Consider the following 288,358-nt stretch of genomic DNA (forward strand, 5'->3'; position numbering starts at 1 on the left):
ATTTTTCTGAAATGTAAGAACTTTTATACTCTCATATCATTTCTCTGACAAAAATTTTCAGACTCATTAACAGGGCATTTTTGACCTTCCCATGACCCATGTTCATCTGGTCAGCACCACTGCTTATAATTCACTTCCTGTTTTACATCTTTCCAAAATTGTGCTCTAGCAACATTAAATTATTTTGTAGGTCCCCAAAATGTTCTGTTCTCTGTCCTACCTATCCTTCATGTCTCACCTAAGGTATTATATCCATCTTAATATTCTAAGACTATTGTTGGATCATGATGTCTAGAAACTTAGATGTTGTTTTACCATATAATGTAAAATATAATATCAATAAGTCACTTGGTATTTGCAAATGTTTTCAGACTTGGTGGCTACCCTGTAGAGTACATTCTTTGATAGGACCTATTTCTACCATTTACCATATAATTAGCAATTTGTTTACTTTTTGCCTTTTTCACAAGCTATTTAAAGGCTATAGTCATTTTTTTATTTTATGTGATGTACTCATATCTAATATAGTGCTGAATATAAAGTGGATGTCCCATATATCTGGACTCAAAATCCTTCCATAAAGCTGAGAATATTTCTCCCTTGAATGGCATAATAGATATATCTCAAATTGAAAACATGTGGTTCTAGAATGTCTGAATTAGACTGAATGAAGGAATAGAAATTCAGAAATCCTGTGTATACACTGAAAAGACAGTCTTTACCACTCTAATATAATTTCAATATTCCCCATTGATTGTGAGCTTCTGCAATGTCAGAACATGCTTGTTTCTCTCTTATCCTCTTCAGTCACTTTTTCTCCCAGCATTCTTGGCTACCCACCATTCCCTAAGTATCTCTGGGGTTTCTTGAGTGGCCAGTGATTACTATAATTCTGTAGGTACCTACTATTCTCACACTAAAGAAAAGAGAATACTTTGTGCTTTGTGAAGCTTCTCCTATACTTATAAGTCATCTTTGACCAATGAACCAGACATTTACTTTTCACAGGACCATACAGACATTTCCCTTCCAGTTCACCTTCAATCCCAGACTTAAAAAGAAGTACAAGCACTAATGAACTTCCCCAAAGTAGTTAAAATCTCACCATATATCTGAGATCTTTCCAATTTCTAGCAAAAGACAAGAGTGTTTTCTTACCTAGTAGATCCACTTTTTCCTTAACCAGAGCCAGAAGAGACTTCTAATTTTTTTACTCCAGTTGATCTTTTCTAGGAATTAATCATGAACCTTTCCATTTTCCATAATTTCTACTCTAGTCTCAGATTAAACTGTTTTAAGTATTTGCTTAGGAGCAGAAACCCCAGAGTCTGATTTGTTTTAGAATCCCAGCTTTGCTATGGGTTCTAGAGCAAGTTCCCAATTCTTATGCTCTACAAACTCCTCCACTGTAAAATAGGATATGAATAGTACCTATGTGGCTGGATCATTATGAGGATTAGTTGACATAGTACATATAGAGGGCAGAGTGGATTTCGTATACCTGGTAATCATTCAGTTACAGTGACTATTTTGATGAGGAAATGATGATCACGGCACTGAAAATCTTGGACACTAATTTATTTGAAAACTCTTTCAAAATTTCCTGATCACCACAGAGAAATGAATTAGACTCAGTTTCTGATTTGAGCAACTTCCCAGTCCTGGAGAGAAAATGAACAACCAGCCAGTAAAAATGGGTTGATGTATATGAGCTCTGATAGTAGGCAAGAATAAGATCCCTGGGGAGTAGAATGAAAACATCTTACTCAGACTCAGGAATAAATGAAAATGTACAGACCATTCAACATTTTGTCCTACAAATAACAGAAAGTAACTCTGATTACATTAGGTAGAACTATGTAATGTACATAGTTACAGAAGGATATCAAATGTCTCATTAGATGGATGAGAAGGCCTTAGGTTTAAAACAAGGCTAGACATCCAGTACCATATCCAGCACTAAGTTACAAGGTAAATATGAATTACAGATTGGTGTCATAGCCATGATCCACTGCTATTACAGGTGAATCATTCCAACTGAAAGTGCTCTGCTTACTGTCACTGTCAAGAAATTTCTAAATTACTCACTGTACAATTAAAGTTTCTGTCAAAAGAACCTGATAAAGCAGAGGTTTGTTTATTTTCTGTACCAATTCACAAATATTTTAGTCTGTATAGACCCTGTAGTTTCTTTGAGAATTTTTCATTTCTACTACTGCAGGGTGAAAGAAACCATAGGCAATACATAAATGAATCAGCATAACTTATTCTGAGAAATCTTTATTTACCAAAATAGTCAGCAGACTAGATTTTGTGGGTGGACCATAAATTGAAGACTCCTGCTGGAACATAGGCTTAGATCATGGAACTAGATTCTAACTTCCAAGGGACAGGGAAAATGAATAACTTGGATTGGTAAGTGTTATAATGATAATCAGGACCTTGTGTCTCACTGAGACCAATACAATGCTAGATTCTTAAGTTTGGGGACAGATTTAGAAGCTATGCTGTCATAAATAGACATAGTCCAGTACAGCCTTCATGTTGGTTTTTTGACAAAAATCTGCTGAATTTTAAATAAGCCAACTTGAGTTTAAATTAAAATTCATTTGAGTCAGTAAGAAGGGTTCTATCAGTAATTTTTCATATATGCTCCATGTATAATATTGTATTAGCCCACTATTAACACAATGATGCTATGATATATCACCCCCAAACTTTAACACTTAAAATAACAGATGTTTTTGAACATTTATTTGCTTTTAATTTAGGTGACTCAGCCTGGGTTTGGCTAGGAAGCTCTGCTTCAAGATCCACAATTCATGTTAAATTAAGATCTGATATGTATGTCTTTACTCTGGGCCTAAGATAAAGGGTCAGTGGCATGCTCTTCTAATGATGTATCCTCAGAGCATGAATCAAGTCTAACCTGACATGAACACTAAAATCTCAACTCCTGTCAAGGCCACTGACATTTCTTTGATGAAGGCAAATCACTTGGATAAGACTGATATTGCTACACTGGTAAAGAAGTTTCTTCCTATAGTGGAAGAAGATAGATACATTAATATTAGCTGAACAATAATCTGATAATCTAAACTTTTTATAGCAAGAAAACAACTTAGTAGTTTTTCCTTCTTTTTTTTTTTTATTTTACAGAGGACAAAACTAAATTACACCAAGGTTAAGTGACTTGATGTCAAGTGACTTGCCCAAGCACATACTAAATGGCACATCTGCATTTTTCTCACAAAAATATTTAATTCTAATAGGATCACATATTTTACTCACAAAAAGTTACAAATAAGAGAAAATGCATTAGATTCTCTGCATTCCTAAGTCATAAATTCTGAGACTATCAATCACCCAATTCGTGAATGTTATAATTGCAAAGCTCACCTTTGTTATATGTCATAAAATAAAGCAGACATTACTCTTAGGTGAGGACAAGGAAGGAATTAAAACCAAACTGATTTGTGACTGCTCACTCATTATCTTGAAAACTGTTTCCAAAATTGTCTTCCAGCAAATAGAATTACAGCACATATCTTAGCAAAGTTACAAATAATTAAAATGTTAAAAGTGACTCCTTTCCAGAGGTGTTTTTGTTGCTCACAAATAGTAAACATAGTCAACATTAAATCCACAAATATCATGATCTATGGATATATATATATATATATATATATATGTGTGTGTGTGTGTGTGTGTGTGTGTGTGTGTGTGTGTGTATACACATAGGAGATAAATATGTACCTTATTGATCAATTCTGTTTTTATTGGCTAATTGCTAGATACTCACTTCTTATAAAATTTACCTACAGGAAATATGAAAATAAAGAATTAACATATGATCTATCTGGTATTAGAGAAACAAAGCCCTTTTCTTATTCCCAAAACAAGAAGAGCCTACCTACTAAGTGCCAGATACTGTCCTGTTTGCTTTAATTTCATTCTAATATCATATTTCTATGTCTCAAAATATTAATAAATCTGCCACATTTTCAGAAAATTATTTATTAAAGCCTAAGAGTGTAGTACAGTTCAAATGAGATAATAAAAATGAAAGTAATTCCTAGAGTACAAATTGATGAATAGCCATAAGATGGCATTATTGTGTAACAACATGGTTCTGGTCTAACATCAAGAAAGTGCTATTTTAAAATCTGTATTTCTCCTTGTAATTCCATTTAGCCAGATATTTTGGAGTAGCTTTCCTATCCATTTAAGTAGTTAGATTCAGTATGATTCTGAGTTTTATATGTGATCTAAAGAAGACACGAGACCAAGAGTATTGATTCCTGTGATACTGAATTGCTAGAGGAAGCAAAAAAATCTCCAAAACATTAATAGGGAAATCAGCATGAGAGCACTTAAAAATCAAATTCTATTATCAATGATGTTTTGTAAAATAAATGAAATGTTGGCAAATAAAAAAATATGAACACAGCATGACATAAAAGAAGTCAGGCACAAAAGAATATTTATTGTATAAAACCATTTAAAAACCAAAAGCATACATGATAGGGGTTAGAGGCCAGATTATGGTTTCCTTTCTGAGAAATCATGATTATCAGATGCAAGAACAGGTTTCTAAGATCTGGGTAATGTTTTGTTTCTTGGTCTTGATGCTAGTTATATTGATGTGTTTCCTTTGTTTAATTGATTTTTTAAAAAATAAATGATAGTGGAATGCATTACAGTTCTTATTACACATATACAGCACAATTTTTCATATCTCTGGTTGTATATAAAGTATGTTGACACCAATTCATGTCTTTATACATGTACTTTGGATAGTGATGTTCATCACATTCCACCATCCTTGCTAATCCCCTGCCCCATGCCTTTTCCTCCCACCCCTCAGCCCCATCTAGAATTCATCTATTCTTCCCATGCTCCTCCACCCTACCCCACTATGAGTCAGCCTCCTTATATCAGAGAAAACATTTGCATTTGTTTTATTGGGATTAGCTAACTTCACTTAGCATTATCTTCTCCAGTGTCATCCATTTACCTGCAAATGGCATGATTTTATTCTCTTTTATTGCTGAGTAAAATTCCATTGTGTATATATGCCACATTTTTTAATCCATTCATCCACTGAAGGCCATCTAGCTCTGAGAAGGAAATGAGGAAAACTACCCCATTTATAATAACCTCAAAAAAAAGATACTTGGGAATCAATTTATTGCAACAGGTAAAAGATCTATAAAATGAAAACTACAGAACCCTAAGGAAAGAAATCAAAGAAGACCTAAGAAGTTAGAAAGATCTACCTTGCTCTTGGATAGACAGAATTAATATTATCAAAATGACTATACTACCAAAAGCACTATACAGATTTAATGCAATTCTGATCAAAATCCCAATAGCATTCCTCATAGAAATAGAAAAAGCAATCGTGAAATTCATCTGGAAAAATAAGTGACCCCGAATAGCTAAAACAATCCTTAGCAGGAAGAATGAAGCAGGTGGCATCATTATACCAGAACTTAAACTATACTACAGAGCAATAGTAACAAAAACAGCATGGTATTGGCACCAATACACACTGGTCGACCAATGATACAGAATAGAGGATACAAAGACTAACCCACAAAACTACAATTATATTAGGCAAAGGTGACAATAACATGCATTGGAGAAAAGATAGCCTCTTCAACAAATGGTGCTGGGAAAACTGGAAATCCATGTGCAAAAAAAATGATGTATTTTCTTTAAGAAAGTTTATGAAACTTCACACTTGTAATGTATATACTTTTCTGCCTGAACACTGAAGTGAAATTTGCTGGTAAGTTTTAAAAGTAATAAATATGCTTTTAAGTACAAGGAGAATAAAAAATAAGAAATTAAAAAAAAGAAGCCTTAGGAAAACATACTACATTGTTCTATATTTGAATTTCACCTGGATCCCTGAATACTATCATTGCTTGATTCCGACTCTCAGATAAGTATGTGGGCACTACTGCTTTAGAGAATGTTTCTTCCAAATTTGTAACCATCGTTCTGGGACCACAGTATCACAAGCCAATAGGATATTGAAGGTGGGAGAGCTGCAAATTGTTTCCCAGAGATTTCTTCATTATTCTGTCCCAGTAGTACCAAGCCCACAGCACTGAAGCACTCCCTCAAGTAAAAAGAGCAGGGCTAAACATCCAACTGTTTACCTCTCCCTTTCACTTCATAATTGTGGGCACACCAGATCTAAAAGGAAAATTGGATAGAACCCAGAATAAAACCAGCTTTCAATATTCAATTGAAAGTGGAGACTGGACAACTAAAGAAACATATCAATAAGACGAAAAACAGTGAAGGTGACTTAAATATGATGTCAGTGGTAAAGAATAGCTGGATAGAACCATTCATGAGTGTAACTTTTTCTAATATTAGTGATTTTTTTGATTTTTGGTACCACGGAGTGAACTCAGGGCACTCAACCACCAAGCCACATTGACAACCTCTTTTTATATTTTGTTTAGAGACAGTGTCTCACTAAGTTGTTTAGAGCCTCACTAAATTTCTGAGGTTGGCTTTGAACTTGTGATCCTCCTGCCTCAGCCTCCCAAGCTGCTGGGATTATAGGCATGCACCACTGCACCAGCATGCTAATAAATCTTTGAGGAAATACTTTTATATAATAAAAAAAACATGCATTTGAAGTTTAGGCTTTAGTTTTACTGCCATGCTTTAATATTCTATTGAATTCAAGTAAATTATGTTTTTAAAATTATTTTATTAAATGTAGCAAACTTTTAATATTCTTATGTTCTCTGTGTTGATAAATTATTTGTGAGAAAATAAAAAATTTACATTTTACAAATATTCTAGCTGATGAATCTTGAAGCATTCTAAAATAGAATTTCAGAATAAATAGCTAAGATGCAATATCTATTGATTATAGAAAATCAAATGGGGTTTACAAAAAACAAACTATTTACTCTGTATCTTAATGATAATTTGTTTTTATTTGTTAGTGATAGTTTATATTTCTATGGCTAAATCAACTCTTCCCAGGTTGACTGCAATTAATTTGATGACACTTTTTTTAATTTTTTTTTTTTTTTTGGTACTAGGGATTGAACCTAGGGGTGCTTAACCTCTGAGCCACATTCTCATGTCTTTTTTTCTTGTTTTTTTAATAATTTATTTGGAGACTCACTGCTAGTTTCTGAGGCTGGTTTTGAACTCACCATCCTTCTGCCTCAGCCTCTCAAGCCACTGAGATGATGACACTCCTGAGTTAGTTTTTATGCTACTATTTTGAGCTACAAAGATGAACTTAGTTTTCTATCTGAATATGTGTACAATATATTTGGGATTAACAAAAATAGAAATTAGAAAAAAAAAGGTGGAAATTATTGTATTCTGAACCTTAGTCTAAGGGAGGTTTTATACATACATAGCATAACTCTTGTATCTATATATAGATATGGACCTCAATAGCCAGTGTTTTTTCCCATATCACAGATGAAAACTATGAAGCAAGAGATGTTACGTAATGGAACCAGTATTCAATCTAGGCAGTTTAGTTCTCACCTACTATTCATAGGTAGTTGTTATAAATCAGCAAGCAGTAGACTCTAAGTGTTAGAGACAGGAGGCAGGAAGCATTGCCTGATCTAGGAGCTAGAGGTGACATCTAGCTCTGTGAATGAAGTTCACCTGATAAGTGTATCCCAAAATGTGCTGGCTGAGTACATATCATTCTATCAACACTACTGGGACAAAATATTAAATGACTTTAATATGTCAGTACCACAGCATTTTCTTTCATTTTAAACAAATTTATAAACTAAGTTGTGTATGATAATTAAGACAGTAAGACAAAAGAATGAGGCAAATCATAAGAGATATTAAAATAAATAAACCCCTTGCATTAACCTTAAATCACACATTTCTACACTTCTTGCAAAATTTTACATGGTAGTAAAGCACACAAATAATTTTCAATGTCTTATTTTTTACTGTTTCTTCCAGGTTTTTAATATAGATATTTGATATTTCTATAACATTAATTAAATAATTTATAATTTGCTTAAAAAACAGAGTAAATTCTTAAATCCATCATTATACTATTTATGTGTGTATACATGCATATACATACATAAATATGCATATACGTATCTTCTCATTTTAAGACAGATTTATTTTATTTCTCATGAATTATTAATGGTTTCTTCAAGGTAATAGCAAAAAAAATATTGATTTCTCATACTAGGCTTCTTGGAAGCTCAGGATTGTCTCTTAATTATATTTCATCTCCCAAGCTTTTACATTAAAGGGCAAAAATTATTGAAACTAAGACAAGAAGTATCATACTGGAGATACTGTACTCTAGGAACACTTGTGCTACTTACGTAAATGCAATGAAATGAGACATAGTAAAATCTTCATTTTTCTCATTTGATTTATTGCCTTATGTACAGTTTTTCTAGCCGGAGGTGGCACTATGCCAGTGCACAATGATGCTTCCTTTATGACTTCTGGTCATGATGTCATTCTGAGTGGTCAGTTTTCTGTCATGCCAGTTGCTGAGCACTTTGAATAATACTTCTCTTATTTTTAGAAAATTGTACTTATTAAAGTCATAGATGATAGTTTAGTTTTTTAGGGTTATGTTATAAATAAAGCAATAAAGAATTATTTATATTGCCTTTTAGTTTGAAAAGAAATTATCCTTTAGGATGATAATATAGTAAAAAAATTAAATGTATCCAAGAAAATCATTAACTTTCTCAAATCATATCATTAATTTCATTAGTTGTTGCAGATTTTATTCACTATATCAAATATCCATCGTATAAATAAAGCATGTGATGGCACAACTAATAGAGTTTTCATATACCTCCTGTACACTGAATTCATCAGATGGATTTGAAATATTTGGTAAAGAGTAATAGCAAAACTCCTATTGAGGAACTATATTTAGAAAATATATACTGCCTTTAAATTAGCATATTGCATATATCAATTTAAGTAGTTGATAATTGGTAACAACGAATTATTACTCATTTAGTTTATTAGTGTAAAAAATAAGTAACTGACTTTGAACAATTTTCATAAGTTTAGAGTCCCGGACCGTTTAGGCAATATGTGTTATAATTATAATTTATAATCTTATTTGTCAGATTTTAATCAAAAACTATTTTTCTCTTTATCCTTATAGTGTCCCAGTAAAACATTTGGTGGGTTTGACTCTACAAAGGACCTTCCCGATGATGTTATAACCTTTGCAAGAAGTCATCTAGCCATGTACAATCCAGTGTTTCCAATTAATAACCGTCCAATAATGATCAAGACAGATGTAAATTACCAGTTTACACAAATTGTAGTAGATCGAGTGGATGCAGAAGATGGCCAGTATGATGTCATGTTTATTGGAACAGGTAAATTTTTTTTACTTCAGCTATACATTTTCTTCTAAAACAATGTATTTAACTGGTTAAATATATAAAGAACTGAAGGCAGATTTATTGACACTTTTAAGGTATAGCTCACCTCTAGTAAATGAATAAATCCTCAAGTATTCTACCATTACAAAGACATTATCTTTTAAAATAAGTTGGGACATATTAATTTAAAAGAGATTTCCTTCTCAAAGAAAAGTTGATAAATGTAAAGCTAATGATTAGGTAAATAATCAATGTTCATAATTGACTCATAACTCATTCCTGGTTAGTAGCTTTTTAGAACAAAGATATATTTTCCAAACCGTGCCTGAAATTCCCAGGATATTCAGTAATGGTTCCAGAATATAATAATATAAAATTAACTGAGCTTTAAAATTACCTATACAGTGAAAAGCTTCCAGCAAAAATGCTAGTATCAAACTTTATTCATTATTTCTGGTATATAATGAGAAGAAAAAAAAGAAAGAGGACTTCATAAGAAAACCCCAAAATTGATCCAGAACATCATCAAATATCTTACTACAGAAACTTAACAACAGCTTTTTACTAATTTCATTATCAGAGACAAAAAGTTTGCAGATATATTTTCAGAAATAATTCCATTATTGTTATGACATTATTTTATTTTCCACTATGCTTTTTATTAGTAATACTATTTTGAAAGTACCAGTTACAAATCTGAAACTTGCTACTTAGGGTCAGATTCCAAGGTAATAAATTTGTAGTCTCCATTAATGTTGTTAACTGACATAAATCAATGAAAAACAGAGTGAGTGCTCCACTGAAACCTTGTATAATAACATTTATTTTCCCTTGGTGAGAAATAGGAGGAAAAAAATCACATTAACTACTCCTGCAGAATGGCAACTGTGCAATAATTGCTTTAAAGACTTAAAGTTTTATATGGAAATTATGAAATGCTGTGTTATAAGGTGTATCAAGGTCAGGTCCTGAGCAATATGTTAAAGTCTACTTTTATGGGTAAAGTAGTTTCTCTATCAAATAAAAAGAATTCCAATGAGATCCAGGCTTCCAAAAGAGTCAATGAATTGTCCATACCAATTTCAGGTTGTAAAAATCTTTAGAAAGCAGAAGATAATGGGACTTTTTTCAGCAAATATTAGTTTATCATTTAATGTCAAATTATAATTGAATCTCTCTGCAAAATAATTAAATTGATTCAATAATGTCACACTTGCCTTCTTCTTTACCTCTGGCTTAAACTTTTGGGAAGTCCCTCACTCACTTTCAAAACAAGGAAGCTTCTGGGCATTTGACCAAAGAAAACCCAGTTGTAGGCTTTTAATTCCTCTTGGACACAAACTGTTTTTAAGGCACCAATTTAATGAGAATGTTGAATGTCTGCTGATGTGGATGGTTATAGGTCAGTATAGTCCAGGGTCATCTGTCAGCAAAGTAAATTGATTACAGTAATTGTATCTTTTAACTAAGTTGCACATCATCTTGTATTGATCCTTGTTGAGTAATCTGATTCAATTTGTGTGAAATTGTTTGAAATACTGCTCAGTAAAACTTGATCTGGATCACAGATAAAGTTGTATTTGGGTACTGGGGACCTGATCAGAGGCAGTGAGTAGATTAACCTGATTTCCCTTTAATCTTCAGTGTTGTGAGTCGTCCAAGGTCCTGTAAACATAGAAGGATCCTCTTAAAAGAGTATTTTTTTAACTTTGTAAGGGATAAGCTAGCAGCCTTTCTTAATCATATATAATGCATCTCGTTGGTCCTCTGAAAATGGTTATTAACAGCATAAATACATTTAATTGTTTTTCTGGTATAACATATTTTTATTGGTCATGTTTTCTTCATATATAGTCATTTAAACTTGATTAAAATGGACCATGTAAAGCTAAAAAGAATCAATCAAGTTTAGTCACAATTGAAATGTCCAAGAGTTGTTTTTTTTAAGTTTAGGATGACACTGTTGTAGATTTTATCAAGGAATAGGAACATAACCATATGTTGGAAAATCAATATCATCCTTAAACCAATTTCAAGTCAAAGTGCTGGCACTTGTCATTTAAACAACTTTTCTCTTTTTATAATGAAATAAAATAAATAAGGTATGAAATATCTACAAAATGTATATAATTGCTTTTATTATTTATACTTCTGAATTTTAATTTTCTTTAAGTTCTAAAATGCATTAACTAATGTGTGCTTTGTTGGAAAACTACTGTAATAAGAAATCTTATTTATTTTTAAATGTTTTTTATTAGTGCATTACAGTTATGCACAATATTAGGATTCATTTTGACATAATCATACATGGATAAGTGTTCATTTTGAGAATTTGTTGCTGCCATTCATAACTTCATGATCACTGGTCTCTCTTCAAGGGCCTCTGAGTACTGATAGTTCTCAGGTAACAGGAGGGACAGGCAGGACTCTGAGGATATCACTACCTCTGTTGCTTGACAGCATTCCTTACATCTTATATCTTCCTTCAGTCTTCATAGTAGTACCCACATTTCATAATAAATGTGGAAAAACCTGTCATGTCAAACTGGTAAAAAATTGTTTTTATTTTTTGAATCTCCCGACAATGTGATTTTTTTTTCCTTTTTTTTTATTGTTGGTTGTTCAAAACATTACATAGTTCTTGATATATCATATTTCACACTTTGATTCAAGTGGGTTATGAACTCCCATTTTTACCCCGTATACAGATTGCAGAATCACATCAGTTACACTTCCACTGATTTACATATTGCCATACTCATGTCTGTTGTATTCTGCTGCCTTTCCTTTCCTCTACTATCCCCCCTCCCCTGCCCTCCCCTCTTCTCTCTCTACCCCCTCTACTGTATTATTTTCCCTTTCCCCTCACTTCCTCTTGTATGTAATTTTGTATAACCCTGAGGGTCTCCTTCCATTTCCATGCAATTTCCCTTCTCTCTCCCTTTCCTTTAAAAAAAAAACTGAATTAATCCAACTGAATCAATTTCTGTAGTGATTTAATACATTTTTTTAAAATCATGCAGTTCTGGGAAAAAACCTTCTTCAAAGATTAATATACTTCTAAAAAACTCGATTTTTTTTATATTCCAAAGCTATCTTTATGGTTTATAGTCTATAATTTCATGATATACATTTGAATGTGTAATTTGCTAATGTTTCCCAAAAAGTAAAAGGGAGACTATGGTCATTTTTTTTTTCAAGAAGTTCTGATTGTCTCCATTAGTACTGAACTCTGCTCAAGTCTATTTAAATTATGATCTACTCCCTTCTTTTCTTTCTAAGATGTTGGGACCGTTCTTAAAGTAGTCTCAATTCCTAAGGAGACTTGGCATGATTTAGAAGAAGTTCTGCTGGAAGAAATGACAGTTTTTCGGGTGAGTGCTGCTTAATTTCAAGTGTCAACAAGTTCAGTTGTACTTCTTTCCCTCAGGACAGCTGCACACTGAACTTGGTAAGGACAACTAGTCTAGCATACTCTTCTAATTAGCTTGTCAATTAGAAAGCCAGACACTAGTCAAAATAAACCTTGAAACTTTCAGGGCTAGTTAAATCTAAAGAGGTAAAGAAATATATTCTTGGCTCATATTTTGTTTTCTCAATGATAAAATATATGATTTACATTTTATATTATTTATATAAGTTACCTCAATGAATAAACTCCTCCCCTTCTTAAAGTCTCTTCTTTCACACTTTGTGCTATAACAGTGATGATATGCAACTTGCGTGAACGCAAGGAGAAATACATTCAAGATGACAGAGTCATGAAGTCATTTTAATCACTTTTAGCTTATTCATGAATTGTTTTATCAGAATTTTATAAAGAAATTTGTTAACTAAACGAAGTTTGATATTTTTATATCACTAGCAACAAATTTATTATAGATTTCTAGTTTACATACTTAGGGAATGTATAGATATTTGTCTCTTTGTCCTGAGTCATGAAAGTCCAGGTAATTTTGTATAGTGTTGGGAAAATTATGGTTGAAGCACAGGACATGGGGTGAGGGAAAGAGGAAAACCAAGGTAGTACTGTATGTATGTTATATGTGCAGTTCTTTCTAGAAAGCTAGCTGATAGGAATAGTTTAAATCTAGTACACTTTGATAAATAGAATTATTTATGACATATGAAAAACAGATTCCTATACAAGATGATATTTCAGTTTTTTGATAAAAGAAGACACACATATTAAGATATTTATAATTGCAAAATAAACATGAACTGGAGGAAATTGGTGAACAGAAAAATGACAAAATATTGAACAATTCAACTGATCTCTTTAATTTCCAGGTGACACAGATGATTTATCTATAAAATAAAGGTGCTGGTTTAAAATTTCCATTTGACTCAATATTTGATGGAAAGCAAAGTATTCCCAACACTCTCTTAGTCTGTTATTTTTTTTTTTACTAGTGTACTCCCATCAACAGGCTTTTTCTTATCATTCAGTAAGATTTTCAAAAGAGAATGAAGTAAAACATGGCAAGTGTTTTATATATTAAATCAGTTAAATTATGATTAGCATTGAAACATATGCTTTGTAAATTGTGACATAAACATTTTTCAGTACTAGACTAACAATGTTCTAGTGGGAAAAATTTAGGCCTCTCCGTCATATCTACATGAGGATTCTATTGGAAACACTAAAACAATTCCACTGAGCTTTCCCATCAATAAACGAATGAGATCAACATGCACTTCATCAGGAGATTAGAATGAGAGACAGCATATTTAAAGTACCAAGGACAGTTACAGCACTGTGGACAAAATGCTATTGTTAATATTATTTTATTGTTTTCATTGAGCTAAACTGAAAGTAAGTGACATTTCCAATAACCTTTTCTACTAATCCATCTAACCTTCAAAATAAAAAAAAATCATCAAAATTTTGATTTTTAAAATCAAGTACTTTAATCTAACTTTTTATGTTAGGTATAAAGTGTTGACTTCTTTCTCATTTACCATGTCAGGTAAGTTACCTCAGTGAATAAGAACATTGATACTTTAGCCTATAAATTTTAAAAAACACAATTACCCAAATGGATTGTGTTTCCACTGCAGAGTCCATTGAGATTTAGCAAATAAATTATGCACATTAAGAAGTGGATTTATAAACTGCCATTTTGTATTCATTGTTATTTCTCCAGAGCCTGAAATATATTTCTAATCAATGTTTGTAAATGAAAGAATGAAGCTGTATTGATACGAAAATGATATATGAGAAATTTAAGATTTTAAGGACCTTAGACCATCCTTAAAGTGAGGTTCCAGAGTACAAGGAAGTTAAACTAAAAACAGAAACAAATTATCCTGTTGATCTGGTCCCATATTATTATTCTCTGATCAAAAGAAACCTTAACCAATTTTATGTATTTGAAGGTTTATATTGCCACCACAGTTGAAAATAAAGGTATAGGAGACACTAAAATATATTAAGCATTTTTAAATTATTTCTGGAATCCTTTACTTGTATTAGACAGTCATAGTTCCTTTTACGATTCCCCTTTAGTTGTTGTATGTCCTTATCAATTCAACAGCAAATAAATATTTATTGGTATCCATCCTGATCCTAGCTCAGTGCTAAACTGAGGGGTACAAAGATGAACACTGTTAACATGGTCCCTGAGCTCATGCAGTTTACAGGCTTTTAAGTTTTATAACTCTTCATTTCAATGATTGATTTTTTAATGTACATTGTATTTTGGAGAATTGTCTCAAGTGATGTCATGACATTTAAAAATACTATTCTTTATTCCTATTACTTATTATTTTCTGGGATTATATGAATCAAAGCATGCATAATTTTGCAATGATACTGTATTTTGGCTAAATTTTGTTTCTCATATCTCTGGGATTTTAAGTTTATATTACCTATATTATTTTGAATATTAATAAAATTTTCAACTTAAAAAGATTCTAATTTCAAGTGAACTGTTCAAATGACCAAACAGAGATGAGATGTTCGAAGCCAATGATCTTGCAAATACAATTATTAAATAATTGATTATAATTTATTAGTATTTTCTTGTTTCCAGAGAAATCTACAATCGTCTTTTTTTAAAGAGAGAGAGAGAGAGAGAGAGAGAGAGAGAGAATTTTTTAATATTTATTTTTCAGTTTCCAGCTGACACAACATCTTCATTTTATTTTTATGTGGTGCTGAGGATCGAACCCAGTGACCCGCGCATGCCAGGCGAGCGTGCTACCGCTTGAGCCATATCCCCAACCCTACAATCATCTTATATTTGTGATAACTGATAGATTATTTGTTTAGCAGATATCTTAAGAAAATTCTTTGTTTGTCTCTAATAATTGAACATAAATAGGTAATATTGTACTGCCATAGAAACAATTGTTTAGCTGGGCTGGGGCTGTAGCTCAGCATCAGAACGCTTGCTTAGCACTCTTGAGGCACTGGGTTTGACCCTTAGCACCACATAAAAATAAAACAAATAAAATAATGCCATTCTGTCCACCTACAACTACAAAACATAAAAATTAAAAAAGATAAAGAGCTGTTTAGCTGTCCGCAATTTTTTAAAGTCTATTTGCAACCAGGAGCATGTCTCCTTCCATAGAAAATGTCCTAGTTTTCTTCCACATTCTCTGCTATGCATGTTGTCATTATTATTACTTTGGCACTCAAGTAGACAAAACATATTTGGGCAGAGTTTAGAGAAATATTTACTTTCAACATTCTATTCTATCAGGCAAAGTTCATGCATATATTGTGGTCTAGCAATTGGAATATTTCAATGTCAAACTTTGTTTAATTTTGTAGTACAGGAAAAAAAAGCACAACACATTAAAGGGATAGCCATGTACAGTGAAACAAGCGGAGAAATTTCAGTTTCTATGTTTCATTTGAGTCTTGTGTCATTCCATTTAAAATGAAATATAGTAAAAGAAGGTTGATGTGAGCATTCTGAGAGCATGACAAGATAAATAGACAAGGTACTGAGTGAGGGTCATGTTTATGCCTGATACACTTGGATTTACACACACACACACACACACACACACACACACAAGCACATTTAATGTTAACCAACCAGTTAATTTTACCATATTACAGTTCTATGAAACCATGTTCATTATGTGTGCTTACTGGACTGAATAACCAAACCTCATACAAATTCTTGGAATAAAACCAGTACGGTGCCCACTGCCATCCTGAGACTGGTTTTAAGAAAACACCCCAACTAATCATAGAACATTCCAATGGTTTTTATTATATTCAAGATACCTTTATTCTGGGTGGAATCAAGTCCCATTCAGACTCTAGAAAGAAAAACAATCCTTGGTAATAAAAATTTCCATTTTAGAGTAAAAATTTTAACAAGTAATAAGAGGTGAAATAAAATTGGCATTTGTATAGGAGTCAAGAAATTACTGATTCACAATTAAGTATTTGAAATGGAATTAATGTAGTAAGACACCACCAAATTCTAAATATGATCTGCCATGATAAATATGAATTTAGATCATATTAACTATTCATTCTGAAAAAGCTAGTTAAAGTTAGCCTCAATTTCCTCTCATAATGAATATTCTGATTACAAAAACTTTTTTTAATTTTTTATATCAAGCTTAATATATATATTAAGCTTGATATAAAAAATATTAAATATTAATATTAAGCTATTGTGAACTAGTTATAGGTGTAAAATTCTTGAAATTGTCTTATCTGTACCTTATTTTTAAAAAATGTTCAGAAGAATCAAAAGCCAAACATACAATGATTTTTACTTATTTTTAAGCATGGGATATTCTTTCCAATTCAGACCAAGAGAGTCTTATTTTTGAGACAGTGAAGTGTCACATGGAATTGCAGAGCACATAGGACAATGGACTTTATTTATAGTCTTTTGACTGCAAAGGATTGCAAGGCAGTTACATCAATAACACATGCATTTTAAGCCCAATTTATGCAATATTCCATGAACAGCTGAGCAAACAAATGAAAGAGTTTAATTTTCATTCAAATGTAAAACATAATTGATGCTTTCCAAAACCTAGCCTATTAACTCATTCTAAAAGACTGTCCACGTGCTTAGCATCCAGTGAGCTATGTCAGAATCTCCTGGGATCAGCAGGTTGAAAAGCTTTGCAAGTGCAAAAGTTTAATAAGAATGAGATTAAAATATCTGGAAAAAATATGGTAAATTGTAGTCATAGAAAATCTTGAAATGATGCTAAGTTTTTAATTTCATTTTTACTTGAACACCAATTAAATTTGCAACTGAAACCAGTTTCATGAAAAAATGCTTATGAAGCTACATCTGTTTTAAATGGAAGTCATATTCACCAACAGCTATTTCTCAGAAAAAAATAGTTTATTTAAATGGATGTCATCTTAATGTATTGTCTATTAAATTCAACCACAAGCAATATATAACACATATTATTCTAAATTGTAATTTATTTCCTGGTCTAAATAATAAATAGTGTTCTATTAATTAAGGGATTCTAGGATCTTAATTTAAGAATGCTAAAACATAATATGGCACGAGCCTGGTGGGTGTTAGGGTTTGTTTCATGTTTTGCAATTTATATGTGAAATAATTCATTTTCATCTGCCTTATAGATGTTTGCCAATGAACATGAAACATATGAATATTAATCAGCTTCATTTTTGCAAAGAATTTAGACATAGCTAACTTTCACTTCAGTTACACTACTGTTAATTTTTCTCTGCCTAAGCATCATTTTCTTTGCACATTGACTGTAAAATTTCTTCCATGAAAACCTGCATGAAGTCAGTTGCTTATATAACCACAAAACTATTTTTCATGTGAAACTGTTGGAATAGAAGGAATTGCTATGCAAAGTTTTCCTAATTCTTCTAAATTTTCCATTTTGGTTCATTTATTCCGGTATGATACAAACTTAAATATATCTCCAGCTTCATCTTTTAAATCAGAGTATTTGTGATGAATTTTCTCATACTTTTGTAATGTGATGCTACTGATTGCTAAAATCATATCTCCACATTGATAAAATTGGTAAGAATGATTGATAATTTCTAAGGAAAATTATTATATTTAATAGTTACTATTATTCATTTAAGTCATGAAAATGGAAGCTTAACAGGAATCTCTAAATTATTCTATTAAATTAATGAATATTGTAAATCATTTGTCTCATTTGCATCTTAGGCAGTTTATCCTAAAACTGTTCGGAAATTTTGTTCTCAGTTCAGTCATCAAGTTTGATGTGGACATTTGTAATTCTATAGTACATGGAGGTACTTAGCACTACTGCATTTAATGTACTTGAAGAAAGAAGGAAACATCCAAGGGAGAGTAGAAAGGAGTGGAAAACAGGGCGAACACTTTAGAGATAGTTGCAGGATGGGATGAAGACTGTGACAAGAGCTAACAGAAATAACCAATGAAGAATCCTAAGGCATATTGGAATTTAGTAGAAGAAGTAATTGAGAAGAATTATCAACCCAATATCAAGGCCTCGGGCTTCAAAATACTTACAAAGTAACTGTCTGGGAAATTGATAACAGGGAAAAATCATCACCAGATGAGGGCCAGCATACCAGGATGGCAGCCACAGGGATGGATTCTTCCCTTTCAGCTCTGCCATAACACAAGGGAAAACAAAAGCCCCAAAGAATCAATAGACCATGAATGAGAACTTCCAGCACATTAAGAATGCAAGGAATGTAGTATAAGGTCATCTCACATTCGCAGCCAACAGCTTAAGCAGAGTAGACATATCATTTTTGGCTGTGGAATAGAAAAACCTCTGGCTGCCAGGGAATAGGCCTGGAAAAACTTTTGATGTTTAGCTAGCTGGGAAACTGTGAACAGTCCTTGGAACAGTTTAACCCCGAGAAAGGTTCAAGAGGAATCACATCAAGATGGAGAAAAGGACTGATTAAAATAGAAGATAAATACAAAAGGTAAATGAAATTAAGGGCTACTGTTCATTGTGCTACTTTGTTTTGCTTTATATGCATTATTCTAATCCACACCCAATCTGAAAGAAACTCTTAGATTAAGATGCAGAGAATGCTCAAAGTACAAACTAGTAACTGGCAGAGCCAGGACAAGAGCAAAGATTGAGTTCTTTCTAGTACTTAAATTGTGTCAAGTGTCTGCAAACCTGGTTTTGCAGTGTCTCTAAGTTGCATGTACTTATGCACTATTTGTTTATTTGGTGTAGGGGGTTAATGAAGAAATTTGATCTTAACATTAATAAAAAATTAGCGGAAAAGTTTACTGCTTTCTACCCACATAAAATAAGGCTATTTGAATCAAATGGTCATATCCAAAGCAAAAGTCCACAACATTCCTCAACTGAAGGCAAATTATTAAAGAGGAAGTAAAAAAGCCTTTGGGATCTTGGACTCATGAGCATAAACATATGAAGTTATCACAAACATAACTAGGCAGTGCAATGCCTTCAACTCTCAATGTCAAATCAAATTAATTGCCTTATTTCTCTGATGGACCCTGTCATTGACAGAAAACAGTTTTCCACTTTCATCTTTCCAGTTTTATCCCCCATATCTCAGAATTGATGACAATTCTTACCAACTCTTTTCTGATATGACTATATTTTTCCTTAATTCTTTTGTCTTATTTATAAGCTCTTCTTTTTACTAAAGAATTGATCTTTTCTCTCCAAGACCACAACTTCAAGTTGTTCTTCCCCATCAACACTTCACAATGTCGACAGTGTGTATTTCTAAATATAGACTTAGTTATTTGATGGTTTTCCATTGGCTGTGCATTTCAATTCAGACTCCTTCAAGATCTCTACTCCCTGCACTCAATATATAATTCTAGCCTTATATCTTTTTGAACTTGCCCCTGAACCCCTTGTCTCATTACTCTGGATTCCCTAAATATTCATTTTAAAATATTTATGTAAACCCCTCTACCAAGATCCTTATCAATAATCTTGCCAAAATACTTCCTTTAAATTCTTTAGGAAGAAATTCTTCTGCATTTCAATAATATTTCATTTCAATTGAGTCACACCTGCTGGACTAAATTATCCCTTACAATGACTCACATCTGTGCTTCTTAAGTTCTTGGACTCAGGGCATACCATTCCTCTTTGAATCTTCTCTAGAATTTAGGATATTTAAAGATACTTGCTAACTTGAACTCAGAGGACACTATTTTATACAATTGGTTTCCAATTTGTGAACTGCCTTCACTGAGATGATAACGTAACCGCATGGCCATAGAGGAACTGTCAGAGTATCCAGGTTAGTTCCATCACTTACTAAATGTGGAACTGGGAAGGTGTCATTTGGTATCTTTGTCTCAAGGTCTCATCCTAAAGTGAGTATGTGGATATGTCTCATCAAATGACCTCATAGATTTCACACAAATGGACTTACAATGATATGTTATTGTGAAACATGAAGCATTCTTAACTAACATACTTCTTTTGCATTATTCAACCATGTGCTTTTCATCAGAAATGATTTTGGAAGAGTATCAGTGAAGTCAACAAAAACAAGCATCCTTTTTGAAAACAGAAGTAGAAGATTGACCTCAGGTGGCTATAATGGAAGAGAATATCAAAAAGACTCAGAAATTAGGAAAAGCAGCAGCAACCTTGTTCTCTACCCTTAGACAATGACACAAGGATTAAAAGAATCAAAAAGAGGTTAAGTTTTACTCTTAATGCTGAGGCTTGAATAGCTGTTAGTCAGGCAAAACTAGGTATGCTACAATACTTACAGGTGTTTCTCTGTATTCACTAGTTAACAAATTAGTTAACTGAAGTACATTCATGAATCACTATTCTTGCACTATTTAAATTCTTTTTAATTACATTATGTATAAGAGCGATTGAATGGGTATGTATGACCACTATGAAGTAGTAAAATAATTTTGGGATTAAATACAATAATATAAGAAAGTTGAAAAATATGATACTCATTTGAAAAAATACTGTGTAATGATAGAATTGTTGCTTCTTCCCCTTTCCCATAGACACTTTTGATTATTTTAATTCTGATCCATAATTTCCAAGTTATTTTATGACTAATCAAAAATTTTGACTGATGTTTGACCATGTCTGTGATGCAGTGTTACTTGTTATCTCTTTCAAAAATAACTCACTATCTCCATCTTCTTCCCATCTTCTTCTCTTACATTATTCATCTTGCTCAATGCCATCAAATGTTTTGGAGCTCAGGAGCATGGAATTAGTCTTGACTTTTTCTTGTCATTAACATCAATCATCAAGCTTAATTTTAATTTCCCTCTTAAACATCTTCCATATCTACCTTTGTCCTTAATGTCCTCATTTAGATCCTTTAATTTTTTCACTTTCTAAATAACTATGTTTTATCTCCTCAGTCTTACCTTCCCACATTCTTCCATATTGATACCGAGTGACTTAATCAATCTTCAACAATGTTAATGCCAATCCAGTATTCAACCTTTTTCTTTATAATTTTTTTTGGGTGGAGGATATACTATTGTCTGGCAGTGTTTTATAAAAACAAATATTTACCTGCTCTGTGATTCAGTCATTCCATTCCTAGCTATTTAATCAAAAGACATGAAATGCTATGTTCACACAAAATTTGAACAAGAATATTTTAGCAAGCTTATTAAACATAGGTTATTATCAATAGATGAACAGGGAACACACTGTGATATTTCTATACAATTGATCACTATTTGGCAATAAAACAAGAACAAATTGTTAATACATGTAATGATATAAATGAATTTCAAAAGCATTAGAACAAGAGTAACTATCATATAGTTGCATTTATGTGAACGTTTAGAATAGGCAATAGGAATCTGTTGTGAAACAAAAGCACATCTGATTTATCTAGAAGTCAGAGTGAAGGGATCCACTGATAAGGAGTAAACAAGAACTTTCTTGAGCAAATCATTCTTTGATATGGGTTTGTGTTACAACTCCTTGTATATTATACTTAAGGTTTGGGCACCTCATTATATGTAAATTTTAACTCAAAAAACAAAATAATTGAAGGCCTATTATTGTTAATCATTATGAAAAATGTGTACTAATATTTCAAACTACTTCAATTTCATAAAAAATGATTGGTAAATGGAGAGGAGTGAATGAATAGATACATGATACATTGTAATAAATTATTAATTTGTATAGTCTAGGTGAAGGACAAAGCTATATTTCTGTAAGGTCATTTTATCTTTGCTTTATTTGAAAGTTTTAATTTCAAACTATTAGAAAAAAATTTCTATGTCTCCTGAGGAAAAAAGTAACATATTTTCTTTTTAGTTTGTAACAAAGGTGAACTCAAGCAAAAATATGGAATAAGATAAAATTAAGAAAATGAATGTGCATATATAATTATTATCATTGGTGGTGGATGATGTAATTTACTTTATTTTTCCAATACCTATATTTATGTTCAGTCTTAAACTACAGCAAAATTCAAACAATATAACTGAGCCTGTTTATAAGTACTAGAGATTTTCAGAGATGCAAGTTTGTATGGTAAAATCTCAATCTGTAATTAGTTTTCTATGTCTAGATAACAAAAATGTTCTTTCTACTTAAATATTGTGGTCTTTAATAGCTTCTATGTAAACAGGAACTTTTGTTGTTGCTGTTATTTGGTACTGGGAATTAAATGCAGGGTTTTGAATGTGCCCTACCATTGAGCTAACAACCCAGACCTCAAAAAGGAACATTTCCGTAATGAAATTGTCCATAGGTGGTAAAATTGTTTTGGAAAGAAATCAGTGATAAAGTTTGTTTGTTTGTTTTTAAATAAAGCCTGTCATGTTTTAGTTTTATTGTTTCATTGATGAATTTGTACCTGTCATATCACTTTAAGATCATTTTTCTATCATGGTGAATACCTTAAATTGCAGGAACATAGTGCTGAGCACAAGATAGGTTTTAAGGAGACTGGTTGGCTATAAAAAAGGGAACTTGTTGATATCTAAAAATAGAAATGATATAATGATGTGCCTTATTCTCCATATTTTAGAGGGACTTTTTCCATTGCAAATTCTGGGAATGGTATGTGGTATCTTGTTATTTACAAGTGCACTATGTATAATGGTTTAGAAGTCTGTGTCTTGTAATGTTAACTGTGGGTTAGAAATATTTTGATATCCTTAGATTTAATCAATTTACCTAAACTACAATGTTTGCAGACATTTCTATAATTTTTGTTATTTATTATATCTTAACTATAGGAAACTGCCATATTTATAGATGCTTCCTTGCATTAGATCTCCAATAAATAAACTCATACTGTGAATATACTCAGTTGTTCTTTTCAACTGCCCTTCCATTATTTATATTATTATGCTTTTGAGTGATGCTAAGTATAAAGTGGTGTGTGATTAAATAAGATTATTTTTGTCACTTGAGAAGATCAGATAGAATTTCATGCAGTAAATAATCTCCAGGAAGAATAATTTATTTATTTATCTCTCAATGGTTTCTCTCTCTCTCTCTCTCTCTCTCTCTCTCTCTCTCTCTCTCTCTCTCTCTCTCGATATTGATTTTGAGTTCATATAAATACATGAAAGACTTAAGCCAGTTGTTTTTCCCAAAGAATTTCTATGGAATGGAAAAGGTTTGGAGGAAAGATATTCATATTTCTATATTTTGTCAATATGGTTATTGTCAACCTGAAGGGGACATTATAAAGTAGATGAGTAAAAAAAAATATTCTCTGAAAAAAAATCATGCTGACAATGAAGTCTATATTAAAAAAATAATTAAAATATTTTTCATAAAATACAATTAGAAATAACTTTGAACTTTTAAACTTGAATGAAGAAAACCAAGTCAGCAAGACTTCTTTTACTATATTTGAAGAAAATAGTACTTTCTATTTAGAAAAATTGTTGCTCCCAGTAACAAATAATTTATATGGTTTTAGTTAATCAATGACCTCACACCAAAGCCTTCTCTTAAAAGGGAAAATTGGTAGAGTTTCAAGAAACAAGGCATTTCCTAAACTACCTCATTTTAAATTAGAGCACGTTTTTCTTCCCTTTGCCAGAAAGTTCATCAAATTTTTAGACAGTGTGCTTACTGTGCTTTATTAAATGAGATGAAACAAGTGCATTTAAGTGTGTGTGATTTATATTTTAAAAGTTTCAGTGCTTAATCAGAGAGCTTAAAAGAAAAAAAGAAAAAAAAAGAAGAAAGAAAAAATCAACATTCCAAGTAGATATAGAACAGGCATGATTTAAATCTCTCTGAAAAGGAAGAAAAACATAGTAGTACTTCCTTTCAACTTTCTCAAATTCACAGTTATATCTCACTCATTGGTAATGTTTAAATAAGAACTGGATAAGTTTAGGATGCATCTCATGTAAATATTTGTCTAAACAAATGATATAATATTACTTGAATTGGTAATGTTCTTCTTGGTAACTATTTGGTACTCAATTATTTCTTTATCATGTGAGAATATTTTGTTCTATTACTGGTTAACATGATTTAAACTGATCAGAAGGAATCATTTGATTTTATCTTATTTTTTAACCTTGAACAAGAGAAAGCTTATTTTATTTTTTTAAATATTAAGGTAATGAATTGATTTAACAGATTTTCTATTACAGAATCACCCTTGTAATATTGGAATTGATTTCACAATATTATTTAGAACTTGAATATTTATATATTCATTTCTAGTTTCTTTTTTTTTTGTCCAATACAGTTATTGTTCTAGCACCACATAACTAGAATAACTTGAAAATCTTCTCTAGCTTTGCCTATGCTCTGAAACATTTCTTAAAGGAATTGTACAAGTTTCTTGCTCATATATTTTATATATACTTCAAAATTAAGTTTATTGATGGAGTAAAATTTGGAAACAAAACCCTAAGCAACACAAAAGCAAAACAATTTTAAAACACTTTCTTCTTTTATTAAAGTCCTAAAATACAAGTGTATACCTGTATTTCTGATTTGTTTTTTAAAATTCAGAATCTATAGAGGACAAAACTAGGATGTTTGAATTCAAGTAGCAATTTTATTAAGAAAAAATAATTATCATAAAATCATAAAACTTCTTGGTTAAAATATTTTCTGAATACACAATGACAAAAATATTTTACTCTGTGAAAATGTAAAGTCAATTTTATGAGAAATGGGGAATGTTAATTTTGATATCTGCCCATTTCCTAGGGTATATTAATAGCTCCACCTCAATAGTGTGACATTGGCAGGGGAGGTTGTCCTCTGAGTTGCCCTGATTAGGCTCTTGGGTTCTAGTAAAAGGGTAGTAGCAGTAAGAATGTGGCCTGATTCCTAAAATAAAATAATAGATTTAGGGACCAGGAAAGATTTAGGTCAATTTTTATTGGGCACAGGCCTTGGCAACATTTTAATAACGTGAGTATTATTATAGATAGAACTTAATTATCCTGATTACAACACTAGAGACACGTTCAGCACTTCTATCATTCTCTGGCCAGAAAATGTTCTCAAAATTACCGGAAATTCAGAATCTCTTCAAAGTAGAAAAGCATGTTTAACTGCAATATAATTAGCAGTTTCTGTGGCTTTTGTTCTTAAGAGACAATAATAGTTTAGATTCTTGAAGATGTCTAATTATACGGGGAAGGAAATTCAAGCAAGAAAAGGAGACAATTTATGGCATAATTTTCAAAGTAATTCTATTTTGTTGAAAACAATTCTTATTGCACATCCTGTTTAATCTGCAAGAATTTATTATCCCTTAAGAGACAATAATTCAAATTTCACATCAAGTTGCATTGGGTTTTTTTGTACTTTTCTATTCCTAATATTGAAATTAAAGTATTATTATCATTTTGGTTTTTGGATCATGTCTGTTTAAACTAGTAAGAAAATTGTTATTATAGTTATGAAATTTAGAGAGTGCTTAATATTGGAAATACTCGTGTGTGTGTGTATATATGATATCACATAACTATAATTTGAAATTTAATATTGCAAATTAAAATGTAATGTTGCCATATAAGACATATAATTTGTGATTTGATATTTGGGTTTTATTCTGGGTTTTGCACTAAAAATTTACCTCATTTTTCTTTACTGAGAATTTGGAAATAAGATATTTAAATGGAAATTACAGACAATTATATACATTTTTATACTATGTTAATGTTATATCACCTAATTTATCACTTAAAATAAAATTAGTTCTAGCCTAATTCCAATGAGAGATGGTTAATTCATATTAATCTTTTCTGAAAATATTTTTTTTAAATTATTTGAGACTACTTTTTAAACCTAGAAGCAACCAGACCTCCCCCATATTTTAAATGTTACTATTAACATTTTATGGGGCATGTAGTTGTGGAAGATTTTATAGGCCATCATAAGGGTGCTTGCAGCTGTTTTAATGTGACACTGTCTCAGTGCTTTGATTCAAGCAGCTTAAAATGGGACTTTACTTACAGATGCTTGAAAATCCATCTTCCCTGTTCAAAGGATACACTTTTATATTTATATACTCATTTTAAATGAACAGAAGTTAATAATTTAAGAAGGCCAATATTAGAACTGCACAGTTTCAATTAGACTCCTGTATGAGCAAGCTGAATCTAAGTAATGACCTCTCTCTCTCTCTCTCTCTCTCTCTCACACACACACACACACACACACACACAAACACACACACACACGCACACACACACACACACACAACACACACATTCTTGAGTGCTAAACATTCAGATATAAGAACATTTGCTGTTGAGGTACAATGGTATAAAAGCCATTGTATCTCCATGTCTCTTTAAAAAAACGAAACAAATGTTACGTAGCTTGATAGTTTAGACCTTCTCAAATTTTAATTAGAGAACTTAATAAAGTACAGATCTGGATTAATACATTTGGATGGTTCCTGAAGTTCTGCATTTTGAGCAAACTCCCAAGGGAAGGCAAGTTGCTAATTACTTCAAGGGTCTCACATTTTGGAGCAAGGGTTTATACAAGCTCAGTTTTCAGTGATTTAAGCTATGCATAAATAATGTAGTTCTTTGTTTCGTGGACCACTGTAGAATAGAATCCTTTGACTTCAGCAGATCATTGTTGTTTAATATCTATGTTCCTGTACTTTATCTTCCAATAATCTATATAATTACTTGTTAAATATTCCTATATAAATGATATTAGAAAATAGCAGAAATAAGCAATTTTTAAAAATTGTAAATAATAGAATGAATATGCTAGAAAAAGAACACACCTAGAATTCAGTAGACATGGGTGTAGTCTTAGTTTTCACTCCATCACAGGTTGCTACTAACCTTAAATGTTAGTACTTGCAGTTTTCCATTTCATAAGATTTGGAGAGGATGAAGAGATTATATAGGAAGCACTTTAAAGACAACAAAATATTATACTACCAATATAGGATTTTTGTTCATCTTTAAATTACTTATATAGTGATGCAAATTTTTTCAAATAATTTCAATTAAATATTAAAGCTTTTGAATAAGCGTTGTTATAGCACTACCTGTCATAGCACCTACAGTTTAGTGAATGCGATTTAAAATAGCTGCTGATATCCATAATCAGTTTTTGGTTTTTGTTCAGGGCAGGCCCTGTATCAGCCTTATTTTTCCTTCTCTTCCTCCTCTCTCTCCTTCTTCTCACCCCTTTTTTGAGTGCTAATATAGAATTGTTTTCATAGATATCTGATCTTGACTAATAAATGTGTTTTCTAAACCAAATTTATACTTCCAACTTTGATTTGAATAGAAACCAGTTTCTCTCATCCTACTTAAATAATACTAAGAAACAGTATCTATTGTCTGTAATAAAGACTAAAATTAAGTTCAGTTTTCATTCTAGTGGTTCTACTATTTCTATATTCTTTCATGAAATGAGTGTTGGAAAATATCTAGAACTATTATCTCTGAGCAACACTCTAGTGAGTTTTATATAATTACACATTAAATAGAATATATTTCTTAGACTATATGACAAGAAATGCAAAATATACATATATTCCAAAGAAAGGTTAATTTAAAAAATATTCTTCAACATGTTGAGATCATGAAAAAAGTATTATATGTAAATGAAAAAGCAGTTAAAACTATAACATCAAATAAAATTTATAGATTTTATAGCCCAGAGAAATTAATAAATGACTATACTTAATTTCACAGCAATAATTGTGTTTAGTTTATTAAGGTGGAATGGTTACTTGAAGCCATCTGTTTGGGACATGTTTTTAAGTTTCTATTCAGCCATTGCTTTAAATAATAAAACTAAAAGTTAAAATCTTACAACAAAATAAAATCTTAATACACCTAGAAAAATCTCTGTATCAAGAGCCAAGAATGTTGCTAATAATTAATTCATTATTATTTCATGTGTGAATTTTAAAGCTCAGATCTTATTTACATTTATAACAGTCTAAGTCATCAATTATCCAGCTTCTACTGAAAAGAAAAGAATGTTATTTCCAGTTCTCCCAATTCCTTGACTATTTCTTTCTAACCACCAAACATTTCTCCTTTCATTATTTTTGCTGACTTTCCTTATATTTAGAAATATATGACACTGAAAGAACATATTTTTTAAAAAAAACTATAATCAAATTATCTACAAGTAACATACAGTTTTTCTGATTCCAACTGATTCCCACCTTTATCCTCAAAATTTAAAAAGGAAGAAAGTTTCCATTTTCTTGTCTTTCTGAACTCTCTTCCATATCTATTCACTAAGAAAGGACCACACGTATTTGGACAAAAGTTAGAATGTCTTATAAATTACTCTATCTTACTATCACTTGATAGTAAAATCTGCAGTTTGTGTTTAGTATAAAAGCCTGAAAATCAAATGGATCAAAAAATTAGTGTTTCATTAAAAGGGAGATGGATAGCAACTGCTCCCTAACTTCATGAGTTAAATAATGGTTTTGAGATATAAAGACATCTTGTAAATACGTGCACAGGATCTTATAGACATGCTAAGATTTCCAAGTTTTCCATTTCATGACAAGTTCTCTAGGTATTATCCTGGAGGCCTGGAATCTCTCTATTCAGCTCTGCTCCTTACAACAGTCTTGGTTCCTACTGAGTCAGCTCATTACTTATAGAAAATAGAAGTTGTCCAGGTAAGATGATGGTGGCTAGCAAATGTAGCTTATTACCAGTAATAATGGAGGGACTTAGAGCAACCAGGAAATGAAAAAGAGAAAAACAGTTTATATACATATTGTGTTGATTGATAAACTTCAGTTACACAGAGATAAAAAGAAACACTGAATGAGATAAAAAGAGAAGAGACTTGGGGAAATGGAAAATATCCATTAAAAATAGAGTGGAAAAAAAATAAAGCAAGTAGATAAATAGCAACTGAAATGAGTTATTTAATCTCTACCAAAAAAATCTACTTTTAACTTCCATTAATAATGTAGCTATTTACCTCTATAATATCATATTACATACTATCTTAATTGTTATTAATGACAGCCATATGGTCAGATATAAAATGACAATCTGAGTATTCTCAGCAATTATTATTTGTTCCAATAACATTTTGAAACTCTCTAAACCTGTGGAAAAAAGATCTTAAATATGCATCACATCTAACTTATATTACAAACTTCAGGGTTAAACCTTTAAAGAGATTTTATGGTGTAGTCTGTGGATGTTTATTTCAAATTGTGATGTTATAAATTTTATTATGGCTAGGAATGTTGTTTATTATCGTTGAGTGATAGCAGCAAAAATCGAATCAGGAAGTAACTGTTATACATTAGAAATTTTCTTTTCTTTTTTTCCTCTTCTTCCCTCCTCCCTTTGCAGATTCCTTCCAAATAGTTGAATTACCTACTAAAAACTATTTATCTTCTTTATGATTCCTAATGTTTTCCATTCTAGAGAACATTCAATAGTTCCACGTAGTCAATCAGCATGATGACAACTTACTCAGCTTCCTGAGTTACATTAATGAGCTAGAGGAAATTTTCTTTTGTTCTTACTATCAGAATATTCTCTACTGGTGCATGTTGCATTATTTTTTTTGCTTATAAAATATGATCATTTTGAGGAGTATGTGACTTGTGAATTCATAAATAGTTTACAACCAGTATGGATACATGGAGTTTGCAGCACATTCACAGAGGCAAAATGACAAAGTTAACTCACACAATGATAAACTTGGTAGAGATTTTGCAAATCTCCATGACATGGCTACTTTGCTCTCTGGTGCTTCCTCTGCTGTGTCACCATCAAATGACATTTGTACCAAGCAGCATCCAAGGGTGGACCTGTTGATTGTCTGACACTGCATATTTCTATTTTCTTTTTGCATACTTCCAACTCCAGACAATCTTTCAATTTACCTTTTGCATGTTACTCTCACTCAGGAATTAGGAAAAAATAAGGCAGAATCAGTTAAAGAAAAAAAGAATGTAAAATCACTTCAGACTCTGTGAGTCATAAACACACAATTATCTCAAATTTTCTCAAATGCAATTCAATTATAATTTTATTATATGGGCACCGAGTCTTGATCAAAGTTGCCTGTATTTACTTTGATATCATTTATGAAGAATGTGAGGTTTCTTTCCTGTGATTTTAAAGGAAATAAAGAGAAATAACACTTCAGGAATGTCAGTTATTGATGCCTTCACATGGCACTCAGAACTATCCCCTTATGTTTTAATAGTTTCTCTTCATTCAAAATGTTTGATATGATTACTGTGAGCATGTAAATAAATTGAACAAAGATGTTAAGTGTCTTCTTGATCCATCTTAGCTCTGTAAAAGGTTCTATAAATTGAATTGTCTATATGACTAAATTACCCTTCAAATTATTCAAAAATTAATAAGGTTTTGTGAAAATCCATGTCTTTCATTTTATATCTTCAGAGTCATTTTATTTTGGAGGGGTGCAGTACCAGGGAATAAATTCAAGGGCCCTCAACCACGGAGCCACTTCCCCAGCCCAGTTTTTAGAGACAGAGTCTCACTGAGTTGCTCAGTGCCTCGCTTTTGCTTTTGCTGAGGCTGGCTTTGAACTCATGATATTCCTTTCAGCCTCCAGAGCCACTGGGATTACAGAAGTACGCCACTGCATATGGCAGAGTTCATTTTTTGATGTATAAGATTTTTTTCTTCCTATAACATTTTTTTACTCACAAATGTATTTTGAAAACACATTTGAAAAATAAACACTGGTTCTATGAGTATTAAGCAATTAAAGAACAGTCATTAGTTGGATATCAACCTTGGTATTACTTAACATTTAGGAACAATGAGATTAAAGTTCACTGAACTATAAATGTAACATTTCATATTGTAAGACTAAAACAGAAGTAAGTAACTTAAATCCTATTGTATGGTAAGCTGAAAAGGCTGTGTGGCTCACTAAGGGAAAACCAAATCTGCTGTCACCAATTTCCTGTACACAATCTTATTAGAATTTTATAAATGTATACGTAAAATAGCTCTCTGATATTGAAGCTCTGGCATCTTTTCAAATTAGTAATTAAAAGAGCAAAGAGATTATTTGGATTCATATGTATTTAGACACATTTATAAGCATATTGAAGAGACACATTTTGATGGGTCCCTTATGCAATCAGCCTACTTTATATCTAAAATAGTTATAATTTAGCAAATCATCATGCAAAATAATATAAACTCTACTTATAATTTTAAACATTGCCTCTATTTTATTTACAAATTACTATCGATAAATAATAATTCAGTTTAATTCAGAATAAAGAATATCTTTATTCTGAAACTAATAAGTTTTTAAATAATCATAATATCGTCTAAAATGCAAACTGTATGTATGATTCAAAGTACCATGGGAAAGAGATACATTGCTGAGAGCCTGGAATGGGAGGCAAGGCTGGAGTGAAGGGGCTTTATTTTCTCTTTGTCTAGTCTCTTAATCTTAAAGTGACCCAAACATCTTTACCTTGAAAATGTTCCTTTTAAGTGCATCTAAATATACTTTAATCTTTCTTAGTAACATTATCAGAAAAGCAATTTAAAGACCTTTTTCCTGGGTTGTATTTTATAATTTGTATCTAGTTGATATGTGAAATTAAGAATCTTTTAAATGATATATATATATATATATATATATATATATATATATATATATAAAACTTGGCAGTAAATATGTCACTAACCTTAGAAAAATTCTTTTTCTTTATAGGAAAGGAGTAGTGGATTTATTTTCATCAAAATGAGAAAAACTCATTAGGCAAGAAATCCTGTACATACAGCCAGGATCCAAGGACAGGGCATGGGTCACTATCATTTCATCTGCTCTTGTTTCCCTTAAGCTACTTTCATTGCTTTCCTTGAAATATGCAGTTTCTCAGTTTGTGAGATTGTGCAGTTTACTACATTTTGGGTGATGCAATGTATTTAGGTGTTTTATTGTCCTAATATGAAATTCTCACATATTATGAAACCAGCTAATATCAACTTGAGGTTATATTTTATTTTTAGGTAATAGAAATCACTTTGCCAAATGTATTACATGTATTCTCTCGTTCATGGTGCTTCTAACAACCAAATGAGGAAGAAACGACTTTCATTTTTTGTTTGGGAAAAGTACGACACAGAAATCTTATGCCAGATGCCTACACTTGCCCACCTATACAGTAGTACTCCAGAAAATCCACACACTTTTGTCTCCTTATGAAAAAAGTTTAGTTTAACTGTATTATTGCAGAAGAGATGATTTTCCTACAGTCATAAATGCCCTCAACTTCTCCTTAGCTATTATATCAAAAATTTCATTTTTTTAACTTTATTTTATTTATGTGGTGCTAAGGATCCAAGGACAGGGCATGGGTCACTATCATTATCCCAGAATCTAGGACCTTGCACGTGCAAGGTGAGCACTCTACCACTGAGCCATAACCCCAATCCTTCAAAAAATATTTTTAACAAGTATTAAACTAATGGTTTCTTTATTTAAATGGTTAAGTATTGTATTTACTAGAGCTAAATTAACACAGAAACACATTTACTTGAATTCTAGCCTTGATTATTTCATTTCATTGTTTTTTCTGCTAGTTTTGTTAAACACAATATGATAATCAATATTTTATATATTATTTTAATACTAAAAATAAATATTTTATGTCTTCCTAAGGAAATATAGGCCTAATATAGAAGTAGTTATCAATTGAATAAAACAAAGAAAACAAAATGCCTTGAGAGCAGATTAAGCAAAGGAAGCATGATTGAGATTGGTTCATTGCATTAATTTTCCAAATATGCATTAGGTACTATGTCATGGAGGTGGTCTATATAGGACAGCACCAACATAGTTAAACACCTTTAGTACTTCCCATATTGTCGTATGTCTTCTGTATTTTCCATATTGTCAGACACTAGACACTGTTCTAATTACTCTACATACTCTATCTCATGTATCCCCAGAAGAACCATATGAGTTGTTGGTATTACCCCCTCCCCTTTTTTTCACAAAATATAAACACTGGTGAACACAAATTAAGTAAATGACTTCCTAAGTCACATAAGAAATTGAGAGTAGACCTGGTATACATATCGAAACTCCAGGGCCTATGAAGCAGAGTCATTAAAAAGTTTCTTATTTCAAACAATACTAAAGCATGAAGTAGGATGTCAGGCCCTATGAAAAATACAAAAATGCTTCTATGTGCACTCAGGGTTGGAAGGGAGGAATACTTAAAATCCATTGGGAAAACAGTAAGGTTAAATAAAAGAGAAGAAATTTGAGGACCGCTGACTCCATTTGAATTACGTATGGTAGTGTTTAATATTGGAGAGGTCACCAAGGATTAGATGATAAAGGATTTGATAAACAATAATATCTGCATTCAATTTACTTTGAAATGGAGACATATAAATGATTTTTGAATGAAAAATATTGTGATAGCAATCACTAGAGTATTTAGGGAGACATCTATCAGTTGTATCTAAAATGGAAAAGTATATATGGCTTAAAAGGATATGTAATCTTACAAAATTAAGCATAATCAATAACTTTTAAATTTATTTAAATCATCAAACACTGCCATCCAGAATTCTTTGCCCTAAAGTTGAAGTCAAACTTTTTTAGATATAATTATACTAACTGAATTATGTAAAAATAAATGACAAAATATATATTCTCATGAGTCAACATTTCTCTTTGACTCAGGATTAATTTTATAGGGCATCTGAAGTTTGTGCCTTATACAATACTGTGGTAAATATAAAAGAATTTTATCAACATGAAAAATCAGGTTACTTTATAATTGTTTTTTTTTTCCATTTCAATATCATCATGTTACCTTGGGGAGATTATAATTAATACCTTCCATTTTGAAAGCTTATGAAATTTTCCATTTTAAAAGTGTTTGTGTCAAGCCTACCTTGAATATTTAATTGAATATTGTAAACCTATCTCTTACACTCAGAATGATTAAAACATAACAAGTGGCTTTTTTGGTCAAAACTATCCATGTCATTAAAATTCAATGGCATTGCTCCCTGTCATTCAGCTTTATCTGGCTAAAATCCTTTAATTCCCCAGCCCCTGCTGTTGGGGATCTCCAGGCTCATCATACTTAACCTCTGCCTAGGCTTCTCAGAATAGAATTTGTTTCACTTCATTCATAGCTTCAATAGTTGAGCAAGCCACACACAAGTGCACAGTGGTCTTTTACCCTGAGCACACTAATCTGATTGTTTTTCCACTCTACAAACTCTGGGTCAACAATCAAGCTGCCGCCAGAAACTAATTAATTTGCAAACAGGCTTCTGTTTTCACAGAGGGAAAGCTTTTGAGAGCCATGTCAGGGAGGCCGGTCACACCATGGTTACACGCATTGTCATGGTATCCACTTCTCTGGGTAAATCTCTTGCTTGATGTCAGTGCACACAGGAACCCAGATTACCCAGTCAGCAGTAAATCCCTATTGAGGCCCACTGAGCTCTGAATGTAGTGACTCTGGAAGAGGAAATTGGTATAGACAGGCTCTGTATTCATTAAACTGATGGTGAGACAAGAGAGAGAAAAATGTTAAAAACAAGAAGGAAAAGGTTCTGGCTTCACTTTAAAGAGTTTCCCAAGTTAGTCTCTCATCTTTATAAGTTTTAGCCAATTTTAATTTTAAAAGTAGGCCTACCTTAACTAAATATAATACTTAGGGTTTTTTTTTTTTCCTCCTCTCACCATTTAATTCCTAATAAGCTATTCACAGGTTGTGACTAATATGCCACATCTGAGAATTATACTTTTTAGTTCATCAGTCAAAAATATTAAATGCCATATCATAACAATTTTATTCAAAGACATTTTTGTAGAGGTCTGAAGAAAAGATCAGCTTTCAAGAATATTGCTACTAACAAGTAAATTTTTACTCCAAGTTTTTATTCACTATTCTTCATTTCTACAACGTAATTTCAAATAAAACTGGTTAAAAGTGATGTTTCCTAGACAAAAGTGACAAAAAAATTAGGTCTTTGAAAAGAAGATCAAGTGACAGTATATTTGGTAACTTTTAGCTTTTTAAGGAAAATAAAGTCATATTTAGTGATTTTATTAACCATTTAGAGGATAGAATAATTTCATGGTACATATTTATTATTGAAAAGATTTTACTCCTATGGGGAGTGCATTCTTTATTAGGATGAAATTTTTTTGCATAACAGAATTCATGAGAAAACATAGTGATGACTGCCAAGTTAATAGTATAGATATAAATAGTTATTTTAAAGTATTGCCTTTTCATGTTTTAGCTCAATTTCAGGAAAAAAAAATGACCACAAATATTTCCTTTTTTGTTTGTTTGTATTTTTGATGGTACTGGGAATTCTAGGCAAACTACTACCCCCACTCCCAGATCAATATGGTCATTTTTATTTGTGAGATTCTTTATACTGATACTGCAAAATTGACAACAATGAGTACAGTGGGAACTCATAGATGTAATTAAAAGCTAAAATATACTACATTCTAGTTATTTCATTCACGATCTTCAAAGACTCAAAGAGCCCTTGTTGTTTCTACTTTAACTGAATCATTGCTCAGCTTCTGTAAGATTTATCTGCTCATATAAACATAAAGCAAGGCTTACAGAGGGCTTTTTCTCCGAAGATCAGAAAAATATTACTAATTTACTTCAGCTAGAGAAATGACATCATTAAGAAGTCTGACATTAGGCAAAACTGGGTAATTCATTTTACTTATTAAAGAATAAAAAAGTACCTTCAAACAAGGTTGAATTAAAATAGTTTATTAAAAGAGCAGTATGAGTGATTTGAGACTGGTATCTGATACCACATAATATTAATTTGTACACTCAGAGTTTATCTGCAGTCATGTTTCTTGGTTCTATTTTTCTAAAAACAAATCTTGTGGAGAAATTTGAATCTTAGGAGAACATGCAATATCCTAGTACGTGACCACAGAGGAAATGATGCTGATTCCAGTGAGGGCCAACCAGCATGGTATGAATGTTACAGGGCAGAGGAAGTGGAACCATGACTAGCATACCATTCCAATTACAGAAAAAAACAAGTGGGTTGGTCTATCCACAGGCATGATCCTTTTAGGAAATTCCGCTAAAAGAAAACAGGTCTTCCTGAAACGGGTGGGAAGGCCTCACACTTCAGGCATTGTAATTAGTTCTGTTTGTGTTCACCGGGCCTTGGCTCTCTCAGGCTTCCATGTGGTTTCATATATTAGACCCAACGCCGGCTGCCCTTTCACCCTGGCTCAACTATAATCACTCACAGAATGAATCTGACAAAGCTTCCCAAGCATGCTCCACCCAGTTGAAGAGAAAAGGATATAGAGATAATTAACATTTATTAAGTGCTTACTAAATGCCAAGCCATTGCTCATTTCTTTTTTTATGTTGTTATGTGGTCATTTAAAAAAATGACTATGCGAGGTAGGTAGTATTATCTTTTCATTATACATAAGGTCCAAAGTCAAGAGAAAACTTTCTTACTTTAAAGATTTGAAAGTCATTCTTTCAAATCATATGGCATCCCAACTTTATTCCAAGATAAACAATATTGGAAAATAGTCTTGATCAAATAGAAAAATAAATGTGGACTAGCCCTTCATCTGTTCTAATGAATGGGTAATGAGTACAGTAATTATAGTAGTATTTGTAGACTTAATGTTAAGAAATTCTATCATAGCAGCATAAATTCATTTACTTATATTGCTTATTTTACTATAAATAGACACAGAAAAAATTTACTTTATTTCAAATTAATGTAAGCTGAAATTGTAATTGAAGTTTAAAATCATATCATATCAAGAACATTCACGTAGCACAAGAAAAACACAGTGAATTTTGGTATATCATGTCAAATTCACACACTAGTATTTTATGAGGTCAAAAGTCATTCTAACCCCTTGCAAACTTAAAATAGGGATTCGTGTACATGATGAGAATTTTAAAAAATATTGTTATATATTAATATGTAAAAACTCAGTAGATTCTCCATCTTTTAAAAATGTCTTTTATTCCTTCTGATTTCTTTCTATTAAAACTATAATTGAAACATTATTGGTACTGTTTTAAAAATGCAAAATAAATAGTAATTATGGAAGCAGTAAAATTTCATTATTTAAAAAAATTAAGATATTTTAGGCTCCAAATCTAGGTGGCTGTTTTTCTCTTTTTTTTTTTTTGTTTGTTTGTTTAGTTTAGTTTAGTTATATTTTGTTTTTCTCTTTTGAGCAGGAAAAAAAAAATAAGAGCCATCTAAAAGAGATGAACTAATTCTTCCAAAAGAGTTGAACCTATTTGAGAAAAGTAAAGTAAAGCATATGCCAAAATTAATTTAATAGCTCCAAAGACCCCTGGAAAAAAAATCTTACAAGGCAATTTATTCCTTCTGGCAACACAGATGATTGTGTAGTCTATGCTGATTCCTCAAAGCTCATTTATTTTATGCATGAGTGTGTAAACACTGTGTTTCCAATTTCATTCTGAGATGGTATTCGATTTCTCGAGGCCCTTCATTCCATCTCATAGCAGCCTGGTTTCTGCACCCTGTCACATGGAACCTCTGTGCTAATTTGGAGAAATCAGTTCTCACGTTTAGTGCTGAGAGACTGATAACTGAATTCTCAAATGAACTACACATTTTCAAAGATGAAGTACAGAGCTGCGGACAATGACTGTGTTTTCCCACAGTGTAAATTCTTCAGACTCAGCTGTCAACATGCAAGCGTGCAGCATAAAAGCAGCTTTAACTTGATGACTTTTTTCCTCCAAGGCCATAAAAATGAAATGGATACTACCCTCTCCTTTATGTTATTCCATCTTCTAATGAGATTTTTTTTCTCACAGACAGTGAAAGCCTGTATAACCCTCACAGTCCTTAGCAGATCAAAGTCACCTTCTTGTGCATAAAAAACAAACATTCTCTCTTTCACACAAATATTTCCATTTGAGAATAGATCAGACAGTAAAGCGGAATGGAGGTTTTTTTTTTTTTCCTGACTCATTTTGCCTCCATACACATCCCAGGTTTAATAATCAATGGTAAATATTCCAAAGTTGTCCTTTGGGCTCTTGGAGTTTTACACACACCCTTGTTTTCAACTCAGTGCCTTGTTTTTCTCTTGGTGAGGCTTTCAGTTTCTCAGATGGTCACCCAGGTAGCACTATACCTCCTTTACTCCAAGGAGGAGCTATTTGACTTCATGCCCAATGGTTACCACAGTGTTTGTACTCAATCAGGAATGGTCTTAGGGACTATCTATATTTAAAACATCAGTGTGGAACTGGAGCCATGTTTAGAGAAAACAAGAGAAGAAAGTGTTTTGAGAATGGGCTAGTTAGCAGTGGCATATGCTTCAGGAGAGGTTGTCTAAATGGAGATTGATTAAAAAAAAAAAAACTAGACAAAGTCATAGGTGACCTTCGAAGGAAGAGTGGCTCAGGGAGAGATTATTGGATAAAATGCATATTGAAAGTGACTAAAGGAAGTACAAATATTGAGAAAACAAATCCTAACCAAGCTACAAATTTAAACATAGAGGGACATTGTGACATATGATGATTAAAAGAAGGGTTTCCTGTGGGATAGGGGTGCAAGATTTCAGGTCATTGAAAGAAAGTAATGAGAGAGAGAGAGAGAGAGAGAGAGAGAGAGAGAGAGAGAGAGAGAGAGCAAAAGAAATTTAAATTGGGTAATTTATGAAGAATTCCAATGCAATTAAGAATAAAGGCAGAAGGGACAGATGAGGCATCCGAAGAGTCTTGTCTTTGTCTCTAATGCATGAAAAATAATAGATCAATCAGAATGCTGGCACAGGAGGAAAGAGATGCTGACAGAGGTAACTTGAGGACTGATTTATGTTTTTGAATAGTCACTTTGAAGCACGGGATAAATCAGAACAAAGATCATCACACACAACTCATGGTTCCCTGAAGTATCACTGAGGTATAGAGGCCAAGTTATGATTTTTTTTTTTATAATAGACCAATGAAAGAAAGAAGTGACAAAATAAATTTTGGGCTTCTCAGAAGTAAGGGCAGGAAAACTAGCATGACTGAAGTTCCCACTACATAGAAGTAGATATTAGGATCAGTTAGTTAAACACCTGAATTAAAATATTAATTATTTATTACAAGCATATGCATTGTACACATTTTGCTATGTTAAATTAATATAGAAAAGTTAAAGAGTAATTGACAAATGAACAATCTACTCGTTCAAGTAATTAAGCCTGTGCCTAAAGTTCAGGAAACTAGGTTCTTATTACAAATCTTTGACTATTGGGTTAAATAACATATTGACCCAAATTTTATCACCTATAAAATGAGAGAGGGGATTTTGAGGAAATTAGAGGTGAAATTATTCAAAATAATGATATGAAGTCAAGTGAAATAATGATACAAAAGTCCTTTGGGATTTTAAGAACAGTGTCAGTATAATGTTATTAGAATAGAAAAAAAATGTTTTTGATGTTCAGTACCTTATAGTATGTTCTCAAGGCAATAAGGGGAAATGTGGAGGAAAAAAGAATGCTATGCTGTGAGAGTCTTTGTGGTGTCCCCATAAGACAGGATTGGTAAACCATCTTATCTTTTTCCATTGCCTCCCTTCCGGAGCTCTAGCTCAGATCTCTTTCCATAGCTAACTTCAGAGAAACTTCACATTTGTCACAAAACATGTACTTCCTGAAATTTTAATCTCTCTTTTCTCTTTTTGCCCAACTTTCTCACACCCAGTCATGAAGTCACCACCATTAGCTTAACAACACACTAAATCTCAAGTCATGTTGTATACACTATAAAGGGAAAGTTCTCCAGTGATTTAATACACAGGTTACGTGCCTGAGTTCTTGCACGTACCACCTACCATTGAGCCATCTGGAATCATGCTGCTCTGTCCTGATTGGGTGGTGGTGCCCCAGAGTCCGGAATATAGCAAAGTCTCGCCCCATGAAGTCAGCTGCAGTGCCAGAGTATAATTCTCCATCTGTGGTGTGGCAAAATGAAACCACATAGGTATTATTTAATTCAATTAAGGCAAGACAAACAAAACAAAGATAATACAAGTTTCATGTTATGAGCACACTGGAGACAGAAATAGCACGTTTATCATTACGCAAAGCTACTCATATTTCATCCTGTGTCTTTATTGAAAGAATATTTTACCAAATGATCATTCAGATATTAAGTACTTGACTATTCTGTTAATACTCACTTAGAAAATTTGAGTAAAAACTGATTCTGTGACTACTGCTAATATACAAAACTACTATTTTCCCACTAAGACCAGTGACAAAGTTTACAAAAGGCAAAACTATATTCATTATCAACATATTGCTTTTTTTTCTTTATGTGTGTAAAACTACTATGATCTAATAACCTTATTTAGTGGGGTAAGAGATTATTGTAAAATCTTGCTTATTGCTTATTTTAATGGCAATTAATCTTTTTATGTACTTTTTTCTAGTAGGATCTGAATTAATGAAATTTTACTATAATTCTGAGAGGACCAATATTTTCTTTGCCAATTTTTTTTCCTTTTTATTTTTTAATATATCTGGTGAAATAAATGTTTGAAGTTGGTGTAAGCTAACATAGAGACCCCAAATAAGTGTACCAACAAACAGAAATATATTTGAAGAGGAGGGAATTTTGGCAAACCCAGATCATAACCAGTTAAAGATTTCACTGCCTTTTGACTTTCTACTACTAAATTGAGTTAATTCTCAATAGGAGTTTAATAACGGAGAGATCATTACCAGAAGGTGAAGACTCAAAGGGAAAAGAAGAATAGCCGGAGAGAGAGCAGTTAGGTTCACTGAGTACCCACTCTGTGCTTGGCAGGCAGTCAGGCATTGGCTGGACACTTTCGAATTATCTCACTTTAATTCTGTCAATGTTCCCATGATGTAAATAATGTTGTCCCTATTTTATAGTTTAAGAAATTCAGGGCTGTTCAGCTAATGCCTAGGCAAGTTAAGCTGAAGTTTCAAATACAGGCCTGTTTAATTCCAAGCCTTTTACGTTAAACCATACTACCTTTCAACAATTCAAATTTGTAAAAATTGTGTTTTCTTGCTTGAATCAGAAAGTGTCTCTTATTATTTCTTCCAGATAACATATGATTGCCTGCCTACTTACAGTGAATTAAGGTACTTGCAAAACAAAACAACAAAAATGAAAAAAAAAATTCTTTAAGCAATCCACAATAATTATAGTAAACCTTAATTTTATTCTATTGATAACTACTATGCTAATGGTTTTGCTAGAAAATATTCAGAAAGTAGAGAGGACCTAGATAGATCATAACGTCAACATTTGTTTAGTACTATTATTTCCTAGGTAGTTTCATGTTAGATAAATGGAAAACAGTGAATCTTCATATATAAATGTCTTTGGGCAAATCTTTTTATTCTTTTGATTCCTTAGATGATATTCTGTATTTCCATTTTTATTTTTCACTCCTAGACAAGAGTTTTGCAATGTAAAATAGATATTCTCAGTGGTCCAACCTGGAGCAAGTTTGTATTATATCCTTTGGCTCACTAAGGTGTTTTAATGGACTTGATTTTGAAGAATCTCCAAAACAATGGAAAATAGCTACAAGAGAAAAATCACTGAAAAATAAGTTATTGCTTTAAACTTTCATGTAGGTAGATACCTTATCCTGAAAACTGCTAAAAATTGTTCTCATATTTTGGATTGTTGTGACTAAAGTTAAACAAACATTGTTTAGACAATATATTGATTTCAGATTATTAGCTAAATAGAGAGTATTCATATATCATCTTATGTCAGAGCCAAGTATCTTTGGGTTTCAAAAGCATCTTGCATTCTCTTAATTAAATTTCAAGTGCAAATGTGACTTGCCCACATTGAAATATGATGATAATGTTTTACCTGACTACAGTTAAACGAATACACTTTTCCAAAGCTCAAAAATACTACAAGTCAGCTACCTAATAAACTTCAAAAGGTCCTTTGAAACATTTAAAGGCCTATTGTCTATTTATTGTTAACCCCTATTTTTATGAAAGTTAGTGTTTATCTTTTTACAAAGATTGATACATAAATGTGATATAATTTTAAACATTAGGTGAATGATTTTTTTGTTGTTGTGTGTGCAAATTGGAGAATGTTAGGTAAAAATATCATGTGAAAGTCCTATCGACTTTAAACATTTTCATGTTGGAACACCTCTGGGAGGAAACTTTGGCTCTTCTTTACCTTGAACAATCAAAAGCTGTGACTCTTTCATTGAGTCTCATTGCCCATGAACCACACAAGATGGTGAAAATCAGGGCAAGTGAAAGCAGAATGAAGAAAAGGTGAAGACAGCAATTTAACATCAGACAGGCTCTGCTCAACAGGGGATTTGCCCGGAAATAGTGGAGTCACAAATGCCAATGATTAATCATTCTGTCAGTTAGCTTCTTTAGGGTAAATGAAATTCATAATTGGGTTGTTATTACACACAAACTCTAGTCAAGAGAGAATTAGAATAACAACAACGAAATTATTACTTAGAGGTAGAGCGCTGCTCTTAGCATTTTTGTTTGTTTGTTTTGGTAATATTATAACTTGTTTTACTTGCTTTTATATGAAGATGACAAAGATCAATAGAAATGAAGAAAAAGGTAGTGAGACTGACTTTATGACTCTTTTACAGCAGATGGGAAACTTGTTCAAATTAGAAAAGATGTTCAGTAGAAGAGCTATTCGCTCAACATTCCTAAGACAGTTAAATTAAAATGTTGTCTTATAAATGAAAGGAAGTTTGCAGGTTAGGAACCATTTGCCTCCAGTCATAGGAAATTATCTCCCACCCACATAATGTTTTTAGCAATAGCCAGATATTCTTGAGCTGGAGGCAACCAGATGATTAGGTGGCCATGAGGGCACCTTCTCTTACTGTTCTTACTCAATACCAGTTACTGTTCCTTTGTACCAAGCCTTAGATCAGATTTCCTGTTGAGATTGCTGGAGAGATTTCTGTAGGGACTCTAATCAGGGTTGATTGTTCCAAATAAGTATGATGTCTTTATTGGTTTTGCCCATAAATATAGGTGGTAAAATTTTGCTTATTTCTTGTGAAATAAAAAAATATATCAACCAGCATACATACCAATTAGTAGACTCGAACATTTTCACTGTGCACTAAAGAGGTGATATAATCTGTGGCTCTTTGAAATGATCTAAAAATATCTGACTACGAAAAATTTAGTAGACCTTAGTTTTGGTTTACTTTAGGATAACAGATATATCTAGAATGAAAACCTATTGGCCAAACATCTTTTGTATATTCTGGGTCACTTAATAATTTATCAAATTATATGTTGATTCTGGAGCACAGTGTTAATTTGACAATTTTCTGACCCTAAATACAAGTTTTCTTGAAAATATGAAGTAGTGTATTAGGTTAAGTTTTTTCTGCAATGATTCAAATGGCATTACATTTGTGATACACACTTTTGAGGTTTTCACTAAGTCACTAGTGAAAGGAAATGTGACAGTTGTCCAATTTTATTAAATTGATGATAAAATAATATGTTCAAGGATTTTTAATGTATCTAAATATAAGCCAATTATATATATAACACAAATACACACACAAACACATATATGGTTTAGTATTCTCTGTTGAATAAGATCTTTAAGACTCTACAAAAAACCACCACATGGGCATTTTGATGTCTCAACAATATTCATGTTAGTTTAAGGTAAATTAGTGCTGACAGTTGTAACTAACCATCTGGAAATTGCCAAAGATAAAAATGGCTATTTGAGGGCTGGAGTTGTGGCTCAGTGGTAGAGCACTTGCCTAGCATGTCTGAGGCATTGGGTTCTATACTCAGCACTGCATATAAATAAATGAATAAAATAAAGGTTCATCAACACCAAAAAAAAAAAAAAAAGAATTTGAAAGAAAAATGAAATGGCTATTTGAGTATACCTCTATTCTTTCCCAAGTTTTTTAAACTGTCTCTAAGGAAAATATTTTCTATGAGAAGAACAGAAACTTTTGCAAACTATATTTCCATCATGGTTGAGTTACTGAGAAGCACGTATTAAAAACAAAGATTTATATGCACTTTAGACTTTCTGTTCATATTCAAAAAGAAGTAGAAAATGTGGCTTATATTATTATATATATATATAATATCAGATTACCATTCCTAAGAAGGGTGAGGTGAAAAAACAAAAAACATTTCCTGATGAAATTGCAGCATTACTAACATAGGTAAAGAGTGTGTCATGGAAGTGAGCAAAAATCAAAAAGACAAAAAGACCAAGACTCTTGGTTGTTAACACCTCAAGTAAAAGAGTAGAAGAGTAATTAGAAACAGAAGGAAAAAAAGTTTTATCTCCCTCCTTTTCCCTTTCTCTGTCCTTCTCAAGTGCTCTCTCTCTCTCTCTCACTCTCTCTCTCATACACACACACACACACACACACACACACACACACACACACACACAGCACAGATAAAATTAATTCCCTGGAATGGAAAGTTGTGGCAATAATACTACATTTTTACATTTATTGAGCACCTTCCTTCCCTATGCCAATAAATACCACATGCTGGCTCCTTAATTCTGTTGTTCTTTTAAAACTAACATTTTCTGAGTAGTAACATGCATATGGCACAGAATTAAAAATATAAAATTTATAATATACCTAATCTGCTTTCCAGTTTACCCACAGGGGGCCTCTACTACTAGGTTTGCTGTTGTTGTTATTGTTTTTTGTTTCTACTTTACATATATTCCAGAGATATGCAAACATCGAAAATGGTAGCACACCATTAAACTGTCTTATTTACTTCTCATAACAAACTAGTAGAATTAGTATGGCAGACAATTTTATGTGCAAAGAAATTAAGGTTCAGAGAGTTTCAAATAATTTTCTCAATTTCATTTAATTAATTTAGGGAGTGAGTACCTTACTTATTCTAACACCCAGAGAGACCATTTTCTAATGTTAAATTATATTCTTTCCTGAGTCAAGGCAAAATTCCAGCTTAACGATATTAACCTTAAATGAAAGTCCCAGACCTTTGAAATAGACTTCAATAATATCTCTTAGTGATGGAATATTTCTAAATTATTAGTGCTGCATTGCCTGGAAAAGATTTCAATAAGGAAATAAAATTGCTCTCAAGTTGACTATTCTTTTCACATCACGAAAATGTGAGATGGTACTTAATTAGTGTGGAAAATACTAGGTTTTATTCTTGTGATGTGTTCACACCTGGCATTTATTTTGAGCAGGGGAGCAACTGCTATCTTTAATAAAGAAATTTCAAACAAAGACATAAAAATATTTTGCAGGTGGAAGGAATTAGAAATATTTTAAAAATAAATTCTGGAGCAATTTTATATTGACAAAATGATCATTATTAAAGAAGATTGGCAAAATTAACTTTAATAAGGGGATTTGAAAAACTTAGGACATGTTATAGGATTAGGGGACTTAATTCAGTAAGTGTGCATCACTTAGGTGAGAAATCATATTTTCTATGGTTATCAGTTTAAAAATGTATGACTTTTTGGAAAGAGGTTATACCAAACCTTGATAGGCTGTGTAAACTAAGTTTTTCAGCTGTTATCTGGTTTTAAAGTATACAACTAGTTGAAACTGCTGTATACTGAAATTGGTGGTTTAAAAAATATCTGTTACAAAAATCCACCTGGCCAACTTACAGATGGTTTAAGCCAAACCTGGAGTTTTATCCCAATATTGTGGAAGGAAGCAATCTGGAACCACCTTCAATTTTTTATTTTACAATGGAAATGTCTCCAGATTACGAGGGCAAATAGGCTTTCCTAATGACCATTTTCTGATATACGAAGAGTAACCTGTATATTTCAGAGACAGCTGTTACCCCCATCTTAAAAAGAGTTTGGGAAGTGCTGTAGAAAATATTTATTCTATAAACCTCTATTAAGCTAGTGAGCATTCTTTTTAAAGCAGCATTAAAAAATGCCAAGAAAATCTCAACAAGAGCAATTAAATGTACTGTAAGAAGAATGAATAACATAGTTATAAAGGAAACAAACTCCAAAAAGAAAGTTATAGGTCTTGAATCAATGGTATTTTTACCAGATCTATTAGAGCTTGTTCCTTTTCTGAATCTTTCTGTTTATTTGGCTCAAAAATTAATTTTTTTTGGCCTTTTCAATAAGCACTTTCTACCTCTGAAAGTTACTGGGTCATTTTTCCATATTAGGTATTCCATGCCAAGGTTGTTCTTCTGAAATGTCTATTGTTCTTTCTCAACTACACTTCCTCTCTTTGGCTCCTTGACCTTCCCTTATCCTCTTCCTTTTCATAAAACCTATACAGAGTTTTCAAAGAAATTGTAATATAAAAACCAAACTTGTGAAGTCTCATATTCTTTGTGAATGTTGCATGGTTTCATATCCTGGGAGCTATGTAATACCTACCTGTCATCATCCTGTCTCCGTGGACTATTAAAATAAATAATCAAGCAAAATTCTATTGAGAAGCATACCATAAACTAAACCTGCTCTATGCACACTTCTGTATGCTGCTTTCTGAGTGTTCTCAGTGTTCAAATTTAAATAAGTGTTCAAATTTGAATAAGTATAGACTTGCAAGTCAGAACAAAGTATGGCTCCTCCCATTTTTGAGATGAGTTTCAGATTTCGGCATATGCTCTTGAGGAAGGCATTCACATGTAATCACTAGGCTACCTGCGAATAGGAAAATTATATGTGTGCTACATTCCTCCAAGTCTTAAACTGTTGTTAAAGTACTGCATAAATGGATCAAATGGAATACAATTGTCTAGATCTGAAAAGCAATAGAGATGATTTATGCTGAAGTGGTTTTATTCTTAATAGAATAGGGATTAGTGATAAAATAAACACCACATAATAGTGGAAAAATTTATCTTCATAATTAATGTGGTAGGCTACATGACAAGAATTTTATTTTCTTGAGTACAAAGGGAGTTATTTATAAAGGGAAAATGATGAAAAGGTTTACAAATTTATGACACATCAGGTAATAATTTAATTTTTTAAAATCTAGATTAAATATTAAACTAGAAATTTTGTACTTGAAATTTTCACATTATTTTGGTCGTGCTATCAAATAATTATATTCCATATTTTATAGAAAAAGGGCAAAAGAACACCATTTCTGTATCACTATGCAGAGTCACAACACAGAATATTTCATGTGTTATGCTGTTGGTAGCCTCAAAAAATAAAGGAATAAAAAGCAAAATACAAAGAAAAGGAAGAAGGAAGGAAACACTACTTCAATATTGATCACTCTTTGTGTAATTATTTAATCACAGTATGGAGATGGTTAAAAGGATATACAAAATATTCTTTATCCTTCAATACAGACTAACATTATCTCCTACTTCTACCTAATTCTATCACCCACTTCTGACCATTGGAAGTACATCTGAACACCCCGATCCACTAATGCAACACTGAATAAAAAGAGGATAAAGGAAAGCTTGAAGAAAACATGGTAAGAGGAAAAGTAGAGGAAATCACAAAATGTTATGGCACATTTTTAAAAAGAAAGCCTAACATCACAAAAGTGGATACACAATGGCTTCTTTAAGAGTATTCTAGCAAACAAGATAAAGAGTGAGAAAACTTGAGCAACACAGAAGGGCTTTGCCAAAGGTGCTGCCATTTACACTGATTGTGTGGAACAAGTTGTCCAAAATTTGAGGCAGTTATAGATCTTGGACATATTTAACAGAGTAGAATGAATGGCATTGTTTCTTAATAATTTCTCAAAATTCTTTATTTAAGCAACTTTTCATGATATGAAAAATAAAATTTTTTATCAAATTAATACTGAAGTTTAAGTGGGACTGTATATTGATTAGGCAGACCATTTGCATTTCTTCTTTTTAAATTTTTTGAACTACTGGGGATTGAACACAGGGTCTCACACATGCTAGGCTACTGCTAAACTTCATTCCCAGCAGAGCAGGCCTTTTAAAAGATGCACTAAATCATCACAACAAAAAGAATCCTACTTGAAAGTGCAGTTACCAAAAGAGAATTTAGTGTTGCTTTTTATTTTTTATTTTTAAAATACTTGAGCATATCACAACTGATGTTCTCAAGCTAAGATTGCTTATGATTAACAGTGAAATATCTTTGTAGGTAAAAAATAAACAGGCAACATGGTTATTTTTTTTATGACAGATTCACTGTTTAATTGATCCTTTACTACATACCTATTAAAAGAGATGCTGTCAGCAGTTTAGGGTCATAAGGACTCTTCCCACGGCCATTTTCAAAATGTGAGTCCTCCAGTTTAAAAATGTTGTCCTGTAGGTTAAAACAAGAGAAGGGCTTCATTCATAAGGGGTTCATTTCATTTATAAGACAAAGTATTTTCAACATGTCAGTTTATTATACAGGTTGAAGATGCGCATCCAAAAACAAGGAATGTTTTTATTTGTGTAAACTTCAGAGATGAGAAAATAAATTAAGTGGATAAAATGAGCTGGTATTAGCCAAATTTATACTTAGCTGGATTTTTAATAGCAGTTTGCATATTACAAGTAATAACATGTAAATGAACTCTAAAGAACAGAATGTGTCAGGATAGGAAACCCTAATGGCTCTTGAAGAAAGAATTTTAAATTTAAATAAAGTTTAAGTTTCTTCCTGGATTAAAAAAAAAAAGTAACAATCCATAAGATTATATGTCTAGAATAAATCATGCCCTTACTTTTCTGTAGAGATAACATTACAAAGTACTAAATAGCTACAGCAATTATTTCCCCACTCTGTTGTTTGTAAACTGTGGTGCATGCATGTTTCTCCTGTATTTTAAACTTGCACATGCAGCAGGGGAGGTTCCTGAAACTATCCCTATCTGCCTCTAAGAACGAAACATCAAACTGAATATTAGGCCCAGTGAAACTGGAAATGATGTCATTAGAACAATAAGCACATTTTTATCACAGGGAATTCTGCTCGAGGGGGGCCCAAGTACCCAGAGACAGAAATGAACTTTTGACTACACATAAAAATACGCTCCTGTCTCGAGGTAGAATGTGTGTGGGAAAGCATGACAACAAAAACCTCGATACAGAGGTGACTAATGTATGACTGAGACCTGTTGTCAGATGTGTCTAGCTACTGCAACCTATATGTGACAGTGGAGTAAATTTGGAAACATTTCTGAGCACTCTTTCAGACCCAAGTGCCCTGGGAATTAATTAGGTCAGAATATGTATGCTTTTTCCAGTAGAACATTAACTTATCCATAGTCTGAAAAAAAATAGCTTTTTTGGCAATTTCTCTACCATTCACACAAAAGTATTTTCTATCTTAGAATAGTAAATGGTGTTCATTTTATGATCAGTAAGGATCACTTTATGTAATGTTTAATACTTCTGATGGAGCTAATGGCAGGAATTCAAATTATGACTCTTAAAACTCATTTGAATTAAAGAGGAAAATAAAAAAGGAAGTAAACCAAAAGTGTTCTTTGGTTTTATTACTATATGAGTGAGAATTATCTATTCTATTCTTTCCTTGTATCGATCTTGTATTTGGAAATTAGCTGTCCTTTTGCAATGATGGTTCTATAGCTTAGTTCTAAAATTTACATTGTGTAATATGATAGGTTTTATCAGAATTGTGCCAAGTTGTAGTGGGAAGGGTAGTGAGCTAGGCACCCAGCCCAGTTAGACAAAAATCAGGTTTGGATCTTGGGTCACCATCCCATATCTCCAGGTTTCTTGTCCCCCAAAATAAATTTAGATTAAGATATTTAGCCTCATAGACTTTTTATATAAATTTTAAAAAAATATACAAAACACTTTAAACCAGTAAGATAAAACTACAGCTCATATTACCACCTTAAAAAAATACTATGAAAATTTAACATGTTGTTACCCTTATTATCAATTTCCTAATGTAATGTAAAAGAGGTATTAAAGATAGTTCCTTAACTCAAAAAATACTAAACTTTGTTCAGAAAAATAATTTATCATAGGCACATAAATATTAATATTATATCTAGAATTAACTTATATATTCTAATAAAAACATAAAAGAACCTCTAAATATTTAGATTACATTTTGATTACAAATTAGGAAATAATAAAAAAGAGATTCTCAAAAAAAGATCTAAATTCTTTTGCCATGGATCATAGAAAATGTTATTAAAATTTGTGTATAAGATTATTAATTACTTGTTAAAGGAAGCAGCAGGGAGAGGTGGTATGGTGGACAATACTGTTACAAAAATTCTGATCATTTCTTGTGCTTATGATATTTTACTATACTGACAAAGACAGGGGGACTATCCCCTCATATGAGGCATTTGATGTCTGGGATCATATGTCCAGGTCAATCAGACAATGCCAAGGTAGATGAGAAATACTTCCAATCTCATGTAATACTTGATTTACAAGATGGAGGATTAAACTTCACAGGAAGAGAAGTTAAGCATATCAGTTATGGTTCAAGAAAAGATGAAAAACTATCCTTCGTCATGGTGTCAGGTAATCTGTACAAACCTTTCCTCCTTTTTATTCAACTCCATAAATAAATGCTAAGTTGAGCACCTCCTTTACTGATATACAATATCTTTCTTGTAAATGTAATTTTTACCCACATTACTGAGTGTCTACCATATAAATCTCCTATATTCTTATATGGTACTATAGAGGGGCAGAACAAATTGAATTTCCTTTCCAGCTCAGTGAGATGGGGGCTTGAAATAAATGTAATTTGATTTCTGGATAGGGGCCCAAAACAAGATTTCTTGCATATAAATGTTGGTAGTATAAAATTCATACCCATTACATGTAGTAATGTGGTCTAGGGATATTGAAAGAGGACAGAGCTGGGTGTTATCCCTGGCTCTTCCATTTATTAGCTCTGAGCCTCAGGCAAGTCTCTAAACCCTTCTAAAACTCAGATTCCTCATCTGTAATAGGATAAGAAAATCTCATGGCTGATGTGAAGATGCATTATAATGCCATATAAAATATACTTACTATGCCTTCAAAAATGGTTTTCTCTTTTCCATTGTTTATAGTTGCTGCAGTAAAATCATTCTGTCTCATGATACTGATCAGTCTCTTATACCACAATAGAAATGTCTGCCTATGTTTTCATCAGTAAAAATTAAGACAGCCTCAAAAATTGTTCTTTCCTAAAGTTAAACAAGTGTCTAGTTGAAAAGCATTCCTGAACAATGAATAATTTCTGAATGATTTATTTGAATGATTATCATTTCAGAAATTATACTCATTTCTGTATACCTGAGTTAACAATAGTATACGAGCAATGACTACTGGTTTCAGTCATTATCCAAAGTACATGTATGAGATACGAATTGTTGTGAACATACTTTATATATAATCAGAGATATGAAAATTGTGCTTTATATGTGCTAAGAATTGTAATGCGTTCCCTGTCATTTATTTTTAAAAATCAATTAAAAAATTAAAAAAAGAAAAGAAATTAGAAAAAAAAATGATTTTTAAATATGTGATTTTATTTTGAAATGAACATAACTTCCAATCCTTTAAAATTATGTTGGGTATTTATAAAATTATATTATTTAATGGTATTTGCACAAAATATTTAATTAAAATGGACAACCCTCTTTAGTGTATTTGATAACTTTAATATCATTGATATAAAGATATCAATATTGATGTTTCTATTTTCCAATGAGCAAGCCCTATTTGATGTATAAATATATTGGCTCACTGTGAAAGAACACTGTTTAGTATAATTGTATGTTGACATCCTATGTTGTTAGTTCGTTGTTCGGCTATACCTGTAAAGCCTTTTGAAATCTGATGGCTACCCAGTGATTTTCTGTTTTTGAAGAATATGAAGAAAATCACAAGTGCAAATAGTAAGACTGAATATTCTAAGGCCAATGTACACAATTTAACTTATAGCCTATATGTCTAACTTGGGCTGAAACAGTTTTCATGTTTGGTAATACATGAACAAAGATCTAGCTGCATGGACTCTAATTGCTTTAGCAGATACCATGAGCGAATCGTGTAAGTTATTGTGCCATATTTTATTACATGATTGCATCAGTTTTCAACGACTATTTTTAGCTTTCAAGACTACTCTTTCCCCTTTGTCTTTTGGATTTCCTGAATGTTATTAGACTGTGGTGAGGTAAGGCATTAAAGGAAATAATAACTGTGCTAATGTCTAATCCAAAGTCTTATAAATTATAAACCATTGGTGACATCATGGTAATAAATTTCCTAAATCTCAATCTTGTCCAAGTAATAAATTTTGGCAATAATGTTGTGATTTTAGTTATTTTACTTAATGATTAAAACATAAATGATGTTTTAAGATGGAAAGAAAATAATACTCTACATATATGTGATAGAATGAACATTTATTTTGTGGAAAATTACATAAATTACAAAAAAAATAGTTCTTGACACTATGAATATTTTTATATTTTTCTAAATTTCTCTTTATCCTCTTGCTTCTCACAAACACATCTTGTATGTAAACTTATTCTGAATTATCCAGTATTCCCCAAAGAAATCTTGCATGCAAGTTATTCTGAACTATCCAGTATTTCCTGATCATGGCATACTTTTTGCATCTTGGCCTGAAACTTCTTCCTTCTCCTCTTACTCATCCTTAGTCTTCAACCCCAGGATGACCTTTCTTTCCCTTAATATTAAGTTGAAAAGTCACTTTCTAGAAAAAGTCTTCCAATTCCTGCAGATAAAATTTATTAGTTTTCTTTTGTGTATATCTGAATTAACAATAGTATATGGGCAATGACTACATAGGGCAAAACTACTGGTTTCAGTAAAGAAAGAATGCAATAAGATCTCACAGGAAATATTGTGCATATGACACTTTGACCATAGTGGATCTCTTTGTGAATCAAATTCACCAAAATTTACTTTTTCCAAAAGGGTGACTCAAGTTTGCACTGTGCAATACTGTATAACCGTGAGTCACATCCCTTTATTTAATTATAATTAATTAAAATGGAAAAATTCCATTCCTCAGTTGCATTAGTCACATTTCAAATGGTCAATAGTAAGCCACATGTGTCTTGGGGCTACAATACTGAATAGAGGCAAATGCAGAGCACTTCAAGTGTCACAGAAGTTCCCTTGGATAGCATGGCTCTAAATCCTGAATCCTTTCTGCTTAGCAGCACAGAGCAGAGTGTTGGCAATCAGTGGGTCTCTAAGACAGAAAATTGAGCAGCAGATCATAATCATAGTGGAAAAAACCTCCCTGACATATATAGGAAGAGATCATACTGAAAACATTAGTTAAGCTCATTTTATTTTTTTGTTTCAAGGCAGGAATTATGCTAGGTAATATTTAATGGCAGTGCAAACAATGCACATCCTTTGTTTTCTTGTAAGTCATTCTACTTAGAATCACTTTTTACTTAACCTATTTAGGTACATTTTTTATTTAAAGTTTAGGCCATGATACATACTGCATTATATATTAATTAATTTTCCCCAACAAAAGAAAGTGTTTTTTCCTAAAGTTGCTTACCAACCTGTTCACAACTTTCTTTTGTCCTTTTTTACCTTCAACCTTGGTAGTCAATGATAAATGAATTGTTTTTTCCTATTAAAATTTCTGAAGCTGATGGACAAATATTACCATAGTTCTTTCAAGTAATAAGATAAAATTATGCACTGGGCTAATGCTCAATAAAAGAATGAATAAACGAGTGAATAAATGAATAATGTGACTGTGTTGGAAAGACTCTATGGGAAAATTATATCCAAGAACTTACAACCCAAGGAAATACCCCTGATCTCAAGGCAGTAATAATTTAAGAATATGATACATTTGTGAGAATAATTGTGTAATAGACACTAGCCTAAAATATTGAAATATTAAGTCAAATTATTAGGTAAGAAATTTTCACTGGGCTTTATAATTTTTCACTTATATTAAGCTTATCAATAAATATTAGCCTTCTCTAAAGAGCCAACTTTAGTAAGGACTAAAAATGATCAGATTATTTCTTTGCTGATCTCAAAAAACTTTCTGAACAACATAATATTTCTTCTTTATGCCATATTTCAGTAAAGGTATTTTACCTTGCTATTTTTACTCAGTAGAAATAATTCTAGGCATATCAATACACAAATCACAAAGCTAATAAATGATGCAGAATTTGATAAGAGATGTTTCCAAATACATCTTTTTAACACAGAAAATCAAAATAAGAAAAGAAAAATTTCAGTTTTAGAAGATGAATAAAAGCTTTATTAGATTTATTTCTTGAAAAGCATGTTTTGGTGGGGGCTGTATGTGTGTTAGTGTGTATATGTCTGGGTGTGTGTATGTGCGCTGGGTATGGCTATGATTCAGAGAAGTTCATAGAGAGAAGAGACAGTTAAGGAAAATGGAAGGAAGATTTTCTTATCTAGAGGAAACAGCATGAGAACAATCCTCAAAGAAAATAAATATATTTGAATGATGACATAAAGCTCAGTTTAGACAATGCAACATACATACATATATTAAGAGATAAAAACTGAAAACTAAATTTGAGGACCACATTGTGCCAGATTTTTGTGCCAGAATAAGCAATTACATTTCTAGGGAGAAGGTGTCAGTGGTCATTTTAGCTGTAGAACTATAGGCTCAAAGAGGCACACTATTTTGATGAACATAGTGATGTGTGGGAGGAATCAGAGACATCTGAGCCTGGTGGCATGAAAAGAACTACTGCCAGACTCTGGAGAGGAAAGATTTGGGTCTCATCACATATTATGACAGCTTAAAGGACTTCTGCATGCATGTGGTAACTTGGTCAAATCATTGAGCTTTTTTTGTAGCTTGTATTTCTTAATTTTTGTTACCTCAGAATCGTTTGTTGTTCCAGTGGAGCTAGAGAAGTAAAGCATACATATATTTTGTAAGTAACCTTAAGGTTTATGGACTTTATGTGATCATGATAAAGGTTCCAAATTAGTGACTCTGCAAAGATATTTCCATTTGTCACATAGTATGATTCTAGGATCCTCTCACTCTAACTACATTTACTCTTTCTGTTGTTCTTTGTCCCACTCCTTTCACATAAATACAGGGATTGTGTAGATTTTAAAAAGTCTACTTTCTTCTTCATCTTTCACTGACTATTATTTGGAATTCACTTATTTTTATAAATACAGCTGTTGAACTTCAGGCCCTATCCTTTGCTAATCAGGTCGTTCAAACTTGGTTTCCTGGCCTCTATGAAATCTCCTTATTTTCCATAGTTATTTCAAAATTGAGAGAGCTATTAAGAGTCCTTGGCTCTTCAAAAGCATATAAGAGCAATTACTAATAATAAGCTTCATAAAAATTAGTCTGTCAGAAATAGTTATTTAACAATATACATTGTAGGAAGATACAAAAGAAATGTAACCCTGGTCTCTGTCACCAAGTGCTGAGAAATTTAAAAAGTAATGCTATGTGAATAAAGCAGGTATAATTTTCTTCACTGATTAGTATGTATTAGTCTTACATTAGATTTAACTGATTTATAGCCATATCACATTTGAATTTCAGTTTTCTCTATAATAAAAAAGCATTAAAATACTGCCAATAAATGACTATTGTTAATTGAAAAAAAGAACCTAAGTGAAAAATAAGCTCAAGAAAAGGTATAATGATTAGGATTTCTAGGTATGAGCATTTTAATTCTTTTCATATTAATTAATAGTTTTGAGTAGTTTTAAAAGTAAAATAATTATCAAATGTAGTTTTAAATCACAAATGTAATTTTTGAAGCTGAAATATGTTAAATCAATCATTATAATTATTACATAAAATCAATAATTACCACTATTTTTTCAAAAAATATACACCTTGGAAAAGGTATTCTCCTCAGCATGCATAGTTGTAAATCCTGCCATGAGAATTACTTTGACAAAAATGCATTCTACCTATTAAATAATAAAATACGGTCATATTATATAAACAAAGATATTCTCCAACTAAGCATTCATGGATATATGATCAATCTCTAATCTATTTAAACATTACTGAATACAACTTTTGTTTCTGGAGAATTCCTATTAGAATCTAAAATAGAAGGAATGATAATTTTTATTATCGGGGTTGATAACCTTCCCAGAGAATACGTCTATCTGAACTTCATAGGAATGTTTTACCGTGGCCTCCTTGACTTCAGTTCCTATTGTGTCTGTTCAACTGCTGCTTTAGTATAACAGAAATCATACTTCTGACATAGTGTTCTAGACATTAGATGGTTTTTACAACCCAAAGTTTTCTTGTTATTTGGACTTCAAGGTAGATGTAGTAAAATAATTATTGTTTATGGATTGCAAAATCTAGATTGTATGTTTTGTTAGGCTGATTATTAGTTTTATGGCCCAGAACAAGATTTTAAAATCTCTTTGAGGTACCAATATTTTATCTATGAAATGGAAATACTCTATAGAATTGTTTCAAAGGTTGAATGAGATATAATATGTATTAATGACAAAGTATATTTAAACCATATATAAATTTAGCTAATTATAATTTTATTTGTCATAGATACATTACTAGTGTTTTGTCTTTGCTATGATAGCAAGAACACTCATTGTCTCTGGTAATAATAACTGTATATGTTCAGCAACTATTACTCAAGCACTCTCTCCTAAGTGCTTTATAGGTATTTACTTTTTATACTCACAATAACCTTTGAAATATGTAGTATGATTATTCCTCTTTTTGTAGATGGAATAACAGAGAAAATGACTTGACTAAAGTCATATAGCTAGCATATAGCAAAGCTGGTAACTGGCTTCCAGAATTAGTTATAAATGGAGCAACTATAAAAACCTGATGTTTTTATTTGATTTGTTCTATTATTATTTTATTAATAGACATTACACATAAAGCACTGTTACATATATCTTTTATAACTTTGTAGTTCCTGTAGTTCATACATGTTTGGTTCTGAGTTGATTCTAACTGAATCAAACATGATATATATCAATCAATTTTTAATAGAATTCTCATATTATTCTAGTAAAATATTAAAAGCAAATAAAAGGAATTAACGTATTTTCTCCTTCATTTACAGAGAATGTATGAAGTCACCTTGTTTCCAAGGTTGTGGAAAGTTAACATCACTCTATTCATTCCCCTCCTAGTAACAATACCTACATGCATACAGTCTTATAGCTGGATTAAATAGGATTTGCCCTCTTAAATATAAGGGACCTGAATTCATCTGGGTTCCCCACACAAACATCAGGGCCATAATTCATCTGCTTTTTGTCATCATTAAAATTAATGATATAAACCAAGGAAAACAAAAAACATATGTGTTCATACTTCATGCAGATTATGCTTTTAATAGGAGCTTAATTTGAGTTTATGCAGATATTGCATGCTTGTCATGGTATAATTATTCAACTATGAATGCCTGTTAACTCCCAAGGTATATAACAAGGAAAGGGAAAACTCGATCTTGGCTAGAATGAGGAATTCCAGAACATGAACAATTTACTCTACACTATTTTGCTCCAGTGAGACCTGGTAAAGTAAGCTCAGTCAAAAAGCAAATCAAGTGAAAGAGGGGAACACATATCTTTTCATATGTACATTTTAAGTCTTCCATCCTCAAAATCTAGTTACTTTTTATTTGTGATCTTAGAATTCCATAAAGCATCAGTGTTTTCATTCTAAATTATGAAAGAACACTTATTAGTTTTTACAACTTCAGTTTATAAATGTATTCGTGCTTAGACACCACTGGGAAATTTTTATCAACTTAAATGTAAATATGTTAATGGAAAAGAGCCATATGTACTAGAAGAAGAATTGGAATCTGTTTTTATGATTTCTTTACATTTCCATTTTTTTTTTCATAGATGCCATCTGGGAAGTGATGAGGCTAAAAGGATGAAGATTTTATTTATACCAAGCCTGGTTTCAGCAAAGACTTGTCATTCAAGTGTTGTCATAATGATATGATGTAACTATGACTTTCTTTCATCAAATTAGCAAAGACTTCAAGAGTAATTATTATTTTGGCAAAGTTATTGTAAGAAACAGACAATTCTGTCAATTCTTGGTAAAAATACAGATTTTGGAGAAAAGTTTGGGAGCTAAAAATATCCCTAAAATATTCAAACACTTGAACATTTCACATCTGGAAATAAATTCTAATAAGAAGAAAAAAGAAGAAGGTTACAATGGTGAGTGAGTATTTCAGTATTCACAAGAATACTGAAAAAAAAAGTTAATGCCATTAAGATATGAAGAGTAACTATGGCATATCTGTACAATCAATAATGAAAAAGTTGTTAAAATAGTTGTTTATATTAAATGTTTTAATATCTAGAATTCATACTTCCATTATTTCATTTTTGAAGTATTATGGAATAATGCAGAACTATGTAAGACAGATGAAAAATTATCTGAAGGAAATACATTAAATTATCTGGTCTCTAACTTATGAAATTTGGGTATTTTTTCTATTTATATTATTTTACTTTATTTTTAATATTTTGTACAATGATAATGCAAGATAGATATTTTGAAAATAATCTGGGTTTCTATATGCTATGTCTAAATAAAATTTCAAATTTGCATATCATGGACTGAATCCAGCCCAGAACCATTCTTTATTCCCCAGACATAGGATTTTAAAATCTTGCATTTGAATGCCTTTTCTTGGAACTTAGGATTTTTCATGGCAACCGGATGTTCCAATTATTCTTTATTTCCTTCTTTCTCATTTTTACGTCACCTGCATGGTCTTTATGGGTATTTGAGCTTGCAACCCTTGTAAAGCATTGTTGCTCACTTGATCACCAAAACCACACTGCATTTATCATCTAAAATGTCCCCATTCTTCTTATTTACTTCAAAAAACAAAGTCCACAGAAGGATTGTGGTCAAGCTCTCATATCTCATCATTTAGGTAGCACATGATTTAGCAATTAATCATGGTTGAATACTGAAGTTAATGAGAAACTTAAAGACATTCAAAACTCTAATTGTCACCGTGCCATAAATTTCCATAGCTTTTCTATCATTCCTCTTTATATAAGTCAGTCTTCACATACTTAACATGCCTCTGTTTTATTTAAGAAAAAAAAATTGATTGCTCAAAATATCTATGAACATTTTTACTGCTCCAAATATATTAATTTATGTCTAAATTAATTATCCACATTTTTTAAACATTGAACTGGCTTGCATGATTAACCATGGCAAAATATAGGCGAAAGAGTCCTTAAAAAGTATTCAGATATTATCAGGTTATTATTTTTGCTATGAAATTAGTAACTGGAGATATTCTATATCACCTCTGAGTTAACTTTCAGTCATTATTCATAACCTATTATAATGAACACTTAAATTGTTTATCAATGAATGTCCCTCACTGGTTAAGTGTCAATTTATGCCTAGAGAACAGTATTTTGCATCAATAATCAATGATAATTTCATAATCTAGCATAAATCAAGGTTTTAATTTCATTTATTGATTGCAAGGTTTGATACTGAAAAGTATCCTTAAAATAATCATTCACATATACTGGACATATGTATCATTCCAAATTGTATTTTTAATTAGAGAAAGCATAATAAATCCTGATTGTGAGTTATTTTGAGTAACTGAAGCTCAATTAACATATTACTATGCTTATTATGATAATTTGTAATTCTTTAAAAATGTACATTGCTGTTATTAAGAACTTAAAATTTTCATATGTGGAGATAATAAACATAGATATAGATGGATATAGATTTAGAAGAATGGCTTAAACTATACAATAGACAGATGTTGGAATAATAGAAAAATGTAAGAAAATTTGTTGCTGAACTGTCTAGACACTGTTGAATTAAAAATGTTAATATTTCCCTGGTTCTGTGTTTCATCAGTGACCTAATTATAGTCAGAAAAACCTTAAGCAAATATGTATGCAATTATATAAATTGGAAGGAAATATATAGATATAAAAATTGTTAGACTACCAATTATATGTATGTGTGCATGTGTACATATATATGTACACATGCCATCCAAAGTGTGTGTGTCTGTGTGTGTGTATATATGTACACACACACACACACACACACACATATATATATATTCTCACACTCTCACATTTGATGTCAGGTATATTACATATTGCATTAAAATATGTGTACTTAACATATGTTTTTAAATATTTTTAACCATGATATTTTATTTATAGTTATTTAAATATATATATGTATATATACATATATATATATACACACACAAACTCATACACAAATTATAATGCATATCTTAATAGTTAAGAAAACAGAAACACAGAAAATAATTATCAGGTTGACTAAAGGTTTTCTATTTTAATTACTATCCCTTTCCTATTTTGATTTTCCTTTGTAACACCATTGGTTACAATACTAAGGTGGCTTGCCCTGTGGCATTAGTAAAACAAAAGACTTAAACACAGCTCTACCTGTTGAGTACCTTCTGTTTGCCTCATAGTTTTGCCTTAATACTGGTTCCTTTCATACTGTTTTAACATCTCTTAGTAATACTTTTATACTGCTTTGTGCCAGTGCACCGAGAGACAAGAAGTATATTATTTTGAAAGAGCACAATATTATATGTTTGCTTCATTTTCAAATTGTGAATTATTTAGATGAACTATGTTCTAACTACAAAGCTCCATAATTAAGATGAGCAGTAAGAGGCGAAAAATGGAATATGTTCAATTTGCTATTATTAACAGATTATAACAAAAGAGTTGAAAATATAACCAAAAAAGTATGGTTATATTTTAGATTAATAAATCCTACAGAATTTAGATAACTTCTAATATTATCATTGAAGATATCCTTTACTACTAAATAAAGCAATGACCAATTTGAAAAATAGATGCATGATCTTTAAGTCATCTTTTATTTATAATCTTATATAAATATGGTGATCCTTAAAAAGAAAAGTTACACTATGAAAAACTTGTAAAAAATTGGGTCCTTATAAAGTGATGTATAAAACAACCAAGTGTATCTTGAACATACAAAATCCACAGGTGAAGTCAACTATTTTATTAGCTTTCAAGATCAAGAAATTTCTATAAATTACTGTTCTATTAATTCAAACTCAAAGAAATTCAAGTCATCCAAAATCAATACAAGGAAAGAAAAACTAAATTTTGGTTTTATGGCAAAATTAAAATATTACAGATTTCATAATCTCAGAGCCATTTTTTGTACCTTAAAAAATACATATTCAAATTGTGTGTGATTTTCTTGTGATTATTTAAATATGAAACAATACTGATTACTAAAAATATTCATACCCATGTCATTTTAATTAAAAGATAAGTTTCATCATCACAATTTTATATTAGAATTTGAGCATGTTGAGATTTCTCTTCACAGAAATATATATTAATATTAACATATATTGTAAAAATGCAAATCAAGTTAAATTTTGAGAACTGATCACTTACAATTATATTGGTAAATAAATCATAGAACATAATATTTAACCTTTAAACTTATCTTAAAATAGTGTAAATTTTGGGAACTTAGATAGCTTTATATGTACATGTAAATATATTCATATATATAATATTAATTTATTAATTTTACTATTATATGTAATCCATCAAAATATATTAAAATGCTGAAGTTCAGATCTATAAATAAATATCTCAGCTTTAGAATCTTTTCCATTAATAACCTTTACTCCTTGCTAACTTTCATTGCTATTATATTTAATATACAGTTATAACCAATTATGTAAAAGGCATTGTTCTATATAAAATACCAGCTATATCTCAGTGTCTTTACTAATTGTAATAATCTTGTGTTTATTTTTTCTTACCACTTTTGAGTACTGGTTTCTGCTTGACTGAGAATCATGATCATACAGATGGTGAGTGTTTAGTAGACTTAGAAGCACCAAGCATTTTAACACCATTTTAGCTGATTTTATGTACTTAGTGCCTTTTGATTTTAAAGTTTGATTGAAATTTATGGTATCACAATTTTGTTATAATTTTCTATTTCTTTATTTTCATTTTTCTTTATTTTTTTTAAAGAGAGAAAGAAGAGAGAGAGAATTTTTAATATTTATTTTTCAGTTTTTGGTGGACACAACATCTTTATTTTATTTTTTTATGTGGTGCTGAAGATTGAACCCTGCGCCCCGCACATGCCAGGCGAGCGCATTACCACTTGAGCCACATCCCCAGCCTCTCTTTAGTTTCTTTTAAGTCTCTAAAACTTATTCATTTATGTAATTTATTTATACAACAATAGTTTTAAAATGATCAAAAAATTAGGCAATGAGTACCTGGTTATTACTTCTGTTGTCTCTGAAAGTATTGCACATGTTTTGAATAGATGATCAAATAGTTATTAGACAAATTATATTTAAAGTTTATTTTAAATTACAAAATTAGCCCATGTAATGAAAATTTATCCATAACAAAACTATGTTCAACTAATGAATTATAATTTGGTAGATACTGTTTTATAAACTTTCATTTAGAAACCTTTGAAAACATGAAGGAGTTCAGGGAATTGAGAATAAACAAAAATTTAAGTGAAGTCACTTATAGCATGATCTGATTATTCCAGTTCTCCAGAACATAAATCATAAAATAATTCCCTAAGCTTATTTTGTTTAAAATTCCTCAGAGCTAATTTGGAATAACAAGTATTTGGGAGCAAAATCCATTTGGTATATTAAATGACTACCAATATAAATGCTGATACTCTGATGTTCTCAAAAGTCTTCCTAAAAGAGGCAAAACACTTTAGAGAGCTGCTTGTTTTGTGGTTTTCAAAACTCAAAAGAACATTTTTGGAATTTGAGCCTAGTCTCTTGTCAATTAAATTTATGCTTCTGGATATGGAGGTATTAGAGAGCTAGCTCCTCTTTACTTGACAAATTTTGCTGAGTCCAAGCTACTCCCTATAAAAGAAAAATGGAAACTTTAGACCATTTTACAGTTGTTGAATAAAAAGATAACAATATCCATTTGCTTAGATATTCTGATACATCAAGGTGCCTGAACTTGAGCAAAATAAAAAAGTGTATGTGTGTGTGTGTGTGTGTGTGTGTGTGATCACAACAGTAGGTATATTATTTTTTGTCTTTATAGATATGGTTAGAAAGGGATTCCTCTCAAAGACCATCCATTATTCTGAAAAATTATGTGAACTGTGCTATATGCTGTTATATATTGTCAAAGCTAATGGCATGGGGAGAAAAGGTACAGAACACTGAAACCTGAAAATGCCTATGTAATGGATACTGTACCTACTCATGTGGGTTTCTCAAGGGATGTTAATAATCAAGGATAAGGATGTGTCAATATTAGTAAGGGAGGATGCTACATTTGGAATGAGATATTTTTTGGCTAACTGCATCAATGGTTGCATTGAAGTTTAGGAGAAGCAAAGGGAGGATGAGAGGGGGTGTCATAGGAAATGAGAACATAGATGTAGGAGGATATCATGTTACACAGAGCTTTGAAACTGACCATAAAATCTTAGACACTGCTCTGGGAGAAAAAAAGTAACTGGTGGGCTGAGATGAGGGCAGTGAGTGAACACAGATGGAAATGGAAAACTGCGGCAAGACCAGGGATGGAGAAAATATGATAAATTGAGGGATATCCTGGATTGTGTGTTAATCTTTAAACTGTAGCACAAATGTGAATTCTGAAATTCAGATTTCTAATTGCAGGTAAAAATAATCATTAACCTTGAGCAGGGAATAAACAATTAGAAAATATGGAATAAATTTGTTGAACTAGTTATGTGATAAAGTTAATTTCATTTTAAACACTTCTCATTTTACTCTAAGTTTTTTGTATCCTCCTTAACTTTCCACAGTAAATGAAGGTGTCATTCGCTGTTAATGCTTTGTATCCTCTGAACCTTTTTAAAAATGAAGGAGGCAAAGTGGAAAAGATGCATATGGATGGATTGTCAGGGAGAAAAGACTCTTTGTTAGTCAGAAGCTTAGACAAGTCCACTTTTTAGAAAGAGGAATGTACAACTAAGCCATAAATGTGTGGTCAACCTCAACTGCTTACCTTCCATATAGATTTTGGTTTTGCTGTTGTTGGCATATTATCATTATTTTAGCTCCCAAAGATATGCAACCACAGGGGCTCAGGGAAGGGGCCAGACTAATGCTGTTTTTTTTTTTTTTCTGCTTTCCCTACCCCTCTGGCTATTATGAACTCTGTGGTTGCTCTGTGTGATAATTTTGCAGAAGTAGAATATGCACATGGAAGACATGAAGGCTGCTGCTGTTATGTGGCCACCACAATCACTACTGCTGCTGTCAGCCTTTGCCAGCATGTTCCCCAGTGCTCACATTAAATCACAGCAGTGCAAACAGAACAGAGGGAAGTGCCAGGTCTTTGCTGGACAAGATTATAGTCTGTGGAGTCAGCACACCTCTGTTGGAGGCCAGGAACTGAGGCTTTGGAGTTGTACAGTTGTGAATTTAACCTCCCTAGCACCTAAGGGTGTTTTCTCCTAGGTGATAAACAATATACTAACTCTTTGATTTTATTTTATTCTGGTTACTTTTCCTATTGCAACTATTAGCCTCACAAATGATATATGAGGAAAATATAATTTTCTTCATTTTACAGTGAAGGTGACTGCTTATACCTCAGGAGGTACAACTGGTAATTAACAGATCTGAAATTTGCAATAATTATATACATGGCCAAGGTATTATAATAGAAGACAGTGGGCTTAACTGTTCAAGTTGCTGCTACATGAAACGTGTGATTTTTAAAATTCATGGCAAAAATAAAGAGGTGGTTTGTGTTCTCAGAAAATACTCTGGGAACAAGGACCTATTATGTCTAATCTTAATATGCCACAAATTGTCTTAACTTGTTTCTTCATATGCTCAAACTGATAACCAGGGGCCTGTGTAACAAATGATAGACTTGAGAAGCAAAGATAAGTCCTGGTGTTTTGAAGGGATTAATTGGGAAAGATATTTCAGACCCATAAAGATAAATTTAGCAGGTTGCACAATTTGTTTTTCCTGATGAACTATCCTCTCTCAAATTTGATCCCTTTCACAGCCAGAATTCACATATAAGTTATTCTGTTTGTCACCGTTCCTCAATTAGGCCTTCCACAGGAACATTTTATTTTAAATTCCATTTCCACTTTTCTACTTAAAGGGTACAGGAAAACACCAATGGTTCTTCCTTCAACTCCCCTGGAGTTCTTCCAAGGCTTTTGTTTTGTTTTGTTTTGTTTTGCTTTTTGGGGGGCGGGTATTCTCATTGAATATGGAAATTATGAATGCCTATTTCTAGGTATAGTGTTCTGTTTTTTCCTTTATTCTATTTGTTCTTCCTATCTCTATTTTATTTTCTCCATTTCCTTTAATATCCCTTCTTTTTTCTACATCTGTATTCTCCTAGCTTCAATAAAAGTATCTTTACTAATATTGAGTCTGGCTCTCTACCGTCTCATTTCTTTTTAAATGTTTAAATTCTCACTCAGAAGTGAAGTCACCACTCTCATTAACACCACTACTTCTTTTTCCCTTTTACCTAAAGTCTTGCCTAATTGACACCTTGCCTACATGTTCCTTCTCCATCCTGACCTCAACAAAATGGAATTCAAGCACTGCACTCCTGCTATGCAATGCGGTGATCCTGTTATCAACATAGTTCTCAAATAATGATGCTCCAAATCCTATCAATAAAATCATCATTATTTGGCACCACCATGTCTAAAACACACCTTTGGCTTTTCTGCTTTATTTATTCTTTACTATCAATATCAAATAAATCTCTAGTCCTTCTGCAAAGGAATTTTTCTGTTTTTTTCTTAATCTGCCTTTGCCATTTGACTATGTAGACTAGATTTGTGCTAAACTTCCTAGCCAATATCTTTGACTCTTTATTCCTTTTCACCCAATCACACTTTATCACATACTCCACTAGTATTTACAAACTCCAGTTTCCATCATGTTGATTTTCCTACTTGATAACTTTTTCCTCTTTTTTTTTTTTTTTTTTTCAGTACTGGGGAATGAACCCAGAGGCTTGGGCATGCCAGGCAAGAGCTCTACCACTGAGCTACATCCCATAATTATTATTTTGAGACAGGGTCTTGTTAAATTGCTAAGACTGCTCTTGAACTTGCAATCCTCCTTCTTCAGCCTCCAGTGTAGCTGGGATTATGGTTGTATACCATCATGCCTATCTCTTTTTTCATATACAAAAATTTCTTTTGAGATTTTTCATAATTTAGTCTAATCCTAACTGTCCAACTTCTTTTCTTCCATTTACAGTAGACAAAATATTTGACTTAGAAGAGTTTCTTTACTAAGCAAAAATGCTAGTAGATTCACTATTAATTTCATGTCTTTCTTTCTTTGAGGTTTTAATGTAAGTTTATTGTTCTCCTATAAATCCATAATGTTGGTTTCACCCAAAATCATCATAAAAAGTTGTCAATAAGATGTTTATTGCCAGTTTTGTTCTTAAGAAACTCTAAGTATTCCTGTCTCATACAATTCAATTTTATTTACCATTATCATAATGCAGCATAAATGGTATTCTTTGTGTATGTATGTTGGTTAATTGTGAATACATTTTGACACACATTTAAAGACCATGAGAAATTGTCATTTGATTGTAAAATAGGACATATTTAAAAAAATGATATAAAATGCACAATTCTATTCTTTTGTAATTTTCCCCCTTCCAGGCTGACAAGATAAACCCACCATAATATGAAATACTCATTTGAGAATTTAAAAATATACGGTGCAATTTGATCTAATTGACACTTAACTCATCCTTTGCTAGAGGACACATTGTTGTTCTGAATCTTCTTCTCTGTTAATATTTTTTCCCTTCAGGATTTTAAACAACAGGTGAGGCCTTTTTTTTTTTTTTTTTTTCAAACAGCAAAGTTACTTTTTTAACTTTTTAGAGCTTAGGATAGGATAAGAGCAAAAACACATTGAAGTACTAATCCTCCTAAGACCCAATGGTGATGCAATTTGGAGCTGTTAGGAAAAAGAATTCCATTTAGTACAAAAGTATATGTTAAGCACTCATCTCAAGCTTTGCAGCCTGTTTTCAGAGAACTAGTATCAAATACTTCCCTTTAGTTAGGAAGAAAACCTTAAGATCTCAGTTCAGCATCATGTTCTATTTGGCATTCCACTTATAAGAGAAAATACACTTTGACATATGTTATACATGTTGATATTAATTATAACTGGTACACATTTTGTAATTTTTAAAATTAGTGAAGTCATCATTAAATGCAATTGTTTCAATAGGAGTAAGTTTTTCAACTTCACGGGTACAAATCTATAAAATCTGTCAATTTTTCATATTTTGACAAATGCCACATTGCAAATATTATTTCACATATTTAAAAAGACAATGTTGAAATTATGGATTATAGTGCAATGGTAGGTTTCAAGATACCATTTAATACTCTGTAGATTTCAATTGCTTGGTGAAAATGATATATATATATCTAAACCATATATAGCTATACTCTGATTTTAAATTGCATCAACAACAAATAAAAATGTACTCCCTCCCTTAAAGTAGTTATTATCCTTTCGTTTGGTAAATTCATTATAGGGTTCATTTTGCAAAACTGAGTTCTTCTTTTTTAATGATACAATTCAAAAGATGTGTGTGTGTATATACATATGTATGTATACATTTGGCTTATATATGCATATATTTATACACATACACAAACAATTCATTGGTAACATAGAGTGTATTTACCTTGATTTGTTAACTGTAAATGAAGACTTTTGTGTAATCTAAATTTTAAAAAAGTTATGAAATGTGCTGGTGATGTAATATTCATTTTTGAATTTGAAATATTAAATACATATGTAGAAACTAAAGTAAGACATAATGAAAATTCATTCTTAGGAAAACATATTTGAAAAAAGCATTATTTATTAAACCATGAAAGAGTCAAAGTTAGTCTGTCTTTTATTAAACAAAAACTAGAAATTATTTTTGAGAAGATTTGAAAGTCTGAAGTTTGATGCCATCTATTCTCTGAATAACAAAATATTATGCAAGATTATTTTCAATTTTTTATGCTGCAGTAGAGGCATAAGTGCATGTGGCTCCTAGATTTGAAGTTTAGTTTGGAAATAAGATTGTAAGAACTTAAAAGGAAAACCATGGAATTCAGGGACTAAGTAAGTCAGTTTGAATATGTTATAGGGAAGATAAATGTGTGTTTTTAATGAAAATATAAGAATTTAAAAATCAGAGAACTAATGCATGCTGAATCATGAAATACTCTCCTTTCTACTTCTAAAATGTGTAACCTTCATTATTTTCTCCTTAAAGGATAGAAAGGGAAAACAATGTTTGCAGATGATTTGCCTAAATACCTGTGACAACAGCCTCCAACTTGGCAAGCATGTTGTTTCTTTAAGGAGGAAAGATTCAGCTCAAATGTGAAGACAAGAAAAGCTGCATTAACAATGCAAGATGTAATCAAAGCTTATACTTCTAAGTATAAGGAAGGAAAACAAGTTCAAGTGGGATGAAATGAATGTTTAAATTTTTTCTCTTAAAACCAAAATATTTTTTTTAAACTGAAGCTTTTAAAGTTGTAATAACTATACTGATATGGATGATCATATTATTTACTGAAATTAAAAATATTTTCAAGCATCTAAATTGTATAAGACACCATTCTGTAGAAAATGGCTTGGATTGGTAGAATACATCTTTACACATAATATTTTACATTTCATATCTAACCTAAAAAGCAAACTTCAAACTAAAACAGCATATACCTTGTCAGCAAAAGAGCTGGGTTGGGAATGTGAGGGAGGAATTAGAATGAGAAATCTCAGTGTTGCAATTCAGAATCTGTTTAGCAGAGTGCTTTACTGGATTATAAGCATTTGATTACAATATCCCTTTTAGGTAAAATGATATAATTAAATCTCAATCTAATACTGTGATTAATCTAAAGTGGTTTCTTGAAACTCAGTCAGGCTTAGATAAAACTGCTTTACTTTCACTCCATTTGTTTAGGCAATGAATTCTTGCTTTTGTAAATATGAATATCCAGATAAAGTAATGACTTATTAATAAGTAGTGAATGAAGAGCTTAAACAGAGACATTTTGATTGTGTTTGTTTTTCCAACTTACTAAGCTCTATAGAATTCTAAGATGCTTTATTTAGAATGTAAAGCAATGAGTTATGAACAAATAGAATTCTTTGATATTAGAGCATCTTTTTCTAATGGACACACAGGTTGCATTTTTTAAATTAATCTGTACATTTTCCCATTACTCTGCTACAATTCTGAACTCTAGTTAACTCATGATCTGGTCTCTGAGAGTGTTAGTGAATTAATGTTTTCCACATGCCAAATACATGTTGTTAATAAGCAGACCAAAAAAAAAAATGGTGGAGGTGGGTTGGGGTTGTGGGTGGCATTTAAAGAGAGTCAAGGGAAACTTGCTTCCTTTCAAATTGAAATACCTGATTGTTAAGTGGCTTGTGTCATCTCTTGCCAATTGGAATGCCTATGGGGGGAAGATAAAAGGCAATTCTTTGACCAAAATAAAAATTTCCTTTATCCTCAGAGAGCTTTAATTTGAAACTCAAACAATGGAGCACAGTTTTCTTGAAAGCTACCTTTAGTTATTACCTATTGAATATCAGTATGTACGTCCACTACCTTTGCCTTCTGCTGGCCTCCTTTGCCCTCTCACCTTACAATGCCCACTTTCCTAAACTTCAAAAAATTTGCTTCTGAACATCACATCATTTTTGTAATTTATTGCTTCCTATGTGTTAGTTTTCAGGAATAAAATGTACATTTTACTGTAAACATGCTGTATTTTCTTCATTGTGGAAAGTGAGGGAGAAGACCCCCAATATCTTTGTGTCCTACCTTATTCAGAATATTAAAATCTAAGAAGAAAGAGCTTGTTATTTGAAAAAAAAAAAAGAGAAAAAGAATTAAGAGATATAATTATTATGTGATAAAGTCTATTGTTAGCATGTTGATTTTACCAAAATGGATTTTGATATATGTTCCTCCTTCCCTCCCTTCTTTCCCCTTTTCTCTCTTTCCTATTTAAAATTATGAGTGTATATAGTCTCCATTTCCTTCCTGCCCTGCTACATAAGACTTTACAGCAAAATAATTTTCAATTACACATTCATGTAAATGTTACTATGAAAAGAGTCATGTAAATGTTACTATGAAAAGAGTCTATTTAGGTTGTATGCGTATGAGAGATAATGCAGTAATGTTAACCAAAGCATAAAAATATTGACATTTATCATAATTATTTGTTAATAGTCATAAATTATTCATGACATAAAAGTCATGATATATGTCAAATATGGAAAATTACTTGTATTATAATATAGAAATCTCATGTTTTCTTTTTTTTAGAAAGACCTGCTAGTGTTTACCTAAGAGTTCAAACTAGATAGGATTTTATTTCATGTCTCATTTCAATTTTCACTTTGTGGAGAAAAAAAATCTAAGAGGAATAAGCTCTTGAGAAATGAAGAAATGATTTTCAATAGTTTAGGGAGTTTATGCAATGTGAATCCTATCATAAATATCCCTCCTATTTCAGACATAGTCTCTAAATTTTATTACAGCACTTAGCAGAATATGTGTATTTATTGTTGATCTCCACATTTGTGTTGCTATTAAAGTATGTATAATAATTGCATTATTATACAATAAAAAAGAAGTCAAAGAAACTTGCTCTGAGGAAGTAATGCATGAGTCAAGATCATGCATTTATTAAAGCAAATACATAGGATAGATATGCCCAGCTAACAGAAATAATAAGTACAAGGACCTACAAGAATAGAGACTGGGAATGCCAAGGAACCTAAAGAAAAGAAAGAACTCCCAGTTGTTAGGAGAGGAAAGTGAGTGGTCTATACAAGGATGCAGAGGGAGGAGGGACCAAGACAAAAAGGCAGATTTCTTTAATTACTAGGATGAAAAGGAGGCAAGGGAATGCTTTAGACAAGGTAATAGTGTATCCTTTGTTTTTTTAGATGATTGCTCTGGCTTTGGTGTGGAGACCTGACTAGATAGGGCAAGTGGAAGCAGGGAGGAATTAAGGAGTGGAGGGAGTATTTTTTCATCAAGTGAAACCATATGTTTTGGTGACCTTTAAGCCTCTGGTCTGGTACTCAGCAGAAGACTCCACTTAGTCTATTATATGCAGGCACCACCTCAGAGGCAAATGTCTCTCTTTTATATTTCCCAAGTATTTTCTCACTACATCTGAGATCATGAATTCTTGCTATTTCTTGCCCATGTTGCACTGTCTCTGACCTTAAACATGGCTTGCTTTCCTGAACTTAAATAGCTTTCTTTTTATCTTACTATTATTTTTAAAGAAATTATGGCCAATTCAAGGTTAAGTCTCTAATGTCATTAATTTACCCATTGGAATTCCAGAACATCATGCATATAATGATGGTCTTGTGCCCATGAAAAATGCCACACGCACACAAGCATGTCATCCACCAGACAGAAGACTGGGAGCTGCTGCTCTTATATTCAGAATCCTAGAAAGTATTAAATTACATGAGAGTGGAATCTATTCTTTAACAGTACAATATGACATCAATTATAAAAAATAAAAACCCACCATCAGCAAAAACACACTTTAGGATACCAAAATTCACAAACTTGAAATTACTATCAAATTCACAAAGTATCCATGCAATATTTTTGCATTGAGTATTTGTAATAGTTGAAAATATATTTGTATATAATGCACTATATAATAGAATACATATATGTATATAATATAATCCCAATGAATACATTTGTAGAAAACCCACTAATAGTTTTTAAGTACTTTAAATATAGATCAAACTGCTTTAATTTTAATTTCTTCTTCCTAAGTAAAACATTATCTCTTTGGACTATTGTGATAAGTGATGATGAATAATTTTGTATCTGAATTTTATCTTTTTATTTTTCTTTTTTATGCTCTATGTCAACACTCAGCTAGTCTCCACCTTGTTCATTAAACATTTTTACTAACAGATGGTGCTTTATTTTTCTCCTTTTTCCTCTTTCATGTTATCCATGGGCGATCAAAGCATTTAGTCATTCCTGTCCATTGTATGCAGAAGTGTGGGAGTGAAATGTTGCATGATTCTTGTGTTTGGGTTGCTTCTCTAATGTTTTCAAATATTTTCTTTAATAATATTTGATATGCGCTGACTGCTTTAACAAATACAAATCATCTTAAATCCAGCTACTTTTATGAGAATAAAAGATATTAAAACAAATTTTATCTACTTTGTAGAGGCAGTTAACTTATTTCCAATAAATAAATGTTATTTTTGTGAAATAATCATGAAAACTTTCCTCTGAAATTACATGATATGGCTTATAATCACAAAATATATGCCCAGAGAAATAAAAGTTAAAAAAACCTGTATTTTAACAATAATTACCTAATGTTACTCACAGAAATATATTTTATTTTAAAAAAAAAACATAAGCAGCTTGAAGCCTATAGGTAATTGTGGCTTTCCTTTTCTTTTATGCATTTGGCAGTGAAAGCAAAGCAATGAACTATAATAAAAAATGCACTGAGTTAGTTGTTGAGAGAACTTAAATCCAGTTTCGCCACTAAGCACCCATGGATTTCAGAACACTAGTTAATCAAACTGAGTTTAAAATTTCTTTATTCTAATGTGAAAAATAGAAATTAGAGGAACTGTAGGGTAGCTATTTGCTATAGTATCTTTTAAAATATGTTTTTAAGCAAGAATTTCATGGAGGTTGTAGACACCATTTATCACTGGACATATAATTTTATTAAAGGAAGATATTAGATATTGCTGAACTTTATTTTCAATATAGTAATGAACTGAAAACATTGGGACTATTTAAAATTTTTCCACTTAACTTTTCATATTAAAAATTTCCAGATAAATGTATATTTTTAACACAAGTATCATGCTTTTCATTTTGTTTTGAGATTATTTAAAAATTTCAGATCTTGATAGAAAGTAGAACAGAAACTGGGATGAAATTTGTTATAATTTATGTGGCAAAAACATCATTTAATGTTATCTTTTTACCTCACCTGAAATTGGTTTTTCAATCAAGAGGTTGGAAAACAAAGATTGTGCCTGTTAAAATTTATAAACAAGGTTCTTCAGCTCACAACTAGTTTGCTGGATGTTTGTAAGTTAAAAATGGCAATATTTTGCTCACTACCCACATAACCTTTCCTATTCCTCTGTCTGGTAAGGCTTTATATCTTTCTGGAAAAGAAAAGAGTTTTACATATGCCTAAGATACTGTGAAATTTTAGCATTAATTTAAAAATGTTTCCATATTACTCTTAGTGAAACTGTGACATGGTGACAAGGTGGTAACTAACATTGCTATCTAGCATAACATTATTCAAAGAGTGAGTATTTCTTCTTCAAATCTACATTTGTCCCCAAGATTTAGGCCAACAGAGGGCAAGTAAATGTGGGACACTAAACATTCATTCTTTCCAGGTTAAGCAATTTAAATATGAGGTAAGCTAGCTATTAAATGCCAACAAAATATAAATCAAAAGAAGAAAAAAAAAAGCCAGGGTAAAAGCACTGGAAAGGAGCTTGAACCCTGGCATGTATACAAAACCCCATCTGCATCTTTCAGACTTTTAGCCTTTGTATAAAGCTTTGTGATAATCTCAAGTGAGGTAACTGGCTGCAATAGAAGGTAGCCTGTACTTCTTTATCAGTAACCTATCTTCTTAAGTGTGCATGCTTAGTGTGCATCAGATAAGTATTTTTTAGCAAGAGACAAATACTAAGGGATGAAAATGTTGAAGAGACCAATTTAATGCCATTTCAGTGGCAGCAAAAGTCACACAATGAGTCAATGGCAGACCTGTGAATTGATTTTAGATCCCATTAGATTTCCATTTTAGCCACTCAGCAATTCCTGAGATTACTTTCAGTGACCAAAGATGCACAATTGAATTAGAATGGCAGACTGAAAAATAAAAATAAAAATGGAAAGTAGTCATTATATATGGTTTGATTTCTGACAATTTGAAATGGTGTTATTGGCTGCCTGTAAATGTTCAAATTACAAAGCTATGCTCAGGTAGTAGTACAAAATTTTCTATTACTTATTTCAAAGGATGTTAAATGACCATTATATAATCGCAAAATATGTAAAGATGAAGGTGTATGGTATTCAACATTTTAGACAATGATCAAAGGATCATTCTTTACAGAAGTATATATTTCTCCAAATACACTTGTCCTACCTGGAATTTTTAAAGATCCATAAATTTGAAATTGAGTGAAATGTAGCTTTGTTTTCCAAACATGGTAATATTTCAACATCTTTTTCAGTAGAAAAGCTAGATAAATTCATTTTCGTTGAGTACAATGGAATAATGAATATGTCTATTATTATGTAATAATACAGATGCCATATGAAATTCAGTATTTTCTGTTTTTAAAACAATCTAGAATTTGCTAATTTATGGCAATTTTCCTAGCATATACTGTTGCAAAGGTTTTTCTGTCATTGAAATATGACATGATCAAAATATTAGGAGAAAAATAAATGCATTATTGTTAAACTTACTTTGAACAAGTGTTGGAAAATCTTTTTTTTATATTTAAGGGCTCTATTTTAAGTATACTTTTATTAATTCTACAAAACCTATTTTTTACCTCTTTGGTAGAAAAATAATTACAATTCACTTTATAAAGTGTATTACCATTCTATCAAGTGTCTGAGTGGAAGTTAAGGGTAGATTAACAGGGTTTTGGTTATCTTTGCTCAATCTCCAGGTTATCAATGAAAAGAATTAGTAGTAACAGATGTGGCTGTTTCTGTGGGATATCTTAGCACTTGTTTTATTGAAACAGCATTTACTGGTTATATTATTATCATAATCTTTTAAAGGACTCCATTGTCATCGGCATTGAATTTTACCAAGTTGACATGTAATGTCACATTTTCAGCACAAAGAATTAAATGCTATTTTCAAGAAGGTCCTTGATTATGCAAGTTTTGATGAATTTAACTTAAAATTCAATGTTTTGAGATTGTTTAGACTTGAATATTAATAAACACATGGTACAACATAATCCCAGTTGGGTGTAATATTTTTGTCATTAGAAAGACCATATGTTATGATGGTGATAAGAACAGATTTACTAGCTATGTATTGATAGGTAACTTCTTGAACCTTTCAGAACCTTCATTTCTACAAATGAAGAGTGAAGATAATATTTAGATCACAGAGCTGTGATAAAGAAATTATATAATGTTGAGAAAGTCATCAAATATGTTAACAATGATAGCCACAATTACTTACAAACATAATAACCACTATGATAAGAAGTAGTCATAGCAAAAGAGCAATTAGACAGAACAACCAAGGATAAGCTATAAATATCATTTTCATGAAATTTAACATACTTAATAGAAGCTGAAATGTAGTAATGCATTACAAATAGCATAGCTTTGTGGTTTTTGACAATAAAATTACTATTTGTAAACAGTGTATATTAAATTTTATTCTTTTCTGTTTAGTTTTTCTTGTGTGGGGGATTTTTAATAAAAGTGCTTTTGAATTGCTTTCTCATCTGACTTATACAAAATAGGTTTCTCTGAATTTATAAGTTTAGAGAAACTACCTTTTGTGCTATAGTATGGGTAAGAAATTCACATAACTTTACACTTAATAACTTAATGTTTATGTACAAAATAAATGCTGCTTGTTTGTAGGCTCAGGAGTAAAAATTTTGCTAGAGCCACAACAAACTACAAAACATGTTTGCCTAATTATCATAAAAGAATTGGAAGCCCATATTTTCCACTGGAAAGTTTAAACTGTTTCATCTGCTATAGTTTATTTAATAGTTATGAAATCTGAATGTGACTTTGATATCTTGTTGTTTCTTTTTTTTAAAATTAGCATTTTACCCTGTATCTTTCACTCAATCTCAATCTAGGGTCTCATTATGCCACTACCAAATTCAGCCACAGTCTCAAATTGGATATACCTAGATACTTATTTGTTTTCTTCCCATATTTACACCAGAAGTATGTTTCAAAACTAATCATGGTAATAGTGGTAGTCTCTTGCTTAAAACTTACATAGCTCTTGACTAGCTTTCCTAATTCAACTTGTTCTCAACTTTGCACAGTCTCATCTCTTTTATAAAGCATCATACTAAATGCACATTGGGTTATCTACATTTGTTCATTTATAGTCAATGGAGTCAAATGCACCTTACTTACTTAGACAATGCTATATCTTTATGACTTCTTACAAGTTCATGTGTTTGCTTTCATGACAAGGTTATTAGATCTCCCAAGGTTACTTTCTTCCTATAAGAAGCATAAGGGCTTTAAGGAGATCTCATGAAGATATTTTCTTTGTCCTATTCATTGCTCCCATAGTCTTACTTATCTTCCACATCCATCAATTCTTCATCTATTTTTCTAAACCCAGTTGAATGGGACAGACTTTATTCCCTTCATCAAGTGATCCTTTATTATTTACTCATCACCTTGTTCACATTAGATAGGTGAGCTGGGTGCAGTGGTACACACCTGTAATCCCATTGGCTCAGGAGGCAAGTTCAAGGCCAGCCTCAGCAATTTAGTGAGCTCCTTTTCTCAAAATGAAAAATAAAAAGGAGTGGCAAAAACATCCTTGGGTTCAATTCCCAGTACCAAATAAATAAATAAATAAACAAATAAAGTAAGTATGTGTTACGTATATTTGAGATGTAATACAGGAAAAAATGCTTGACTTAATCTCCTAAATCAGAATTCATCTTTATTTTTTTTCCTCTCCTACTGCAGGCTGTTGGTATTGCCTTTGAAGATGCAGGTTTTGGACTTGGACATTAACCATTGAATACAATGATTACCTCAGGTTCATTTCAGAGGAGTCTGGAAATCTTAGTTTTCTTATTAGTAAAATGAAATGCCTTACCAGATTTTATGACAATTCAGTGAAATAGTGCATTCAAAGCAGATACTACAGGACATACATTAATTGCCCAAGAAATATTACTTGTTAGAAGCATAATTCTTGTGATTGCTGATGCTTGTAGTTAAATTTTTCTGTGCTATGTGAGCTCTTTAAGGGAAGACATTTGTGTTTGTATTCCTCATCATTAATCTTAGCATTTTGCTTAGAAAAATTGCCTCTGTTTTTATTAAAGACAATTTTATTTTTTGAATTATTTACTTGAATACAATTGCTTCCAAGGTCACTTGGATGCTGGTTATAACACTTGAGCATAATTGTAGCTTCAAATTTGAAGAAACCTAGATAAACATGTTATTTCTCAATACTCTGTCAAATGTATTTAATAAATAAAAATCTATCCCAGAAGGTCTGCTTTGCTCGTTATGTCCTTCCTTTTTACCTCACTGCTATTCTCATTGCCACATGCTGATTTTCCTCCCCAATCTCTGCTATTTCTTCTTCCCCAGATCTCCAGCTGTCCAAGCTGGCTCACAGTGCAAGACTAAGCTTTAGTCTCACCTCCCCTTCAAGGTTATAACTGACTAATCTGACTGCTCTTCCATGGTACTCCATGATCTCTTTTTTGTCTCTATATTCCTTTTGCATTTATAGACAATGCAGTCAAATGCACCTTAGTTACTTAGACAAAGCTATATCTTTATGACTTCTTACAAGTCCATGTGTTTGCTTTCATGACAAGGTTATTAATTAGATCCACAAGGTTAGTTCCTTCCTTTGCATAAGGGCTTTAAGGAGATCTCATGAAGACAAAGCTGTTTGATACAAAGTTATGACATCAAACTCACCTTTTCAATATTCTAGACAAATAATAATTTTTTCCCTTTTCCCTTGGAAATAAAGGCACTTTTCACACATTTGTACACTAGGGGATGGCAACTGAAAGCATGCAGTTTGGAACTTTGACCATAAAATTTTCTGAAAAATTATTACCATTTTAAAAATCACTGTGCAATTGTAGAATATGGTTTTCTCTCCTCACCCTCTTGAAGTTCAAATGTGCAATATATTGGACTACACATCTGTTATTTTTAACTTCTAGAGCTCATTAAGTTTTTGAGACAATGATGTTTTAATATGGGGGTAAAACTAAAAGATATTAAATTTCTTACACAAATGCTAAGGTAGACTTGATGACTGCCAATCATTCTGCACTGTAGCCTTCATTTACCTTCTTAGACCAGGATTTTCTGTAAAGTAGCCACTAGACACATGAGGCTATTGAGTTCTTGCAATTACTTGTCTGAACTAAATTGAGCTATAAGTAAACAATATATACTGAATTTCTAAAGAAGTACAAACCAATGTAAATGTTATTAACAGTATACTGAAATGATATTTTGAATATATTAAATTAAGTAAAATATATTATTAAAATTAATTTTATCTGCTTATGTATTAGAGAAATAAAAATTATATAAATCTCTTGCATTATATTACTATTAGATAGAAGAGTTCCAGAAAACCCTAATGTACAATATGGAGTAAGCAACATAAAGTGAAGAACCTTCAAACAAGGGTGCTAGTCCAAGCCCGAGCCCTAATAAACTAAGTGACTTTATGTTAATGAAGTCAACTCAATTAGAGATGCTAACATATGGTAAGAGTATCATTGCATGACAATGAAGGTTAACTTCTTCTCTATTTGTCTATCCTGAAAGAGTTTGTTAACTTATTTCTATAAATCAGGGTAGGGTAATGCTTCCATCATGAAATATATGTTCTATTTATTTTTGCAGCCCCCTAGTTAACTGGCTCTAGCTTTGGAAGACAGTGATAGATGTACTGTAAATGGATGAGACATTTCTAGAGAAAAAGCAGTGCTAAAATCATGCAGACCACATGTGCCCAGTCTGAAGCAGCTGAGAACCATGAGGACTCATGGACAGAGGCTATTAAACTAGGGCAAAGGTAATGTCCTCTGTGAGGAACATAAGGAAGGAGTTTACACTATCTTAAAAACCACAGCTAAGTGACTTCCTGGTGTGTTGTCAGGGTAACCTTACTTTGTATATTTTCTAACAGAAATTTTGTAAAATTACAAAGCAAAGTTATGCTCTTCATGCTTAAAATTAAGTACCAACAAAATTAGAAAACAAATGCTATTAAAATTAGCAATAGAGCACCATGTGACAATGATGTTGCTGTGTATCCTGAAAAATAAACATGTATTTGCAATGTCAACATGGTTCTCCTGCCCAGAAACTTGTCAGAGGAACTGTCAGTTCTATCTTTACCTGTGACCTGGGATAATTTAATTCTTTCACTTTTTTCTCTTTCAACTACAGCAAAATCTCCTTCATAAGTTACACTCTATGTTTCCAATTAACTATTAGAATTCTGAACTCTAAATATTGTCAGTGAGATTACAAATATTGTCAAGAAGATAAAAATTTTAAATAAGAGTATGAGGGATATTGGTTTGGAGTTATTTTCTTTATCTACCTATTCATCTATCTATCTATCTATTTTTACCACTTTTGAATTCCTTTTTTTAAAATCTAGTTTTGTTTCTAATCATAACTTAGGGTCCCTTACTTCTTAACTTGATAACTAGTTTTATTAATTTTAAAGAAATAGTCTTATTGACAATATTTAAAGTTCAGAATTCTAAGTTAATTGGAAAAAAAATGTTGAGTAAGTTCTCTTTGAATTCATGATCTGTGGAGCTTTGTCTCAAAGACAAACAGCAGGTCATTTAAAAATATAACTTGAAATATAAATGATAGCATTGTTTACTATACATAGAAACTTACTCAGGTCAATCTTCTATCATGATTCAAGTATTCAACTGATTAGGAAAGAAAAACCTAAACATCATAGAACAGTTAGCCTTTACTACATTTGTGAAATGTAATGCACTGCACTAAGTTTCACTAGTGCAAATGAGGGATACCTTGCCTCCGGTGGAGATGATGAACAGCTAAGATGGAATTGCCTAGGACTACTGATTTTTGTCCCCCAGGTTAGCTTACTACAAAGAAAATATGGAAGCCAGTGTATGACCTAAGAAAGCTGTAAAGGTACCCAAAAGCAATTCCTCATTATTTTACAAACATATTTGAATTTTTCTATGTTAATATCTCTTCTTGGAAATAAATTTCTGCTCCACTGGACTGAATAACATAATAAATTGAGAGAGGCAATTTTCCAGAAGGGGTTAGATTATGTGAATCAGTTAGTTGATAGAACACTCCCTAATACTTAAATAGCATTCTGGCCTAAGGGATTGTTACTAAGAACATTTGATTCAAAGTTTCACATAAGAACAAATTCCTATTTTGGGTAGAAAGGAAAACTGGACAAACTATTTCAGTTTATATATAGATATATTGGTTGTCATTGTGGAAATGACCTTAGAGATAGCCATTAAGCCTCATTGCGTTTCTTAATGTCCCTTTGGTTCTGACATAAATTGAGATCATGACATTATGAGAGTATTTATAGAGTTAATACTTTCCAGCTCTCATCTGGGTCCATCTTTCTTTGGATTTCCTGCCAGTACATAGAAGAGGCCCATTTGGAATTTGAGAAAACATCCAGAGACTTCTTCGAAAAGCTATACTCTTCTTAAATTCATGCTTTTTTATTAACAGATGTAAATTTGAAGGGAAATACCATATACTATAAGCCATTTGGGAATAGTCTGCCTCTTAAGGATGACTTACAATTTTCATTTGAATGGCATAGATGCTGAGAGCTTCAGCTCAAAGCTCATCTGTGCTCTAGTTCTGAATTATTCCTTCCGTGAACTCTGTATGCATTTTATGATAAACACACACATGTGTACGAAGTATGTGACCTCATTGACAGTTATCTGCAATGTTAAGTGCTATTGGCAGATACCCAAGAATTGATTGACACATATCTCACAGAACTGGAGTTAATTAATATGTCTACCAACTCCCAAATGTACCACAGGAAACAGAAAATCTGTTTAATACAGCAATCAATGACATACTCCGTGTGGTCAAAAGGCATTCACTATACAAGACAAGATTTTGGAATACACTTTAAGAATGTATGTATTGTTACTAACATGCTAGAGATAGTAAAATAGAACTACTTTTACAGCTAGAAGACTAAACTTGGAGGTATTTTGTAATTGTTTATCATTAAAACACAAATGTTAATTTCTCCTATAAGATCCAAAGCTATTAAATGATGTCAAGAATCTTGATTTGTTTCAAAAAGATGTCTTTCCTATGTAGCATTCTGCCATGCAGAATGTTAAGTCTATAGTGTTATTTTCTAACAAAGAGGTTTCAGCTAGCTTGGGAACTCAGTGTAAGACAGTGTTAGAAAAGAAACTGCAAAGAAAAAAATTGAATGTTAAAATGTTGATGAAAGTCTTGATAAAAGCAAAAACCAAAATGTCTTTTTTCTCCTAAAATTGTTTGAATTATATAAAGACTGGACCAAATTTTAAAAAGGAAATCATATTTCATTATTTCATATGGCATGGGGCAGGTATCAGCAGAGTATCCATTCAGTTTTTAAACTAGAATTTAGAAGGCATGTCCTTTATTTCTGAAAACTCCCTTTTGTAAATAAGAGTTAGGATATTCAAACTTCATGAGCTTTTACAAACTCTCTTCTAAGAATCTCAGCCTTGCTCCTGATAGCTATTTTATTTCTTACTTTTGCAAGCTTTCCATTACTGTCATTCTTTTTCTAACAGTGTGATATATACATTGTATCCTTTTCTCAACTTCAAAAACAGCATAATTGTTTAAAGTCAAGGGTAGTATTTTAAGTACTTGTGTAGATCAATTTAAAGCAGATTGTCTCATAAGGCAGTTTAAGCATTGAAAATTGAATTTGATGTAGTCTAGACAAGATATCTTGATAATATCTTTTCCAGAATTTCCTAGATTGCCTGTCTAGACTGCTCCAAATTCCCCAGGTAATTGCATAATCATCTTCCTACTGACCTCCTAAGCAGTCTGGAACAGTATTTCCCATTTTATTGTATTCATGCAAATCAGAATCACTGTGCTTCTGAAGGGGGATCTTTCTCAAAGGCTCTGGGTTTTAGAGTTTTGAGAAAATACTTGAACCCCAATCTCCCATCTCAGAGGAGCTCAGATATAAGCTTTGTTTACTTATTGTTTTCAAGGGAGGAGATCCCAGGTAAATGGTCTGTACCTCTTCATTCACCCACTGGCCCACACCCATAAGACAGCAATGGACAGTTGAGGAGTTGAAAAGGAAATAGTCTGTCAATGCCATTAAATTGCAAATTCCGAAAAACAAATATTATGGGAAAAATGACAAAAATGCTGTGACATTTTATTGTAAATTATCATTGAGATTGTGTAAGCCTCAAATTTTAAAAAGGGGGAAATTAAGACAAGTACAGAATCACCCAGCCATAGAGGGACCATGGTGCCCTAAATTACAACCGCAGACAAAGTGAGGGACATTTAAGAAGTAAGATGAGAATTATTAGCAAGAAAAACAGCAATAGCTTTCAGCCTGAGATGTAAATTTATATTTTCTAATATTTATTGCCCCTTTTCCACAGCCTCTACCTATTGAACAATGTTTAACTTTCACAACAAGTAAGGGGACCATTTAGCATGACAGCTTTCTAGATGAGAAACATAGATGCAATGAAAAGAAACATCTTGCTGCAGATCAAGCAGTTAGTACTGAATTCAGGATGCACAAAAGCCCTGCAGTCTGAGGCCAGAGGACAGGCTTTCAACAATAAGGGGATTAGAGTTTCTGCAGCAGAAAACATCAAGGAGTCACACCCTGCTAGGAGGGTCAGAAGGCAGTTAGAGGCAATAAGCCAATCTCTCATTTAAAAGTCATGGATACTAAGGATCAAAAAGGTTTTGTTTAATTATTTTGCATATTGTGAGCCAGAGTTTTGTAGAGATTAAATGATTTCTTCAGCGCTCCATAGCTAGTAGCCTGATGTGACACCAGTATCCAAGTCTTTCCCAATAATCTGTACAAGGAACTTAAGAGTTCCTGATTCCATTGCCAATCAGGTAATCATGTACTTCACAATTTTTGACAGGTGTTAAAAATAAATAAATAAAAGGAAGAAAAGAGCAATTTAATGTGAACGGGGTTCTATAGAGCTATCACCACAATACAGAAAAAATGGGACAACCACCCTGGGCCCAAGTTTTAGGACACCTGAATGATTATTAAGAAATAGCTTAGAAGGTAGCAAAGAGAGCCTGATTTAATCAGAAGGTATATATAAAAAAATAAATAAATAAGTGTATAATGTCTCCAGGGCCACATTCCTGAACGCATTGCTAATTTCATCAACATGAAACAAGCAAGTTAAATAGAACTTCCTTTCCTTAAAAATTAGTCTTTATTTAAAATTTTTAGCTAGGACAGTGAAGAAGGGAGGAAGGATGCATTTGGTTGAATAGGCTGCTAGAGGGCCATGGCTTACACTAGTGAGTACTTGTGAAAGTGTCTTATTCTTCCCAGACTCATTGGAAAACAAATATTCAATTGTGTTAGTCCAGAAAACACAATCTGTAAGGTGCCTTTGTATACAAAGAAAACACAATGCAAACTATCAATTTCTAATTTTTTTGAAACCAAAGAGCACCTGAAGACACCTCAAGAAAATTTAGAGAAAGAGATCCAGTGTGTAAGTTAAAATGAACTATAAATTAGATCTTAGATTTAGGATTCCAGAAATATTCTGTGAACGAATTCTTTATTGGTTGAGTTTTCCTGAATTCCAATTTGGAAGAAAATTCTGTCAAATATGATTATCTTACCACATGAACACATTTGTTCTTCTTAAGAATTAGTGCCAAAATTTATTAAAAGGTTTATAATTGAAAGCAACGGATAACCTCAATTTACAAACTGCTTTCAACATTTAGCAATGTTTTGTCAAATGTACTTTTTACTTATATTTACCTATGATTTCCTCGATAAATTTTTCCAAACATCTTTTAGAAGCAGTGGACAAAGAAACATTTTTTTTTCTTTTTCATACCAAAATAATAAACCAAAATATAAAAATATTTAGTTGAGCAAGAATACCAGTGTGAATAGTTTGGGCCAAACATGAGATCAGATCATTGTGCACATGTAAGGCATCATTTCTCAATCTCTGGACAGAAGAAAACAACTGGGTGGCAGACACTTCTGGCTGAGGATGGAAATGGAAGGGAGAGCTGGCAATATACAAAGGAAGGAGAAAGCAGTACATATTCAGCCTGCTGACATCTGCTACACATGCAAAATGGATTGCACTCTGTAATCCAGGGTGAAAACAAATGCTTTCTTCCATCCTTCCTCCTTTTCCAGAGTTATTGTTGAGTGATGGTCTTGTTCTTTTTGTATTCACAGATTAAAATTAATAAAAGCCTCTGAATTTGAAGTAGGTACCACCGAATAGTGAACCAGAAGCCAATTAAGCTGAAGAAATGAGTGATGAAGCATTTAAATAGGAAAGGGTCACAGACTAACACCATTTTGTAAAAGCCAGTTTTACCTCAGGATGATGTCCAATTTCAATATAGGTGCAAATTGGATGAAAAGCCCCCGTTCCACAGGCATACAAGTGAGTCTGATTATAAGCCTTAAGGACCTTGATGAAATTAGCACATTCTTTCTGTAAGACAAAAGGAAAACCAGTGAGTTCTAGCAGTCAGCATGCCTGAGGTATCCTCCTGAGTGCTAGGCATGCTAGAACAGATTTTTTTTTTTTTTTCTGCAGCCATTTGACAAACCCTTTTAGGGATTATTTATTATTCATTTGTTTTGCTCATATTATTACATGCATTGAAATTATAGAATTTCTTTCTTTTTATGGGGACAAATATGACCTTCTATAAATCTTTTATTAAAACTATTTATAATTTATTTATATTATAGTGGAATAGAAGTTTTAGATAACCAATATTCACAGGTGACTTTTCCAGAAGCAAGAACAGCAAATTATTTAAACAATCAGTTACATAAATACAATGATGGTTAAAATTTCCTTGCAAAAATATTAGCTTTGAGTTTAATTTTAGAAAAAGAAAAAAAAACAGATAAAATGGCCTATTAAATATGCAGTATATACACAATTAGTAATACATTTTGAAAGTTTTCAAATGAGTACTCATATGTTAAATAATTTTTAAAAATTCATTGAAAAAAATCATTTTTATTGACCATTGCTATACTTTGGATATGAGGTATACCCCCAAAGCGCCGCCTATATGAATGAAGGAATATTCAGGGATGATTGATTAGAATATGGGTGCTATAATCTGATCAGTCCATCCTAGTTTGAACTGGGTGGTAACTGGAGCAGGTGAAGTGTGGTTGGAGGAGGTGGGTCACTGAAGCATGCCCTGAAGGGTGCGTCTTGGGCTGACTCCACCCCACTTCCTGGCCAGGTAAACTGAGCAGCTTCCCTTGGCTGCACCCTTCCGTCATTATGCTCCACCTCACCTCAGGTCCTGAGCAGTGGAACCAGCAGAGCATAGACTGAACCTTTGGAATTGTGAGCCAAAATAAATATTTCCTGTTCTAAGTTGTTCTTGTCAGATATTTCTGTCACAGTGATGAAAAGCTGACTAATGCAATCATAAACTTTCTTAGTTTTGTCTATAAACATTTGAAATTAAGAAGCAAATATGTACAATAAAAGCAGATAAAATTCCTACAGACATGGCATAAACAAGGCTGGTGAGCATAATAAAGCACTGGATCTGCCCTTGCATTTCTAAGTGTGCCTCACCTCCAAAGTCATTCTGTTATGACCTGTGACTATTCAAGTGCAAGCTCATAGGGCATTTGAACTTAGTTGGAGTTTATAAGAGAGGTGTTTAATAGTGTGAGTACATTTCCATGTGCCATCTGTATTCTGTATTTGAAGGTTATGATTTTGGTTTTACTTCTTTTGGCCTCACAAAAGAAGGAGCAGACAGTGAAATTTGAACACAATGAAGGACTTTAAATTCAAGGAATTGTGGTCTATTGCTGACTTTTCTATTAAGATATGATGCCCTTTGAATATATTCCTAGAGATGAATTAGGTTGACTCAAAGTAAAATATCAGAATTCCAAGTTATGGCTCCTTGTATTTTCTTAATATATGATGACAAGGTTGGAGTTAACTAGAATAAATATATAACTTCTTCCATTGTTTGATAAATAGATTACTGAACCTTCCTTTTTTATGGTAAGGCATTACAACATACAACATTGTGCTCTGAAATCAGCTGATTTTGCAAGTTGTTCTGTAACAGGAAAAATTCCCTCCCTTAAAGGGTTTCAGCATCTCCTTTATTCACTTTGAATAGGGTACTTCCTAGGTAAAACTGTGAAACAAATAAAACCTAACTTCTGCTACTCTTGGCAACAAACTCTTCGTTCTATAACTGTTTTCCTCCTTCCCCAAAAAGGACAGGGCATGAATGCTTAGACAGAGGAAATAGCTTTTGGAAGGGAAAGATCTGATAAACTCATTTACAAATGAGGCATTCATGAGTCTTAACCAAAAGATGTATTTGTACACTAAAATATTCAGTCATTTGCAAAGAAGCCATTTTCAGGCAGATTTTAATTTGAAAATGTGTAGGTGGCCACACATTCTGCTGTTACATATAGACAACCATTTCTTACTGTGGGCTCAATATTATAGTATTTAAGATGATAAATAATGAGTTCCAGCACCATATGTTGAAACCAAGATATTGGCTATGTAGATGTTGGTAAGCAAATGCATCTTCTAATAAATAATAGTGGCAAACCCAGATGGATGTCTTGTTCATTTTAGAAAAAAAGAACAAAAAACAGGATTTCAGTTCTCCTACCATACCTGTAAACACATGTATGCGATTTGATTCACAAACCCAAATAATCAATGTCCATCAATAACCCCTCAGTGCCTCCTACAATTTTAAGAATAGATCTAAGGACTCTATAACAAAAAAAGGGGAAATGTTCTTTGTGCAAATACTGGTGAACACAAAGGAAGGCTTATGCCACCTCTGCAACTGTTACAAATGGTAATATCATAGATTTTATGGGCTTTCTATTTCTTATAGATGATATAGCTAATTAGCAAAAGATTATCTTTTCAAGGAAACTAGCAGATTATAATTAATATAAGAAAAAATTCTCAAAAGTTCTTGAGAGCCACAGAATTGGACCACACTGAATATCAAAATTCCGGTTTGTTCTCTATTAACTGTTAAAAAAGAACCTCTACACTAGGACAACTATTCTTCTACAGAGCTGCTGGAATGAAATCAATCACGGGACCATAGCTGTGAAACCTGGCAAAGAGTTCTACAGAGAATGCTGATAACCACAGTCTATCTGTGTTACAAAGCAACTAGACCCACCCTGTTGGCCTAAGGCCTGGAGCAGTTTCCTTCATTTCCCAACAGACCTCTCCCATTAGCAGCAAGTTGTAAGGTTGCCATGCCTGGGGGCAACCTCAATAGTAATTTGAAAGTGAAGGTTGATGTGGCTAGAATGGGGAGAATTTTTGAGGGGAAGCTTGAGGGGAAAAGATGATTGAAAGGAAAAAAAGAAATGGAAGGAAATACTTTCAAAACTGATTAAATATAGCCAAGAAAAGAATCATCAGCAACAGTGGAGGAGAAAAGTGAATTAAAAGAACTGGACGGAGAAGAACGGAAAAACTTGAAAGAGACATGTTAGTAAGGATTTGTTCTTAACAGAAAGTCTATATAAAAGAGTATCAATTCTGTCATTCATTTGCCTTCGCTCTTTGGTTTGTTGCTGCCAAGGTTTTTGAGTGTTCCAAAACAGGATATTCATTTTATTTGGAAGTGGCTTGGACATTCCTCTAAAAAAGAAGGAAGCGTGGCAGAAAAAGGAAACACACTTCACACATTTCTGCTCTGAGGAGACAGAAGAAGAGTGTTTTTGACCTTTTCTTGAACCATGACGTTTCTTAAAACGCAGAATGTAATGTACTTTTTGGCATTAAACTACTCCACTGCTTTGCTCAGCACCGGCGGATTTACAGCGTAATAAAGACAGTGTAATCAGTTCAAAATGAATCCATTTTTCAAGCCTTGATCCTTTTTGGAATTTAAGTTGATATACGCAGACAAGTTTAGCAACAAGTTGGCTTCCTGAGAGTCAGGCAACCAGACTGACCCCTTATTTTACTGAAATTTACTCCAGATCAACAGTATTAAAAGTATTAGGTTAGAAATAAAAGCAAAAGCAGTTAAAACCAGTAAAATCCAAGGCCACACCTGAGGAGCAATGATTTATCATCTTCAGTGACAAGCCATTTACACTTATATTTAAAGGATTTCTAGTCTTTTCAGATCAAATGTATACAGGAATTATGCATGTAAATATTAGCTTGAAAAAAAATAAATTTAAAGAAAATATCTATTGCCAGAAAAAGATATAGGAGCCAAATGCACAGTGATTCAAAAACAAACATTGTAGATATGTAGCACTGATTAGACTGTGTTACACAGACTTTTCCTGGACGGTTACAAAAATAAAGTCCATCCATCTGTCAAAACAACTGCTCCATGCATGAAAATTAAAACAGTGTTTTTAACTAACTTCCGATAATTATGCTTTCTACAAAAGAATATAATTTACCTCCAATTCCAATTACCTCCTTGCATTCTCTTAAATTATGGATAGAACCGTGAAATTTTATTCTAAATAAGGAAGGGGGAAAAAAAGGAAAGAATACTGTGAACATGAGCAATCTCTATTCAAATATATTCAGTTCATAATTAAATCAAACAACTTGCTCTGGTTCAAATATAAATCAGCCCCAAATGAATGGGTATAGAACTGTATTGCCTCGGGTCAGTGTGAATTCATCTAGAAAGAAAAAACAAAGTTTCTATCCTACCAGTATTTAATGTAGAAATATTTTAATGTTAAATCTAGCAGCTGGAAAAGCAAAGGAAACCCTTTCTATCATGATGGGTGGAGACATTTCTGCATGAAAATCCATTAATAAGCTTAATTCCTGAAGTTAATCTGTTGACTCTCTTTTTCTTTGGTCAATTTATTTGGCAAGCTAGATGAATACTCCAGTCTTCGTGCCAAAGCAGTAATCCATGAGATTGTTCCTGTCACTCACTTTATCCATCCCTCTATTTAAGTCATTCCATCCTTATCTGACAATAATGTTTTGTCCTTTTTTCTCTTTACATTGTGCTGTTACAGCTGTGATCCGATTATCCATAATCTTGTCTTCTTAATACTTTAGCATTCACTAAAAATATTAGAGCTCTCTACTTCAAAGAGGGAGATCCAATAAAAACAACATAAAAACATGTTCTAATTATCATATTACCCATCATATTTTAAATCTATGACCTGGAATTTTTTAATATCCAGATTTTAAAACAGTGAATAGTTTGTTCTGTCCATTTTGGAGTCATTTTTGCCTTCGCTATTTAAAAGAATGACTGCATAATCAGACCAATTGACCTTTTTATCTTAATGCTCTTTTTATTAACTTCAGAAATTAAAAAAAAATGCTCCATTCAACTAAGACAACCAAGTTAGTGTTATATCATAGCTAATTATTGAAGTATGTAAACATATTCGTATTGATTTAACTAAATCAATATTAAATCTATGGCAATTAAAAATTAAATTTGAAAGTGGCTCAAATGCTATGATCAACAAAGGAAGACTCTCTGTAAAAGGTCTAAAGTCACTAGAAATTTAAAATATGATGCTCATTTCAGTTTGGTACTCAAATTTTATTTTATTTTCCCCTCTGGATTGGATATTTATTTTGAAGTTCTAGAAATGCTGCTTAAGATTCTATAAACATTTTTCTTTCAAATTACTTGAAACTTTCAAATTTGGTCAAAAGACTTATACACATTGGCACTGTAGACATGATATTAGCAAAAGCTGACCAATGTCATTTTCTTCTAATATGTAAAGGAGCTCTGAACAACTTTACTTTGAAATTCCATGTGGACCAGAGTAGTGTATAATATTTATATGTAGATTTTTTTGTTGTACCATCAATGTAATTAGTCATCCCATGAGTGTCATTCATTGCTATGTAATTGTCATACATTATGCATACCTAGCGTAAGTTTTCTTTATCTTATATTCTAATGAATGCAGACAACTATAAAAATATTATGTGGAATCTACCTACATATGTTTTCTGTGATGCCAGGAAGCTTTCAAGTCATCACAATCCTTTCTCTGCTTTCAAAGTGATATTCTTGTGGTTTCCAATTTTAACAAGGTACCGAGTACTTAGTGCTCACACCTTAAAGCCAGAAAGTCATTGATTCAAGTGGGAAGTTACATGGAAAACATTAATTGTAGACAAGACAGTTTTGCATATTTAGTTCAAACATAATATGCCTTTATCATAACAGAATCCATTACCCAAATAGGGGAGATGAACTGCATCTTTAATCACATAAGAGAAAGGAGGCTAAGAAACAAAGCTTAGATTTTTGAAGAAGGTTGATGTCACCTGTAACCACCTCCCTTCTTACCATCTGCATTGTTTAATACCAAAATTAAAAGTAGATTTCCTTAATGTCCAAAGTACTAAAGGCATTATATAATAAATAATAAAAAGTGTTCTTATCACATATCTTTTCATGAATGGAAACATTATCCAGGTTTAGCACTTGTGCCATGGATATGGATATATCTGATTTACTCAAACATAAGCACCTACAGGATATTTTACATATTTACTCTTTCTTCTTTTTTTAGGAGCCTAAAGTTCATGTGCTTTATAAAAATCTTACAAAGTAAACCATTAAGGAAAAAAAAAAGAATTTTTACAATATAAAAACTGTGGAAATTAAGTCAAATGCCGACAGCTAATGAATTTTTAAAAGCACAGTTAAAAACACTGTTATGAGCTGAATTACTTCTTCTTAAAATTTATTCTTGGAAGTCCTAATGCCAAGTACCCCAGAATGTGTCTGGAGATAGGACCTTGAAAAAGTAACTAAGTTAAAATCAACCTCTTAGGTAGGGTCGTCCTTATTCCAATCTGCCTGGTGCTCTTAGAGGAAAAAATTTGCACACATAAAGAGAGCAGGCATCAGAGCACAGAGGGATGGCCACATGAAGAGCCTGGTGATCTGCAAGCCAAGGACGCTTCAGAGGACACCAACCTTGCTGACACAGTGATCTCTTACTTCTAGCCTCTGTAACTATGACAAAATAAGTTTTTATTGTTGAAATTGCTCAGTCTGGATCTTTATTATGGCAACCCTAAAAAAATAGTGTGAACATTATCGAAAGAGTGGTTATTGAAGGACACATGCTGCTTAGTTTATTGTTGCTTAAAATATCATTTTGTCCAAACAGAACATATATAGTGTCATAATTTTGTTGCCAGTTAGCCAAATTGTAGCCTTCTGCTTTGTATAGAATTAGACACTAAAGAGGAAATTTCACACATTTAATTTGTTCTGGCATATTTCACCAAATATTCCTTCAAATGCTATCTTTATATATTAATCTTCCTAAAGATAGATGCATACATACATACATGTGTATATGTGTGTATGCATATGAATATGTATATATGTGTTTGTATACACACACATATATACATATATATATTAACTAGTAGAAATAATTTCTGAATGTAATTAAAATATGGAACTTTGAAGACTTAAATTTTATTTGCATTTATTAGTATTGAGTGAAAATGTTAGTCAAGTATTTACATATGAAATAGATTCTCATCTTTGTGTAGCTTACTGGCAAGGAAGGGCTACAAGTTTCTTCTTTAGATCACTCAAGCTGAAGCAAAAGAGGTTGGAGGCTGGAAGTAGTAGATTACACATACTAATTCTAGTTTGTCCTTGTCCCACTTCACATCTAGCTTTTCTTCCCTAATGCCAACTCTTGCTTCCTATAGTAGCTTCAAGCCCACATGTATCAAATGAAATAGCCTTCATAGATTTCGTCACCACTTCTCACAATTGTACAAGGTCTCATCCTCATGATAAACAAGTTCTGGCCTTTGATCAAACCTTAATCAATGGATATATCTTGCTACAATAGAATACCTATTATAATATGTAGTGTAAGGGAATATGAACTTAGCTTATTTAAAACACACATACATATATACAGATATAGACTATATTTAATACCACATGTAACATATAGTAGAGTGAAAGTGTATTCAGTATTTTTAGCACAGAATTTCAATAACAGTAATGAGAAGCTTTAAGAATATTCTGCTCTGAGCTGGGGGTGGGGCGGAGCATGCCTGTAATCCCAGCGACTAGGGAGACTGAAGCAGGAGAATTGCAAGTTCACGACCAGCCTCAGCAAATCAGTGAGGCCTAAGGTCTTGTCTGAAAATAAAACATAAAAAAAGAGCTTGGGATATGGTTCTGTGGTTAAGTGACCCTGAGTTTAATCTCCAGTATAACAAACGACAAACAAACAAACAAAAACAACAAAGAATATTCTGCTCTTAAAACACAAAAATTAAAATGAACTAAATATTCTTAGTCCCTGGAAATATTGTCAAGTTTTTAGAGGTACCAAAATTTTTTAATTCCATTGTCCTTACCATCTCTAAAAAAGCAGTAAATAGATATATATTAAAATTAAAGGATTCAAAACAGGAATGTTTTATGATCATCTGGGAACATGAGAGAGATGATATTTTACCGATAGTCTTTTGAATGAATCAAAGAAAAACAGTGCAAAGTTGACCACAATCTTAGTCGTCTTGAGACCAAGTATTACATCTCTAAGGTGAATATTCCCAGAGTCAGTTTCGATCTATGACAGAATGGTCAGTGTACCCTCAGAAGTAATTAGAAATCCATGCATGAAGATTATCAAGCATGTAAAGAAGAGGAATAAGAGTGGTGGTTTTAGAAGCTACACATCAGTGGGACTTAGAAGCACTTGTTTTCTATGAAGTTAGAGACATTAGCCAAAACCCTTTTCTCAGAGGAACTATCCAAATTATACTAGAGAGCCTCACAGATATAAAATGCTTACTATATTCTAAAAGTATGTACCCTGATGATGGGTGAATTATGGTATCCAATCAAGTCCAAATAACTTGCTAACCAATGCCAAATACTTGACCTTAATTTCAGCCATTTAAGAGTGCAATTGAAATTTCTAATCAAAAGGGAACACAAGTCAAAAATCTTCAAACCTCTTGAAAACATCTATTTCAAATGCTAGCTTTACTTTTCAAGTAAAGAATTTAAGTATTTTTAAATTGTCATTGTAAATAAAGCATAATTACAAAATATTAAGTTTATGTAACTATTATAATAATTACATCTCATTTTGCATTAGTAAAACATAGGACTAAAATATAGTGTCTGAAATGAGTTTAATGGCAAAGTTTCATTTGCCATGCATCTTAGCTACCTAACACTCAAAACTGGTGCATTTACTTATTTTCACAAGAAGTATATGTCTTTAACCAAATATTAGTCACTTAAATCAGCTTATAGAGGAAAGGGCATTGAGAACAATATCAGATATGTAGTAAGCTCTCAGTTTTAGCCATCATAATTATTACCTCTGAATACTGAATTTAAACTGTAAGAACCTGACATTTGCTCCCAAAGAGAAATGCACTTACACAAGGCATAGGAATGTAAAAATCTGTACTTATTTCTGTGACATTCAATAAGACAAAGTTTTGCTGCCTGTCATCAAGTCAGTTATCTGTATAATTTAAGTATCATCAAATTTCATCATGGAAACATTTAAAAATGAATAAACTGACCATAACCTTTCATTTCTGATATCATCTAGAATGCCTACAAAATTTATACAATTAATATTGTCAAGAACTGTAAAGGGTCTGCAAATTTACCCTATTTGTAAGATAATAGAGTTAGTCTGCCATGGTTTCACAGATACTGGCAAAAGATATGTGGCTCCTGAGCCAAAGATAAAGAACTTCATTACTCACAGAAATAGCAGTAGCCAGGATATCAGCATTTGCTGTGCAATTCCCAATGGGCACTGAGGAGAGGGCCAGATGACATCTGCATATGCAGTGAGCTGCATTATAGAAGAGGAACCATGGTTGAGCAAACCTGATTATTTTTAAATGGGAATGGCATGCTGGCTTTTAGATCTTGAGGGAGATATTGTGTTCTCTGTACTGAACAGTAAGCATACCTGCCCTTTGCTCCTGAGGAAGACACTATCTTTATTTCCCAAGATGATTTGAAGAGCAGCTTTTTGCTTCAGAGGGAGACATAGTTTTCCAATGTTCCTAATTGTATAATCATCCTTAAAAAACAGTCTGTAACCAAGGCAGTCACTTCTCATAAGATGTGGGAAAGTGTGAGACAACTATACATAAGAATTTTGAGGTTTAAGGAAACCTTAGTATTTTTGCAGACACCCATATTAGAAGGCAGTTCTAACTAATCATTTAATACATTTTTTATGACCTAAGGTGCCTAAAATAAAATAAAAAATGAAGTGGATGTTAACTTTGACCTTTGAAAAAGTAATTGAAATTGAAGTGTTGGCATGTGCAGTTTGGAATGTACTGCAATTTAAGATGTGCATGTGTAGCTTCAAATTCTCAATTGGATTACTTGATAAATATTAGTGCTGCTGAGGTCCTGCAATTTGATCTGTGATAAACTGGATAGACATGTTAAAATATATCATAGCATCAAAACATGTATAACAGCTGAGAAAAAAAAAACATAAATCCTGTGGAATTTCCAAAAAAGTCCTAAAGTTCAGGTGCATGATACTACACTTTGAAATGTATCCAGGAATAGGAATGTTATGAGAATCTGCTTTTTTTTGGGTTCCTCTCAGATGGTTGAAATTTTGATTTCCAATGATGTTCAAAATATTTCTAGCAGTCATACGGTTGCCATTTGGTTTTATTGAAACTTAGTGCAAAGAGAGATGGTTTAGTAGGATAAACAAAGAGGATTCAGAGAGCTATTGATTCAAAACAGATTCTTTTACCAGCTTAGCATGAATTCAGTTTTCATTTGCAAAACAGGGTCAAGAAGTTAATCCATCAATAGAAATGTTATTGTGAATAACTAAGTGGATTTTATGCCCTAGGAACATATCAAAAATGAGAGTAAAGGTGGAGAGCAGCAGTCAGATTTAAATATATGGGTTGCATTTATCTCATTATTCAGGATTTCTTTCCAATAGTATTACATATTACATATTTTTTCAAGTAAATCTTAAGAAAAAGAAATGGAAAAGTTCATGAGCATTTTATTCTTCTAATAATAGAAATGCTACAGCAATATTAATGTTTAGAACATACAACACCAGGAAAATAAAGGCATATTAATAGGGTATGTTTTCTATCCTGTATATTCACTGCAAAAGAAAAAAATATGTTTAGATTACTGTTGTTTAAAATGTCATTTCCAGTATACACACATCTACACACACGTCTCTGAATATTTGTGTGACTATGTATACATATATACACACATACATAATAATAAAAAAATGAATGTCATATATGTTATTTATTTTGTGCATTTGTATGTGTGTGCACCATATATATGTGTTTCAAGCTGCAGAAATCATGTCACCACAAAGTTCATTCTTTATGAATAGTTGCCCCAATTGCAGCTGTTGACTTAATGTTGCCCCAATTGCAGTTGCTGACATATGTTTAATGCAAAACTGAGTATGGGTTGGACCTTCCCAGATGGATGGAAGAATGAGAAAAGGGAACACTTTTACATATGATACTGTATGCAGTTACACAGGGACTATGTAGTTTCAGTCCAGTGGCCTGTCCCCACTTCCTCATGACCATGCAATCCTTGTATATGAATAAAACATTCCCTTAACCAAATCTGAGAAAAACTAATTCCCAAGGTAGATAACATTAGCTGGTGTCTTTGCCCAACTTTTCCTGTTGTATCCTTGTTTTAAATTGAGTGCTGAGAAGATACCACTTTCCCTAGAATGATTTATTGAAAGGCACTTTATTTCCAAAGGAATTTTTGAAGAAACAGCAGGTAAGTGATAAACCCATACTTTAGAAACCAGAGAGAGCACACAAGGAGGTTGTTACTTCACTTTTCTACGAATGTTCAGGTCGGTTCTTATTTTGATTATGATTCTATTTTGGAGTCTCAATGGCTGGAAAACCCACTCAAGCCTCATTCTTGTGGTTTCCAGCATCACAAGGGCTCTTTGAAAGGAATTATTATCCATAAATCCCAGCTGACTGGTATTTACTCAAGATGCAGTGCAGAATTCCCATCAAACTGTCTGTCACTTCACAGGTGTTGAATGAAAAAAGTTCTTTCCCCTTAATCTATCTTTCAAATTGTTTATATAAATTATTGTTAAAATATTAGTGATATTTACCTTCTATGTTTATTAAAGAAAAATTCTATGAATCCCAGGAAGTCATGTGTTAGTAAAATCATATGTAAAGAAAGAAAGAGGAAAAAAAATGCATCTGTAAATGAAAGTCAAAGAGCAACCAAAGAATGCCATGCATCTTATTTTGAATGCAATGACTATATAAATCAAGGTAATACTTAAATGACGTTGCCTTGTAACTAAAGTGAACTTCAATCAAATGTATTCTAAATGCAAAAAATATATATTCAATAATATGGAAATGAAAAGCAGTATTAAGGGATCAAAAAGAGTTACCAAAAATAGTATATAGAAATATAATTGTTAATTAGAACTAGATGAAAATACATTTTTTGAAATAAAATATGTCAAAACTATTTTGTTTTCATTTCATTAAATAAGTATTATGAAGAGAATTCAAAATGCACAATTGAACTTATTTAATGCAGAATGTATAAGAATACCAAAAAGCACACATATTTTATAATGCTAATTAGTTTACATTTGAAAAGATTACTTAGGGTAATCATATGATTGAACATGTAAAAAATAATCTCTTTCAAACCACTTATCTCTACTGTAGAGTATGTCATATGCCATACTCTACAGTAGAGATAAGTTTTTTGAGAATCTTTGTAATAAGATGCTATGACATGCCCAGCTCACTCTAGTGCATACCTGTAATCCCAGGAGCTCTGGAGGCTGAGGCAGGAGCATAGCGAGTCCAAAGCCAGCCTCAGCAAAAGCTAGGCGCAAAGCAACTCAGTGAGAACTTTTCTCTAAATAAAATACAAAATAGGGCTGGGGATGTGGCCCAGTGATTGAGTATCCCTGAGTTCAATCCCCCTTAAAAAGATGGTATGACATGATCAGGTGTCACTTATGCAATGTATCAGATTTACTAAACTCCATGTGTCTTAGTTCCTTTTGATTTAGTTCCCTAAAATCTATAGGCATTTTCAATAAGCCTGGAAAATACAGTAAAGTTGTCCTTCTTTTTAGAGAAGAAATTTCTAAATTCACGATTATGTTAACTGTGGGGCACTGTGAGATCGTGAGTTTATTACAGCTGCTGAAATTTCATCAATAATGTTTTTAATTAAACTTTGTGCACATAACTCTATCACATACCAATAACACTAATTGTTAGTAATTTATCATTGATATTATTAATAGTTAATATCACAGTCTTGAAATAATTTCACTCGTATTTCTTTTATAAGAACTCTGAGAGCTGGTTATTATTAATATCACACTTTTGATGATACACAAAGGGAAGATATCTGTTCAGTTTTGTATCATATATCATGTAATAGGCACATTCAAATAAAAATATTCCAGCTAACAATAAAAACAACACAAGGGCACAGGAAGTGTGCCTAGTTTTTTATCCTAACTTCTACCATAATACTCAAAATGTTACAACACCTTTTAATGAAATGCTAATTTTGAATTATTTTATTTCCCAATCAAGAATATGGGGGTAACTATACCCACCTCATAAAACTGTTGTTAAAATAACATCTGCAAAATCCTTTGTAAATTACTGTAGTGCTTGGTACCAGAAAGCATCTTAATTTTCTCAGTAATTTTCTCCTTATCTTTTATACATTAATAAAAATCTAGAAGTCTGCATTTTTTAAAAATAACAACTAAATTATAAAGGTAAGATAATCATTTCTATTCATCCTCAGTTATTGTACTGAAAAATTTCAATGAAATTTATTAATGATAAGTATGGCATTTTAATGCTAGTAAGTTTTTATTTACAGAGTTATGCATTTTTACCTTACATTTATGAAGTGTTTTTGTTCCTAATAATTAGTACAATACCTATTAAAACTTGTTCTCATAGTCATATAATATATCTTGTTCTATTTAATGGATGGGAAATTTAAGCCCAAAGAAAGTTAAAATAATTTCTCAGGACATTTAATGAGTCAGAAAGAGTACTGCAGTACAATTCTCGGAATTTCTGGACTCCTACTTCTTTGTTTTTTTCTGAGTAGAAAAAAGTCCTTTACAAAAGTCTCAACATATGCATCAATTTTGGAAAGTAAAAGTTTGAAAAAAAATTTTTTTTTGGTCTACATGAATGATCAAGGTATGGAGTGACTTACATTGGTTGACTCTCACTGATCTAACTCTAGTCAGGCTCCCCTAAACTGTTTTCTGTAGGGTTTCTGAATTCATCTCTGCTTAGTTTTGATTTTAGCAAGAATCCTGCTGGTTAATTTAGAAAAAGTCCCCCTCTGTTGATATCTGATCAAATTCACCATTGGCATTACCCAACCCGGTCTGCCTTTAGCAATAATCTTGTCAAATCAGTTTAGCCAGAATTCCCCTTACTCCTGAAGTTTCCTCCCAGTAATTTTCCATCCACTGACCCCACCCTGCTTCATGACTGCACTGCCTATCTTTGTATTCTGCCTATTTTTGTATTCAGATTGGAGTCCATTTTTACTCTCAACCTACAAAATTTCACTACAGCAGACCTGAAAAAAGGCTGCTTTACTATTTTAAATTAACATCATGAATCATTTTTAACATATACTTAGATTTAATATATAATTTTCAAGGATGACTTTCCCATATTTGTTAACATTTAGGTGGATCAAGGATGGGGACTACCTATGCTTTTTGCTCCTTAACCTACTTTAAGTCACCAGTGGCCAACATTGCTAATAAATTGAGGCATTATTTTCCTATGAACTCAGATCCTCCCTTTACATCATTCAAAATCTAAATATCAATTTAGGCAGCTGCTACAAATCAGTCAAGTTGTCCCTTGATAATAATAATATATCTATACAAAACGGAGGTCGGTGTTTCTTTAGGCAACACACAGTATAAGTTCCTTCTAAATGCTAATGCTTTAAAATAGACAAAACTTTAAAACTTATTTCTTTGTGTTTTAGACATTCCAAAGGATTGATAAAAATAATTCTAAAAAATTATATTTTTCCATTTCTGTAATTTATTTTAATCCATTGAAGTGATTATAACTATTTTCCATGATTTGTGTAGACACTTGGCTAAAGCCCAAGTCAGTGCCCATTTAATTTTACTAACAAAGCTTACCTTTTTACAATGGTAAAACCATCATAGGGGTTGCATATTATTCACCTTTGGCTCTACAGTGTCCAGGAAAAGGCCATTTTGTATGTAAATATTTGTATGTAAATATTGTATGTAAAAAAGTTACATACAATACTTATTTATAAATCAATATTTATTGTAAAAATGAGAGGAAGAAAGAAAAAGAATGGAACACAAAGAAAAAGGGGTAACTAAATCATGATAATTCAGATGTGGAAACAATATCATTTAAGATAAATTATAGAATAACTAACATATGTGAATCAACCTGCAGAAAGAAGTTAACTTATTTAATATAAGTATATCTGCTAAAATTACATTTTACTAGTATCCTTGACATATATAAATCATCAAAGGGACAGTAGTTTTCTTTACTGAGGAATGTTTTTATTATTACTCATTTTCTTCCCAAAACTATCAATGCTTCCCAAATTGAATAGTATTCTTTTATTCCTTGAGTGATTAAGCCCATAAGTACAGTATGATATTTAATAGAACACAGAACAAAAATAGAGTAATACATTACTTAAGAAATTAATGATTTAGTAGATTAATGCTTACCAGGATGTCTTTCCCAGCCCACTTGCATTCATCTCTTCGGGTATAAGATACTGGCCACACAATCTAAGGATAGAGAAGAAACATTATTTTGTGCCAATTAAGTTCTCTGAGAGATCTAACATTGCATAATATTTTGGATGAGGTTGGGGGAGCTAAGGTAAAGAAATTTCCACAAAACATTATGTGACAGGAAATTTTCAGTTTAGACATTCTAATATCAGTTAATTGGTTAATCATTTTCTGTCTACCCATTACCTTTGTTGTTCATGAAAGTTGAATAAGACAAATGAATGCAGTCAATACAGTTGAACAGTACACAGTGGAAAGAATGGTCTCACAGACTGGGAGAGTAAGAAAATCCTGGAGATGTGAGAATCTACAGAAGAGGTAAAAATCAACACAGAATATGGCACATACTCCTCTAAATCGGTCAGTATTTATCAGGAAATAGTGATTTTAAAATTTTAACACTGGGGTGCCCTGGATCTATTGCTTTGATCCAAATCTCAGGATGACATGCTAGAATGAGAATTCAAAGTGTGTGAAATCCCATTTTACAAAGGAATCTTTTTCTTCTTCTTTTTCTTTTGGAAAGAGAAAATGTTTAAGAGTAGAACTGTATATTTTTGGAATATGAAGTTGGAACTGTAAAAGAAAAAAAATTACAATCCCACTATGGGCTAAAGTTAGACTAGTTGAGGAATAATTGTATTTTCATCTCTAATATTTGCTTTTTATCTGTTCAAAGTTTACCTATTTTGTAAATATGGTCACAGTGGTAGATGAACCAAATGTTACTGGTAACTTGGACAGTTGGATATATTTTTCTCCATGATAATAACCCGAATGCACTCATCTAAATTTTAATATAGAATTTTCCAGATCCCCTGAGTAATTCCGGTGAATCTATATTGGGCAGAACAATTTAATATTCTCTTATTCATCTTTCTCTTCTAGTAATATTAGTGAATTTCAAAGAAAAAAAATGTCATATGTAAAAGAAAAATCCAGAGACAGTGGCAGTTAATCATTCATGTCTGCTGGAAAGCTTTTAGCCTCAAAATGACTGATTACCATTCATTTGGAAACCTCCAGATAATTCAATTTATATGGTCACACACATGGGCAAAGGTTGTGATATTCAATCTGGGGAATTAAAAACCAAAATACAACACATTTATAAGCAAGAATTTGGGCCATATTGAAACAGAACATGATGACTTGATAAACACATTTCAGTAACATGAAACAAATATAAAAAGCCTAGAAATTATTGAGTATGCATTCATTTTTACCATTAAGCTTTTAATTTGCATATTCTTTTTATGTACTTTTCACATATGTCTGCATGTCTAAATTAAAACTGTCATCTGACTTGTTCTACAAGATTTTTACAAAGTAGTCATAATAAAAATATTCAGGAACAGTAAATGTATCATCCTTACAATTAGCATTTTTCTGACTCCTGAAATTCTAGAGTGTTTGCTGAACAGTCCCATTCCACAGTTCTAATCTTCACATTGGCTCTGCAGAGGTTAGATGATCTCTTCTTACAGTTTACACGGAGGAGATAAAATATAAATTTCTCTAGGGTACAACAGTAATATTATATCGGAGCTGTTTTTTGACAGATTTACTTTCCAGATAAATTATGTTAAAATCACAGATTATTAAACATATATATGTTTATATATGCAAATATATGTATTTATTTAAAAAGACAATCTGTTTTCTCATAATTCCTAGCTTTTGAGTGTTTGTTATTGAGATAATACAGATAATAAGATAATATTTTGTGATTTCACTGTTATGTCAAATATTAATAAAATAATTTTCATATTCATGCTATGTTCTTTTTGTTCCTTTGCTCCTAAACTTTTAATTTACCTAACATTGTCTAAATTTCTTACCCTTCTAATCAGAATGTTTTATGATATATTTTGCAGTTGTTCTTATTTTTTTTATGATTCCATGCTTCTATTCATGTCAATCTTTACTCATGATTTTTTTCTTTCTTCTTTTTTCAGTGTTTGAGATTGATCTCCAGAGTCTCATGTATGCCAACCAAGTCCTCTACCACCAAGTTCCAACCTCTACCCCCTTACTTATGATCTTTAGTAAATATGTATGCCTTAGAGAGATTGTGCTTTTTACTAAGGTAAATAACTTCCATAGCTCTTCCAAAGCTGAGAATGTGTTTTTGCCTCTAAGAGGAGGGATTGGCCCAATATTTACATTTATGCTCACTCATCTTATCTTTACTATTACCTTGTAAAGTCATCAAGAAGAATTATTTATGACATGCATAGTCATAAATTTACTCTTATAAAGTTTATCACAAGAGTGAATGTTTACAAAAAAGTTGCTAAATATCTGTACATAGGTTTAACAAAGTATTTAAAAAAATAAATAAATAAACATACCAAACATAAATAAACAGATAAAAACACCTAAGTAAATTGAATTTATTCTTTTAAACAAAATATAAAAATAAAACAGATTATTAAAATTAATAATCTGTTTTAAATGGGTTGTTTTAAAACTAGAAAAATGTCTTCTCTTTTTAGTATAATATTTTTAAACTCAAGGGTAAGAATTATAAGAAAAATACTAAGATAATAAGCAATTCACTTAGTTTTAAATTAATTCATAACACATACATATTTATTACAATTCCAGTTGGTAGAAATTACTATAATATATATGATATATATTATATATATGTATATATAATATTTGTAATATGCATGCTAGGTGTACAAATGACTCTAGGATTTGTTTCAGTTATAAAATTGTACATTTTTATAACTTGGTACCTTTCAGTTTAGAAACATTTAATACAAAAGCCAAATTTAGAATATTTATCCAAATAAAAATGTTAAACACATGAAACATATAGTGTAAGGTGATCTGTGCTTATATACTATCCATCCATGTAATGTATATATTTATATATATCAGTTTTACAAAATAATAGAAACAATACTGACAAGTTTAACTGTTATAATTTCCTAAAATTAAAATGTCAGATTTTTCTTAATCATTCTATGTTTTGATTTCATTTCATAAAGAGCAATTTCTGTTTGATAATACAACAATAAAAAGTATTTTGTGAGATTTTTGAAAGATTAATGCAAACATTTTTATCATTTTGGAAAAACAAATGAATAGCAATTTTCTAAGATAATAGATAATCTTAAGTGTGTATTACTATCATCTGAGGAGGCTTAGAAATCAATCAACTTAAAAAATCAGAAAAAAAATGCCAAGAGTGATTTTTAAATGCCATATCATATGCCACACACACATTTGTGTGTGTGTATGTGTGTTTCTTTTTATAAAACTACATATAATGAGTTAAACCTCTTTATGAATATGATCAGAATATTAATGTTTGGGTAACAGAAGAAAATGGAACAGTCTTAGTTTAATGCTATTTATTAATGCTATTTATGAATAGTTACCTAACTCCTAATGAATTTCAAACTAAATTTATATTTTAATATAAGCCTCTATTTTGTACCAAAAGCAGCATTCTCCAATGAGATCATAAACTTTTTACAATTTAGGGACTTTTTGAAAGTTACTATCCAAACTGCTACAGTTTCTGAGTAGTCAAGGCACAAACTCTAAAGCCCTCCATGTTAAGAAGCAAAACCAATACACATTGATGCTGACATGTATACATTCCAAAAAGCATGTTGTGTTATGGTTCTCATGAAAAATATTTCATAAAGTCCTATGTTCCTAAGGGAAATAAGACCGCAAGAACTGACTACCTAAAAATAGTTAATTTAGAGTGTCACATGTAAATTTAATAGCATAATTTCTCCTAGATTATAAATCCATGCTTATTTTCAACCTGTATAGTTTATATATAAGACAAAAATACTAAAATCAGGATAAACTGGTTTCTTGCTGATGTATAAATGTTCACATTGGCAAAAATCTGACGTCTTGAAGATTGATCTTTTTCTTTATCTTTTTCTTTTTTTTAAGATTGATCTTCTAAATCGTTTTGTTTAAAATGCCAGATAGTTAATATCTTAGACTTTGCAGGTCAGATTATCTCTGTCACAACTACTCATCTGTGCTGTTTTAGCATGAAAGCAGATATAGAACATATGTAAACTAATGAGAATCCCTGTGTTCCAATAAAACTTTATTTTCAAACATGAGTGGCACATATAATTATGCATGTGAGAAATTGTTTGATGAATCTTGCATTTGCTGGTAATATAGAGAAATGTATAAATACATTACATATAAATAATGCATGAAATCAGTAATGATGTATTTTTAATCAGTTCAGTTATTTAATTTATTGCAGGAAAGTTATATAATTATTGTTGAATTAGCTAAAGTTAGTATTTTTATAATGATCTATACTTTCTTCATTGATGATGTTTATGACTTACTGCATCCATTGATTTGATATTGTCATTAATTTTTTTGCATCTAAAAAAATAAAATATTCATTTAAAACAGTTTTTTATAAGTTGTCATATTTAATAGCTAGAAAATTCTATATATCTTAAGATGTTTCACAAGAACTACAGTGTAAATATTAAAATGAAGATACCTTTTGAAAATCCTTGATATTAACCAGGTTGAATGAAAATATGTGATCCTTTGCTCCAACATACAGCCTACTCCGTTCCTCATCCAAAAGGAAGGTATGATAACTGGAGCTGTTGGCCAAGCCATTGAAAGTGATCACATTGTTGGATTCCAACATTTCTGCAAGGTAACAAAGCAAAAAATTGAGTGTTAATGTGAGATCCTACATGAGCAGAAGCTATTGGTACATGGTAATCTGACTACTGTCTGCTGTCAGGTTCAACCAGTGGCTATTCTTCATGGTATTAAGAAATATACAGAAACTAAACTTTTTACATTTCATTGAAATGTGGTCATGCTCATCAGTTTGCTGATTTCGTATTCAAGATGACACACTATTAGTACAAAGAGAGAGAAAGAAGTTGTCTACACAAGCTCATTTAGTGGAATCAATTCATAGGTAGTAATAGATCAGAATAGTCAATATTATATATAAACTTCCATAATTTTATGAAGACTTGCTTACATGGTTTTATTTGTTCCAAGTTAATAGATTGAAGAGTAAGTATAGGGGCCAACAGTGCAGAGGGAATGTGTGGAAAACATAAAACTTAATCTCCTAGGTTGTTTCAGATCTCTTTTTATTGAGATATTTTAATATGTCTTTTGGATCATTATGTCATTATTTTCACCATCTATATTTTTCAAAACTATTCCCTGAATTAATGCCTCAGGTTTTTCCAGTACATAGTAGGAACCCTTTATCAGAATTCATGAAATGTAGAATTTCTTTCAAAGAGAGAAAGTAACAATGCAGACCCTTTCTCTGTCCTAGCCCTATCCCCAGGAAACATGTGGTACATGTTTACATTCATGTGATACATTGCCTTGCTTTATCTCTCTCTCTTAATGGCTTCCCTCTTGTTATCAAAAATATGATTTCAATAGGGGTTAAAGTTCAAGAGAGGTTAAAATTCCTTAACTTAGTATTGGCAGTCAAGTCAAGCTCATTCCAATTTAGACCTAAGACCAGTGTTTCTTGGCTTCATGTCCTTTGTCAAGCAGGAAAACATACTTTGTAGTTGTACACTTTTTGGCCTCTGTGCCATTCCTTTTGACTCCTACAGTGACATGCTACCTGGACAAGATAATTCCTACTCTTAAAAGCTAGTACAAGTGTAACTTCCAAGAAATTTTCATAGAGCTTCTTGTTATAGCATGTTTGAATTAGTCTTACAACTTTACACACTGTCAATTACTGCAATTATTCATACAAATGACTTATCTGCCAGAATTAACACTTCCTCATGTCAGGAAACATATAATTAATAGCTCATCATTTACAACTTATTTGTTTCTTTTTTTCATATTATCAGGTCAACAATGAGTGCATAACTTTTTATCTACTAATCTATCTTACAGGCAATATTGCAAGAGCTGTAAACAAGTTGCTTAAAGATACATTTCTGATTTCTTCCTGAGATTTCTTTAGTATAATCTTGAGCTGACCTCACTCTCCTGTACTCTTCTCTCCCAAATAAAGGAATGAAAGAGAGAAGCAAAGAAAGAAAGGAACGAAAAAAAAGAATTTTATTCATATGAGTCATTGTTGAAATGAATAAGAGCTATTAGTCTCCAGAGAAAGAATATACTACATGATATTTGAATTTAAATGGCCTTCTTTTCACTAACATCCAAATAACTGAAAAAGATCAATACTACTCAGAGTTAATATGACTGAAATTTCAAGACTCTGTGTACAGATGGAAAGGCACTGCGCTAAAGGCAGGGGCTACATAATATGTTCAGGCATTGACTGGCCAGTTAAGAAGATTTATTTATCAAATAGCTGCCCTTCAAATTGTAAAACCTACAATTGAATCTAGTACTGGAGAAGCCAAATGATATGTAGCCAGGCAAACTTTAAAAAAAAAAATGTCAGCGCAGCCTAAATCAAGATATTTTCATAAAGATATTAAGAAATGAAAAGGGCAACTAAGATGCATGAGTGGATTTTAATAGAAATCACAATAAAACCACATATGAGAACTCTAATCATCAAGTAGACGTTAAAAAGAAATAACTACTACAGCAACAGTTTTGGGAGTCATCCCTCTATAAGCCCACACAGAAACATCATCACAGTACTGGTACCCTAGATGTGCACACCAATATGGTTTCCTTAAATGCTGGAGCCTCCATTTCTAGAAAATGAGATTAATAATTTATTCATAATATATCTTCCAAGAGATAATGTTAAGGTGACATGTAAAGGCCATATAATAATTTGCATAGTATATACTCAAAGGCTACCTGTTTATATAGTAAAGGGTAAATATGAATTGTGTTTGATCTTCTTGACCAGACAGGAAATTAGGGTCTAAGTGAAGTAGACTCAATACAATATCTTTTACTTACTTTACCAAAGGTGTTAGCATGTTAACATCAATAATTTTGTATAGTAAAAGGATAAATGGAGAGGGCTAGGATTGGGGCTCACTGGTAGAGTGCTTGCCTAGCATGCGTAAGGCACTGGGTTCGATTCTCAGCATCACATAAAAATCAATTACGAAAACAAAGGTCCATCAACAACTGAAAACAATGGAGATTTTGTTTGATCTATATCAATTCTAAATGTAATGATATATGTTGATGATAAATATAAGTGTAATATAATACTGAATATAATCTTTTTTGTTTGTTACTTTGTACAACTTCAATTCTAAAAAACAAAAAGAATCACTTTTTAATAGTATAATTTCAAACACTGAAAATACCTTTCCAATTGAAAAATGTTATAGACTGAATTTTTAAGTAAGTTTGGGCAGAATTATTGGTTTCTGTATATAGACAAATTAAATTTTGGATGGCTTATGTATGGAATCACATTAGAAACAAATTACACATTTTAAAATATTACTGCTGAACTATTTCACTAAAAAAAAAAAAGATAATACTTTCTGGTTAACAACTATTTTCCACTGCTTTCAAATGCTCTTAGTTTTATCTCTTCATTCCTTCTATTCTAACTTCAATCTAATCACAGGAACTTTCTGCACAGTTTTATAACTGAGACAGAAGTCTTTCTGAGACCCTCTTGGCAATGAGCAAGATAAACTCTGGATCCCTTCAATTATCTTACATTTTCTTGGGCAAAAATGCTTTGGTTAAAATCAGACATCTTTTCTCTAAATCTAGTTCTCATATTCCTCATTAATCTCTTTTCCCTATTTAAATTTGTGATTTTATTTTTCCTATGTGTAGACACGTTCAGCTGCAATCAACATTAAACGGCTTCAAGTTTGAAATGACTCTTAAAAATTTTAGGTATTTCTTTTGGGGTTCTGTTATTTAAACCTTGTGATGACATAAACTTGTGATGAAACTAAAATAAATATTCAGTAATATGAGATGCTGGTTAACATTCCTCTACCTTCTCAAAATTGCCTGTACTCATATCCAGTCAAAGAACAAAGAACAACAAAATGCTATTTTGAAAAAAAAAATACAAATTCCTATAGAGTCAATTCAGCTATGGTGAATCTGATAAGATTAAAGCTTTTGTAAAGGTGTGAATTCTCTCTGGGTAACATTGTGGCTTTTTTTTCTTCTGGTTGAGACATTACTTCAATTTCTATGTGCTGTGTCAATTGTAAAGTGAAATAAATGTAAGATTATAATCAAAGATGCCATCTTAGAAAAAGCACTCTTTAATGAATAATATGTTCTTAAATTTGAAAAGTGATTAAAGAAGTATTCTGTTTATTTTAGATTTACCAAATAATTTAGAGTCATTATACTTTGTTCAACAACAAAATGGAAGATAAATTGATTATAAACCCAAGAAAGCAGTTGGAGCTCAATAAGTATCAACCATTACCACAGGAAAAAAAAAATAATTCATGTAATTTCAAATAAAAGTGTCATCCATTACAAATAGGTCACCCTCTCTTATGATAAAGTTACAAAAAACAGTCTCCTGAAAATTGTAACTCTTTTAATTATAATAATTTATATTTAATCTAATAACAAATAGCAAAAGAAATTATAACTAATAAGTCCTATAATGAGAATATCCTACCAAATTATCATAGGAGAAAAGTTGTAATCTTTTATAACAAGTCAATTCTAATTTATTTATTTATTTATATGTGTGCAGGTTTGCCCTTTCCCCCTGAATTCATTATGATCTTTAATGTATATTCATTTGGGGGGCGGGAAAGAAAGTCATTAGCAGCAATCACTGTCAGTACATTATTTAAGATATTGAATATTATTTTATAAACTAATAAAATAATATAAAATAACATTCTTAGACATTAGAAATTTATTTAAAAAAAGGGTAGGAAAATTATATCAAAACCACACATGATGATTCACCTCTACACAATAAAATTGTATAGTTCCTGTGGTGTTCTGATTGTTTTTAGGATAAGCAGAGATTTACACAAATGATTACAGTGACTGGGTCAGATTCTAGAAAAGACAGTGAAATGAATACTGATTTCTAAGATATCCAAGACTTCCCAGATCTGGACCTTTTTATAGAAGGATGGAGCAGTCCTGTACACTTGACCTTCAAATCCAAACAATGGCCACCCTGTTCTTTATTTCTCTGACTTCTGATACCTCTCTCTATTTTTCTTCCAAGTTTTATAGTAAGAACAGTAATAGGACCTCACCAGTTGCTGGATTCAAATGAATTGTGTGTATTCATTGGTGGCTCTCAGCTTACATTCTTTTTCCATGACTTGAACTTTGTCCTTTTCATAGAACAGCTAAACATCCCTTTTAAAATTTTCAAGGCTAGGTCTATAAGATGCCAAAACATTTTGGCTAAATGATAACCACATCTTGATATTTGTAAATATTGGAAAGTTCAGTAAAGTCCAAAATTTTTGGATCATATATTTCAGTGCTTCTTTGACCTTTTTTTAAAAATTTCTTAGACACACACACACACAAAAATCCAAAAGTAAAACAGGCAGAGGGGCTGGGGTTGTGGCTCAGTGGTAGAGTGCTTGCCTAGTATGCATAAGGCACTGGATTCGATCCTCAGAACCACATAGATGTAAAATAAAGATATAGTGTCAACCTAAAATTAAAAAAAATGTTTAAAAAAACAGGCAGAAGCATAACTTTTTGTTGCATTGTAAAAAGAAGACAACAAAATCAAGTGCTATTTACTCTCATTATTATTTTATATAAAAATGAAGCAGTATTTTATTTTACTAGGAAAATGAACAGAGAGGACAAAAAACAAAGGATAATGTTCACAGATGAATGAGTTATACAAAGGGAAAACTCATAATATCTTCACTTTATTTTTATTTCACCAAGTAGTAGTTTTAAAAATTTTTCTGTGCAGTTAGTACCTTTCCACTGGCTGGTGTTTGGCAATACTGCTCTAATACAAACTGTGCAATTGACAAATTACACTCCTATCATTTTGGGCCAATTTACTGTGCCATGCATAGATGGAGTCATATGAGTGCTTGTCTATATGCTTTTATTTATTTGTTCATGCTAAGAATATTCTTTCAATTTACAAATTTGGGTAATTATTGCTTGAATATATTTAGAAAACGAATCTATCTTTTGATTTCAATAGAAGTAAGCCCTCAAAATATGCATAAAGTTTACCCATTCTCAACTGAAGATAACTAACTTATCTTTTTGCATTTGCTGGTGGGCTTATCTCTAATGTCTCTATTCCATCAATCTTATGCCAGGACTATGTTCCACCATTTTTTTTTTTTGTAGTTTATGTGAGTAATCAACTTTTTGACTTAGACTCTCTAATCTAAGTATGATCTGCCCACACTTGAGCTTTGGCGGAGTACAGGTCCATTCTCAGCCTAACCACAGTTTCTCCACTTCTAGACCTCACCACAGTTTCTCCACTTCTAGACCTCATACAATATTCAAGCATCCTAAAACACTCTGTCAGGGAGAGAAAGTGCACTCTCCCACAGATGTTCTCATAAAGCATCAAGAACAAGATAACAGTGATATGAATGTATTTTCTATTCTTTATAATAAGAAAAACACATACAGAAAATTATTTGTTCACCAATTAATCTGATTAATTCAATTTTCATCATTTGGTGATCATTCATCTGCTAATTCAACAAACATTAATTCCTTAACATGTACAACTCATATACTTTGGATAAAAGTATGTGGAGTATGGAGAAGAATAGAACTTTGATAGAAAGGTAGACAAATATTCTTGGAGAAACAAACACTAAATCAATAACAATGAAAAGAGGATATAAAGAGCTGTGGAAACTATTAGAAGGGAAAAAATAATGCCACACTGAGAAGCAAATGATCCTTGGAGAAGGAGCTAGGAGATTAAACCTGGCCTTTAAAAAAAAAAAATGTACAGGACTTTCTCCAGAAGAAAGAAGTGTGGCAGAGCCTCACATTCAGAGGACATGAATAAAGACCAGATGATACAAATAAGGAAGAACACAGGGAACCACATCATAAGTGCTTATTATGTGCCAGAAACTGTGGAATGATGTATGTGAATATATATTTATGCATCACAATGCTGTGAGGTTGGAATTCTCCTTTCCCATTGTTTATCTCATAAGGAAACTGATTGAGATAGGCTATTGGAAATGTCCTTGGTCATAGAGCAAATATGCCGGGAAGTCAAGATATCCATTTCTATCTGAAACGTAAGGTCAGACTCTTCTTGTTTTTTCCCATAGTATCTTTTTTTTAAAAAGTACATTTTTCAGAATATTAAGTTCTTATTGTTGAGAACTTTGGTTATCTCTTACGCTCATGTTACTTACTTCAATTAACAGTGTCTTAAATATTTATATTATTTTATTTACTTTCCACTTGGTCTTTTTATACAATAATAACTCTGTGGGCAATCTTATCTACAATTGGAGCTTTCACCACTAACAGTATTTTGACATGTCTCAAATATATGTCTTCTAAGACGTATTTTCCTCCACAGGCCAAACAAAGGCTTACTAAAAACCTCTGTTTAGATGTTGCACAAACATCTCAGAGTCTGCATGACTTAAACAGAGTTTACTCCCTTTTCTTCTTTCCATACTGACATCATCAACTTTCTGCATGTTTTATGTTGCTTATGAGTATCACTCATCCAAAGATCCATGCTAGCCAGAGCCTTTCATCATCCATACAGCCAATCTATCCCTCCAGTTTTGTTCACCACAATAATTTGTCCTATGTTTTCTTTTGCATACAGACTCACTGCCAATAGTTTAACTCCCTGTATCTTTCCTGAATTATTGTAACTATCTTCTAACGGAACTTCCTCTCTAGGTTTATACTAACAAGCCACATGAGGTCCTGCTTCCAGATGAACCTTTCTATAAAAGAAACACACTTTCTACTGGTGAAAGATGATGGAGGAAAGACATTTTTCTTCTATATACTTCCTTTGAATCTCATGGGGACAAAAAGAAAACAAGAACAAAAGAGGAAAACAAAAGAGTTAGTAAAAAATGAGAGCTGATGACACTATAGTATTATTGAAAAATATCCATAAAAAGTGCATCTGGAGCTAAAGTACAATGCATCATTTTTAACACATGCACATCAGGGACTATTCTAATCACACACACACACACACACACACACACACACACACACACCATTCATTGTGTGCATTATTTGTCTACCCAAGGATAGCATATAGGTAAAGTGGAGTGAAGGCAGAAGTGAACCCAGATGACATCACAGGGTATCTCTAATGCAGCTTAATGAGAAACATACCAATCATCAAAATATGGGAAAAATGTAGTGAGGAGTGTGTTCCCACAAGAAAATACGTTAAAGGCTTTGGAGTGTGCTTTCACATAGAAACGGAGGCTTTGAAGTCTTCCACCTTATCCCCTCACTGTGAGAAAGAGGAAAATAGTTCACCAAAATGTGAATAGGAAAGAGGAGGATTAATCTGGTTAGCAAAATTTCAAAGTAATAATAAAATCAAATTTGACTTGAAAGAGATCTTGAGATTAAATGAAAGATATCTATAGACTTAAGTTTAAAATACCCTTGAATCTACAGACTGAAGCATTACCATCTTCGAGTAAAATCTAATCTTACAAAAGGAATAATTATGGAATTCACTAAATCAAGAAAGAATATATTTGGAATCCAAGCAGAAAATCTGAGCCATACAGAGAAAAAAAAGAATTCAGGTGGACCGCCTACTTCTTTGAAACAAAATTGCTTCAATCCTAAAATTATGCCTAGAGATTATCAATATCTCTTTGATTTCAGTTCTGCATGTTTTCCACACTTGTTTTTCTCATTTACCAACAAAGTAGGTGTAAGTGTATGTGTGAATGTGTGATTATCTATATATACTACAATATACAAATATATTACATTTTCACATACAGGATTATTTCCAATTCACTCAATGATATACCACTTCTTCTTCCCAGATTAGAATGTTCTCCCCCCACTCCCCAGAGCTCTGTTCCTTTCACCCTCACCTGCATGGTGAGGAGATTCACTTTTAGTGTTCAGATTTTATCTCTACTGGGCACTCTGTAACCTTTCAAGAGATAATGCATCCTGCTTTCTTTGTGAAACAGTGCCTAATACACATTTAGATTGTTCAGTGCATTATCTCCAGAGTACTCCTTATATGTTTGTTTTGGTTATTTTTGTAGGTTTAACCTTAAAAATGATTGGTTCCTGGCATGTATAATAGTTCTGGCACATAGAAGCATGAATTTCAATAAATATTACCTGAAATACATTCTATTTCTTAAAATGCAATAAAACACTCTGAGTAATAAATGTAATATTAAACATTGAAGAAAAACAGAATATACATATATTAGTACAATATACATTATATGCCAGGCAAAATACTAGCTTTTCCAATTAGCTATACATTAAGTTCAATTGACTCATTAAATCATATCAAAATTTTACAAACTAATTATAAAAATTACAATAATATGGCTGATTTTAATGTCACATGCTGAGCACTGTACATTGTTTTACATATAACAATCACATTGGCAGATTTCATTTGAGTTCTGTTTTGTCAGTAGGGTTGAACATAGAGACTATTGTGACAGCAACTTATCTGGTCCTCTATTCATAATTTCTCTCAATTTTATTATGCTCTTCAATTCATCACCATATAAATTAACAAGAATATATTTCAAAAATTTAATATTTTCTCAAAATAAAACACAGCATATATACTTACCACCTTTACCTTAATGCTATCCAAAAAAAAAGCTGCCATGCCTAATCTTTCCTAGCTATGTTATTTTATGCTGCTTTTTATGAGTTTCCACAATTCAAATGGCCAATTAACTCTTCTGTAACCCTTGCCTGCCCTTCCTTATTCTTTCTTGTGCTTCAGAGTTCAGTTAGAAGCTACCTTTCATGGAAAGCTTGAGAATTAGGTATTACTCTCCCCTCTGATGCCCCACTGTGCTTTAATAAAAACACAGAAGTGAATTAATTGCATGCCAGTCTGCTGCATGAGTATCAGGAACATGCCCTCAAATACAAAGGTTAGCACAGTGTTATATCAGTCAAATTATGTAGAGGAAATAGCTAACTTGATAATTAATTATTGAATCAAGAGATCAAAAAGGATCTTTAGACCAAAATCTGACCACTTGCATGTATAAAAACATAAGTAACCCTACCATTAATAGTTGCAGAAGTCAGACTGAAATCAGATCTAAGTCTAAATTCAGTGCTCTTCCTAAATAATTTTTTTTTTAAAAAAATGGGGTACCTGTGCTTTTCACACATCCTCTTTCTAAACAAATTTTTTTTAAAAAAATGGTTTTATTTTTTTTCTTATTTTTTGCTGCCTGATCACTGTTATTCATACATAATAGCTTGTGGCACCGGTATATAAACAAAAAATGATCATTGCTAACAATTTTACAAAATAAGTAAGTCACCAGGTTAAGTTTTACTTTGCTTTGGAAGAATAAAAATAGCTTAAATGGAATTGCATAAGGCAAAAATGTATTTTAATGTGGATTAAAACAGCTAATTCAATATGCATTTCTATTGATAACTCATTTCTGTGTAAGATAGTTAGTCTGTAAAAATTTAATATTAAAGCTTTAAGTACTTCTTTTAACATTTTTTTAGTGTTTTGTATTATGGGCTAGTAATCTGGAGATAAAAACTTTATTTTTGATACTTATGTCTTAATTATTTATGATATTCCTTATCAGTTAGTCCTCCATCAAGTATTTATTAAATAACAACGAGTGGTGATCATTGTATTATCATTAGCAAAGAGGAAAAGAAGAGGCTTAACTGTTTCATACAGTGAAAAATATCTAATTTTTCAGATAATCTTGGCCGATTAGTTACATGTAGCACAGCATATGTTTTAGTGTGTTCTTCATGCAACTGTATTTCACATAGTTACAAGAAAGCAGGTTTTGGGACATTTACTAATGGTATAATATAGTAAAACTGTAGAAAATAATTTACGTACAGAGAATAAAATAGTGATAAACAACCATTACCCATTATCTGTTGCATGTCCACTATAGGAATTTTCTTTAAAAACCACTTAAGAATAATATATTTGAATTTTTCTAAAACTGAAGAAAATGAGCTTTTATTAAAGAAAAATATTGAATACTCCATCCAGTATATTTCCATTTCAGCACACGTTTGTGTTAGGAAGGAATTTTTCCTTATTCGCTGATAAAAACTGTTCTCCAGTATGTTTACATACAAGCATACTAGAGAATATATTCATGTCTGTGTTCGTGGATGCCTCTTTTTGATTTCATATAAGCTTTTATTTAATTCCTATTGTGAGAAGTGAGACTTGGTTACAGGAAAACCCAGGAGATCATAGGGACCATATTTTCTAGGATCAATCAAGTAACCAAGTCAGAAAGGCATGGTTGGTGGTTGTTTTCTTCCATCCTTTATTCTGTGGTGTAGTGAGGTAGGGGATTAGGGGTGGGGTTAGGGGATTGTAGAGATTATTCAGATGGCATACCTAGCTTGTCCTGCTTCTTTAACTAGAATTTAAAATTTCATTATGAAGATTTCTGGCTTATTGATGAAAGCATTTTGTTAGGATCATAATTCTCTGCAGAAAGATGAGAAAAAGATGGTAGAAGAGTGTGTTGAAGACCAATGAATTTAAGAATCTCTAGAAGATACATACAATGTATTCTGGGGACGCTGTGTTCTTACTGAAAGTGACATCCTATATTAAGATGGCATATTACAAATTTTTCTTTAATAATAGTGTGTTTTAATTTTAGAATGGATACATTTTACAATTTTTTAAACAATTAAATCAGATTCCCTAATAAAATTTATGCACAACAATTTATTGACATTATATAAGTTGTCTATATTTACAAATAAAAGGAGGAAATATGAAATTGTCATATAGATAATTTGGTAGGAGAAAGCTCTCCTATACCAGCTCTTCCTAAATAATTTTTTGCAAAATTTACCTGAAAGGATTTATTCTAGATTTATTTTGATGGCACAGGAAAAAATTTAAAAAACAATTTAAGCATTTTTCTCTTATGAAGCAAATGAGATGTATGTAGATTATTCCATTTATTTTCCAAATATTTCTGCCATAAATATAATATTCTAAAATTAGCTCATGGTTAGAAATGTTCTGGGATTGAAGTTAAATATAATGTGAGCCAGGTTTGGTTTAAGACCCCTAAGGACAACTCATGATTCCCCAAGAATAAAGCTAAAAATCCAGGTAGTTTGCTGAAAATCCCTGCTCTCTCAGGGCCCATTAAATCAAGCACACCTCTGGGCTAGACAGGACAATAGACAGTAAAGATTCACTAGACCATTGCAGGACACACAGACATTTATTCCCACAAGGACAAAAGCCGAATTCAGAATCAGATTTACTATATCTTCAAGATTGGGGGCAGATCGAGAGTAGCATAAGCTATTTTCTCATCAAATTTCCTCCTATACTTCATAAAAATGTGATCGTGTCCTTTTTACAAAAACAAAACACTAATAACAATGTTAGAATTACAAGTCATTAACATTGTTTAGAGTGAAATATGATCTGCTTTAAATCCCTGCTGGTCACTACACTAATTCAAAATGAGACTTCCATTAGTCTGAAGGTGGAGAATAACAAGGATATGATTTTCCCTCATATTTAAGGAAGAACAAATGTGTTCATGCTAGGAAGTTCTAATAAACCCTCCAGTGGTTCAGTGTGAGCAACTGAAAGCATCAAAAACATTATCTAATGTCCCCGATGTCTTAATTCTTTCATTTCCTAGGTAATTATTAATTTTGCATGTAAAAATTAAAATGAGGGTATCTCTGAAAAGTCACTTCTTTATAGTATAGTTTATTAATAAAGTTTGGATTAAATTATTGAAAATAATTTTATATATTCAAAATTGAAACATTTCTTTGATGACACCTGGTAGGTATTATTTTTTAACTTCTCTCTCAAATTAATAAATTGTTATGAAAATAACAACATATGTTCTTCTGCCTCACAAAACTTGCATTAAAAGCTGTTGTGTATTTGGTGTGTACCTACCTAAGTGGCAATATATTTTTTTATAACATTTCCAAGATTTTTAAAATTTGTTTTATTATATTTTCCTATAAAGAAATTATTTAAAACAGGCATTTGTTTCTTATTAAGCTAAATGTCACTACAGATAAAAGTCAAAAAATTGTAGAAACTAGTAGAATTGGAGAACTGAGGGAAGAAAAACAAGTCTAGCTTTTCCAATTATAATTCTATTGTTTTATCATTTCCAAGTATTCAAGGTGGAGAAGTCAACTTCAACTTAAAAAAAATCTAGAAATTAGTTTAAAAGTTCACAGTTGAGTTTGTTTGATGAAGGTAATGACTTCCACCTCATTTAGTAATTCAGAATCTTCAAAAAAATGCTGCACCCACCCTTTTGGTAAGCTCTGGAGTTTGTCAGCCTAGCTTTGCCACTTCATTAGCTGTCAAGAACCAGTAAGTGATACTGCTTTGAAAGTCTTGTTTCAGGTAGTTGAAAACGCTCTTGTTGGGAAAGTACCAATTATCAACAGACTCCAGCAAAGTGAGCTTGTCAGGGAAAGCACACTGTCCTTACACATACACAGTTGCTTATCATCTTTGTAGACATCAAAGAAAGAGGAAAAAAGAAAGAAAAATGATATATCATGAGCTTTGTAATGTTTTGAACAACCAATAAAAAAATATAAAAAAAAGAAAGAGGGCCATTTAACTATCTGTAGTTGTAGTTCAGAAAAACACACACATTGTTTCCATATACCCTGCAGTGTGGTTATTGTTCACCATAAAATTCTTATAATTGTGTGATGCCAAAAAAAAAAAAAAGAAAGAAATAGGAAGAAAAATTTAAGAAGGCTCTTACATTATTCTCCATATTTAAATAGATACTTAAACTTGGATTTAAACTATTTTTGTGGCCTTTTTCCCCCCTAAATGTTTGTTGTTGTCATAGAAACAATTCTACCATAAATTTCCCCTTTGAGAAAGGCATATTATTTGAGATTCAAAATGTTACTTTAGTGAATTTGAATCATATAGACTTTTGTGTACTCTCTCTCTTCTACCATACTTCTAAGGCTATTACACAGACAAGTAAACAGGCAATACATTTTGGCAAAAAATCTGAAGTATCCCAAGCAAAAGCTAGAAATTATTTTCTCTGTAAATTATATGATATTTGACATGTATATGTAAGTACGTATTTTTTAAAGAACTCTGGTTTTTTGCTTGCTGAAAGCAAACATGCATATTAATGAATAAATGATCCTTTACTGGTATGTGTCATCAAACATCAGTTTCCTTTGATGCTTTACAAAGGATAGAAAAATGAATTTATGGAAGTAATGGATATTTCATAATATTATACTTCAAGTTAGCATATTAAAGACTTTGGAGGTCAAGCCATAAAATTTTTGTTTAAAAACTGATATTAAATCCTGTGTTTACAAGCTATGTAGGACATAGAAGCCCCTCTCCTTTTTTTTTTCTTACAACAGAACTCATATTTTCCATGAATGTTTAGGGGGATAGAACTGTATTGATGTAAAATCTTGATTGTTAAAAACATGATGGAATTTATGAAAAAAGTATAGAGATGTTAAATGTTTTGGGAAAAACACTCTGGTGAAAATTATTTTAGATATGTGAATATTGCCTAATATAATTATTTTGAAAAATGAAGACAAAGCAATTTCTTTCTTTGAAATCTAATATTTGCCATTACTATTTTTTGGAGGGTAAGAGTACTGTAAAAACATTGCCCTACATTTTTAATATATTCCTTCCTATGAATTTTGTGAGGTTTTTTTAGTACAAATTTCTAAACTAAAGAATAAATAATAAATAGAACATTGAGAAAGGTGATGAAATGAATACAATAAATATTTAATTTCTAATTTAGTCAAAACTAGTTAATTCACAAAGTCTGAATTTAAATTTTGGATGGTTTCCTAGAATTTCAATCCTATAACTACAACTGAAAATAAAACATAAACCACTTTGAGACAATATTTTTAAAAAATCCATATCAATATATTTCTGGTCAAGTCTTCTGTTATTGATTTATTTCAAGGAAAATTATATTTTTGTGCTGAAGCAGCATGTCTGAAATGCTTGAGTCCAAATGTCCACCTCTCTTTGAGAGTTGTGGAATCTTTAAAATGACAGTAGCTGGTTTAATTCCATTTGTGTGCAAGACATTATTTTACAAAAGCAGCTGTTTTTCATGGAATAAGTCCAGGTTTTCTCCTCAGGATATAAACCAGTGACCTCATCCTTCCAACTCAAGACCTATCTATCAACACTCTTTCCCATGCAAGATTTTCATTATGCAGGATTCTTCATATGGTTGGATCAGCATATCCAAGACTACATAAAATAGAGTCTCTTTTAATTAGATTCAAATGTGTTCAACTCCCATTAGATTTTTATAGCTATTTTTTATTTACTCCATGCATTCTGGGAGAATTGGGATGAATTTTAGCTTTCATCAAACTATACCTTACTAGTCCATAGCTTCCACATTTTAAGAAGTTGCTGTGCTTTGGGCAGGTGTGTTTCATTCTTCCCAAATAACTCAACTAAAACACTTGACCTCAAATAGGCTATCTTTTGCACTTTGGGGATTTCTGTTGGTCAGATACTAAATTGTGTCAGATTATATCAAGTATTATCTTAGGGGTAACTGAATGCAGACTCCTTGGCATGCATTATTGGTTTCCTCTCTGCACCACTACCTTATTTTAATCTCATGAGGGAGGATAAGGAAGGTCAAAGTCAAAATGTTTTAATGTATTTCTATTGTAAAATTTCTAATAAATACTTTAAAGGTATGCAATCTATTATTTTCTAATGAAATCTGATATTTTGTTAAAATTATGTCGATAAACTTTTTTCTTATGGTTAAATCAACATGTTATGTATTTTGCTTTCCAATGCATCTAGTTAAACTACACGGATAAGAAAGATTCAGGAAACTCAGTTTTTGTTCTAAACACTATATTTAACTCTGCAACTGATTTATGACGAGCTACTGGCAAGATCCTACTTCTTTCTCTCTATCAAACCACATACCTGCCCCTAAATATTTCTCAGGCAAACTTAAAAAGAAAAGAATGATGTAATGTCTGAACTTTTTAAGACCTTTTTTTTTTCCCCTGAAGATGTTATAATGATTCCAATTTTTCAGTTTAAGACAATTTCTAATTTGGATTTTGCGAATTATAACAAGACAGTGTTTTTTTCTTTCTTTGATATCCTCTGAAATAAAAGCTCAGTGGTTTTTACATGACACATTGGTAAAAAACAAAGAACAAAAGAAAGAATGACAGAACCTACATTTTCTGACTCTTGGGGTATATATCTGACCAAAGTATGGCATTTTGGGGGTCCTGTATGACAACTACTTATTTATTTTCACTCAGTTTGAAGTCTTCCTTGGTGAGCCTTATATTACAACTTTAGACTTTAAAAGTTTTACCCATGGCAGGTAATCATGAATCTCTGAAAGCCTGACACTTAATAAGATGCTACTATTCAAGCTATGATAGCATCTTTGACTACTGTATGACTTGAGTTCATTTTCATAGTAAGCCATTAGAAAAAAATACTTTAGATTATTGTTGCATAAACAAGCAGTCCACAAAAAAGTTTTATTACTCAGTATTTATTAACTGGATGGTGTAGGGAGTAATTATTTATAAAAATGCACAGTCCTATGTATGTGGCATGCTTCTGTGGGAAAGTTTGTATGTATGTAAGTCTGTATACATTGAAGATACACATGTCAAAAAGACATAAAATATATGTGGGAAGATTATGTTTTTTAGCAGCTGTGTATTATAGAAGTAGGATTTTTTTCCTCCATGTTTATTTGAATGGAAGTCATAGTCCTACAACCTGACCCATCAAATGTTAAGCCTTTCTAGAGGATTTCAATTTCTTTTGTAAAGGAGCTCTGTTTAACATTGTCACAAAGCTGGCTTAACACTACATTATTATCAAATTCTTACTGGTAACTAATCTTTTCACCTATAGTATTATTGTCAGACTTGAAATGTCTATTATTCATGCCAGCATTTACTTAAACTATATGTATGTAATCTCTTATTTTTATTTAAATTCCTGAAAAATTAGCAATCATCATTATAATTTTGAACCATGATACATTTTGACCGAGTGATTGAATGCTTTCAGTCACAATGCAATTTTACCCAGAATGTATACATGGGTAAAAACTGTACTCTTTTGAATGGCAATAGAAACAATGCTGATCATTAAAATTTCTTCAAGTATTAAAATTTGCTAATTTTCTACTTGTCCAAAATGCTTATAATACTTTACAATGCTTATATTTAAAAATGAACCATTTTCCATGTTATAAAATGACACCTTTTGAAATACCACTCTTCATTGTGGAGATATATAATATCTGCAAAGATATCAAACACTTTGAGTTCAGAGCCCTGTTGAATACTAACTTTAGAATTTCCATGCAAGGATTTGTTGATATTGTTGATGACCACACACTAATACCTATAAAGATTAAAGGGGATCTGGAGAGCAGATGTTATGAAAAATTAAAAGATGAATTCTACATTCTTCCTTTTTAATTGATTTTATGTGTGTATGAAAATAGCACTCTGAAGACCTGCAGTATACAGTTAGCTCAAAAATTTTAATATTCCAAGATATGTTTGAGACTTTAACTATTAGGGAAATTGATAGAAAAGGGCTTAGTTCTTGCAATTATCTAAATTTGGAAATGATAGTTAATTCTACTCTTACATCACAAACCTACACACGTCTTTCAATTGCTACCACTACCACGATAGTTCAAGATATTCTTCTCTCTTACCTAGACTTATGCAACAGAATTCTAAATAAGCTTGCTGATTTAACTTCACCATTCAATGGATTCCACACAGAAGATTCAGGGAGGTCCTCTTAAAAATGCAGGTCACATCCTGCAACTGCTCTGCTCAAATTTTGTAGTGTTTCCCATTTAATACAGGAGAGAAAAAAGTCTAACATTTTACCTGTCCTTAAGTCCCTGTCACAACATGACTAATATCATATTAATTACTCCCTGAACACAGTTAGAGATATAGTACTTTTCTGTCTCAGATTTTTAGCAGCTACAATGACTGTCTGGAAACTTCTAGTCTTCTTCCCCTTTTCACTTTGTTGTCTTGAACTGTAAGCTCATTTAAATGGCACTTTTTCATTTATATCTTGCCTGATGTAACTTTTAAAAAGCCCCACTGCTAAATTTTCTCCTGAAGTCCATTTGCTTCATATCATTTCTGATATGTTAGAACTAGATATGTTTATTCCTGCTGTAGTTTGCTTACTATGTCTCTCCCGGCTAGATCATAAGTGTCATTTTGGTAGTGCCATATATGCTTGTGCTGCCTTGTACCTCCTATAGCTAATGTATTACTTGGCACACTTGGAGCTCAAAAAAAAATTGATTGCATGAACTATGAATCTTTTAAAAAACTGAAAAAAATTTAATTGGCAATTGTTCTTTCATTGATTATTGCACATGGTCATTGTGCCCTGAATTTTACTTTTTTCCTACATTTTTTTACATTACATTTTCTAGAGAATATAAAAAATCTACACAATGAAATCAAAGAAGAAAATCATACATATTTGTTAATAAATGGTTCCCAAGATTGTATAATGAAACCTACATTTTTGAATTAATTTCAAAGTTGGCCTCTATGGAAATTAAGCAATAAAAAAGAAAGGCCTCATTTGACTTGAGGGACTTAATAATTGATGGTTTTATTTTATCATAAATTTACAATATTATTGTTTTCAATTATTTTTTTGAAGAAATGGATTTAATTTTTTTGCCCAGCTTCATCTCTTTACAGCAATACATCAGAAAAATCAGTTACCATACCAAAATAAATAGAGCGAACATCTACTTCAAATTGTTTACGAAGGTGCTAAATATGCAATATTTGTAAAATTCTAAATATTTTAATGCTTGATATAGTTATGGTGATACTAAACGATTATTTCAATACCTATAGAAATAGTTCATCCCAAACTGCTACATTTTGTAAGGACCATATTTTTAAAAAATTCTTTTTCAGTGCCTTTTTAAAAAATTTTTAAATTAATTAAAAGAAGTGTGGTGAGGTTTCTGTAAGCACTGGTATTTACAAATGTATTTCTCCACAAGAAATATTACACATAAATCTTGTTAAATAGTAAAACACTTTAGATGCAAAACTCCTACATAAAGCTCTGTCAGTCTACTCTTGCCTTATTTCCAAGGGAGCTGACATAGTAATTGTGGAGGAAATAAAATTAGAACACCACCTCTTCACACCAGTTAGAGAAAAGCATTGCAACATTAAGGCAATTTGCAGTTGGAAAAGTGCGTTACTTAACGATACTATAATTCAATCACAGAATAAACTGTCAAAAAATATGGTTAGGATCTTTTAGCTCTTGATGCAATCTAAGCATTAATGCTTCCAATAATTTGAGGGCTAGAAAGACCCAATTTTGCCATTAGCTGTAGATAATGACTTACTTGCTAGCTGGGTATGAACAACGGTGTTCTAATGGGCTTAATAATGTAAGTTTCATAATTTGGACATTTTTCTGTTAGAAAGCTGGAGGGGGTCCCTGAAACCAGTGTGTAGAAGTTCCATATTGGAAAGCATCAATTTTCACACTAGAAAGAATAAAAACAGGCATAAAGATCATAAGTTGATCCTCAAAACATGATCAATTCATGGTTCAATTTTATTTCAGAAACAACATACAATTTTTTTAAGCCTTAGGAGGTAACTATGAGTTTTGAATGAAATCTGAGATATTGTAAACTTAGAATAAACATATATTCTTAAAGTTTACAGTGATTCTGCATTTATTCTCTTTGCCAAAATTGAAACAAATATTTGTATTTACATGTTTAACTATAGATAATTTCATAAGATAAATAAAATGTTAGTAATTTATTTACTTCTACCCTATTCTCTTTATACATTACCCTCACAATAACTTTATGAGATTGTTTATAGTATTAGTATATTATATAATAGTATACTATACATATATAGTAGAGAGAATTATTCTGATTTTACTGTTGGCAAGACTGATGTTCAAAGACATAAAGAACATGGCAAAGCCCTCAAATATCTGGTGTCAAGGCTCTCTGAATTCAAAGTCCCCAACTGTTCTTTCTGCTTGCTTCAACTGAATTAGTCACCAGATTTAGGATAAAATGTTGTTCTTTTGCATGAGTAGAAGAAGGGAAGGCTTTTTTTTTTTGAATTTTTTTAAAAATTTAGTCCAGAAATTAAAATGTGAAAAATACAATCTTAAGACTACAAACACTGTCTACAGCACAAATCATCCCAAGCACACTCATGGGACATCAGGAGTCCTGGCTCCTCCATCTTAGGAAAACCAATGTGAGCAGGTTTGTACTCTACCACACTATAAAAGTAGTTGGCAAGCCAATGAAATATGTGTCTTGAAGTGATGTGTGAAATGATTTCATTGTACAGTGTATGTACTGCTCTGCTTTGGAGATTACAGAAATACTTTGATTTATGAAGAGAATTGCTGGTAGATCTCTATGGTCTAATTTTGGAGCTGGTACCGAGCACACACAGAACAGACATACTCATTCAGGTGTATAATACTTCAGCCATCTAGACTGTACTAAAGATCAAAACAGATGTAGGTTTAAAATGTTTATAAGCCAACTGTCAAAAGAGAAAATATGAATATATTCTATTTTTAAATACTCTAGAAGAATTAATATTTGAATTCATGTAATGATATTATTGTTTCATTTTTCTAGCACATTGATACAAGCTTATCAGTAAAAACAACAACAACAACAACAACAACAACAATATATCAGAAAACTGCTTGGCTTAGTGGTAATTTTAAACCTGACCCTAATTCCCAGTCCTGAGAGTTTAGCCAGCTTCAATATACAGTATGTAACATAGGGTCTTAATGGATTTAATAGGAATAAAATATTTACATTTTATTGTTAATGTTCCTGGGCAAGAATATACAGCTTCACGTAATAATCTGTTGAATACTATCAGTATATGGTTTTAATAATTCATTAGTGTATTGGTGTGCAGAAACTCTTGCACTTTTGGAATTTGTTCCAAAGTACCATTTTTTCCCTATTTTTCTCTAATAAAAGGGAGTCACTATAGAAACAATTGGAGCCTGTGACTATTTGGGCATGGCTAGCAGAGCTGATGCCATATATAGACATTAGTAGGATTTTACAGCTGTAGATACAAGAAAGGGAGAGAAGCAGACTATACAATCAGAGCCAAACCTGGGTGTAGACTTGGTTAAATTCCAGGAATTGAAGCAGGGGATCCCTCACTGCTTTGGGGCCTGAGATAAGGGAGACAACCAAAAGAAAATTCATAACAATTCTTAAGAGTAATAATTTAGGGATGATTTTAAAAACAGCAAATTTGTCATCTGATTTGTTTTTGGTTTGTTTGTTCATTTGGTTTGGCTCACAAAATTTTGAAGTGGCATTGTTTTTGGAATATAAATTCACATGGCAGCCTCCAGGGACTCCCACAATCTTAAGAAGAGTTCTTAGAAGGAGGCTGGGATGTAGCATTAGGAGCTACATCAGTGGGATTGCTAATAAGTTCTTTAGAAACTTCGGTTCTAAGTACTCCTCAAGATAATGACCACTAAAATTTAATTTGTAGGTAGGCACAAAAAGGTTAAATACCTGTTAAAATCCATACAAGTTATTTAATCCAAAATTCAACCTCTTTCCAGTATTTGTATGCTTGAAGGAGTATTATTCTAGTTTCTACAAATTGGGGTTAGAGGTATAAGTATGTAATTTCAAGTGAGATGTTTCTCTGACATGTATATCAAGAGCAAATATATACCAAGAGAACAAATAAAAAAATCAACTGTCCTTATGTGAATGAGTATAATTTTCAGTTAAAGAAAAATTAAAAAGATGAGATCTGATGACTCAAAATTCAGCTTAAATAATATAAACATTTTGATATCAAAATGCATGGAAATATTTTTAACAAAATGCTTTCATAGTATATGTCAGTGGAAAAATAATACACTTCAATTACTATATTATTTTACATATAATTTTCATGAATGAAATTTAATTAATAAAACTAATAGTAAAAAGATATTTTTCAATATACCTAAATTTTATACATTCAGGTTGACCAGTATTTGGAAGAAAACTTGCTTATAAATTCTCTTTTATTCAAACAATTTTTTTCTCAATGTTCTATATTTATACTTCTGGAGGAAATAATTTTTGTGTAGAGAAATACAACTAATTTTATATAATACTATTTTTAATAGGGATATTTAATTATAAAACCAATGATGAATATTTTTAAAAGAAATTGAATAACAAGTACTAAGTTATAGGTATATAGGAACAAGATCTGTTGTATTGTTGTATAGTAGGGGAACTTTAGATAGCAATTTTGTATCATGCATTTCAAAAAGCTAAAATAAAGGAATTTGATGCTCTCAACATAAATAAATGACAAATGTTTGAGGAGATAAACATGTTCAATCTGTTTTAAATATTTAAACATATATACACATCACATGATACCCCACTAATATGTTTAATTTTATGTTTTTAAATTTTAGTTAAAAATGAACTAAATATACAAGGTGTTTCTATAGCAGCAGACAATAGCAAATGATTAACATAAATATTCAAAAACCTAAAATGTCAATGAAAACCAGGAAAGAAATGTCTTAAATGCATAGATTTTTCTTGTTCATGCAAAGATTTGTGATGTGACTTTTTTTATATTAGACTATAAGTTTTTAAACAAAATTAAAATTATTTTTATTTTAAAAAATTAACAAATAAGCATTATATAATACACATATATATTGCAACATCACATAAATATGTATAATTTTATGCATAATTTAAAAAATTTAGATTAAAAGAACAAATAGTACAAGAAAAGGAAAAATAAATAAATAATACTTGAATGAAGCTTGGGAAACATTTTTTAAATTCTCCTTTATTCATCAATCAATGTAATTGCCATGATGTAGTCTGAATTGCAATTAAAATAGAGAACTTTTCCAATAAAATACTTATAGTAAATTTGAATTTTCATCCCCCAAAGAATTACATAGTCACAAAAATTTGAATTGAATTGAAATAGTACTCAGTAGCCAAGAAACATTTGTTTTTTTGTGCTTTAGGCTTCTACCTATACCCAAGAACAGATAATCTTATATAGTTCCTGATAGAAACAACTGCTTCAACTTATATTCTGCTTAAGTAGGCAAAGTACATCTTCATTAGCACTTTTAGTCCTATTAATAATTCTATGGGGTAGATACTACTGTTAATCCCAATTATAGTAAGAAAATTTATATGATACCTAGTATATAGTAAATAACTTGTAAACAGAACATGGGCAACTTGAATTAACATTGTTCTTATTCATTATACCATTACTGCTTTTTTGCTCTGAAACAATAAAACCAGAAAATGGTTTGTAATTCTTTACACATTTCTTATTATCATGGTATTAGTCCAAGGTGGCAGTGTATTTGCATTTTAATATATTTTTAACACACATTTGTACTGAAAGTCCACCAAGGAAAATTATTAAAATATGTAATATACTCCTGCAAAAGCTTGTGCTATGACAAGACATAGGACCATCTCATCTAGAAATGCTCCCCCCTCATCCTCTCTTAAAAGTTGACATACTTGGGCTGGGGTTGTAGATCAGTGGTTGAGTGCTGGATTCAATCCTCAACACCACATTAAAAAATAAATAAAAATTAAAATTTATGTCCATCTACAATTAAAAAAGTATTTTTAAAAAGTTGGCATATGATTTTCAGACAGAAATCTAGAAAAAAGTTAATATAAAAATAATAATTATGTAATCATATGGGCCTTTAGTTAACAAATGACATCAGTGAGTCCAACAAACCCAAAAACTTATTGAGTAATTAATAACATTGGAAGAGAAAACCTTTTCTATTTTAGAGAATAAGATGTATTAAATATGGCAGGCAGTTGAGCTCACATGTGGCATAATTGGATATATAACAGTAACTTCTTGAGTTACTTTTGCAGTTATAATTTGCAGTAAACAGAAGTAATCTGTGATGTTATAAAAAAGGGGAGATTAAAAAGTAGTAGAATAAGCAAGAAGAGATGAGTAAGTGCAAAGTTGAATAAAGGAATGGACAATGTATTGTGTGACAATGTTTTTTTGAGCTATTTTGCTATTTCTACATCCCAGTACATAGAACATTGCCTATCATATAGTAGATGTTGAATAAATACTCATGAATGAATAAATTTTGCTAAAGAAATTCAGATTTACTGAATCATGGCTGTAAACGACAAAGCAGAGTGACATAATATTAAAAGGACAGGTAGATGTGAAACATTATGTATCTTGGATGAAGACAAATCACAGAAGACAAAAAACAAAAATGAAATGTAAGGGCCCTAAACAGAATTGAACCCCCAAAAGTCATATGTGGTCCTCAAGCTGCCCATGGAATATATGGTTGTTATGTTCAGGTGACAACTGAATAAGGATTGAAATCATTAAAATTATTAGTCCATACCATACCCAGGGCTTCCTTCTCAACACTGGGAACAGTAGTCCATTAACATGCTTTATAGATTGCAATCACAATTTAATGGGTCAGTGATCTGTGGATGAGCCAAAATCTGTACTCTACATGACTCAGACATGGCCTGACACAATAATACTTTTTAGTAGGAACATTTGTTATTGAAATCTAATTGAAAAGATTACATTGACTCTCTGGAAATTTGAATACTAAGACACAGAGAGTTGAAAAGGCAAACACCAGATATATAGAAAGAAGGTTATAAGAACAATTCATGACAGTAAAAGTCATAAAAAGCAGAAATTATGAGGTAGAATGGAATACAGAAGAATTTTTTAGTGGTGTTAATAGAATAAGAGAAATGACAATCATCTGCTGCAGTTTTTTCTGCCATTCAGATAGACAGTTTGAGAATTTTTAGTGTCCTCTTTTATTATTCATAGTTTAGTGGCATTCCAAGAGGATATGATATAAATTACTATAAAAAGGACCACAAATATTGACATTATTTATTGAAATGGCTTAATTTTGAAATGCATTGTAGTGATTATATCAATGTTCTGAAACTGAAAATAAATGAAATATACATGTACATTTTAGGCTAAAACAAAGTTGAGTCATTTGTTTGACTGTATTTACTATTTGCATTCTCATATATTATATGACCATATCTCACTCTCCAAGTGTATTGTCTAAGAAAAAATAGAGGTGGCATCAACTCAGATCAAAGAGAAGTCATATGTAAGTGGAACAAAATTCTGAATTTCTACATTCAAGCCTGATGTTCAATTAGAAAACACTATTTCTGGAAAAAAACAAAGAAAAATAAATGAACATGTAGCAAGACAAAATAATGTTTCCCTTGAACTATTATTACCTACATTCAGATGCACTTTTTTTTTCAGAAATCAAACTAAACCTATAGGTATATTCTGTCCCTTTTTATTCATATAGATTACGATGTGTTTACAAACTCTGGTTCTGTTTGTAACCTGCATGCTGATATAACAACATGTTTTCTATTGTTTTAACTTTTAACACTTTAATATTTTAGATATGCCAAAAAGTAAAGGCACCCAGGTATTTTTATAATAAAATAGCTAAATTTGCATAATGTTGTTTGCTTACATAAATAAAAATAACAGCAATATTACATATCTTTATAGAAGTATCAAGAAGAAAGAAAATTTATACCATCTTAACTTGCAAAAGAAATAAATGTATGCTTCTAATAAAAATATTGCATTTTTTTAATCTAGAGGAAAATAAATGACTATCTAGTTATGAAAATTATTAACTTTATTTTAATCAATTTGTGTAATTTTATAAGTACATAAGATGATTAATGGAATGGAATTATATTTCAGCATCTTATGAGAACAACTTGAGATACTTAACGTAATACCTAGCAGTTCAGAGTATATATGAGCTTCTCTGTCATTTGTGTTAATATTTTAATCTGAAGATTATCTTCATTATGAGATTAATGGATTTAATTTTATTTTCTTGAGGATTAAGTTGATATTGCCCTATATACTACAAGAGTAGCTAGTATAGCCATGATCATACATGAATGTCACCTGACAAGCTTCAAAGATGTTTAGGCTAATATAGCACATTCTGCAATAAGATCAGATTGTGAAACTAACATTCATAATGTTAAGACAGAAGGATTTTCCCAGAAGCTAAATCTTTGCTTTAAAAAAAAAATCATGTCACTGGAATAAACTACAATTAATCAATAACAAAAACAATAATACTTTCTTTGGAAGTATGATTAAATACTGCAGTTAGGAAGCACAATGACATTTATTTATTAATGTACACAATAAAAATGAGCTCAATTTTAAAAATAAGATATTATTTCTTATGAATGACTAAAACTGGAATAACTTTTTGAAGGTTCTGAGTATAGAAAATATCACCCTTCTTATTAAAGAGTTTCATATTTAACAAATTTTAAGACCTAAAGCTCTGTCCCCACCCCCACTCTGGCCCTACCTTAATATAAAAATAAAGTTTCCTTGATAAATGAGAGTTCCAGCAAGAAAAGAATAAATGAAAAGAAAGAAAATGATAAATATAAGTGTCACAAGCACATTGCAATTTCAGTTCTCAGGACGTAAAGATGAATGAGGCTTCAGGTGAAAACAGCTTGGTTAGCACAGCCCTGATCTAACTTCAGAGGGTGAACACTGCTTGGCTCTCAGTTACAATGACTCATTTCCTTGTAATGATAAAGCATTTTTATACATGCATTGATTTACATCTTGCCCATTTTTTTATTTATAAAGGCTTGACATTACATTTAAGAAATCAAAATGATTTTTGTACCATATAAAACACAGAAAATTAAACTGTATATACAGTGCAGCTACTCAATTTCTCAAGATGCTTAATTATACATTCACAGTGACTTTAGAAATGAATTTTGGGAATCTTTTCTTGCCATGTTTTTAATGCTAATAAGCTACACAACAGTAAATACTGTGACTACATGGATAATGTAGAACGGGTCATTGTACATTTTTTTCCCTGCTATTTGCTGAATTTGATATATGTACAAAAAACTTTATATTGAGTTTTTGAATGTAATAAAACAACTAAAAATTATTTTAGGGTATTTTCAATAATGTAATTAATTGGATTTCAAATAAGTGCTTATCTGTGTATTAAAATCTCTGAGAATATGTTCAGACTTTCCATGCATTTAAAATTAAATTATTGGATCTCCTTGACTGGGTACAATTGATCCTCATGAATTGCTCTTGCTGCATAAAGGGATTTCCAAGCTGGAAACAGTGTGTGGCTTTATGTTTGCCAAGTGTTGCCATCTTACAATCTTGACTGTTGAAACAATAACATTTTGGCTGCTTTTATAACACTCATTTAATGTTTACAGTTTAGTAAATGTGCATTTTTATAAACAGAGGGCTTACCTAATTAAACTGGACCAGTGTAAGAACTAGGTCAATGTATTGTGAACAAAATAATCCCAATATGGTTGGGTTATGGAACAGCTCAATTTTGCTCATTGAGTTCTATCGATTTTTGGCAGAGAGAAAAGAAAGAAAGAACAGATGGTGAAAGAAAGAAATTGAGCTGCCGGTGATGGAATACACTATCACACTGAATTATAAAGAATGGTGCTCCAATCCCCTGAACAGTTATTTCAATTAGAGTACAAAATCAACATACTGCTAATTTTTGAAGCAACAGAATGTTTTCAACATAAATGAACATAAGATTCAGTTTCAAATTATGGTGAACGAGTACTAAAATGTGACACAGGAGGGGAAAGATAGTTTTCTGCAGCTGGCTTAAAAACACAGATCATGTATTTATTTTCCTATTTGATTGAGAATGGAGAGAAATTTGGACTTCTTCATTCACAATTTGAATGTTCAAATCTGAGAGACTTTTAATACTTAAAAATAGGTGTCTTATCTGTAAATAAATATATTTGTCCTGACAGATGTTAGAGAGGATTCTACCTTCAAATAAACAGTCACTAGAAAAAATATTACCCTTTTAAAAATAATAATATAAAGATCTCAATTTAAAATAATATGGAAAATGATTTTATGACAAATTCAAAATTCAATTATTTAAATGATTAATAATTTCCCCAAACATTTTCATGCATCAGAAATGAAAATCTCAAGTTAAGAGACTTGTATTAGGTTTGGAAAAGAATAGGGCAAAATAATTTTATATTGGTACCTAGTCTATAATTTTTTGTACAACTTTAGATAAAATCTTGAATAACTAAATAATAGTTGTATGCAAGATTTATAAAAATATGAAAATTATAAATGAAAACAATATAATTTTTACACTTTGTTTTGATAAGAAAAAAGTATCATACTAATAGAAGAACAAAATTTGAGGGGGGTTGGTACCAGGGATTAAACTCAGGGGCACTCAAACACTGAGCCACATTCCCAGCCCTATTTTGTATTTATTTAGATAAGTGGCTTAGCACCTCACTTTTGTGGAGGCTGGTTTTGAACTCATGATCCTCCTGCCTGAGGCTCCCAAGCCACCAGGATTACAGGCATGTGCCACCACACCCAGCCAAGAAGAACAAAATTTTAATACTAAATATTTTTTAAAAATTTTAGCCAAACAAATATAGGAGCATAATCAGTTTGCAGGATTTTTTTCTTTGCCAAATCATGAGAATAACAATTTAAGCCCATATCAAACTGCTTCACCCAAGTGTTAAAACAACAACTACAAACAAAAATCCCCAAACAACAGTCATTAATATATATGCTCACTGGAGGAGGGAGAGAGCTGAATGATCAAAAGCAAGAGATCAATGTACTTTTCAAATTTAATACCCACTCTTTCCAAATTTTGAATCTGAATATGTTTTATGAGTTACCAATTTGCTTTTATGAAAACTACTTTTTATATATTACTTTTTGCTGTTTCAGTAAACTTTGTTATATAATGACATATGATCAGCTGTGCAGTACTGGAAAACTATACATTATAAGCCACTTCAAAAAACAGAGGTTTTCTTTTGTAGAAATTTTATCATATTTTAAATAGAATGAGTCTTCTTACGTAATCCTAATTGTTCATTTTAATATGTAGTCCATGTGTTTAGAAAAGATTTCAATTTTATAAAAGATTTATCAGTTTTAGTGTTAGTGTGTATTGTAGGTGAGGAAAAGAAATCTCTAAATAACTTCCAGGAACAGGATTCTGTAAAATATTTATTATCTTCTAAATAGCAATAACTTAGACAAAGAATTTTTAAGACTGATTTAGTAATTTTTTTAAAAAGCAATTTTTTCCACTGTACTGAGAATGTACAATTGCACAGTTATAGCCTCTGAACTATGGCCTCTCCTGATCTTGGGGAATTAGCTCTTCAATAAGAGCAGTGATCTAAAGTATTCAACAGACATGAAAATTCTAGCTTTTTTTCCACTATTTTTTTCAGATTTGGACTTGGTTTCCTTATCAGTAACGTCATGGAAAATAAAGTCCACTGTCTAGTGTTGCTGCAACAATTACATGGGGTAATCTAGTCTACACAAAAATCTTAAAACTGTTTCTGGGCAATAGTAACTAGTCATTAAACAATGATTACTGATATTATTTTTATCATTGCCACTATTTACTGTAACAGAAGCAAAGGAATTATTTCTTAAGTACTATTTTTAAAGATAATTATTTCAAACTCCAGTATGTATCAGCAGTAGAGAATTCCAATCTTCCTCAGTAAAAAAAAAAAAAAAGAAAAAAAAGATTGACCTTTAGCAGATGCTTCACTGTTTTACCTAGTCCAGTTGGGCATCCCAACTGCCTGCTTTCCCTTGCTCTGAGGGCAGGAATGTTCATTACTAGAAAGTATATAGGCAGGGATAGGAACCAATAGACTGTGTCACTTGGTACATTGGTGCAAGGGCCAAAAACTGGACTTCTCTTGTGAACACATTCCATTGCCTTTTTGGAGAGTCATCTGGATGTCTTAAGGCAAACAGATAAATTGCTTTGGTTATCTAAATGATAGCTGACAAATGTTACAACTGTAAGCTTACAGAAACATTTTCATTTCTTTTTATATCATTGCATCCATTATTTTGAAGAAAACAATCTGAGAAACATTGCATCAGGTGGATGTGTACTATTAAAAGCTTGATATGTGAAATCCAAATGTCTGGAAGTAGGCACAGAAGCAAACTCTGTTTGAACCTTGCCTGCCCCATGAAAGAATGCTCTGAAGTTTTATAGCAGTTTTTATTTATGGTCACAGTGATTCACCAACACTAACAAGCATTAAATTTTCACAGCACTCCTATCACTTTATTTGGCATGGTACATGGTAAACATACTGCAGCTAAAAAATGCAAATCTGAATTAAACTCCAATATTTTTGTTCTCTAAAAACATTATTTTTTTGTGTTTACTTCTTCCATTTTTAAATAATACAATATATTATTTCTTGGATTTTAGAAATTATTTAGGATGTTGTCCTTATATTTCAGTAGATACAAATCCTGGTACAGAATGCACATTAAAAGGTTGTTTTGTGGTATGTTGTAAATGGTTGGGGCAATTTTACATAAAGGTTCCAATTAGTGCAAATAGTAGGAACTTTGAAGAAAAGGACCAGCCATGTCAAAAAAATATTATCCAGACTGGAATAAAGATCAGAGGGGTGTAAATATGTTTTCTATTGGGATTTCTACCACAAATGGTTCTTTCTTCCTGTATTTAATGCAAAACATACCATGAGTTTGATGTATACCTATCAAAAAGAAAAAAGTCATTTATTATCTACCAAGATATATGATTATAGAATTTTTTTTATGAAAGATGGCATGGGAAACCATTAGGATTCCAGATTAATCCTCTAAGAGTCTGGAACAGTGGCATAAAAGTAGCTTTAAAATCCCCCCAAAATTAATGGTAGAAAAAAATCAGTTCTTATAGACTAAGTAAACATCTTAAAATCTAAGATGTAAGAGTAATTTGTAAGCAGCTTAAAATATTCCTCTAAATATTTAACAAAACTGTCAGATCTGATGCGGAGGGATTCCTAACACCTTCAGTTTGTTCAGTCACATTTCCAAACCACTCTGACAACATCAGTTTGTGAATTGGAAGCAAGGACTTTGATTAAAAAAAAAATCAGAAAGTTCAGTCTGGAGTCATTTATCCTAGTAACTTGAATGGAGTTTAGTGTGTGCAACATTCAATTTTAGTAGTGAAAATAAGTGACTCTGGAAATTGGAAGAATAGTGTAATCTAAGCCTTCTTTCATTGTTGCATAATAATGTCTAACCTTAGATGTTCAACTTGGGGTACTTTATTGGTGCTCTCAAGTTTCTTGGAAATATATTTAGAATCATCTGCTATTATTAGGAACACCAAGGGAAAAAGTTGAGAAAATGCTACTTCAAAAAGTAAAAAGGACACGATGAAGCACTTTCATTCACATGAAGTTCATTCTTCTACATGAGTCACTTAAGTGAAAGTAGTCAAACGACTAGACCTATAATCCAGGGGAATGCCTGTAGAATTGTGATATTTGAAAACAGAATGAAAGGAGCACCAATGTAGAGCTTTAAGAATCATATTTGGATTCATTGCACATCAGAATATATATGATAATAAATCAATGTAGACGTGAGCTAGCTGTGTTTGATTCTTGTCAGTTGTCCATGCATTATAGTCTCCTAAATGATTGTGATGTAAAGTTACCATCTCAGTCCTTTAGCTACAGCATCTGCCTTTCGTTGTCACCTAAACTCTCTTTTATTTTCCTGGGCTAAAAGAAACCATATATTGTTAAGCACAATTTTAGTAAAACATGGAATTTAATGAGATTTGGGGAACAGGTTATCATTTAGTAATGATGATAATTTTATAATAAAAATTATGATTTATATATAATATGTATACTACATTAGCTTTTTATAAAGTACATTCAGAAAAGACCCCATTTAGTTATGATTGTTATCCAAAAATTTGATATTCTCTACAAACATTTAAATGATTTTGCAGTTTAGCTGTTTCTCATCTCAATGAATAGAGACATAAGAAAAAAAAATAAAGCATATCTTTTCTAGTTTGCATTGAGAATGAATGTCAAAGTTGAGCTTAGGTCTCCCTGGTTACTAAAACCATGTTCCTGACTACAATGCTCTAATGTTTTCAATTAGATTGTGGTTCCAAACTTGGTGCCTTGCACCTAAAATGTACTCAAACATGTACATTAAAAAAACTATGATGACAATTTTTAAAAATTATTTAATCATTTCCACTGGGAGTGACTGGTGAAAGAGGAAACAGTTATGAAGTGTCTTTTCTGTGTTATGCATTATGAGCTCCAAGAAGTCAAGTTCTTGCCCATGGTTGTTCAATTAGCACCTGAACTGATCTGACACAATTTTGTTAAACATGGCTACACAAAGAAGACCCCTAAATATTTCATGAAGTGTTCTCAATACTTTCTCTCCTGCTTTTTATTTATTCCTTCACCTATAATGTTCTCCATCCTCTGATCCCCACAATGCCTGCCAAAATATTCTTTGATGCCCAACCTCAAATGCTTCATTTCAAATAGCACTTTCTTGATCCCTTTTTCTACTATGATGGCTCAGTGTTCTGGATTCTCACAGTTCTTTGTTGGGTTACATCACTCTTGGAACATTTTCCCAATTATGTGTTTCGACATACTTTACCTCTTCCCCACTGAATGTAAGTTCTTTTGAGGATAAGCCTTACTGATCTGTGTGTGATCCATAATTTATATTGCACTGCATGGCAACTTATTAGTATTTATTAGAGAAATGATCAAAAATGATAACAGTTATTAATCATTGACAGATTTACAGAATGGTCTCCTATTGCCTCATAGTCTGCTGCTTTTTTCCATATAGAGTAAAACTAATTTTCTGTTTCACAGATATGTTATATAAATTAATGCATCATGGTTTTAGACAGTGAACTTCATCTAGAAAGCCCTCCTCCTTTCCATTTTCAATGTTAATGAAAATATTGAAATGTTACATATCTTTATAGGCCCAGGGCAATTTTCACTCCCATGAATCCTACTTTCCTCATGCTTAGCAGCATAACATAGCATAATTAACAAATTAGTGTAACTTCTGGACATCATAACATTTTGTTTTATATCTGCATGATGAACCAATTTGCTCTATCATATTCCCATGATATATTGTAAAGTTCTTAAGAACAAGGATCAATTCCATGTGTTTTTTGATTCCTAGTAATCATTAGTGTGGTTGATTCATAATCATACTTAGTAAATCTTTGTTCATTTAAAATAGGTTTTAATTTTTTTTTAAATCCTAGATGATTAAAAGAATAACCTGAAGCAAGAGTGAAGTGAAGTGGAGATATATAGCCAGAGTAATCAAAGCAAAACTAAGACCCTAGTATAACTGCTAAAACAATGCACCTACACCTCAATTGAATGGTTTTTATTCCTCTTCTAGCACCTTTTTTAAAAATGCATAATTTCATTTTGTAGTAGTGAAGATCAAGTCCAGGGTCTCTCACATGCTAGTTAAGCACTTGGCCACTGAGCTACCTTCCGAGCCTTCTAGCACTTTTCACACGTGTAGTTTTCTTGTTCTCTGCTTACCTCCTTTCTTCCTGACCATTCTTTGCCATCACTGCAGGAAATAAGCTCCAAATCACAGCTGGCATCTACCTAGTGGGCTATGAAATTATTCTACTTTAAAAAATATTATATTTTTTGAAAAATTAACCCAATGACATAAGAAACCTTAAACTGTCTAGGCTGATACTGAAGATTAAGCTCCTTCTGCAAAGGGACTGCATCTTTTGTTCCTGTGCCAATTTTTTACAGATTCTGGACCAGAATATACTTACTGATTGAAAAAGGCATATCCAGCCAAAGGTTGGATGCTATTTATTTTCTTTATATACTGGCAAATTTTATTTAGAAACTTATGATGACTCATTTCTTCAGTCCTTCAAGCAAATATGTTGGAATTAGTGAGTTTTTGTTTTACTATAGATTTTTTTTGGGGGGGGTACCAGCGATTGAACTAAAGAGCACTCAATCACTGAGTCACATACTCAGCCCTATTTTGTATTTTATTTAGAGACAGGGTCTCACTGAGCTGCTTAGTGCCTAGCTGTTGCTAAGGCTGGCTCTGAACTCCTGATTCTTCTGCCTCAGCCTTCTGAGCCAGTGGGATTGAAGGCATGCACCAACATGCCCAGCAATACCCATAGATTTTTTTATGAGCACATTGGCAGTACAATGGAACTGAATTCAACTTAACAGAACATGATTTTGTGCCTTTTCTTCATGGAAAAAATGGTAAGATAATGCTTAAAAATTCACATTTGATTTATTATATTTTGATCTATTTTCTTTCCCTCCTCAAATGTGTGTGTGCCTGTGTCTGTGTGTGTGCATGTCCAGTAACACTACTTTAAATTTGTGTCATTTTAATAACAGGCTTTACATATAGCAGCTGATAAAAAATATTTTAAAAGAGGCATGGCACCATCATATTGAGACCAAAAGTTTCATTGTTATGAATTTAAAGAAAGGAAAACATTTATTTTTATTATATCTATTTCCTTTTCAAGGAGATTTGATTCAGGGTATATGTTCAAAATTTATGAAATGTTATGAAACATATCTAGAGACATATACATACATATAAGTATGTATATACTTATATGTATGTATATAAACCTAATTTATACCATGTTAAAGGAAAAATGGAAGGAATCATTTATTTCAATGAAAGATAAGTACAGCCACACTAAAACACTACCCTTGGTGAAAGTCGTTTTTTAGAGATAGACGGATGTAATTATGTCTAACTTCAGCTACTTACATTTTAGTAATTACTTAAAGAAAAAAAAATGCCTTTGAATATTGTGTCTGAAAAATATAACAGCACAAAGTAGCACTATATTTTACATTTATTGGATTTTACTAAGAAAACACTAGTAGTTTTATGAATTCATCGCTGATTATTTTTACATTTAAGTTACTATTAAAAGGAAAGTTGCTCTTTGTGATGTGGTTATAATTTATAACCACAGACAGTCTAAGTTTTTAAGCTAAAACTGTGCCTCACCTTCACATATCATTTACATACACTGATTGCTTCCACATGTCTGGCATAAGGTAAAATAGTTTATGAGCATTGTAATACAGCTAAAGCCACAATGAAATAAAATTCATCTTTGTCTAAAGTACCTCAGAAATTTATTCATGCTGGTGCATAAGTGTTTTTAAAAAGAATTTTGTCTTCCAGAAAAATCCTTTAAAAGCCGCCTGTAGTTAGTGTCACCTCTTTTCCTGACGTCTAGATTTCCCAGTCTGGTTTCCAAGTGTCTTCTGTTAGACAAAAGCCCCTTTAAGTTACCCTCAACATGTTCTTCATTCTATTTACTAGCTTCAGACTTCAAGTTTATTTTCTTGAGTGACTGAATATCCTCTTTCCTGCAAATGGGTTATTTGCAATCACAGGTGGTTCATGGAATTGGTCAGAAAGACTCAGACTTTGTATCTACAATGCTTCATTCAGACTCAGGGACATATTAAAAAGGAATATTGTGCTAATTCCTATGTGGATTCAATACTCCTTAAGTTGTCATGAAGCATGTTGTGTCTTCATGGACCAAGTCATAACAAAATAATATTCAAGCAGCTATTACACCATCGGAGAGGATATGTTGTAAGTACAGGAGCAAATAAAACTCGTCATTTCCTGGTTATTTCTACTAAATATTAAATGACTGACTTTAGTTCATGTTGAAAACATAAATTGGAACTTACAGTCTGTGAGATGCAGCTAACATTTTCCTTAAAAAACAGGTGCTTCCTTGCTCCACCTGGCTCCGAAAGAATTCACAGCCAGAAGACCTAAAAATTAGGTCTCCTTTCATCCCCATCTCTAGTTTTAAGGTACATTAATTCTATTAAAATTACACTTTTGAATAAATGCATAAAGCAAGAGGCCTATAATCAGGACACTTAGCTTTAGATAAATGTATGATGAGGGACTGAAAGTCTAATGCTAGAGTCAACTATTTTATGTCATCAATTGTTTACTGCAAACACTATCATTTTACAAAGCTTTCTCATATCTTCCCTGACTAGCTAATGTTGACAAACTTCATGTTTTTAAACATTCATACTGCTATGCCATGTCTTTCAAAGAAGCAAGTCACAAATACATGCATGATTTTCTTTGCATTATCTCTATTCATTTAATTCACAAAAAGTATGAGCTGGAAAATACATACATGTAAATCTACCACAGATGAACTAAACACTGTAATCCAATTATTAATATTCATGGAATTAATATATATTGACTATTTCTTTGCATCAATCACTGATTGGGTACCTTACCCAATCATTGTTGCTAGAGCCATAACAATTTTCAGGAGATAAGTAGTCTAAAGTAGAGAAGAAGGACCTAAGGTTGAAAAAAATACCAGTACAAAGTCCTCACACCTAGGAAGTGCCAGAGAAAGTTCAATGCTTTTAGTACTCTGCTAACACTACTCTTATCCTTGTAAAATTTTTGTTTTGATTGTTGAATTTCAAAACTGTATTAATTTTCAAAAGGCTAACAAGTAGATACTTGGTTACCATAAGCACAGTACAACTTACCATTCAACAATGATAAGTAACAATAGTGTACTTTATCAAATAATATATATTGAAGTTGAACACATGCAATATGAAAGAACATGCAATTTTATTCTCTTGGAAATATGAAAAGGTGACAAATCTGGTCCGGTAGAAATATTCAGCCATTATATCCATCCATATATAAAACTAAATTATTTTTTAAAATACACTGAGTTTTGAATAATGAAGGCTCCATATTCTATGGGTATACTCAATATTTAGACTGAGATCTGTCCTAAAGGAACAAATTACTCTAGCATCACTAATTTTACTTCCTTATATGGAATTTACTTCAAACAGACTCTTTTGAAGTTAATTTCCTGATTTTTAAACAGTTGTGAACAGAACTGTCATAGAGTAGGTAGTTCTTTCCAATTTGACAGCTAAAGAGAAAAGCCAATAAGTGTTAATCTTGGTGTATGAAACAAGAATGGACAAAAAAGACATTGACTCTCACTTGCTAAGCACTTCATGCATGGGGGGGGAGGGGAACACCCAGAACATTCTTTTAATTATTTGCTCTCATTTTGTTATGTTGAAATGTTTCTCAAGTAGTTGAATGAGGGGTTAAGCAACAGAGAGAGGATGCCTCTGTGTTAGACTGTGCAAAGAAAATCTTAATTCTGTGCTGAATAGGCACCTTTGGAAACAAAAGTCAGAGATTCTATTGAACATGAAGATCACGCAGAGAAAGTAAGAGACTCCATGGCTCTGAGCCAGTGTGTGAAAGCCTAATAGGGAATTGGAATGTTAGGAATAGTTGCTTTGTTTAATCACAGATTCCAATTACATCTATTTAGAATTCAGGATGAAGGAGTGAATCTCTGCATACCAGTCCAGGAGAAGAAAAATATCCATTGAAAGAATTATGAACCCAAATTATATAGTTAGTCAATATAAAGAAAATAGTCACCCACAGTGTCTTGTTTTCCTAACATAGAAATATCCTGCTAAATAACAGTATATGTAGGACTCCTGATCAAAAATTCTAAATGTATGCTCTGCCATGAACTTAAGAAATTTGAAGGAATTAATGTGATATAGGATATTTTTAGATAGGCAGCTATATACTAATTGTCAATCTTTTGTTGGATTTTAAAATTTTAGGCGAAAGCATAAAACTCTTCAGTTTTTAAAGTGTGACTTGCTTTTCTGTAGACTCATGATAATATGAGTTTTATGTACATAAAAACAAGTTACATGTCCATGTGTGAAGTCACTGTATCCCAGATGAATACGTCATTATCTGATGGTAGCCATTTGTTTCAGAATCTTGCTTCATGGTCTCAGAAGATGACTTAATAACTCATATAACTCAATACTTGAAGGTAAACTCCTAGTTATCTGGATTCCAAAAGCCTCGCTTGGCTCACTTCATTTAAAAAGTTATTATCATCTATTCGCTTAAGTTTAAACACTATAATCTCTATTTGAAAATTCTCTGCCACTTGTCCATATCTAAACTGGCTTTTCAGCCTTAAATGATATTTATTCTAACTAAACATTTTATTAATCTACTTTATAAATCTTCAAATGAATCTAGTGTGTGCCATGCACTTAAGTCTATCATATGTAGGGTCTCACCTGTGCGTCTTAGTCCTCTGACCTGAAATGATTATCTGCCACCTTCTCACTTATTACTTAAGCTTCTTCATTCAAGAAGTATTTAATGAGGGCCTATTATACACAAGACTCTCTACTTAACTTGACTATAAATATAAAATGGATGCAGAACAGTTGCGATATTAAATAGCTGACAGTCTGTGTCTTTTCCTCTCCCAGATGCTAAATTTCTTTAGGACAGTTGCTAGACCATGTCTCCTACACCCTGCCTCTTGGAAAGCCTATCCAGAGGAGATACTCAAGTAATGTTTATTGGAGCTGAGGGCATTAGTAAACCACCAAGAGGTTGGGAAGTGTGTCATCTTATGGAAGTGCTCCCAGGAAGGAAAGGCTGTGGAGAAGAAAGTGCAGTCATGGGCATGATTGGGGGTACAAGGTGAAGAAATCCTCCTGTTTGGGTTATTATCAGTATTGTCTCATACTTCTAGTTGTGGAAATTCCAAAATTTATAGTTCCCTAATTCTCTGAGTCCTAATCTGTGCTTAATCAATTAATTAACCAAACTAACATGTCTATACTTTCAACATAGCTCATCTTCAGCCTTTCTTCTGCATTTCTATTATTATTATCATTATCATTATCATTATTCAGGCTTACTTCCTTATATATGAACAAAGTCAGGGCTTTCAACACCTAGACTCTGGTTAATCACTTTAATAGATCACATGAAGTAGTTTGGGCTTTAATCAGTAGGAATTTAAAATATGAGAAAAGCATAATTAAATTATGAATTCCAGAAAAAAATTATAGCCTATAACAGAAAGAATTAATGATTAGAGGTTGCTGTTGCAGTAAAGGTCAAATGATGACAGGGGCCTGTTCTCACCTGGAAGACAGAACAGAGAAGATTTGAGTGACAGACTCAAGAGGTAGAATCTATAGGACACTGAGGCTGATTAAATACGGGGTGGACCAGTCAGAAATAAAGGGACACATGCATGAAATTAAATGCCAAGATAACCTCATTAAGTAATTGTGTATTTTATTTTGCTCTGCTATAGATTGTTTTGCCAAAAGTGAAATGAAAAGTTCTTAACCTCCTCTCAAGAGTCACATAAAGATTTTGTTTGTTTGCTAATTTAGGGCCTAAAACCTTTTGTCATTTCCCCAGGGAATAATTCAGAGAATATTTTTAAAAGGATAGCATTCAATGGGAGTTATTTCAATAGACCAAGAAAAATACTGATTAAAGATTAGTATTTTTGGGGTGTGGGGAACAGAATCTTTTTTCTTTTTTTCTTTTTTATTTTTTCAGGTAATATATTTCAAACCTGGAAAGGCAGAAGGTGATTGAATTGAAGGATTGGTCCTGTTCACACTTTGTACCCTGGAGGTGCAAGGCTCTGAGGGTGGAAACCTCATGTATGCTGTGGAGGCAAGACCCTAAGTGCTAGGGCCTGAAGCCAAGTGATGAGGATTCTCAGTGGAAGGAATTTGAAAGGTACTTCTGGCAATGTCCCAGAGTAGCCATGACTGAGCAAGACAGGGAATGAGCTGAGAGCAGACCAAGATACAGAAGGTGCGCTGGGAAGGTCCACTATAAAGGACAGAAAATAATAATCCTCCTGAACAGCTGGGGATATGACATCAAGCAAAGTGAGACCCCCTCCTAAGACCTTCCTTACAACTCTGTGATCTGATGGGTGGCATTCCATGTTCCATAATTTCAAATTAAATGTAATATGATTTAGAAAATTGCAACAGCTTTTCTTGTATTTGAGTATTATGGATACACATAATCATACATATATACTAAATATAAACCCATCATATAGGTATTTCTTCATCTAAATTCAATTCAGTAAGTACAAGGAATTCCAGAAGTGACTTTTTTCTTTTTAGTTTGTGTTGCAAGATACAATGAATCTACAACTTCCTCTAATATAAATATGAAATGTTCCAAGATTTTACTATCCTGTTTGTTATGAAACTAATTTTTTTATGAGCTAGAGAAACATACTGAATGATGAAGTACTATGTAGGTAAAAATATATGTAGTATATTAATTTATATTTAAAGATAGGAATCATATAACAGGAACACACAATTAAAGAGACATTTTATTTCTGGATGCTCATTGTATGAATGTTATGGATATCATATATATATATATATATATATATATATATATATATATATATATATATAAAATACACCTTTATTTTATACAACTACATTTTTATGTGGGGCTGAGGATCAAACCCAGTGCCTCACACGTGCTAGATGAGTGCTCTACCACTGAGCTACAACCCCAGCACCTGGATATCTTCATATTAAAAGCGAATATGGTTGTAAAATAGGAACTGCTCTTTTCACAACTTGCTGGTAAATTAACAAATTAATAAATTAAAGCAGAATAAATAAGAGTTAACTAGGAAAACAAGAAACCAGCATTCTATATCACTGTATTTCATAATCTCAATGAAACACAATGGGAGTACTTTCTACATTGAATAAACAGAATACTTTCCTTTTTTATTTGGTTAGAAATGAGCCAGGTTCGTATGTTTTGTAGACATCCAAAGAAGAGACAGATAAGCCCAAATGACTCTGTGACCACTGTGGAAAAGTCCTTCTAAGTGTGTGTCACCTGTACTTCTTGATCTAACTTTTTAGGCAAACTTCTACAACTACATATTAATTATGAAGTTCCTTGTCTTCTGTGCTGCAATTTTAAGTGATATAAATTATGTATATTGCATTGTGAAAACCAAATCAAAAGAAAAGTTTTCAATAGTGGCAATCACCACTTTTCTCCACATTTGCCTTCTAAAATCCTTCTTTGCATTCAAGGCCCACCTTCCCTGTTCCCCATTTTACATGAGCCCTAAACTCTTAGCAGATATATCTTCCTCAGAAGCCCTTTTATATTCATATTATTTATCTAAAAATCTATTCATTTATGAATAAATGTGACAAATGACTTATGTGACTTAATGTCTTATACATAGAATATATATAGGAAATATAAAGTCTATAGAGCTGATAAAATGTAGTTCCATTTAATCTAAGTCTTAAAGATGTTTCTTGAGATTTGAAATTCAAAGGGAAAACTTAATGCTCCTGACACATATCATGAGGATCCATAAATATATATAGCTTGGATTGACCTAAGGTGTAAACAACTTTATTTTTACTTTGCTTGAATATATTCTTAAGGATTAGGACTAGGCCTACATCACTTTTACTGCCATTTAATAGTTATGATTGGTACACAAAAATGCAATCGATGATAGCTGTTGTACTGTTCTTTCCTGCTATTTTTACCTTTTGACCAGAATAACAAATATTTTTTTAAAAATTTTCCATCCATATTTGTAAATTCCTTATAATACAAATGTCAGCCCACAGCCCTATAAGTGGCTTAAGGAAATTAGGCTATTATCCTCTTCTGTCTTCTTAATAATTTGAGATCAGAATCTAAATCAAAGAGTTCAACCTGTATTTTGTATATTCACATTTCAGCCAGATATTCTTTTGGCTATTTCCTATCACATTTACTTTTCTGAGAAAGAGCTCTGAGGATGAAAAGGCTGAAGAGGGAAATGGGAGGTATTACCAGGCTTTGGGGCAGGAAGACAAGGGAAGGAAGAAACTGACTTGGAGATGAGGCAGCAGGCGCTGTGAGCAACTGTTGCCCTTGGTAAGTGTGACAGAAGCAGCAAAGGAAGTTCTGAAATGCTGCATCTTAGCAAGCTGTCAGAGAGCAAAGCCAGGATTCTCCCAGAAGTGGGGACAATGAAAAATAGTCAGCTGAGATTGTTCATTAAGAATATGTTCAACTTCATTTGGGAGAACTGGTTTTGCTACACAAACATTTCAAGTGCTCAGTGTGAGGTTAAGACAATTTTCTTTATCTTCAGCCACTATTTAGTTTTATAACAGTGTCACTTTCTTTTCCATATGTGAGTACTGCAACATAAGAGAAAAAGGAAATCAAATGTGTCCAAAGAAAGAAAGTAATTCCTCAAATTGTACCTAGAATCTTCCTGTACATGTGTATTATATTTTCCAGTTTCTGAGCTGTAGGCAAGAAAAGATGACCAGGATATTTTCTGATTCAGTCTTGGAATAGCCTTGGTTCAAAATGAGATGTGGCTTGGGGGAGATGCCACTGTTCTCACATCCTTGTGCAGCCGAAGTATCATTGACATACAGCCTCTACCCTTGCAGCTAGCAACACTTTTCCTTTCTCAACAGTACTACAATGTACAATTCACTTATAATAAATTGTTTTATTATAAATTTGCATTCCTCTTGTTTCCAAAATGAATTGTGTTTTTTAAAAGGCATATTTTAGATTTAAAAAAACCCAAGATGCATCAACTAAGTCACAAAATCAGTCAACAATGAGTTTCTGTACTAGCCTTTGAGAGTACATAGATGAAAAATAATACATAATACATATCCAGCTTCATGAACCTCACAATCTGGCACTACAAAGATGATTCATGAAAGAGTTTTACAGACTTAAAAAAAGTCATTTGATGTAGTCAATAGAACAGTTTCATTTACTATTCTGATGAAAAGCCAAGTGGGTGATGTTTGTTTTACCTAAAGACATATTTATGATTGTAGCGACACATTAATTACTATAAGTTTGGGTCAACATTGCTTCCTGTGCCACATCTCTCCAAGAAAGAGAAACCTAGAAATGCAGGTTTAATGGTTTATTCAAAAGATGACAAGACCTCCTAAATTTGTGATCCTTCTAAGTTTTAGCCTAAGCTTGCATAAAATACTAAGACCAAATTATTCTTATTTTATCAACAGAATTATATTTTTGCTTATCTTCATTCCCTAGTTCAAGTATAAATTGTATATTTTCTTATCCTGGGTTTGACAGAGTCCAGCTTTGTTACTGTTTAGAAATAGTGTGAGAATTCTCTATTTATACTGATGTTTATGTCTTGGCAATAGAAGGAGATAGTAGCTGGAGACATTCAGACTTATTTATGTCAGATGGGATTTATTGATTCTTCCATATGTTTAATTATGATGATAATTTTGAACAGGTTAAAAATTAAAAGAAACCATTGTTTTACAGATACAACTTTCTAAACATTATCTTATCTTCTCAGCTAGGTACTCTCCAATTGTAAATGGTAGCAATAATGTGCCTCAGGCAAACTCACTTCTTCCTATAACAAATGATTCAGAAAATACACATATATGTAACATTACATACCAACATACGTAATTAGTTTGCATACTAATACTCTCCTTCCATCACTCTAATTGTTGGTACCACTATGTCACTAATTAGTTTACTTTCTCTTGTAGAGATCAGACTCACATATAATCTTATTTAAGTTAAAAAATAATTTTTTTATATATAACCATTTACTTCTTCCTGGTCAAAAATGTATCAATAAGTGCATGCAAGGAACACATCAAAATCTTTAGCAAATTTCACTTAAGTAATGTATCATTTTCGTGCATGTCACATCTCATGACTCCTTTGCCAGTTTTACCAAGCACAGCCTCTACACTTTTAGGGTGCTTATCCTAGCAGCCTGTCCTTTCCAGAACCAATGAAAAAGCTGTGACAAATGGCTAGTGCCACCTATTAGTGGAAACATAGTACTGCAAATCATGATGATTTCTTTAGATAGCACCTTGGAAATCACAAAAAATTAATGCCATCCCAATCCTAATTTATGTTTACAACTGCTGGTCTTTATAAATGAGTAAAAGTTGATGATAACTTTAAAATACAAGTTTCTTAAAGCACACATCTGAAAATATGATGCAAAATTTAATACAGAATGCAATTGTGTATTCACACTAAGGATAATATCTTCTTCAATCAATAGCTTAGCATCTATTTTTGTCAATAGGGACATATATAATCATATTAATTAACCTATTAAATTTATTCCTAAAATATCCTTAAATTAATTCTTGAGTTCAGAATTTAAGTAAAATTGACCCCAAATGATATTTGTTAATTATGTTGTTTATGGGTGATCATTAAGTCATAAAATGAAGGGAAATTAGATATCACAACCTACACATCTATTTATTGGGCTAAATATCTTGGTATTTTATATCATTTATAGTAGTAGACTGTTAATTAACATGAAAATAAAATACAACACAAAAAATTAGAACTAGGAAAATTGTCTAATGTTCAGGTTTATTGAAGTTAATAATGACTGAATATCATTATTATAAGTTAATGATTTAGAGGTTTATTTTTTGGTCTCAATTACTTTCCTAAATGCTACAGTTTACACTGTATAAATTATTTTTTCAAAGTCTAATCTGTTTGGCAGCATTAACAGAGGAGCCACAAATTTGGGACTTCACTAGCCATCACTTATTCTGACCAGAATTGAATTGAATCACAAGATGTGTGACTTTTATATTATTTTTATGTTCATTTTTTCATTATTTTGCCAGCATATTCTCGTTGATTAGACAAATTAAAAGTTCTACTATTCTTTGTGTTTAAATTAAAGAACTTGGAATCAAAATCTGATGTTAAAGTTAATAAAATTTGAAAAGATCATGTTAAATAAAGATTAGCTAGCTAAATTCTAGGTGCCAAATGAATAGTGACTGTTTGAGAAAAGAAACTGCAAAGAATTTATGACTTTGTTGCTCTATGCACACGCACACACACACGTGTGTGTGTGTGTGTGTGTGAGAGAGAGAGAGAGAGAGAGAGAGAGAGAAAGCTTGTATGTGTCATTCCTTCCCCCTAACTTTCCTAGAAAGTTTAATTTTAACTGCAATAGCTAAATTTTTAATATAAAACACATTCCATTCTATACTATTATATAAATACTTAGGATATTCATCAAAACTTTTCACAGGACTTCAAGGTCATATCCTTTTTATTTTATTTATTTATATATATATAGTATATGTATGATATAAAATATGATTGTCATTTTAATCTAATAAATTTATTTGTGAAGGCTTTTTATCATGTCACATCCTGTAGATTGCTGAAATTATTTTCCAAGCCATAAATATCAACATGAAGATATGTATTTTAAATAGAATACATGTATGCATATATCCATATCTATACACATATCCATTTCTTTATATATGTAGTATGTATAAATAAACTCTCTTTCTCTCTCTCTCTCTCTCTCTCTCTCTATATATATATATATATATATATATACATATATATATACTATACATATAGTATATATAATTAAACACTATTTTACTAAAAATATTGCTGAACAGAAATCAAGTTCAGTAAATCATTATTTATATTAATTAGTTTTATAAACAATAATAATTTGTTGAAGAATAGACTAATAAGAAAAAACTTTTGAAACTTTTACTTCAGAGTTTTTAATTAAATAAAATTTTCTTCCAATATCAGAAAACTACATGAGAATTTTGATTTAATTGGCAATCTCATTCTCACAAGAATTAAACAACAAGACTCTAAGGGGGAAAATATCATCAAATATAAAAAGAAAGTCTTTAAAATGTCTACCCTTTATTTCAGTCTTATTTACTAAGTCCTCCCTATGAAGGTAAGGTTAAAATTATTGATTTAACCTTTGGATTCACAGGATCACCATCACATTGAGACTTGCATGTGTCTTTGATTTCTACTAAAACTGAAGCACACAATGTCATGGGAAAACCCATTACATTGAATGATGGAATATCTGTCATTTATTTAAAACCCCAAACCTATTCATTCTTGTGATTTACATAGATTTTACTGAAACCTTCATTGTATCACATATCCCAAATGAAAGATTAAATGATTTTCTAGTATTTCATAAGAAAAGTGAAATCTGTCTAGTTTTGTAGAGGAAATAAACAGTTATGTGCCATTTTTTAAAGTAGCAGCTTAACTTTTAGTTCTATTGCATACATTTAAGGAAGGCAAAAGTATCTCTGAGTGAATGTTTCTTGAGGATAATTTCTATGTGACTGCTGAGATTTATGGAGTTCTCACATTTTCTTCCCCCACAAGGATTCTAAATCAGATTGGTTCAGAGGAAAAGCCAGCATACCCCATTTTTCTAATATTATCACTTCTCCAGATGGTCCTGAGCACATCTATTCAAGTCCTTTTTCCTAGAAAGTAAAGAGGTATCTTATTAGATATGGGTGTACATTCCCAACAAAGGCTGCCTTCTTGTTTTTGCTTCTTTTTCTTTCTCATTTAATGTATCAAATCTCTTTAATCTCCTACTAGGCAAGTTTAGAGAAAGTAAGTTCAGTAATTGCATGAAACTTCATCTTAGCCACCTGAGCAATGAGAGGGTTAATGGTGGATCTTTGAAAACAAGTGACCATGGGAAATGAAGGTTGGCAGGGATTTAACTCTTCATGAGTCCTGCTGGAATATTTTTAAGGGTAATGCAGTTGATATTTTAACTATGTTTGACATCTCATTAAGGAGGAAAAAAAAGTAGCTAAAAAAAAAAATCTATCTCCATTATAGTTTAGAAACAAAGTACTGACAATTGGCTACCAGGTGTTTGCTTTGGCAAAACAAGCTACATCCAGAGACAAAAAGGTAATGATAGACCAATAAAATGACACAAGAAAAACTGTTTGGACCACTCTGTTTATTCTTGTTGTCCATTTCACAGTTTATTTTTAACCAAACTGCCAACTTTTGGTGTATCAGTAGAATTGTTATATAGCTGTGAGGCAGTTTTGATTAAAAAAAAAAAAAAGCACAATAATTCTGATGAATGCTAATTGACCAAAAAAAAAAAAAGAAAAGAAAAGAAAGAAAAAAAAAGGAAAGGCTTATAATGACAGTGTCTAATATATAGATCTTGTCAAAATATAGAGCTGCTTCATCAGACAAGGTTAAAATATTTTAATTAAATTCTATCTACCTGACTTGAACGTATAGAAAAAAAAAAAGGTACCTCTTCTATCATGGAGAATCATAATCTATTTACCATGAAAATAAGATTATTTCAAAATAAGAAAGTATGATATTCGATTTTTATTTGATTTTAAAGTTGATTTAGCACTTTGACAACTTTCTCTAAATCTTATAGATTTTAGAATGTTTCACTTTTTTTCACATTTATGAATCTAAAATTATAGCATGCAGTCATTCACATCTTTGAGAACTAAAGTTGCATATAAACTTATACTGAATATAAACTTGAATAAAGTGGACTATTAAGAATTATTTGATGGCATCTTCTCAAGGAGAGAAAAGATGTCATAACATTAAATGTTATAGAAACAATATAAAGACAGTTATAAAATAGAAACATAATAGAGATTTAATTGAGTACTTAATAGATGGTATGCTTTTTTAAAAAAAACTTGTAAAATAAATAAAATTGCAATTTTTGCTGATGCTTAAAATCTGTTCTTCATTGGACACCCAAGAAATTATTAGACCACAAATATTTTCTAATTCAATGTATTTTTCACAATGAGTATTAAATTCAAATAAACACATTTAATAGGTGTTTAATTTCTAATCCAGAGTGTGAAAATTACCTCTCTTTTCTACTTGAGATCCTCTTTCACACTAAAGCATTCAGAAAGAGATGTTACCCATCATGTGAAAATTAAAGATTATATCTTCTGGCATAGAGCAGTGTACAGTAGACAGACATCACCACAGATATCCAATAGTTTTCTTTTACCCCATAGGCTAAAATTGTAGCATAATTGAAGCTTCTCACTGCCCCACCCCCAATTCTAGAAATCTGAGAATCCTAAGAAATCAGCACCTTAGGGAGCAGAACTACTTGACTGCAAACAGTTTAATCTTCAACTCCATTTCATAATACCTGAGTTATAGAAGTATTTTCTGATATTAAAAAGTATTATCTGGAAGCATTTTAGCATTACTTTATACATCAACCTATAAAATCTGTCTAAACAAATTTTATAATGAATATTTTTTCTTAAATCCTCAATTAAAAACAAGCACATGCATGAAACTGTAACCAAATAAAGTATCATGTAATACAGATGGGTGTTTTTTTCTTTCATCAATCTATACTTTTTAAAAAAGAAGTTCACATAAGTAGCTATGCAACTAGAGAGTAATAGCTCTTCAATTCTCATTGAAGTGCATACGGAATTAAATAACATTATATTTGAAAAGCTAGCTTTACACCAATTAGTCAAATACACAGTCTTTTGTACAATCATAACACACTGTGGAAAAACTAGTCTGTTCTCTAGTTTATGTTCTCTTGGCAAACCGTGATCTACTGCTTATGTTAAGCATCTGATTGTCAGATTTGAACAAACTGAATATTCATGATGATGATTAACCATTTAATGTCTAAAACTGAGAAAATACAATTCATCATAACAATTATTAGAGGTGAGGCATGCACATTTATAAAGAGACCATTTTTACATTAGTTATTGTTTTTAAATTTTTAAGAGAAATAAAGTCAGAAAAATTAACAGAAGATATGATCATCAGATATACAGATCAGCATGTACCAGGCATGCAGCCCTTCTCTGCAAATGTGATTAAATGTTCTTTGTTTGCATTTAAATTGTCACACATCAAACAGAAGACGTGATTTTTTAAAAAAGTGTTCAAATCATCTCAGAAAGATACATATAATCACATAGGTTTCTCAGGTTAAACTAAAGGTTTGATGGTTTGGGTTGGGAGGGAGTTCAAGGAACGAAGTGTGTGTGGCGGGGGCAAAAAGCTAGCCAAAAAAACAAAAAATAGAAAGAAAAGAAAAGATTTACCTTTGTAGGATAATTTCAGCCTTGGCACATTGTTCTTCCCATTTTGATAGTTTGCTCTTGCTGTAAGTAATACTCCCCAGAAAAGACAGACAATCCCAGTGAACCAGCCCATGCTGCAGACGCTGTAGGTCTCTGTGCTGCTTCAGTCTTCCTTCCTGTATTGTGCGGCCAGAGAAGTTCAAACAATCTGGAAACTGGAGGTAACAGGTGATTTAGGTCAGTTTCATTCATAAATGCAGACAATCAAGACCTCATGGCAACACTAACACCTCTTCTTCTGTAACAGTCACTGAAGCACAGAAACTTCAAACCCTAAAAAAAAAAAAAAAAATCGAGCCAGGCACCGGATAATGAGGCACAACTGTTGTGTGGAAAGAGAGAGGAAAAAAAAAAAATTAACAAGGGCTGCGGCAGTGGTGCTTAAGAAGCAGTTCCTTTTATCTATGTTCCTCTGATAGCCGGTGGCCGACTCTAATCCTGCTCCCTGCTTCATTCGGCTCCGGGGAAGCAGAATGAAAGGGAAACAGAGAAAGAGAGAGAGAGAGAGAGGAGGAGAGAGAGAGAGAGAGAGAGAGAGAGAGAGAGAGAGAGAGAGAGAGAGAGAGAGAGAGAGAGAGAGAGAGAGAGAGAGAGAGAGAGAACCGTGAGCAGGAGCAGCGCGGACTTTTCCTGTACACATGTAGGGAGAGATGACACAAGATCCCACAGACAGGTTTTCCCAACACTCACTAGACTGGCTGACAATGGGAGAACAGGCGAGCTCAACCCACTCCCCTTCCCTCCTGTCACACAACACATGCAAAAAACATCTCACAGAGATTAGAGCCGGGAGCAGAACCCTCCAGCGTGCCTGTGAAAGGCATGTAGCTATAAATTTACTTCCCAAGGCAAGCGTTGTTTTATAGCCATTTTTGGGTGCAATTTTGATTAAAAAAATCTGAATACTGTTACCTACATAATTTACAATTCATGCTCATTATACAATTCTGCTGAACTTGAGTGTGTGTGTGTGTGTGTGTGTGTGTGTGTGTGTGTGTGTGTGTGTGTGTGTTGGAGAGAGAAACCTTCTCATCAATATAACTTTAACCACTGAAGGTTTTAAAGCCTTGTTAGAGATCATTCCCTCCTCCCAACAAACCCCTTAGGCTCAACCACCCCCTTCCCCTGCCCCACTGCAATTTCAGTGAAGAAATTCCTAGTAAAGCCCATTTCAACAATCAGTTCAAGACAAATATAGGTCCACTGAGAATTATAAATTACAACAGGGGATTCTCAAAAGGATACTCAAAATTTAAAAACATCCATGGCTTTCCAGCTTCTGGAATGCTCTGCCTAACATTTTTAATGCATCACATCTCATTAATTAAAGCTACTTCCCTAGTTTTGGTTTTAAAGGGCAGAGGAAGATGACAAAGTTCAAGAAAGTCCCTGCTGAGTGTCAAGGACCAAAATAAAATGAATATTTCTGTCTCTTCATGAGTTGGTGAAGGGTCACTAAATTTTCTGGGGGGCACATATACATGTATTCAGGGAATCAACCAAACACCATAAGTTCTTTACAAAGCAGGCATGTGGTCTGTGGTGTCTCAATTTCCTCTATTTTCTTTCAGTCTTTCCCAAAGCTGATATCCTTATAGGATTTGGGGGTTGCACAAAAGTTAAAAGGAGAGAACTTTTCTTTCGTTAGTGTCCAACTTTCTCTGCTCTTTCTTTCCTGCCACTGCCACCCCCTCTCAGCACTTGAAGTACAGAACTGAACTTAATAATATGGAAATTTCTTGGCCAGAAAGAGAGGGTGAGTCTCACAATTAAAAACACAAACACTTAGCTGAAAGCAGTTTAGAATCCTTACAAAAAAATGATCTAAGCATTGTCAAGACAGCTTTCATTACTGAACGACTACAGACCAATAGAGAAAGAGCAGTCACTGTGCGCTCTCTCTCTCCTCCCTCTCTCTCTCTCTCTCTCTTTCAAAATGTGTTTGTGTGAGTGTAGGTGGAGGGGGATAGAAAGGGGGAGAGGTAAAGGAAGGCAGGATTCTTCCTCCACTTCACTAGATTGATTTGTCAAACAGATCCTATTGTATTTGTCAGTTTCCACAAGCCTATTGATCAGTTAGTATTGTTAAGAAAATAAAATCCAAAAATAATGTTGATTTTACTGATTCTCACACTTGTTATCCTTAGCGCTTTTCACTCTCGGGGCAATGGATTAGGGCTACAGATGACAAGAGGCCTGTCTGTCTTTCATGGATTACTCTGTACAGACACTCATTCTGCACAGGAATTCATGTCACTTTGGGATTATTTAGAGGAACAGACTAATTAATCATTCTATTGAAATCTCACACATGATTGTTTCAAATACTTTAGTTTCACCGTTTTCATCAATGTATATTTTAAATGTCTTAAAGCATTTTTTTTTTTTTACTATACTTCTTGTTACATAGTATAGGAGAGTTAGGTTTTGTCAAAACCAAACTAGATAAAGCAAACCTAGCAGTATATCTATTTCACCCATGTAATGTCCTAATCTTGGTACATTTTGATGTGTTCCAGGAAAAAGAAATGGTTGTAGGTAAATTCAGATAAGAGGTTCAGAACTGACTCCACAGGGAAAGAAGACATTCAATCTGGGTTCTGAACCACAAAATCAGGACAGATTTATTTCATTTTGTAAAGCAAAACTTTAAATTAATGTCACTGCCTAGGATTTGATAGTCCACACACCCTCATATTTACAAACACATTCTTAAAAATTTAATATATTTATTTGCATGTGGTATTTTCCAGACCCTTTATATTTTTTTATCAGCTTTGTATTTTTCAAGATGCTTGAAAGTCAAATAAATCTATGTTTCCATTTTCTTTTTGCGCAAATTTGTTTTAATCTTAAGAAGTAAAAATGGCAAATCCTTCAGGTAGACATAACTATCATAGCCTGAATAAATTGTAAACTAGTAGAAAAGTTCAGCTACAAAATAGATATTTTACCTGTGATTGTAAAAAATAAATAAAGAAAAAAGAAACTATATACCTGAAAAATACTTATAAAAACTTTTAGAATCTTATAGTTATTGCTTTCTCATTTGACTTTGATAAGGTATTTTTCCAAGCACTTGAGAAGTTATTAATTTGAATTTTTTTTTTCTCAACTCAGGTAGAAACAAAGTAGGAGTGGACCTGGTTGAATGTTTGTTAGAATCTACAAAACATAGCTCCAGGTGTGAAATGTGGATTTGATCCACTCCTCTAGTTTTTGTTCTTCTTATTCTGAGAATCTGTGGCCTATGTCCAGACATGATAAGCCCTACTGTAAGTGCCACCATAACCACTGACTTTACTGCATCATTTGCTATTTAAAATTCAGAAATATTTTATTGACCTTTTAACATTGAAGTTTATTTAAAGTATGAGTTAAGCATTTATTCCTCTTCCTAAAAGCATACTATTTTGAATTATTTTTCTAAACCACAATCTACATCATGTACTATAATTTATTCTATCTGCAACTGAGTTCCTAATGTCTTCTAACATTTCACATTTTTAAATGTGATTAACTTCTGCCACAGTGTCAAATTTGAGCAGGTGTTTAATATGATGATCAGGCTGTTGTATATATTTCTGTCAAATGAATCAGTAGTTTTCAACATCACCACACTCCATATTGAGATGGATTACTAAGAATGGCATTTTCTGGATGCTGTGTTTGAATATCCAAAGAAACAGCACTTCCAACTTCACAACAGGTTAGCTAACCTGTTGTTTTTACTATAAAGACCTGTGTAGTCATAGGAGATCTGTATTAAAGTATTTTTCCATTGAAATGGTGTTTCTGAACTTTTTTCTATATTGGATGAAACCAATGTGTATATTTTTAAAATACCCACTCTATGTTTTGTTATTAAGGAAGAATTTGGGATGGTAATAAACATTGTAACTGAAGAGCAGAGATTGTTCTAATTTGTGAAATGATATTTCAAGTAGTTCTTTAGGTTATAAATACCCTGAATAATCTTGGAGTAGAAGGTAAAGACACTTGCTATATTTGAGTGTAAAAGAATATAAGGAGAAGGTATGTTTTAGATGTATTTAAAATATTTAATGTATAAAATGTATTTGAAATTATGATTCTCTTGAAATACATTTTATCCAATAAATAAACAAATTTATCTCTTCCTGAACTCCCATTTAATTGTGACTAGAGAATTCTCCAAAAGTGAGTGCAGCCCACAGAAGTATGTGACCTGTTTAGAGAAAATGACTGAGTCAGGAATTTCAAAATGAGTTGGTTAATCAGTTCTCCTAATAAACAAACACCAAGGAGGAAATCAATACTAGAAATAAATTTCAGTGTTTTTCCCAAGGTATTTTATGATTAAGTCATATAAAAAAACATATATTGGTTTCCATTCAACATCTGTTATGTCCTGCTATTTCTTTCTTTAAGAGAATATTTCCTTAGCATTTGAGAAAGGCCTATGAGCAACAGAACTATAGCAAAGGCCATATTCAAACTTTTGCCTTGCTCTGATTCTCATGTTGTAGTTCATTTTTAATGAGGATCTTTCTGGAACCAGGGATTTGAACCCACTTTTTTGTCACAAAAAAAGAATTCTGTGGGTGAAAAAATTCTTTAGAAGATCAAAAAACATCCTAATAATTGGGAAAGCTAAATATTTGATGTATTATTTGTTATAGCCCCAAATAATAGTTATTTAAGAACTACTGGAGTCATGGATGGGAACTGGGAGTGGCAGGTTAAAAGCAAGTTTTCAGAAATTAAGTTACACTTTTCATATCTGACCTTTATGAATGCTTTTAGTATAAGCAACATGTGAAAGCATGACTTTAGAAAAAGCAATTGGTAAAATGCAAAGGAAATTCAATCTCTAAGGAAACATTAACTCCTCCTTACATCCATGCCCCTCCTCAACCCCATCAATAGAGATTTCAGTAAAACAAGCTCATTCTTTCTCTGGACTGAATATGTAACATTTTGCAGTTTTGTGTTTTCCTTGCAACATCGAGACTCCTTGTTTTTCAAATGAATCAAAGTGATAAATATTAAATCAATGTGGAAGGAGATAAGAAGCTGGCCAAAGAGTTACATTATTTGTGTCTGTACATTTTATGACAAACCTAGATAATTCAGGATCTCAGAAACTATGAGGAATGTTATCCCTTTTCTTGAGACTTTGATTAGTGGAGGGAATAAGCACATATTATTTGGTTAGTACATCTGAATGGGGGATGGAAGACTGGAAAAGTGATGCATAAGTTATAGTTAATATCCAAGTTGTCACCAGTGGCTAAAATACAGGTCTTAGGAACATGATTTATCATTTCTACGGTTTCTTTTCTGTTTTGTCTTCTTCAATCCATCTCATATATCAATATTTCAAAAATATTTAAAAATGCCATTTTCTTTGGGTGCTATGTGCTTAATGAGCTTGTCACCAGTCAGCTTCTTTATTAGATTACCTGATAAATGAATGCAGGTTCCTGAATATTGATTTATTTAAAAACAAAAAAACACTGAAAATACCTGTTGTTGTTTTTAAGTGAATGTCTCTACCTCCACTCGGTTGGAACAAGAAAGTTTTCAAGGGAGACAAAAATACCATTGTTAACACTGATCAGTACAGGCCAGGCAGTGAGGAGGAAAAGTGAGGCATCCATGGAATACAAATGAAATGAGCAGGTTGGCCGTTCACTGAGTCAGGATATGAAGTTATTAGTCATCTGCTTTCAGTGAAGACGTATTACACACCTTCTCTCCAAATAAATAAATAAGCAGACCTATACAAAATATACAAAGTGAACAAACCAACAGCATTGTGTAAGGATTGCTTTACATCCGACTCATGCAAAGCAGATGCATAAAGTTGCCTTTTGCCATCCACTGAAAAAAGTGTTGCATCTCAGATGGAGTTTATTACAATCTCTATAAAGCCCCCCCCTTATTTTCCCCTTTATTTGAAATGTGGTTAAGGACTTTGATAATGATATGGGGCAGATACACTAAATCCTAGCTTTAAAGTTCCTTACAAGAGTGTACTATAAGGGCAAAACCAACAGTTTAGCAGACAGTGATTCAAAACTAGAGTGCAGTAAGGTTTCTCCAAATCACAAGAGTTATGAAGAATGAAACTTTAGTTATTCTGTTCTATTCTGTATTGCCTCAAATTTAAAACATAATTGGATCTAGACAATGCCCTTCCCCATTTTTCCTTCTGTAGTGTCGGGGTAGAATTATATTCTGGGTTTCATTTCTCTGCCTGGGCTACAAAAGCAGCTGTCACATTATGGAGGAGATTAGGAAATGCCTTGTTTATTAGTTAACAATTTTTTAAAATTATTAACTATGATTTGTGAAGAAAATTCAATTTACCATTTTTCCTTAGAGTATATCCATAGAATTAATCTCTTTGAAAAAAATCAATCAACATAAATTCATTTTCTTTTTCCTGCTGTATCAAGCAAAAGAGAAATAGCAGGCAATGTGTCTAGCTTTGCATCTTCTTAAATTACAGATCTGAGTTGAAAAGGTTTGAGTCGAAGACTTAAATGACAATGTGATTTCTCTGTTTTGTGGTTTTTTTTTTTAAGTTGATACGTGACTTTGGTGAATTAAAACGTTTTAAAAAACTTCAACATCTAATTGAATTTTATAATACTCCTCTTGAGACAAAAACAATATCCACTATATCCACTGTGCTCTCATACAGTTTTTAACTCTATCATCTCAACTAAAACTTTAATAATGAATTAACACAATATGTTAATCAACATGAGGAAAAAAATTAGTTCATCTTTGGACTTGAGATTTAAAAAAATGAGCATATTTCATATTGTATAATTTTTAGAAGTGATATTTGATATTTTTGTTAGAATTGTGCAATATGATGAATATGATTATTAACATATGTATTTTGAAAAATGCTAAGTGAATGGATATAAAGTACTTTCATCCCCAAACTGATAACTATAGGAGGTAATGCTCATATCAACTAGCTAGATTTTGTCATTCCATGTTGTATGCATTTTTTATATATTGCACACAGTAAATGCATACAATTTTGCCTGTCAATTAAAAGATTAATAAAAATTAAGCACTTTGGTGGTCTCTTTTTGAATTATGAAATAATCGCTATAGATTTTATGATGCTATGATACTTATTTCAACTCTGTTAAGCCAAAATAACAAAAATTAGAGAAATAAGAAAACTAAAACTGAATGAATGAAGCTAAATATAGTGGTATATTTCTCAGGCAGTCATTAAATACTTGTCACAATGTTCTATCCAGCACATCAAATTTGATTTCAGAGACACAATTTTAAATACACTCTTTTTTTTACTCTCACACCCCAAAACCTTTGAAAGTATTTTACTTGTCAAATTTCTTGCATTGTTTCCTTTGTATTTATCCAGTCAACAATATTTTGAGATTTTTCCTACATGTCAGTCATTTGACTTGTAAAACAAATTATATATGTTCTCTGAGAATAGTGATATGTATTCCCAGTAATATGTGGCCCAATTCCAATTTTTTTTTTCCTGCCACAAGTCACATGGACTATCTACAAATCTTTTTATATAGTGGCTAGGTTGTTGAATTTTTAAATACATGAGTATTGCTATACTCTTTTAATCAATTCCTGCATCTGTTTTTATTCCTTTTAGTAATGTCTTTCCTACTATTGTGGAAGAGTTTAGCTGATGACATATTGTGACATATTGTCCACTAATTTTGTAGAAATTCTCATGATTACAGGCTATTCTATTTCTCTAAAGCAAATATGCCCTATATCAGTATTTTGAATTAGTAATATATATACACACATATCTTGCATTAGGAAGATATATATATACACACGCACACACACACACACACATACACATATATATTTATGTATATGCATATGTAAATATATATGTACATATATACACACACATACACATATACATACATGTTTGTGTGTAAAGTGTATATCTACCTATACTTGTGCAATATTTCAGAATACTTTGCAAGTATTCTGGGAACTTCCCCTTTCCTGTGTTCTTATGGTGCTGTATATATCTATTATATATGCCCATTTTAACTATTATATTAGTAAAATATCCTATTATAACTGATTACCTTATATCATATTAAATTTTCTTGGTTGACTGGAATTTCAAAGAGAACAGGAATTCTTTGTTTTCATTATTTTGTTTTCAGTTTTCAGGACAGCATCTAGTACAGAATAAAGCTTAATTTATTAATTAATGGATTAATAAATTAACTAAAGAATCTGGGGAAGACTATGCTATGTAATGAAAATATTGTGCCTTCTATCTACCAATTTAAATGAATAATTTTGTTCTTTGCAGATATAATTATATTAACTTTTCATGCTCTTATATAAGAACATGAATTAGAATGTAAACCAGAGTATTAGGGTTCTAATATGTAACTTTAAAATGCTGCTAAAGTAACTATTATAGAGTCCATAAAACAAAATGTTTGGTCTTTCCTTCAAAGCATTGAAACTTTCATTGTTGCTATTATTACTTTTGTACAATTCTATATTTCTCTAGAAGTGAAAGACCCCTTGCATTTAATATAGATTGCAAAGTGTCATAGTATGTTGCTAATATTGATGTTATATGGGAGATATAACACCTGATTTTAAATCACAGGATCACGATTTATAAGAATATAATATACACCTAAGTTTCTTTGTCTAGAAATGCAGTTGATCATCTCCTTTCTCCGCCATGGTTTTCAAATTGCTTCTATTTGTCATTGTCAAATACAAGGACACCCAGATAGCTAGTGTCACTAGGTAGTTTCTGCCTCCACATTTTGTGGAGTTGGACTCTGCAGTCTGACCAAGTCTCTGGGCATCAGAATTGAACATGGGGATGAGGCAACCATGTAGATCTTAGAGAGAAAAAAAACAGTTCTGAAATGTTCTTCTGGAGAAAGAGGAGACAAGTTCTTAGCATCCCTGTAATAGGCACCACAAAAGTTAAATGAAAAAGAAAAAAGGAGAATCTAGGTTGATATTAATTTTATGCTTTGAAAGTTTGTCCTTTAACTATTATATGTTAAGGTTTAAGTACACTAAATTTATATATCAAATCCTATAGATTTGACCATAAATAAGATTATCTAAATTAAAATTTGAGGAGTCAAGAGAGTGGTAGTGAGCAAATAAACCATGAATTAGACTAACAAGCATGAGGTTGCCTTCGCTAATCAGCCCTGCAACTGCAGGCAGCTGCAAATTGAAGGAGAGCAGCATTTTGCCACTTAACAAATTGCTGGTGACTCACTTGGCCAGATGTGTTTTTGAGATCCTCCGCCTTTCACAGTCTGCACAGTATAAAAAGAATGATATCTTAGATGGTAAATCAAGCCTTAAATTATTTGAAGACCCATTACTAGTACTAAATCCTCAACATGTGAGTGGGTTTTAATAACCTAAGTTGCAAGTTTCATGAGTTAGTATTTATGTTTCAGAGAAAATTATTTTCCCAGAGAAGTGTCATACTTAACTTTAGGAAACAGAGAAGTTAAGGTCAACAGGTGAAACACCTGTACAGTTATTATGGGAATATCTCATGCTACTATTTATATTTTAAGTCATTACATCTCATAGGTCAATGGTACTCTTTAGCATTTTAACTGTTCAACAAGTTTTGTTTCATGCTGTTTTCAGAACACTAGGGAATCCTGATTGGCTGGCAAATAAGTTAATTTTCCATCCTGGTGGAATTTTTACTATAATAGTTTCAACAGGAACATTTTTTTTTTTTACCTTTAGGATCACTGTTTAAACATATTGGCAAGAATGTGACAATGATTAATATTACACAACTGTCAGCTTCTCATGTTTACAAATGGATACCCACAACATATCATTCAGATTTATAGTATAAATCATTATAGTTACTTAATTTACTATTCATATTTGTTTATTTTTCATAATAACTTCCCAAAGTCCTAAAAGATATGATTGCTTTAATCTCGATAGATGTAGAATTTCTATGTATAAGAGTCAGCAAAACTTTCTAACTGTATTGGCCATAAGTAGTGGGATTAAGTAGATTTTAAAGAAAGAATCATGTTGTAGCTCAGCAGTAGAGTGCTCACCTAACACATGTGAGACTCAGGACCACATAAAAATAAATAAATAAAATAAAGGTATTGTATCCAACTATAAAAAAAAGAATATATTAAAAAACAAAATCATGTTTTATAACCTTATACACAATTCTTAGAGTTCATCCTGTTATGCTTCTTTAAAAATGCTGGATTTCAAACACTTTACAGCATTTTCAAATGTGAATTCAATAAATGTGGGAAGCCACTTAGTCTGTCTCTAAATTGACTCTATCAGAAAGTGGTTCAAATGTCACTAATTATTTTATAGGAATAATCATGTTGTAGCTTTAAGCAAACATAAGCTTTCGTCTACTTTAAGACTGGAGTGCCAGGATGAAAATAAAGACTCTTCTGCTGAAATACAGATGATTGAGTTACGTTTAACAAGATGCAGGATGTGGCACTTCAGCTATCTAACAGTGGTGGGCTGTTTGCCACCCCAGAAGCAAGATCCTGTTTCCTCTGTCTTGTGCAATTTCAGAAAACTTCTTAAAAATTACATGATTGACACTGTGGCATTCTTTCCATTCTCCTGTACTTAAATGTTAATATCGCTACAATAAGCATATACTTTTACAGTATTAGAAAAGCAAAAATAAGCCAACCTTTTACTTTTGAGAGTTTTTAAAAGGTCATACTAGGATGGTCTTTTATTTTCTCTGAAGGTTTATCCCTTACTGCTGTTGCTTCTCTAATTCTATGTTTCCATCCTATAGATCTTTCTCCTTCAACTGTAAAAGTGAGTGACTAGATACAGTAAAGACATAGTAGTATGAATTTTTCTATGTATGACATAGTGAGTCATACATAGAAAATAAATATTATAGTAAATAGATCCTTCTAATTTGGTTATCTATTTATTCAGTTCTTTGTGGTTTTGCAAAATCTTTTATCCTAACTGCAAACACCCCAATACTCTATGAACTATGAGTTAAATTTCTATCCACATACACTGTGTTTTGAGTATATTTATATGTGCTGACTCTGTTGGCAAAGTGTACATTTCATGAGTATATTTGTCTTGTGGCACCACTTTAATGAAAGGACCTTTTCAGTTTTAAGCATTATATGAACTAATTCCTGTGAGGTTTCTAGGACAATTCCTTTCACACAATGGTCTTCAATAAATGCAACTGAATAACTTCCTGACTATTATCAGGAATTTCCTGGGAGATACAGGATGGGGGTTGCATCAAGACACAAAACTGGTTGTTAAAACTGTTAAAGTCAGATGAAGAGGGAAAAAAAAAAACGGGGAAGATTTTCACAAAAATTCCATCTTTTCTGTTAAAACCTGGTTTGAAGTATTCTATGTATTCCTGAAATTACTAAGATCACCTTAAAAAACAAATTAGAGAATTCCAAACTCTGGTCAAAGACCATTTGATCACTTAAAAAAAATGGCTATGTTTAAACACCGTGTTGAACTGAAGAAATTACCATGTTCTACCATGTTCTATTTTGGGATGTATAGAAAAGTCATTTTTAGTAAGGTGATGAAATATCCTTAAATAATAGAATTTCATTAGGAATAGGTTTCACATAAATGACTTTCATTTTGCCTAATGCTCTGAACCATAAGCTAAAAATCAGGTGTTATAAACTTTAAGAAGTAAGTCATTTTTCTGTCTAAGTAGGTGTGGGAAAAATGTGTCTCCCATTTCCCAGGAGGTCAGTGGGGCTGTTGGTATAGAAGGTAGGTTTCCTTCCACTTGCTCTACCATAAAGGAACATTGCAAGGCAAGAATAGGTTGTGTATGTAACAAGGACCTTAAAACACTGCAACAGTGAACAGATTGTAGTTACCTGAATGTTTTTACTCCCAGGATTATAAAACATTTCAGTGTTATATATTTTATATGTGTATGTATATATATACATACACACACACACACACACACACACACACACATATATATATATATACACACACACACACACACACACACACATATTCTTGTAAGGCTGCATATTTATACATGCATATATGTTGTGTGTGTGCATATATACATATATGCATGCACATACAATTATTGACACATACTGGCAAACATTATATACTCACAAATGTATACACTAAATGTGATTTAAAAAGTAATTGTTGAAGATTTCACTGTGTACAAACATAGATAAAAGATAAATACTATGCTAACAATGTAAGAATTCAAACACAAATGAGGATTTGCAATTGAATGGGAGAAGCAAAGTAAGATTAGACTTTTAGAAGTACACAGCAAAAATCTTTTTAATACCATTCAAATATAAACTTTAAAACACAGACGGCAGATAACTACTCTTGTCTTTCTGCAGTATTTAGTTAAATTGAGGTAGTTTCCAATACTGTGCCATAAAATATTTCTCTCCTCCCTCAAACAATACAAATTCACATGTGATTTTTGGCATCTTAAGTATAAGTGGAACACTTGGCTTTGACCCATTTCCTTATTCAGAAGAATTACTCTCAGATTTCAGACTTGAAAAAGTGATAAAGGCTATTTTCAGAAATCAGACTCTCAGGATATAGAAAACTGCAGGTTTCTTATTACTGCACTACAAATTCATGTAGAGGTGAACACCATCACTTGAGTCATTATGAGAAATAGATACTATATATTTTAATGCTCTAAAAATAATACAACTACCTAAAAAGTATATATTTTTACGGCTAATGGGCTAGTAGACTATTTATGAATTCATTCACTTTTAAGTGTCAAGAAAATTTGTGACTAACATTTGCATTTAAAATTTTTGTTTTCCTTCATCTGTTTAATTTTATCTATACTGGAGATGACACCACTTTTCAGACCTCCATTTTGTTACATAGATAAAATCTGAAATGAAATTGCAAAGCAGAGAAGAACATTCTGTAACAACTTTTTAGTCATTTACTATTTTTTGAAATGAGCCTTTGACACTTAGTGGTCCAAATAACAAAAGGATTATACTATTCAACTAGCTCATGTTGTGAGATGTGTGTGTTTGTGTGTGTGTGTGTGTGTAGGGTCATGTTTAACCTAAGTGGATAGATTACATTATTAAATAACCAATACAGAACTGTGTGATGAAAAACACCCAACTTGAGTGCTATTTGTAGCTTAGCTGTTAATCAGTTTTGTGTATTAAGTTTCTTGGGGGGTCTCAATATTCTCTGTAGATAAATTAGTTGAACCAGATGAACTTTATCTTTGATTCCCTCTAGTGCTGAAAATGTTATAATACATATTTCCCATCTATGCTATAAAACTTATCACTTAAAATATTAGCTACATATTTAATTTTTTTGTTAGAAATAATATTCATACCATTCCATGCAAGACAGTAATTTCCACTGTGGAACAAAATGTTAAGCTCATTTATAATACTATGCATTCAAAATACTTAATACTCTCTATGACAGCTCTACCATCAAAATACCAATTTGTTAAATAAAAATATTTATGATATGCCTTCTACACTAGACTCTGAAGTAGGAACCTGGGATAAAAGTCACATTATATGGTTTGGACATTGAAAGTAACTAGTATGATGGAGAGGAATTTGGGTGAAGTTAAGATTTCTAAGTGTGTTTATCAAACCTGTCATTCTGAGAAGAGTTAAGTTTCCTCTTCTAAGACAGTTAATAGATAATGCATATTTTCAATTTACATTTTTTCATTTGATTACAGTAAAATATACATTTGGTGGCAAGGAAAACAATTATTGATAATAATTCAACTTACCACAGTGACTATTATTTTCACACACTGGAATCATATCCAAACACTGAGCTAATTACCATGGGAAGGAAATAAATGAATAAAATGGATTGTTGCTCTTGAGGAAGTCCCAGTCTAGTGAAAGTAAGAGTTAAATAATAAGAAAATATAGCACTCCAGTTGCTTAGATAACACAAATGATAGGCATTCAGCCCAACTGGGGTTTTATAGGAGGCTTCCTGTGGGAGATGATGCCTGAGCTGAGTCTTAAATGATGAGTAGGAGCAGGTGAAGAAAGATGAGCAGGTCATACCCGGGCTTCAACCAAAGTACAAAGCCAGAAAATAAGAGAGTGTGTGTGAGTGCAGGAAATGGGAGCAATCTTGTCAATAAAAGGGTGTAAATTGCAAAGAGAAGAAAGAAAGGAGAGATCAGCAGGAGCCAAATCATAAAGCATCTATAAGGTCATGCTTGTAATTCTAATATAGGCGATGAAATACTACGGAAGGATTTTAAAGAGGAGAATACCACAGGAAGATTTGCTTTTGTGATAAATGAGTCCTGTTACAGTGTGGAGAAAAAAAACATGGAGCTAGGGAGGCCAGCCAGGCTTTATTTTAATGATCTGGAACAGAGATAACTAAAGCCCCAATCATGGTAGTGAAATAAGAAAAGACAAAAAGACATATTTGAGAATTATAAAAGAGACAAAATCTACTACTTTGGGGGAAAGGTTGGATAAAGAGAAGAATGGAAAAGTAGGATTTTATAGTATTTCTCCCATGATCATGGCACAGATGGATAGACCCATTAACTGATGCCAACAAGAGAAGATGAGGAGCAGATAAGCCTCATCAGAGAAAGGAGTTCAATTTTGAACTTGTTTATTTTGAAAAGACTACCAAGTAGTATTTTAGGTACAAGTCAGCAGTTCAGTAAATTAGTTTGAAGCTCAAATGCTAGAGGCAGAAATAGGAATGTATGTGGGAGTTAAGATTAATAGAGAAAAAGTTGGCTGATGAGAGAACTCTGGATCGCAGTGAAGAACAGGTAGAAGAAGAGAACCCCAAACAGGAATATGAGATGAGCCAGGTAAGGACTGGAAGAACTAACCTCACAGAAAAGGGGGTAGAAACTTTTAAAGAGGTCTGTCAAATGGGAAGACATGGGGCTGCATTTATGATTTGAAGTAGGAGGAACTCTATGTAAGATAGAGTCTATGGTGGGAAGAGAAGACAAATTGTAGTGAATTAGGGAGACCAGATACGTGATTTTAAAAAATTAATTATTAGCTGATATTGGCTAATCAGCTCTGTCCCATTTTCAAATATGAAATGAGAATGGGATTTAAAATCAATTTCATCTTAGATGTTTTAATTACAGGAAAAATTGAGGGATTTACTCGGAAAATGGTTACCATCTACAACATATAACAGATTTTACATCTATCATTACCACACTGGAGAAATTAATTATTTTTTCCAAATGATTGGATTTAATTTATTTCTCTGTTTTTCTCCAAGTGTTTCCAAGACTCCTTGCAGAAATTGATTCACTGATCACAATGTAATATTATACCCTTAGCTTTTACAGTGGGTTGATGTAACAAATGATCTTTTGAAAAATATTCACAACGTCTGCAAAACTACTATTCATTATAGTAGTCAACATCTCAAATAATGATACACATGGTGAATTCCTCATAGAATTTAGTGACAGGAAAGATTTTCTGTAATGTTGAACTGATAAACTCCATTTTATCAGTTAATGGAAGTGCATTTCTTTTTTAACCTTGGCAGAGGAGAAATTTAAAATGAAATCTAATGCTCATGTGTGGAAACCACCTTTATAAATTTCCTAGTTTGTGCCTACCAATTATATTTTCCTTCCTTGTATGAGTTTCCTCACTCTACAGTATTTTCCTTATGGGTGTATGCTCATATGCATGTGTATTTACCAAAGTAACCATCAAATTCTATTAAGAATACGAAGTTCAATAAACAGTAGCAATAAAAAATAGTAATAAAGTATTTGATCAATATTGTATTTTATTTACCCTTCATTGCTTTTGAAGCTCTCTTTTCCCTCTCACACAAACCTAGTCATGTACTGTTTAGGGGAAAAAAAGTGATAATTTCTGTGGAATAACTTTTAAGATAATTTTTTTTTATATTTGAATTTTCTCAGCTACTATATTCTTTCTCCACACATTTAATTCTAAGGAAAGAGATGCAGTAGAATTTAATGCAGCTTGAAAAGCTTTTATAATTTATTATGTTTTTGCTAATATTTAAATATAATTCTGAGTCTAGTACTAATTAATGTATACATTGGTGATAATTTTTTAATAATACATTTAGCTGCCTTGAGGACTGCTTAAGGTTGTATCCTAATTCAGACTGATTCTATGACATTATCTTTTAATAACATGCTTTTTGTGCAAGCTGCCCTTAATGCCTCATATTCCTTAAACAAAAATTCTGAAGAGCACTGTGAAAAGTGGCAGGTGCAAATAAAGGATTACAAATTTCATCCAATGTAATGGAAAGTTTATAGTTGAGTATAGGTGTAACAATTATAGAAGTGATTTGATTTGGGGAACTAGCAAAAACTGCTTCATTTTACAGATCCTAATATATTCTTCTTAAATACACCCCTTCCCATCTTTAATGACTCATCTCAAATGTTACTTTCTCTTTGAATCCTTCCCCCTAACTCTAGGCAGTTGTGCCCCTTTATGCATTCCTAACCATCAGTCTTTAGCAATTATAATGGAATCTCAAAATATATTGCAATAGTGTTTGAAGATCAGCTTCTTTCCTCTTTTCACCAGGACAACTTGTACCTTCCTTGTCTTTTTAATGTAAGGAATAAGCATAACACTAGACATACGATAGGAATAATGGGACATCACTCTGGATTTTAGATATTTCAATTTTTAAATATTCAAGATGATTATAAAATTTGCAGTGACATTTCTAATGATGGCATGAGGTAGCAAGAAAGAGTCCTAGCAAAAATTTGAAAAGTTAGGAAATAAACCTGGTACAAACTCAACTTTAAATCAATAAACTGCTCTGGAGTAGTTATATCAAATCCCTCCAGTAGATCAAATTTATCCCAGAAGAAAATGATTTGAACTGAATCTACCCAGCTATATGAACATAGTGAACATAAATATGTGTAAATCACAAGGAGATAGTGCAGATAGTGCAGCAATGGTGGTGGCACCAAGAGAAAAGACCCAGGGCCAGCTCTTGGCAATACATAGGCCCTAGATCTCTCCTTGATTTTCGTTTCTCTAAAGGGGAGTTTGTTCCAACTCCATGAAAGAAATAGGGGAATTAGGCTTTGTGCTTTGACATGATGCTTATCAACATCTAAGGATGTTATTTATATTGTTTTGGCTCTAAGTAGTCTGCTTAAAAGTTTAGAATGTGATTGTCATGAAAATAGGCATATTATGGGTTATGTAGCATTTAACTTTTACATTGCACCTTAATAATAATAAACATTTCAATTCATTATACAATAATAATAGTTTCCAGTGCCTATGATAGACCAGGTACTCTTTCATACAGTTACCTCAATCCTCACAGTACTTTGCAAAGAAGAATGTTTCTCCCCATTTTGCCAATAAAGAAACTAAGACTAATATAAGTAATTTTATATCTTCTGATGAAGCTCATATTGCATTTCTAATCTTTCCTCTGTATTTTTACAACTTGATTGGACTTATATTGGTACAAACAGTCATGGTTTAACATGACTGTATAACATGATGTCAATATTAGAGACATATATAGGACTATGTTTATAAAAATTCAATCTCATTGTGAAACTGGGTCAAATATGCCTCCAGCACTGTCATTCTTCCAAACATATTTACTAAACTAAAATGATAGTTACTGATAAATCTCAAATGGTGAGAGAACATTTTATTCAAATGGAATAGGTGAACATATCTCCTCTTCTCAGCTCTAAAGTATTTCTGGGTAGAAACTCTAAGCTCTGCACACTTGGATTTTAATAGTCAGAAGGCCAAGAGTTGCTATTCTTCCTGCTGGACCTGTTCTTAACCCAGAGAGCTCTCATTGCTCATTGCCTTAACTCTTTTATGAATCTACACAAAGGTTGAATGAGGTTACATTCCTACTAACAACACAATTTAAAACGCTATCCCTTATTTTTTTCTTTAACTGTATTTTTCCTCATAGTCTTTTTTACTATAGGCCATATTATACATCTTATTTATGTGGGATCTGCTTTCCCTATACTTAGTCTGCTTTATTTTGTATCACCAGGCACCAATAAATATTTATCAAATGAATGAATTCATAGCATAACAGAGGTACAACTGAAAATTAATGGATCCATTTTATGGACTCTGAAACAAGTATATTTTTCTAATGTTATATAGAAAACATGCAATCTTTTTAATAAGGCCAGTTCCACATGCAGTACACACAGATATACAGATGAACAATTAAGTATTAGTATAAGTTCATTAAAAATATATTTATGAAGGATGATCCTTTTTTACCTTTATTTACAAGTGAATCATCTGGTATTGAAACAAACAAACAAAATCCAACCTTGAGATTTGTTTTCTAGATATTAGAGCAGTTGGAAAAATAGGTCTTTGCATTTAAGTATCAAGAACCTATAGGAATTCATTTTTAAAGTATTTCTTCAAAGCCTGATCTTTTCTCCAACTGGAATTATACTGACATGTTTTTGTTGTCATTGCTTTTGTTGTTTAGACAAAGTAGCACAATAGGAGACTAACTGCAAGTTATGTCACTGAGAATGAGAAAGAAACTGTGCCACAGTCATGCCTCTGAGTCATGCTAGGCAGAATGACAAATGGACGATGATGTACGTAATGACATGGGAGTCTTTGGCTTTGCACAGAGGTCCATAAATATTTTGCACATGCTTGGAATACATGGACGTCCAGTTGACAGACTCTCCAAGAAAATTCTAAAATTAGATACCAGATCTAAATTGGTATGAGGAATTTAATGAAAAGGGATGTCTTCTGAGGCTTTTAGGTCATCACACAAAGTGGTCTTCATTGTGTTTTATTTAGCAGTGACTTGCAAGCCATTTTGGAAAAATAATGTACAAAGAACAAAACATTAAGACATTGATTCACTTTCCCCCATATTGCAATCAGTTTGAATAACAGCGGATATGCGATTCATGCTAATTGTGCCAAAACAGCAGCAGCATGAATGCTAAATTATTCATCATGTTCACAAACTGTCAAATGGGGCAAATAGCCAACTATTCAAAATAATTGCAAAAAGATTGGCACAGCTGTAATGTGTTTTCAGAGTGTATTCCATATCCTCCTGAAACCAATGTTCAATGCAAAAAGGAAAGCCTCTCTTTGATAGACTCAGAGAGGGAATTTAGAATTCATTCATAAGTATTTCAAGCAAAAACTAATTAATTCATTTGTACTGTAATTTCCTCCTCTCCAATAAATTAAAAATATCAAAATATTTCCAGATTAGGAGAAATCAGTAATAAAAATGAATGCCCAAATATATGTTGATGATGCGTTGAGATGTGCTTTGCAAAGTCATTTCTAAATTGCAGTCCTGTCTATTTTTAAACTAATGAATACACTTGACCTTATATAAAACATCTTGAAACTTCTACTAGCTGAAAAAATTTCATAGAAATAACTTCAAATTAGTTCTTATCCATTTGTGCTATGCAAATAGTTTACATTACAAATACTCAATACATTTATAAAATTAGCTAAATTTTGTTATAATATGGCTTGCTAAATCTACCATGTGCTACAGTGTTTAAATGGGCTACATTTTTAAAGATGAGGGGGAGAATAGGGAGATGAAAAGAGAGAAGCACAGAAGGGAAGGAGGGAGGAAATAAAGTCAACTCAAAGTTTAAAATTTCTGTTTAAAAATATCTTTCTCTGGAACATTGCATGTATCTTTTAACCTTTTAAAGCACCCATTCTCTTTAGTAAGCACAGAACTATGAATAAATCCACACCTAGTCTTACAATTTAAAACAAAATTCTACTAGCTGCAAAAATTTCATAGAAATAACTTCAAATTAGTTCTTATCCATTTATGCTATGCAGATAGTTTACATTACAAATACTCAATACATTTATAAAATTAGCCATATAAAGATCTTTTGAAATTTTCTGAAGATTTCATAGGATAATAAAGGAATATTTAATTAATGATAACAGAAAACCAAGAAAATATAATTAATATAATTTTTATGTAGTATATTGGTAGATCACAAAAAGAAATTTAGGTTTAAAAGTTAGAAATATGCTTGGGGCTGGGGTGGGGCCTCAGCAGTAGAGCACTCGTCTTGCATGTGTGAGGCCCTGGGTTCGATCCTTAGCACCACAAAAATAAAATAAAAAGGTATTGTGTCCACCAACTACTAAGAAAATATTTTAGAAAAGGTTAAAAATATGCTAATGATGAAAATATAATAATTTTGTATAAACAGAACAAAGGGTTTGTTTAGAGGGAAATTTTGCCCTTACCCAAACTCTGAGGTTCTTAGGAGTTTTTATTGAAGGTTATGCTTCCAATCATTATTATTAAAGAATCTTATCCAATGCTATTGCAATAATTGTACATTTTCCAGTAGCAATATATCAAGTTCTATCTTTGTCTTAATATTAATAAATAAGATAAGCATAGTTCATCATTAAAATAAGTTTAGATAGTTGTATATATGTTCATAAAGTTGGGAAATAGGCAATATTTTGTCATATATCAAGTTAGAAAAACATTTTTCTGACAACATATTAATTGTCTTTTATTTCTATTTCAAAATTTACAGGTATTATTTTTATTTGTTCTAATAGTTATACATGACAGTAGAATGCATTTTGACTCATCATACATAAATGGAATATAACTTCCCATTCTTTTGGTTGTACATGTCGTATTTGACAAAAATTTTACTTGATGGTAAAAACTTCTGAAATATTGCACTTGTGTAATAGACTTTCAAGTGAAATACATATTTCATTTGTAAATTCTTTACATTTGAAATCCTTATAATTTAAAAAAGTTCTGATACGATACCTTGATCTATAAGTAATATCTTTTGTTTGTACTGAGAAGAATTTTTAATACTAAAAATGAGTAGTAAATTTAAGATGTTTATCCCAACAACTAAATTATGACTATTACTTCAGTCTAGAAAGCTATGTGAAGAGAATTAGAATTCATGTGAGATTATATAATCAAAATTCATACAGAATTGGTCATCCCATCTATACTCAGATAAGCTAAGAATTATTCTAAAGCAATTGCTAGTTTCCTTTCTCTAATACAAAATCATTTTTCAAGAGATAACATCAGGAAAATTGCTTAACATGAAAGAGAGAAATCATTTAACACTTTATAACTTTGAGACTATATAGTTTCTAGATATTTTTAGAAACATCAAAATGAATATCAAAAACTCCAATTCTGCTAGTTATTTTGTGGTCTTAGTAATGATATTCAACTTAAATATATGCTATTCAGTTGAACTCATTAAATAACAAATGAATTTTTATAGAGAAATAAGGCATTGATAATGTATATGTGGAACTCAACAGTGTGAAATAGAAATGTCACATTTAGCCGGGTCTTCCTTCCTCTGACTTATACCTCTACTTTTTCCTCAGAGGAACCAACTGTATTCTTAAGAGGCAAAGACATATTTTATATTTAACCTCCCTATCACATTACTTTGTGCCCACCTATCTTCAGTTATGTTAAGGTCATGCCTTATTCAAGATCCCCCACAAGAAATTGAACTAAATCTTGACCAAAGTAGGCTAATATAAATAGGATTTATTTACATACTCAGTATTTACAAAAATATATTGGTATGGAGGATCTACCAAGCACTCATTTTCCTTCTCAAGGAGGATGAATCTATATAATCCCTTCCCTTTTGGATTTTAGTAATGACTCCATATTACTAGCAGAAGATTAATCATCAAGTGAGAGTAATATCTGATTAAAATCATCTTCAACAAAAACATAAAGGATCTTTTCTAAAAATATTTAAATCATTATTTATCTGTAGTCTCTACATAGTTAATCATTTTATTTAGAAGTGAAGTAAGAAGGGATGGGATCAAAGAAGGGATGTCTTGGGCCTGGGGGCTGTGGCTCAGTGGTAGTGCACTTGCCTGGCATGTGTGAGGAACTGAGTTCAACTCTCAACACCATATAAAAATAAATAAATAAAATTAAGGTCCATCAACAACTAAAAAAAAAAATTAAAAAATAAAAGATGGAATGTCTTCATGGATGTCTAACACAGGTGCCCCAAACTAGTTCTCAGTATGGTATATAGAATGGATAAGGAGTTATATAGATACTCAAAAAATTCTAAGCATGATAATCATAGCACATACATAAGCCTGTGAGGAACTGACTTAAACTTCCTGAGGAACATTGCTTCAATATGTGTACCAATGCCATAAAGCTCTGCTATTATGATATAATTCTCTATAGTATTACTTACTAATGCAATCCAGTCAATGCTGTCAAAATTCACTTTTCCACCTCTGAAAAACTCTCAAGATATCAAGAATTACATGTATAAAAATGAGATTTTCATTATCATTGGTTTTGATTTTATGCCCCATGTTATTCAATGATAAAGTAATGAAACAATACTTAAAGTTTATAAATAGTGATAGTTTTTAAGTTTTATACCTGTGATACTAACTTCTAAGCTATAAATATCATATCCTATCTTCAGATTTTCTTACACCTACGGGTAAAGAAGGGCATGGACACCAACAATAAATATCTAGATGAATGTCAGGTTATCAAGATTTTTCTTTTGTATACCAAAGTAAAGGTGTGGAAAACAGAACACAGAACATATCAAAGCATGTCAATCCATTAGTATTAAGATAATGAGCAAATAAGATCAGAACTCGCAAAAATCCACAAACAACATGTATAGTCCATATTGACAGGTAAATTTGGTATAACAGGGAGAGAGATGAAACTCACAGTTTCTGACAAAGAATCTTAAGGAATTAGTTATATATTTTGTTTTAAAACTTAATATAAACTATGAATGTAGTATACATTTTCCAAAAGAATAATACATAAGTTTTATATAAGCAGTAGTGATTTTCAAGTGCATTATTTTTTTTCAGAATAAACAGATTTGTTGATCCTAAATTAAAATTGTTGCTTATTCATTTGTCCATGTCTAAGACACGCAACACCTGTAGTAGAGTAATGGTCCTCAAAATTGGTGGAGTTAGTATCACTGGGAAAGCTTGTTCAAAATACAAATATATAGAAATTACTCCATTTTTCTGATTCAGCATTCAAAGGTGTGGGGCACAATTAACATTGTTTGTGGTAAGTTCTTCAAATAATTTTTATGCCAGAGACAAATGTTTAGTCAATTAAGAATGCTTCTGAATATATCTTCTAATTATAAAAAATTATTTCTAAACATATTATAAAACAAGTTTTTATACATGAACATGTTGTGTCTGTATATATGTTAGTCAATTGCTTTCTCTTCTACTCACCCATATAACACAGGCTCTTTGAAGGCGAATACTTTATAAGTAATGTGAAAAAATAAGGCTTTAACATATGAAACCAATATGGAGCTAAAGGTAATAAAATTAACATGCCATCTAGGGAATTTCAGCTATCATGAACTTTAGGAAAGATAAGATGATATGAGAGTCTAGGAATAAAATATAAATCTTATCTTAACTGAACCCAGTTGTGATCTCACCAGCAGAAAATGGTGAGACTTGTATTATATGCTCCAGTTGAAATAAATATCTGGATATACATAAGGCTAATTACAAAGTAAATTTTTTTCAAAAGCAAGGACTAATGTATGTGTATAAAAGTTCATGATTAAAAAAGCCTTAAAAAGTGTTGGTAGAAATATATTAAAAATAAAATGAGATAGAATAATCTCCCCCAAAATATACATTGTTCAAATGTTAAGGAGAAACAAAATGGATTACCATTTTTTTTCACACAGTTCTCTCCATCTTTAACTCACTCATTCACTCAACATTTATTTTTTATTCTTCATGTTCTGTTTGACATTAATTTTAAAGAGAAAAACTTATATTAAATATATTATTGTAATTTTATAATTTAATACTTGTATTAAATTTATATTAAAATAGAGATAAGATCATTAATTTGATCTATGAATTAGGTCCCTAAATCAGATATTTCTTTTTTTCTTCAAATTCTGATGGCTTAACTAAAAAATCATGAATTCTATGTATAATTAATTTACAGAAGTAACTTAAATATTGCAGTACTAATCTTGTCCTATGACAGAAAAAATTTTTAGGTAATTTTCACAACTCCTAAAATACTCTGGATTTAGGGATTTGTAAGAAATTATCTGGTAAATATACAAAAGGGTAAGAGATCAGTTAATCTTTGCTCTATTTAGGTTTAAAAAATAAACAACACCATGATGAATAAGCATTGACACAGAGCTAAAACATTCCCATGAAAATATACATTATGAAAGTATACATATGCACAGTCCCTTAAAAAAGACCAAGTCCATTCTCCCTAACCCCTTCTACGATGGTATAGTAAGAGACAGATATTCAGGGCACCTTGAACACACTTTCAAATATCACTAATGAAATAATAGTATTGTCACCTCACCCACTGGGAGGTGGGTGTAACTTTAGGCATCTTCATTTGTCACTCTCCAATTGAATAATGCTCCTTTAGTACACAGACCATTCCCCCACAGCTGGTAGCTAGGCTCCTGGAAGTTAATTGAGACATTGGTTTCCCCTTGAACCTATGAGTGTTTGGGATTGTGAGCCATCAACACTGCATGTACTAAGGGGACAGTCCAAATCCATTATGAAAATAAGTTTAACCTGTTTCCTAGTCTACTTACCCATTTGTAATGGAACGTTAATTCTTTAAAAGGAACAATGTTGAGGGAAGAAATAAATCACATTGTATAGAATGAGAATAAGTTTCTTATAGGCCTAATAGGAAATACTTTAAAACAGTGCACATTGTGCTTCAAAGAGAAGTTTGAATTAATTTTTTTTTTATTAATAATCACTGATTTACAGTCAGGGACTTCTAACTATATCTTGTGAATTCTCAGTTTCAGATTTAATACAGTTCTAGAAACTCTTTGTACACATTTTGAAGAGAAATTGACGATGATCAAGAGATCTGAGTTTAGGGTCACAGTTCTGCACAGTAGAAACGGCATGTGATTAAGTGATTGAATATTTTACCACGTTTCATCCTGGGATGCCCCAGGTTTTTCTCAGAATAATGCATTCAGAGTTGTGGAGAGAAACTAAACATCCCCAAACAACCTGTATCTATTTGGAGAGAGCAAGGTTAGTTATTCCTTCTGAGTAGCCTATAAGAAAGTAAGGAAGAAGGTTTTGAAGGTTTGTTGTTCTATGATTGGTAAATTATTCCCTTCACAATTGAAAAGAATGAAGGCCAAAGAGACACAGGGGCTTCCACAAAAAGTCATGTGGTTCTGTTATCAATAAAGAGGTCGTTTTTAATGTTCTAGAGTTCGTGCATTGTATCCAGTGTGCTTAATGCTCCAAACACACACCTTAGCATCTAAACAGAACCCTGAGTGCCAGGGTAAACATCCTAGATGCACAGTGACATTTGAGCAGTGAGTAGGCTCCACTGTGTGAAGAGCTTCAGATACTTCCTGTAGGACACAGACATAATAGTGTAGACAACTTTAAAGCAGCTGGAGTGGGATAATCGAAGAAAGTGGGAAAAGTAAGATAACCTGCTGTCTACTTTACAAGCAGTTGCATGAAGATTAATGGGCTAATTTCTGAGAAGCACTTAAACAGTCATGGATGCCAAGTTTAAACATTATTATTTATTAGTTGGCTATGTGGTAAATTTCCCCTGAGAGCATGACTGAAAGCCATGTAAAAATGTATCTTCTTATTCAATTTCAATATGCATATTATCCATAAGGTAGGTTTTAATTGTGTGAGATCATTTAGAGAGCTAGTAAATCATCTTGAAGTTAGCCTAACGGAAAAAATATGTATCTCCAAATACTGAAGAGTGTTCAGCATTCAAAAGATGAAGAATCAGAAATTAACCAATAAATGAGACATTCTGACAGAGTTGTCTCTGTCCCTAGAGAACAAGATTCAGGAGAGGGAACATAAATTCAGAATGGTGCTGTTGGGAACAGAAAAGGTGTCAGAAATCACACATTTTTCCATGGACTCCCCTATAAGAAAGTCTTTAAAGAAAATGTCTTTAAATGTACGAGCAGAGACCATAAAGTTTTACAAAAAACAGAAGTTGGGAGAACCCAGACTTGCAAACTTACACAGAAATTTTGAAGCACTTTAAAAATTTGTCTACAATAAAGTTACAAGGCATAGTACATGCAGATATGTGTTTTTATAGTAAAAATTACATCTATAACTTTTTTCAGTGTAGCCTGTTACCCACTAAAAGCCAAGATTTTTCAATATTTTTGTTATTTAAAATAAATGCAACTTTTTAAATGTCACACAGTAGTTGGACAAAGATTTATAGCCAACACTGTGGTGGTTAAAATATGTTAAAAAAAATCAAAGAGCCAAACATTTATTAAAATCAATGTAAAAAACATCAAAGAGCCAAACATTTAAAATCATTCTGCATAGTGTATACATAGGTATATTCTATGATGAATATCTGATACCTGCTCTTTAATAACCAATATTTGAAGCTAAAAGAAAGCAAGATAATATTGACATAAGGTTTTTTAAAAACATCCACTACAAATTATTTATCATTCTATTCCTAATGGCTGTGACATTTAGGAAATGAAGATTTATAGTCAGTTACCATTGTCTATAATTGTAGAGATGCCATTAAAATCCCTCTTTGCATTAAGTATGCCTCACCGATTCAACCCTCATTATTTGTTTAATGCTTGAGGTTTATTCTTTGTCAGATAGAGGGACAATGGAAATGAGAGCAGCTATCCTGTACAAGGTTAATTTGTGAATGATAAATGAGTGCTTTAGAATGAACTGCACAGGCTACAATTTAAACAAGTTTTGGCTGAAGACCAGTTTTCTCTGTCAGTTGAGATTTTATATTAAAAAAAAGAAAGGAGAAAACGTAACAGCACAGAAGAAAATACCAGTGATTACAAAGTCTTTTTCCAAGAACCTGCAGAGTTCTTTGGGATTATTTTTGGTTGCAGAGCACTCAGGATTTGTGATACTAACTTGGACCCAACGAGCATTTATTTGCTCCCTCATTTCTTGAAACAACAGCATAACCCAAAATACACTCTTTGCTTTAAGTATGTCTTATATAATGGTTGAAAAAATGAAATGCACTTCAGTTAAAGAGGTGCCTGGAAAAGTCATTCAGTCATCGTCTCAATTTATCCCACTGAAATCAAGGCTACTTTACCATTAATTTATTTTTACCCTTAAAAGTAGGACTTCTAAAGTCATGATTGTTTTTCCAATAACTCTAAGAAAACATCATAACATGCATTCTATTTAAAGGCATTAGTTCTGATACTTGGAGGATGGTGGTGAGTTACTTTTTTACTGCATAGGACCACCTGTGTGATGTGATTTGAATGGAATCCAAAGACCCCGCTTATGCAAATAATTCTACCACAGACTGCCATAGAAAACTTGCCTTCTTTTTCAGTTTGAAGTTCTCCTCACAAAGCAATTTTTCTCTTTCTGTTGTGCACACTGGTATGTGTGTTTGAGAAGGGTTCTCCTTCTATAAGAGGGGTAGTTGAAAGCTTCAACTGGATTGGTTTAAAAAAAGGTGGGGAGAATAGATATTGAGAGGTAAGAAAACCTCAGTTAAAATGTAAAAATTGCCTTTAGTGCTTCAATAAGGTCTTTTACTCTACCTGTATGGAAGGCAAGATATGGCTGGTATGTCTGGATGCAGATATGCCACAGGTGTGTGCTCTGAAATGAGTCAGTGAAGAAACCAGAGAACAGTGGTCTACCATGAGCTCACTGAATCTGGAATAAATGGAAGTCCAAATTATGGGCAGATTGGAAAATGTAGACTACAGTGAACATCTCACTAATGAGAAAATGGAAATAATTCTAACCATCCTTGGACCAAGATTTGGAGATCTTAAGGAGGCTCAAATACCATATACCATTAAACTTATATTGCTTATTATTGATTGATTGTGTCTACTAAGAAACTGAATTCATTTTCAGAAAATGCTATCATTGTTTATTTTAAAATGAACTATATATATGCTGGAGATTTTCTATTTGCTCCTCCAAATATCCTCTTCTTCTTGTCTACTCTTCTTTGTTTCCATATCCAGACTCTAGTGTCCTCTAGCTTCTATTTGGGATGTGTTAATGGGGATTAACAGCAGGAAATCAGAGCAGGTGAAAAAAGGATTTAATGGGCTGATGGCATTCTTCTGTCTCTTTTTCTAAGTTCTGTAAACAATTCCTCTCCTTCACTCACTTAAGTCCCATGGTTGGAAATGGTATCTTTTACTGGAGACCTAAAATTCAGCACTGTCTCTTGTAGTTTTCCTGCTGCCTGTGTCAGTTTCCTAGAGTCCTTTTTAGTGAAACTTCCTTAAGGTACCCATTGTAAATGTGCCAGCTGCCTCTAGGACCTTCACTCTTAGGATATAGTTCATGTGCTGTTGATAGCTTACTTTTGTACTCACTGGATATATTCTCTTTCATATCAATTTTTAAAATCTTATTTTTAACTAGCAGCATAGGCACTCATGCTAAGTGGTGGATAAAATATGAATTTAGTTACAAAAGTTGCTTTAAGATTCCGGATTAAATTTAGCTAAAACAAAACAAAACGAAAAATGAAAAGGTCTTAATATTTGTCTCAAGTTTCCTTTTGAGCAGTCTTATTTTCACTAGATAGTAAAAGCAATAAATAAATAAATAATAAGCTATATATTAGTCATGGACAATTGTAAATCATTTTTTTAAAGGAAGAAATTCACACAAAGGATTTCCTCTTGGTAATTTTTTTTAATAAAAAATAAAATATCATATAGCAGAATTTAATTTCTCAAATGGACTCTCCTAAAAATATTTTACTTTCTGGTGACTACCACAATGGAATCTTGTGTCTTTAATACATTTTCAGTGTCTTCTAGTCTTATATTTCTATGTTAATGTTAGTTCTTAGAGGAAGGTTTCCTGTGGAATAGAAATCATTATAAAAATTTCCCTGAGTTTTATAATATAAACTATCAGTTCCTGGCTCCTATAATGTACCTATGTAGACATTTTTAAATTTAAATTTTTTTCTTTATATTAATTTCTGGTATACCTCTTGATTCTTTTCTTTTGAGTCAAAAACCTGTCCAATGTCCTGATCTAAAGGAAAGATAAAAAAAGACAAACTCAGTGAAAAGCATTTTCCTTGCCCTCATGAATCCCCAGTTTTTTATGAAATAATTTCTGTTTCTCTTAAAGAAGGAATTCACTGGGACTCTCTCCAATCTTATCCTAACTTACTGCTTAACCCAGTTCCAGGCAATCAAGAGAATGATCGAATTAGGTCATTAAGGTCTCCTCATTTTTTTCATTTGTCATCTTATTCAAATCTCTGGCATTTGAAATTTGGCCAATTGAAATTTCTACTTGAAGCTTCCCCTCTGTTATGGCATGCAGCTGCAACCAAACTCTTCATTTCCCAGATGGATACCTTACCATCAGCTTGGTTAACAGTCACTTTCTCTTAAATTGTCTTTCTTTATCAAGGGTTTATCCCTTTATCTTTTCTCTTTACAGCCTACCATTAAAAAAAACCAAAATCACTCCATTTTCATGGCTTCAATTATTAAATATATTTTGATATTTTTCATATCTATATTTCTAGCCTATAATTCTCCTTCAACCTCCTATCTTTTTTGCAGTCATATCTTTGTAAACACTCTGTGGAACTAAAATCTAATAAGGGCAAAGTTAGTTATTATTATCCCAAATAAACCATCCCTCCTTCATTTGTACTTTTCAATAATGAACATAATAGTCTTGAAATCTCAAAGTCAATCATTTCCTTTCATTTATCTTCCCTCATACATCTCCTAGCTTTATATGCTTATTTGTTGTTTTGTTATCTAATCAATTACCCTATTTTTCTGATTCATGCATCTCCTAGTTTTATTTGTTTATGTTTTTTTTCTTAATCAAATAAATTACCATATTTTTCTTTTTCCACTGTCTACACATGAATTGTCTAGTCCTATTTTTGTTCCTACTGCCATTTGCTTGCCTTGCTGTCTTTGTTTCTCTTGATTACAGTTTTGCAATAACCTCTCAAAACTTATAACCTTGAGTACACAGTGACCTAGTTAAAATGAAAATCACTCAGGTCATTCACTTACTCAGTCTTTTGATATCTTTCTTGACAATGTAGAAAGGCTTTCAATAATACAGTTCCTGTGTTTTTAAATTTATCACTTAACACCTCCCAGTTAGCAGTATATCTGGTATTCTAACATTTACAATTTGTTCAATATCTTACAACATATATATATGCACACTCAAATCATTTTAGCTGGAGTACTATACCATTCTATTTCTGAGGAAGCTCTAATTATCATAGGTCAAAATTCTCTTCAGTTGATCCTGCTTCCTTGAACCCATCCCTGAGTCTCACAAACATAGTAAATAATGGCAACTTTAGTGTACTCACATACACTTTTTTCCAAATATCTCATTATAGTAAAATGGTTCATTTGCACATCTGTGTTTTAAATTATCCTATGACCTTCTTAACCACTGGGAATGTGCTTTAGTTGCCTTAATTTCTCAGTTCCTAGCATAGTGTCTGAATCATACAGAGTGGTCAATAAATATGTGTCCACCCACAAGGAATGAGTCTTGGAAAGAGAAAGACCTAGATGACAGTCTCATAATAGCACACCATGTAGGCCAGGAATAAGAATCCACGAGGCTAAACAGACAGAGACTGAGTCACCACTGAAAGGGAAAAAAAGATCAGAAGGGAGAGAAGAAGCTCTTTGAAGATAAATATTCTAAAAGTAGAAGCTATAAACAAGGTGTTAACCATATCTTGAAACTCCAAAGTAAGGTGAGATTACACTTTCCTATTTATTTTATTTTTTTTTAGAGAGAGACAGAGAGAGAATTTTTTAATATTTATTTTTCAGTTTTCGGTGGACACAATATCTTTGTTTTATTTTTATGTGGTGCTGAGGATAGAACCCAGTGCTCTGCACATGCCAGGCAAGCACGTTACCTCTTGTACCACATCCCCAGCCCTTTCTTTCCTATTTAATTTTTAAGAAGAGACCTAGCACACTATTAAAGAGATAATTCACTTGGAGCACCAGCCATTCTGGAGAAGGCTCTGAGGTGGAACAGCTATAGGTTTTTCTGTCTTGGGAAGTACAAACAAATGACTGATAAAATAATGATTCAAAGAAAGCTCACAGAGCTTTATGACAAAATCGTCTTTAAGTTAAAAGGTACTGCTTAAGAGGCTCATCAAATATGACAAAATATTTAATTCAATAGACATAATATTTTAAAACTTGTCTGTAACTACAAATATCTTATGAATTTGAAGAGAAATATGCACAGTTTTCCAAACATAAATTGAAAATACTATGGCCAAAATAACAGATTTTAAAGCATTTCTGGATGATAGATTATTCAATCACTCTCACACACACACATATACACAAACACATTCACACACCAATGAAAATGTAGACTATTTGATCAACAAAAGTAACAAGCTAGTACTCAACAACCAAAGAACGCAACTATCCTTTTGTAAATAAAAGCAATGCTATCCTTTGGTTCTTAATTGTATTTCTTTTGATATAATCTTCTCTTCATTCTAAACCCAGCACCTAAATAAACACTGTATTCAACCTCAAAGAACTTTGACTTGTTTCTACTAATTTTCTTACAAAACTAACTTGGCATGTCTATTTTCATCAATTTCTTTGAAATGCCTCCAAGTTCTCTCTAAATGAAAAAGAATGCTTTACACAAACAGATTCTTATTTCACTGATATTCAGAAATCTTCACTCTTCTAGGTACTTTCCCTTTAGCACATTTTAGTCAGATTTTTCATTGCTGCAACCAAAAGACTCAACAAGAACAAGTTAGGAAGAAGTTTATTTGGGGGCTCATGGTTTCAAAGGTCTCAGTCCATATACAGTGGATTCCATTCCTCAAGGCCTGAGATGAGGTAGGACATCAGAAAGAAAGTGGCTCAGAAACCCCAAAGTCACACCCCCAATGACTTACCTCCTGTAGCTATAACCTACCTGCCTACAGTTACCACTCAATTAATCCCAATCAAAGGATTAATGCACTGATTGGGTTAAGCCTCTCATAACCCAATAATTTCACCTCCAAACTCTCTCACATTGCCTCACTCATGAGCTTTTGGGGAACACCTAATATCTAAACCATAAAAGAGCACCACCTCTCAGATTCTTTCTACCAGTCCAGCTAAGTGTCAGTTTTCTTAGTAGACAGACTATGTGGCATTTGGTATAATCAAGGCCCTTCTTTATGGGTACTGAGAAACAAATGATTGATTTAATAAAGAATATCATCTTAGCCCTGGGAAAATGACAAGTAGGTAAAATGGAATTGGTCTTTGGAGCTACTCTATTCCTTTTTTCAGTTATTTCAGTAACTTTGTAGGTTTTCCATATCCCATTGCTAACCAAGAGAAGTATTATGACCAAAGATAATAATCAATGTGACTTGGAATTTCTCAATCATGCCAAAGTACTTTCTATTGTTGTTTTTTTTCCTGGCATGCTAATACATTCATTGGCCAAAACCAAATACCTTCTTGAATATTTTATTATCTTGAGTAAAACTTACGTTTTGATAAATATTCTTGCAAGAAGAAACACTCAACTCCATGTCCACAATCTACTTGTGATTTGACTAATTTTAACCTCTCTCTTCTTTATTTTTTCATCTCCTAAATGAACAAAGACCAAACCAAATGAAGAAAATGGTAGTGTATTCAATGGAATATTACTCAGCTTAAAAGAAGAATTAAATTACGGCATTTGCGGTAAATGGATGGAGTTGGAGAATATCATGATACGTGAAATAAGCTAATCCCCCCAAAACCAAAGGCTAAATGTTTTCGCTAATATGCAGATGCTAACTCACAATGGGGGAGCACTAGATTAGATGGAGGGAAGTGAAAAAAGGAGAGAGGAAGAGTTATGGTAAGTGTGACAGAAGCAGCAAGGGAAGTTCTGAAATGCTGCATCTTAGCAAGCTGTCAGAGAGCAAAGACAGGATTCTCCAGAAGATTAGGTGGAGGGAAGTGAAGAAAGGGAGATGATATGAGAATAGAAAGGATAGTAGAATGAAACAGACATTATTGCTTTATGTATATATGTGACTGCATGACCAATGTGATTCTACAACATGTATACTCAGAAAAAAGAGAAATTATATCCCATCTATGTATGATTTATCAAAGTGCATAAATGCTGTCTACTGTCATGTATAACTAATTAAAACAAAATTTATAAAAGAAAGAAAATAGTATTTACTTCATAGAGTTATTGTGCAGATTAAATGCATGTAGAATAGCTACCAAAAAATATTCTGTGTGGTAAATTTCATGACAAATTCACAAGTGTGTAGTTTTTGCACATAAAGAGAAATAAAAACTATTTTTAATCAATGAATATAAATTAATAAGAACTTTTTCATTTCAAAGTTATACAAAAGTAAATCATAGATATCTTTAAAAAGTCTTGAGAAGGATTTCAATACTAGAACAATATATTTAATAATACATTATACTGTCTCATTCCCTGAACACTAAAACTGAGTATTTTTCTTATATTTCTCTGAAATTCATTTATATTACAATAAATCAAATGACAGAATACTTTAAAAATAATACCTTTTGCTGTATTTATTATGTGTCCAGACAGTATGTCTGCCAAATTCTGCCAATACAAAGATGACTATACATTTAGTGAAGCCCAGGTCCCTGGTAGGAACTAAACATTAAGTGGTTATTCATATACATGAGATATATTTAATTAATCATAAATTTTAAAATATTGTGACTATCTATTATGGTTTAGATGAGGTGTCCCCAAAAAGCTCATATGTGAGACAATACAAGAAAATTCAGATGTGAAATGATTGGGTTAAGACAGCCTTAACCTAATCAGTGCATTAATCCACTTTAAAATGTGTATCCTTTGAAACATGAATCATATTATTAGCAATTTATTCAAAGATAATTAGTATACCAGTATGTATATTTTTAATTGTAAATAATGAATTTGTTATACAAATTACATAAGAATAGTGAACTAGAAATGCAGGCACTAATTTTATATTTATATTGATTAATATCATAAAACTATATTACTGGGTGAAATGGAAGATAATAAATTGTTGTATTACATTCAATTATAAAAATGCAAGTATATATCTAATATTATGTGCATGATTTATATGTGTTCTATGTTGTAGGTAAAAAACTGCATATATTTTGTAGCCTGGAAAATGTTCACTAAATTATTATTATTTAATGATTTCTGATATTACATTTTTGAATAATTTAAAAAAATTTTCCTACAACATTTTTAGTTTTTATGTTTTTATTAGTGCTTATAGTTATATATATATATATATATATATATAATAGTGGGGTTACATATATAATAGTGGGGTTCTTGTTAATATATTTATACATGCATAGAATATATTTACTTCATTCAATTCCTAGTATTTCCCCTTTCCCTTTCACCTCCCCTAATCCCCTTCCTCTACTCTACTGATATTTCTTCTATTAATGTATTGTTCTTTTTAAAATTGGTACATTACAGGTATACATAAAAGTGGAGTTCATTGTGTTAGTATACATACATAGCATAGTTTGATACACTTTGTTCTGCAGTCCCTTCCTCTACTGTCCTGTTCTCCTTTGTATTTACATGAAATTCATCTTTTAAAAAAAATCCTCATTTCTCTCTAACTTCCATGTATGAGAGTAAATTTTCAACCTTTGATTTTCTGAGTGGCTTATTTTGCTTAGCATGATGTCTTCAGTTCCACCCATTTAGCAGCAAATTACTTAATTTTGTTGTTCCTTATGGCTGAGTAAAATTCCATTGTGTATATATACTAAATATTTACAACATTTTCTTTATCTGTTCATCTATTGACATATACCTGAGTTGGTTTTTATAACATGGCTATTGTAAATTGCTCTGCTATAAACACCAATGTGGTTGTATAACTATATTTTGCTGAATTTAGTTACTTTAGATAAATACTAAGGAGTGGGATAGCTGGGTTTTATGGTGGTTCCATTTTGAGGAATCTCCATATTGCCTTGAAATGTGATTGTACTAACTTGCATTCTTACCCAAAATGTATAAGTGTACCATTTCCCCCACATCCTCACCAGTATTTATTATTGTTTATATTCTTGATGTTTGGAGTGAGCTGAAATCTCAGTATAGTTTGGATTTGTATTTCCCTGATTCCTAAAGATATTCAACATTTTTTTACACATTTTTTTGCCACTTAAATATTGAGAAGTGTCTGCTTAGTTCATTTGCCCACTTATTGGGTTGGGTTGTTGTTGTCATTTTGGTATTAAGTTTTTAGAATTCTTTGTATATTCTGGGTATCAGTACCCTGTTAGAATAGCTAACTGTCACTCTCCCATTCTGTAGGCTGTATATTCATGAGCTTAATTTTTTTTCTTTGCTGTGTGAAACCTTTATAATTTGGAGCTATCCCATTTATTGATTCTTGGTTTTATTTCTTGAGCTTTGGAAATCTTATTAAGAAAGTCAGTGTCCATACTGATATTTTGGAGTATAAATATTATGTTTTCTTCTAAACATTTTAGTGTTTTCTGTTTAATTCTTAAGTCTTTAAACTATTTTGAGTTGATTTTTGTGTAGACTGAGAGATCTAATTTCATTCTACTACATTTAGATACCCAGTTTTCCCAGCACCATTTGTTAAAAAGGTTATTTTTTCCCACAACATATGTTTTTGGATCCTCTGTCAAGGATCAGATGACTGTCTAAATGGATTTATTCATGTGTCTGCCACTCTATTCCACTGGTCTTCATGTCTGTTTTTTTTTTTTTTTAATGTCAATAGCATGCTGTTTTTGTTACCATAGCTCTGTAGTATAATTTGAGATCAGGGATTGTGATGATTCCAGCAATATTCTTACTGCTCCATACTTTCTAATATAAATTAAAGTCTCTGTATGAATATATGTTACTATAATAGAAAAGTAATAAAATTAAACTATATTAAGTTTGAGGGAAATAATAGTTTGGATATAATTGTTTTACTTTTTATTTTCCATTTTGTTTCCAAATAAATTAAAATCTAGTTTCCTGACTCCAATTATTCTACTTAAATATTATCAGAAAAGAAAAAGATTCATATCAATAGTTTCTTTTCAAATCCAAGGACACCCTATTATAGGATAGCTCTGAGGAATCGGTTTAGCCAAATATAATTTCAGTATTAAAACAAAACTACTTTTAACTATAGTTTATACTGTTGCATGTTAAGCTACATCACCAGTTATTTTTCTTATTTGTCCCCTAAGTACTGATATTTTCTAAGGTCTCACATTCAGCATATATTCCATTTCTCTCTACACATTCTTCACTAATCTACTTCCCTCCCATAATTTCAAATATCACCCTTCCTGGATGGTTCCCAAATTCTTAACTCAACATCAAAGGTACACAACAAACTTACTTACTTCACAGAGAAGCCTGAAATCCACTTGAACTTTGTTGGTGCCAATAAGAATTCCTTAGTTTCTCCTACAGGCATTCTTTCTCCTATGCCTTCAACTTTAAGTGTGCTTCTATCCTGTCCTTTACTTGGATTTTAAAACACACACTTCTTGAACTTCCTCCCTAGCGCCTGATAACTAGTCACTACATCTCTATTGATGATGTGCCTATCACATATCTGTCAGTGGCCAAACTAATTGAAGCCCTGGATGAGGTGTTATTTCCTTTTTTGCTCCCCATTGTACTGACTTAATTTGGACATTAATCACCTATATCCTACATGTCCAAAATAGTTTTCTATGAGAGCTTTCTAACTCCTTTTGCTTTCAGTCCCAAAGTCATCAGCATTAAATTGCTAAGGTCTTAATTATAAGTAGTGTATATTTGCAAGAGAAAAAGCTTAATACTAAGACATTAGCATGATGTTTCACATCTTTACTTCTCATTTCAAGCTTTCTTTGAAACTTCATTTTGCATATGCAATATATCTTCATCTCCAAAATACTCTATTGGTCACAAATAACTAAGCTCGTTCTCCTAAAATTTCCATACATACAGTTAATTTGACCTAGAGAAAGAGATGGCAATTCACTTAGAGTATAGGTAGTTATTGATTTTACCCAATTCTCAATTGTTTTACTCAGCATATCAAAAGAGAAGAAGTATGTTCTTTTCCTGTGCCTGCAAAGAATCTCTTTACCTTTTTACCTCTCTTTTTGTTATAATGGAGTACATGCCTAGCTCTGTATTGCAGTTAATTCCATAAGTGAGTCATCCTAATATGAATGCAAGCTTGTTTAAAGCAGAGGACTCTTAAAAAATAGAGTTTATTAATTACTTTCAAGAAATGGCAGTAACTTATATGCTTAAAGATATACATACATACACACACATATGTATTTTTTATTTAAAATTAATTTTACAACATTAGAAAGGAGGACAAGGAAAATGAATTTAGATACTTAAATTTATAGTAGCAGGTTACATAAATCAAGTAAAGCAATAACCAGCAGTGAGATCATAGTTTTAAAGTAATTAACACTCGAATGATAATTAGCAGCTAAATGTATGAAGAAACTGACTAGGCTAAAAACAAAATGTCTACTTTATTTAAGAAAAAGACAAACGTGTGTAGTTAGGGATAATTGAATTAAGGGATTCATGACCAAGATTTGAGATAGACTATAACAACTGGTGAAGTCCTTTAACATTCAAATTAACCATTCATTCTCTCACTGAAATTTATTTCTTTTTGAGTTAATACAATATACATGGTATTATATTGGGGATAATATCTTCATGAAGTTCATAATCATGAAACATGGAGGATAAACAGGAGGAGCAGAGAAGATGGGTAGGAAAAGAAGTCGAAAAAGGGAGAGGTGGAAGAGGAGGAAAGAAAAGGAGGAGGAGGAGGAAAAATGAAAGCTGAGGGAAAGAAGAGGTAAATGTAAGTAGAATGAGAAGAAGAGGAAGTTTATTTCATATATAACGTATAATGCTTACGACCTCCCATACATTTTTTCTAAGTGGTTTTTTATGTTTAATAACTCTTACAATCCTGGCAAAGGAGCTATTCTAACTACCTATATTATCTACATAAGAGAATTGAGATATAACATAGTCAGACAATTTCTTATCAAGATCATTGAATGACAAAGGATCTGATCTGGGTTTCAGTCAAGTAGATAATCCATAGCAGGAATAGTGAAGATCTACACCATTTCACTTTCACTTCTGTATTTAAATCAATTGTCTTCAATCTTTTGGTTTGGCCAAAGAATAAATTACTGGTAACCACTCGTTGATAATATTAAATAATTTTATAGAAGTAAATATAGAGATGGAAGCCTTTATGCACTACTTTTTTTTCAAGATCAATTTTGATTATTTCACTTCATGTATAAAACCTCTTTGCAAAAATGCTTATACAGGAATCTTATTTTTATCTATGAAAACTAATTTAAAGTCAACTGTCTAATCTAAGAGATTTAAGAATATAGACCAAACATATCATAAGGATAATACCAAAATAAAATAATTTTTTTCTCAATTTCTGTGATAGATTACATATTTCAGAGTAGTCTGTAAGATTCCATGGTTGTACAACTGTGTATATTTAAGGTAAAACAAAGATTTTTTAAAACTAACAGTTTATTAAGTACCTACTCCATTAGAGGTTTAATTATGAAAAAGTTTCTCTTCAGAACATTATGTATTTATAATATATTAAACATTTTATCTAAAAAACTGAACCAAATTTTTTTTTGCAAATAAATTGAATCCATTGCTCATAGGCAATTTGCACCCAAAATACTTTGTAAGTAATCAGTTTTATGTAACTTGTGATACTGCATCCAAATACCAAAAATAAGAAATGAGTAATAAACAATATTTCTAAAATATTGGAACTGTTACAGAAAGGAAAAAAATACAATTTTTGAAAATCTTAATGCATTCATTTAAAAAGGCATCTGATTATTTATTTGAAACTAAAATTATAATACCAATTCTATTTTATAGGTGGTCATTTTATTTTATAGTTTAAAATTGGGTCATAAAAAACAACTGGGGTTAGAAGTTGTTTTCACACATTTTAAAGAATATAATGAGATTGGGAGCTAAATCAGAGAATTTTTATTAAAGACAAAACCCTATTATTGACTTTCACCATCCTTAGAGACTATTTTGGAATGCTTTTTGAATGATGTAGATACATACATGACCACTATTTCTATTATTGTGATTATAGTTAGTGAATATTCTGATGAAAAAGAGATCAGTCTCAACATTTACTTTCTCCTAATGAATATCAAATTTTGATATAGTGTTGTAGAATAATTTTTCCTATAATTTTGTAGGTAGAAAAACTTGCATCTTTTTTCTACTCCTGTTAGTCTGAAGAATTTTAGCCAGATGTTTTAACTAAGCTAACAGTAAGCAATATATTTAATTATAATAGAATAATATCACACAGATTCTCGGGTGCTTCAAATCACCACTTTATACCTTCACTGATAAGTCAATCTCCAGGATCCCAATGTAAGTAGTAATACTTGCTATAAACATTACAAAATAAACACCAAAACCAGCCTAGATATAGTATTGTAGAATAATAGCAGAATAATAGCAGATTCAAATGGTGAGATGGAATAAGAGGTGTTAAATATTTAAATTATAAATGGGTTTTAAAAGAAAATTTCATAAGTTCAATAATGGCCACCTAAAGATAACAATCCCCAATGCCTGGAATAAGAATTTAACTTCAAGAGGTCTAAGTTTCACAGGTGTGCTTAAGTTAAGTAAAGGCTCTTGAGGAGAGGTTGAGTTATCCCAGAGGAACCCTAATTGACATTACAAGCATCCTTAGAAGAGAGAGGAAGAGGGGGATTAGACACATTCCCACAAGGTACAAGAAAGTGGTAAAAACACTACACTGATGACTTTGAAGATAGAGAAAAGTGTCATGAACCAGGGAATGTAGGTAGAAGTGGGAAGAACCACACAAAGGAGCGTGTTCTTGCCACTTATTTTGACCAGCAATGCTAATGTTAGACTTCTGGCTTCCAGAACTGTGAGAAAATAATTTTTTTTGTTGTTTTAAATCACCATGCTTGTGGTAATTTTTTTTTTTTTACCACAGACTTAGAAAATTAAAAACAAGAATTTTCAAGCACAAACACAATGGATAAATGATTGAAAAAACAAACAAAAAAGAATTTGACAACATAAAATCTCAAACTTATACATGCTGAAAATGAAATTCAAGAAAATATAAACTATAAAGATTATTTAGCTACACATGTAAAAAAGCACTAATATTTTCCATGCATAAAAAATTATTAGCACTAAGACAAAACTCATTGCAAGTCAACCTTTGGAAAAAGAAAAACAAGAGGCAATAATATATACATTACCTCTTCTATATAAAACCTGAAAAGCAATCAAATAAATGCAAATAAAATAAAATATTTTTTTACTCCTAAATTGGCATAACCCAAAACTCTATATTTTCTCAGTTTGGTTTGGAATATGATGTATTAAGCTATAGCATTATCTTCTCATAGGAGGACAAACTGTAACCTCTTAGAGAAGAGTTTGATGTGCATATATGTAAAAACAATGACAAGTTGGTGTGTATTTAACCCTATGATTGAACTTCTTAAAATTAGTCTTAACAAAGTTACCAGTATATTTCATACAAAATTATTTTTTCAAGTGCTATTTATAGTAGTGATTTTAAAAAATCAAATGATTTAAATGATAATAGAATAGATTTACAATTATTGTAAATGATACAATGAAAAAGATGATATGATTATAAAACATGTTTTTAATTATAATTTAGGACCTCAGAAATGCTTTTGACGGTAAAAGTTAGTGAAATATGAAAGTTTACAAAAAAGTAAAATTGTGGAAAGTAAAACCATCCATTCAAAATTTATGAGATTGAATATTAAAAATTAAGCATATAATGACTTAGTCTCAGATTTTTAGAGTAGTTAATTTTCAGTGATAGCTATGTAGGTGAGTTTCATTTTTAATATCTAATTGTTCTGTTAGAGGTTTATTAGTCTTATTAGATTTCAAATTAAAATGTAAGTATCTAACCCTTACAGATAAAAATATAGCTTTTCCCATATATTATTTAGCATCACAATTAGCATATTGTCATATTTGCTTCTGATCTACCAGATTTTCTAGGTTTTATACAATGGAAAAAGTAATGATATAAAAAAAGTAGCAACAACTCTCTCTCATTCTCTCTTTCTATTTCTATAGTTAACAGATATACAAAAATTGGCATGGATAACATTTGTAATCAGAAACTAAGGTATTATATTTTAAAGCACAATAAAATGAAACCATTGGTTAAAATAAGGTAAGTCAATACACAGTGATCAATATTTCTAATATTTACAATAAAATATTTTGATTGGCCAGTCAACAGAGGAAGAAGTAAAGAAAATTATCAGCAAGATGGAGAATAAATAGCTGTTTCTGATTCCAAAAATCTTTGAATAAACTTAGTAAGCCACTAAGCACCTGTGAACCACAGTTCCCCATCACCCACACATAACCCACACTTGACCCACATGTGATGCCCAGAGGAAAGGCTACTGTCCAGGAAGAGTTTTAGAAGAACTTATGAACTGCAAATGTGATGGCTCAGGGTTCACAAGATAAGATGTGCTATTTTAAAATTCCATCTTGAGGATCCTTTAGACACAATTTACTTTGGGGATTGCATCAAATGAACTGACTAGCTAAGCTCTTTTAGAGAGTCAGGGAAAGGGTACTTATGCACTTCTTTTTTTTTTTTTTCACCTTTTTTTTTTTCTGCTTCATGTTGGACAGTATGAAGTCATGATTTTCTTGTCATCATCAAATAAGTAAATAAATAAATAAATACTAACCATTCATAGTATCTACCTATTTCACTTTATTACTTTAAGAAGGAAATATGGCATTTGTGTCTGCCGCATTACTGACATAGTGAATACTTAATAAATAATGATAATCCTACTTTTTTAATGTTCATGGTTTCCCTTCAATCCTCTGCTTTCTCCTCAAATAACTTGTAGCCTTTCCTTTAAAATGGCTGGTATTATTTCCTCTGAGGAAAAATTATTAAATTATTAAAATGGAATTTAAAAGTACTTCAACTGCTTGACCACACCACTCTGACAAACAAAACAACCACAAGTACCGTCTGTGCCCCTCGTATGTCATGTCAAATGCCCCAGCAAGCAAATACTTCAGAGCAAAAGTTGACCATAGGAAGAGTAGCTTTTTCCTTAGACTTTGTGGCATGTGGTCAGGCAAATAAGTTCACATGAACTACCCACTTGTCTTTTGTGAGAGTCAGCAGATGTACATTTAGCTTCCACTAGAATGTGTCTCACTTATTCTGCCTAACAATAAAAAGCTGCATTCTTTAGCCCAGTTATCTGTAAGTGTTAAAATATTTTTTCAGACATGTGTTTCAATAAACAGCATGCCAATGATTGTTTATAGTGCTAAAATGTTTTCTCTAAGCATTCCACCTAGGGGGAAAAAAAAAACTCCACTCTTTGATATCTCTCTTTTTCTTAAATACACACTGTGTTTTAGGAAGGTACCCACCTAGAATAGATTACAAAGCGTTCCTTAAGACTTTTAATAGCCCAGTGTTCCCACTAAAAGAGAATGTAAGTCTTCAAGAGGAAAAAAAAAAAAAAAAGAAAACCTGTTCCTCAGGGTGATTGGTTCTTCCCTTGTAGCATGATCTGGGTCAGTGGAAGGCCATATTTGGCTGGACATCTGTGATACAAGCTCTAACCTCATATGGAATAGGAGACCTGCATGTGTCCTTGGCAAACTACATGTATTATTTTATGTGGTTCAGTTGGGAATGCAGTGTTTCTCTGCACCTTGTGCATGCCAGTCCTCTGATTCCTGAAGGAGACCATGTTCCTATCCCAGCTACTGTATCTGAACATTGCATAGAATATAAAGCATCTCTAATGGGGCCAGTTTTCAATTCCACCCTTCCTCTTTTATTGACCTTTTGTACAAAAATCTTAGATTAACTTCAGGCTGGGAGTATTTGTTCTTTGAATAGCTAGTAAGACCAAAATAGGAAAGAAGGATCTTGAGTTGGTCACAGTCCAATGTATATTACTTCTTTTTTGCCAGTACATGCAGGTTTAATAAACACTTCGAGCTATCCCATTGTCCATGGTGGTGAGTTGTTATATTTTTAAACACACAAGATTCAGTTAACAGTATTTTAACGCTTGCTTATAGGGCTAAAATGTTATTCTTTAAAGACTACCACCTAATATTCTAATTAGAGATAAACCAAAAATTCAATGAAACTGAAAAAAAAGATAATTCCAGGTCTTTTATCATATCATGTGGTAGAATTGGCGCAGAAATCTAGTCTGGTTTCTGTTCTTATTAAGTATGTCCTCTTGGGCAAATAAAATAATGTCTTGATTTTCCTCCCCCCCCCAACTTGTTTCCCTCTCCTTTATGTAATTGTTTTAGAAATAGGTAAGATAATATGTAAAATTTATTTGTATAAACTACATTATGCTTGCACATTGCTATGAGGAAGGAAGAATAGTGCTATTGAGATTTTCTGAGTCTGTGACTAGTTTTCTTCATAATTGACTTTAATCAAACAAACCGAAGTAATGTTATTATCCCATTTCAATAAGCCTGATTCTTTTCCTACTTATAAAAAAAGAGACTTCAAAATTCCTCAGACAACCTATTACAAAGAGATAAACCATAATTAGTTACTGGTTGGAGACATACATACTATTCTTGTGTGATTTTTATTGAAAAAATAGGATATAATTAAGCATAAAAGTTAATTTCTTAGGAATCATTTTGTTACTCAGAGGTAGAAAATTTACATTTTGATTATATTAATACTTTTTTTCCTTTTTGGTCTCTGGGTTAAAAGCAAGAAAAGTGACATTATTTTAACTGTTTAATTGCTTCCATTTTGTTTGGGAAACTTAACCTCAATTTAACCTCTGTGGCTACTGTGTGAGTCAAAATCAAATGACTTTGACGATCTCAGTCCCAGAATAATAAACTCTTTGGGGGCTTTAAAACTCTTTACCTTTAACAGGGGGAACTGAGCAGTCTTCAGCTTGTTTGTGTTCGTTGATTGATAATGAGCAGTTTCTCTGTCTGCATCTGTGTGGGACTATGTGAGGTCTGCTTTAGCCTGCTGGGAGTTGAGAGGAGGGAGAGGCAATCACAGTGGGTTTAAAAAATTGTTCTAAAGATGACATTTGGGAGGAAAATATTTTGGCCACAGGCCAATGTGATTTTTTTTTAATGCTAAAACAAGCTTGGCACTTTACATTTTCATTTTAATCTGTTTTCACAATTCAATGTAAGTTGACAGTTCAGTATGTCTAAGTAATAGAAAGTTTCTCCAAGTGGTGATGTCTATCAATAAGAAATTTAAAAAAAAAACACATAGTGAAGGAAAAATTTCAGAGTTAAAAATAATATTTTATGTTGCTTTCATCATTTTCTGCAAAATTTAGTAGAAATAAACTCTTCCTTGTTAATTATAGAATATCTGATCCCTACCTTTGTTGTCAATTTAATTTGAAAAAATAAGGCCCATTTTCAATATGCAGATAATTTCCTAAGAAATGAAACAATTCTTAATAAGTGTACAAGACAGAATAGGGATAAAATTCATGGAGCTTACTCTTTTTTATTAAGAATTGCACAGTATAAAAACGTTCAAATATAACCTGTATACTTAGTGGCTTATTCAGCAAAATAAATGTGTTAGATTTCAACATGTCTATGGCTTTAATAACATTACTGGCTTCTTTATTCTATGCTACTGGTTATCATTAATTCTACTAATATTGTGGTTCTTTGGGTTTTCAGGAGCATTGGTTAAAATGAAAAATGGTAATTTGCTGATCCAAGGTGCTATGCTTTGGAAATGATCAGGACAGCAGCTGGGCTGAACTTTCTGACTGAGAACAGCAGGTTAGAAGCCAGGAGAGGCTGGTTTATGTGCCTGGAGCCAAGAGCCTGCTTCCAAGTGGACAGGAGGACTTGAAGCCAGTACACATGGTCAGAAGAACCGACTCCAGCATGAGCAGTGTGTTCTCATTTATCCTTAAGTGAAGACATCTATGTTAAGTGAAGACAGGGATACTGTCATTTAACCAGAAGGCTGACTCAAGAAAAGTGTATTTCTTTATTGCTTGAAAGTCTATCCATGGAGAGTATGTCCCACAGAAACCATACTGACATTTAGTGACCACCACACTCTTTACATAAAACTTATTATTATGTGACTCATCTAGCCTCACCACATACTGGTCTTCCTCTGAGAAGCAAAAGTAGTTTGTTTTGTCTTGATAGCAACTTGTAGAATTTCCTGGGTCATTGAATCTATAGGATTCTCTCAAGAATTAGGAACTCTCTTCTGATTAACCTAAGAGCAACAGGCAAACCCAGACCTACTTTTCCCAGTCTTATGAGCTGCTGATTAGACAAGGAGGATTAATACAATCAAGAATGGGATTCAGAGTCCATAAAATAAAAATAAATCATTCACAGAGAATGTGTACTTATTCAGACTGGAGAAATCTTTAATTAAGAGTCCTGAGGGGCTGGGAATGTGGTTCAGTGGTAGAGTGCTGGCGTAACACATGCAAGGCCCTGGGTTCCATCCTCAGCAACACATAAAAATAAATAAAATAATGTTATAAAAAAAAGAGTCCTGAGATCTTTGATGCCATATAATCATGATAAATATATAATGTAATCATGCACGTTTTAAAATAATATTCTATAATTCAAAAATACTTCTATTAGAAGTCAAAATGATACACAACTGTGAATATTCAGCTGAACCCAGCAACAGATTCTTGTGAGGATCTGCTAGAGTGGATGGAAAGGAAATGCTCCAAGCAGTCCTCTGCCCTCAATGTCACTGTTCCCTGGGGAGATTTTGGTAAGTATTGAGCAGGAGGAGTAAGATCCTTTTTAGACCACTTGCCTGATCCTCTCGTGTTGCTAAAGTGTAGCTTCATAAACTTTGTCAGTCATAGGGAAAAGGATTGATAATCAAAGTTGAAAAATGGAAAAATACATTCTATCTAGAAGAGTACTAACCTCCATGTAAAGGTAAACCACAACACTACAAGGAGGAATGAGATTTTTTTCGAGATGTGATATTGATTCTCCAATAATACGTATACTGCAATGGGCTATACAGAAAGGATACCTGATTGAAAGTGAAGTCTCCTTTATTGTTACAAATCTGTCAGAAAAATTACCACTTTCTTGATATATTTTTTTAATGTTTGAAGGATATATTTTGTTCATTGAAAACTAAAGTTTCCCATTTATATAAATTATGAAAATAAGCTCTCATCTAAACAGTGATTCAGAATGACACACAAATATGAAGAACATCTGATAAACAGTGAAGAATCAAAATATATTGGATGATATAAAATACATTACTTACTCGCCTATTCATTATAGAAATTGCATTATGTAAGATCATAAGTTAAATTGTTACAAGTGTGAATTTAAATTAAATTTAGAGAACTTGACTTGAAAAGTTTTGTGGAGTGTTTTCTTTGTGCTTTAGTAACTCAGAATTATACTTTCTGCAAAGGCCAGTGTTCTTATAAATGTAAATCCTGATAAAGAGTTATATAAAGTTTTAGAACATTAAGTCACACAGAAAATATTGACTGAGTATTTACTGCTAGTTTAGAAATACAAGAGACAGGTATAGCTCTAGTTCTTACAGAGTTTCTATTGTGATGAAGAGAGAGTTTAAGTGAACAAAAAGTATGACAAAGGTCATAAGGGTCACAATGTGTCTATTAGATAAAAGAACATAGTTATCAGTTACATGTAACTTTAGTGGCTAGTTTTGTAGAGATAACATGTGTGCAAGATGTGTGTGTATAACTTATGTATTGTATGTGCAAGTTTATATAAAAGTTCTCATATATTCATATTTATACAGTACACATTTAATTAAATATAGATGTGTAATATATGTATGTTTATGTTATGTTTGCCTTATATAAGATACATGATGTATATATCTGTATATAATATATAAATATTTCACTGTTTAAGAAAGAAAGCAAAATGGTGAGTAGTGATTAGAGGGAGAGGCAGGACAGAGAGAAGCCTTCTATAAAAATTGTCATAAGATGAAAATAAGAATTACCTACCATAGAAAAAAGGGTTCAAGAAATAGGAGGGAAGAATTATAAGATTGCATGGGATCTCCAACAAAGGATGAGAAAAGGAGATTCAGAACACAAGTTGAACATGAGGACTAAAACATTTTCTGTTGTACAAAGAAGAAATTTAAACAAGTAATGAAATCTCCATACTACTTTTCATATTTGCTGCACCAATTTGCAGTCCAACTAGCAGTGTATGAGTGTACCTTTTTCCCCACATTTTTTGTTTGTATGCACAATAGCTGCCATTCTGACTGGAGTGAGATGAAATCTTAGACTAGTTTTGATTTGTATTTCTCTAATTGATAGCGATGATGAACATTTTTTCATATATTTGTTGATTCACTGTATATCATCTTCTGAGAAGTGTCTGTTCAGGTCCTTGGCCCATTTATTGATAGGGTTATTTTATTTTATTTTATTTTTGGTGTTTAGCTTTTTGAGTTCTTTATATACCCTAGGGATTAGTACTCTCTCTGATGTGTGAGGGGTAAAGATTTGCTCCCAAGATGTAGGCTCTCTATTCACCTCACAGATTATTTCTTTTGATGTAAAGAAACTTTTTAGTTTGCATACATCCCATTTATTGATTCTTGATTTTTATTCTTGCACCAAAGGAGTCTTATTAGGGAAGTTGGGGCCTAATCCCACATGATCCATCAGATTAGGGCCTACTTTTTCTTCTATTTGATGCAGGGTCTCTGGTTTTATTCCTAAGTCCTTGATCTATTTTGAGTTCAGTTTTCTTGGAAAATTGGGAATGGAACCACCATTTGACCCAGCTATCCCTCTCCTTGGTCTATACTCAAAGGACTTAAAAACAGCATACTACAGGGATACTGCCACATCAATATTTATAGCAGCACAATTCACAATAGCTAAACTGTGGAACCAACATGGATACCCTTCAATAGATAAATAGATTAAAAAATGTGGCATATATACACAATGGAATAATACTCAGAAATAAAAGAGAATAAGATCATAGCATTTACAGGTAAATGGATGATGTTAGAGAAGATAATGCTAAGTGAAGTTAGCCAATCCCCAAAAAACCAAAGGCCCAATGATTTCTCTGATATAAGGAGGCTGATTCATAATGGGGTAGGGAGGGGGAGCATGGGAGGAATAGATGAACTCCAGATAGGGCAGAGGGGTGGGAGGGGGCATAGCATTATTAATGATGGTGGAATGTGATGATCATTATTATCCAAAGTACATGTATGAAGATATGAATTGGTGTGAATATACTTTGTATACAACCAGAGATATGAAAAATTGTGCCCTATATATGTAATAAAAATTGAAATGCATCCCACTGTCATATATAAATTTAAAAAAAACTAATTAAAAAACAAGTAATGAAACCATTATATTTATTCATTTGGTGGCAGAATGTTGGGATGATTTTTGTTTAAGGGTTATTATTTTCTCCATTTCCATAGGAAGCTAAATTACTTTGAGAGAGAGAGATGGAGGAGGTTGTATGTGCAATTGATAAAGACAATTCAAATGAGTGCTGTGGATAACTGCAGAGAGAATTGGCAAACACTAAGAACCATCAGGTAGCATCAAGGCTGATCAATACTGGTCATCATGAATGGGTGTGTTACCAACTTTTATTTTTTTGTGATTTTCTCTAGCAGCTCTAGTGGGAGAATGGAGATGATAGGTTAGTTTAAATGATCTAAGATTGGGGCTTGGCAAAGATATGCAAAGGAAGTCCAACTGAGTTGGAGAAATGAGTTATTAATATAATAGTAATTTGTAAGCTAAATAAGGAACATGGTAAAGAAATGAGAAAAATTAACAGTTGAGAAAACAGATCAGATTCCAGAAATGTGTGGATTAGACAAAGAACAGAACTCTTCTACTCATAATGGAATGAGAGAGCTGGAAGAATGGAGACTGCCATAGATCTATACATCTAAATCTGGGATGCCAAACCCTTCACACCAATGACAATGCCCAGGCAGGATTATTGGAAGTGAAGTTGAAGCACATGGAGATAAGACCAAGAATAGAAAATGACAAGATGTCTTTGTGCAAGAATAGATGTTACATTTTTCCAAGAGTGCAATAGGATTTATTTTTTTTTCAATAGAACTTTGATGAAAAACGAAACAAAACTAAGACTTGAGTTGAGTGCTAAAGTTTTCAAAAAATTATTGGAAATGATTTGAATATGAGCAAAATTATGCAGAAAAAAATAATAAAGGGCAATAGATTTGAGTGTCATAATTTATAATTAAGAAGAGGTGCAGAGGTTTAGAGGCTTCCCTGAATTTGAAATCAAAGTGCAAATGACCCATAATATACCAATGTGAATTCTATATAATTGACACTTCATGAAATCCTTAATTCTAGGTAATTACTTAATTATAATATGGTGATTACAAAGTACAACACTGTAAGTGCCAGTGGACAAATCCTTACAAAATGTACATACCATGTAACTACCACCCAGCTAAGATGGAAAAGATCACCAGTACCCAAGAAGCTTGCTTCCTTATTCTCACAGTCATTACCTACCCATGTAGACACATATTTACTAATCTGACTTCTTCATCATGGACTAGTTTTGTCTATTTTTGTGTGATTCTATAAATAGTTTGACCACATTGTTGGCCTATATACATGTATCAAAAGAAACTTATTTTTAAATCTCAAATTTTAACCAAATCAAGCTTGGCAGGCACTTTATCTGGAAAGTATGTATGTTTTGTCAAGTTCAATGTTTGAACTAAGTCCAATGAAAGGTAGTCAGAATTAAGATGAGGCTGTGAAGCTTTAACCCTAAACACAGATCACCATTATGGAGCAAAGAACTTGGAAACATCTAGTATATGGTTATATCTCTGAGTCCTTGTCTTGGCTCAAAGATGAATTAATCAATAATAACATGACTAATAGAAATCAAATTATTTTGAGGCACACATGACAATAAAGGCATTATTTTAATAACTGTATATATATTATCTTCATTATTGTTACCATTCATTTTGTAAGTTTGTTATTACTCCATCATCATTTTATAGATGCCCAAACTGAGTCATAATGAAGAACCATCATGGAAAACAGATGCCCATCTCCACCCAGGATCTGTAGCCAGAATCTCTGCTCCACTGGCAAACTTTCTGACAGATTCCTTCCACACCAGACTTTGACCTCCTTGCAAAGATTGTAGAATTCCAACTACAAATGCACAGGAACACATCTGCTACTCTCCAGCAATACAGAAGAAATTTGAAACCTGAACTATTCAAATGTATAGTCTTTGGTGAATATCTCTCAGGTCCACATTTTCCCTTCTCCTTGTTTTAACTAATCTAGAAAACTTCAGAGGTTAATCTTCACTGTGTTCTTGTATTATTTTCAGTGACTGCAAAATCAGTATATGATTTTTATCCTAAACTCACATTCATCACCAGTTTTATTACAAGAGTTGATGCTGCTAATGAGTGGAGGAAAGATGATGTATAGATTAGTAGCCATATCAAAACCACTTCCAAAAATAAAAACAGAAACCCTGTAACATTGCATTGATGTTTTCTATCCTTTAAACAATTGCCAACTGGTAAAATAGGCAAGACTTTAAAATTTTTAATGTACCCTTTATGGTGATGGCAAATGAAACCATCTTGCTTGTATCACTTCTTAATTCAGATTTATTGGGTATCTAGAGATTTATATTCCTTTCCCATAGTACAAGAATAAAATGTAACATGCAATTAGCAATCTTTTGAAGATGATGTCGTTGTGGGGGTGACAAAGATGTCATGATATCAGTAACACTTAAGTTCCTGAATGTTTGTGCACATTTGAAGCTTCCATATTTGCTTAAATGTACACAAAATGTGGAGAAAAATATGAATGTGATATTCTTTTATAAGAAATAGCATGTTACAGTAGGTGGAAAACTATGACATTATTACATTTAATACTCAATAAGTGACATGTTAATTTGTGAAGTGAAGGTAAATGCATTATGTCTTATAACCAGTAAAAGATACATCCTTACCCCAAAGTAATAATTTATCTCTAATTCACTTTGAACAATGAAATGAAAACTTTGTTAAAATTCAATATAACTGATTATCATTCTTGAGATTCAGAGATATTTTGGATATTTTTAAGTCATGGTTTTCCATCATTATTTGATGTAAAAATATTGTTTCAAAAAAGGGGTTTAAGGAAAACAAAAGCTTAGTGAACTTAAGCGTCTGTTTGATGTATTCTCATTAACTATAGTAATAAAAATGATATGACATACTATGTTTGCTGAATAGAGGGAGCCCACAGCACAAGTCAGTGCAGAAATGAAGGGGTTACTGTTTATCAGTGCACAAGAGATGGAAAATGCACACTGGCTCTCAAGTTCAAAGGGCTTGAGGGAACTCTGGTAACTTTATCCCCTTTAGTCACAAACTCTGAGGCGGCATATGGTTAACATCCTTTTTTGGTGTTATTTTTAAACTTGTTTATAAGACATAAATGAAAAGTATTCTAAACCCCATAATGATTTTTTTTTCTATGAACAGAAACTTGATGGTGATGGCAGTAACTCTTGAAGTTTCACTATCCAACCACTTTCCTCTGAGGAGGCAGGAATATGTACTGGAGAAGCCAACATCTAAAAACATAAAATAGTACATTGTTACTCTTCTTTTTTTTTTTCCTGAGTTTTCCAAAGCATAGGTATTACAGACCTAGACAGTTAAGATAGTTGAAAAGGGGATTTAGAGAACTGTCAAAAATCATTTAGAGAAAGAAAGTGTCTCCATATTTTCCATGAATCAAATGGTAAGGAGGGAATATCATTTTCTGACTAACTTAATTTCTGACTCTACAGCAGCTAGAAGCTTGGTTCTCCTAAATCACACAAGATATTTATTAAGGGGGGAAAAAAGCCAAAGGAAGTAATAAATGTCAAACACTCATCAAAAACAGGCTGGGCACTTTATTTATTTATTTATTTATTTTCGTCTCTACTGGAGTTCTTTGAACTTACAATAAGTAACCCATCTGTAGTTCAAATCTACTGTAAAGCTGCTTTACCACGCTACTTGTTTTAAAACTTACATCTTTCCCCAGGAAATTAGGAAACTAGGACCATAATGCAGTGCTAAATACAACCCTCTACTCCTTTTAATTTTCCTTGGGATATATTTAGAATTCCACACAATGAAAAATAGGTAACATTTAAAGTAAGAAGAAGCTGTAACATGCAAGTCATTTGTTTTAGGACAAGAATATGAACCTGCTCTGAAATATGGCTCCTCTTGGGGGCTCACCAGGGTCTCTCACTAGAAATTAAATGGTGCCTGCTGTGGTTTTCCCTGCTCTCTCATTTACTGTGTGTGCATTGGCTCTCCTTAAATGAAACTGAAAAGCAGTGCAGACAAAGTGCACAATATTTTAAAAGGCACTAGGTTTTACTTGTGCTTATTTGTGACAAAAGTTGGTATGTGTATATTGCTAAAATATGAAGAAAATGGTCTATATGGAATGAATATTGTGACTCAAATAACTTAATAAACCAATGAAAGAAAAAAACTGTGGACAGAAATACAATAAAGTTTATCTTTCTATTTTAGATAAACTAAATAGAATGACATTTCATTTCTTGCATCTCATACCTTTCTGTGATAACACAAATGCAATGGCAAACACTCTCGTGATTTATCGGATGTGAGAGAGGACAATCACTTTAAGCTCTGAGATGCAGGCCACTGTCCTTGTGTTCAAAGGCTTGGTCTCTACCTTTCTTCTGACAACACTTCCCTACACAGGGTTAGCACATGGTTCATTCCCTTCCCCTCAGCATACAGATTCATATCCAGCACCTCATTTACTTGGGGTGATCCCTTGTGCAGGTCAGGGAGTGGATGAGAATCCTGGCTCTCAAACAAGTCCCCTCATTATAGGCTCCTATTTCCAGAGGTCAGATGCTGCCCTTGCTTAACATGACTGTTATTAAATTCACCTTACTTCCTGTGCACGATGGGTATTCATAGACGGATGTTTGGTAATGTGATGTTTCCACTGAACTCTTGAGGCACCATGTGAAAGTTCAAGGGAAAGAGAAAATGTGACATGGTAATCCAAAGAAAGATTTATATGCTGTATTTTGAGAAGATAATTCTACCCTTTTCAATATTATTCTCTGAACCTTGTGGTTCACACACACACACACACACACACACACACACACACACACGGATGATCATTTTGGGTTTTGCAGGATTTTATAGATTTTCAGGCAAGTAAAAATAATCTTTCTTAAAATTCATTTTTTTGGCCATCTGATAGTTGAATAAAAATATTTAAATACTTCTGGTGAAATGAATATTTGCTTAGTGTGCTTTTCACAGAGCCCTGAAAATAGTCTGTTGATATTTATTTATTAATCAGGGCTAGTTTACTGCTCCAGACACAATGAGTAAATGCCACAACCAAAATTATAACCCAGGATTCCTCATTTCCAGTCATAAATTCCAGCCACGAAACTGAACTCTTCTTTCTAAGGTATTGCTGTAGAAATCTAGTCTTATTCTAAAGCTAAACTCTAGGGATTGTCTAAACCAGAAGGGTGTGATTATTTTTTCTTTTCTGAACTGTGGCTTTGCCATCTGTTAGTTTTCCTTTATTGCACAAAACTGATTTTTATGACCAAGAAGCTAAAGTTCTGGCAAAGAAATAGGGTTATCTTTTAACTATATTTTATTTTTGAAACCAGTATGTTTGTATGATCTCAAATATTGAGATACCTGTATTTTAAATATTCTTACATGAATTAGTTTTATCCAATATTAAATAAAATATTTAAGCATTCAAAAACTCATATTATAATTTCAGTTAGTCAATGATGAGTGCCAATGCTTCACCTAGGTTATATTTCAAAGGGTAGGCTACATGGGATGCTACATTTAAAAAATATTTCTATTGTCTATATCTTGTACAATTTTTAAAGAAGATTTGTTTCTCATGTCCTTGATGTGAATATTACATCACCACTATGGTAAAATAGAACCAAGGAGACAAGGATATTTTGTTTCTCCTCTACACCTTCACACCATCCATTCTGAAAATAGAAATTGGTTCCCTAACCTTATGCAAGATTCACTTCTTAGGTGAAATGTATGTAAGATATGCATGTTCGTGTGTATTTGTGTGGACTGGGGAATTGGGAAGGACTGATGGAGAGGCTTGGGGAAGTGTGATCTGCATATGGTACTCAAGAGGAAAAAAGAAAGAGAGATAGAGACAGAGAGACAGAGCATGAAAATGAATAATATTTAACTTTCTTACAATAAATCCCAGGTACTTGTTTTAGAAAATAAAACAGACATATTTGTGGTGTTGGGAAAGGAAAGGAATCTTCACTTTCTAAGATCAAATATTGCCTAGGAGAAGAGGTAGATGTTGTTGATGAGGTATGAGAAGAAATTAAACAAACTTTAAGTGAATTGAGCAATTAGTTCAGTAGAAAAAGAAAGTAGAATACTTGGAAGTAGGATATGTCCTAACTTGAAGGCAGCTGTTCTCCAGTGAAACAGTGACCTACAGCAGGGCTCCTTATGGAGGACAGCAACACCAAGACTTGTTGAAGCTCCATGCCATTGTGTGCTTTATTTTTTCAAAGAAATTCTCTTATACTTCCTGCCATCCACAACAAATAGAATGTACTTGGAATATAGATAGTAGGCAATGAGTACTTTTTGAGTGAACAAGTAAATAAATGAAAGAATAAAATGACATGAGAAGGACTGAAACATTACTCCTAGAATATCAATAGATGCATAGGAGAATAAATAAAATAAATTATCTCCATAATAACATTATAACATGTATAACAAACACTCTATACCTGGCATTATGCTAGGTATACTACTAATATTATTTATAATCCTCACAGTCACTTATGACAGTGAAAATTTTTTATTCTCCTTTTCAGATTAGATCCTCTTTTAACAGATCTGGAGGACCTTTTGGAGCAAAAGGAATTTTATATGTGGTTCACATTATCTGTGAAGACCTTGAATACTTACGTTGAAGATCATCTCTAAGTTTAATTCTATTTTTATCAAATTACTGTTTTATTATCAAAGGAGAAGCCATAGAAGTATATCTTTTGCCTAATGGCCATAACACTTTAATATTTCTATATTTTTGGGGGTCACTGGGGATTGAACCCAGGGGCTCTTAGCCACTAAACCACATCCCCAGCCCTCTTTTTATATTTTATTTAAAGACATGGTCTTGCTGAGTTAGTTGTTCAGGGCCTCACTAAGTTGCTGATGCTGGTTTTGAACTTGCAGTTCTCCTGCCTTAGCTTCCCAAATTGCTGGGATTACAGGCATGCGCCACAGCACCCAGCTGCTATATTTCAATGTATAATCATACTAATGTATATATTCAATGAAAGATTCAACATTCAAAGATATGGTAACTCTTTTAATATTAACTTACTTCCCATGAGAAGAACAACTAAAGAAATCTATATGCATATATATCCGTAACTCTATCTGCAACTGTACATTTACCTATGAGAACATGGGTGATGAAACAACTTTCTAACAAATGCATTCAGTAGAATCATTTAAGCTTAAACCAATTTTTATTCATCAGTCCTGGACAGAGTATCCCATGGTGGGTAGACATATAATATATATATTTTTTAAATTTCATCTGCCTCACAGGTCAGATGAATATTTTGCAAAGTGTAGACTAAGAACTTCCAATTCTTCTGCCAGGCTTTATTCACTGTCAGAATCAAGCTCACAAAGACAGCAGATATTTCATGAATGATCCATGGAGACAGGAAAATGATGTAGAAGTAGAAGAGTCTGTCTTTCAGAAGATATAATTTTGCATATAAAATTATAAATTTGTAAGACCTCTTAAATTTAGCAAAATTTTAACAAGAAAATGTGGCAATTTTATACTTCAGCAAATGGAATTTTATTTTTCATAGTAACCTTTGTGGTAAATATTTTCCCACTACTTCAAGTTTTTAAAAAGATATCCTTAAATTCTAAAATACATTGCCTTGTACAGATAAGTGCCTGAATTTATGTTCTTATTTAATCTTATGAACCAAGATCAGATATGTGCAGGCAGGAATGCTGGATATCTGAGAGTCTAAGTTACTCCCACTAGAAAAATCTTGTAAGTAGGGCAGAGCACAAGGTCAGAGTCCTTGTCTCAGAGCTAGAGATTCCTGGTCTTCTCGAGTCTGTAATTATATTGTTGGCAACAGAAGATGTGGCATTTTTTCTTAGCTTGTCTTTGTACTACTTTTAGCTTCCTCCATGGAGATATTTTATACTTTCCCTCTGTGTCTATGAAATGAATTTTATAAAAGTATCTAACACATAGCATTGTTGTGAGGATTAAATTAGTTTACACATATAAAGCATTAATAACATGTTTGGCACATAATCAATGCCATGTGTTTGCCATTTCCTCTCTCTCCTCACTCTCTCTATATATCTATCTCTGTCTCTGTCATTCTCCCCTCCCCCCCACACACACATCACACACACATACATACGTACACATACACACACACACACACACACACACACACACACATGCACATGCACACAGACATATTACCTTACAAAAGTTATCTGGAAGCAATGTTTCTTGCTCATTATCACCTGTTTAGGTTTTATAGTATTTCAAAGCAGTGGAACTATTCTACACCTTTCTAGTACTTATTAAACAGAGAGTACATATTAGACCAATATGATCATTCCATCATAATCATAATCATGATTCTTGGTCCCAAAAGGAAATAATTCATTTCAATCTAAACTGTACCACAATTAACAAATCTTTCCTTTATAGTGTTAGAACTAAGAGTTGAATAGTGGAAACAATAATCTATTCTGCCATATTTCAAACTGTTAAATGTAAAACAGCATAAGCTAATTTCTTTCTAAATATAAATTGTAAATATCTTATGACTCAGTATTATCACTGCTGTCCTAAAGAAGAAATAGATGATTGATCCTTTACTACTGATTATGACATCATTTTACCTTTTCTATTTCTTGTATTTATTCAGATTTTATTTTTGTCTTAATCAGATGAAGACTAGTTTAAATATCCATAAGTCTGCCTTCTTGCTAATACACGTTTACAAAGTCTTTTCATCTATTCACATAGAAGGAATACTTAAGACATTTCAACATGAAGATTCCAGAATGTGTTAGGAAAGAATGTAAATATTTGAAGAAAATAAATAGTAACCTGAAGCAAACTACTTGGGGGGCCTACAACAATGGGGATAATTCTTTCCCCTGTTCTTTTTAATTTTTTTGAATATTTATGCATTCTGCTTCTGGCTAAAGATGGCTGTAGAAGAGCCAAAATTCCATATGAAAAATTACTTCTGTGGTTTTCTCTGGCTCCTGTGACAGCAATAAATTCAAGGATACCAGATATATTAAGATAACATATTTTCATTAGATTTCTAACCCAATTGTGGATCCATGTGGTACAGATAAAATGCATTTGTGTACCGAGATCTGAGATGCTCGTCATAACCAATCTCAACTTCAGTGACTTGGGGCATTATTCCTCATGAGAAGGAGACACATTCATGCCTAGAAAACACAAAATCTAGCTTTTAGGGGTGGGTGAGGGGAAGGTTTAAAAGATATTTTGTAGACTGCATAGGGCTAACTTGAGTTGGGACACACTCACTCATCTTCTCCCTTTGCTTTGTTCCAAAATGGAAATGTAGGCACCAACTCTCAATTTCCTGTTAAATTATCCTGGGTCAGAGTATCTCAATATTGGCTAGTTTATCTTGCAAGATTTGAGGTTGTCCCAATTCTCAGCTACTGTTCTGAACCAGCTTTCTTGAGTAACCTCTGTTTTAAGTTCCTGCCCCATCATAAGCCTACTCACCTGTTTCCCTAGCAAGCTGAGGCTACACTAATAATACCCATTTCCTGCTCTGAGTACCTCACTTCAGAGATCAAGGCATCTACTTAAGTTTTGTTTTGGAGTTTTTGAAACTTTAGCTGGAGCAAAGAAAGTGAAAGATCCCTGCCCCGTACACACCCAGGAATGAAGTCTAACACAGCAAATCTTGAGCTTATAACTGCATCCAATCATATCCATCTGATCCAAATTTCATGTATGTATTCTTTAAGCAACTATTTTTCCTTTAACTTGTATTGTTTTTTCTGTGAATAAAATAAATGAGGGTCTAAACCTAACCCCAGGATGGAGCCCAGCAATTAATGGAATGGTCTCTTAGATACTATCAGATGCCGGAAGTCAAGTATTACTTAACCTATAGCCACTGTAACTGTTGTCTGCTCTTTGAGTATTTTGAGAACTATAATTCTCAAATACTATAGGGCCTTTAACAGATTGAATGAACAATACTGTTCCTATTTGACCATGTCCACCATGGCTGCCTCTGTTTAAGAGGGCTCATCACTGAAATCCTCTCTCTATTCCCTACAATGCCAACCACTTTGCCTCCCTTGAGCATACAGCCTTACTTAGATGAAACCCACAACAGGCCTCAAGCACAGGAGATATATAGGCAATCTAAAACAAATATGCACAAACAACATAGAAAATTATTATGATCACAGAATGGATGATTTTCTTTGAATGCCAGATTAAAAAACTTAAATAATATTTAGTAAGAAATTAGTGCCAACTCACTCTTTTTAGATAGCTCAAAGTGATATTTTGAAGAAAAAATTTCCAGCATTACCATGGTAGGAAAAACAAAAGGTCATTTCAGCAATGCAGAGTACAGGTGAGAATGAAAAGGAGAGAGACTTTGAAAATTAAGTGGCTTTTGAATGAGCCTATAACATGGCAATATGAAATCATTATTATTTGCCAAGAGAATTTACATTTCTGAGTTAAGAAGAATATAAAAAGGGGACAGGGAGCTTATGAGTCATCTAGTAAGAAAGAGGTACTAGCTAAAATTGCAATAAAATAGAAAGCCAAACACAACTCAAAAAAAATTAAAAACATAATTGAAAAGCAACTGGAGGTGCCAACTGGCACATACATGGAAGGAAATTGCTTTAGCTGGTAAGTGAGAAAATAGGAATGATGAATTTGTTGAGGTCTGGTCACCACAGGACTTGCTAAAATGTTTTAGGAACATTGTGAATCTTATACACTGAGCTTATTGAGAATATTTACAATCTTAAATATAAACATTACCTAATCATTGATGTGTATCAAAACACAGCTATATATTATTTATTACAATTATATAAAAATAAATATTATGAGTGAAATATATTCAAATTTATGAAAGTCATCTAGTATTCACTAATTTTATTTTCATTGTTTTGGATAAACACACTTATTAAATCAATTTTACATATTTTAGTAAAGGTATATACATGATTCCATCATTTGAAATACTTATATTTATTGAGTATATTATCAAAATAATGTTTTCACAACTCTTACCTTTGTCCATCTTTCCTATACATGCATGTGCATCAAATACATGGTTAACATCTTCCTGATGGCAGGATAGTAGGAATTGCTATTTTTTAAAATTCTCATTTCCTAGTAAATTTGCCTGACACTGAGTAATTTTATAAGTAAATAGTATTAAGCTAAGTTCCTTACCTTACCCAAAAAATAAACTTCCTTTGCCTTTAAAAATAGATTTTTTCTATATGCATCTGCATATTTATACCTATACCTGAACATACATATGCTTTTATCTGAAAGTTCTTAATAAATATTAAAATGTATATAATGTTACAAAATAATGTTTAACTTTGTGACCAGGTCTACACAAATGGGCAGAAAGTTAGCTAAAAGTGAATTCAGTACTCACATAAATTTCTAAAATATTTAATAAATTTACCAAATATTCTTTAATGCGCACTTACAAACTAAACATGCAGACTAATTTAAAAAAATCAACAGTGCTTTTTAGATGTAGCTATGAAATTCAAGTTGTAATTTTAAAATAGCAAATGTTTTTCCTTTACAGAATTTTTTTAAATGCTTGTTTATATTTCTCATGGTTAACAGCCTGATTGGTATATTTATTTCTACTATTGTTTGTAAGTTACCTGATTTTTTTAGAGAAATAAATATGCAAAGTCTGTTTGAATTGTATTATTATATCTATGAGAATGGAATCCATGACTATGCAGCTATGTTATTTTATTTCTATCCTTTAAATGTTATTGAAGGGAATAATTGAATTAAGTAGACAAACAACTTTTATGCATTCAACTCTGCTGTGAACCACTGCCCTTGAACCCTCCTTCCTTCTTAGAACCCCCATTTAATGCTAGGAGAACTGTTGTCTTTGTAATTCACAGTGGATAGCATACCTTGTCTCTCTATGGTCATTACAATTTTTAAGGTGAAAGGGAAGCAAAACATTGGGAAGTAGGGTCCTTTCTTGGAGAGAGGAAGGGAGGAAACTGAGCAAGAGAGAACTTGCTTTTCCCTTGGAAATCCTAACAAGAGAGGAAGCTAATTGTGACATTTCCCCTCAACCTCCAGCTTGGTCTGCAGTAAAGAGTGAAGCCTACATGGGCCCAGGTGAAAACAACAGATAAAAGATTAATGAAATATATCATAGTTTGGTTTCACCTGCGGCAACTCTTTCCCTGTCCCTTCCAGTATTTTACATTTTTCCTTAGGATACATTGGGCTGGATTTGTGTAAATTTCCCCCAAGAGTTTCCTTGAACTTCCTCAGACAGGCATTCATTCTCAAGGTTATGAACAATTTACAGCCCTCTATTACTCCATCCATTTTTTCCCTCTCTAGATAGGATGTCAGAATGGAAGCAAGAGGGTTATTATTATAGGCTTAACCTAAATGTGTTCTGATTTACTTTAAAGAAAATCATTTGCAAAGTTTGCTCCTTTAACAAATATCAAATTTCTTGAGACTCACCTCCCAACTAATCATGACCCTCCAGTGTACCCACATCACTCCTGAGAATTGCAACTACAGTGCAAGGAAAACGAATGGTTCTCATTTACTTCCCATACATGTGTCTGATCAATGAGCAATCTCATTACTACTCTTGCGAGCAAAATGGACTTTGCTATATAATTAGAAATTTACTTGTCTTCCTTCCTTCTTTCTTTACTTCTTTTCTCTTTATTTCTTTCATTCTTTGGTTCTCTCTTTCACCCTCAGATGTTCTTTATTCTTTCTTCTTTCATCCTAGATTAATAAAGGGCCTGAATCTGTTAACCTAAAAAACATGCTGTTCATGTCTCATGCATATATTCTGCATAATTTAGCAATCTTTATCATCCTATAGCACTAAAATACTCTGTTCCTTGTATGTTGTTTTTGTTTAATTGCAGGAGTTAAAATGCTACTAACGTGTTAAATTTTAAATATACTTTAACAAACCCTAATAAGTGATATGTGGCTTCAAAGTAGTTTATCCTTGGCCATATACTGATATCATTAATCCAAATGAATCATCATAAAAACTGGAACATGTGAATTTATGGAGATGGGAATTGTGTAAGGTTAGTCTTTAGCATCATAGAGATTTTAGTGCTTACAGGGACCTAGGAGATATTACAGTCAAACTCTCCAATTTTAAGGATAATTGAATTTAAATCAAGAAAGGATAGGGGAATTGCATAAGATAAAACAGCTAATTGATAGCAGAGCACAGATTAAAATAGGGGTCACCTTGCTCACAAGTGAAACACCTTGTTTTTGCATCATATTCTGTTTTACTCAAATGTTAATGAGATAAACATTACTATGTCATCATTATCATCATTATTATTACTTACATTTGCACAATCAACTCTCCACACAGAACTTTATTTTCTTTTAAAGTATTGTTTCATATTTAATTGTTATTTTTCTCGGTGACACTATTTACCCTTGGCTACAATATTTAGTGTCTTTGGCATACAGATATTTTTCCTTAAAACCTTTTACAGAATATATGAATACATTATGGCAGTCATTTTATTATAAAATAACTTTTTAAAAGAAAAATAATTTAGCTTCTGAAAATAAAAATCAAGCATTTTCTTTGTAATGAAATCATATTAGCTCAAAACAAAGAATAGTTTTTCCCTTAAAAAACTTGTTGAACCAGTGTGGTTGAAAGCAGGAATATTTAGATGGAGAATATGATTTGGTATTCCCCTGAGGGAAGATCAATTTTCAAAGGATTAAGCTTGGAAATCTTCTCAAATGATTTACCTGCTTGTCTGGTTGGACATGAGAGCTGGAGTGGCACGTAGTAGTCTTGCTTTATTTTGCAGCCTGGGTGGGCTTAATTTTGTGAGCCAGGTAGAGGAATTTGTGTAAATTATTTTCCTCTAAAAATTTGCTCTTGGCATGATGGAAAATAAAAACTGAAACACCTGTGAGCCAAGTACAAACATCTGTATGCCTTACAGAATATCTGAAGCGTATTCCACACCACAGACCTTTATTTGACCTGCTTTGCAAGAGGATACAAGTGAAGGGGTGGAATCAACAGAAGATGACAAAATTGAGAATAAATCCTACTTCCCCAGTTACTTCCAGCAAATTTAAATAGCTCTGCATGTTTTTTATTTTTTAGGTTTGCTGTTTATTGGCCTTGGGCCATGTATTTCTATTCTTATATATACATCTATAATTTGTTTGGTTTGCTTTCTTGTTTAGTAAATCTCAGAGACCCATTAGGATTAAGTAGTATTTATGAAGGGAATAAGAAAGCAGTTGCAAATATTAAATTTCAAAATAATATACTAACAAAAATGTTTTTTTTAAATATGTAAAAAATAATAATTTATAGGCAAATACTGTATTTCACAGGTTGTATCAACAGGTCAATTTGTCAAAGTTGGAACTTCAGGTAGATTAATCTACTCGATTAAATACATGATTCACCTACTGACTAGGTTGGGAATTTTTTCAGTTGAATGGTACCCAGTTTTATTTTTTTCATTTTCAATTCATATTTCTGATGCACTTTGTTTTTATGGGACAAATTTAAGAATCATCAAATACCATAAGAAATATATAGGGACTGCATATTGTGGACAGCATCATCTTTCCTCCTAGTCTTAACCTATTTCCATTTTCTACTCAATTTTTTTTTTTTTAGCTAGCTCCTCTAAAATATACCAATTTCAAAGACGTACTTAAATCTATTAACACAACAAGCTCACAAAGCACAAGGACTCAGCACTTTTCAACTTCAATCAAAACAGCCTTCCAGAAACTATAATTTTGATTTCTGAACAATCATATCCACTGAATCTTTCATAGAACCATAAATGTAAATAAGGGAAAATCAGGGTGTTAGCCTCATAAAGACATTTTAACTGTTCTTCAGGATTGTGACAAACTTGTTGAGTCCAGACCAGGTAATTATGATATTTGAAGAGGTCCAAACAAACACAATCATCCCAAACTGAAATAAGTCACTGAGGTCCTTAATTCTACAACCATGATTCCCCCCTTTAACCTTAACCATTGAAGATGCAGGAGAGATTAGCAGAGTGGGCATAAATCTGTCAGCACTCTTCAAAGGTCATGCCCCATGGATATCCAGGCAGAAAAATCATCCTCGGAAATTTAGGAAAGCATACTACCAAAAAAGGCAAAAATAATGATTATTGTAACATGGTTTTCCTAATTCAACCTTTGTTTTTGTTGTGAGATAAGAGTAAGTTATGCTTCATAGTACTCCTTTCAATTAGTAAATGCAATTATGTTGTCTATTAACTCATCATGGTTCATCTTTCTTACCAGATTGAAGGCAGAAACCTTGTCTATTCTATTGATACATATGTTCAAAGTATCTAGCACTTTTTATGGCACAGTTTGAGTGAAATAACTGAAACAATTTGGTAAAAACAATACATAAATTTTAACAACAGGGACATTGCAATTAATCACAGAAAAAAACCTGAAAAGCAATAATATTTGGAATCTAAAATGAAAGCAAGACATATGTGCAACTGGAATAATTTCACATGCACCTGTTGCAGATTTGATGGAATTGGGATTTTTTTTTTTTTTTGGTGACCAACATGGACACTACATCCAGAGGTTTACCTCTACCATGTTATTAATCCAATTATTATTTAATTATTTATCATTACATATGGGCCATTCAGATCCATTGTTGTTAGTAATATATAAAATTCAATTGAGTAGTAACAATAACAAAGTAATAGAAAAATATTTATTATGATGTTCAAACATGTAAAGAGATCTTACACAAAGAACTTGATTTTAAACAACTAAGCAAAAAATAACATTGTATTAATAATAGCATCTTAGGACATCTTTAATTATCACTTTATTTCACCCATCTTATTGGATTTATTTTATTCTTTAAGTTGCATCATTCATATTAATTGTAAATGAGACTAGATTATTAAGCCCAGGACTAAAAAAAATATTTTCCCACACTTCCACCAAGTTAGCCTTCCTACAAGCAGGTCAGGTTACACCATTATCTCTGAGCATCTGGAAAACTATACTATTTGATCCCTAGGCACCAACAAGCAATTCTTTGGGGAATTTTCTGTTTTTCCAGTTCAGCTTTTTTTTTCCACCATAAGAAATAAATAATAATCATGAGTTAAAATGTAAATGCAATTATTTTCCAATGGTTTACTATTCAAATAGCAATAAGGATAATTTTTTACATATACTTCTCAAAATGTATCTATTTTCTTTCAAACATATACAGCTTGTTGTACATCCTAGTTTTACAGAATCACAGGTTTTATATACAAGGATATTTTTAAATTGTTGGTCAGGTTCCTTGTGAGCCAGGTCTTTTGCTGATATATAATATAAACTTAAAAATAACATTGCCTTTTAAGAAAAATGAAGACCTGAAGAACCAAACAATGGAAATTTAAAGTCATCTAAAATATTTTGAAATATTTGTCCAAAACTACCTATGATTTTCTTTAAACTTAGGTATTCATGTCAAGTACAACAACATGTTAGAAATAGTACTAGACTGACAGCATTTCTTAGCCCAGCAATTCCCAGAATGTTTTCTGTGGGACCTGAGTATCTTGCAATATCAATATATCTCATTCAATTTAAAGATTCTATAATTTAAGAAGCTGAAGTAATAGTGGAATAATCAAGGTTAAATAACCAGTCACTGTAAATAACTCTAAGAGCATTAAATATTTGAATGTGCAAAGTGAATTTCAGGACAATAATCTAGTAGACAAGTTTTCCCTCACTTTCTTGAATGTGAACATTTCCCTGAAGACATATTAGAAGAACTAGCCTTCCAAGGAACACATTTTAAGAAATGCTGTCCCCATCTAAACCATCATTATGTGAAATACTAAAATATTGTAGATATTGCTGGAAATGCTGAGCGAGCAATTGCATGTGGTTGGACACTCTATTGTATAATATACATATGTGCAATTTCAGTTTTTTACATTCCCTGACAAATGGCTGCTTTATTTTCCTAGTATCTCTGTTTAGTTCCATTTTCTTTTTTTCACTGTGAGAGTCATGTTTAACAGATAATCTTATGTTTCTGTTATAACCATATTTCAGGGTCATTAATTTTTGATTCACTAGATCCCCCTCCCTAAATGCCTGGCCTGTGTCATTCTATGGGTCACTTAAATTTCATCGTGAATTCTCTGAAGTTTATTATCCTATTCTCTTCAGTTTAAATAAAAAATATTACTATATTGACATGGAATGGAAAAATAGATCTATGTACGTTTTGTTTTCTTAATATAGACATTTAGAGCTCCAAAAGATTTTCAGAAATAATACAAACTTTCAACTATTTACAATGGGGCCCACTTCTAGCCATTTAAATTTTGTCTTTTGCTTTTTCTGCTTAAACATAAAAACATTGTTCCAAATATATTTAACTTATCCTAGAGAACCACAGGTGGATGGATGATCCACTGTACAGTTTGCTAACTTGCCTTTAAAGTCTTGAAGGCCACTCTTTCTTGACTTGGTTAAGTTACTGTCTCCTGTTGATTCTACTTTTCCTTCTGTCAGTAAACAATCTGCTATGCAGGAAAGACCTCTGAAATTCCTAACAATTACTTCCCCCTCTTCCCACAATTAAGGGAGTCGAGAGAGGAAAGAGAATAGAGAAAAATACACAGTTCTGCTTAGACTGTCACTTTGCATCAGTCTGAGAGGGAACACATATTCCCAGCCTGAAAGGAGTTTCGGGAACAATTAAGCATGGCCAAGAGTGAAGCTGGGAAACATTCCAGCTTCTAGCAAGTCAAGTCCTGGCTGTGTGATCTTCCAAACAAAACAATGACAGATTAAACTACCAGAATAGATGTGCTTCCATTTAGAAGTAGGTATACAGACTGTTTACTGTACTTTTACATTATTTATAAAAACATCTGAAATATAAGCTTTAAGGGCATGTGATAAGCACAGAGACCAAATAAATGATTTATCTTCAAAACAAGGCCTTTTTTTTTGAGAATAAAACTCAGTGCGATTAACATATATTGAGACAACTTATGTAAATCAGAGCTCCCCTTACAAACCTGGATGTAGCAAATGCCTAGCAAAGAAGATTAAATTAAAAATATTTAAAATGTCATACTTATTATAACAACTTTATATTATTGTTATTCTTAGATAATATCTTAAATTATAATATATACTTGAGGCTAAGGCGCCCATTCATTGTAGGAATGTTAATCTCCCGCTCAAGTAGATGTTTTGGTTATTTTACAGGTTTCAGCTCCACCCTAGTATATCTGATGTCATCATTTTTTACCTATAATTCAGACTGAAAAAGACTTCCTATATGGATTAAAAGGGTGATTTTTGCCATTTCTTTTTGTTTTCTTATACTTGCAAAAATATAGTTGCCATATTTTTTATAGACTTTATTTTTTGTGAATTAATTAGTACTGGGAAATATAAAGATATAAAATTACATAAATCCACTCTGCTGACACAGGTAATAGATAATATATATTTTCTTCCATTTGTAGAACTTCAGTACTTACTCCAGACTATCAATATTAATGATATAAAAGAATCTGACACTAGGAGCAAATAAAGCTACCAGTATGAATATAATATAATATATGGATACTTGGGAAAGTTTAATGTATTTTATAAAGCATTAATTACCATGTTAAGTCAAGGATTACTGTAAAAGCAAAATGCACAACAGGTTTTGAAGACTTATACCAAAAATAATGCAAAATATTTCATGGATAATTTTAATATTGATTACATGTTGAAATAATTTCTGACATAAATTATATTTCACATAGGATATGGGTGTGTTAATAATTTTGATATAAGTACTAGAAATTTAAAATTATTTATATGGTTCACATTATATTTTCATTGGAGAGTGTTCTTCAATACCAAAGGAAAAAAAAATCCTGATTATGTAAAATGGCAGAGAAAGCATTTACAATATGCCTCATTTAATCTTCCCGGACTGCCCTTCTCTCTCTCATCACATCGTGCTCTAAATCCCAGCTACATGATGATTTTTGATATTTACCCTACATTTATCTTTTATTTATTTGATTATTCAATAATTATTGATCCACAGTACAGTTTGTAAACTTGCCTTTAAAGGATTGCAGGCCACTCTTTCTTGACTTGGCTAAGTTACTGCCTTAACTTAAGGCTCACACAACTAGATAAGGCTTACAGGTACTAAGATATGGCAGAGAAAAATAAACATATGGCACTTAGCTTCATTGACCATGTCATCTATTACTCTTCTCATTTCATAGAAGGAAAGTCCCCTTTATCCCTTACATTTTTCTTTTTTGTGAAGTCACTTGCTGTCTCTTCAAGCTGTACTTCTACAGTGTACTTTCCTGTGTATTTATTAAAAAAAACATTGTCTTATATTGCATTTAATAGTTATTCTGTTGATTACATATTTTTCTTTAAAGAGGTTGTCAGTTAAATCTTGGGGTTGATTATGTTTTGGATTTAAAGCCATAGTATACAGTTATACTTAATAAACCAATTTTAGAATGGATTGATTATTTCACAAATAACATGGTAACATTTTAAAATATTTGTTATTTCCACAACATAATTAAATTTATTTATTTATTTATTTATTGTGGTGCTAAGATTGAACCCAGGGCCTCATGCCTACTCTACCACTGAGCTGCATCTCCAGCCTAATTTAATTTTTTAAAGCTGTGCTTATTTTAATTTGATTACAATTTGGCATGGTTCATTCCAGCCCTCCTTCTGTTATTACAAATATTTTATGTTCTAATGTACTATCAAGCTCAGCAAATTTAGAACAAATTCAGCAAAATTTGATCCATGACTGGTGTCCTTATTACACTTTAAGCAATTCATTTAGTCTCCCTGAACACTGATCCCATTAGTAAAATGGATTTTAAATTACTACTACATGTTTTTGTTGAAAAGACTGTAAGAATCAACTCATGAAATAGTGTATATTTCATAGCAGTACCTCAGTAAATAAGAAATCAGAATAGTTAAGTCTTGATGTATTTCCTTTATAGTAACTAGATGTAAAATTTTGTTTGGTGGATAAAGCATTAGTTATCCACCAAAACTTTTGGTGGATAACTAATGCTTTATCCACCAAAATGTGCTATCTTGGCAAATTCTCTTGTTTCCCTCTCTCAGTTACTTTAGGTGTAAAATGGGAAGACTAGACAAAATTACATCTCTCACAGGTCTAAAATCCAATCAGTCTGTGTAGGTGATGACGAAGTCTCTTCTAAAAAATAGTCAACAGAGACCAAGGCCTTTTCCTTCTTCCTTCTCAAATTCCAGGTTGTTATAATAGATTAAAATTGGTTCTACTGGGTATGAAGTCATGGCTTAATACATAACAGATGTAGTTACAGATAGATATGTGAAGTTATGTATCTGTGTGTTGGGTTTTATCTATATTGCCTTGTTCTGTCCACTGAAGGAGCCTATACACACAAAAGCCCCCAAATGAATGACAACATGTAATGCTTTAATCTTTAATCTTCATACATTTTTTCTCTGGAAGGAACTAGAACTTCTTCAAGAAATTATTGATCCATGGGCTGTGACTATAAAGTACAAAATGAGCCTGGAATATTGTGTGGTATCATGTAGTAAAGAGTCCTTCAAAGAATGTCTTTGGACATGTCAAAATGATAAAGGATCTGACTTAAAGGACTCCCATTGTCCAAATCTGAAACCTTTACAATATGCTGAGTAGAATAGGATTTCACTAGTTTATACTGATAAAACAAATAAACAAATGAATGTAGAGAATATAAATATCTTCCTACAGCAGTGTACCATCTAATAGATGCCTTCAGATAAATGAAATTAGAAAGTAATCATTTCACAATCAAAGTAATAATATAGGCAACAAGTGACAACAGTTTCCATTAATAAAGGATGAAGTGGGATGAGAACCAGGATATTTATTTGGTCTAAAAATATCTTTCTTCAAAAATATGTATGGACTATAAAAGAAACAATAATTTTCTAGGAGAAACCTGAAAGTAATAACTTAATTAATTCAGCTATTCAAGTTAACACTATCAGTAATGACACACATCAATATCCTATGCTAACCAGTAGGATATGATGAGAACAAAGCTTCATGCCTGTGTTCCTGCTCTGTAAGCTTAAAGAAAAACTGGACAATCCACATTGATGGGCATTTACAAAATGAATACCCTATAATCTTAAAAAAATGTCAGAATTATAAAAGCTGTGGAAAGACTGAAGAACTGCTCTTACTTAGGAGATGTAGGAGACATGACCACCAAGTGAAAATGGTCATCCATTAGTTGTGGTCATTGCCTAGAGAACAGGCAATATTGAATGATGGGCAAAGGATATGTGGGGGTTCTTTATATTCTTCTTTTAATATTCCTATAATTTTAATTTTTTTCAAATAAAATTAATTTTCCTAAAAAGATGATAGCAAAACAAAGCAAACATAATTTTTAATATCTGCAATAACAGAAGCTAACTATATCCATTATTCAGTGGGTCACGTTAAAGCCAGTGTAATCACAAGGAATGTTCTATATTGGCCAGCTCCATACTCGTTAGGTGACATTTTTCCTTTTTGTCTCTTGACAAGTAATGTTATATTTGTGTAGCTCATTATAATAATAAAAGTCTTAGTATTTGGCTTCTCAGTGCATTGATATGTTACTATTTCTATATTTCTATAGCTTTCTCTTTGTACTTAAATCACATTGTATCCTGATCTTGAATATAATTCCTGATGCCTTGGTGGTGGGAAACCACTTTCCATTTCCAATGGCAATATGTTTCAGAGTGACAGATTCACTAATTCCTTATTGTCAATTATGTATCTTTTAACAATAGAAAAGTAACTTTTTGGTCCATTAAATTCTTCTTTGAAATGTAAATATGTCTATTAAAACATTAGTATTAATATAAAAATATTTTTAAAATTTTAATAACCTGGTAAAGTTTCACCTACTATTTGGCTCTTGATTTTTGTGAGAATTTGACAAATTTTCACAATATCAAATTTTTGGCATTGGATTTTGCAAATAATATATCATTGGACTTAGTTTTCTTGCTCTAAATGCAAACATGTATCTTCTCATAGGGAATTTTCTCACTTCGCTCTTGTAAATGATATGCCTTTCATTGTACTTTTTCTTGATTCCATGCTTCCTGGACATTTTTAAACTTGTTTAAAAAGTCATTTTCAATTTGATTTAAAATTCACTGTTATGCAGGAAAGTATGTATTACATTTTAAATGTTTTAGTCATTCGTATTTAGTTTTTCAAACATATTTCTTAAACCCTTAGCATTTCCTCTACTCGTTGAGAGTAAAATTTTAATGCAAATTATGGCACAGGGATTAATTTCTCTGCCTCCTTCTCAATTAATATCCAGTTGAAGTATTGGCTTGAGGTGGATGGAAGTAATACACCACAGAGGAGGTCCACAAAGAAAGGCAACATGAGGGTGATCACTTGAACCAAAAAGGAAGCAACCTGGGGGGCTGTTGACATGAGTCATTGGTGGTCCCAGTGAGTCACGTGGAAGCTGAGAGGAAGTTAGTCAAGATTAAGTTAGGGTGCTGACAATCCAGTGAACATCACTCATGAGCTATACTTGGATGGGATTAGATAGGGATGACTTACCATTTTTCCCAAGAAAAAAAGGGAAAAACAGTTAATTTCATCAATGAAATCCTGGGTTTTTCTCATTCAAACTGCTTTATCAGTTTGTACCAAATGGAAATCATTGTCAATTTCTAAAAACTTCTGAAATTAAATGACATAGTGTGGCAATTAAAGACCCCTGACTTTGTAGCCACATTCACCAGGGTTCAAATCTCAGCTCTGTGGTTGACTAGCTGTGAAGCATTGAGTGTTTTACTTCCCTACCTTAATTTTTTTTAACTATAAAATAGAGGAAATGGTGGATTAACAATAAAATAAACTAAGTCAATATGTTGCAATGCATTGCTAATAAGAACTCAACAAATGTTCATTGTTATTATTAAGATACTTTGTAATCGCACTGTGAATTTTATTCTTTTGTTATCAGCTCTAAGAACAAAAGGGTTGGATTTGGCTGCTACCCAGAATCCATAATGAAGTATAATTACTTGACTATCCTATTAAAATGATCCTTTCCATAATATTCAAAATCACTCAGGCCCTTGACTGCACCTACCTTGCAGTGTCAAAGGTGGCACATATAGAAACCCCACCATCTGTGCCCATGTCAGATCATCATCCCTTTCTGAAACAAATCTATCATTTTCAAGGTACAGAGTAGATTCATGTCTTTATAACCACTGCTGGATCTTCAAAGCTTGTTTCCAATATTTAAGTTTATTACTATTTTGTTAGTTGATTTCCTGTTGCCGTTCCTTTTTAAAATTTTTTTTTAAAAGTATGTTTTAGTTGTCAATGGGCCTTTATTTATTTCTATGAGATACTGAGAATTGAACCCAGTGCCCCACACATGCTAGGCAAGTGCTCTACCACTGAGCCACGATCCCAGCCCCTGTTGCAGTTCCTCTTGTGGCTATTATAAAATAATTCTCTTCTTAACTATTGTGAATTGAACTTCTATGAACATTGATGTGGTTGTATCACTATAATATGATTATTTTTTAAGTCCTTTGGTTATATGCAAGGGAGTGGGATAACTGGGTCAAATGGTGGTTCCATTCCAAGTTTTCTGAGGAATTTACATACTGCTTTCCAGATTGATCGCACCAATTTGCAGTCCCACCAGCAACGTATGAGAGTACTTTTCCCCCACAGCCTTGCCAACATTTCTTGTTACTTGAATTCTTGATAATTGCCATTCTGACTGAAGTGAGATGAAATCTCAGTGTAGTTTTAATTTGCCTTTCGCTAATTGCTAGCCCTTCAACAGATGAATGAATAAAAATGTGGTACATATACTCAATGGAATATTATTCAGCCATAAAGAAGAATGAAAATAAGGCATTTGGCGGTAAATGGATGGAACTGGAAACAATCATGCTAAGTGGAATAAGCCAGAAACCAAAAGCCAAGTGCTTCCTCTGATATACGGATGCTGATTCACAATAGGCAGGTGGAAGGGGAGTGGAAGTTCACCAGATGGGGACTGGGATGGGAATGTGAAAGACAGTAGAATGAATCAGACATAACTTTCCTATGTTCATATAAATACACAACTAGTGTAACTTCACGTCATGTACAACCAAAAAAGGGGAAGATATACTCCATCTATGTGTGATATGTCAAAATATATTCTACTGTCATGTACAAAGAGAACAAATTTAAAAATAAGATTTTATATGAATTAAAATGTGACCACAACAATATTTTAATAGACTAAATAATAAAAAATTCTATTCTAGAGTCAATCACATTATTTCACCAACTTCCAGAAGAGATAACCTCCAAAATTCTTTAAAAAAATTCATTTCTATGTTAGTGTTTAATATCTACTATAAGAATGTTTGTCACCCTCTTAATTTCTTTAAATTTTATACTATCTCTATTGACTTCCCCCTTTAAACAAACGAAATTGTCTTTCCTATCCTAAAAAATCTTTTGCCATTTCCCCATCCTAAAAGTTTGTAAACTAGTCTCACTGTTTTTTAAAACCTCTGTAACACATTAGATAATCATAAATCAGTGTTTCTTGAGGAAAAAAAAATGTTTGTATTTGTCTAGAGTAACAAGTATCCTGGACCTCACTGTCTCTCAAAAACAAAACAAAAAAAAATTCATGATAAAATAAATTTTGGGAATAGTACATAAAACTACATAAGCAGTTTTTTGATAGACAAATATCTCAGAATTTAAGTTGATTAATATAGAGTGTTAATTTGTTAGTCTTCAAAATGTGTATGTGTATGTGCATGCATGTGTGTGTGTGTATGTTTTGGGGATTGAGGGTTATGAATGGTGAAAAATTTCTTTGGTGCTCAAACATACTTGGACACCTAAATCCTCATTCTCAGAACAACAAAGATAAAGTCATTGTAGAATCACCAAACCAATGAACAGATACTGACAATTTCAGAGATCTATGTAAATTCAGGTACATCAGATACACTCATGTATTAAAGTATGCATTGGTGAATGTATCAAATCAGATCTGATTAAAAACTAAGCTTATCTTTATTGTTCACTGTTTAACTATTGCTATTAATGTCATTTACAATCTTCTCAGTCTTAAAATCCCCCCAGAATGCTCAAAATAATCTTTAATTTCTTCCTCATGATTTAATTTACTAAGGCAAAAGGAAAGAGTCTAAAGAAAGGTGGTAGCAACAGAAATGAAATTATAGGAAAAAAAACTTTACAAAAGAATGCACAAAATTTGGTAACTGATTGGATAGAGCAGATTAAAAAACATTAAAAGACGATATCAGTCAGACTGACATGATAAAAACAAGTACTAAACTACTTACTTGTTAGTTGAATATGTATGAATTTTCTTTTTACATAATTCATATAGTAATTGTATTACTAAATGTACAGGTCATACAATAATAAACGACTTAGGATTTAGTCTTCTAAAAGGAAATTCTGGGCATGCCATTGATGCACTGGTGTTAGTGAAGGTTTAATTTTATTTATGTATTTATTTATTATTTTTTTGTTTATTTATTTATGTATTTATTTTTAAATATTTATTTTGTAGGTGTCGATGGACACAACACAATGCCTTTATTTTTATGTGGTGCTGAGGATCGAACCCAGGTCTTGCCTATGCTAGGTGAGCACTTTACCGTTGAGCCACAATCCCAGCCCCATAGTGAAGGTTTAATTTTACAAATGGCAACATAACTTCAAGTTCCAGGATATTATTTTAATTGTGCAAACACACCATGGATTTTTTAATGATAAAATTAAGTTAATTTCCTATTTTTCCCCAGATAGTGCACAATCAATTAAGATGTACATTGTTTTTTAATGTTTTGGCTCTAACATAAGGGACTATACTAGATTAGGGAGGCAATGAATGCAAAAATTCATACAAAACACTTAAATGAGAATATCAAGGTTAGTATTGGCTCGGAAAATGAGCCTCACTTTTTTCCTTTCTAAATTCAGATAGTTACATGATACAAGGAAATCAGATGAGTTATTTATAGCTAACTATAAATTAAGTGAAATTTGAGTATCTACATTCTCTTCTAAAGTAAACACTGTGTGTATCTGTCTCTGAGCAGGCATTCACATTAACATTCTGGATGACACTGGTTAGTCGGAATAGCAAAAGAAGCATCTACTCAGACAAAAGCTAGCTTCTCTTATCATTTTTTAAGAATTACATTCTCCTTCAATTTCAATTTTTGTGAATCAAGAGTGATTTTTAAAGTAGACTTTAAGATACTAAAACAAAGAAAACAGGAAGCATAGCCATATTATGATTTGGATATGAGGTATCCTCCCAAAAGTTCATAAGTTAGGCAATGCAAAATTGTTCAGAGATGAAATGATTAGACAATGAGCACTATAACCTCATGAGATTATGAGTGCTATACCCTCATCAGTAGGTCAATCCACATGAATTATTAATTTGAATGGACTACTGGATGGTAACTGTAGGGTGTTGTTGGAGGAAGTAGGGGCATAACTGGACTTTATCTGTCCCTGGCCCCTTCCTCTCTTTCTCTCTCTGCTTCCCAGATGCTGAGCCATGAGCTATTCTCCTTCACCACACCCTTCCACCATGATGTTCTGCCTCATCTCAGACCCAGAGCTATGGAGTTGGCTAACCATGGACTGAACCTCTGAAATTGGGAACCCACAAAAAATTTTCTTTTCTAAATTGTTCTTGTCAGGTATTTTGATCACAGCAACTAAGAAGAAACACACTCCCTTTACAAAATGTTTTAGTAAGAGCATATGAGGCTGGTAAATGGACAAACATTGGAGTGTAAAATGCTTCATTTCTTTCATTCATCAAAAACTAAAAAGAACTTTGACTTTTAACTTGAGTGTCGATTTCTATAAAGAGGATTTAGCAATTTAAATAGAATACTGTCCCAGTTAGAAATTGTGTCCTATGAACTAAATTATTTGTTTCCAAAGTTATTGATAACAAAAGTCATGAAGGAAGAGAATGTGCAAATGTGCTTTTTTTTTTTTTTAATCTCACTATCAAAACTCTTTTCCAATTTCCTAGGTGCTGTTTCTTTCTTGACAGGCCTATTAAGTTTCTGAAAATAAAAGCCAAACAAACACATCATACAGAGGTTTTCTTTAGGCACACAAATTCTAGTCCTGTTGAACACAGTGGGGTCACCAAACATCCAGTACAGCCTTTGCCAATGTTTGTGTTTTCTTGCAATTAGATGGAAATCAAAGCCATGTGGACACCAACAGGGAAAACAGCAGGTCTCAATGTGTGCTTGGCAGGGCACATTCTGTTATTCTCTTGTACCTTCTACATTTTTTTTCTTTTTTGACAATGTAACAAAAGCATATTTTATTATTTGTGGTAATGTGGTGGTGGTCTGAAAAATTTCCCCCCACTTTACATATATTGTTTGTCTACAATTCCCAGATGGTTTCAGAAAAGAAAATCAAACTTCCCTCTGGAATGAGTCTACTTTCTTTACTGTTTAAGTATGGAAGACAATATAGCAGGTGCCTGAAAATCTGTGGGAAGACATTAAACAAAAGGCAAATGTAAGGATTTCTGATTTTATGCTTTGCCAAAGGCTTTTCCAGGAAATGAAAGCAATACAGGTGTACCAAAGTATCTAAGAAAAAAAAATGTATATGTATATACACAGGTACACAAACATTCATATCCATAATTGAGTTCCTAAAATCTGTAATAATGGCAATAAAAATCAACAATTTCCAATGTATTTAATTGACTAATATAAATGTATTACTTTTTAATTTTCTGAGAGTTGCCTTGAATGATTTAATTACTCCCTTTGACGTGATTTTTTTGTTGCATATGATGGGATTTTTTATAACAAATTATTTGTTGGGGAAGAAGTAAAAATGCCTGTTTACATTATCAAAAGCATAAGGCCTCAAATTCCATGAATAAATTTTTTAAAAAAAAATTTAATTTCTTTCCCTCTCCCCACCTCAGCTGAAAAAATGCAGACCAGTGAATTTTATACTTTAAGGAAAAGGAAACAAATATGAGGCCGCTTGATATTAGCAGTAGTGACTTTGGTTTGACATTCATCCAAATCAAACTCTTTCATTCACATCTTGAGTTCTCATTGAATTCAGTGCCAGACAGTGAAGGAATGTAGGACAGATAGAGAGTAACACAGATAAAGAAAGGCAAGGCTTAGAATTTCATTTTGATATGCAATACCTTTTGTTTAAAAAAATGATTTCAAGAATTGCCAAAGAGTTTTATCTAAAACAACAGACTCTGATAAACAATAAATAGCGAATATGAGTGTCCAGGAAAGAAAAAAGAAAGCAGTGTTCATAGCAGTCCAAATCACTACCTTTTCTTTGATAGAATTCTTACTAGATAATACTAGCTAACATTTCTTGAACAAAAGCTATGTTAATACTTTATCTGAATTATTGTCAGAATAGCTCTTTGATACAGAAACTATTGTCTCTTCCCCTTTTATACAAAGCTTAGAGAATTTAAGCAAAAGTTTATGGAAATAGTAGAGAGAAAGTGGCTAGAATTCAAAGGTAGAAAACTCTCCCCCAAACCTCCCACTACCCTCCTCCTCATCCAGAGCTCCCATCTTCATTACAATGCTCTACTGTTTTAAGTTCTGGCTATGTTTTATGTATTTCAACTTATTGTTTTCACTTCAAGGAACTATATTTACACCATAATAATAATGTATACTCAAAGATAATAATGTATATGCAAAGATACTAATATTGGATGCTTTCTTGCCCCCAATAATCTATATTTATCATTTTAAAGAAAGTTATATTTTATATCCAAGACTTACATAATGTGTAGTAAATATGTTTATTTTCTATAACATATACTCACAGAGTAAGAATGTTCATAAGTGTTTAAATCAATACCTAGAAAAATTAGCAGGATAATTTCACTCACAAAAATGACTGATGCTAACTGTATGTCAAGTTTTGTTGCAGGTTCTACTCCATCTCAGTTGTTACCATGATCAGGTTATTTTTATCTCTCAATGAAAATTAAAACTCAACATTTATATTACTTTACTGCATTGTGAATAACCAAACTTCTCATGTTCTCTTGATTTTTCATTCCAAATTATCTAAATACAGAATCATAGTATTTTTGTTCTTGTTTCAATGTAATTTTTTTTCCAGTTTTGATGATTACTTATAGACATATAAATATATTTAAGGTATATACTCTAGTGAGTTGATATACATTATGAAATTATTTCTACAGTCAACCTAATTAGCACATCTTTTTTTTTTTTTTAATTTTGAGACAGGTTCTACTCTATGTTGCCCAGGCTCACCTTGAATTTGCAATTGTCCTGTGTTAGCCTCCCAGTGCTGGGAATACAGGTGTGCAACCCCATGTTCAGAAAACAGACATCATTTTTGAAGCTGAAAACTGCCATTCTTTCTGGTTTCAGAATATATCACCTTTCCTACTTGTTTTCCTTCCCTTCTCCTTCCCTTTCTGTTTTCTTTCCTTCCTTCCTTCCTTTCTCCTTCCTTTTTTTTCTTCCTTTCTTTTCATATTCTCTTAATTACAACTCCATTCATAGGATATGTTTTGAAATCCATTCCACTAAATATATTATCCCACAAATGTCTCTTCTTCCAGGCCTCACCTTACTTTCCTTCTCTTTTTGCATGTTTCTAGCCTACTTGGCTCTGAAAATATATAACTTGCTATATTTGTAAAACTTTTTCTGTATTTAAGGGTTTTTTCAAAAGTAAATTTCATTTGCTTTGAATGTGAAGTACTTGCTTTCCTTTTTACAATCATTCCAAAAGAAGATGTATTTTAGATTCTTTTTTAATTGGAAGAATATATGGCATTTAATTGCCATTTCCAGTTATCATTCTTTTATGTTTTAACCGGTACATATAAATTGTACGTACTTATGGGGAAGCAGTGGTGTTTGGGACATGTAAACAATTTGTAGTATTCAAAGGACCTAGAAAATTGGAAAAGTTTTTAGTTATTGGTAACCAGCATCATAGCAGATTTAGTGTTATTATTCAATAGAAGCCCTTCATCCTCAAAGCAATATTTTATCTTATTTACTAAATTTCTCCAACCTTTTACATCTATGTATTTCTTTGCCTTAAAAAGTAAGCCAAAATAAAAGTGTATTTCCAGATTTATGGTTATGTGGAAGCAAATTTGGAAAACTAGTTCCTCCATTGTTGTTCTGTCCAACATGCCATTGTGTAAGCCAACTACACTAAGCATTTCAAATGCTGCTTATTCATAGGAGATTTCCCTTAATGTCTGCAAAGAAAGCTTATACCTTTGTGGATTGTCTTGGATATAAAATTCCTATAGGACAATGAGAGTAAATATGTAACTTGATAAGCTAATTTGATTAAGCTTATGATTTTATATATATAAATATATATAAACTAAGTAAATGTAAGGTAAAAGTCAGGTAAAGTAAATGTAAGAATTGAATTTTAAAAGAATAAAAATTATATCAACCAATATACCAAAAAAGAGGAAGTAATTTCTATCATTTAAAAATAGTTGGTACACAAGAGATTTAGTGTCATCAATCCATTTAGTGAATTAACACAATGAAGTCATAGAAGATAAAAGAGCAGGTCTGTGTCCTTGGCTAATCTAGATCTAGAAAAGTTCATGTTTTAAAGACATGATCCTGAATGTATAAAGGTTCAGAGGTGGGACTTTTAGGCTATGGGAGATGTAATCTCATTAGTAGATTAATCCATCTGATGGATTAAAAATTTGAATAGACTACTGGATGCAGTAGTAGGCAGGTAGGGCATGGCTGGAGGAAGTAGGTGACTGGGGACATGCCACTAGGAATTAAATCTTGTCCCTAGATCTTCATTTTCTCTCTCTGCTTCCTAGTAGCCATGAGGTGAGCAGTTTTCCTCCACCACACCCTTCTACCATGATGTTCTGCCTCACTTAGGCTCAGAGCAATGGAGTCAGCAGACCATGAAATAAATGTCTGAAACTGTGAGCCCCCAAGAAACTTTTCCACTTCTAAATTATTCTTCTGAGATAGTTTTGGTCATGGTGATGAAAAGCTTACTAACACAGCTCCCAAATCTCATTAGTATTATGTCTAGTTATTGCACTATATTTATTTCACTTGGAAAAGGTCATATATCTCAATGATATCTGATGTGGCTAATAAGTTTGGTTATTAATTATAAACACAGCATTTATTTTACAAAAAGAAAAAAAGATTTCAGATAGTTAAAACATAAACTAGATATTATTCAGGCTAGTGTCAAGGAGTCAATTATAAATTATTTTCAATACATTTCTGTGTAATGTATCACCTCAGAAGGTTGCTTATAGTATCCCATTATATATCATATTTACTGAACTATAAGATGGAAATTTTCAGATAAATAATATCTGCAAATATGACTTTCTTTAAAGCATAAAGTAAAAATTTTTATTTACACCATATTTATTTATATTTCACACTATTTCCCAGCCCTTAATATTTTACTTATGGTTTCAGCAAGAAACCAGTGCAGAAATATAGGACATAAGGTTTCTCAAAAGTTAAAGAACATAAGAATTATCAGTAGTATATCTCATTCAAATTTTACTATATGTTCATTTACCTAAATTCCTTTTTATTATCCATTGCTGTCTAATTTCCACAGCCTAGAAGAGATACTAAACACTTAAGTAATGGTTTCTCTTGAATTTGAATATGAAACCCTAATCTTTAAGACATTGCACATTTCCAGTTTGAAAATTGTGCCACCATGCTGTTTGAAGCTACAAAAGCAAATAGTTTTATGTCATAAAATTAAAAAAAAAAATAAAAAAGTAACACCCAGACATATAAGAAAATGTGATTTTCTTCGCCTTAGTTGCTTGGTCTTTATTTGTTACTGGGCTCACACTACTGATATCTGACACTGGCCATTCTGCAGTTCAAAAGTGAAAAGCTTAGGAAGAAAAGCCCCTTGTCCATTTAATTCTCAAAGGAGTTTACTCCTTTGGGCCAAATAATCATGTTGAGCACCTGTGGTGCAAGTGCTAAAGAAATATTAAGCAAAACCCAGCCACAGCTGTGCTGTAATCACTGAAGTGTGCCCAGGGCATAATGGCACATTAGGTAGGCATTGATCTCTGCCAGTTTATGAGGTCTCTTACAGAATTAGGCAGACTTTTTCACTGAAACCCATGGAGCAGAAATTGCTACTTCTAAGCTAATCCATTTTCAAATTACCATCCAATTGTGACTGATGACCTCACTACAAATCCGCTTATCTACCTCAACCCACTCAACAAGCAAGGGAGAATCAATTGCTATTTCCCTTTATTCTCAATTTTTAAATAATAATAAAAAAAAACCCTACAAAACTCATCCTGCCATTTTTAGTCACCTTCAGAGCTGCTGCAGCTGTTAAGATAAGCATGATAAATGTTAAATACTGTCTAATTGTCAGTATTTATTTGGAAGGTAAAATGAGAAAGTAGAATATATAATTGCTATACTTTTGATTCAAACTAGGCTGCTATACATTATGGTTAATTTCATGCATTTAAATATATTTTATTCAAAACTGGTTCATACTGAATACCTGACTTTTAAAAAAGTAAAGAGAAAAAGAAGGGAATCTATCGCCACATTGTACAGCTTGGGTCCAACTTAATCACCTGAGTGGATAAAAATAAAAAAAATAAAAGTTAAGAGAAGAACCTTTGTTCTGAAAATGGAGGCATTTCCCAGTTGTTTATTTCACTGGGAAGCAGAAAATTCTAATTAATCAAAATCTATTTCCAATTTCTCCTCAACTTCCTCATAGATGCTAATAGGTGTCTTTATGATCCACAAAATTCTGTAGTTGCAAGAATGCACAAACAAATGTTCAAAAGTGATTCTGACTTGTGTTTCTTTCTATCAAAAACCAGTAATTTACTGTAATTATCCAAGGCCTTTGGCCATTTTTTAAAAGACAACAGTTTGGTGCATATTTTATAGGTTAGTCATACTCCGAAAAATATCTTGCCCAGTTCAATGAAAGTTTTTCAGGTTGGCTAATGTAATGAGGCCTAGTTTTAATACATATGATAATATTCATTTATATGTTTCTCATAGCAAATTGTATACAAGTAGTAATTCTGTTTTAGCAAAATTATAGAATGACTATTTACAACTGCATTGGACAATGCACTACTTACAAAAATCTCAGGCTTGGCAGGGTGATGGATGAGGCAGAGAAATAATTATTTCCATGTCTATAATTAAAGTACGTATTTTTTATGTTTATAACTCAAGCATAATCAAAATTCAAACATCTGGGCCAATCCTTGCTGCAGAGCATCATCCTAGCTGTTTTATACATTGTGCCCTGTGAAATGGTCTGGCATAATTACCTGTTTAGAGCCAGTTAGTTTTTTTTTTTTATATTTAGTGTATAAATTAGGGTAAGTTATTTGTGAATTGAGATAATACTATCTATTCCACCAATAGATTGGCAGCCAAGATGAAAGATACCACATTAATAAGCATATGCAGTAGAAAATTAATAATATTATTTTCTGTTAAAAATTAATTTCAATGTCAATAATATAAATTTTTCAAAATCTGTGCAAGTAGGTGGGAAAAAGCCATAAATATATAAATCATACACAATTAATAATTGCTAAACCATTTCAATTATATTTATCTCATTATTTTATAGTATTTCTTCATGTTTTCTTATACTTAATATTTTTAAATAAAAACAACATATGTTAACCTTTATTCAGTATATAAGAAACTATGCAATGGGAAAATTTAATGACCATCTCTATATTAACTTCATTTCTCATGTCCCATGTTTCCAAAGCCAGCAAAAACATCTTTCATATCCTTAATCAGATTGAGTTTTATGTCAATGATTTACAAAAAGTAACACATATTGACAGCAATAGTTGCAATATGACTTAGGAAAAATTAATATTTCACAAAACATGTCATGAATAAACCTCTAGTCTATTGCACAGATCTGACTGGTGCTTTTAACCAATACAAAATATTCAATAATATGGGTTAAAGTTACATTGCTTAATTCTTCCCCAATAATGAACATTTTGGAATCCATAAGTTTTTACTTTTGTCCCTGTTTGTTTTGTTAGTTAGCTGTCATTTCATTAAAATATGTGCATTTTAAAATTTTATTTATTTATTCTAATTTGTTATAATGACAGAATGCACTTCAATTCATAGTACACATATAGAGCATAATTTTTCACATCTCTGGTTGTACACAAAAAGTCACACCATTGGTATCTTCATACATGTTCTTAGGGTAATGTTGTTCATCTCATTACACCATTTTTCTTATTCCCTTGCTCCCTCCCTTTTCCCCTCTCCCCTTGATAACTCCTTTACCCTATCTAAAGTTCCTCCATTCCTCCCATGCCCCCAATAAATATGTGCATTTTAATAGATATTTCTTGATTACTTTTCATGAATTAATAGCCATTTGGATTCTTTCAATATGAGTGTGCCTAATTCCTGGCACCCTAGAAAACACTAAGTTCTCTCTCTTCAATTTTTACCAATCTGGTGAAAGAAAGGTGCATCATTCCTTCTGTAAATGGAATTTCCCTACTTGTAAGCTTTAGCATCCCTCCATATTTTGCTGCATATCTTAGCTTGGCCTGCAGTAACTCCCCATTTACATATTTTGGCCAGTTTTACATTAGGTTATTTGTCTATATTTATCATCATAATTAAATGAATTAAACCTCTATATCCTTCTCCTGGGAGTTCTAGCAAGGTTATGTAAAAACTGAGAAGTGGGCTCTCCGCCATCTTAGCACTTACCATATTTTATTGAAACTTTTTCTACATTGCTCCCATGATGGCATTCTTTCGATTGTAGGGCAATTATTTCTATTCCTCTTTTACTCCCATAATTGATAATAATACATGGAAGATTCTGAATATTCAGGAAATAAGACTTGAACTGATAAAATGGTGAGACGAACATATCTCCAGTTAAGCTGCCAAATACTTCAGACTGCCAGAGAAGGAATCACATCTCAGGCTTATGTGTCCCCACATAAATCTGTTCAAAAAACATTTCTGAATTAATTGTTATCAGTTGCTCCATCTTGAAACTCTTTCCTTCAACTTCTCAGTTCTTCCCTGGAGTTAAAAACAGATCAGCTTCAAGTTTAAACCTACCAGTGGAGAATGCTAGAGGCCTCCCCACTGGCTCTCTGAAGGACCTTTCTGTACTATGCAGCTTTTTATGTTAATTTTTCTTAAATTTCCTTGCTTTTAGTACTATGATCATTCCATCCAAACTTGGCAATTGAGAATTGTGTGGAATTTCAACTAACACATCTCAGATGTGCATGATCTCAGCCTGTGGGATATGAAAGAACTTAATTTAGAAGGCACCTCTGTCTAACAATCAGAGTCTAGACTAGCAATTGGTCTACAATATTCCTATAACACAATGGTCTCTTGATTCAAAATAGACATTAATCAAAATGCTGACAGTATCATTTTGTTTTTAAACGAGTGACATTAGGTTCATATTTTTGTTGGATATCTTCGCTAACCAGGATGTAGAGGTAAAGATTTACTTCATTCATAGATGTAAATGCCATAATTTATCTTTTGCTTAGGGCTAAATTTTTCAAAAGAATACATTTTTGAATTTGGAAAATATCTGAAATGAATACCACATGCTTGTAGTGAAAAACTGTCTTACTAGGATTCAAAATTGATTTCTATACCTACGTTTTCTATTAGCTATGTGATTTAGGACAAATCATTTTGCATTTCTCTCCACATTTTTTTTAATCCTTATGCCTAAATGAATTGTGCAGAATGATTTCTAAAACTACTTCTAGCTCTAATTTTGTTTTATTATGTTTGCTTTGGTAAAACAAGTGAACTAGTGTGTAAGCAAGGTTGTAATTATAGCCTCAGATACACACACCAATGGTTCACTACCATTTTTTTTAATGCACTACTCTCTGGTTGTACTTTATTCTCAGTTATAGTTAAGGATTTTCATTATTATTTTAAAAACAAATCAATCACCATATTGACAGCCATAGTTGCATAAGATTTTGATGTTATAGACTTTACCATACTTGGGATTAACAACTCAAAGTCTATATGAAGAAGAAAAAGTAATTATGCATCATACTAATCTCATATTTTACTGGAAGCAGCAAGACACCATGAAAATAATTAAGCAAAAAACATCATAATTAGGTGAAAGCAAAACTAACCAAACAATAAGCATGCTAACTGAGCAACTACTAGTGAATAGTAGAGAATCTCATTTTTCAACTTAATAGAGAATATAATTTTAAAAAGTGGAGCATGAAAAAACAATAATGTGATCTGTACTGCAAAATATAAAGGATTTTTGTGGAAGCGATGTTTAACAAAGCCGGGTACAGTGACACATACCCATAATCCCAGCAGCTCAGGAGGCAGAAACAGGAGGATCCTGAGTTAAAAACCAGACTCAGCAATGATAAAGCACTTGGAAACTCAGTGAGAACCTGTCTTTAAATAAAAAACAAAATAGGGCTGGGGACGTGGCTCAGTGGCCGATTGCCCCTGAGTTCAATCCTTGGTACCCCCATATATATATACACACACATACATATATATGTATATATATAAATATATGTATATTCATATAAATATATTCATTCACATAAATATGTATATTCTATACATATATGAAAATATACGCACATATATATGAATATATATGTGTATATATATATATGTATATATATATATACACACACATATGCATATGCAGTTTAAATAGTTAGCCAAATCACGAATAAAGATGGAAATTAGGTATTAGGAAGACCACTGATAGAACCATATGATTTAGTAGTTTCATCCAAATGGACACTTCAACATGTGTACCCTCCTTTTAACTATGAATTCAAGCAGCATAATTATCTATTAGTTTAGATATCAGATGAGACTTATCTTATACTAAAAGTATAAATTTCTCAATCATTTAAATATCCTTCTTTCTTTTTTTTTTTAAAGAGAGTGAGAGAGAGGAGAGAGAGAGAGAGAGAGAGAGAGAGAGAGAGAGAGAGAGAGAGAATTTTTAATATTTTTTATTCTTTAGTTCTCGGCGGACACAACATCTTTGTTGGTATGTGGTGCTGAGGATCGAACCTGGGCCGCACGCATGCCAGGCGAGCACGCTACCGCCTGAGCCACATCCCCAGCCCAAAATATCCTTCTTTCTTTACCACCAAAACTCTAGAAGCCTTCTAGTAGGTGTTGCTGTATAGGGGCTTCTTGACGCTGTACAGGGAAAATTGGGTGTTAAATAATTATAAAGCTGAAACTGACTTTTCTATTGGTATGAACAACTAAATTCTAGATGATCTCTGACTCTTAACATTACACATGCTTTTAATTTTATTCATCTTTGTATTTCCATACTTTCTTATGACAGCTATTTAATCAATAGCCAAGGAAAATTTAATATTGAGATATTAAAGAACAATCATTCAGATTTGTTATTATTGTTATTATTTTACATATTTTCACTGAAAAAATTTAATGAAATAAAGCTTGGCAACATGACAATATATTTATAGCTTGGAAGTTACTTCAAATCATGTCTGTTCGTCATCCAATAAAATAGTTTTGTAAATACAATGTCATATTCTTTTTCTGGAATTTTTAATCATATCTGGAAAAGTGCTACTTAAAATTTAAAAATGTAAAAATTCCATCTGAACTCCTATGCTCTTCTGACTGAAAATAATTTTATGATTTGGTCTCATATTTTTTTTAAACTTTTAGAAACTGGACAAAATTGACCCTAACAAAGACAGCTCAAGGGAACTAGTGATCACATATTTAAAGTAGAATAAAAGTCCTTAAAAACTTAAGGGCTTGATTCTTAAGTTTTATAGTGTAGATTAAAATAAATTGTTCCAGCATTCCATTCATAATAAATTATATTGATCTATGTACAAGACTCTACAAATCCAACTACTATCAATGCCTTGCTCTTTTATAATTATTTCTTCATTATTATTTTCAGTACTAGCTAACTATTATTTGTTAAGTTTTCACTAAAGAAGGAAGGAGTGGGACAGTTTCTATAGCAACCATCTCAGACCTCAGACAAATCCCCAATGACTCTGGGTAGTACTTGTAGACATAAATTGTTTCAAAGGCCAGTTGTGGCCCAACAGGGATATAGTTTTGATGAAACCCAGATGAGCTGCAACTACATTTCAGTCTATACTCCCACTTAAACTAAAGTCAATCACCTACAGTAAGAGTAAACAGAAATAACAGGAGTAATGAAATCTTCAGATAATCCCAAAGCATCATTTTAGCCAATAATTTCCAATCCCTCATCCATTAAACTTCATACTAAAACTTCTTAGTATGTATTAAAATGGACACTTGTGAGTTTTCTTTTCTTCCTGTGGTATAGGTGCTAATAAGTTATAAAATGATACTCAAATGTAGTTACAATTGATGGAAGGTTGATTACTCATTGGTACTCTACATGTTTCTGAGAAATCCAGGAAATCATTTTTTTTCCCCCATCAAACCTATGAAATACATCATCATCATCCATAATAATATAAGTTAAAAAACTTACATAAAGTCTCTGATTATTTGTTAGAAATCTCACATGAATTCCAATTAGTCAAGGAAGAGCTCTTCCCCTTCCTTTAACCCCAGAAAATGTATAACAGGGAATTAAAATCAACAAGCAAATATATATATATATATATCTCACCCATAAAGATCAAAAGATTGATAGAAGTAACCATAGCAATATAAGATTTCATGGAATTTGGTGGATAAAGAATTCACATAAAATTCACTGACAGCTTAGGGGAGTTAGAGATCTCATAAGATAAGCAAGCCCATTTGTTCTAAGGAAATAAAGAGATGCTTAGCACCAGAAGGTATACCACACCACAAGATATGGAGAGGCAAACATTTCTCCCAACCTGCTTTCATAATATTGCCAATCAGCAGATATTTCCCATTTACCAACTAATGGAGAAACTGAAAGGCTTTAGAAAAAGAACTCCACATATATTATTGGTGGTTCACAGTGAGAAGAATAATTTACTCACTGGTTAACATAAATTATTTCAGTTAACTAATCTACAAATACCTGCTAAACTCTTCTACACACACTTCCATTTCTACTTCGTATAGTAATTTCAAAATGGTTTAAAATATCAATGGACATCCTGGAATCACCTGATCCATAAAGAAAGCTCACAACTAGAATGACAAACAACAAAAACAATGACAAAAAGCAAAACCATTCAGGCAAGGTGACACACACCTGTAATCCCAGTAACTCCAGATCCTGAGGCAGGAGAATCCTAAGTAACTTAACAAGATCCTGTCTCAAAATGAAAAAGGCTGGGGATGTAGCTCAATTGTAAAGCTATTACCATTGGGTTCAAAGCCCTGGGTTCAATCCCCAGTATCAAAAAACAAAACAAAAACCAACTTAAAGAATTTGAAAGAAACAAATCCAATAAGAAAAATGAATATTAATCAAAAGTATATTGATGCTCCTTAGAAATAAAAAAATAGTACATTAAAAAATTTTAAAAAGTCTTACTTATTTTGTAAGACTATATAGAAAAAGGGCAGGAAAGGAGTTTCTAAGAACTAAATCTATGGAAAAAGAAATAACTTGAACCAAAAAATTAGAAAAGAAAGTCAAGAAATTTTCCATAAAATTAAACAGCAAGAACATAATATAGAAGTAAAGAAAATTAATGGGTAAGTTTAAAAAATCAAATAGGATATATTTACAACTAGCAGAATGAAAAGATAGAAAACTCAGGAAAGATACACACGTATGAATGGATGCAAACATGTAATTTACTGTAAATGAAATGCATGAGTCTTTAGATAGAAAGGGTCTGTTTAGTGCCTAGTTCAATGCAAAAGAAAGAAAGAAGAAAATATCATAATTACATTTCAGAATATCAGTGATAAAAATAAGATCCTAAAGACATTTTTGTTTTTGGTAGAGGGTATATTTTACCAAGGAACAGAAATCAGAAGATCTTAAATGCTCATCTCTGGTTTCAAGTGGTTTGAAAATGAATAGATGCAAATAACAATCAAAAGTATGCAAGAGTGACCACATATTAATACCAAAGCAAAAGCATTACCAAATAAAATAAAACATTCCATAATGATAAAAGAATCACTCCAGCAGTCTCACTAAGTTGCTGAGACTGGCCAATTTGCTTCCTCTTGATTTAGTCTCCTGAGTTATTGGGATTAAAGGCATGCACTACCATGCCCATCTATCTTGTGCAATTAAATTTTGATAATTACTTTAAATCTACAAAAAAGAAGACAGTGCATTATTGGCCAAAGGGTACTGACATAGTTTAATAGAGCAAATTAGAAAATCCAGAAATAGGTCTTTGATTTTGACAAAGTTGTCAAAGTAATCCAATGGGGGAAAGCAATCAATGTCTTTTCAACAATGTTAGAACAAATATATTGACATAGAAAACACATTAATCTTGATATATACCTCATATTATCTGTAAAATTTGACTAAACATCAACTATGGATCTACAAAAACAAACATAATAAAATTTTTAGAGGAAAATATTAGAGATAAATGTTTAACCCTGAAGTAAGCAAAGGACCCTTGCATAGTACTCAATGTCACAAGTCATGAAAGAAGAAAAAAACAATAATTACATTTCATCAGTATTAAGATTATGCTTTCAAAAGAAACTGATAAAGGAAGCCTTGGAATGAGAGAAAATATTCACAAAATATATACATCTATCAAAAGCCTCGTCTCCAAGATATATGCAGTTACTTTCATAATGCAATAATAAAAGGACAAAGAAGCCAACTGAAAAAAATGAATCAACATTTCACTAGATACCCCACAAAAGAAGATATAGAGATGACAAACACAAATTTAAAATGCCTAATATCATCAGTCATCAGAGAGCAACAAATTAAAGACACATTGACATTCCACCAATACACATTAAAATGGCAAAAATTAAAATACACTTCCAAGTTTTGATAGAATGTAGGGCAGGGGTCAGAAAACATTTTATTTATTGTGTCAGATAATAAATATTTGTAGCTTTAGGGGTCCTAATTACTCAATTCAACCTTTGTAGCATGAAAGCAGCCCGTTCCTAAATAAATGAGTATGGCTGTGTTCTAATATAATGTTATTTCCAAATAAAAAAGCTGAATTTGGCTCAAGTATGAAAGTTTTCAGACCCTTGATAAAATGCAACAGTAATTTTTACATACTGCTTAGATAAATAACAAATGGTACCACTCCTTTGGAAAAGTGGCATTTCTTGAAAGGTAAAATACACATCTACTAAATGAGCCTGATATTTTAATTCAATTTCTCCATGATAGATGAAAAATACATGTTCACACAAAGAATTGTATGCTAATGTTTGTAAAAAATAATTTACAAATGTCAAAAGGTGAAAACAACCAAATATCCACCAGCAAGTGAATGAATAAAAATTTTGCAGTACCTCCCTTCAATGGACTACCATTCAGCAATAAAAAGAAATAAAGTATTTTTACACACAAGCTACAGATAACTCTCTAAATCATTAGGCTAATTGAAAAAACACACAATTATATTTATATGAAATTCAAACTAATGTATAGTATTAAAACAAGAAAGAGACACTACAAATCTTGTCTCTGGATGACAATATTCTATATCTTGGTTGTAATAGTGGTTTTATGGATATATACCATTATCAAAACTCATAGAACTAAACCCTTAAAATTGATGTACTTTATTTTATCTAAATTTGTCCTCAATAAACAAGAAATAAATATATAGAGAAGCTACAGCCAAAACAAAAAAGAATTAAAAAAACAAAAACAAAGAAAACTTGCACACACTTCAAGAATTTCCATATAGTGTTTTGCTTTTCAAACCAATATAAGCAAATATTTAGGCAGCCATAAAATCCCACTCCCCAAACAAGTTATTCTTTTTGTAATTCACTATATATGTATCTCTTATTACTCAAAATTTCTTGCTCCATTATTTTTACTTCACAACAGACTTTTATTTGTAGAAGAGAACAGCGACACATTTACTTTGTCCTCACAATATAAATTTTTGTTAGTGATAATACAGACAAATAACAGAAAAAATGGAAACAAATTAAATGAGGAAGAGCATCTTGTAAAAGGAGTATTTTGGCAGCATGAATTTATGATGTAAAGGAAACAACTCTCAAGTTAAAATAACTTGTTTTAAATTCCTCTTGGTCTCAATTTTCTCATGAAAATAATGAGATTATCTCCCAAGGCTCTTCTGATTTAGAAATTCTACGGACCTAGAAACATTGAGTTCAGTTTCTCAAAGACTAAGAAAAATAGAAGAATGATTTGAGAAAAGAAGACATTATCATTCAGCAAAATAGATGATTCATGCCTGCTCAAGGCCCCTCAGATCCCATCCTCATTGGGTACACAGAAGGTTTAGCCTGTTCATTAGATTTTCTCAGGAGCAAGGCCCCACTCTAAGCCCTCTTTTGAACCTGTGAGCCCTAAGATCTGAGTCAGGACTGAAGGTGAGAGCCTGCTAGTTGAGCCTGTTGTCAAGGTTCCTGGTTGCTAAAGCTGAATGTCTATTCTTGGTTCACCTGGACAATATATCCTTCTTTCTTCTCTGAAGAAATTTATAGGAAATCTCCAATAATAATATAAAAAAGGTATTCTAGTTTCTTAACAACATTTAGAAGTGCTTACACTACAGATTGAAATGTTAAGTATACTATAAGCCAAAAGAACTTAAATATCAAAATGTAGTAATAGCTGAATTAATCGGTAACATGTTGAGTCAAAGGATTCTTCACTGAAAAAAAGTTTTTAGACTCTTAAATGTTAAAATCCTTCCAAAATTTAAATGTTTTAAATGATTTTTGTTTTAATTCAATTTTTTTTAGAGAGAGGGAGAGAGAGAGAGAAGAGGGAGAGAGGGGGAGAGAGAGAGAGAGAGAGAGAGAGAGAGAGAGAATTTTAATATTTATTTTTTAGTTATCGCCGGACAGAACATCTTTGTTTTGTATGTGGTGCTGAGGATCGAACCCGGGCTTCAAGCATGCCAGGCAAGCATGCTACTGCTTGAGCCACATCCCCAGCCCCTGTTTTAATTCCATTTAACAGCAACATTTCACATAATAATTATTCTTTCCTTCACTCACTGAATTAATATTATATATCCCTTTAAACTTGCAGGTAGGAGCAGGCATGAAGAAGAAAAATCATTTTTTTTTATTTCTAAATACTTGCAATCTATAACTCAAAAATAAGATTTAAATAACCATGAAAAAAAGTGGAATATTCTTAAAAAGAAAGGTAAAATATAGAGTAGTTTTTTAATCAAAGAAAAAAGGAACCAAAGAAAGGCACATTTTAAAAATTCAGTTTTGCCTAGGGCTGGTGTATGGCTCAGCGGTAGACTGCTTGCCTAGGACTTTGGAAGCCCTGGGCTCAATCCTCAGCACCACATAAAAATAATTAAAATAAAGGTATTGTGTCCAACTACAACTAAAAAATAAATATTTTTTTTAAATTCAATTTTGCCCCCAAATTTATAAAATATTTTAAAACCTGTTTAAATAACTGTAAACAAATAAAATTTTGCATTATCATTCCCAAGGCATAAATGAGAAAATAAGGCAAAGCAATTTTATCAAGGAGAATAATAATTCAGCTTGAGTCTAGAATGTAATTTCATTTGCCATATAAGACCACCTTCCTACAAAACCAGAAAGATGTTATTTCACAGTCACATAAATATGAAGGGATTTAACCTTGAATAGAACAGCAAATTATATACTATTATTGATCTTCTTAACATTTTGATTTTTATGTTCTTCCTTCTCACCATGCATTTGTAATTTTCCTTTTTTTAAAAATTTTCCTCTCTTTTAAATTCATTACATTCCTTTCTTAACTATAGACTCCTTTGATTACCTTCTATTATTTTACACAAATGCTTACAATGTTTTTTAAGAGCTTTCCATTAAGGTATTTGCATATATTTAATCTGGAATTTGTTTAGAATCAAAAAAAATGTAGAGAAAAAAATGTTATCATGGATCTTGCTTTGCTAGCATTCCTTAAACAAATAAGCTAAATTAACAATAGAATTAGTAGGATGAGCAAACTCTATTGTAAAAATCTTAAATAATTATTGATATAAATATCTCATAATTCATTTGCCATGACAACAGTTCTCTAAGTTACTTCAGTTAAATAAATTCAGAACAACAACTACTCAAATCACTCCACCCCTCCTTCCCTAGCTTCTGGTAACCACTATTCTACTCTCTACATCTATGAGATCAATATTTTTAGATTCCACATATGAATGAGGTCATTCAGCATTTATGACTCTGTGTCCATCTTACTAGGCTTAACAAAATGTCCTCCACATGTATAAAGGACAAAGTTGTATTTAGACCTGGTTTCAATGTCACTGCCACTGTGGCTTTTAATATTTATTTGAAGATTAAACTAGTTTTCAAAAATTAATTTATAAAAACATCAGCAGTTCATGTTGATTAATTTAAACCATGAATATAACTTAGTAATTTACATTATTGGATTGAAATGGGACAGTGATAAACCTGGACAGTCCTCCAGGTTTATACATGTTGCACAAATGACAGGATTATTATTTTTTCATGGATGAATAGTATTCTGTTGTATATAGGATAAAAAACGTTCAAGAAATCTATTATCATCATGATGACTATACCTAGTGGCAGTATATTTTATTCTTTAGAAATAGTAAGAGAATAAATTTAAGTGTTCTCATCACAAAAATAATTACTATGTGAGGTAAGGCATATTTTTAACCATTCCATAATGTGCACTTGTGAATAGTTGAAAACATCATGTTGTACGTGATAAATGTGCAATAATTTTATCTATCAACTAAGAAGAGGGGGAGGGCTAGATAAAATAAAGACCTCAATGGTCCCAATTTGAGATGACTATATCACATTCTCCAATCAATATTGATATATCCCAGCTTGTATTTCCCTAAGACCAGAAGCACAAATTCAATTCTGCAAATATTTCTATTGAACATAATATCTACGAGCAAATTTTGTCACATTCTAGTTGAATTTTGATATTCCAACTTTTATAAATATCCATTAGTTGGTATCTATTCACTGTCCCATTTCAATCCAATAATGTAAATTACTAAGTTATATTCATGGTTTAAATTAATCAACATGAACTGCTGATGTTTTTATAAATTAATTTTTGAAAACTAGTTTAATCTTCAAATAAATATTAAAAGCCACAGTGGCAGTGACATTGAAACCAGGTCTAAATACAACTTTGTCTTTTATACATGTGGAACAGATTTTAATTAGTATCCAGGAAATTCACCTTGTAAATTTTTTCTTCTTTATTTTTGCCCTTGGAAGCAATTGTAATTGGAAAATCAGAAGGTTATAACTTGCTGAAAGTGTTTAATCTTTGTGTGCATTATGTGCTAATGAAAAATAGCATTCAGGAAATTAGTACTGTAAAGTCTGAAAATTAGTCTTGCCAAATAATGACTATATCTTGTACACACATTCACACACACACAAGTGCACACATATGAATGCATGCACACACAGACTATATATTGGAGAAGTGGTACCATGTTTTTTGAAGTCTTCATTGTCCTATTAATACTAAAGATAGGAGATCGTTCCTAAGTAAAAGAATTAATATGTATTGACTTGATATCAACTTAAAATTACATCACACATCTTAAACAGTGTATTTTCACCTTTATATGATAAATGTTTTGCATATGTAAATGCTGCTCCCACATAGCAATTTTAATATGAACTTCATTAAAATATTATTTTTCTTGATGCTAATATAAAGAATAAGTGGAAAAGCATTTATTCACATTAAGTAGGAGAAATCAGCCACTCAAATCCAAAGGAATCCAATAAAATTGGAAATTCCTTAATTAAACAAAAATAAAAATAAAAATGAATCTTATTCTACTTAATGATCCACATTGGCGAAGAAAACATATTTAAACTCAGGGCATTTTTCTTACCAACTCCACACATTATTTATAGATCTCCAAGTTATCCAGTTCTTCTAGTACTGTCAAATATAACCAGAAGAATTTTGTCTATTGTTACAACTTTTTTTCCTACTTAATTTAATGAAATTAATGTTTAGAAACAATTAAGTTGAAAAGAATACAAATAAATAATATGGATACTTTCAGATTTTCAAACTGCATTTCTATTTAAGGGTAATTGTTTAGTCTTACATCTTTAGTCAAAATGAAGATAGTATATGTTATAGTTTAGATCCAGAATGTCCTCCAAAAGTTTGTGTATTCAAGGGTTGGTCTCCAACTGGCAGGATTACTAAAATGGTGGATACTTTAGGATTTGGTTTCTAGTTGGAAGAGGTGGGTCAATGGAAGCTTGCCTTTAAATGACAAATTTTGTCCCTTGACTCTTTTCTCTCCCTGTTACTCAGCCACCATGAGGTGAACAGCTCTGCCCTGCCAAGTTCTCTCAGCCATGATATTCTCCCTCACCACAGGTTATAGCTATGAACTGAAACTTCTGATACAATGATCCAAAATAAACCTTTCCTTCCTGAAGTTGACTTTCCAGGTATTTCGTTGAAGCAACAAAAAGCTGCCTAACTACAGAATAACACTTTAAAAACTGACTTCTTCCCTTGGCTTGGCACTGGAGCCATTGCATGATTTTAGCTGATAGAAACCAGCTGTGGTCAAGGTGATGTAAAAGGGGCAGGTTAGTCAAAGGACATTTCTAGGTAAGAATTTACCCACATACCAGCTACTTTTACTCTGTGGTTTGGGAAACATGGCCAACACAGAGAAATTCCAATGTATGAAGATAAAAAGCAAAACAGCAAAATAGTAGAAGTATACCTCTTGATAGTTTTAAGTGGCAATGTGGCTTTCTTATAAGGTGTTTTTTTTTCCTTAAAGAGTTAAGAAACTTCTGACATAGCCAAATCATTCCACAGAAGACTGAGTGAAAGTAGAATGTGCTCTTCTATTTAAAATCATGATATCTTCCAAATTATATATTAAATAAATACATGAAATATTTAAATTCACATCAAACTTATTAACATGCAAAAGTACATAGTTTTTAAGTGTCTTACCTCCTTTGAAGAAATATTACTTCCTGAGGTACATCTCTTCAGTCCTCTGGTTGTTTTAAGGACCTGGAAACTTCAAATACCTTATAAAAATAAACAAGTTCATTTTAGAATTCAGTATGCATCACACATTTAGCCTATAATAAAAATTGAAAGTCAATGTAAAATTCTTTAAACTACCTCAAAATTTTGAAAAGGAATATAAAATGTGGGAAGGGAAAAAGATGTTATAGGAGGCAGGCACTAATTTATAACATTTTTCACTCTAGCTCACCCCTCTGAATTATATTTGTATTCACTAATTGAGGTGCATGAAATAATTTATCATTTGAGCTCTGGCTGGTATAAAATTAACTGATTTATTGAGAATTAGTTGAAACACTGATGTGCTCTATTGAAGGTCCTGTGACGATCAGTGGGGGAAGAGGGACATCTATGATGCTATGATGTCATTAACATTTTTCACCACTGAGGATGAAAATGTAACACTGACAACCCCGCTAAGCAGTAGTTTCATAGCATTATTAGCAAGTAACTGACTTTACAAAGGTTTTCCTGAATAAATATCTTAAATTATAAATGTAAAATTTTAAAAAAGTTTTAAATAACAGAATTTTTCAAATATAACATTGAAAACATGCTTTGAACAATTTTATTTTACTAAAATACATTCTTTATAATGTTGGTTATACACTTATTTGAATAAATAAGAAAACAATTTATAAAATAAAGACAAAAGAAATCTGGGGTAAAAATGTAAAGTTTTGGCAATTGGGAATATGTATATATTTTTTCAAGATAAAATATGTAATGTTGATTCAGTAGCTAAGTTGTAGTATTATTAAATATTAATCTTATCAAAGTCAAAAATCAATGAAATGATACAAATTCAAAAGTAGTAGTTATTTCACAGTTATTTCCAACTCTGAATTACTTTTTACTTTACAATTGAGAAATATTTCTATGTTATTATATTGTTAAAAAATGTAGAATATTTTATCCTACATCCACTGATTCAACAGATATTAATTGAACTCCTTTCTATGTGACAGGATTAGAGAAAACTTACAAGAGTTGATTCAAACAAACAGATAATCTATTATCCCAAATATGAATACAAACAGAAAACTCAAATGTGAATATCATATCAAATATCTTTTGGATACATGTGTCATGAGATGGTGAAATTGTTTCAAGGTAGTTAGTTATTAGATAGAAATCAAGACCCCTGGTAAGCAGAATCAATTTATGGAGGGATTAATGGTTTTGAAGACTCTGACTATTGAAATTATCATAATACATAGCAAGAACGGAGTTTGAGAAAGTCAGGAGAGACAAAATCTCTACAGAAAAGGGAAAGTGACCAAAGTTTGGTGGCAGACCTGGGGTAGGTATGTAGTAGTTCACTGGTAGAAAGCTTGCCTAGCATGTGTCAGACCATAGATTCAATTCCCAACACCAGAAAAAAAATATTTTTTGGAAAAGCGGACTACTAGCATGTGTTATCTACTAATGTCATGAGAATCTAGCTATAAGATTTTAAACAGGAGGAAGAAGAGTGCTCAGGAAGTGACACTGAAGGGCAAAGAGAACATTGCCTCCACTCTAATCTCAGTGACTTAAGTGGTGTGGGAGGGTAATAGCTAGTTCTTGAATGGTGATATAAGAAGCAGTGTCATTGGGCTTCCTTGGAGAGAAGATAAGAGAAATACACAAAAGAAGTTGAAGATAAAGGGGATCTGTTGGGATGTGGAGAGCAGTGACCTGAGCCATGGTTTCTGATTCCCTCATGGTTGCTTTTGCCTAGGAACTGCCTGCAGACTGTGCAGGTCAAGACAGCCCAGTTGCTATGGTAATGCCCAGTCAGAGGAGGCTACTGCAGAGGAACATAGCTGAGCTCAGACACCAAATCCAAGGAGTAGAGAATACTGTGCATGACAAGATAGGTCCTTCAGACTGCTTTGCTACAACTTTCTTAAAATAACCTTCTGATGACAAAACCTATATAATAAATATGCTGAGCTAGCTCTGATGTCAGTCAAGGCTCATCAGGGCTTAGCTTTCCCACCTGGCCCCAGCTTTTTCTCTGTGTGTGTCTGCTTGTCTTTTCTTCATCCCCTCATTGCCCTTTTGGTTTCTGAATAAATGGCTATGCTGGCCACAACATTGGGATGCTCCAACAAGAACAGTGAGGGGTATAGAGAGACAGAGAAAAATGGAGAATGTGAATTAGAGTCTTGGGGATCAGAAATAACTTGGTAGTTGTAAGATATTTTTGGTGACTCAGGTAAAATAAGAACGTGAGACAATAATGATAGGGAAAGCTATGAGAGCCAGAGGGGTGGGGAGAAGGGATGGTTGTGAGACCTATCAGCAGATATGAATTTCTCTTGACTTATAAATTAAATCTTTCTAGATTAACAGAAGGGCAGTCTTTCTCACAATGGCTTTACAGATCACTGGGAAAATATGCCACATGGGGGATTACTGCTGCTTTACATAGTGCTATAATGTAAGAGGATAAAAGATGACTGGGTATTCATGCTTAGGATGGTCAGGAACTCCTCTTGGAGTTTGTGGCATTTTATCTGAGATCTGAAGGAAGAAACTGCAGGGATATCTTGAAAGATAAAGAGTATTATAAATCCAAATGTTAATAAATACAAAGCCTCTGAGGCAAGACCATGAACAGAATAGTTTAGAAACAGCAATAAAAGTCAACATGTAATACCTGAGATCACTGATGAGAAGAAAGTGGAGATGCAATAATAACAAGGTCATAACTATAAACCAAATTTCAGCAGATAAAAAAATGAACTTTAAATATTGGCAAGATCTATGCCATGAATAACATTTCCCAGTTTACAACAATGCATTGGTTATGTTGAAACATTTTAGAAAACAAAATCTTTTTTTCTAAAATGGATAATGTAATTTAAAAATCTTATTCACACAGTGGAGGTTTTGCTATTTCAGATATCTTTATCGAACTGACCATACAACCATCATGTTGGCTAAAAAACATTACTCTAATATGCAGAGTATTGTTCAATAGTTACGTCTGTGTTAAATATATTTGTATGACAGAATAAAAAATTTCATCTTCTTTGATAATGTCAAGAATGTGCTGGCATAGATCAGGTTTTCCCCCCTATCTTTGGGAAGACTATATGAGCCAAGCAGGCACCTGCAGTTACAAAATAACCCATCCAATCTGACAGTTCTTTTTTTTTCCAATTCACACCATATAATTTTTCTACAAAAAATTCTGTCAAAAGAGGTTCCATTAGTGTCAGGTAAAGATTCCTAACAAGCATACTTTTAACTTGTTCGAAAATGATAGTAACAAGTGAAACTTAAATGGGAAACTCCTTTTGCAAATAGACTGTAATTCTTTATCTTATCTATTTCTTTTCTTTGATCCCAGTATTCTCCTGGAAACTCTAAATGAATAGTGACTTTGACAAATATAATGTGTGCTAGCTCCTACAGAGATAAACTAAGAACAAATAAAACATTCTGCTTTCTGCTGTACCTGTTTCATTAAGCAATGATTTACTAGGAGTTAGCAGAACAGAATCTTACAGTGGCCATTTTTAAAAAACTTACACTGAACTTATTGGAAAGGCTTAAAGCAGTCATTGATATTGCTAAAAAAGTTCATTTTAAATTTCAAGCATCTTCTTTTTGTTTTTCCTTCCTTCTTCCTCCCTATTCTGTCTTTCTCTCATGGGAGGATGGGAAGATGAGATAATTTGGGCAATGAATATGAATAAATTAAAAACTAATCAATTGAGGTTCAATTTCATTTATCATGAAGGATTCTGAATGGCTTTCATTAGAATTAGATGCAATTATGTATTATATTCATAATAACTTGAAAATATGTGTTCTGAATATTTAAAGTGTATAAAATGTGGGAACTTAAGTGATTTCAACATTTTTATCTTTAAACATAAACAATTTCCATATTTATTTGTTTATGCACTTAAAAATACCTGTTAAACATGTCCAAAGTACCAGGAAATGATTTAAGTGAAAAATTAAAATTAGATATTCAATTAAAATATAATCTACTGGGGGTGCTGGAAATTGTTCATTTTTTTCTATCCCCGGGACAGAACAGTGCAAAACTAAATAATGAATATATGTTACAAGTGAATGTCTATGTTGGAATGAATGTATGTTTCAGTAAACAAACAAATGTGCTTCTCTTTTTTTTTGTCTTACTGAGGAAGTCAGATACGTAATTAATGATTGTTGAACAACTTGATGAGTATAATGATGGTCATATGTATTGAATGCTTAGGAAGCAGAGAGGTGGGACTCCAAATCAGTGTCCTGGGGTGTTCCTGGTTCCAAGTTTATGAATTGAGGATTCAAGATGCTTGGTAAATATTTAGAGTACACACATCAGGGGCTGATATAGCCTTTAGGCAATACATTGCTCAGAAAATGCAAATACAATTTTCCCAGACTGGAAAAAAAATATCTAAGTTGTGAAAATTTTGGTAGTTTCTATAATACAATTAAAAAGTTATGCAAATGGAAATTAGTAAGCATCTAGCTAAATGTGTATTACATTTAACCTTTCAATCATATTAAATTGCTAAATTGAAAACTTTTTATATTTAAGATGTTATTCCTTTGTAAGTAGCCTCAAGTATGCTTGATAATTGTTGAAAAAAATCACAGAAAATATAATGAAATAAAAGGGCAAATTTATAAGCCCTCTTCCAATTTTTAAAGTTATGCTCACTATGGAACAAAGATAGATTGTAATATATTTGATATGACATGACATGAGGCTACCAAAACAAACAAAAAAATCATACCTACAGCTTCAGAAGACCTATAAGAAGCCTGTATCAGCCAGTCTTGAAACAGTTTTAGGAGAGGCTGAAAAAAGTATAACTTAATTAAAAATAATTCTATAAAATATATCTTCAAAGCATCTCTGAAGCCCCAATTTATTTGTCCATAGTTAAGAATAGAGCCCTGAAACAAAAAGTTCTATCATTAAAAATTTTCAGTGAGGTTATAAAGAATATATGAACAGAAAATTAATATAGTCTCCTTAGTTTAGGATCCTTTAGAATAATTATTGCCTTAAATAAATTTCCTAGTGTTTTTTCCTACATACTTTAAATCAGCCTGAACAAATTTCTAGGGTCAGTTTTGGGTCATTAAAAGGTCATGAAGGAAGCCCCAATGATAACACATAATTTCTGAAGGCTTTTAAAAAAAATTACACTGAAACAATTTTTCCCTTAGAAAATAAACACACATTGTATAAACTGTTATAGAACTAATCATGTATAGCTTAAGTACTTAAGTTTACTCATATGTTCATTTATCATATAAACTTCCATTTGTTTATAGCTTATAATACACACAAATGAACATTATAACTATACACTTGCATATATATACACATATAACAATACACAACACACATGTATATGCACACATAAATGCTTGCATACACCTATACACCCCCCCCCTCTCTCTCTCTCTCCTTGGAGAATTCTTAACTAAGTTGTACAAGTTTATTATGATTTAGATTAGTTAAGCATTCAACTAAATTGCTCAAGTGTTTGGTACAACCATTTCTGGAATTCCTACTTCCTTCTGAATACATATTATCATCTATGCCAAATGTACATAATTCCTTCATTTTGAATATATATGACCCTTCAAACGATTTTAAATTTTTCTATTAATTCTTAATTATAGTTATAAACATTATTGTTATGGACATTCTTGATACTTCCTGGTGTTTGCAACACCTCTTATTCTGCAGTTACTTACAATATAGATACATTATTTTTTTTGAAAACATGTATAAAATCTCAGTTCTCTTCAAACTAAACCATTTGATTCTATTATATCAATCATTATTATTTACTATTATTTTAAGAATGTCAGCTGTGATGGATATTTATTTTCTCTGAAGTTCTATTGCTATTTAGATGAAAATAATTCAATTTTGAAAATAAATGTAAAAATCATAGGAAGAATAAAACTATGAGTTTGTAGTCCATACACTTAGGCAATTTCTTTGGAATTTTATGAAAACAAAGATATCAATGCATAGTTACTTGGGAATAAATCAAATTGATTTCTTATTGCTTTCCTCTGTGGTCTTAAACATTTCATCAAAAGGCTTTCAATCTTTAAACTATGATTTAAGAAACTAGTATTTTATTTCCTCTTGAATTGTATGGCAACATACAGAGTTTTACACTTAAAGTCATAGACAAAATTGTGCCTAGTGAGTCAATTTGTGTTAGATCTAGAAGTGCATACTCTATTCTTGAATGTGTGCATATGATGAGTTAAGATAGGTAAGTGTTTTTTACAAATGTGGCACTCAAGTTTTCAACCCGTCAAGCTTTCCAAGCTCACCCTGGACTGCCCCTTGTCTTAAGTACCATGTGATCTCCTTCATGTATAGAATATTAAAAAGTTGATCTCATAGAAGTTGAGAGTAGAATGGTGATTACCAGAGGCCAGGGGAATGGGGAAATGTTGATCAATGGATACTAAGTTATAGTTAGACAGGAGCAAGAAGTTCCAGAGTGCTTTTGCATAATAGTGTGACTATGGAGAATGATAATGTACCATACTTTTCAAAAAGCCAGAAGAAAGGATTTTCAAAGTTTTCACCATAAAGAAATAATAAATGTTAATGGAAATAGGTGTGTTTAACCTGATTTCAACATTATACATTTATATACATGAATTAAAACACAAAAAATATGAACAATTTTTTGTTTTTAAATGTATCATTAAAATAAATTTAATATCGCTACCTAAAAGAAAACACTTGGATAGTTTTATCTCTACAAAAAACCCTCAAAATTCACTCAGTGACTTCATAGAGTTTTGAAATTAGATGAAGAGATGAAGCTTTAATTAAGGCTGAGATTATAGTAATCTATGATTTAATTCCCTGGATCCATAGATTACAGACAGACATCCCTGCAAGAGGATGAGACTTCTCACACTATCAGCTTCACACTCATTCATTTGACTTGCGTTAGACAATGAGTGACACCTGACTGAAAGTAACCTGTGCCACGTCCGAGCAGAAGTTGTAAGAACCAGCTCTTGGTTCTGCCCTTGCTCTTTACCCTCTACCATGAGATTAGTATGTCTCAAATAGAAACATACTGATACATACTTCATACATACTAATATGTATATTAGTATGAATTACATACTAATTCACGATGGTGGCACAGAACTCAAGTAATCTCGTGAAGGATACAGAACCTGTGCAATGTGTAAACTTTGCTGTTATAAGCCACACAGATGTTGAGGTTGTTTGTTACCACAGTGCAACTTAGTCTAGCCTCACTGAAGGAACAATAGAAAGTGCACAGAAGCAAAAGATTTAGAAAAAACAACATGTCAGGGATGATAGACGCCTTTGCTCAGCCAAGCAGTGCCTGCTGGAGAGAAGACTTGTTTTGTGCCCTGTCTGCCTTAGTACAGCAGGAATTCCAGGGAACTGGCAGCTAAGACTCAGTCATTTTTCTCAGTAAAAGCCATTTTTTTTCCCTGAATACAAAAGAGAATGAGATATGCAACCAATGCAGAAAGAATTTTTGTTTGGTTTAATCTCATAATAAATCCAAGAGAGTACTACAAAATTATGAAGACGAAATAAACAACAAATTAACTAAAGAGAATATTACTTGCAGAAGTTTGTTGTTTGTTATGAATTACTTTCTACTATCTATTCTATCTGGTGGGATTCTATCAGCAGGTCAATCATTTCCAAATAGGTAAGTTTACGTGACCAAAATTAAATTCCAAAGACTCCAAAATGTCATATCAAGTTGAAATTTAAAGGTCTATAAATGTAAATTGTGAATTTACCAGCTCACCGAACAGGTATAACATGCAAATGTAGATGATGAAGTTAGCAAAGATATGAAATATTCTCCTCCATTATTTTTAATTTCTGAAAACCTTGATTTTATAAATGATACCACCACTGTGGACATTAATTCCAGGGATGACAGACCATAGAATAGGAAATTGTACACACTTTCTATGTTTCCTTGGATGAGTGGCATGATGACAATAGGTAGGATTTTGAGGTATATTTTTTAAATGGCAGCTATGACTATGAAGAAATAAAACTATAGGATAGAAACAAATTTTAAAAATCATATAAATTATATATTTTTAAAACCAGCCTTATAGTAGTTGGTGTTCTGCTTAAATAATTATATAAGGTATCTGGTAACTTATCTCTCTACTTATGTTTTATTCTCTTTTAATAATGACAACAATAATAATAAGCATAGATGAAACTGACAAATATGATCAACTACATATTCTTGCTCTTAATAACTAAATGTAGCAAATGTTTTAGAGGTTTATGTTTAAGAATTTTCACAAAATTTTGTACAAGAACTTATATGAACTTCATTCAAATAGCTTACTGTGATACCTGTATCTTATATAAAGACATTTTTGATGTTATGTAATTTTTAATTACAAATTCATCCAGTAATCTGACTATTAAATTATGTGTTTTGAATAAAGCCAGGGAGATGATTTCCTTCCACAATTTATTTTAGGTATGTTTGTTTCACTAATATGTATTTTTTTCATTTTGTAATTTTTGTTTCTGTTCTTGTAACTTCATTTTCTTACTTCTTTCATTTAAAAAGTGAAGTGCTCTTCATTTTCAAATTAAACTTTTAATCATATTTTAATTATTTTAGTTTAGTTTGAGGAAAGTTAACTGATATAAAATTGTTGAAATTAAAGATCACTGCCTTAATTCATATTAACTTTCAGCATCATTGTAATCAAAATTAAAACCAAATTAAGAATCATATAAGGAACTATCTGGAGGTGTATGGAGGAGTTGATATTTTTAAATAATAATTATTTAAAATCTTTAAACTAGGAAAGCACTTACTTTACTGCACACAGAATAAAGGTACACAAAGTTAAAAAAAAATCCATTAACTTACCAATGCATAACACATTCCTTTAGATTTTGGATCACACAAAGTACATTACTACCAATCAAGTCAATAGCAATATTAAAAGAGGTGCTTTAAGTATATGTATTAAAAATAAGCTTGGAAACATTGAGAGAGAGAGAGAGAGAGGGAGCGAGAGGGAGGGAGGGAGGAAGAGAGAGAGAGTTACCATTTAGAAGCTCCTGTAAGTCTTCTTTCCTATTACTTGCTGATGATTTTATAAAAGCAGATTTTTAATCTTCCAGAATCACATTCTTTTACTTTGTTTTAAAATTATTTTTCTGAAGCAGAAGAAATTTCGTGAACTGCTAGTGGTCACAAAACAAAGGACAAGGAGTAGTGGTAGGTAGGGTGCCCACAATTAGGCTGATTAAACTCTGCAGGATCTGCAGTTCGTCAAAAACCTTTTTGCTGCCTCACATTTTCTAAAAATGGAAAAGGTGAAGCTTTCACAAGTAGCAGGCTCCAAATAAACCAGTACGCCCAGCACAAAGCTCGTGATACCAGCAAAAACATTTTTATCACACATTAGGAAATTCTACGATTAGCTGGTTCCCATCACCCTAATAGGATACTTCTCCATAGTAATGTGAGATTCAGCTTGCATGCAGACCCTAAAACTCTTTCCATCCCTCAGGCTACATTTGTCCCAAAGAAGCATTAGTCACATGTAGCCTTAAGGGACTTTTATACAAAACTTGTGGGAATAATATATAGATTCTTTCCTTGGAAGAGAAAAAGACAAGACAAAACAAAACTGGGTCAGGGATGGTGACTGCTAATACCATAAACTTATAAATGCCCTTTAGCTTCTCCCTCAGTTTTACCTTCTGACTTTCCAGAGGAAGGAGTGTTGCATGTAGAAAATTAAATATGGACTATATGATAGCTACCCATGAAGTTCTGACTGGTGACAGCATATTCTCACAACTCATTCATTTTTGCCTCTTGCCCTGTTTCAAGGTTGAAAGTAACCAGCTACTGTTTTCATCTTTTTTTTTCCAAAGTAGATGTTTATCATAGGACAGCTTTATTAACATTTTAAGTTATATTTTAATTTTCCCAAATATCACTATTTTTTCAGCTTAACAATATTAAAAACTAGAATAATCTTATTGTTTAGTAGGTATTATTCTTTTTTTCTCCTGGCACCTGCTCTTCCTATTCTGAAATTCACAGTACATTTCACATTCACTATACTTGACTACTCCTTGTCTCAACATATTTCATCAGTTATTATGGTGGCTGAGTTGCCAATAAATTATTTAACTGAAATAACTGTTCTCTGGTGGACAGCATTTTTTAGGACCAACTCAATGAAAATGCAACTACTGCAGGGAAGCCTGAAACTGCAAAATTGTATTCAAACTGTCAGGTTTCTAAATAAAATTTGAAATAAATGTGATTTAAGAAGATGTTTGTTGCTTAAAATTCCATGGATCCAGAGATATTTGCTACATTTTATACCATCAAAGAAACACACTATGAATGATGAAATAAAATAAAATTATTAAAAAAAACCAAGCAGAATAATTTTTAGGTCATATCTAAGACTTCTTTTCCTCATCCATTAAAATAAATAAGCAATAACCAATTCCTCAGTCTTTAGCATAATATTTGCTGTTTTAAAACATGTATAATAAAATGTGTATTTTTTAATAAAAATAATTACATTTCTTATTTAGCTCCTTGATTTCTTTAGTTTCAAAATCTAAATATCAAATTGATCATCACTAACCTGTTAATTATGATTTTGAAACAACTCAAATAGGAAATCATTATAAACTCTTTATATATTTATAACTTACTCTCTAAATTTTTACTTTTTTAGACTTTTTGCTTTTTGGTTATCATGAAATTTACAAAAAACATCTTTTGATCAGAGCAAGCTACTTTGGAATGATAACATTTTAACACAATTGTGCATAAATATAATAAAACAAAAACAGACAAAACAGTAATATGTTCATAAAACTACACTTGTTTCTTCCTTCTTATGTTATAAATTTTGTTGTCTCATTTTCTACCTTTCTATATTGCCTACCTCTTAACTTATTAATGTAGTTATTTTAATTGGTTTGGGTTTTAACCTTCAAACTAAAGGTATAAATGCTTTCCACACCATGTTTCCAATGTTAGAACATTCTGAGTTCATCAGCATAGTTACTCTTACCAGTGAGTTTTTATACCTTCTGATGTTTTCTTCTTACTCATTAATATCTCATTTTTTTCAGTTTGAAGAACTCCTATTAGACATTCTTTGAGAACCAGTCTAGTAGAGATACATTCTCTCTGCTTTTGCTTATCTGATATATCTTTATTACTTCTTCATTTCTAAAGAATAGCTTGGAAGGGTACAGTCTTCTTGGCTAGAAGGGTTTTTACATAAATATTGTGAAAATCCCTCTATTTGCCTTGGAGGTTTCTTCTGAGAAGTCTCAGGTGAAGCTAATTTGACACCCCTATGTGAATTTATTTATTCTTTTTTTTTCTCTTGCTTTTTCAAGTTCTTGTCTTCATTTTTTACTTTTACCAGTGTAATTACAATGTGTCTTGGGATAGACTTGGTTGGCAACCTTCAGACTTCCTATACCTGGATATTTGTATCCTTCTCTAAGTTTTGGATATTTTTGTTATGACCTTTTTGAATAAGCTTCTTAGCCCTTTGGTATTCTCAACTCCCCTTGAATTGCAATAACCTGGATGATTTGCTCTTTTATATTGTTCCAAAGTTTCCATAGGCTTTTCTAATTTCTTGTTTTTTCTTTTTTCTCTACCAACTATGTATTTTTAAGTATCCTGTTTTAAGCTTACTGATTTTCTATTCTATTTGACTAATTCTTTTATCAATATCCTCTATTGCATTTTTAACTTCACTTAGTATATTGCTTTCTTCAAGGATTTCCATGTGACTTTTTAATTGCTTCTATGCCTGTTAATTTTTTTCTTGTAGTATTGAATCTTTTCTGTGTTTTCTTAAAGCATATTAAATTTCTTTAAAATAGCTCTCTTTTTTTTTAATCAGAAAAGTTCCCAATACTGATTATTTTCTGGTTAACGTTTGGCACCTTTTCATGATTGTAGATGTTGTAATGGACTCCTGAAAATTCAGAACAGAAAGGATTTTATTGTTGCTATTGGTGGTAGTGGTGGTTGTTTGTTTGTTTGCAGGGCTGGTGATCACACCCAGAGCCTCACACATTCCACGCAAGTGCTCTACCACTGAACCATATCCTCAGCCCTATGGTTTCTGCAATTCTTGATGCTTGGTATATTATGTTGACTGGGCTTTGAAGGATTTGGTATTTATTCCAGTCTACAGAATCAGGATTGGTTTGTGCCTACACTTACAGAAATTTCAAGCAAGCTTTAAATATAGTCACTTCTACTGTTTCAACACAGGATGATATTTAAGTTGAGGTTCATCACAAGTCTACTTTTGGTGTGTTATCATTGGTTCAGCACAAGAGGGTAATCCAAGCTTAGGCTTTTCCCAAACCCACAGATGGTGTGTTGTTCAGCATGAATCAAGTAAGAACCTAAAAAAAAGCCACTTTATCTCCCTAAGCCTCTTCCTTGTTTTGGGGTAAGCCCAGATGCTTCATCATAGTCATTGGCCTGCATATGCAAACAAACTCAGAATGCTCTACTATTATAAACATGGTATATGAAGCATTTATATCTTCAGTATGAAGACTAAAACTCAAAATAATTAAAAAATAATAACTGCATTAATGTTAAGAGAGAGCAGTATAGAAAGTTGGGGCATCAAAAATTCATAATGTGAAGAGGGCTAGAATGCAAGTGTAGATTTTTTATTGGTACGTTTTCTGTTTTTTTCTTATCTTTATGATCATCTTAAATTGTTATATTTTCAAAGTAGCTAATAAGTCATGCAGTTAACCTCAAAGGAAAAATATATAATAGAAAATCCAAAATAAATAAGAAATCAAGACATACTACTAGAGTAAATTACTTAGCCACAAAAGAAAACTATCAGAGTAAGAAAAAAGAGAGAACCTAAAATAAAATGAGAAAATAAATTACAAAATGACTACAGTAAGGCCTTGTCTATTAATAATTGTCATAAATATCAGTAGATTAAATTCTACAATTGAAATATAAAGAATAAATAAATGGATAAATAAGAAGACCCAACTATATGTTGTTTGCAAGAAATTATTTCACCTCTAGAGACATGCTCTGTAACTAATTGTATGTCCTTGGTATAATCATATGTAAAATGAGAATAGTAGCACTATCTACCTTTTGTTAAGATTAATGATTTAATATGTGTAGAACAAATGCCTGTTAAATTAAGCTCTCAATAAAAGACTATGCTTATCTTGTTCTGATTGTCATCATGACCACCATAAATTTCACTTATAATTTAATTACATACAAGGAAAACACATATTTTAAGAAAGATACAAAAGTTGAGTATTTAATAAAATGGGAAGTCACTTTTAAACTCAGTATAAGCATTTTGAAGGAGTTTGCATTTTAGAAGAGGAGCTTTCATGCTTAAGACTAGAGCAGAATTACAGTAGGTATGAGCATGTCCAATAGGGTCACACTGCCTAGTGGAAATGACTCCATTCCAAATGCACTGGAGAACCTTTGGCAAATGACTACAACTCTGCAAATTGAGGGGGGAAATAGTATACCACTTGTCAATTTGTAATAAAAGAGTTAAGTAATTATAAATGACCTTCATCAAATAATGAATATGATTAAATATACAATAAATATTCAATAGGCATTGAAAATAGGGCAAAACTAATCTTTAAAGATAGCTACCAATAGATTGACCATATTAATGGTTAATATTGCTGTATGCTGTAATATTAACGTCAGTCAAAGGCATCAAAACTAAAGTAATCAAAAGAGTATTTGATTACTTCTTCAAAAGGTGCAATTCACTGCAGTCTGGTTGCTAAAGTTTGCTAATATTCATTTTAACAACGCTTTTAATCTACATGTTCTTTTGGCACTAATACTATATAATCAAACATGCCTTGTATGACAGACAGACCACCTTCAGTTAAGGCAGAACATAAGAACTATTCTCTTCTGAAAAAGAAAACATTTGTCTGATGAGGAGATATTATGTCATTTCCTGAGTGGGAGTTCACAAGGGCATACTTACAGCATGCAATAAGTAGAAAAGAATAAATTGGGGGAAATAAAGTTGAAGAATCTTGCAGAAATCATATAAATAAAAAATATGCCCATGCTTCCATATTAAACATGACCCCTTCTTACAATGAACTATAGTTCTTTTAAAAAAATGGAGAGCTTATACTCTGATTATATTCTGTCATAAATCATATGGACAGATGTGCGCCTTAGTCACGCATCATGGTTGATTACCATCATTCAAGGTTTATGCAACACAGGCCAAGAATTTTATTTTTTAATTTAACATTTAATTTCTTTGGTATTATAGTAGACAAAAAGTAATATCCCATGAATTTTTCTTGGTTATAGCACATCTGCACAATAAAAATATTTATGTCAAATATTTTTATTGTGACTTTAAAATCATGCATGTTTGTTTATTATCTCCCATAAAGAAGCATATTTTTGTTATAAGGTGGTTTAGAATAAAATATTTTGAAGTTTTTAGATATGTATTACCTTCCCTAACTATTTTAATGAATGGTAAATAAATACAATGTCAAAATGTGTAAATAAATAAAATTTTCTGGAGAACTTCTGTTTTCCCCTCTGATGCCTAAACCAACTTACATTCTTGGCACCACGAGTCAAGGAGTTTTCAAATTACAGGGTGTGTGAGGAACTTTTCAAATATTGTTGCATCACAGCGGCTGACTTAGGTGGGTGGGATGAATCCATAGGTTGGTTTCTTACAAAAGCAAACTGAATAGAATGACAATAATCTAATGGGGTTCCAGTCAAACCTCATTCGTTCAACTCAGACCTGGTATAGAGAGATTAACATGAGATTACTCAATATTTCTATTAGATAGAGTTCAGATTTGACATTGGTCATGGATATAAAGTTAATGCTGAATTGGCTTTGGAATTCAAACCCTTATAGTTATCTGCCAGTTCCAATGAAGGAACAAAAACAAGACTGTTACAGAGGAAAAAGAAAAGAACATATGGTTGAAACAAAGCAAATGCTGTTTTTGGCTGAAAAATGGCAAACTGATGATCATGTATACTTTGGAAATAAACTTTATCAAATTAGATTTCTAGATTATAAAATGTAAATTTTTTATCTTTAACAAGAGAAGTGAAAATAATTTCTAAATTATTTTTTCACAGATTGAAGCTTATTATGAGGTATGATCTTAAAAATCAATATTTTTGTGAAAAATAATACACATATCAAAATGTTTAGCTAAATAGACTGTATAATAGAGGTGAAAATGATAAGGAAGATTTGCAATTTACCTGGCTTTATATTTGTTATTCAAAAAAATAATTACATTCTTTCAACATTCAGTATATATTTATTAATTGATAAAATATATAAGACATGTAAAATGTGGAAAAGAACACTACAATTCAGTAGACAAAAGCAATGTCTTCCCTCAAAGAACTTGTACTTAAGAAGGAAGAAAAAAACAGACAAATAATACATAATAAATAGTATTAAAACAAGTGTGATAATTAATATGATACATACTATATATGCAGTAGTTTATATTGGCATTGTTTATAAAATAGTCCTACAGACCTATAACAAAGGACACTGTATGTGTATGTATTTGTGTGTGTGTGTGTGTGTGTGTGTGTGTGTGTGTGTATATATATATATATATATATATACACATGTACACATTCACCTTTCTGATTTTCTGTCTCTAACTTCTATCATCTATCCATCTATCATCTATCTCTATTTCAAATAAATAATTTTTTCAAACTATGAAGCAGGCATAGATCTAAACAATTATAAAAATTATTTGATAAAGCAAGTACCAAAGTGGGGGAGAAAAAAAATGAGGGGAGTTATTATTTTGGATTGAAAGCTCAGGAGGACTTCTCTTATAAGGTTACATTTGCTAAAAGATCTGACAAAGGAGAAAACTCCCTACAGGATAACTGAATCTGAGGAAGAAGAGGCTCAAAGTGCACAGGTATTGCAGGAGGCCCCTGTGACTGCACAGGTCTAATTTAGGAGCATGTTTGTAGATGAGATCACAGAGGTATGAGGGAGACTGAAAGACTTTTGGAGAATTGTAATTGCAAGATTTTGAACAGGATAGTAATATCATCTATTCATTTTTTTAACTATGTTAGTTTAAAAAATAATTAATTATCCATAAAAATTATATAAATCAAGGTGTGATATGATTGTGTGTATATATACATATATATATATATATATATATATAATATTACCATAATCAAATTAACACTTTCATCACTATTCATGCTATGATTTAGAGCTCAGAGCTTGTTCATCATATCAACAAGACTTTGTTTTGTTTCTAGGTTTTTTTGTGATGCTGGCAATGAACCCAAGGCTTTATGCATTCGAGGCGAGGGCTATTCTATTGAGCTACATTGCTAACTTGTTTGTCGTATAACTGAACATTTGTACCCTTGCACCAATATCTCCCCATTTTCTTTATACTCCAATCCCTAGTAAACATTCTGCTGTCTGCTTCTATGAGTTTGACTTCTTTTTTAGACTCTATGTGCTAGTGGTATCATGTGGTATTTGTCTTTCTCTATCTGGCATATATCGTTTTGCATAATGTCCTCCAGATTCATTCATGGTGTCATAAATAGCAGAATGTCCTTCTGTTTTATGATTGAATAATGTTGCATTGTGATCTGACCTATTTTAAAAAGGATCATCTGGAATTTGATGGAGAATGGACTACTAGAGCTGTTTGTGCAAGTGAAGAGATAAATTATACAGTTTTACTGTAGTTCATAGAAAAGTTGGTTGCCTTTATCAGAGTATTCATGGGGTTATTGTTTAAATAAAGGCTTCTGGCCAAATTCTATAATTCAAGGACAAAAATGTTACAAACGAAAGCTAAGTGTTATGGATGATAAGTAATAAATATTTTCTTAAGATTATCTTCCTTTGATTTATTTTAGCTTTGGGACATATAAATAATACCCATTATTATATTTTGCACATTTCATACTTACCTATCATTTAAAAAATAGGTCTACAGTATTGTACCAGTAACAGTCTCTGAAACTGTTTTCAATACAATGATAAAATGAAATGTGCAAACTCTGATAATGAGTTGATCTCTATCCTTAACAAGTTCTACACTATTTCCAGGGAGGAAAACATTTACATATGAGAGAATGTCAATAGATTTTTAAAAATAAAATATCTAAAATATAACTTAATCTGATATCATTTTTATAATCAGTAGTAGTCAGGAAGAAAACAATCAATTATATTGCAATCATCAGGAAACACTTCATACAAAATGATGAGAAGACCTAAAAAGGAGGTGCAAAGAAAGAGAGAAATGGAGAAAGAAAAGCAGGCAGACAAAAGAAGTAGAAAAATACTGAACCTTTAATGTATGTCCAGGATTGTACCAGGATCTTCACACAGAATGAAGGTAATGGCAAAGAGCATGCAAAATTCCTAACAGAGAAAGCATAAAGGCATATAAAAATATTCTTTATTTTTATAATATCTACGAGAATATTTCTAAATGGGATCCTATTTAAAATATATGAAATTATTGTTTACATATATAATTGCCTTATTTAATACAGAGTTTAATCTTTCAAATTATCTTTATTTTGAACTAGTTCCAGTTTTACAACTTTTACCACTGCTAGCTCATGCAAAGAATGTGGCCTTTAATCACAAATTTCAAGCCTAAAAGCATGCAAATGAAGCAAACTTCATTATAGAAAACAGTTATAGAAGTGTTTTTTCTTGTTCTTTTGTTTTTGTTTTGTTTTGATGAATGGAAAACCCTCAGGCTATTTTCCTTTTTGTTAGGACTTTTAGCCTGAGATAAAATTCAAACTAGGATTAATGGTAACAATGTAATATTTGCATGCAATGATCACAAAATAAATGAAGCACAAAGACTATTTATAACATTTTCTAATTTATTGCAATTGTAGTTTATAGATTACAGTTTTGAGTTTATGAATTAAATATTTATTTTCAGGCAGCCCCATTTATCTTTTGATAGTTTACCTTTACTGGATTGCATAAAATTGCCTTTGTGCACATAAATGTATTTATAAATTATAAAGAAATAAAAGAGCAGGCATAATCTTTATAAATCTTATTCAGAACTAGCAATGAATCAAGAGAATAAGGACTGGAAATATAAAGATAAGTTTTTTTTATGGCAACAATAGAAAAAATGTTTTAGTGTTCTCATCTTCATAGTTCAAAAATTTTATTTGCATCCTCACCAGAGAGTTTGGTAATCATGAATAAACATTAATGGCCTGTTTAGTACTATGTCCTAGAGAAATTTCTGTCATAAAATAATGTTATAACTTTAGGGGAAAAAAGAGAGGAGACAGAAAGGAGAAATAGTAGGGTAAATAAGAAAAGTGAAAAGAAATAGCAGATAATTTTCAGGATAAGAAGCTTTTTTTACAGGGAAAAGAATATATCTGAATCAAAGATACATAGGTAGTATAAACAATGGAATGAACAATTCCATCATGGTTTCACAAGAGATTTCCTGGAGGAGGTCATTTTTAACATGGAAACTAAAGAGAAAATTTGTGCTAGGCCAATAGGGTTGTAGTGAAGGGACCTTGGAGAAAACAAAAAGAACTTTCCAGGCAAAGGTAACATTAGATATAAAGAAACAGAGGCAGTAAAACATTGAAGTACATATTGCTTTATGTATCAAATGTACATTTTAATAAAATTAGTAGGTGATATATGGGTTTTTCAAAAAGGGTTGTTATGGCAAAGATTTGAAGAAGATTCTAATGAGAGGAGAAAATTGAACAGAATTTTAGGAAGAACACTCTCAGGAACCTATAGTTCTGAGAAATTTTTATATGACCATTATAATAGTCCAAGTGAACAACATGGGCCTCCAAATGATATGGAGGCCATTAGTTTGCATACTAAACTTGAAGTATATTGTTACTCTGTATTATCTAATCAATAATCATTAAAATCAATAGTATATAACATGCCTCAGTGAGAAATTAATGTGAATGTAGCACATAATTCCAAAAATTATGTTACTTGTTTGCATTACTCTTTGTGCCTTCACATGGTGCTTCATGGCCTTGAAATAAATACTGTATTGCACTGTAATGGTTTTATAGTGTTATTTTTCTGGTAAATTTAGGGCTTATTTCTGTTGGCTTAATAAATGAGACCTGTCCTTTGACTAATTCATAATTATCAATACTAGATGCCTCACATTCTTACCTAATGGTGAATGATAAAGGTACACACACACACACACACACACACACACATATATCTTGATATATATATCAAAAACTTCTTATGAAGTAACTCAAGGAAAAGAAAAGCAAGGGCAGTGATGTTGAATTTGTTCTAAAGTATCACTGGTTCTTGTGAAATTAATAAGTTGAACAAATACTGTATGCCCTGGATATATGTATCATTGTTCAATATTGTGGCTGTTCAATTAAAATATACTTAACTGGGAATTCAAAAGGAGTCTAAAAGGTTGTAATAGGATTTAGATTGCCTTCATAAATATTTTTATATCAGTTCAAATGTAAGGTTGACAATTGCATACTTATTTCAAAGAGATTGGTAATTCAAACAACCTTTTAAATGTACATACTGAACAAGTAGAAGTCTAATAGTAAAATTTGAAGTATTTTTTTAAAATAATAAAAGCAATAATTAACCAAGTATAATATGTATTTAAGTAATAAGATCTACTGGTTTTCAAATGTTTTCAATAAAGTTCACCTGTTTAGATGGATATAGAAAAGGATATTTTTCCTCTACCACCTAAAACAATCATCTGTCATTGATTGCCCAGTTTATTTTCCATCACTTCCCTTCATCCCATGGTATACTGAGGGTGGTGCAGCAATCTGACTTATTTTTTGCAAGTTAATAAGAGGCATTTTTTAATTCTATATCTAACTCCTCCACAAAACTTATGCTAATGATTGCATCATTCCTTTTATAATCTAAGAATAGTTTGAATTTTATCAAATCAATGAGCATGAAAAATACAGCAATAGATTATGCCTTACCTCTCTGTTTGATATTAATATCTCAGGGTGATAGGCCAGAGCATCCAAGACAAGAGCCAGCTGCCCCAGGCTGCAGAGAGAAAGGGCAGAATCATACAGTTAGATTTTATGGATCAAAGTTGATATTTCAGGTTTTATATTTGAACCTCATGACCTCTGTAAAAATTGATAGAACAGAATTTCAACAAGCCAATACCTGTGACAGGTATGGGTTTTTGTTTTTGTTTGTTTGTTTTGTGATTGCTTTTCTGAGTAATCTTCAAATTCTACTTTGCAGTCATTCTATTTGGAAATCATAAAGACATCAGGAATTTTAGGATATGAAAAACAATGGAAATCGAAGATGATTAGAAAACTTACCAGGGGTGTTTGGAAGGATTGTTTGTATGGTTTTTTTTTTTTTTTTTTGGCTTCCCTCCAAAGTTCTTTTAGCTTGAAATCAAGGCTTAATATTTTATGGCAGGAGCCTTCTACCTTAGATAAATTCGGTTGAGTTTCTGCTTCTAATCCCAGCCCACAGTTTTATAATAAAGTTTGAAAGTGAAAGATTCAAACAACTCTAGTTGCACTTCTGTTTTATATTCACTTATATTTTAAGTCAAGTTTTCACAGCTTCTCATCCACAATGCACTGAACTTGTTCTTTATTACTATCAGTTTTTGTTTTATTTGCTTCTCAATGATCATTGCTTAGTATAACAACAGAATCGGATTTCCAACTGTGGTTTCATGTTGTTGTGTACATACAGGACATCCACAGGTGCCTGAAGGGCCATGGAGAAAAAGAAGGAAACCAGTCAAGAGTAAAGTTTCACAGATCCAGATGTTGATGCTGCTGCTGCTGCTGCTGGAGCTTGGCATTACAGCATTACAGCTGGCAAGTAATAAGCGAACAAAATCTGTGTGCGTGTGTGCGTGCTTCTTCAGTGGTAGGAACAGGAGAAATGGGAGGAAGGAAAGTCCAACCTGTTAGATGAAACAGGAATGTGGATGAGAACATGTTCAACCCCACTGGAAATGAGGTATTCCCCTAATGTTTATGAAATGTTCTGTTATAATGGTGAAAATACAATCTGTGTAAATGAACATATAGAACTAAAAATATAAAAGTTCTGACTCCTACTGGTTTCTTTTTTCATTTATTCACAATGTTGTCATAAACAGGATTCAGTTATTTACCTTTTTATTAACTTACTTTTATCATTACTTAGTCATAAACACCCATTAAGAGAGAGTTCCCACAAAAAAATCCAGAGATTACAGAGGTCATTGAACCACGTAATATGTTAATATCCAATGGCTGAAAACAGGTGTTCATATTAGGAAATTACAAATAAACCTCAAAATTTAAGTCCCAAAAACACTTCCAGGAAAAAATGACATCATATCTATCTGCTGTGCATTAAAATGAGAGCAATGTGAATATAAATACTACTCAATTGTTATTCATGGTAATATAATCTATATTCTATTTTTATATCTACCATCATTAAATACACTGTCAATGAAAAGAAATGTTCTTAATTCTGGGATGGTCTGGACAGTGGTCTGTAGAAATCTAAAAGTCTAGAAACTAGAAACGTTAGTCTATTAATGCCTAACAGAAACATAGGGATTAGATGTCAGGCCAAACTGTACATCCTCATTGAAAGTCAAAGTTAAAATTAGGAAGAGATAAATTAATTCTAACTCAATGGGAAAAACACAATCTTTCTGATTTTGGTTTTTAGTGGCAATTCAGTGTAGTTCTTTAAAAGAACATTGCCTTAAAATATGGCCCTGATGTAATCAAACTAAGGTTCTGATAAATTGGGATAAGTATGTAGGTGTATGTATATTCATACATACACACACACACACACACACACACACACACACTCATATATATATATATATATATGCTTCATAGAAAGAAGAAAAATATTTAATGACTATTTATTAGATTTTAGCACTGAGTAAATATTTTTGGTTCTTGAGCATATTTGAACATTGAGTAACTTTACTATTAAGTCTGCTACACTCAAATAGGCTATTTTTAAGTGTCTGTATCCACTAAGAGCAAGTTATCAATGTTACAGCTTCATCGAGTAGGTTTATAAATCATTATGTTATTTAGGATAAGAGTAATGACACAGTTTAATTTTTTAAAAAGTCATGATTCAATCTAAGGTTGGTATCTTAGATGATATTTCAAGCCTTGATATTGGGAATTGGTTAAACCATCCTCTGGTTAACTCCATTAGCTATTTTCTCTATAAAAAGCTAGGCTTGATGGAGTGCTTATTTAGAAAAATTGGAAAATCAAAATACTAACTTTATATTTCATTTGGAAATTTAGAAATAGTTTGTAAAAACATAATCTGTACAAATTCTCATTTGAAGCTTTAATGAAGCTCCTCATCACAAAAATATGAAAGATCTTCCTAAACACTATAATCTGTTATTTTTGTATTTCCACCTGATTGTAAGAACTGTTCAGTAGTTAATACTCAATCCCAAAACATCCTAACTTTACAATGAGAATGCTTAAAGTTTTGTACAACTTGACTGTATTTTTTACATGTTTCATTTTCCTCTTATAATTCTCAGCATTCAAAGAGGCAATTAAAACAGACAGCACTCTGAAGTGACAGGAGTTGACTCTAATATAAATTTATAAAAGTACTAATTTTCCAAAACTTTAAACTTTTCTTGCTTACCATGATATATCCAACCTCCAAAGAAAAGCTTAAATGAATAAAAAGTAGCCATAAATCAGGAAGTCAAAGATCATTCATAAGTGTCCTTGAATTATTTTGAAGAAAGGAAATTTTCAAAGGCATAACGCCTATAAATAGTGACATATTCTTTTGGTTGCTTTCATTTTGTGACTTTCATCCAAAACATATGCTATATTTACTGAGTGACTCTCTGTTGTAATTTAAGTGAATTCTAAGCAATGGGGCATCCATGAAGTTATTTTTAAAATTCAAAGGAAAATAATTTTCAAACTTCACATAGTGCATTCTGTTCCATGGCCCTGAATTTGAATGCACTGAAAAGAAGATATGCAATTTTCAGATTCTGAATTGTGCTCTCCCCTGGATTTAACACATGTTGGTATATACCTACAATCTACCAAGTATACTGAAAAATACTAAATAGTCAAAAATCTCTTTTCCTCCAATTGACTAAATGCCCAAAGCAATAGTTTCAAAGACTAAACCTAAATCCCTGCTACTTTAAGTACATAATTCCAAATTCTAGATTGATCTTTTTTAAGAGTTAATATTTTAGATAAAAATGTATTTCTATTTCTATATTTGCTGTACTTTCAATTTAATCTGAAGAAACATATTTTAATTAATTTATTTTAAGGAATAAAGTTTTCAGTGTAATACTGGAAGTATTTCATAATTAATTCTACATGAACTTAATCTACTTTTCACCGGACTTGAAGTTATATGGATAAGAACATTTTCCAGAAACATTGTCTATTTAAAATTTATATAAAATGAAAATTCATAATAAAATGAAAGAAACAAAATAAAGTTAATAAGAGGCAAGTAAATCATAATTAATGACATAATAAAATATTTATTTTATATTGATTTTTTGCTAAAAAAATTCAAAATAATTATCAATTTCAAATATTTGATACATATTTCTTATTATAAATATTTTCTTACTGATAGAAGCTTATCCTTCAAAATTTCAGTATTTTAAATAATTGGGATCTATTCTATAAACAGTTTCAATGAGGAGAAGAAATTATCTAAATTACTAGGATTTCCTAATAATTTTTTCCTCACCCCACTATTAATTTATTATGAACAATTATTACATGTAGAATCTAAGGCTATAGCCTTAGGGAAAAAGATATACTTACCTTTCTACATAAGAAATTGATCATAATAAAATAGGCCACCCCATTTTCATAACAAAAAGCTTATTTTTCATGTCTTTATTCCTCAGATCTTTTGCATGTATATTTTGAGTCTAAAGTGTATTTCCTGCTAAAATATATTTTACATTGGGAAATATAGGTCATATTTACAGAATATAATAACTTTCATTATTATAAGAAACTGTTGATTGATATATATGTGTATGTGTGAAAGAAAAAGATGTAGAGAGCCATTGTTCATCTTTCTATCCAATAATACATATACAAATATCTGGTTCTTCTGAGAAAGTCAAGATAAAGCAGTTCACATTTTTCTTGGGAATTAAGCCATGACACCTTTAAATGACACATTTTTTTTGCTATAGAGACACATATTTAAGCAAGGAAATTATAGCTGAAAATAAGAATGTTCATATTAGCCCCCAAAATTAATATATTAATTAGTGTTTTTGCTTATAATTTTATTTGTTTTCATTAGATATCATCTCAGATTTCAGAAATGGTCTAAGGCAACACTAATTGAAATATAAGTGGACCACATATATTTTAATTTTCCCAGCAGTCATCTCAAAACAATTAAAAATTTCAAAGATGAAATTAATTTTTTAAACAGTTTTTTTAAAAAATCTTTATTTTATTTATTTTTATGTGGTGCTGTGGATCAAAATCAGTACCTCACATGTGCTAGGCAAGCGCTCTACCACTGAGCCAGAACCCCAGCCTCTGAAAGATGAAATTAATTTTAATTATCTATTTCATTTAGCCTAATAGAACAAAATATTTTAATTTCAACATGTACTAATAGAATAATGATTGTGATGTTTTACATTTTTTCTTTTTTTATAAAGTCCTTAAAATCTACACATTGCAATACACAATTCAAGAACTCAATTGCCACAAGTGGCTGATGGTGATTGCTCATATTGGACAGTATAGGTCTATAGGTAGCTAAAATCTAGCAACAGTATGATCTTCATCTTGAAATATCAAGCATCTTCTTCCTAGATACCATATTTAGAGGAATATAGCAGGCAACTGTCACATTTAAATATCAAAATGACTATAGAAACAAATCCTATATGAGTGCAATTAAGGGGAAACTTTTCAAAACAGAGAGGGTAATTAAGTAGAAAATGTGTGGTTAAATCCACACAAAAAAATGTTGAATGGAAAGACCCTTTTCCAAACAGAAGAACACCAAACATAAAAGGAAAGGGGACGGGTGGAAACTTTGCACAGGCAAAAATTACCATATTTACTGAATAGATGGCCAGTTTGGCTCTGGAAAACTTCTTCTTTTTTCCCCCAAGAGAGAATGGCCACACGCCAATAGATACAGGCCTAAAATAGAGCATATACCATGGTAACCATAGTAACGAGTAGATGGAACTAAAAAAGCTGGTCTTGGGTGAGCAGATGTTCAGTCAAAGCAAGAATGAAAACATGAACTGCAATTCACATCCTTCGTTTTCTCTACATACAGTAGGACAGTGTTCTGCAAGCCTGTGGGAGAAATGTGCCTGAGAAGGAGGAACCAGAATGCCAGAGCTGACTTGTTATCTGCCCAAGCACACAGATCTGAGGTTCCATTAGAGAGGAATGTCCCCAAGGAGGTTTATGAAAGAATGATAAACATTTCCAATGTGTACGAATATACATACTTTCCTTAGTAAAAAGTGTGTCTTGTAGTTTTGTAAACTAGTGTCCAGGTTAAAGTGTGAAAAATATGAACTACCTTAATTGCCTTGGAAAGCCTAGCCTAAATATAATTTTTCTAAGAATAGTATAGTTGTTATCTATATAATGCCAACACCTTCCCCCAGACTTCAAATTATCTTTGCTTCAGTAGTGGATCAGTGCTGTGCTTAGGAACAAGGACTGTTATACACACAGCCTGAGTTTGAATCCTGGCTCATCAGGTGACTTTGAACAAGAATTTTAACTTCTTAAGACCTTTAGTTAACTAATCTGGAAAATGGGATTTGACCATGTCACCTCATAGCATTGTATATTGATGAACATAAAGAAACTGGAAGTGCCTGGTAAATAATTAGCAATAATACATTTTAGCTATTTTTATTGTTATCCAATTCAATAAATTAGTTTTGTACCATATGCCAAAAAGTTCCAAAATATTAGGCATGAAAATACTAGAACTATGTTTTATTGTTCCCAGCATATTTTTTTGTTGATACATATGTAATGTATACAAAAACACCAAAAAACACAGACACCTGTCCACATATATCTGTATTTTCCATCCCTTAAGACAGGCGTCTTAAGACAAAACAAAGATACCACACTCAAAGAATACAGGTAGCTCTCATCTTGTCTTCTGAAAGCTACTTGGCCCATAATCCATTGTGTGTTGAATGCAGCTGGCAGTATTTCAAAACACATCCCAAGCCCTAGAAGACTATGGAGCTCAGGAAGCATTGCGTCATTATTAGCTCAAGATTAAAGTTCACTGAGGAATGGATTCAAATTCAATTTAACATAAAAAGGCTTTAAAGGGAGGGATCATTATGTTGAGATCTCAAAGAAACAAGCTTGCATTCTTGATGATTGGAAACTCCTTGATAAAGAATCTCCCTAGATCCTTAAATGCCTTATGCAGCTGGGGTTTGAGGTCACACTTTTCACAAAGTTTGGTGTGGGAAAAAGGGTTAGCACAGGTTCTTGACCTACATTCAACTCCAGGCATTCTGTGGAAAGTACAAAAGTGTACAGAATTGCCTAACAGGTAAGGCTTACCATCCACAAGTTTGAGGGAGCAGAGACATCACTGGGAGGAGAGCATTTCAAGAAGCAATTGAGTAGTGAAGGCCAATGGTTATGGACAGTGAATCTTATCAAAGATTGAATAAAATCTTTATATTCACCAAAGTTTAACCAAAGCATTCCTCACACAGGTGTTCCTTACACCTTATTTACACACACACACACACACACACACACACACACACACACCCACACACACACATAAGGTGAAGTATAGGGGTGCACTAATCTTAATGAAGTATAGGGGTACACTAACTTTAATGAAATATAGGGGTGCAATAATTTTAAAATCGTGAAAAACATTATGCAAGCCCAAATGTCTGGAAAGTAAACAAATACATATGATCTAAATAAGAATTATATGCTTACATAATATAAAAGGGAAAAAGATATCCATAAATGCAGCTACAGTAACACAAATTCATTTGAAATATGAAGTTTAGGTAGAAGAGGAAGTTAAACCAAAAGTAAAATAATTATTTGAAACTTTATGCCCCCCCCCAATTTTCACACCATGCCTCTCTTTTATGAGAATGAGCAATTAACATAGATTAATTAATATCTTCATATTTTATAAATTGAAACTCATAATGCCCAAGAGTTTAAACACATTTTATTATTGCCTCATATCAGTTACTCCAGACTTTACTTATTTCTAACACTTAAGCATCTAAGCAAGAATGTTTGTAGAAATGGGAAGTTAAAAATATTCATAGAGGCTGGGCACAAACAAAGAGTAATGATGGGAAAATGACAGAGATAGGGATTCAAGAAGGCCCATGTCCGTGACAACAACAACAAAATCTTTAAATGGCAATGCGATCTTCACATGATTCTGCCCAAGAATGTCATTCAACTGTGAAAAGTTAGAAGCTAAAAGAAAAGAAAGGCAATTTGTAGAAGTCCAGTTTTCTGACATTTTTGAAGAGAAATTTCGAAGTATTAACTGAAGTTGTTTGCTCTTTGATGGGAACAAGAACTACATGGCTAAATCTAGTTATTTAAAAATTGGAAGAAAAACATGTTTTCACTTATTTTAATCAGATGTGGGTTTTTACTTGAATTTGTTCTTTGTTTTCATATGGTACAGCTCAGATATCTGTGGTAGGTTCCATTCTCCAATTTGGTGTACATATATAAATATATATATCACATATATTGGATTCCTAGTAATAATATGGTGCCAGGAATTGCTTCAGACTTTTCAGGAATTAACTGTTCAAATAGTGCTCTTTTGGAAAATTACAAATCAGAGAGTAGGCACTAACTGAACGGATGTAATTGCCCTCTCTTTGGTGTGGGTTTGTGTGTTGAAAGAATATGCAATCCTAACAAAAGTAGATGATTTGGAGACTAATGGAAGTACAATAAAAGAGATCAGAGTCCCCCTGCAAGGTCAATTAGAGACTGCTTGTGCAATTTCCCTCCTGTCTAATAGCCTTAATATAACCACATATTCTTATTATTGCTCTAAAGTTATTGAACATATGTAATCTGGGTATCTGCTTTGTGGGTCCTTTCAATAGTACTACTCAAGGCAGCTGCACTTGAAGCTTAAGGGCTTGCAGCTGTTGGAAGCTATATCAGGAACGTGAGGGTTTGGCACTCGTTTTCATAGTTCCTACTGTGTAGAAGTTTGGCAAGAACTGTGGAAAGGGTATGGTGACTTAAATAATGCTTGTAAAACTTTTCTCCATAGTTGTGGTTCTAAACACATGAAGTATGGAGTTGAAGAATACAAGGGTGGTTATTTTGATTTGAGGTATTTGGACCCCATTCATACAATTATCATGAGGGCAGAATATTCGGAGACTCTTTTTAAACTTTGGTTTGTCTTTGATAAGTACAGCAGAGAGAAGAATTCCATGAAGTAGCTCTTAAGAGGGTTCTTTTTTCTCAATTTCAACAGCAATTTTCAAAACCTTAATGTGGCAATTTATACTTATAGCACCTTTCAAGAACATATTCATGGGAGTATTCCTGAAGAGTTTCAAATTCATAGAACTATGTTACTTTGGGGAATACATTGTGAACATTAAATCAGCACTAATATAGACTATTTGAAGACATTTTATAGAGGAATGAATTATGGAGGATTAAAGATAAAATTTCTTGAATTTTTTCCTAAAGTTTTAACTGCCCAGGAAGCATATTTTCAAAAACTACCATGATGTGTTGAAACAATTATTATCAGATCATTTAAATCTTATAAAGAAAAGTAAACGTTTAGTTAATATATTTTATGATACCTGAACATGAAAAGAATATTAAAATAGATCATTTAAATGGCTATCTGATTGAATAGTTAAATGAATATAATTATAAGCTATGAATTCTCAAAGATCCTGAGAGGAAATTTGAGAAAGTAGTAGTTACCTAAGTAGCTTTTTAAACAACATATTAGAATGAATTAATAATCCAATGAAGATTTTTATTATTTGACCAAGAATAACATTTGTGATTGAAGAATATTTTTAAACTTTAGAAATCTGATGTTCTCTCTAGGTCATTTAGTTTGCAACTGACAGAATTATACTAAATTTATGATGGGTTTATCTAGAAGGATTTAGAAAGATACAAATACACTGGGACTACTTGGGGAAAGTTAACTGTAATATTAATAAATTTATAATTGCTTTAGCATTTCTAGTAAAACTGCATTAGACCCATACATGCATTTTTGAAGAAAATATCTGTTCCCTTCTGATAATTGAATGGTATACAAAAACAAAACAGTAATTAAAAAACCTTTTATAAACATTTGATGTGAATGACAAATCAGAATTATTCTGATAGTCAAGGTTTCTTAGATTGATCTTTATGATATCAAATATTTGTTGTTTTAGTCAGCTTTGTTTTGCTGCTGCAACTAAAAGACCCAACCAGAACAATGTAGAGGAGGAAAAGTTTGAGGGTTCATGGTTTCAAAGGTCTCAGTGCATAAATACCTGGTTCTATTCTTTAGAGCTTGACAGTTAGGTAGAAAAACATGGCAAGGAGTGTGGTAGAGGGAAGCAGCTCACATGATGATGGAGAAGCAGAGAGACTTCACTTACCAGATATATATTTCAAAGGCATGCCCTTCAATGACCCATCTCCTCCAGCCACACCCTACCTGCCTTCAGTTACCACCCAGTTAATCCTATGAGGCAATTAATGCACTGATTGGGTTAAGGCTCTCAAAACTCAATCATTTTGCCTCTAAACATTCCTGCATGGTCTCATGCATGAGTATTTTGGGGACAACTCACATTCAAACTATAACAATAGTGTACAAAGCAAAATAGGGAAGAGTAAAAGAATCTCTTGAAAAATTAATCCTTTGAAGTATATTACTGGAACAATTCCATAAGAAAAATTTCCATTTTATTTCATATGGACATAAATTGCCACAATATCATTAATATGGGAAGCACATACTCTCTGAGCTTCAGCTTATTGGGCACTTAACATGTTCAAGGAAGACTACTATCAACATGTTCTTAAAGGTGCTAGACTATAAATTGCCCCATTAAGGCTTTGACCAAGTGTCTGAGTCTAATAGTCAGCCAGCACCCACTTATATTAAACACCTCCTACATACGAAATTTTACAGGTATAAATACTGTTTTCAAGGAACGGTACTTATGATTGTTTTATCAGTATTCAAAGAATATTTTAGGGCAATTTAGACTTTCTGTTTTTTAGGAAAAACCACGAAACTCAAAGTCTAGAGATAATTTCTTCTAAATTCAAACATGTAAATCATGAGACAGTTGCCAACACCATGATAATTATTACACCAGTTCATTAATTTAGCTGCTTAATCTGACGAATCATTCTTTCCTTTGTGTTTTTCCTCATCACACATTCATCCTTCAGCAGGTTTACAGAGAACCTTCTGAGTAGTTCTTGGTTGTCTCCACCTCATTGTCACCCAAGTATAGTGTCATCCAAGCCTTCCTCATCTCAACCTGGATGACTAAAAGAGCCTCTTCATTATCCATTCACTCTATCTGTCCTTCAATGTCTACTCCACACTATTTCCAAATAAATGACTTAAAAACTATAAATTTCATCATGTTACCTACATACTTGATCTATCCTCTTTTTAAGAATTTTAAATAGGCAGTATAACTGTAGAGACTACCCTTTCACTAAAATCTTCTGCTGCTGTTTTTAAGTGTTTATGCTGGTCACACCTTAGAATCTTTTACCACATTGCCTTTTCTGCCTTCTTACCCCCAAACAAAGTAATTTGTACTCATTCTTCACAGGTCATCTTAGGAGTCTCAACATCAAAGAAGCCTTTCCTAAATTCTCAGATTGATTTGTTTCTTTACATCATAGAAATTTTTAACTTTATTCTAAACATTCACAATTATGTTTTTGTAATTCCTTCTTTGACTTCTATATTGAGAATGCTATAAGCACAAGAACATAGTCTTTTTAAATAAATTAAATGAAAATTAAAGATATTAATAATAATTTAGGATAAGTACTCATTCAAATCTTATTTTTCAGCTAAATTAAAATCTCCAAATAAAAGAAGAAAGAAACTCTTATGTGTGTGTATGTGTGTGTGTGTGTATGTATACATATATTTGTCAATGGAGTCACTTCAATTGTAAGTTTTACACTTCATTTGAATTAACACATTATTTAGTGATGTTTGCAATTATGTGTATAAATAGTTACTAACATTTGTATAATTGAGGAGTAAACATTGAGTTATTGGGGCACAAAGAAAAGGAATAATTCTACCTCTGAGTATTTACAGGGATTGGGTATTTACAGGGGTGGTGGTTTTTGAAACAGGCCTTGAATGAGTATCAGAATGATAGCAGGCATAAGAATGACAGAAGACTTTGCAGACAATGGGAATTGTATGAGTAAATTTATGGCCTCCTGATTGTGCTTAGTATGTTTTTAAATCATTAACCAATTATGAACAAAATCCTTTATGAGCAATTTTGAAGTTACAGACTTGGTGTTTTGTACTTTTAAATACACACCATTATTTAATCCTCAAAAACACATAACATAGGCACTATATTACCACATCAATTTATTTAGCTAAGTTCTCCAAACTCAAAGTTACAGTATTTTGGTAAATTTTGCATGTACTTATCACTACGAAATAAAAACTGACTTCCAGAGCCCACGGACTGAACAAAATCATACTATTTTTAAGAAGTAAATGTAGAAAGAGATGAAACTAGTATTGTAAATTATGGTCAAATTGTGAAGGGCACTGGATACCATATTTAGAAGTTTCAATGTTGTGCTGCATGTGATTGAAAACACTAAAAGTTCTGTGATCAGGGTGATTCTAATGCATAGTAATTCCAAGAAAGATTTCTATAGTAAACCGTATGAGAAATTAAGGAAGGAAGTTTGATTAAATTGGCAATGACTTCATTAAAATGCCTGTAACTGAGCTAGGCACCTAGAAAACTAAAGGTAATTTAATATAGTAAGTTACTCAAATCAAATGTTCTTGAGTGATTATTGAATTCTGCCTTATCCTCTGCCAAATTGTGATTCCACAAGGAAAAACCTATCTGATGAGGTTATCTGGCACTGAGTGGTAGCTGACAGGCCTATGGGACAGCTAAATGGCGATGCTAACAAAAAGTTGACAGTGTAAGTCAAGGAGCAGGAGTCCATAGACACTTAGAAATTTTTAAAAGAAGGAAGTAATCTGGCTTTATGATAATGTACTAATACTTAGGCATGGAATACACTAGAATATGAATATTCCTACCATTAAAATTTGCTCAAATAAAAATGGCTATAAATACACTTAATATGGAGTTTTGATAATACTTTCTATATTATGGATGATAAAGACTAATACTTCTGGCCAACGTGGTATAAAAAACTAGATTTATCATTCTACCTTAAACAAAAACAACTCAAAAAAGAAAATCAAAAATACATAAAAAAGTGGTTTTAAGACATTGAACAAGAAATGATACAGAACTATGACCCCTCAGAGAAAGCAAATTAACAAGTTAGTCTTACAGTGGCATCAACTTATTACTCAGAACCAGTATCCAGTCAAGGGAGACAGGAAGAGAAGAACCAAGCCCAAGGGGGGAAAAAAAATTAAATTGACTTATGAATTCAGAGAACCACATTGTGAAATTTCAAAGCAACTCTAGACTTTGCTGTCTGGAGGCCTTATAAGGATGGAGATGCACAAAGAAACACTTTTTGTTCAATTTTGCTGTGAACCTAAAAGTGCTCTAAAAAAGTAGCCTATTAAAAAATAAAAAAATACTGCTGAAATGAAAATCACACTATCAAATAAAAGCTAATGTGATTTTGCTAAAGTGCTATGACTTACTATTATAAAGAAAGTAGAAAATAACAGTAAGAGAGTTTTAACTAGGAGAATTACTTCAGTAAAAATTATGGGAAAATACTAAAAAAAATTGTTAATATGTATCCAAAGTCAAAATTAGCTTTCTCACCATATATTACAAAATGAAAATTCCATTCACATTAGCTAGGCCTTCTGTTTTTGGCTAAGGAAATAATTCCTAGAAAAATGGTCATTTAAAATTTCTGAAGATATGTTTTGAGATTTATAGTTGTTTGCTTTCTTAAGAAGAAAAGTAACCATCAAAACATCAGAAGGAGTATCACAGTTATAATTTTGGGGAAAAGCCAGACCCCAAAAGTACATATGTATGCTTTTATTAACGAATTTCAAGAATAGGAAAAACTAATCTATAGTGATAAAATTCAGAAGGTAGGTTTTATTGGGGGCTAAGCTATTGTCTAGAGGCAGACATGTAGGAATATTTGAGGTTTCTGTGAATTTCTATAGGTTGGTGATTGGATTGGTGTGTGTGTGTGTGTGTGTGTGTGTGTGTGTGTGTGTGTGTGTACCGTGTTAAGAGTATTGACTATATGAATATCAAGTTATATAATTTATCAAATTGTATAAATAAGAGTTGTTCAATAAGTCCCTTTCTTTTGTATTTAATTCTTGAAACATTTTTTTTTTGTATTGAAGTACATGGTCTTTTTCATAGTTTTTTTCTAAAAAAATCTATTGATTTGCTTTACCTTCTTGGTTTTCCTTTATTCCTTTAGCAATTTCCATTTATTTTACAGGTTTAATTCTACCATCTGTTTTTACCCCCTCCATCCCTCAAGGTAATAGGGATAAAAATGAATTGTAGAACTAGATGTCCTGCTTTCACAGAAAGTAAATTTTAGGAAAATATAATAATATTTATAAAGAAGGAGAGAAAGGAAGGAATAAAAAGAAGAAAAAATAAATCTTCAAATGGAAGAATGAGAATCGCCCTGTAATAGCCTAAAGTACCATATGTGAACAAGGCACTAGGGTCAGAAAAGGTTTTCCTGAGTAAATGAACAGGTGAAAGAATCAAAGAGGAAGACATGGACTGCATGAACATGTGGGCAGACTCTGTGACCAGAGGGAAAATGCCAATAGGAGGAAATAATGTTCCCTCCTACATATTAATAATTCAACTTTCTTTTCTGTTATAAATGCTAGACATTTCCATAAATATCTATGATTTAAAGGAATAACTAATCAATTATTTTCCTGATGCTAACTATGGTTCACATTTCTCCTCTAAGCTCCAGTTTTACATATCTGTCCACCTTCTTGATATCTCCAGGGTATGTCATTGTATAAAAATTGGGAATAACATTTTTTTTCTGCCATGAGTCCTGCAAACGGACCTAACTACAAATGTCGTTATTCAGCATTATATCTATCTGTCACACATCCAGAAGCCTGGAACTGACTCCACTTTCTTATTTACGTTCTGCATCTGTATATTTCCTTGGCTTTTTTTGATACTTTCTACCAAACTGTTGTTCAGATCACTGAAATGTTCCTAATATCAAGATGTACCTCTCATTTTCACTTCCATCATCCTTGTTCATTCTACATCACTTGCTTCTTTGTGCCCAAACATACACCCCAATATCTTCTCAAACTGCCTTATCCAGGGGACCAGGTTTTTTAAATGGGGTAGAGAATAGGGTAGGTGTTGCCTTTTAATCAAGTATAAAGTAGTATAAAGTAATATGTCTAATTTTTTTTGAATCCAACAAAAGTTTTCTATGCTTATTAACTTCATCATTATTAAAACCGGGAGACATATTTTCTTTGTAATTGGATATGCACCCAGGGAAATCATAGGCCAATGGCCAAAATTATATTTGCATAGATATTGTCCAGGATCATTGAATTCTATTTCCCTCTGTATTTGAAAATGTGTTTACTAACAATATGGATATAATTCATATTTTTATTTAAATCTTTTTTTCAAAAAACAGTGTCTGCTACCTAACATTAAATTCTAGATTTATAATTCTCAGAAAACATTATTATTAATGCTGCTTAGTAACCAAAGAAAGACCAAAGCACAGTTGTGTCAACAAAAATCTAACGCCTTAACTACCGTGGTTGTTAATTTATTTCTGAAACTTGCATTTCTTAATTGTCTTTATTACTCATGGAAATGGGAAAATGTGGGTAACATTTGAAATGTAGTCAATTTGATCTACCCTGACACTTCATGCCCTTGAAGTATTGTCAGTGATTGAAAAGAAAATGAAAGTAAGATTTTCTTTTGTGGTCCTCCTAGGAAACCAGATTATTTTCAAGACAGAATACTAACAGCATAAATACAAAGTTATATGAACTCAGGGTAGCACATGTATATGCACATGTTTATACACATGTTCACATGTGTATACACCCGCAGCATAAAGTCATGTGTTAGAATATATTTAGGGGATAGCCAGTTATCAGAAAATTATAGAGGACAGACATATTCACGGTGTCCATATGGTGCTCACTCCAGTGTGTCTGATGATGAAGAAGGCCCTTGGCACTCCTCATCCTTACCACTATGGTAACTATTCGTTCATTTAAAGTTGGACTTGGAGTTTTGCTTGATCTCCCTCTCATTATCTTGGATAGATCTTTGAAAGATGATTTCCAAATGGCCTGCAATTCATTTTTCAAGTGCTTCGTTAGAAATTGAGGGGATTTTTGATCCTTAATATATAACCCAACACAACTTTTGCCTTCCTGTTCTACATGATGAAAATAGCACTTCAAAAATTAAACCAGACTCATGCCAGGCACAGTGGTGCATGCCTGTAATCCCAATGGCTCCAAGGGCGAGGCAAGGAGGTTCACAAGTTCAAAGCCAGCCTTAGCAATTTATTGAGGCACTTAGAAACTCAGTGAGACTCTGTCTCTAAATAAAATATTAAAAAGGGTTATGGATGTGGCCCAGAGGTTAAGTACCCCTGGGTTCAATCTTTAGTTCCAAAGAAATGAAAAATAATATAACATAAACATAAAAAGTAAATAAAATTAAACCAGAGTGGAACTTTTTATAGAGTGAGCCTGCTGTCCCATGGAGGCAGTACGTGAGGACCACGGCTGAACATAAGATATGGATGCTTTAAGGATGTGGTTATGTGACATGGCTACTGTGTGAAGGAATAGCTACAGTCTGATATAATAATATTCTATTGCATCCCAAAAAACACTTGAGACTATCAGAAAGTAAGCAAGTTGGAGTTAGAATGCCATGTCATTCATTGATTTTCATTATGTCCTCAAAAATATATACCAAATAAAAGAAGACTCATATATCATTGATGAAAAGCAATGGGTAAGAATTTTGGAATGACAGGGACAGATATCAAATTAATGCACAGTAACAGTGTACTATATATATGTAAAATATTTGCAAGTACACGCACACACACACACACACACACACACATATATCTTATTTCTGTCTCTTTTAATATATTAGAGGTGTTTTGGATCATCGGCTATACCAATCCTTAGAGTATACTGAAAAATTTTTTAAAAGAAATGTGATTCTGAAACAACAAGCTTGAGCACAAAAACTCTGCTCTATGAGATAAATTATTCCTATGTATATCTTCCAGATGCCTAATGTGTTTTTCTAATCCTACAAAACATATATAGTGGATATAAAGATTCATATAGATAAAGCATAGTTCAACACAGATGAATAAACTAATAGGGTATAAGGAGAAAAAGTGTTTCATTTTCCTTGTCATATTAGAATAGAAGCTGACATGTTATGGTATTCGCTGACTGAAATCAAATTCAGAAATGCTGATTTTTTCCATAGTATATTTTTGGGAGAGGATAAGAAAACCTTGATAATCACAACATCAAAATGTCATAAAACATGGAGTCAAACTTAAGCAGTAGTTTTGTCCATGAGCTTTTAGGTCCACATTGATTGCTGATTTTATCTTATTCTCAAACCATATGTTAAATTACAAAACTTAAATTGTATCATTAAATCACATTTTTCTTCTTTTATGTGTCAGTTACCTATTGAGAACATATGCTATCTCCACACTAATGCTCACTCTCAAGTCATCTACCATAAATTTAATGCACTGAAAAAATATAAAAATAAAAATGTCACCATGTTCCAGCAAAGAGTAAAATGTTATCAAAATCATATTGTAAACATTTAAAAATTAAAGCAAAATTTATAATGATATGCTAACAAATCCATAGATTCCTTAGATATACACAGATATACCAAAGAACACTGGTAATGTGTTTCCCTCAGTACTTAGTCATTGCTTATTCTCTCATTGATTTACACTAACCAAACTTAAACAACTTGTGTTCACCTAATGCTAGTTCTTTAACTAGTAAAATGACTTCAAAATAATTCTTGTTAACAAACCATACCTTATTTATATTTTTATAAAAGAGAAACAAAATATAATTTATGATTAATTGTGAAAAGGTATATATCTGGACTCTTCTGTTACACAATTTATTTTCATTTCCCTTTCCATTTCTTTTCTACATTTCTTTTCCCTTTAATTGACCACATTTTGGATAATTTCTTTGAAGAGGTTTCTCTAAAGCAAACATTTGTATAACTAGACAATAGTAAATGAATGTCCTGCTTTAGAAGACATTGTTAAAGAAAAAAGGAAGGGAGAAAAATTATTCTGTTCATTATATCATATTTTTTAATGATGGTTTAGGAAAGAAGAATTTGATTCTGGCTTTTTCACAAGT

General features: G+C 32.0%; 1 protein-coding gene and 2 long non-coding RNA genes across 3 annotated transcripts; 2 read left to right on the plus strand and 1 right to left on the minus strand.

Annotated features, from left to right (window-relative positions):
* Nucleotides 1–40,521: 40,521 nt before the first annotated feature.
* LOC144375095 (semaphorin-3A-like) lies at nt 40,522–154,636 on the minus strand. Its single transcript, XM_078038655.1, has 6 exons — nt 154,113–154,636; nt 105,455–105,612; nt 100,873–100,935; nt 85,376–85,495; nt 49,053–49,146; nt 40,522–40,804 (listed from the first exon to the last, which is right to left on the minus strand). The coding sequence occupies exons 1-6, from the start codon at nt 154,222–154,224 to the stop codon at nt 40,614–40,616; spliced, it is 738 nt and encodes a 245-aa protein (XP_077894781.1). The 5' UTR covers nt 154,225–154,636; the 3' UTR covers nt 40,522–40,613.
* Nucleotides 63,242–70,688, plus strand: LOC144375092 (uncharacterized). Its single transcript, XR_013434532.1, has 2 exons — nt 63,242–67,717; nt 69,183–70,688. It is a non-coding gene; the product is annotated as an uncharacterized LOC144375092 (long non-coding RNA).
* A 14,285-nt stretch (nt 154,637–168,921) lies between the features above and the next one.
* Nucleotides 168,922–207,133, plus strand: LOC144375093 (uncharacterized). Its single transcript, XR_013434533.1, has 4 exons — nt 168,922–169,056; nt 199,235–200,315; nt 203,022–203,180; nt 204,615–207,133. It is a non-coding gene; the product is annotated as an uncharacterized LOC144375093 (long non-coding RNA).
* The last annotated feature ends 81,225 nt before the right edge of the window (nt 207,134–288,358 follow it).

This window comes from Ictidomys tridecemlineatus, chromosome 2 (genome assembly GCF_052094955.1).
Source record: "Ictidomys tridecemlineatus isolate mIctTri1 chromosome 2, mIctTri1.hap1, whole genome shotgun sequence".
Classification (NCBI taxonomy): domain Eukaryota; kingdom Metazoa; phylum Chordata; class Mammalia; order Rodentia; family Sciuridae; genus Ictidomys; species Ictidomys tridecemlineatus.

Bases quoted from the DNA above. Each gene is read 5' to 3' on its own strand.
- LOC144375095 (XM_078038655.1), bottom strand. From the start codon at position 154,224: ATGGGCTGGTTCACTGGGATTGTCTGTCTTTTCTGGGGAGTATTACTT. The intron at 105,613-154,112 runs GTAAATCTTTTC...GTTACCTTGCAG, and splicing joins GCTGAAATTATCCTACAAAG to AAATGTTGGAATCCAACAAT. The intron at 40,805-49,052 runs GTATGTAGTAAA...GCCACACCACAG, and splicing joins GACAGCATCTCTTTTAATAG to ATGGAGAATTATACTCTGGC.